At 35.2% G+C, this 288,358-nt stretch overlaps 2 protein-coding genes across 10 annotated transcripts; one reads left to right on the forward strand and one right to left on the reverse strand.

The window, feature by feature from the left end:
* Positions 1-27,398: 27,398 nt before the first annotated feature.
* On the forward strand, positions 27,399-105,888 carry FANCL (FA complementation group L). Of its 8 annotated transcripts, none has more exons than XM_010377669.2 (14): positions 27,399-27,555; positions 36,657-36,715; positions 38,942-39,002; positions 42,358-42,414; positions 47,447-47,547; positions 67,694-67,790; positions 73,050-73,133; positions 99,291-99,441; positions 101,636-101,719; positions 102,090-102,135; positions 102,218-102,299; positions 103,515-103,631; positions 104,976-105,047; positions 105,345-105,888. In XM_010377669.2, exons 1-14 carry the CDS (start codon positions 27,460-27,462, stop codon positions 105,378-105,380), a joined length of 1,143 nt encoding a protein of 380 aa, XP_010375971.1. In that variant the 5' UTR covers positions 27,399-27,459; the 3' UTR covers positions 105,381-105,888. The 8 variants fall into 8 exon arrangements, with proteins under 8 accessions (XP_010375971.1, XP_010375979.1, XP_030776803.1 ...); XM_010377677.2 differs by having other exon boundaries at positions 73,050-73,118; XM_030920943.1 differs by having other exon boundaries at positions 104,976-105,888.
* VRK2 (VRK serine/threonine kinase 2) lies at positions 101,929-207,294 on the reverse strand. 2 transcript variants are annotated; one of them, XM_010377648.2, is made up of 13 exons: positions 207,034-207,294; positions 204,901-205,041; positions 174,126-174,175; positions 173,006-173,075; positions 171,561-171,648; positions 169,208-169,313; positions 167,936-168,028; positions 139,621-139,753; positions 130,863-130,983; positions 127,915-127,973; positions 123,515-123,681; positions 116,798-116,959; positions 101,929-105,787 (listed from the first exon to the last, which is right to left on the reverse strand). In XM_010377648.2, exons 1-13 carry the CDS (start codon positions 207,140-207,142, stop codon positions 105,749-105,751), a joined length of 1,338 nt encoding a protein of 445 aa, XP_010375950.2. In that variant the 5' UTR covers positions 207,143-207,294; the 3' UTR covers positions 101,929-105,748. The 2 variants fall into 2 exon arrangements, 1 of the variants encoding a protein (XP_010375950.2); XR_004054278.1 differs by having other exon boundaries at positions 105,276-105,787; positions 130,825-130,983.
* Positions 207,295-288,358: the final 81,064 nt, after the last annotated feature.

Genomic DNA, 288,358 nt, shown 5'->3' on the forward strand with positions numbered 1-288,358 from the left:
CCAGACAGTGGGAGTTACCAGTACACAGCTGAGACAGGAACATGCCTGGGATGTTTAAGGAATAACAAGGAGACCATTGTGCCTGGAACAGTGAGCAAGAATAGTAGATGATGATATTGGAGAGGAAAAGGAGATGGTAAGAGAGATCATGTGGGGCCTTGTGAAATATTAAGAAAACTGGTTTTACTTGATTGAAATGGGAAGTTATTGGAGGGATTTGAGCAGTACAGTGACATCATATGATTTCCATAAAAATGATCTTAGCAGTGTCCACGTAGGTAATAGAGCGGCAAGAGTGGAAGCAGGAATCAGTTAAGATACTAGGTAGGGAACTATTTTTGTTAACTTCCTGGTGTTGTTAATTACATCTTCAGTGACAATTCTAATGAATTGCCTTAAGTTATGAATTTTAAATCTTATTTTTTATATAGTGATGGACCTGATAGAGATGGATTAAACATGAACTAAATAAGCTTAGCATAACTATTCTTGCCTTTCTAGAAGTGGTAGAATTTCCTTGTGGAACCTGAGAAATGTTAATAGCAGTTCTGTGGCTGGCAGATATAGGGCACTGCTGGGTTAAAGCACATAGCCATGTTTTGTACACTGCAGAAAGGCTGTCACTTATCATGCCATTCCGATAGCCTGGAAACCTATGATAGTCATTCATAAATTTATTATAGTTATTTCTTGAATTTTTATTATTGCATAACACATTTTTAGTTGCTTTAAGAAACAGAAACAAATTTAATACATGTCTGCAGCCTTAAGAAACTTATTTGTAATAAGCCAATTAATCAACAAGCATTATTGATTCTATTTTCTGTCTTTTGAATCTTTCTACTCTTCCCATCTGTATTACTTCACCTGAGTCCAAGCATCACCATACCTTACTCAGGTTCTTCAATAGCCTTTTAAATAGTCTTTCTGCATCTGCTCTAATGTAAGGTAATTTCATGAGATAAGGTTATAATGGAAAAGCAATGATTTTTATGAGGAATCAGAATTATTACCTACTTTATGATGACATACCACATATGTATGATCTGATATAGTCTGATTTCCTAAAGTTTTATATGAAAAGTTACTATAATCAACTTGTTTCAGTGAATAATCTCACCAGATTTTGTGCCTAACCATTACATACAGCAACAGAAATTGACCTTCAGTGTAGATATAGATTGCTCCTGCAAAAATAAAAGGCATAACTGTTAAAGAGTACCTGTTGTTTATAGGAGAGATTAGAAATAGTCTTTGCAATGTTTTATTAAAGGTTAAATAAAAAACAAACAGGTCTACACTAACAACATAAAGTAGCAACCTAGAGCAATTCATTCAGAATTTTCAGACTTCAAAGTTAAGTTCTAAAAGCTTCAAAGTTAAAATAGCTAAAATTTAATATAAAATTTTAAATTTAATAGAAGCTAAATAATGACAATGTTTCTAAGCATTGGTGAGTGATCTATATTTTGTCAATCTCATTTTAACATTTGATATAATAAACAAATTTATAATAAGCACCAAACCACATCATAAAAATTGATGCGTGTACCACAAACATTTTTCATATATATCTATATATTTATATTTGCAAGGAAGATCATGGCTTAACCTGGGTTTCATGATGCCTAGCCTGGTGCCTTTTCTCACTCATTTATAGAACTCAAAGCACAAAAGGATCAGAAGAATCATCTATCTTGTCCTTCTTCCTGTCAATGTCACATTCCCTCTGCAAAACCCAGCATGAATGAATAATCCATCCACAATTTATAACTGGCCATATAAATTATGTTAAATAGCTTTTCAAAAAATATTACTCTAGATCAGACTTAAGTAATCTTATTTGGAAATGGTTAAAATGGTCCAGTTTCTTAAATGCCAGATTATTTTTAGAGCTATACATGCTGTCATTGAACAAGTCTTGTAATATGTAATGCTCAGAATCTTTGACATCTTCTATGAAGTATATAAGGCTAAAACAAATAACATATTATTTTGAGGGTTGTTTAAAAATAGTTTATCAAGCCCTGACAGAATATTTTATGAACAGAGTAAACAAAGTATTTTTTCCAGAGGAAATATTTTCTGTGACATTACAAAACAGCATTTGTCAAAATGAAATCTATTTGAACTCAAGGATTCAGTTCATAAGAAGGCCCCATGAAAAATGTTAGTACTAAATTAATTAATAGTGTCAGTATTAAAACAATAAAACAATTTATGGTGTTAGAACTATTCCAATGGCAGCATAGATTAACTTGCATTCCGTTTATTAACAATTTCAATATTTCAATATTTTTCCATATAATTTTCAATTATGGATGATATCTCCTCTAAAAAATGATTACTATTACTTCTTCTCTGGTATAGTCTTAATTGTATACAGTTCATACTCCCCCACTGAATCTCAAGTTAAATTAAAGCATTCTTTTTTTTTTTTTTTTTTTTTTTTCTTGAGACGGAGTCTCACTCTGTCGCCCAGGCTGGAGTGCCGTGGCCAGATCTCAGCTCACTGCAAGCTCCGCCTCCAGGGTTTACGCCATTCTCCTGCCTCAGCCTCCCGAGTAGCTGGGACTACCGGCGCCTGCCACCTCACCCGGCTAGTTTTTTGTATTTTTTAGTAGAGATGGGGTTTCACCAGGTTAGCCAGGATGGTCTCGATCTCCTGACCTTGTGATCCACCCGTCTCAGCCTCCCAAAGTGCTGGGATTACAGGCTTGAGCCACCGCGCCCGGCCAAATTAAAGCATTCTAAAGGCGCATTTTATTGGTTTCAATGCTTCTGGGTTTTAAAGTTCATTTAAAGTTCACGATTTTTATTTTTTGGCAAAAATAGCTTTTCAATATGATTCAGTTTTGAAAAAATAAAAGTGCAAAACTAACATTCAAACTTTTACTTTTCATCTCCAATAAAAATGTAAAATTAGATTTATCAGTAAAATCTTGGATTCAACAATTCAGAACTTATCCATCCATATGATTCAAATCAAATAAAACATTTTTAATGTCTCTTTTGTATCAACATGCACACTGGTGAATGCACCAAACCAGAGTACTTGCCAGCAATAGTTTAGTTTGGGTAGGGAAACAGAATAAATGAGATAGATGAAATGGAACAATGAAACAAATAAAAACATAGTTTCATAGAAACATCAAGTCAAGTTATTAAAAGGCAGAGTCTTCATATAGTGTGAGATTAAGGATGGATTAAAACTAGGGTGTAATTAGGATGATTTTGGAGATGAGTTTTGAGAATGATTCTGAAAAGTTTTAGCGTATGAATCAGCAGGTAGGGGCAAGAATTTCCAGTGAGAAGAGTAGGGTGAATATATGGAATGAAACAATTGTAATACTGGTCAAGAAAATACTAACGGACAAAGCAGAGTGGGCAAGAGTGTACCACTTTGACCCATGCATTCCTCTCATCTTTTATTTATTTATTTAGTCTACCACTGTTTACTATGACTATTTAGCATAGGCCCTGTAGTATAACATTGAGATCACTGTGTGGACAGAACACTCAGTGCCTTAGATCCTGTCTTGCTCGACTACTCCCAGGCATGGCCAGTTTCAGACATCAGAACAAATTTTTTAGTCCTGTGTGGTGGATGCTAGTGAAAAACAGATGATTAAACTTGAATTATCTTTCTAATGTGAGTCACAATCCTACTCTCAAACTACTTCCTCATGCCTTTTCATCATAATCTTGACAACTTCCAAGTCAAACTACTATCTCTACACATTTTTTTTTTTCAAAGAGCTACCAATGTTGGAAAACAGGATTTTTCTCAGAGAGAGCAATGGCTCCTCTACTTGCTCTCCAACTCTCACCTCAGGCTGTGCTACTAGTTACAGCCACCTGTGAACTCTGATATTTGGATCAATTCTGCTTTTCTGTTCCCACAGTCAGGATATTGAAGAAAAAACTATACCCGCTCCTGCCATAGCTGCAAATCCATCATCTCTGGATTCATCTGGGTTTTCAGAGGCATTTGGCAGAAATTCCACATGTCTCCTGTGTTTTTCAAGGTCCTCTCCCATTTTCCATTTTCTCCTTTCTACTGTCCTCAGATCTCCTATGCTAACACCACTCTATTGATGAGATCATTTATCAGATTGAGTCGAAAGATAATACTGCCACTTGATTATATAAAGTGGGCTCATTTCCAGTGGGGGCCTTCTGGTGAGTATTTACTTGAGGCATTACCATTTTTAAGCTCTGGGACAATTTTAAGAAATCTACCTTCTATATACATGTATTCCATAAGTTTGCTTTTTACTAATCCTTTGATCTTGTTTCTTCCAAATACCCCATATCATTAATACCTGCCCAGGAATCACTACATGACCTGACTTATGGGCCAGACCTCCTTCCATGAAAAATATCTAGCATGTAAAGCACAAGTTCTACCTACCAAAGGGATTTCTATTCTTCAATTATCTAAGAGCCAGCAGTCTTGTTCCATCTGGTATATGAATATTGTGTGTGGAGCCATCCTTAAATCAGGCTTAAGGCTTGACATTCTCAGTGAATTGCTCATAGGACACTGCCTTTAAGCTATAGATGTTAGTTGAAGCTAGTGTGGGAGTTTGGAGAAGATATGGGAGTGTAGGACCTGTGCAGTTATCTAATTTTACAGGGCACCACAAGCTTTATAGTTGTGTTGATTGGGTAGCACCCAGTTCACTACTGGCAGCATAAGCCAAATGGAATCCCATGGTAAACAGTCCCCTGCAGAGATATTATCAAGTCAGGAACTGTATTAGTCCATTTTCACACTGTTATAAAGAACTACCTGAACCTGGGCATGCTGGCTAATACCTGTAATCCCATCACTTTGGGAGAGAGAAGTGGGCAGAAACTATCTGCTTAGGAAATAAACTAAGCTTAGGAGTTTGGGACCAGTCTGGGCAACATGGTGAAATTCCATCTCCACTAAAAATACAAAAAATTAGCCTGGTGTGGTGGTACACACCTATAGTCCCAGCTACTTGGGAGGCTGAAGGGGAAGGATTGCTTGAGCCCAGGGAGATGGAGGCTGCAGTGAGCTGAGATCATGCCACTGCACTTCAGCCTGGGCAACAGAGTGAGACCCTGATTCAAGAAATAAAAATTAAAAAATTAAAAGGGAAGAATCCTCAGTTCCAGGAATTGCCCACGTTTAAAAAAAAAAAAAAAAGAGACTGGGCATGGTAGCTCACACCTATAATCCCAGCACTTTGGGAGGCCGAGGCCAAGGCAGGCGGATCACGAGGTCAGGAGATTGAGACCATCCTAGCTAACACGGTGAAACACCATCTCTACTAAAAATACAAAAAATTAGCCGGGCATGGTGGTGGGAGCCTGTGGTCCCAGCTACTTGAGAGGCTGAGGCAGGAGAATGGTGTGAACCCAAGAGGTGGAGCTTGCAGTGAGCCAAGATCTCGCCACTGCACTCCAGCCTGGGCAACAAAGCAAGACTCTGTCTCAAAAAAAAAAAAAAAAAAAGAAAGAAAAGAAAAGAAAAGAAAAGACAAGAAAAAAAGGTGAAAGGTGAAGGGAATGCAAGGCACATCTTACATGGTGGCAGGAGAGAGAGAGTACCTGGGGGGAACTACTAAATATTTTTAAACCATCAGCTCTCATGAGAACTCACTCACTATCAGGAGAAGAGCATGGGGGAAACCCGCCCCATGATCCAGTTACCTCCCACCTGGTCCCTCCTTCAACACATGCGGACTATAATTCGTGATGAGATTTGGGTGGGGACACAGAGCCAAACTATATGTTGGCTACTGAAGAGGGCATGGTCTTTGTCCAAACATGAGAGTTCTTCTCTTTTTATTTCCTACCTGGAGTTACTAAGTCTCCCTTCAGTATCTCAATTTATTGCACAAAGTTCAAGCACCATCAGAGGCCATAAGGACCAACTGACAGAGTTACTTGCACTGAAACCCTGGACCAGGTGCTAAGCTTTCTTTTACTGTGGACCTCAACTATAGATGGACAAAATTTGGATCACCTTGTTTGTGGTAAGAGTAATGCAGGCAAATATGTTGCATCTAAGATTTAGATACCATTTTGAAAGCAGGAGCCGAACATGCCACAGATCCTCAAACACCAGGCCTGTTACCGTCACATCAAATCTCTTTACTTTTACAGAATTTCATAGTCAAACCTATGACTTAAGAAAGCATTCAGAATTTTTTCTACTTCCTGATCTTCATATCCTATCAGCATGATGTTTTGTGGGTATTGAATCAAAGTAAATGGTAATGTGGTCAAGGTCTCAGCAAACTAGACTATAGACTAGAGCCAGAAAGCTGACATATCCCTGAGGCATGACAATAAAGAATTATGGGTTCCTCTGTCAAAGATAGCAAACTTCTGGTGATTTATGTAAATCAAAATGGGAAAAAATGTTTTAGCAAGATCAAGAACTGTACCATAAGTGCTAAAAGATACATTATTTTAACAAGGAGGAAAAACAAATGCAATAGTAGCCACAATTTGAGCCTCAACTAATTTTGTTTCCAATAATCTGCTATCTTTCTTCAAGACCTATCAGATTGCAAAAGCCAAGCCAGCCTATTAAATTCATCACCATATTTTCCCCTTTCAGGAAGCAGCTTCCAGGGTTGTAGTGCTCCTGTTCATTCTTTATTTTGGCAGGTAAGGAGAGTCAAATGACTGCACTTGGCCCTTCCTAAAACAATAGTCTTTACTTTAAAGGTCGGGGAAACTGTGTGGGTATTCAGGAAACGGCCAGTTTTCTAAAATACCAATTCCAACAATTCACTCAGGATCTGATAATATGTTTTGGAGGGTCCTACCGGGCCTACCATGAAATAAACTCAGATCAGAACTCCATTTATCACCTCAGCTCCATAATAATCCCCAACTCTGACCTGCTGACTACAGTGGAATTATAGGTCCCTAAGAATCAGTGATAACTTTGAGCCAATATCCAGTATTTCCTGAGTTTAAGTGTTTCCCTTTCCTCAATGCACAAATATTCAGGTTAACAACTGCCAGCCCCATTAGGAAAGACAAGGCAAAAGGTTCACAGTGTGCCTGTGTAGTGTCACAGCAGGATCTTTCCTCATAGGTACTAGCCTTGCCTGCATTGGGTGGTGCTGGGTCTGTGAACCCAAAATTCTCTAGCACATTGGCTCCAGTGAGGCCTCTGTTCACCAGACCTAGAATAGCTTTGGTTAAATAAATCAAGACACACCTTAATTGGCTGTCTGTCTGTTTCATTCCTGGGGACCCCATGATTAATTAACCACAGTCAGAGATTTCTGCTACTGAAGCCATTCCCTGATCCCTGAGTGTAGCATCTGGCTATTAAAACAATACCCACTTTGCTTCAGACTGTTAACAGTCATCACCTGGGCCATGCCTCAGCTGGCTTCTCACATCCCCGCTGAGATCAGGAATACAAATTTTATTGTTGCTCCTTCCACAAGCATTCCCAGCCCTGAGAAAAAAAAAAAAAAAAAAAAAAGTCAGCAGAGCACTTTTTAAATATTTGGGTATTTCTCTTTTTTGCTCTATTTTTACTGGCAAGGGAGAGAACTTTTTAGGGTCCTAGCAGGATATAGGGGTGAAGCACAAGACCTATTTAATCTACTTTCTTATCTCCCAAATTCTTTACATTCTTTCTTCTATGCTTTGCCAAGGACTTTCTGGCCTTTTATTTCACCAAATGAGGCCAAGGGTTTGCTTTAGCAAACCAAAACCAAAACAAAACAAAACAAAAAAACCTGAAAATTACAGCCAACTGCTTGAGCTACCATATTGAATGTAGTATGTCTTATGAATGAAGCCATCATAATGATTACAGCTTATTTGTGTTCTGGGGGAAAAAAAAGAATTCTTAGATTTCAACACCATTTTAATGTGATTGCACATTAAAATAATAAAAGGATATTTTTGTTGTTGTTGTTATTTTAATATGATGCTAGTCACACTCCCCACTCCCAAAAATTTAAATAAGAATTTCCGGGGTTAGACCAAGCATTGCATTTTTTCCAAACCTGCCCAAATAATTTTGATCCACAATGAGGTTTGAGAACCACTGCCATAGAAATTCTCGTTCATTCTTATTAAATCAAGTTTAGCCTAAGGCTAAACTCATTACATATTTTAAGTTCAGCCTAAAGGTTTCTCCGTGCATCATGCACTATAACATCTATGGAGGTATAAACAGACTGTAGCCTACACTTATGCCAATCACTGAGTTTTGGCCAATCAAATGTAGCCAATTGTTCAAACTGTAAGCAAATGCTGAGCTATATCCAATCAGTTGTTTATGTACCTTACTTCTGTTTTCTATACATCACTTTCCTTTTTCTGTCTGTAAATCTTCCACTATGTAGCCGCGCTGGAGTCTCTGAACCTATTCTCTCTCAGAGGCTACCTGATTCACGAATCATTCATTGCTCAATTAAACTCCCTTAAATTTAATTCAGCTGAAGTTTTTCTTTTATCAACTCCCAAGGTTTCTAGTACCACCTATATGCTGATAACATACATTTATAAATCCTCCTAAGATCTTTCTCTGAGCTTCACTCCTCAAAACAATATTTCTCTGCCTCCTCCCCCTAATTTGTCAGGAATCTGGAGGCTTACACAATATAAAAGAGATTATCAGATATTGTCACACTTACCATATGCCAGGATCTGTGTCCAAGCTCACAGCAAATAAACCAATCCTAGTCCCTACCTTATTTGTGCTTACATTTGATTGCTTATTGAGTGTTTCCTAATCTTGGTACTATTGACATTTTGGGGTGAATCATTCTTTGTTGTGGTGACCCTCTCATGCATTGTAGGGTGTTTAACAGCATTGTAGGCATCTACCCACAGGAAGCCATTAATATTCCCTACACCCTCATTATGACAAACAAAAATGAATTGAGATATTGTCAAATTTTCCCTGGGGGTTAAATTTGTTCTCAGTTGAGAACCATTGGCTTATGGCTATCTGTACATAAAGGTTTCCCAATAACCTACATTTTAACCTGTTACATGCAAAATATATTCATTTATCCTCCATTGTTTCTAATCTTAGATGTTTACACCATTATCAATACTTCACCAATCCAGAACTCTCTCTTTCCTGGGACAAATGAATATTCTCTCACAGCTGGTGTGTTCAAATCAGGATTCAAACAAAGTTTCTGTTACGATTTAAATGTCCCCTTCAAAACTTATTTGAAATTTAATTGCCAACCTAATGGTATTGGCAGGTGAGACAAATAGGTCTAGAGGGCTCTGCCTTCATGAATGGGTTTATACTGTTGTCACAAGAGTGGGTTAGTTATCATAGGAGTGGACTCCTGATAAAAGAATAAGTTGAGCCCTCATTTTCCCTCTGACTCTCCTGCTCTCTTCTGTCTTTTTTGCCTTTCTACCATGAGATGACCCTCATAAGATGCCAGTACCATGCTCTTGGACTTCCCAGCATTCATAACTGTGAAAAACAAATTTCTTTTTTCTCTCTCTCTCTCTTTTTTTTTTTTTGAGATGGAGTTTTGCCCTTGTTGCCCAGGCTAGAGTGTATGGTCTCTTCTCACTGCAACCTCCACCTCCCGGGTTCAAGTGATTCTCCCACTTCAGCCTCCCAAGTAGCTGGGATTACAGGCACCTGCACCCATACCTGGATAATTTTTGTATTTTTAGTAGAAACGGGATTTCGCCATGTTGGACAGGCTGATCTTGAACTTCCGATCTCAGACAATCCACCTGCCTTGGCCTCCCAAAGTGCTGGGATTACAGGCGTGAGTCACTGCGCCTGGCCAATAAATTTATTTTCCTTATTAAAATTACTCAGTCTATGGTTTTCTATTACAGCAGCAGAAAATGGACAAAGTTTCATATTGTTTTTGAGTCTCATGTTTCTTAAGTTTCCTTTAAACTAGAGCAGTCCTTTCCCATTCTGCCTTTTTTCTCTTCATGCCATTGCCCGGCTGAAGGAATTGGGTCAGTTGTCCAATTGTATATCTGACATTCCAGATTTGCCTGATTACTTCCTCTTGATGTTATTTAACTTGTTCCTCTACCCCACCCCCCCTTTTTTTCCTGTAAACTGGGAGTTATATCCAAAAGCATGATTGGATTCAGGTCAAATCTTTTTTTGGTGCTGTACTTTGCATTGCAGCATATCAGTTGACACATAATGTCCTGCTTTTAGTTATAGAACATCATGTCCTGATTACATCATTATAAAGTTGACAATTTTGTATCTTATATGTATATATTTTATCCCAACCTTTCATGTAATGGTTTAAGCATCTCTTGAGGCTGATTGCCTAAGTCAATTATTTCTTCAGGAGTTATTAAATGGTCATTTTCTGAAGGTTCAATTTTGACACAGACAATTTGAGATGACAATTAGACATCTAAAGTAATACCTAAAGTAAACCTTAAAAACTATGTACAATAAATAAAAATTTAAAAAAAATTTTCCTCTTGCTCCTTCCTCCTAATTTTCCAAGGTTCCAGAGGCTTACACAATCTAAAAAGGGTAACCAGGAAGATATTCACTTTAAAATAGTCATTAGAGGTATTAACCAAATATACTGGTTCTTCACAAAGGGGTATGTACTTTTCTGCTCCCCTAAAGAAAGAAGTGGCTATGGTGCTTGCTTTGATCAATGAAATGTGAGCAGAAATGACATGTTTCACTTCCCTGAAGAAGCCGTTAAAGCCTACTACTTGATTTGTCCTTCCCTGCCCTCTGCTGCTGTGGTGGTGTTTTAACCTGTGTTGGAATGCAGCACGAGCAAGAGATAAAATTTTGTTGTACAAAGCCACTGAGATTTAGAATTGTTTGTTAGCACTGGAAAACAGAGCCAATCCTAGCTGACATACACACCAAACAGAGAACCTAGAGTCTGATGATTGTTGTGAGTAAGGCTAGTAACCAAGCCTGGCATCTGGAGAGTCTTAATGTACATCCCTATAGTGCAGGGTTTCTCAACCTAGGCACATTTGACATTTTGGGGGGATTATTCTTTGTTGAGGGAGGTCACCTTGTGCATGGTGGGATGTTTAGGAACATCTTTGGCTTCTATCACTAGACACCAGTAGTACCCTCACACACACAAGTTGTGATAACCAAACTGTCTCCAAACATTGCCAAATGTCTCCTGGGGGCCAACATTGCCCCGGTTGAAAACCATTGTTTTAGGGCATTCAGGTCTACTGTTGTTGAAACACTGTACACAGGCTACTATAGATCCTAGAGAGAGAAATATCACCCTGTCAATCCTGAGTTCTGTCAGTGTGCCTTTGATTGGGTTCCCAGATTCAGAGTTTTTAAGGTGTGGCTCTTCCAGTCCATAGGGTGAAAAACACTCCCTTCCCTCACTCCAGCCTCCCCAGAATCATGGCATTAAAACTGGTTCTTCTATCTGCTTCTTGTGATCCTATATCTACTACCCCTAGAAAGACATATCATCAGGGATGCTGTATTATTCTTACACTGCTAATAAAGACATACCCGAGACTGGGCAATTTATAAAGGAAAGAGGTTTAATTGACTTGCAGTTCCACATGGCTGGGGAGGCCTCAGGAAACTTGCAATCATGGTGGAAGGCACCTCTTCACAGAGCAGCAGGAGAGAGAATGAGTGCCAAGTGTAGGGGGAAGCCTACAGGGGAAGCCTACCCTCATTAATCAAACCATCAGATCTTGTGAAAACTCACTATCACTAGAACAGCATGAGGGTAACCACCTCTATAATTCCATTACCTCCCACTGCGTCCCTCCCACAACAAACACGTGGGGATTACAGGAACTACGGTTCAAGATGATCTGGATAGAGATGCAGCCAAACCATATCAGATGGTAGAGATATCATTTTTGACTCTGAAAAAAATATCTAATTCATGTATATCCTTTTCAGCAAAGTAGATGTACCAAGCCATTTTTGACTTAGCTAACCTTATGGGACTCCAGATAAGTCAAACACTTCCCTTTGAAAAATGGAACTAATCACAATGCCTCAGAGTAACTTATCCTCTGTGGGCATCTCTCTCAACAGGAAAGAAAGAAGAAACCTTACAAGTTTAATTTCTGGTGGGATACCCTAATAAATACAATAACTATAATAATACTAACATTATTTTTAATAATTGCCAACATCTGTTGAGAGCTAGGTACTAAGCCATGTTACATATATCTCATTAATCCTCCCAACAGTCCTAAAGGTATATATTTTGTTATTCCATATTTTAGAGATAAGAAAATAGGGCGACAGAGGAGTTAAGTAATTTTCCCACAATAATACACTAGTAACTTTCAGAGTTTGGACTCAAGTCCATTCATTCAGTTTTACTTCCAAGATCCCTTCTCTGAACTCCTTACATTAAAAATATAATCAAGTGAGAGTTCCATTTCTGGAAAAAAGGCAGGAGAACATGTTGGAGACCATTTCCCAGTGATACTACCATAACTGGTGAAAATTATTTTAAAAAACAAATAATTTAATGTTTCTGGAAATTGTCTTAAGGGTATACAGTTTCCTCTTAAAGTAGGAAACAGTTATTCAAGAAAATCTACCAAATCTCAACAATGATGGCATCTGTGTCACTTGAGTCATAACACATTGTTTCTCTTCTGCTTTCTAGCTCAGCATGACAGAAGTTCTACTTTGGATGGTTATCACCAAAATGGTGCTCCTTCTCCCTTCAGTTCACAGTTATGGGATACAAAATCTCACCGGGAGAGGTAGGCCACCGGCATTTCTTTTTTTTTTTATTCTTTTCTTTTCTTTTTTTTGAGAGGGAATCTCGCTCTGTTGCCCAGGCTGGAGTGCAGTGGCGCCATCTCCGCTCACTGAGAGCTCCGCCACCCGGATTCACGCCGTTCTCCTGCCTCAGCCTCCCGAGTAGCTGGGACTACAGGCGCCCGCCACCACGCCCAACTAATTTTTTTTTTTTTTTTTTTTTTTGATTTTTAGTAGAAACGAGGTTTCACCGTGTTGGCCAGGATGGTCTCGATCTCCTGACCTCGTGATCCACCCACCTCGGCCTCCCAAAGTGCTGGGATTACAGATGTGAGCCACCGTGCCGGGCCGCCACCAGCATTTCTTACCCTCTCTAGCTCCAAGCTGATGAGCCTAGATTCTGGTGAGTGCACCCAAGAAGTCAGACTCCCTTCCCACATCCAGTCCCTATTAATAGGGTAAAGGTCCTACCTTAGGTGCAGCGTGGCACAGAACATTGGGGTCTCTGATCATGCACTTCAATTTGCTTATACCGTGTAGGTCTCATAATGGGAGCCATAAGCTAAAAATAAGGTGTACAAATGCCTAATAAGCATATGAAAAGATGCTCAATATCATTAGCCACTGGGAGAATGCAAATAAACCACACTGAGGCATCACTTCACACGAACGAAGATGACTATAATCAAATAGGGATATAATAACAAGTCTTGAGGAGTACGTGAAGAAATTGGAACTGTCATACATGCTGGTGAGAATGTAAAACAGTGCAGCATTTTGGAAAACAGGATGACAGTTCTTTAAAAGGTTAAATATCTCCACAATGACTTTATGACCCAGCAGTTTACGTTCTAGGTACATACTCTAAAGAAATAAAAACACATCTACATAAATCTTGTACATGAATGTTCTTAGCAGCATTATTCTTAATAGCCCAAAAGTGGAGACCACCCAAATATCCATCTACTGATGAGGGGTTAGTATATAAAATATGACATATCCATACAATGGAGCAATGTTCAATCATAATTGAAGGACTGATAGAAGCTACAGCATGAATGAACCTTGAAAACATTAAGCTAAGTGAAAGAAGCCAGTTGCAAAAGGCCACTTATTGTATAATTCAATTTATATGAAATGTAGAGAATAGACAAATCTATAGAGACACAAAGTAGATTATTTGTTGCCTGGGGGTGCAGGTAGGGGGAATGGGGAGTGACAGTTAATAACTATGGAATTTCTTTGGGGGGATAAAAATGTTCTAAAATTGATGGTAGTGATGGTTGCACAACTGTGAATTAGTTAAAATGCTTGAGTTATACAATTTAAAGGGATGGTTATATGATGTATGAATTATGTATCAATAAAACTGTTATAAAAATACAATCAAGTGTTAGAGTGTCTTCCTGATATAGGAAGACATTATATAGTATAGTGAGAGTACGAGCATAGTAGAGTATAGTTAGAGAGCAGAGAGTAGGAACTACATCTTATTTATCTATTTTCTTGTATCATAGAGGTCTAGTACAGAGGCAGAGAGCATGGGTTTCAGAATTAGATCAACCTAAGTTTAAGTCCTAGTGTTGTGACATACTAGTTGTGTGACCTTGGGAAAATCATTTGAGTTCTCTAAGCCTCAGTTTTCTCATTTATATAATGGAGATGATAGAACTAACATCTTTGGGAGGCCGAGACGGGCGGATCACGAGGTCAGGAGATCGAGACCATGCTGGCTAACATGGTGAAACCCCGTCTCTACTAAAAATACAAAAAACTAGCCGGGCGAGGTGGCGGGCGCCTGTAGTCCCAGCTACTCGGGAGGCTGAGGCAGGAGAATGGCGTAAACCCGGGAGGCGGAGCTTGCAGTGAGCTGAGGAGATCTGGCCACTGCACTCCAGTCCGGGCGACAGAGCGAGACTCCGCCTCAAAAAAAAAAAAAAAAAAAAAAAAAAAAAAAAAAGAGTTGTCAACAGAGATTCAATGCGATAATGCATGAAAAGCATTTACTATAGTGCTTAGCACATAGTAAGTTCTCCAGAAATGTTATGCTGCATTTATAGCAGTTGCTTAATAAACATATGTTAAAAATAAATGGAAAAAGGCAATGTAACGTGTGTGGACAAATAATTGGGAGTAAGATCTTGAAAAAATTCAAATACAGTTATGACATTGAATTTCATACTGCCAGCATGTGTAGGAACTTACTATGCGTTCTTGGGTTGGGGAATATGATAAGAAATTTTGAGCTAGAGTTTTACAACAATTAGGAATAAAAGTCTTTTAGAGAAATGGTATTATAGGCAAATAATAAAACTAGGAGAAAATAGAAATTATGTCTGCCTGCAACCAAGAAGCCACTTCTCTCCAAGCTTCAGTTTACAAAGCTGTAACGTGTATAGTAATCCTTGCTCCAGCTACCTCACAGAATAATTGGCAAGCCCAAATTACATGATGTATATGAAGGAGTTTTGAAAAATATACAAATGAAAGTAATCAGCCTTATTAAATTATTAGTCTTAAACAATGGTGTCAGCTACCCTGCACATATGTTTATTCAAATATTATTTTATGATCGTCACTAGTTGGATTGTCTGTGAAGCAGACTGTGAGAGAGAATGTTCAGGCCAGGTGTGGTGGTTCACACCTGTAATCCCAGCACTTTGGGATACTGAGTTGGAAGGGTTTCCTTGAGCCCAGAGGTTTGGGTTAAGCCTGGGCAACATAGTGGGACCCTGCCTCTACCACAAATAAAACATTAGCCAGGTGTTATGGTGCATGCCTGTAGTCCCAGCAACTCAGGAGGCTGAGGTGGGAAGATTGCTTAAGCCCGGGAGGTCGAGGCTGCGTTGAGCCATGATTGTGCCAGTGTATTCCAGCCTGGATGACAAAGTGAGAACCTGTCTCAAAATAAAAACAAAAGAGAGAGTTTCTTAGAAGGAAGTCTCTTGGGAGCGCTGGTGGAGTCAACACCTGTGGGAAAAGGGAAGGAAGTAGGGTTGGATGGAGGGAGAAGCTGGACTGGGATTTAGGCACAAAAAGTCATCATCTGATTGTAAAAGGAAATCTGAAGCTGACATAGCCCTTCAGAGTTATTCTCTATTGGAAGGAGGGGGTAAGGCCTTCTTACTCCTGCACTGGCAACCATTAAATAAGTGCCAACCTGGGAACAGTGCATGACTTTGAGCCATTCAGCTCACTTTTCAGCCAAGGGCAATTCACAGAAAAAGCTGACAGCTGAGCACTGTGGGTGGACAACCTTCTCAGCAGGTGAGGCAATGTCAATCAGTCCTGAGGAGAATTGGGGCAGCACAGCACCTCATCCTTAAAAATGATAAAGTAGAAGTTTGCCAGTCATGAGGTAAATTCTACCAAAAAATTTCCCATTTGGATAAATCAGGCCAATTGGTGCTGTTTTTTCTCAATTATCTAACTCAGAAAAAAACCCACCTTATTCTTATATAACTCAATGACTAAGATCATTTTAACTATGTCCATTTTTGGTAATGTTTTAAATAGAAAAGACTGGTCCGGCGTGGTGGCTCATGCCTATAATCCCAGCACTCTGGGAGGCCGAGTTGGGAGGATTGCTTGAGCCGGGGAGTTGGAGACCAGCCTGGGCATCACAGGTAGACCCTATCTCTACAAATAATAAAAAAAATTAATCGGGCGTGGTGGCCCACACCTGTGATCCCAGCTACTCCGGAGGCTGAGGAGGGAGGATTGCCTGAGCCTGGGAGGTTGAGGCTGCAGTAAGCCTGATTGTGCCACCGCACTCCAGCCTAGCCAACAGAGCAAGTCCTCGTTTCACAAAAAAAAAAAAAAAAAAGGCACGATTATTGAAAAGATAAGTAGTCAAAATATCTAAATGTAGTCATTAGATCATTTTAGTTGCTAAAAAAAGAATTTCCTTTCATGAAATAAGTTCATTAGGAAGATTTGGTACAGAGAAATTATTGATTGCATCAGATATATATTTCTATTTTACCGGCATTAAGTTACTCTGATGTTCAAGTTCTGTATACATCTGGAAAACATCTCCTTTAAGATCATTGGAATAGCAAAATAATGTGGGTTTTAAAATACTTCGATAATAAACAAATCTGAGGCACATAGAAAATTGATTATATCATAAGATAAATTAATTTACTTTTAACACAAAAGCCTTTTGCCTTTTTCTTAAACAATAAAAGTATGCTAACATATTTGTCCATTGGAATCATCCACTTGTACTGCTGTTGCAAAGATTTTAAAAGTCAGTTTAAAATGCTTTTTTTTCCCCAAAAGCTTAAAAACTTTTAATTCTTGATAAGTTTTTTTTCTCATTTTAATGACTTTTTTCTACCTTCTGGGGTTTTTATTTTTTATTTCATTTTATTTTTATTTATTTTTATTTCTTTGAGACAGGGTCTTGTTCTGTTACCTAGGCTGGAGTGCAGTGGCATAATCTTGGCTCACTGCAACCTCTGCCTCCTAGGCTCAAGCAATCCTCTCACCTAGCGGAGTAGCTGGGACCACAAGCATGCACCATCACGCCCAGCTAATTTTTTGTATTTTTTATAGAGACAAGTTTTTGCGATGTGGCCAGGCTGATCTCGAAATCCTGGGCTCAAGTGATCTGTCGGCCTCGGCCTCCCAAAATGCTGAGATGACAGGCACGAGCCACCATGCCCGGCCCCTTCTGAGATTTTTAAATGTTCAGAATTATTGACCTTAGAAATAAGGAATAAAAAAAGCAAGAGCAAACTTACGTGTAATAAAATATTCTAGAAATTCAGCATACATTTGTTACCAGACGTGTAATAAAATATTCTAGAAATTCAGCATGAATTTGTTACCAGTCTGTAGTAATTAGTGATCTTAAAGGTATTCAGTTTCATTACTCCATAGTAATAAGAGGCTAACGAAGTGTTTTCAAATGGAAGTTCAACAGAAAAAAACTTTGATAAATAGATAATATTATTTATAATTGTTTATCTCAGGGTAGTTGTTTCAGACTCATTGGATGTGTTTGAGTGTGCATCCTTAATCTGCACTATATCATTCAGGTTTTCTCATAGAAACCAATTGAAAAATAATTATGGTGCATCAGAGCAGTGGTCTTTAAATGTTTTCAGTCACATGAAAATTGAACAAATTTTAAATGTAGAAAATAACTTCATATTAATATGTTACTAGATTTTATTTATGTTTGTTTACTAGGATAAATACCAATATTCTAAGAGTCCTAAAACTTGTATGATTTTATCTTTTATCTTTGTCAGTCCGGTTTTAATTTAGAAGCCCAGCTGTAAAACTTGGACTAGTCAGCCTTGACATGTGATATGTTTTCCTTTGTGCCTTTTTCCTTTCATAATATGTTTTTCTTTGTGCCTTATTTTTTAGGCCATAAAGGAAATGAGATTAAATTGAATCCTCCTCAAGTGGACTATTTAAAGAATAACCATTTGTCTTTTTAATAAAACAACTTTATATACTTAGGAAGAGTTTAAAGAATATTTTTAAATTCCTGTTAATTTTCAATAGTTACTTAAAATGTTTTTGTCACTTTAAAATGATAATATATAATCATTTTTGAATGACATAAACCTACAGAAAGGAGATTATCTACATCTGAATTTGTAAGGTTTTTATGTTCATAATTTGAATATAAGCATCTAATAAATTTTGGGAATTCTCATTTCATCAAACAAAATAGTAAAACTTTATGTAAAGATATTTTGCCTCAATTGCTTGTTGCTGCTCACTCTATACTGAACTGAACTTCATCTCCCCGTGCAGTAATTGGTTCATAACTTTACAACATCATTTCCCGTAAGTACTTATTTTCCAACTGAAAATGTATAAGGTTAAACTTTCCTCTCTGTTGTTGACAAAATAGTAAAAATATCCAATGTTGGCATTGCACTTTAGATTTCACAAACGTTTTTATTAAACAGAGTAACAATATGAATAACAATTTCAAAGTAAGTTCTTTTTTAGATTTATCATTCAGATAATTTCTTTTTAACTGTATTTTGTCAAACCATTCATTTTTCACAATTTTTAGAGTTGCAAACAACCTTAGAAATCATTAAGTAACTTATCCAAAGTCAAGCATTCAGCCACATGTAGTGGCTCACGCCTGTAATCCCAGCATTTAGGGAGGCCAAGGCAGGTAGATCATTTGAGCCCAGGAGTTCAAGACCAGCCTGGGCAACATGGCAAAACCCCATCTCCACAAAAATAATACAAGAATTAGTTGGGTGTGTTGGTGGGTGCCTGTAGTCCCAGCTACTCAGGAGGCTGAGGTGGGAGGATGATTTGAGTCCAGAGAGGTTGAGGCTACAGTGAGTCATGATCTTGCCACTGTACTCCAGCCTAGACACCAAAGTGAAATCCTGTCTCAAACAAACAAAGAAATAAACAAAACTCCCCAAAACTAAAGTCTAGGACTCATGAAAAGAAGGCCAACTCACAATAGAAAAATGAGCACCCCCCAAAAAAAGTATGGATAATTCAAGAGAAGGAAATATTAATGGAGCTTATATAAAAGATACTGGGCTTTATCATAATAAAAGAAATAAAAATTTAAACGATAACACAATGCCACTTTCACTTACATATTGGTAAAGATCAAAGCATTTAATGACACATTTGAATTGATAAGCTATAGAAAAACAAGTACTCATAAATTGCTGTGGGAGAGTGAACTGGTACAAGTTCTCAAGAGGGCAATTTTGCAGTATCAATAAAAATTACTGTTGAATGTATACATTGGTCAAAATTTATGCACACTAAAAAGGGTAAAATTTATGTAAATCATACCTTAATTTTTTTAAATGAGAAAAATTAGTATTAGTCTTCTCAAAATAAACTCTATATTACCTTTAGAGAGAATGAGGTTGATCTATAGTTACTGGTATGCAATAAACTCCACGATATATTAAGTGAAAACAGTAAAATCAACTATTTGAACCCAAGTTTTTTATTCTCTTTTCAAGTTACTGTGCTTTCTTTAATTTAATAGGTGATTTTAATTCTGACAGCATTTAGATATCTAAAAATCTTTGCTAATGTCTTACTTTTAAAAATTCATTGAAATGTTAAGTAACTTGCTTTACACAGAAAAATGAAAGATCCTTTACTTTTAAAATATCAGCTAATTCTATATCCTCTTCATCTTGGCATTGTTTTGATCTTTTTCATACAATAGTATCTTATACATACTTTTTATGTACCAATATTGTATGCCTATGTGTATTTTTTTTTTTTTTTTTTTTTTTTTTTTTTTTTTTTTGAAACAGAGTCTCGCTCTGTCGCCCAGGCTGGAGTGCAGTGGCCGGATCTCAGCTCACTGCAAGCTCCGCCTCCCGGGTTCACGCCATTCTCCTGCCTCAGCCTCTGGAGTAGCTGGGACTACAGGCGCCCACCACCTCGCCCGGCTAGTTTTTTGTATTTTTTAGTAAAGACGGGGTTTCACCGTGTTAGCCAGGATGGTCTCGATCTCCTGACCTCGTGATCCGCCCGTCTCGGCCTCCCAAAGTGCTGGGATTACAGGCTTGAGCCACTGCGCCTGGCCGCCTATGTGTAATTTTAATGGCTTTTAGACATTCTACGATATTACTATAACTTAGCCATTTCCAACTTATTGGATATTTGGTTGTCTCCTATTTCTGGGAACATTTCTGGATTATTTTCTTGGTATATACTTCTATATGTGGTACTTGCTCAAAAGAAAATCATTTTTGTTTCCTGCTATATTTAAATAGATTGCTTTTCAAAAAATCTTTTGCCAATTACTCATAACCATCAGCAAATGCATAATTATATCTGCTAATAATGACTTTTATATACTTAAGATTTTGAAGAATGTAAGAAAGTGTTGCTAAGATACTTGAAATATTTTTGTTATTTTGAAATTACTGTATGCTTATAAAAATCCATTTTAAATTTTGGAACAAAAGTTAATTAGCTTTTATTCATTTATTTAACAACATTTCATAAAGTCAGGTATTTTCACATTACAGGTAATATTGTTATTTTATTTGTTCTATTTTGTTCATAGATAGAAACAAGCAAAATTAAATAGAAACCAAATTGTTATTTCAGCAAATCCTATCCCAATCAACAAAGGATTGTTTAAAAGAAATGGCATAGGCCATAACCAAATCTTATTTATTTTTCATAGATGAAGGACATTTTAGGACAAAAAAATTATAGTTTCATTACCTCCTTATTTATTTGAGTGTATTTCATTACTGTATAGATCCTACATTCTCTAAAATGTAAAACTGGTTCCTTATTGCTTCTAATAATGTTACCCATCCATCTTTAGTATTTTCAAAGATGATGTTCACTTCGGTTAAGCATCAACATATGAATTAATTTTAGTAGTCTCATGAAAGAAAAAATTGTTTTGAAAAAATAGAAAATAACTGGAAAACATACTGCAATATCTTTGGAATTGCAGTGATCATATTGGATCTTCAGTCTGAAAATTTGTCATATACGGTATACAATTTATTAGTAATGCTATGCCAAAAAAGTTCTAATTTTTGTGTGTGTATTAGAAAGATTTCATAGTGTTGCAGAAATGGAGAGTAGTGCATCTTGTAAACATTCTCTTCTTTATTCTTACTAACTAACAGAACTCTAGGTAAAAAAAAAAAAAAAAAAAAAAAAGGCATTTCCCCCCCGCTTTGCATATGAGAATGGTCAGTGTTCAAAAGGACCTCTGAGAAAGCTATTATTGTCCTTCCCTCTAGTGATGGTTAGAGTTCTGGCAGCCATTTAGGACTGTAACTGATGGGTCAAGAAAATTTCAACTCCCTAATGTCCCTAAAACTTGTGATTGATTTTTTAGCTTTAAAAAAAAGTTTATCTGTTTATAACTAAATAATTTTTACATAATTTTACATAAGAAGTTCTTTTAAATAATGGTTCGACACTAACAAACTACATTCATTTAGCTGATATCCTCTAAGCCTTAACTATGTGCCAGGCTAACTCTGAGTTTGGCACTGTAAAACTTGTGTCTGAACAATTATTCATTTGATTAATGCAATGACTTTCAATTATAGCAGCACAATAGAATCAGATATGAGAATTTAGGTTTACTAAGTCTAGGGTAATGGTGTTAGCTTGTATCAGATTTGCCTAATTAAAACATAAATTTTTATTTTGTTTTGTTTTTTATTTTTTATTTTGAGACAGAGTCTCACTCTGTTACCCAGGCTGGAGTGCAGTGGTGTTATCTCGGCTCCCTGCAACCTCCGCCTCCCGGGTTCAAGCGATTCTTGTGCCTCAGCCTTCTGAGTAGCTGTAATTACAGGAGTGTACCACCATGCCTGGTCAATTTTTGTATTTTTAGTAGAGATGGGATTTTGCCATGTTGATCAGGCTGGTCTCAAACTCCTGACCTCAAGTGATCTGCCTGCCTTGGCCTCCCAAAGTGCTGGGATTATAGGGATGAGCTACCGCACCTGGCCCATGAATTTGTTACACACATACTTGTTGAAACAGATTGTTGAACCCTTCTTCCTGAAATGAGAGATCCAGTAGATCTGAGTTGGTATGTTCTTTTAAAGTGATGCCGATGCTGCTGGTCCAGAGATCATACTTTTGATAACCTTTCAGCATCATCTAGGCACCTATATATTAAAATATTTTAAAATGATTTTGATGGTTTAGGGACAGTATTGAAAACTTTTATTGAGAATGAGTAAGATTAAATCTGTTTCTTCTCATTCACTTTGATCTATTAGCTCGAGTTTCCAGAGTAAAAGTGAGGGATTTGTGCATCTTCTTTCCTCTTTGGATGTAGAAAGTCCTTTTCTCAGCGATGGAATTGCTCTCCTTTCGGTGTCTTCGGGCAAGTGGGATTGATTAGCCTCAAGCAGAATTTCAAAATAAACATACAGTAATTTTTCCCTTTGATTTCTCTTGCTGGATCCTTCATCCTCCTAACAACTACTCTTCTCTAATCCTATGTACTTATTATTCTCTTTTTTCTCCTAACCTCTACAACTGTGGCCTTTTCAAGTTTGCACCCCCTGTAAATAGGTCTCTTCTATTCTGCCACTGTCAACTGCAACATTTATTTCCCGAGTTGTAATTTTTGTTAGATGCTAGTAATCTGAGGACATTTATCCCAGTTGCTCATTAAAAAGTACAAAAGAGCTGTTAATCTCTCTAATCAGTGGCTTTCACTGGGTGTGGGGATGGTGTTTCCTGGGAAGAGGGTCCTTGTACTTTGCTAAGAAGAGAGTTGTTTAATAATCTGGATTCTTCTATACTTTTGAACAGCCTGTTTACCTTCTTACCCTTTCTTTAGATGATGACCCCATAAATATTCTTCTGATTCCAGCCTAATCTTTGTAACCCATCAACTCTTTTAGCAGACTTAACCCTTAATTGGTCTTTTGTTTACCTGTAGTTGGGTTGTGGGTATCATTGCTCCTCAAGTCTATAGCCCAGAGTGAAGCAGAAATTATTATTCTGTACCTGCAATGGATCTAGACTCATTGTTGGTAAAACCTACCTACCAAGGGAGTGTGCTCCAAAAGAGTTGGGGTAGGGTTGTAGGAGCCAGATTATCTTCTTCATATATCACTGTACCAAACTTTAGTCACATAATTAAGTCTTTGTAGTTTATTTCTTATGAATATGCTCTTCTCAAGGCTGAAAAATTATTCACTACTTCACAATTTATAAACTGCTATTTAGTGTCTGGATAGAAAAAAGCAAGAGCAAACTGATCTTTCAAATTAATAAATGCTTTTGCATGATCAAATCCAAAGGCCTCTCTATAATTCTCAATTTTTTCAACCTTTAGGTAGTATTTTACACTCCTGATCATACCTTAATCTTGAATATCTGCTCTCTTTTCCATTCTATGACACAGTGTTGTAGAGAATAGGATATTATTGGCTTGCTTTTCCAGTTTTTTTGAAAACTCTTTTAAATGGCTATTCTTCCTCCACTTTCTCCTGGTTTTCATTTTCCCTTGATTTTCACATTTCCTAAGGTTCTTCCTTCATCTCTCTTCTCAGCAGACTCAAACAATTTCTCCCTTATTAATCTTATTAATTTTAATGGCAGGCATCCTATCTTCTTCCATTACTAGTGGGAACTGGGAGAAGAAACTCTTGGGACATAGCTGAACATTTGGGCTATGTAATAGGGATAACAGATGCTAATTGGAGTGGTATAAGCATTTTAAATTTAAATTTTTAATTTTTAATTGTAAGACTAATAATTCTCCTTTAAAAAATTAAAATATAAAAGATAAAAGTCTCCAAGGGCCATTATCCCCATTCTTTGTTCCCATCTCCATCCCCCAAAGTAACCATTCCTAGTAATATAGTGTGACTTTACTTATTTATTTGAATATGAATGTTGTAATAGTAAGCATACCATTCTGGAATTTGTGCTCTTTATTTATCAAAATGTTTGGATATTTTTCTTTGTTAGAATATTCAGTTCTTCCTCAGGCAATAGCATTTAAATAGTAGTAATTTTGGTGGCAAAGTATATAAATGAAATCCTGTTTAGCATATCTTGTGGAACTTGAACTTTAATGAGGATCTTCGTGCAGTTTGTCAGAGTGATTCCAAAATGGAAATCATGCTGATGGTGGTAGAAATAGTTCCTTGGCTTTCTGATCTTTAAACATATTGAGCTTTTTTTTTTAATATTTATTTTGGGGCAGCTGACTTCAAATGGGCTATGTATAGACAATGGTCCCAGCATACCACGTATGAATTGATGATGGTAGTGAGTATCCAACTTTCAGTCTTGAACACTTAAGGATAATAGTCGAGTAATTGAATTAAAAAGTCTTTGTATGGTATCTTACCTTGTTCCCTGGTCGTTGGATTTCTTCAATTATAGATTTTATTGATAAGGAATGCTCATTTACAAGTTCAATTACCAATAACAGTCACTTGGATATCTTTTCTTTAAAAACTAAGATGATAAATTAGCAATAAATATTCTGGAAATCTTTAAGTCTAATAACCTAGTTATGGGGATTCCGAATCAAGGAGTCAACTGCTTTTGGCAAGTGATTACACTGTGCAGACTATCAGTGGTAAAGGTGAGTGGGATGTAAGGTCACAGCCAAAAGACTGTGTTCTAGGAAGTGACTCCTCACCAGACACCAAATCTTGTCCTTGCATCTTGATTTTGGACTTCTCAGTCTCCATGACTGAGAAATTAATTTCTGTGGATTACCTATCCAGTTTATGATATTCTAACAACCCAAATTAAGATATTTAGTAAATAATTTATTAGCACCTACAATGCAACAGGAAATATGCTAAATGATTAGGGAGAACAATAATTTTCAGAAGATTCAAAAAGGTTTCCAAAAATACATAGCACTCAAGAAGAACTTTCAAGAAAGGGGGCCGGGCGCGGTGGCTCAAGCCTGTAATCCCAGCACTTTGGGAGGCCGAGACGGGCGGATCACGAGGTCAGGAGATCGAGACCATCCTGGCTAACACGGTGAAACCCCGTCTCTACTAAAAAATACAAAAAACTAGCTGAGCGAGGTGGCGGGCGCCTGTAGTCCCAGCTACTCCAGAGGCTGAGGCAGGAGAATGGCGTGAACCCGGGAGGCGGAGCTTGCAGTGAGCTGAGATCCGGCCACTGCACTCCAGCCTGGGCGACAGAGGGAGACTCCGTCTCAAAAAAAAAAAAAAAAAAAGAAAGGGTAGAAGTTCCAAGGGGAAACTATGGTGGTGGGGAAGTTTAAGTTACTGGATACAATAAAGGTCTTAATTCACAGATAAATTATAAAGGGCTTAAAGTAAGGGACTATATGTCCTCTTAATCTTTGTGTTGATCCCACTTTTGCACAGCCTTTACTTTATTCTTATTAGAAAACATGTAGCATGGCCATCCTTAATCACCAAGTTGCAAAATAAAGCAGGTGTTATTTCCTGACCCTGCAGAGATACTCAAACCTTAGCATGCATCAGAATCACCTGGAGAGCCTGTTAAAACACAGACTGCTGGGCCCTATTCCCAGTGTTTGGGATTCCCAAGGTTTGAAATAGGGTCCTGTAAGGAATGAGAAACATCTTTCTTTCCTGTCACTAGATTCCTGTTTGAGTCCCTTATAAGAAAAGACAGATTAATAAGAGAAAAGCATGCAAATTTATTTAAGTTTTATGTGGCATGGGAGCCTTCAGAAATGAAGCCCAAAGAAACAGGAAAACCTGTGCATTTTTAGAAGGAACAGTGGACAGTTGTGGGGAAGTACGGTTGGACAAAGCAATAAACTGGGGTAAGCTGTCAAAAGTCTTTTTGTTCAGATTCTTTTCTATGTCCCTGTTTCTTTAGAGATAAGGATATTTCTTTCCTGTGGGTATAGGAAGAGAACCTCTGGATTGAGGATCCAATAACCCGCCTCAGGGAAGAAGGATGGGAGAAGGTCAGAGAGTGATCTTAGGTTTTGCTGTTTTTCTCAAATGTCAAGGAGCCATATTTTGGGGTAGCATATCCTGAACCCCATCAGCAGTGAAAACTTGTATTTCTACATAGTCCCCAGGTGATGCTGTTGCTAGGTTCTAGGATCATATTTTGAGAACCACTGCTTTAATGTAATTTATATCTAACCACTGCTGCAGCATTCTTTTCTGTAAGCATCCAGAATGCTGTGACAATTCTTGTCAAACTTTAAGAATCTTCAGGATGTCAAATTCTGTCTTGAGGGCAATAAAGATGGGTAGGGGACAAAACGATCTTTGCACAACCTTTGGCACATTACAATAATGTTTTTCAAATAGGGCTCAAACACGTGATGCACTGGAAAATTGGAAAATCAAATAATCATATGGTAAATATTTTAATAAGTTTCTTATTTAATCAGCTCTCAATAAGATGGGACGGATAACATTCCTGAGTTAGAAAAACGTATTGCAAGGGCTGTCAGAGGAAAATTAAGTTCAAGTCCATTAGCAGTCTTCACTCATGTTTTGCTTTTTGTATTTGTGAGTGCCATACACAGAACTGAGTCCACTGTTGACTTGAGTCTAATCAATACATATATACGTATATACGTGAGTGTGTCTCAAATATATCTGATTAAACTTAGCTACAGGAACTGTAATGTATAATATAATGAATGTGTTATAATACATATTACTACAAATGTATTACATGTATTACACAAAATAATACATTATTTTGTATGTTAAGGGAGAGAGGACAACAGCAAAGAAGGGGGTGTGAGAGGTTTAAGACAGAAGTGCTACAATGTCCAGGCTGTAAAAGTCATTTTATTCTGGAGGAAATGCAACACCAAAGTTGTAAGTCTTTAACAAAGTCAAACAGAATCATCAAAAGGGCTCCTGGGACAATCGAGGTTAGAATGACCAAAATGTATTATGTGATATAGTGAGGAAATATCATTCAAACCCAAATTGAGATACCATCTACCTAATAGCCAACCTGTACTCTTTAAAAATGTCAAGCTTATAAAAAACACAGACTGAGAACTGTTCCAGGTTGGTCAGTCAGTCCTGCGGACTTGAGCGCAATCTTCCCTTCCACTACCGGTTGGGGAGCCCCGATGTCGCCTCAGGCAGAGCGCCACTTGGCCTGGCTGCGCTTTACCTTCATTTCCGCCCGCGGAATCCTCCAGGATCTTCCCGCCAAGGCTCGGGTTTCCGCTCCGCGGCGTCCAAGCGCAAGCGGACTGCGCATGTGCAGGACCCAGCAGGTCTAGAGCTTCTCTGTGTCTCTCCGGACTTCGAGCCATGGCGGTGACGGAAGCGAGCCTGTTGCGCCAGTGCCCGCTGCTTCTGCCACAGAACCGGTCGAAAACCGTGTATGAGGGATTCATCTCGGCTCAGGTACCCGCCCAGTGGTTGCTCTCTAGCTAAGAGAGCCTCTTGCAGCGTAGCTGCGCGCAGAAGTCTGTGACAGGCTAGGAGGTTAGGGGCCCAGACTTGTGGGGATTGAGAAGGGCGGCGCGTAACGGCTCTTGGGAGACTGAAGGTTTGAGAAACGCCGCTGTCGCCGCCACCCCTGTGGTCTCCGCGCGGGATGGGGAGCTAGGAGGCGCGCGGCAAGGAGCGGGGCTGGGGCCACGCCTCCTCTCTCCCTCGCCCTTCCCTGAGTTTGGCTTCCTTCTTCGTTCAGTGTCCCGTAATTGACTGTTCTTTGATTTTTTTTTCTTTTTTTTGGTAAATTTTGCCCTAACTCGATTTTAACACTCTCCACCTCCACGGATGTTGATGAGTTCACTCGAGAATCTGGGCTAATCATATTCGTGTTTCCTGTAGAAAGAATATTTGGGAAGAAAACCCTATTTTGGCCCTTTGCCAAGTCGTATGTACCTGAACACCCACAGTTACAATATTTTTTAGGAGAAGCATGACAGCAATGGAATTAATTACCTTTGCTGATTCCAGTGGCCTCTCTTACGGAGTTTATTACACATACTAACACGTGTAGGGTTTCGAAGTTTACAAAGCGCTTTCCAGGTAAATAGCTCACTTAATCCTCAGCCCTTTGAGGCAGAAATTTTTAGAAGAATCATCATTCCCATTTTCTAATTGAAAAAATCAGGGTATGGGAAACCGGAGACGTTATTTGCTGATGATGACATCAGAATCCGTTAAACGCAGGCTGTGTGATTTCAGTCCTGGATTTTTTTTCTCTCTACATTGCACCAGGGTACCTTAGGTTAACATTTTGAGTGTAGACGTTCCTTTCTGACCATTACACTCAAACTTGTGCTCGCTTCCCGACATCACGCATAGTCTTTGAGTATATGTGGAGTTACCATATGACCATCACAGAAAGTAGAGGTTAAAATTCATTATTCCATATGGAAAAAAGTTAATCCACCTTTGCCTCTCCAATTAGAAGTATTCTTCTTGAATTACCTAGCTGAAAATATGATTCTCTTTTAGACAACATTTAGAAAAGTGGAAAAATTATTAAGTTATATATTTTTTTTACAGGAAGCATGTTATACCTAATTTTAGGCACTTTAAGGCAAATACTATTATGTATGTCTATGTCTGCTAAGGCCTCTTAGAAAGCAAGTACAGCCATTAGAATTGAGATTAAAGTTTTTTATGACCATTGCTGTAGCTACAGTTCCAATTTGTACCTGCCTTAGCAGTTTATTTAAATCTTAACCTGAACATTTTACGTGTCTAAAAATATTTTGTGTATATTTCAAATTTACAGAAAACTAGCAAGGATATACAGCACAAGTAATTCCAGTATACCCTTTACCTAGATTCACCAGTTTACATTTTCTCCATTTGATTGATCATTGTTAAGTATATGTATGTGGGTGGGCGTGTATACACATTTTTTTCCTGAACCATTTGAGGTTAAATCAGGCATAGTTCCCTTTTATCCCCAAATACTTGAGCATAAATTGCATAAGAACAAGGACACACTCATACATAACCACAGTACAATGATCAAAATCAGGATATTTAATGATATACTATTATCTAAGAGTCCATATTTCAAATTTTGTTTATGATACAGTTGTATGTTTTATATCCCCTATCCCCTACCATCTGTCGTTAAGATCCCACATTACATTTAGTTGTCATATCTAACCTGGAATAGTTCTCAGTCTGTGTTTTTTATAAGCTTGACATTTTTGAAGAGTACAGGTTGGCTATTAGGTAGATGGTATCTCAATTTGGGTGATATTTCCTCACTATATCACATAATACATTTTTGGCAGGGAAACTACAGAAAGATTGTTTCTGTCCTTCTTAAGGCTTGTGAGGTTGCCTGTTGGTTCCATTATTAATGATGTTAACTTTGATCACCTGGTTAAGGTGTCATCTGCCAGAGTCTCCTTTTGTAATTCATAAGTATTTTTGGGGAGGTACTCTGAGGCATCAAACTTTCACACACATTCTCGAGTTTTAGCATCCATTGACTTTTACTTGAGTCGACTGTTACTGTCATGGTTGCCAAATGATAATTTTCTAACTCTTGTCATTTCTGTATTTATGAAGTGGCAATTTATTATAAGGACTAGCATTGCCTGCTTTCTCATTTATTTAATTATATTAGAATGGATGCATGGATTTTTAAAAAAATTATTTGATTATAATCATTATTTTGATCCTCAAATTGTCCCAGATTTGGCCAGTGAGCAGGTTTTATATATGTAAGTTTCTAAGGCTTTGCGTTTCCTCTCATCACTGTTTCAAAAGTATCCTATAGATGCTGACGTGTAGTCTTGTCACCACCTTTCTTAGAAGCTATATGATGTTAATTTACTATGCACCTTAATAGGTTTTAAAAATTTTCTCGTGGAAGGTCCTTTTTGGTTTTTAGTTTTGTTGCTGATTTCTAATTTTTCTTGTATTATAATTAGACAGGATTGTTTATAAAAACAAAGTCTCCGTGGAAGTTACTGGTATTTTTTCCTGTGACCTAATATATAATCAGGTTTAGGTGTTGTCTCTATTATTAGATTTTCTCTTTCCTTTGAGTGAGCTTTGGTAGTTTGTGTCTTTCAATGAATTTGTTAGTTTCATCTAGGTTTCTGATTTTATTGGCTTAAAGTTATTTATAATAGTTGCTTATTATCCTTTTAATGTCTTTAAGGTCTGTAATGATGCTCTCTATGTTGGTTGTCTTTTGCTGCTATTTACTTCAAACCTTAGTGGCTTAAAACAAAAACAATTATTGTCTCACCATTTCTGTGGATTTGAAATTTGAGAACAACTTGGATGGTAGTTCTTGATCAAAATCTCTCATGATTTTGCAATCAAGATACTTGCCAAGACTTTGATGATCTAAAACAGGGTGTCCAATCTTTTGGCTTCCCTGGGTCATATTGGAAGAAGAAGAATTGTCTTGGGCACACATAAAATACATTAATGATAGCTGATAAGCTAAAAGAAATCACAGAAACTCCCATAATGTTTTAAGAAGTTCACGAATTTGTGTTGGGCTGCATTCAGAGCTGTCCTGGGCTGCAAGCTGGTCAAGCTAGAGGTGAAGGATTTGCTTCCAAGATTGCTCATTCACGTAGCTATTAGCCATGAGGCCTCAGTTTGCTACTGCTCTTAACGGGAGGCCTTAGTTCTTCACTACATGGATCTTTATAGTGTTGCTTGGCTGTTATCACAACATGGCAGCTAGCTTCCCCTGAGTGTGTGATACAACAGAGAGATAAATATACACATTGTCTTTAATCCCTTAGCCTCTGAAGTCACACATATTTACTTCTGCTTTATTCTTTTAGACGCAAGTTTCTTAGTCTGTGTTCAAAAGAAGGGAAATTAGGCACCAACTCCTAGAGGTAGGAGTGTCAAATAATTTAGGGATATAAGTTAAAAATACCTTTCATCGTCATCTGATATAGGTAATTTATGTCTCCTTTTTTTCCCCCTGATACGTCTAGATAGAGGTTTAAAAATTTTACTGATTTCTTTAAAGAACCTGCCTTTAATTTTGTTGATTTTTTTAAAAATTATTTTTATGTTTCTATCTGGATAGTTTTTTGATCTTAAGTTTCCTAATTTCTTCAGATGGAAGTTAATTGATCTTTCTTCTGTTCTAGTACAGCTATTCAGTGCTTTAAATTTTCCTTTGAATACTGGTTTAGCTATGTCACACAAATTTTGGTGTGCTATAGTTTTGTTTTTATTCAGTTCCAAATGCCTTTTAATTTCTTCTTTGATCTGTGGCTCACTGAGAAATATGATTGTCTTTCTCAATATTGAGGATTTTCTAGATATCTTTTTGTTACTGATTTATAATTTCATTTTGGTCACAGAATATAACTTGTATGATTTGAATTTTTAAAATACTTATTGAGCCTTAATTTTATGACCAAAATATAGTCTATCTTGGTGAATATACTGTGTGTACTCTAAAGAATGAATATTCTGTTGCTATTGGGTAGAGAATTATATAAATGCCAGTTAGGTCAAATTGTTTCAGAGTGCTACCCAGGCCCTCACTGGGTAGCACTATGCTCACTGACTTTTTTGTCTGCTTTTTCTATCAGTTAGTGAGAGGGGATGTTGAAATCTCCAACAATCGTTGTAGATTTTTCAATTTCTATTTAATTTCTATCAGTTTTGCTTCATATATTTTGAAGTTCTGTTATTAGGTGCATAAACTTTTAGAACCGTTAAGCACTCTTGATGAATTGACTCCTTTAGGATTATGAAATGACCTTTCTTATCTTTAGTAATAATGTTTTCTCTGAAATCTGTATTTTCCAATATTAACATACAGATTCCATCTTTCTTTTGATTGATGTTACCATAGTTTATCTTTACTTCTTTGTTTTAAACTTATTTGTGTTTTAATATTTGAAGTGTGTTTCTTCTGTGCTTTGCTTTGTTATGCAATATGATAGTCACTGCCTTTTACTTGGGGGTATTTAGACTATTTACATTTAACGTGGTTATTCATATGGTTGGATTTAAATCTACTCTTGCTGTGTGTTTTCTGTTTGTCTTACATATTTTTAATTTTTTTCCTATTTTTCTGTATTTTGTGTTATTGGAATTCTTTTTTATAATTCTGTTTTATCTCCTTTGCCAGTTTATTGGCTGTATGTTTGTTTTTTGTTTTTTAACTAGTCTCTTAAAGGGTTTATAATACACATATTAAATCTATCATGATCTGCCTTAAAATAGTATTAGGATTCCATTTTTTATGCACTATTGGTTTATCAGCTATACAATTTTGTCTCTTTTGATACTGTAAAGATGTTACTTTACTGTCTTGCACTGTTTTCTATGAGAAATCTCTGCTCTTTTCTTTGTTCCTATGTAAATAGAATATTTTTTTCCTCTGACTGCTTTTAAGATTTTTCTTTTTGTCATTGGTTTCAGTCACTTCGATGTATGTTGTACCTTGGTGTAGCTTTTTTCATGTTTTTCCTCCATAAGGTCTATGGAGCTTCTTGGATCTGTGAGTATATATTTTCATTTAATTTGGAAAAACATCTGCCGTTATTTTTTCTTTCTTTTCTAGTCTTTTTTTTTTTTTTTTTTTTTTTTTTTGTTCCTCCTTTTCTGTCCTCTGTGTTGGGGACTCCAAATATGTGCATTTAGGTCACTTTGAGTTTTCACAACTCACTCATGGTCTGTTCACTTTTTTTCCCCTTAGTGTCTTTCTCTTTATTTGGGATATATCTTCAGGTATACTGATACCTTCTTTTGTAAGGTGGAATCTGCTGTTGATACTATATATAAAAAAAATCTCAAACATTGTGTTTTTTGAGGGAGTCTTTCTTTAAATTTTTCCTGTCTCTATTTAGTACGCTTGTTTTCCTTTACCTTCTTGAACGTATGAAATACAATTGTTTTAATTTTTAAGATCAGGTTTATTATCTCTGCCATTTTTAGGTCTGTTTCTCTTGATTTTTCTCTTCATTGTGGATATTGCCTTGCTTCTTTGCAGGAAATGTATGTGCTTGGTATATCTTGATTGGATGCTAGACATAATGAATTCTACCTGTTGCATGCTAGATATTTTTATTCTGTAAGTATTCTTGAGATTTGTTTTGAGCTACAGTTAAATTACTTGGAAACAGTTTGATCTTTCCAAGTAATTTTAAGCTTTAAGGTTTTAAGCATTGCTAGGTAGACCCAGAGCAGACTTTGTTCTAAGGTAATTAAGCTCTACAAGTGAAGCAACACCTTCTGAGCACTCTATTTAATGGCTCTTATATTACAAAGTTTCCACTCTGGCTGGTTGGAACATGGCTATACCCAGCCTTGTATGAGCTTAGAGATTATTTTGCAGAATCTGTTCCTGTACGTTCCCACCTTTGGGTGTTTTCCTCATATCCATGGAGCAAGCAGTCCTCAGCTGAAGACTCCTTGATGAAGACTCCTTGTAAGGAATCCTCTGAAATTCGCTGGAGTTTCTCTGTGTTTTTCTCTACTCTCCATGCATTTCCCTCCTGCTTGGTACTATACCTTGTGAATTGTACAATTGTTGGCATCCCCTTGATCACCTGTTTCTTCTCAAATCAGGGAGAATATTATGCTCTTATTTGTTTGTCCATCCCTATCTTGCAGCCTGAAAATACTCCCATCATAGACAGATAATTTTAGGCATTTTTACATTTGTTTCCCTTCTTTCAAGGATCACTGTCTATTTAATATCTGAAAATCATTGTTTCATATGTTTTGTCCCATTTTTAAATAAGGAGGGAAGATAAATCCTGCTCCCTTTACTCCATAATGGCTAGAAGCAGTTCTCTTCAGTTTCTTAACATTTTCTATTTCATTCTTGCTTCATTTTTTAATTTGCTTTAAGAAGTCTGTTTCCAATTATATTCTGTTTCCTATATATTCGATCTTTTACCTAGAGACTTTGGACTTTTTTCTTATTTTGAAAGTCTGTTAATTAAGATATATCTTAGAATTGATCATTGTGAGTCACTTTTATCATGTGGCCACTTACCCTTTTGGTATGTGGATCTCCAGGAAGTGTACTTGGATTATATTTTTAAATATTTTTTTCTACTATTTTATTTTTCTTTACAAGATATCCAATTATATGTAGTCTGGACTTTTTTGGGTCTGTTTTCAACTTCAACTCCTTTTCTCTGATGGTCTTTAGTTTTTTTCTCATTTTCCCATTTGGTAATTTTCTTGCTTTTTGTTTGCCCTTTATGACATTTGTATTTAATTTTGTTCTTCCTTGGACTTTTAAAAAATTTATTCCTTCACTTTCACATAATTTTGTCTTTTTCTTTATTTTCATCCCACCCTGTGTTTATTCAGCTCATTCATTTCTTCCTTTTCATTTTTTTAAATATAATTTATCATTTTCGTTTTAAAATGTCTGATACAAATGCTCATTTATTTCATTTATTATTATAATTTGTTTATGGTTTCTGGGTTTTGTTTGCATGGGATCTGTTATCACCTGAAATGTTGTGAATCTCTTTTTCTTTCTTTGTCTCATAGTAGCTTTGCATTGATGAAGACAGTATCTTTGTATTCATGGACATTCTGGCTGTTTGCAATAGTTTATAAAATTCCTAGTTTAAGAATACCCTCTTCTGTTGGGGAAGCAAAGTGTAATTTATTTAATGGATGAAATGTTGGCGAGTGCTGGGTGGGAAGGAGTTGTTTTTTTATTTACTCATATTAAGAGCCTAAGTTTCCTACTGTTCTTTTACCTCCTAATACGCAGTTTCCAAAAGGTGTCTCATCTTTCCTCCTATCTTCTACCGTTAAAGCATTCTTTCCCAGGACTGGCTCCTTGACTTTTGTGTTCACATTAAGTCTTCTCTTTGTAGGTCAGTGTTCTGATTTGCCAGAACTTGTTATTATTATTATTATTTTTTATACTTGTTCGTTCCTCATAGTCTCTCTCCCATGCATTTTTTTTTTTTTTCCTGACCTTCCTAGCGGTCTAAAAAGAGTTGCTGTGGGAGTCCTAGAGTAGGTTCTGTTGGAAAGTGCTTTATATTTTTCTTCCTATAGCTAATTTGAGGTTTATAGTGTACCCTGTCTTTTGGCTGAAAACATGGGATATTTGTGGTTTTATTTATTCTTAATATGTTAATTAATGTAGCTTTTCTGGATGATGTGGGGGGAGATGGAGGTTTAGGCAACTGTTAGTATTTCTGTTCCCTGAAAGCCTGGAAAATCTGTCTTTTGAGAACAATTAATATTTCTAGATGCTTTAACTAAAAGGCTAATTTTGGACATTCTCTTGAATCAGGAAAGTATTGTGGCATGTGACATGTTATTTGACCTTTTAAAATGACTGGGCTTTGCAAGTAAGGGACTTCGGAATTTTATTCTTTCAGATAACAGCACGGATTTCTGTGGTAGAATAGTTCTTCTATTTTTCATGTAAATTGTAAATTCCAAATTGTTCTTACACCTATGTGTGGGATATCTATAACGTTAGGTTAAAGTTACTACATAATAACTTTTAGTGCTTTAATGAAATAGTGAATTATTGTTACTTGACCTTTTGAAAAGGTCAGTAGTACATTTTGTTTCATTTTTTTTAAAGGACATTTAAATGTAATGAAAGTCAGAACTGTAATATTACCATGAAAGTAAAGGTTATGGGGTACATTTAATTGTGTTCCTCTGTTTTTGAAACTGCTTTGAGGGAGACTGTGCTAAAATTCTTCATGGTAATTGTTTTTTGAGAATTTTATTACTCTTTTTCATTTTATTCTGTTGGAGTAAAAGATTACATTTCTGTTTGTCTTTTTCTGCTATTTTTGCTCAAATTTCATGTGTATTGTCCTATTTAAGTTACAAAGTTTAAACTACTTACCCGTTCACTTTTTCAAGAAAGTAAAATGGAATAAGTGTCTCAGAGGTCTTTCTTAGACTCTTGAGTAAAATTCAGTTTGTTCAGATACATAGTTAGTATGTTAAGGATTTCAGAAAAATTAGAGGCCCACTAATGGGAGAATTAAATATACTCTGATTTATGAAAGTATTTCACTTATGTCTATATAGTGTAACTAAATATATTTTCATTTTATTAAAATTTAGAAACTAAGGTGTAAACATGAAGACTATATTATGTTATATATCCTTATTTTATATTGTAATGTTTTTCTTCCATTTTAAAGCAGTTTGAAGGAATTTCTTTTTTTTTTCATAAATTTATTTCCTAAGAAATAACACTGAAATATCTTCTATGGGCCTGTATTAATAATTTTGTATTATTTCTTGTATTTATGAGTGACTTTCTCTTTAAAAAGAAAGTCTTATCTGAGTGTTTTGATTTCCCAGTAACTACAAAGCTTCCGTAAGACAGTTTTGAGTTATTTTCCCTCAAATGCAATATTCTGTTGCATATATTTTAACAAGTATAAAGATGTGGATAAAGTTGATACCTTTTAGAAAATAAAGGAAAGCATTGTCTTTTCTATATGATTCTGTTTAACTTCTCTTAGCATTAAGTGAAAGATAAAAATTTGAGTGATCCTTTTCAATGTTTTCCACAGGGAAGAGACTTCCACCTTAGAGTAGTGTTGCCTGAAGATTTACAACTGAAGAATGCAAGGTGATACGGTGTTTAGTTATAAACGTGCATTTTTGCATTTTGGTGGGACAGGCAGTACATTTCGTGTAAATTGATTCTAGTGACTAGAGTTTTGCCTAAAATGCTTATTAGTCATTTGCTCCAAAAGAAACATCTCTGATTTTTCCAAACCAATGTGGCATTTGTAAATATTTACCTGTTACTAAAGTGCTTTTAAACATTAGTTCTCTCATTTTTTTTTTTTTTAATTTAAGGCAGTAAACAGCAACTGTGTATACTTCACAAACAAATACTGAACAAGTATATAAAGGGAGAGTACAAAAGGATTAGACAACATTTTTTCCAACTTTTGACTGATATTATTAATATGTATATTCATTATATGGGAAGACTCACATCAGTTCAGTCCTGGAATAAATTAGGCACCAACATTGGGTGTTGGTAGATACAACTAGTCAGGATATGAGACTGAAAATTTAGGTACCACCCCAAATCTCAATTCTTCCTCTAAATATTTCTGAAGAAGAATGGAGGAAAAGGAATCCAGAGATATTTGTGAGTAAAACTGAGAGGATTTTGTGACCACTAGAAGTGTAGGTAAGAGGGAAAAAGGAATAGAGGATGCTTTTCAAATTCCTGGCTCAGATCACTAAGCTAGAGAAGAAGTCACAGATGGAAAAGTAGAAGAGAGACTGTTTTAAGTCATACTGGGTATGAAATGTCAAGAGGAGCTATTTAGTAGGTAGTAATATGGTGGTGTGGAACTAGAGTGTGAGACCTGGAGTGCAGATGTATGTGGAAGTTACAACAGATGAAGGATTTGGGACCTTGATTGTGAATAGGCTTTTTGGTGCTGTGTCTGGCGGGGAGTTTTGGTGGGGGGCGTAGAAGAGAAAGCCAGTGACGTGACAAGACCTTGGGGCATACCAACATTTAAAGGACTGGTCACTAAAGAGGAACTTAGAAGGAGACTAAGGATTGACCAGAAAAGAGGAAAATTTGGACAGCAGAGTCTTTCAAGCCAAATAAAGAAGGCTTAAGCAAGGTATGGTTAGCATTGCTGAAGACTACAGAGAGATAGGTTAGATGCAAGTAAGTTTTGTGTGGTGGCAGAAGCCATTTGTGTTGGATTTTGGACTGGATGAGTGGGAGGAAAGTGTAAAGTATTTTGAAGAAAAAGAGGTGTTAGAGAATGGTGTGCATTCAAGGAAGAGTTACAGTGTTCTTTGAAGATACCTGTATTTGAACAAGTTAGTTCATTAAGTAGAAAAAACTAGCAGAACATAAATTAAGGATACCACAATAAAGGGATAATTAATTGAAGTCACCAAGTTGATAGCAAGGGAGAGAAAGCACATCTCCTGCAGGGGTTACCAATGGACATTTGAATGAACTACTCTGCCACTAAGAGAGGAGATAGGGATGGGTATGGGGGTTTGAAGACTCAAGAATGGAGAGAGTTGTGCTGGTTTGAAAAGGCCATGTTGGGGAAAACTCAGAGAGGCTTCCTACTTACAGGTAAGTAAAAGTAATTCCTTAGAAGAGTTACTTAATAGTATCAGGAGCACAGCAGAGGTTAGCCAGTAAGTGGGTGAACATTAACTTGTCACTTCTTATACGATTACTTAAAAGTATGTATCTTTGTATCCGGGCTTGGTGGTGGGTGTCTGTAGTCCCAGCTACTTGAGAGGCTGAGGCGGGAGGGTTTCTTGAACCCAGGAGTTGAGGTTGCAGTGAGCTGTTCTTCTACTGCACTTCAGCCAGCCTGACTGACAGAGCGAGACCCTGTCTCTAAAAAATAAAAAATAAAAATAAAATATATCCTTTTAGTTATATTAATCAGGAATTTGAAGGTAATATTGCTACACATGCTTTTTCAAATACATGTTTGATACATTATATTGGGTGATACATTGTTATCAAAACTGTTGGTTTTATTTAACCTATCTTGGAAAAGAATCTACTTTGGTGGAAAACTTCGCTTGGGATGTGTTAAAGTTAAAAAACAGGATGTACTGTTTGCCTGTCATTTACTGATTACAGTTATTTATATTTTGGAATAAAATTAGTACCGACAGTTTGAAGACAAGACTTTGAACAGTATCAATGGTAAAAATTTTATTAACTTGTCAAAATTATATTTGTCCTTCTTTTGTATGTACATGCATATTTGTATTAGCATACAAATACGTTTTTCCTTTTAATTCTGAACAATGAACAAACCATTTTGTCTCATTAAAATTTTAGATTATTATGTAGTTGGCAGCTGAGAACAATACTTAATGGATACCATCAAATAGTACAACAGGTAAGTCGTTTTTAGAAGGTTTATGTTTTAAGTGAAGATATTACTAAATTTATTGTTCTTCAAATATCTACTTTGTAGAATGTTGTAACAAACTGGTTTAATAGTTGTTGAGTTTTGTAGGTTTCATCTCTGTGTATTTTTAAATCTCAGTGTCCTCAGGAGATCTCCAGGTAGCCTTTGTGTTGAAACCAATTTCCATCCTTGAGACTTTAGGTTCTTCAAATGAATTCACCCTTATCCATATCCATCACTACTTGAGTGATTTTTCTTCTGAGACTGAATGGTGGTGATAGGGAAAAAAAACATCACACCCATTTAGAGCTGTGGGATATCTGTGGCAAAAATGGGATGTTAGTCCTAGATTAGCAACGGAAAAGATGTAGTAGAAATAATTTAGGATCATGTGTACTTGCATAATGAGGGGAGATAAAGGTTGCTTAGTGTGTTAATAGGCAGGATTAATTTCTTTATTCTTAATGTTTAGGTTCCTCTACCTGAAAATTCCTTTAAAGAGTAGAAAAAAAGTCAGTTACTGAAGCAAAATAATGACATAATACTACAATTCTTCTTTTAGGAAAATAGTTTTTAGAATTGCATTTCTTTTGATGCTTTATGCGTTTATGTGTTTTTTTTTTCCTGATTTTCTGTATTTCTGTGTCTTAAAGGCAGGTTATTATCTATGATAACTGACAGTCACAGTCACTTTCCCGTAAAGCATTAAAGCTGCAAAGAAGTATAGGAAATAAACTATTTGATTTATAGAATGAAGGTTGTCATCCTGGCAATATAATTACAGAAGTTTTTTAAGGATATGTTCAAATTATTTGTCTGTTTTCTTTCTATCCCTGTCTCCATCCCCTTTACTTTTTATATTGTACACTAAACTTTAAGAAATGCATCTACTGACATATTGAGATAGCATGGGAAAAAATGGTTTATGTAGTCTAATATTAAGATCTATTACTCTGTTTTTCGCCAGCAAGTTATCAAGAGGATTCCTAGAAAAAAATCCCAATTATTTATTCTTCCTTGCCCTCTGATTGGTTAGGTAGAACCCAGTGTTAGTTTAAGTCTTCTTTTTATTTTATAGTCCCAGTGAATATTACTATTCTTTTCTTGTATCATGTTTAATTTTAGTAAATATGGGCCAGGGAGTCAACAGACTTTTTCTGTAAAGAACCAGATAATAAATTTTTCCGACTTAGTAGGCCGTAAGATCTCTGTTGTAACTACTCAACTCTGCCCTTATAGCAACCATCGATAAGAGGTAAGTGAAATCCCAGCACTTTGGGAGGCCGAGACGGGCGGATCACGAGGTCAGGAGATCGAGACCATCCTGGCTAACACGGTGAAACCCCGTCTCTACGAAAAAAAAAATACAAAAACTAGCCGGGCGAGGTGGCGGGCGCCTGTAGTCCCAGCTACTCGGGAGGCTGATGAGGCAGGAGAATGGCGTAAACCCGGGAGGCGGAGCTTGCAGTGAGCTGAGATCCGGCCACTGCACTCCAGTCTGGGCGACAGAGCGAGACTCCGCCTCAAAAAAAAAAAAAAAAAAAAAAAAAAGAGGTAAGTGAATGGGTATGGCTACATGCCAATAAAACTTTGTTTACAAAAACGGTATTGAGCTGGATTTGGCCTCTGGGCTTTAGTTTCCAGACCTTTCCAGACCCTGTCATTTATTGATCATCTGTAATAAACTGAGGGTGGAAATACAATGTAGAAGAAGGGATAGTCAAGAATTTGCTCTACATAGACACACTCAAACCTGAGTTAAGATGTGAATCATAATGTGTTCATGCATTGTTGAAAACAGTGTAAAACTTGAGAATATTTTTTTCTGTAGTTATTTTAAGAATGAAGGATTTCTAGGAAATGGAATCATAACTCTTAAATATTTATTCTACTTTAGAGATTATTTCCTTTTTGCCATTTTATTATATAACAGGTTTTACTTTAATGAATGACTGTCTCTGTTTTGACTAATACGGATTAGTTGTGAGAGGACAAAAATCACAATTGTAGGTAGTCTTTAAGGTCAAGGGAAAAATAAAAAAAGACCGTATTGTTAATTAATAATTGTTAATTTATTGCTCTAACTAGATTTTAAAAATTATATAGAGTTGCCTGATTTTTATATTTTATACTCTTCCCACTCACATCACTTCTATACCTCTTCTTTCTCTTTTTTTTTCTCTTCCTCCTCCTCCTCCTCCTCTTTCTCTTCTTCTTTAAAAAAAGTTATGATTAGGTTGCTAGATTTATAGACATGGTGGTGATACAGAAGGGCGGCAGAGAAGTGCTGGGTAGAGAAGGATGGGTCCCTGGTGAGGGCTCCACCCTCGGGCCTGTGCCCATGGACCTAGGTGAGGACAGGCACCCCTGCCTTCACACTCAAATGTTGCATTTCCCAAGACCACCATGGCCTGCCATACCCCCATCTTGTGCCTATAAAAACCCGAGACCCTAGCAGGCACACACACACAAGCAGCTGGACGTCGAGAGAAATATATCAGAGGAGGAACACACAAGTGTCCGGACATTGAGAGGACATCGAGAGCATGTCAAGAGCACACCGACAGGCTCCAGCAGGCTGGCAGGCCATTCACCCGCAGAATGATGTGGAGTTTGGCCAGGGTGGTTGTAGGAGAGCCTGGGCCACTGAGCAGCCCGACTCCAGGGGAAAACCATTTCCCTTCTGACTCCCACATCTGCTGAGAGCTACTTCCACTCAATGAAATCTTGCAGTCATTCTCCAAGCCCACATGTGATCCAATTCTTCCAGTACATCAAGGCAGGAACCCTGGGATACAGAAAGTTCTCTGTCCTTGCAATAAGGCAGGGGTCTAATTGATCTGGCTAACACAAGCTGCCGATGGATGGCTAAACTAAAAGAGCACCTGTAACACACACCCACTGGGGTTTAAGTAGCTGTAAACATTCACGCCTAGACACTGCTGTGGGGTTGGAGCCCCACAGCCTGCCTGTCTGTATGTTCCCCTAGAGGTTTGAGCAACAGGGCACTGAAGAAGCAAGCCACACTCCCATCACATGCCCTGCAAGGGGGACGAGGGATTCAGTAGTATACAGTGCTCAAGAAACAGAGTAGTGTGAGGTTTTAAGTGACATTCTAACACAGTTTAATATATCTCAACAAAGTAGATTTGAGGACATTAATTACTCTTTCAAAATGAAATTGGTAGGAGTAGTAAGGTTGATGACCAATACTTCTTATACTTTTCAGATGTAGATATAGCTAATCTTTTTTTCACTTCACTTGGGCCTACATTTTATTACAGTTTTAGTGGATGGAATATTTATTGTGCAAATGAAATTAATTGGAAATGTTTTGATCTAGAGGATGCAGCACTCTCCTGATCTAATGAGCTTTATGATGGAGTTGAAGATGCTTTTGGTAAGAATTTTTTTTTCTGATGCTGTTACCATACTGGAAGTCTTTATTTCTTTTCTGTAACTCCTTTAAAAACTGACATTATTAGAATTTGTCTTCTTAACTCCCAGTCATTTAATGTTTTCTTTTACTGTGTACATAAATATAGGTGATGAATTTCTTGAACTGAATGAGGGATGTAACTTTGTGAAGGAACCACTTTGATTGTATCATAAACTAGGTATTCTTGACACTAGTGTTGGGCAGGTGGTGAAGACATAAAATGCACTCCTGGCCTGTCAGCAGGGAGTTTAACATCTAAGAAGAGATTAGGTAGTCCTACTTAAAGATATAATACGATGTATAAATAATTTTGTCTATAGCTACAGATATCTGAAAAAATGTATTAGGCTTCACTTTATGTGTACTGTTACATATATACTGTTTAATCAGAGTTGCATAAAATACTTGATTGTTTAGTTTATCTGTAGATAAACTAAACATTTTTCTTAAAACCCAAGTTCATTTTATTACCCAAATTTTCAACATAAACAAAAGAAGAGGGAAGATTATAATAAATACTGCTGGGCCTGACCAAATTTTAACATTTTGCCAGTCTTAGTTCCTCTTCTACTTTTTTAGAAGAAAGACACTGTAGTATTTTAAAGGAAATTCTGGACATTGTATGTATCCCTCCTTAAATACGTCAGTGTGTATCTCTTTAACAGCTAAGTGCTTTTTATCTGTTTTTAAATATACTGTTATAACCTCAACAAAGTTAATAATTTCTTTTTTTTTTTTTTTTTTTTTTTTGAGAAGGAGTCTCGCTCTGTCACCCAGGCTGGAGTGCAGTGGCCAGATCTCAGCTCACTGCAAACTCCGCCTCCCGGGTTTACGCCATTCTCCTGCCTCAGCCTCCCGAGTAGCTGGGACTACAGGCGCCCGCCACCTCGCCCGGCTAGTTTTTTTTTTTTTTTGTATTTTTTTAGTAGAGATGGGGTTTCACCGTGTTAGCCAGGATGGTCTCGATCTCCTGACCTCGTGATCCGCCCGCCTCGGCCTCCCAAAGTGCTGGGATGACAGGCTTGAGCCACCGCGCCCGGCCAACAAACTTAATAATTTCTTACAGCTGCTTTGTTTGTATTAGTATGCAAACAAGGTCCACACATTATATTTAGTTAATATGTCTCTTAAGCCTTATGTAAAACTTACAAGGTACTTATGTATAACAGCATCTCCTCTTTACCTCACCCTTTTTATTCATGCCATGTATTTGTTGAATAAAACAAATTAGGTGTCCTGTAAAATCTTCTACATTCTGGATTTGGCTTGTAAGATATTCCTGGTTTATCTTTTGACATACTCTATTTTCTTTGTAATCTGGCATTTAGATCTAGAGGCTTCAGCAGATTTGGATTCATTTGTTCTTACGAGATTACTTGGTGCTCTGTATTTATTATATTACATGAGGATGCACGTGATGTCTGATGATTCCTTGGTTCCTCTTTTAATAAGTTTAAGATTGATCGATATGTTTAGATCCATTCAATATAAAGTTCCCCATCAGCCTATCACCTGATGATTTTAGCCTCTAATAATAATCATTGCCTATATCTAATGTTTCATTAGGATTTATAAATGGTAATTTAAAAAATTCCATCATCTGCATTTCTTAGTTGAAAATCTTCTGTAGAGAACTTCTCATCAGTTGTTTGGTTAATTTGAGGTACAGCTCATAACGGAGAGACTGGATAACTGCTTGTTTTCTTTTCCTTTTAAAACAGAAACCAATTTTTAGAATAATGAGTTGGTGCTTAGCAACTGTCACAGAGATCTAAAGTGATTTTTTTTTAAGTATCTTTATGAACTCATAGATTTTTATATATTTAGTTAATTTTTATTTATCATAGTCATTTTCTTTTTGATGCTTAAATTGTCCCATTTTTTGGTCAGTACAAGCCCCTTCATGTTGGCTCCTGAGTTCTTTTAATATAACCCAAGCTTCTTTGCCTTCTGATACCAGTTGCCCCAGGCTCATGTACTCATTTTATCCCATAACTGTAATCAGCCATTTCTCCAAAGAATCATGATTTCTTTATAGGAAATAGTATTTGAATGCCTCAATCTGGAAACTTGAGTGTTCATTGCTGTTACTTCTAGGTTTTTTTCAGTGGACAAAGCTAGGAAAAAATGCTTTTTGGAAAGAATGTAATTATGAGTTTGTATTGATATTTACAATTCAAATGGGCATTATAGGGTTTTTACTTCTTTGCTTATATCACTTTTGCTCTGAAAATGCTGTTTTCTAATGTTAACATCATTGTAGTATGGTTTTTGGTTATGTTCTACTTGTTATATTTCACTTATGCTTTTCCTGTCTACATGTTTATGTTAGTTTATATAAAAATTTCAATACTAATATTGCTAACAATGGAAAGTTTTGATATTTCTTTGTAATTCTTGTTGAGACTATTTTGTTCTCAGCAGCAACTACTGCATATTGATAACTTAGTTGCTAGATTTTTTTCTTGAGTCCTTTTTCAATGCTAGTAAGAACCTTTTAAGGTAGGACTTTGATTAAATGTGTGAGATTAGAATAATAGTTTAAAATTAATTTCTAAAGTTTGAATTTTGATTTATGAGTTTATAAATCCTAATTAATAAGGGTTATCAAAAATTGATTACAAATTACATCAAAGGGCTTAATGTAATAACCCTAAAAACGTAAAGTGAACAAGTGAAGCATGTTTGGTTTACATCTCCTTGACATTGGAGAAAAGTTTGAAACATTTATCTTTTTATTATAATTTTAATAAACAATACAAATACAAGGAGAGACTAGGGGAACCAGAGTAAAAGTATAGGTATCATGTCCCATTAAACTCTTCTTACCAAAAATAACTTTATACATTGTAAGTCACAGCTCTCTTGGCCATTTAATTTTGAACAAACATTTACTAGTTTAAAACTAAAATAAAATTTTGAGATCTCTGATTTACAATATCTATTTAGTACATTTATTCCATTTCTGAATAAAAATGAAATCCTATGTTTTAGCTTTCTTCAGAAATTACGGACAAAGTTGGTGATCTTATTGCTCATTTAAGATAGTATACCTAAAAATATAAGAATTATTAGTGTACTGTTAGGCTGTATTGTTAGTAATAGGGCTCCTATACTATAATCACCAATAAATATGTTGAGAGTGATGCTCACATGAAGTCAGTAGTTATTGAACTTTTTCAGGAAATGTTGTAAATCTTCCATGGAGTTGCCTAGTAATAACTGCATATAGTGGGAGTTCAGTATATATTTAATAAGTGAACAATTACCTATATTTTAAAAAAATCCTATGTGGTAGGTTATTTTATTTCTATATTGGAGCTGAGCCACTGAACCCTAAGGCCTCAAAATAGGAATTGTTAAAGTCAGGATTTAAAACTTCTGTTTGTGAAGCCTTTCTGCTATGTACCTTTCCCTCTTTTCTGTGAAGAGTGTGTTACTTCTCTGCTTTTGCCTTTTTACCTGTTATGGTTCTAGAGTAGGAGTAACCTGTCTGACTCAGAAGGTAGAGTGTATAAATGTCATAAACCTGGGATTGAAAAATGTTTTTACTATTATCCAGGTTTATTTTTACCTTCAATTTTTGTGGATAGCAATAATTAATATTTCAGAATAAAAACGAATTTTGAAAGAAGTGCTATACTATATTAACGCATTTTATTTAATAACTAGTAGAGCACAGTCTTCATAGTGTTAGGTTGGTGTACAACCTAAATACGAATTTATTTTGGTGGCCCATCAGTCTATTTTTAGGCAACATTAAGCATTTATATTATAAAAAAGGCAGCATATACCTTGTCTTCTAGGAGCTTACCCTCTAATTAAATCCGTATTGATATTCTCAGCTATACGGATCTGCTTTCACAGTTTTTTTTTCATCATAAAGCAGATTCAGAACTAAATTGAAGTAGTTCCAGTTAATAGTTTTGATTTTGAAGTGCTGTTTTGTAGTATCTATTCTTTTTAATATGATCTCAATTTAATAGTATCCTATCCTTGTTAAAAAAATTAATATATACTTAAAAAATAAGATTAAACATATACTTAAAAGAATAAAAATTGCAACTTTTTTTAGGATTGTATTTGTCAGAAGTGTTTATAATTTTCAACTTGTCCCTATCTACTTCCGTTATTTATTATGGCTTATTTATTTATTTAATTATTTATTTACTTACTTTTTGTAATACTGTTTGATAGTTCAGACCATATGAACATCTAAGTAATTTGTAGATACATTTATTTTTACTTTCCAAATAAGCTGTTTGTCTAGGTTAGTAACTTCAAAATAATTGGTAATTTTAGCTTCAGCAATTCTAGTAATGTTTTTATATATCTTGTAAAAGAATTTAGTTTTGGTTGGGAGAACATAAGCATTGTAAAGCCATCATAGATAGGCCTAGCAAGGAACGGGACTGTAATCTAGCCAGATGGGTGGCATAGTACTCCAACTTACCTGGTTGAAGAATAGTACAGAGTGTAAGTCAGTGAAAGAAATTAGCATGTAGATATTTGTTCTGATAATGAGGGGTTTTTGTTTGTTAAGATGTGGTTCATAATGGTGTACAAATATGTCAGTTTAGGTAATGTACTTAGAGTTCAGGCCTTTCTTTAGAGGTACTTTTTTAAAAACGTATATATCAAACATCATATTCATGGGAGTAGAGAGATAGTGAAGCCTTGAGGATCAATGTAATAAAAAGTTTTTTTTTTTTTTTTTAATCTCCAGTAGGCATAATAGTCTAGGAAAATATTAAAATCATAAGTTCTTTTCATGGCATAAAAATTGACATTTTGCATGACCTTCAGTGCAGTCCTTTAACTTTTTCTTGTTTCTTTTTCATGAGCAGGGGAATGAGTCAGCCAGATTTTCTATAAAACAATGGATACTTTTGTTAGGCACTAAGAAGATAATGAAATTATGTTTTGCAATCAGGTATTAACAGTTCATTGTCTTGCATTCCACAGCCAATTCAGGTTTTCTTCTTTTAAACAGGAAGTTGCCTTAAAGAATAGACAAGAGCTATATGCGCCACCTCCTCCTCCCCAGTTCTACTCAAGCCTTATTGAAGAGATAGGAACTCTTGGTTGGGATAAGTATGTCTGTTTTAAAATATATTTTAAATGCCTTTGTTTTATACATTTTAACTGAATATATTTCTAGTTTTAGCAATTTATACCTGATTTTAGTCAAAGTGTTTCATTGTAACTAGAGTATTTGATCCTTATTGTTGCTGTGAATTAAAGAGAGGAATATCATCATAAAAAATTGACTTACAAAGTAAAATGCTAAATATAATTTGGAGAAAATGACATTTTTATGTACACAGTAAGATGTTACCGTAATAGATACTTTCACTGAACATACAACTGTATTCTAAATTTTCCATATTTGAAGAGTAGTGCTTGGACACATGAAAGAGGCTGGAAAAATTGCAGTATTTTTGAAATAATTGTAGTTATTTTGGTTAATATACAATTTGGCATGTCTAAATTTACATATATAACATTATAAGTGCTTTTGTAATTTGAGTAGTAAATTTTAGCAACTAGGGTTTGGAAGAATCATCTAGCTTTCTTTGAAAAAAAAGATTTTTTTTTTTAGAAAAACTGATGCATAAAGAAACCTAAGTTCAGTAGACATGTAAGAAGGTTGTTAAAACTTAATCCACATACCACCTGGAAAAAGTATGTGATGATTTGCTTGCTATTCAGTTTCTGAATTTAGCTTCCTTCTTAGTGTGGATACTTTGAAACATTACATTTATTATTAGGTGTATTATAACGTTTCTACTTTGAGCTAAAGCAGCAGTGAAGATATGTCAATTTAGTTCTTATCACTTCTTAACCAGTATCAATAGTATTTTAGTATTCATTTATTATTTCCATTTAGATTGCTCTGTTACTAAGATAAATCAAGGGCTAACTTAGGTACAATGTGAAAGGAATGTGCAATTGTTCACCACTAAGTTTTTCTTATTATGTTTAAACATCTTATTATTCATCTGTTTCTAAACTATTTTCAATGAATTGGCCTTTTGATAACTAACGTAAAAATCCAGAAAGTCAAATCGCCATTTGAAAGAGAACAAGGAACGTATCCTAAGTGCAGAATATATGTCCTTTAATATGTTTTATACCATTACTGATAACTAAAGAAAAACTAAAGACTTAAACATATTTTAGAGTTCCAAATTATTCCCATGTAAATAGTCTAAAATTGCCGTTAAATATGTGATTATTAGAGAAAGAAGAATTATTTTATTTGCCTTTGCCTTCTACTTTCCTTTATATTCCTTAAAAGGCTTTTATTTAGAAAGTTCCTCTTCTTATGTATAGATCAATATTTTCCCTTTTGTTTTAACCACTAAAATTTGACTGAGTGGGCCATACCTCTTTTGGTGCACTTATGTGCAGAGATAGGTTAGCCATTCCTTCAGTCGTGACTTTATTTATGTAGACTTAATTTTTTATGAATGCTTCTTTATCTTACCACCTCCCTGATTAAGAGTCAAAGTGTGTACGATCTGTGCTTGAGCCAAATTATTTAAATACTGGTCTTGATAAAAATTACAGCCTCAGATTTCAACTTAAAACCTTACTAAAATCCTGATCACACGTAATAGTGTTTCACTGTAGATGGACTGCTTAAAGTCTCTAATCTTATTTTATATATTTTCTCAATTTTACCCATCGATCTTAGAACCTAACTACTTTCTTTTGCTCTCTTGTATAGTTGCTCTTGAGGATGCCACTGACTTGGGTTAAAGGATGTTGTATGAAATAGCCCTAAGAAATGCAGTAGGAATTTTAATTTTGGATGTCTTCCATTTTATGATATAGCACTATCTTTATGAGAAGCCATTAAAGAAGTTTTATTCTGTTTCAGATGCTAGAAAAGTCATGCTTTGCCTGACTATCCAACCTGCCACTTAAAGAATAATGTGAACTGTGTCATTGACTGTTCTCTTTGACTTGGCCTCTAGGAAAGTTAGAGTCAAATTTTTGACATGCTTTTTAGAGCCATGCTGGATATAGTATTTATATTTCTGTATGCTAATCTTATCCTGACTTTTGTTCTCCTGTGATTCTTCTCTTCATATCAAGGGTACATGTTATCTATGTGACTCATCACTGTTGATTTTGATCTTGATTACCTGGTTGAGGTAGTATTTGTCAGGTTTCTGCACTGTAACTTTACTGTTTTTTTCCCTCTCGCTATACTGTACTCTCTGGAAGTCACTATGTGTAGCCCACACTTAAGGAGTGGGCAGTTACACTCATACCTCCTTTAGGGCAGAGTATTTAATAGATTTGGAATTTTTCTGCTCAGATTTTGTTCTCATTTATTTTTTCAGTCATTTATTTGAAATACTATGGACTCATGGATATTTATTTTATACTTTGGGTTATAATCTAATACTATTTTACTTTCTTGTTCAATTTGTTCTAGCTTTGGCCATTGAGAGCTCTTTCAGTTGGCTCCTGTGTGCTTTTGACAGGCCCCATCATTGTGGATGTATTTATATTTTTGAGCATTTCCTTACTTTCTGGCACTGAAAGAAATTTTGTATATTTCCTGCCCTTGTCCTAGAATCAACGACTTTTCCAAGGAGTCCTGGTTGCTTTTGTTAGTGAGTGACATTAGAAACCAGGATGTAGGCACTATGGGTGCTTGTTGCTATTGGTATGTTGTTGTTTCTAGAACTTCTTAGCTGAAAAATGGAAAAAAAATGTGTTTATACTAACTCGTGTGTACATATCTGTGAATGTTTTTGTATATAACCATTTGTGTCTCTATTAAGGTAAACATGATTTTATACTGATGTCTGCAACTCCAGTCCATTACCATATGTAGTTTTCTAGCCCACTCACTTGGTATATCTGAAATCTCATATTCCAACAGGGAGAAACCAAGCTCCCATTATCTGTTATCCATTTACTTACTTGTTCAGTTGCAGTATACATGGAGAGCACTATCTGAGTTATTAATCTGTACCCCCATGGATAACAACTTTATCAACTATGCAATGCTTATTTTTATAGATTTTTTTTTGTTGTTTTTTGCTTTTAAAGGCTTCACTCATTTTCACAGTTACTTAGGTTAGAACCATTTCCTCCACCCTCTTCAATGTACTTCTTTCCTGTATTTGTAACACAGATTGTTTTGTCATGTTCTCCGTTTCATCCTGCATTCATTTTAAAAAATGATTTTAGGATCTATAGTGATGCTGCCTTTTTCTTTCCAGATGAGTTTTTTGTGCCTTTTTAATTTTTCTTAATCAGTTTTGCAAGAGCCATATGAATTTTTTGTTTTTTCAAAGACCCACCTTTTAACGTTGTTAATTTTCTCTATTGTATGTTTTTTATCATTAATATCTGCTTATTAAGCATTTATTTATTTATTTTTTTAGTTTTGCTTCCTTTGTAATTTCTTGAGATGGATATGTAGGTCATTGATTTTTTTTCCAATTTATCTTATGTTGTTATATATTAATTTAAGGCTGTAAATTTGTAAGCAATCTTAGCTAGATTCCGTAAGTTTTGATGTTACATTTTTATTACTGTCAGTTAAAAATGTTAATTTTCATTGTGATTTCTTTTGGCTTATTTAGTATATCTCTTAATTTTCAAACAACTGGAGATTTTTGGGTTATTGAATTCCAGTTTAAGTCTGCTTTTATCAGAAATCATCCTTTTAATTATCTCAATACTTTGAAGTTTCCTGAGGCTTGCTTTATCACCCAGCATCTTGTCAATTTTGGTATGTGTTCTGTTTCCACTCAAAAAGAGTACGTAATCTCTTGTTGGGTATAGTGCTTTACTTTTATTCATTCCTCACATTTGTTATGTGTGTCAGATATCCTGTATGTTTAATGATGTATTTGGTTTTTTGTCTGCTTGTCCTAAGATCTCTGGAGAGAGCTGTGTTAAATTTTCCCAATATGATTGTGAATTTTTGGAATTGTTTTTGTTCCCCAAAATTTGCTTTATGTCTGTTTACAGTCATGTTATTGGGTGCATACAGATTTATAATTGCTCTATCTTCCTTGTTGGTTTTCCCTTTTATTATTAGGACATGTTTCTTTTCTTCTCTAGAAATATTATTGTCTTAATGTCTACTTTGTTATAACTTCACAAGCTAATTAATTACATATTTTAAAACTACTCTTTACCATTTGCATCTTTTAAAACAGATTTTAATGCTTTGTTGAAATTCTTCATCTTTTTCTCTATTTTCTTCTTTTTTTTTTTTTTTTTGAGGCGGAGTCTCGCTCTGTCGCCCAGGCTGGAGTGCAGTGGCGCAATCTCGGCTCACTGTAAGCTCCGCCTCCCGGGTTCACGCCATTCTCCTGCCTCAGCCTCCCGAGTAGCTGGGATTACAGGCGCCCGCCACCTCGCCCAGCTAGTTTTTTGTATTTTTAGTAGAGACGGGGTTTCACCATGTTAGCCAGGATGGTCTCGATCTCCTGACCTCGTGATCCGCCCGTCTCGGCCTCCCAAAGTGCTGGGATTACAGGCTTGAGCCACCGCGCCCGGCCTCTATTTTCTTTCATAGTTTTAAAATATTTTTCTTGCTGGCAGCCACCAGAAACTTGAAGAGGCAAGGAATAGATTCTCTCCTAGAGCCTCCAGAGGGAGCACATCTTTGCTGACATCTTGATGAGAGAATAAGTTCCTGTTGTTTTAGCCAAATATATGTGTGTGTGTGTGTGTGTGTGTATTTTTTTCCTAAGTCCTATCTTCTGGATCCCTTTTTGTTGTTTTTATTTCTCTTTATTTCAGTCCTACAGAGTCTGCAATTCCTTATTCCCCTCTGCTGCCAAAGGTGAAATAATTTTTTTTTTTTTATACTTTAAGTTCTAGGGTACATGTGCACAACATGCGGGTTTGTTACATATGTATACTTGTGTCGTGTCGGTGTGCTGCACCCATCAACTCGTCAGCACCCATCAACTCGTCATTTACATCAGGTATAATTCCCAATGCCATCCCTCCCCCCTCCCCCCTCCCCATGATAGGCTCTGGTGTGTGATGTTCCCCTTCCCAAGTCCAAGTGATCTCATTGTTCAGTTCCCACCTATGAGTGAGAACATGTGGTGTTTGGTTTTCTGTTCTTGCGATAGTTTGCTGAGAATGATGGTTTCCAGCTGCATCCATGTCCCTACAAAGGACGCAAACTCATCCTTTTTTATGGCTGCATAGTATTCCATGGTGTATATGTGCCACATTTTCTTAATCCAGTCTGTCACTGATGGACATTTGGGTTGATTCCAAGTCTTTGCTATTGTGAATAGTGCCACAATAAACATACGTGTGCATGTGTCTTTACAGCAGCATGATTTATAATCCTTTGGGTATATACCCAGTAATGGGATGGCTGGGTCCTATGGTATTTCTAGTTCTAGATCCTTGAGGTATCACCATACTGTTTTCCACAATGGTTGAACTAGTTTACAATCCCACCAAGAGTGTAAAAGTGTTCCTATTTCTCCACATCCTCTCCAGCACCTGTTGTTTCCTGACTTTTGAATGATTGCCATTCTAACTGGTGTGAGATGGTATCTCATTGTGGTTTTGATTTGCATTTCTCTGATGGCCAGTGATGATGAGCATTTTTTCCTGTGTCTGTTGGCTGTACGAATGTCTTCTTTTGAGAAGTGTCTATTCATATCCTTTGCCCACTTTTTGATGGGTTTGTTTGTTTTTTTCTTGTAAATTTGTTTGAGTTCTTTGTAGGTTCTGGATATTAGCCCTTTGTCAGATGAGTAGATTGCAAAACTTTTCTCCCATTCTGTAGGTTGCCTGTTCACTCTGATGGTAGTGTCTTTTGCTGTGCAGAAGCTCTTTAGTTTAATTAGATCCCATTTGTCAATTTTGGCTTTTGTTGCCGTTGCTTTTGGTGTTTTAGACATGAAGTCCTTGCCCAGGCCTATATCCTGAATCGTATTACCTAGGTTTTCTTCTAGGGTTGTTATGGTATTAGGTCTAACATTTAAGTCTCTAATCCATCTTGAATTAATTTTCGTATAAGGAGTAAGGAAAGGATCCAGTTTCAACTTTCTACTTATGGCTAGCCAATTTTCCCGGCACCATTTATTAAATAGGGAATCCTTTCCCCATTTCTTGTTTTTGTCAGGTTTGTCAAAGATCAGATGGCTGTAGATGTGTGGTATTATTTCTGAGGCCTCTGTTCTGTTCCATTGGTCTATATCTCTGTTTTGGTACCAGTACCATGCTGTTTTGGTTACTGTAGCCTTGTAGTATAGTTTGAAGTCAGGTAGTGTGATCCCTCCAGCTTTGTTCTTTTGACTTAGGACTGTCTTGGCAATGCGGGCTCTTTTTTGGTTCCATATGAACTTCAAAACCGTTTTTTCCAATTCTGTGAAGAAAGTCATTGGTAGCTTGATGGGGATGGCATTGGATCTGTAAATTACCTTGGGCAGTATGGCCATTTTCACAATATTGATTCTTCCTATCCATGAGCATGGTATGTTCTTCCATTTGTTTGTGTCCTCTTTGATTTCGCTGAGCAGTGGTTTGTAGTTCTCCTTGAAGAGGTCCTTTACATCCCTTGTACGTTGGATTCCTAGGTATTTTATTCTCTTTGAAGCAATTGTGAATGGAAGTTCATTCATGATTTGGCTAGAGCTCTGTCTGTCATTGGTGTATAAGAATGCTTGTGATTTTTGCACATTGATTTTGTATCCTGAGACTTTGCTGACGTTGCTTATCAGCTTAAGGAGATTTTGGGCTGAGATGATGGGGTTTTCTAAATATACAATCATGTCATCTGCAAGCAGGGACAATTTGACTTCCACTTTTCCTAACTGAATACCCTTGATTTCTTTCTCTTGCCTGATTGCCCTAGCCAGAACTTCCAAGACTATGTTGAATAGAAGTGGTGAGAGAGGGCATCGCTGTCTTGTGCCGGTTTTCAAAGGGAATGCTTCCAGTTTTTGCCCATTCAGTATGATATTGGCTGTGGGTTTGTCATAAATAGCTCTTATTATTTTGAGATACATTCCATCAATACCGAATTTATTGAGAGTTTTTAGCATGAAGGGCTGTTGAATTTTGTCAAAGGCCTTTTCCCCATCTATTGAGATAATCTTGTGGTTTTTGTCTTTGGTTCTGTTAATAATTTTTAAAAATATTTAAAAAGCTGTAATAAAATAACCTCAAAGGAAATGGGAAGAAGGATGGGGGGCGGTCAGGAATCATTAAGGAGGGTAGAGAAGAGAGCCTCTTCTCACCCCCTTTATCCCCGTACTTGGATTCCAACTTGGACAGTAGGGAGAACTACCCTGTATCTCTCTAGGTACATCCCAGTTGTAGGTGAGATCAGAGGTCAGGGTATGAAAGTACCTGTGTGTGAATGGGAAGATGGACAATGTGAGTTCTATTTTCATTTTTTTGTGTATGGTTTATTGTCATATGATCTTATATTTTGGCATCCCTAATACTTTTTGAAAACTAAAGGGTTTTTCTCTACTTTTCTTTATTTGCATAACTGATTCAATACAAAATTGAAATTTTCTATAACAAAAAATGTCAAAATCTTAAATCTTGTCTCTGCCCAATAAGGTAACTATTCTTTCTTTCAAAAGAAACTGGTGAAAGGAGATAAATGAGGAAACTGGGTTAATTTGCAGCCTTTCTAGTTAGTGCACCTTTTCTCATTGCCCCTGCTGGCTGTTCTTCAGCATTTGCCCTTGGCCATTCAGACGTCAGTGCTATGTAGTGCTATGTTGACTGTTGGATATTGCACATAAAATAGTTTAGAGGCCCCAGATGATACTATTTTCTTATATACAGGGTTTAGCTTTTCTCTTCCTGGGAAGATAGAGTGGGAACAGATTGGCAAAGGGCCCAAGTGGGTTCAGGGTGGGTTGTAGTTTTCATAGAGGTCAGGCTACCTCTGATTGCTGCCCTTCCTGTCCCAAGCTATAACTCTTCAGAGCTTCTAAACAAGAACCAGGTATATTCATTGGGATTTTCCCCTTGGTAGATCCTAAACTCTAACCTTTGTGTCTCCACAAGACCTCTCAATTAGAGTCTGGGGTTCATTTTTGACAAAGCTCTATCTACATTTTGTTTGCCTTGCTTTTAGGAGCGCCTTTCAAGAGTTCCCACAGAGATCCTGGGGTATTCACTGACATTTTGTGTCACTGGTAGGCCCTGAATTCCAATTAATTTCTCCTTGTATTATGAGATTTCTAAATAATCTTGTTTTTCATTGCCTTTCTGCTTGACTTTTTATCTTCTTATTCCCTACAGTTTAAGGATTTATCAGAAGTTTTGAGGGAATATTGGCAGAATGTTAGGCCAGGTTCTGGACCTACCTTTCCCCAGATTCTGGCCTTTCAAGTCTGTTATTTTTATCTCTCTATCCTCAAGAGATTGGCAGAAGTGCTGCTTTTTTTTTTGCCACTTAATAGCAGCTCTTTCTCTGGGCTCTTTGCCCAGATCCTTCTCTTGCCCTGTGCCAGAATTGATAAATATGTTGAGGAAGATGGCTTCAGAATGTTGGCTTACTTCACTTCTGTTCCCTCTTCTTTAGGACTTTGGCCCTTCAGGGCCTGGTCAGTTTAGCAATTCTTTGATGCTTTCAATTTTTTTCCCCCATTTTCCTTTTATCAGCCTACTTTAGTTGTTCACTGTAGTAGAAGTGTTGGTCTTTAGCAAGCTCTTCCATTTAGGCCAGAAATAGATGTTACATATAATTTTAAGAGTACTATATTATGACATTGAAGACTGGTTGATATTTATTAATGAGATCAGGCTTTATTTTTAAGACCTTAGTCTTGAGTAGGATTTGGGATGGTTGGAGGCTTTTAAATAAAATTAAGCTTAACAATGCTGAGGAGAGACAGGGAAGACAAGCAAAAAGTTGAGATGGACTAGCAGCAGTTCCCACTGAGGTTGTGATTAGTTTTGAGACATTGATGTCATGGACCTAGTCATTCCTTAGGTATAGATTGATGGAATAAAGAAATATTATTTTGACTTATTTTCAGATGCTTAATGTTAATATTTGGTTTTTAGAGCATAGTTGGAAATGTAGAAAGGGTTTGGCAAGGACAGAGGACAGTTTTATTTCTGTTGTATTGAGATAGTGAGTTTGAGACAGTCTACCTAGTGGATCTGACATTGTTGAGAGAAGTCCAATAACAAAAATCAGTTAAAGCATTAAGGATGTGATATGAGATTTTTTAATCACTCATTTTTTTACCCAGCTAATAATATTTATGGACTTCCTATAATATAAGGCAGAAAGGATACATAAGGCAAGACTTAAGATTCCTCATGGGCCAGGTGTGGTGGCTCACGCCTGTAATCCCAGTGCTTTGGGAGGCTGAGGTGGGGCAGATCACTTGAGCTCAGGCATTTGAGACCAACCTAGGCAACATGGTGAAACCCCATGTCTACAAAATACAGAAATGAATGAATGAATGAATGAATGAATGAATGAATGAATGAGCCAGGCGTGGTGGTATGCATCTGTAGTCCTAGCTACTTGGGAGGCTGAGGTGGCGGAGCCTGGGTGGGTCGAGGCTGCAGGGAGCTGAGATCACACCACTGCACGTCAGTCTAGGTGACAGTGCGACCCTATCAACAAGAACAACAACAAAGATTCCTCATGGAACTTGTGTCTAGTGGAAGAGTCAGAATTTAGGTAGATGATCATAGTACTGAATTATGACCACAATAAGAAGGGTAGAGTGTAATTATAGGATTCTTGAGAGTTATAAGAGAAATAGTGCAAGTATATAAAATATTTTATGGAGTGTTTTGTGAGCTAAATAGAAAGTATTGTCTTTTGCTTTGATTATACCCATTGTTCTAATGTAGGAGAAAAAGGAATAGATTTCTAACTTTGATAATAGATGAAAACCAAAAATGAGGATATGAATGTCTCTCTACCATATGTCATTTATCACAATATTATTGCCTCCTATTTTCACTAAGATTGTTACATACAGGGACTGTCGTTTATGAAGTTTCTGTTGTGTGCCACTGACTGTGCTAGGTGCTTCATGTATTCTTATTTAATTTCTCAGGACAAATTTTAAGATAAATATTTTTATTTCCAAATTTTTCTATAAAACAAGTGTATGTAGACAGGGCTGGGTACATAACACCACTCAGGCATTCTGTGTGAATGATGCTCCCTGGAGTTGTCCCATAGGGTGGCTCCGATATGGAGCCTTTAATGTAGCCTTTAATAAATTCTCCCCAACTAGTTGGAGATAGTCACACATTGAGGGTGAAACTAATAAAAAGTATCTTACCGTGAATAAAATGGACGATTTGCAAAATTAACACACCCTTGGAGAGTTTCAAAATCTGTTACTAAGGTGGATGAATGACTTTTTTTCCCTCCCTTCCCCCCACCCCCTTTTTTTTTTCTTTTTTTACAGATGAGGTTTTACTGTATTGCCCAGGCTAGTCTCACACTCCTGGGCTCAAATGATTCTCCTGTCTCAGCCTCCCAAAATGCTGGGATTAACAGATGTGAGCTGCTATGCCTGGCCTAGGATGGATAAATTACTTTTGATTTAGCTGCTGTTACTTAATCATTTGTTTTATACTGTTTAAAAATAAAGAATGTGTTAGCATAAGAGAAGTGGTGTGTATGGATTGTGAGAAGCCAAAGAAGATAATTCTGTTAGTGTTAATCCTTTACTGTCTGGTAGAGTGACAAAACCTATCAACTTTATTTTTATGACTTAATTCTTAAATTAGGTCTGGTACACAGATACACTGATACAATTGGGTTTCAGAACCTGCTTGTCTAAAGCTGAGACCTGAACTGTGCTGTCCACATACTAGAATTGCTACTGTTTAAGGCCCTGCCTGAGGAGCTGGCTAAATTCTTAATTTAAAATATCTTTTGAAATGACACACATTGACAGATTGATTTAAATGTATTTTCAGAATCTTAATGATTTCTAGACTCTGTCAATAAGTCTATATTTTCCTTACATTCTAAGTAATAATCTTGTAGATTTGTCAGTATAATCATACAATCTGATAAAGAAAAATCCTTGTTAGGTAATGCTGGCCTTGCTGTGTTTTTTAGTTACATGTTTGACATTTCTAATCAACTCTATAAGATTAGATGTTATAAAAATTCTAAGTTGGAAAAGAAAAAGAAATATTTAAAATAAGATCAAAGCTTCCCTTTCTTTCCTTAGAAAGAAATATGGAAATAATATTGAGAATGAGTGGCTGACCTTAAGTTTGATTGCTATTGTTATAATTTCTGTTCTTGTTTCAAGTTCTATAAAAACACAGTCAAAATAGCAACTTCCCCAAAGGTTAAGATGAAGATGGTATGACAGGTCTGGGTTATTTTGGGCATAACACTGACTCACAAAGGTAAGTGATACAAAATGATGTCTTGGTGGGTTTCTGTTAACTTCTGACCATGTTGTTTTACAGAATGGCCTATTAAAAAAATAAGAATTAAACTGTCCTTTGTATTTAACAAGATTTTCTGTTTGGTATTAAGAGTATCCTAGAGTTGAAAGTACCAAATACTTTTGCTTTAAGTAGCTTACCATGCCTCCCATTTTGCCTAGGACAGCCCTAATTTATTCTTTTTATCTTGGCCCCTGTCAGTCTCAAAAATGTCCCAGTTTGAGAGAAATGCATATCACTTTATGATATGGTTTGGTTCTGTGTTCGCCGTGTCCCCACCCAAATCTCATCTTGCATTGTACTCCCACAATTCCCATGTGTTGCAGGAGGGACCCAGCAGAAGATAATTTAATCATGGGGGCAATTTCCCCCATACTGTTCTCATGATAATAAATAAGTCTCAGGAGATCTGATGGTTTTATCAGGGGTTTCTGCTTTTGCATTTTCCTCATTCTCTCTTTGCCTGCTGCCATCCATGTAAGACAGGACTTGCTCCTCCTTGCCTTTCACCATGATTGTGAGGCTTCCCCAGCCATGTGGAACTGTTAAGTCCAATTAAACCTCTTTCTTTTGTAAATTGCCCAGTCTTGGGTACATCTTTGTCAGCAGCATGAAAACAGACTAATACAGTAAATCAGTACCAGTAGAGTGAGGCACTGCTGAGAAAGTACCTGAAAATGTGGAAGCGACTTTGGAACTGGGTAGCAGGCAGAGGTTGGAACAGTTTGGAAGGCTCAGAAGATAGGAAAATGTGGGAGAGTTTGAAACTTGCTAGAGACTTGTTGAATGACTTTGCCAAAAGTGCTGATAGTGATATGGACAGTAAGGTCCAGACTAAGGTGGTCTCAGATGGAGATGAGGAACTTACTGGGAACTGGAGCAAAGGTTACTCTTGTTATGTTTTAGCAAAGAGACTGGTGGCATTTTGCCCCTGCCCTAGGGATTTGTGGAACTTTGAACTTGAGAGAGATGATTTAGGGTATCTGGTGGAAGAAATTTCTAAGCAGTAAAACTTTCAAGAGGTGACTTGGGTGCTGTTAAAAGCATTTAGTTTTAAAAGGGAAACAGAGCATAAAAGTTTGAAAAATTTGCAGCCTGACAATGTGCTAGAAAAGAAAATCCTGTTTTCTGAGCAGAAATTCAAGCCAGTTGCAGAAATTTGCATAAGTAACAAGGAGCCAAGTGTTAATCCCCAAGACAATGGGGAAAATGTCTCCAGGGCATGCCAAAGGTCTTCACGGCAGCCTCCCCCCCCCACCCCCACATCACAGGCCCCGAGGCCTAGGAGGGAAAAGTGGGCCCAGGGTGTCAGAGCTGAGTGTAGCCTAGGGACTTGGTGCCCTGCATTCCAGCTGCTCTAGCTGTGGCTGAAAGAGGCCAATGTAGAGCTTGGGCCACGGCTGCAGATGGTGCAAACCCCAAGCCTTAGCAGCTTCCACGTGGTGTTGAGCCTGTGGTTGCACAGAAGTCCAGAATTGAGGTTTGGAAACCTCTGCCTAGGTTTCAGAAGCTGTATGGAAATGCCTGGATGCCAGGCAGAAGTTTGCTGCAGGGGTGGGGCCCTCATGGAGAACCTCTGTTAGGACGATGTGGAAGGGAAATGTGGCATTGGAACCCCCACACAGAGTCCCTACTGAGGCACTGCCTAGTGGAGCTGTGAGAAGAGGGCCACCATCTTCCAGACCCCAGAATGGTTTATCCGCTGACAGCTTGCACACTGTGCCTGGAAAAACTGCAGGCACTCAATGCCAGCCCATGAACTCAGCCAGGGCAGGGGTGCCATACCCTGCAAAATCACAGGGGTGGAGCTGCCCAAGGCTATGGGAACTCAACTCGTGCATCAGTATGACCTGGATGTGAGACATGGAGTCAAAGGAGATCATTTTGGAGCTTTAAGATTTGACTGCCCTGCTGGATTTTGGACTTGCATGGGGCCTGTAGCTCCTTTGTTTTGGCCAATTCCTCCCATTTGGAATGGCTGTATTTATCCAATGCCTATATCCCTGTTGTATCTAGGAAGTAACTAACTTGCTTTTGATTTTATAGACTCATTGGTGGAAGAGACTTACCTTGTCTTAGATAAGACTTTGGACTGTGGACTTTTGAGTTAATGATGAAATGAGTTAAGACTTTGGGGGGCTGTTTGGAAGGCATGATTGGTTTTGAAATGTGAGGACATTTGGGGAGGAGTCAGGGGTGGAATGATATGGTTTGGCTCTGTGTCCCCACCCAAGTCTTATCTTGAATTGTACTCCCACAGTTCTCATGTATTGTGGGAGGAACCCAGTGGGTGATAATTTAATCATGAGGGGTTCCCCCATACTGTTCTCTTGGTAATGAGTAAGTGTCACAAGATGTGATGGTTTTATTAGGGGTTTCTGCTTTTGCGTCTTCTTCATTCTGTCTTTGCTGCCATCCATGTAAGATGGGACTTGTTCCTCCTTGCATTACACCATGATTGTGAGCGTTCCCCAGCCACATGGAACTGTGAGTCCAATTAAGCCTCTTTCTTTTGTAAATTGCCAAGTCTTGGGTACGTCTTAGCAGCATGAAAACAGACTAATACACTTTGTAAGATACATTTATTTTAATAATCATATGTCCCTAGATAATTCAGAAGTTAAATGGTTCTAGTAGAAATGTGCTGATACTTTTGTCCTTTTTAGACAACATATATTATTTATCATTTAGAGTGAGTACCATTCAACTAGTTGTACTTTTCAAGTTTGTCTTGGGAAAGAGCTGAGTTTAATTAAATCTGATGTGCAAACTGGGAGATTGTCACCATATATAGTTAGGTTTTTGATTAAGCCCACTATCTTAGAAGCTGATTAATGGTGATATTTTGTATAATTGTTAATGCACTTTGAAGATTTATAACATATTGGGGAAATGGAGATTTCTTGTTCATACTAAATTCATTCCAATAATTATACCAGAGCTTTAATTCTGGCTTATCTGCTGTGTGATCTTGGGCAAACTTAATCTCTTTAAGTCACATTTTTTCATTTTTTAAAGGAAGCTAATAATACCTAATAATAAAGATTTCAAAGTGGCATGTTATGTGACTCATACAGTTCCTAGTGTAAAGTAGGTGTATCAGGTTGTTGAGATACTAGTTCAACTAACAGTGTCAGACTGTGTCTGAGTTTTATAGTACTTAATTAGTGTTATGACTTAATTACAAATTACAACCAATAATGATAATTTTGGTTGTGTAAAACATAAGAGCATAGACATTAAACTGAAAACCTTTATAAATAGGATGATTTTTCTTCATACATAAATCCGTGTCATTGAATAACTGCAAATTATCTAGTAGTAAAAAGAAATCATGTTTTTATAGGTTGGTAATATGTTTACAGTATTTAATTAAAACAGTTTGCATTCAGCTATTATTTAAAACTTACACATGATTCAATAAACGTGAACCAGTCTGACAACATCTTCTGCATTTTCATGTATACATAGAACATGGTATACTGACACATACATAGAAATATAAAACTTTCATATTATTAAAAAGTTTATTATGTGCTTGGCAAGCTAAAACTTACATGAAAAGGAGCAATGTGAGTTTGGAGAAATTTGAAGTATTTTGGGCTACAAATAATTTAGGAGTATTAGAGAAAATGAATGTTGGGATAAGCTTTGAAGGCATATACAGAGCCTTCGAAGGGAAGGAATGGTGAAGGCAAGGTTGTAGCAATAGAAATGTGCAATTTATTTTTTGACTTTGGAGTACATCAGTTGCTCACGTAAGGGGATTAACATATTAGGGCTAATCTGAGGGGTCTTGACTGCTAGGCTAATGGTTCTCTATGTGCAGGTGGTAGGGACTCATGGAATATTTTTGAGCAAGGGATTGATATGATTAAACAGGTATTTAGGAAGATTAATCTAGACACGGAAGGCAGAATGGATTGATGTACAGAGAGGAAGTAAAGGCACCCATTAGGAAGATTGTTTCTAGTAATCTAGATATGAAGTAGTTAATGCTTAAACTTGAGAGTGGCAATAAAAATGGAAACTTGGATGCTTTATTAAAACACGAAGGTCTTCGGTCTGTCTTTTGAAGCAGTCTGCCTGTTGATGTTAATACTACTTAAATGCATCTAGTTGGCTAAAGAAAATAAAAGCTAAATAACTTAAACTCTTGGTCAATATAAGTGTAGTATTTTAAGAGCTATAAAACACATTTCTTCTGCTTTGTTATACTTGATAACATTCTGCTATTAACAGGGACAACAACAAAACATCCCTGAAGCTTTATTATTAACAAATATTTTAAATGTTTCAAAAGCTATTTTATAAAGAAGTATAGCAAATGATAAATACAAAGTGGAGTGCCAAAAGTAAAATATTTTATTTCTTTAGATTTTATACTTCAGTTTTATGTTTTCTTTGTCAATTTTAGAATATGCTTAACTTAGTGATAATATCTAAACTCCTTTTAAATACAAATCTTAATTCTTATTTTGTGGGCTTTTTGCTAGCATTTTATTTAAAAGTTTGAGCTTTCCACTGGATAGTTTCCTAGATCATTATTTGAATGATTTATATTTTATTTAAATGAATAAAAGTTATTTATTCCCTGTTGTCTAAAGTGAGATGTCCAACTTAAAATAGACTTAAAAAACATTTAGTGACTTGGTCTCTCTCTTTTACCAAGGTCAGAGTGCAGTGATGCCATCCTAGCTCAGTGCAGCCTCAAACTTTTGGGATCAAGCAATCCTTCTGCCTCAGCCTCCTGAATAGCTGGAACTACAGGTGCATGCCACCATGACGAGTTAGTTTAAAAAAATTTTTTTGTAAAGATGAGGTCTTGCTGTGTCGCCCAGGCTGGTCTTGAACTCTTGGGCTCGAGTGATCCCTCAGCTTCCCAGAGTGCTGGGATTATAGGCATGAGTCACTGTGCCTGACATGAAATAGATTTTCTTAGACAAACTGATTTGATATCACTTGTAAGAGTTTATCACTTTTTTTTCCTTTAAGATCTCGTCCATACACCAAACACCAAGATACTTTTTTCTGTCATAAATTGATATAAATAGTCTCTATTAGTTATATCATATGCTAGGCTGCTATTAACAAAGAGAAATGTAAATCCTCAGTAGTTGAAACAAGGTAGAATTTTATTCATCTCTCATGTAACAATTCAGAGGTAGGCAGATGGTCAAGAGTGGGTTGGTGCCTTTGTTCCACAAGGACATTCAAGAATCCAGGTTTTCTTTTGTTTCTCAACCATCCGTTGTGACTGCATTGTTCAGTAGCCACGTGCATCATTGACATTTACATTTAAATTAACTTAAATAAAAAAACCCAGTAGCCACATTTTAAGTCTGTTATAGACACGTGACTGGTGGCTACCATTTTAAACAGTGCAGATATCTCATACCTCCATCATCACAGAGTGTTTTGTTGGTTAGTGCTTTATAGAGTGTTGTTCCTGTCCTCATGATCTTTGCTAGCTGCTATTGGCCTGTCCAAATTCTAGTCTACAGGAAAGGAGAATAAGAGGAGGGAAGAGAGGATAGCATAGTTCTGTTATAAATGATCCTCCAGAAGCACACATCACTTGTGCTTGTAGTCCACTGGCCAAAATGTAGTTATATGCCAACACCTCCCTGCAAGGGCAGCTAGGACAAGTCACTAGCTGGGTGAAGTGGATCCTGCTAAAACTTGGTTTTGTTGGGAGTTAGTTGGGGGCAGGGATTCTGTTACCAAACTGGAGAAGTTGAGTTAAATACTAGAGGGCAGTTGACAATCAAGGTCACATATACTCAAATCTATTAATAATCACAGCAAGGTTTCTTTCCATCCCCCAAACAAAGTGACCAAGAAGCACGCTGGGTAAAATGTACCTTAATTTTAAATGGCCATGCTGATATTAACCTGGAATTATAAATGTTTTTTACTGCTTTATTTAAATTACATCTTAAAGTTTAACAAAATCTACCTCATGGCCAATTTGGCTTACAGGCCATATTTTTGAGTGTGGCACTTTTTCTGTAATGTATTACCTCTCTGACTTACATTGTGGGATGATGATAATTTTATGTTATGTGATTACAAAGAAGTAAAGAGCTTTTATTTCTGTGTTATTTTATAGATGTTAAAAAATGATTTTAAACATTGTGAAGGTGAGCAACAATGTGAAGTACAGAAAGTAGTAGGTGGTGGTTTAGTTTTTTCTTCCACCCATCTTAAACGTGCACGCCTTCTCTCTCCCTCTGTATATATTCATCATGGTTATGAACTGTTTAAGGCTTGTAATGAAAAGCAGTCTCCCATTTCATTTTCTATCCCCAGTCTTATTCTTTGAGACAAATACTTTGAAATATTCATGTTTACAACTTCCATGTTTCAAAATAATCTGCCTACATGCAATATTTCTTTATTTTTTAGGAATTATGAACGGATTACTATAATGAAAAAGAATTTAGCTAATGTATTATTTCTCTTTTCTTTTATTTTTATTTTTCCATAGCTTTACTGTTTCTTAAACCTCTTTTACATCCATTCAATTAAAGATGGTGTCTCTTGACTTTCAAATTAGTAATTACAGATTTTATTGTTTCTAATTTTCCATTCTGGTATCTTTCCCATTTCTATTTCCCAATTTTTGTCAGTTCTTCATTTTAAATTGCAGTAGTCAAATATATTTACATTAGTCTCTATAACTATAATTAAGTCTTTTAGCTTTGTGTATTCCTGGATTCTAAAAATCGTAACTAGTAACAGTTTAATTTTTTACTACTACATAAATATTTTTAACTGAAAAGTTAGTGGCAGAGTAATTACAATTTTTTAACGCAGTTTTATTGTTGATAATTTGGTTTAAAATTTCTTCTTCCCCCTTTTATCATGCACTTAAAAATTCCTGTAATTTCTGCCAGTATGTCAGTCATACTGTCTATCCTGAACACTGCATTTTTGCAAGCTGTTTCTGCCTGGAGTCCTTGTTCTCTCCCTTCTTTTCTGTTTTGTCAGCCAGTGCTCTTTTAACTACTCTACATTTTCCTAAAAGTTGTTGAAAATTTGCTTTAATTAATACTGTTTCTTCTTCTTCTTTTTTTTTTTTTGTAACTGTAGGTTTATACCTTTGAAACATTAATTTTTTTAAATGATTATTTTTTAGGAAGTAGAGAATATAAATGCAAGTGCTTAACATCTTGAATCTGAAGTGTGGAAGTTTTAAGAGTCTGGTATTGATATATCTGAACTTTAGAGACATATGGTAAAACATGTGATAAAGACTCATGCTAATTTTTTTTGGAGGTGAAGCGTTTACAGATACAGCTGAAAGAAAATATACTCATTGTTATTTTTATGTGTATAAAACACTTTCTAGAATAGCTTTGTTTTCTAAGACCCTAGAGTTTTTACAGATTGGGATAAAATTTCCATTCTGTTATTGAAGATAGATATCTTCAGAGTTAGATATATTTTCATTACAGTGTTTCACAACTTCATTGTACATTTCTTGAAATTAGCCCATTTTATCATCATATAGTACCTGGTCAGTATCTAAATGGCATATAGTGATATTAAAAAATATATTTCCTAAGATAGGAGGCTTATATTCTGAACGCCTATGGGTCTTAGTGTCAGCCTGGGTGGTAAGTTTTGCAATGCTCTTAGACTGCTTTTTATCTTTTTTTTTTTTTTTTTTGAGATAGAGCTTCACTCTTGTTGCCCAGGCTGGAGTACAATGGCGCGATCTGGACTCACCACAACCTCCGTCTCCTGGGTTCAAGCGATTCTCTTTCCTCAGCCTCCCTAGTAGCTAGGATTATAGGTCTGTGCCACCACGGCTGGCTAGTTTTGTATTTTTAGTAGAGACGGGGTTTCTCTTTGTTGGTCAGGCTGGTCTCGATCTCCCGATCTCAGGTGATCTGCCTGCCTCGGCCTCCCAAAGTGCTGGGATTATAGGCATGAGCCACTGTGCCCGGTCGACTACTTTTTATCTCTACAAGAAAATAGTATTGTAAAAATGTCAAAAATATCCACATGCCCAGTTCAGTAGTAAATATACTGCTAAATTTGAACCTTTTTGGCAGTAGTTTATGCTACTCAAGGGACGGTATTTTTACGGAATGATGTATTTCAAAGGGTATTGGTTTTCATTGTAGAAAATTCATGCATTTAGAGTAACTTAAAGCCAAAACAGTTGTGCTTGTGCTGTATGTTCAGAATATTAGTCATCTTGAATACATGCATAGGTTAAGTGTCAGAAGCTATATATTGTGCAAAAAGAAAATTTATTGTTAGGAGACCAGGCTGTACCTGTGCTTATACAGCATTTTCCTTAGAGGATCAATTTGAGTATATGAACAAATATCAGCTAGATTTTTGTACGGTAACATTATTGATAATATAGGAGAAATTCATTGAGGAGAAAAACAAAGGAAGCATAAAAGTCTCATACTGTATGAAACTACAGAAATGGATCAAAGAGTTTGACAGGAAGTTTAATGTGTACATAAGTAGAGGCTGACAGGAACATGCTGTGTGTGCCAAAGGTTCCAGTGATGGAAAACTGAAACATAGTGCTCACTGACCACAGCATGAGCCTTGACACACATTGTAAATAATCCAGAGATATATGACTGCATTAAGTGCTAGGCTGGTGTATGAACGGCAGTAAATCTATAGCAGCAGAAAGGGTTGGCATGCAGAAATTCTTCTGATTAATTTTTATAATGGATTAATAGGAATATAGCAAATATTTTCATTTCAGATTCTGCCTTCTCCAGTTCCCCTCTCCAGCTCTCCCCGTTGTGATCATTTTTTATTCTTCTCTGCTCACCAGACTTGTGTATGTGGATACCTGCTTCAGTACCATCAAGTTAAAAGCAGAAGATGCTTCTGGTAGAGAGCATTTAATAACTCTCAAGTTGAAGGCAAAGGTATGCGCCTCGTTAAACTGTTATTGTGATCAGGAAATACTTTGTGAAATGAACTCTGTGAATGCTCTCAATGTAAAGAAGTGCTAGTTGCATCTAAAAATACATATGTCATGCTTTAAAAAATTGATTTTGGAAAGCCTCAAAGAATTTATTCACCACGTTTCCAAAAGCCTAGACAGTTTCATGTCATATTTTAGTCCAAATTTGATCAAAATATAGACTTTATGACAAATATTACAAATACAATTTTATAGACTCAGAGTACCATGATGTTAATTTTGTAACATCCTGTGTAGAAGACAGTGGACACTTCCACTATCCCAAGTTGTACTGAGAAAATCTTTTGCATTCAACTGTTAGTATAAATTTCTTTTGTAGTTCTTATTCTTACCTATGATTCCCACTCCCTAACACAGACAACATATATGCATACCTTTTTATAGTTTGTTTGCTTTGGCTGGGGTTTTTTGACTTAAGTATTTTAAGAATTTGCAGAGGTTATGCCTCTGTTTATAGATCCCTTATAGGATAGTGATACATAATCACATATTTTATTGGCACAAAACGTGGTTGTTTCATCTTTATTTTTTAGTTCTAAATTGTGAATTTGGACAAATAAGTAAAATAAACAAGTTCAGCATATTGATCATTTACTTAGTAATCACTGGGGAAACATGAGAATTTGAAGAAAACCAGGACGTCCAACTTTTTTTTTTATTGTTCCTAGGAGTCATCAATCAACTCTTTCAGAAGATTGTAGTGATGAAAAGATCAATTGTGTTTGTCCTTTTTAAAAATGTGTCTGGCATTTAAGCTTTCCACAAGAGAAAATTAATATATAAAGCTGTACTGGATGACACAGAAAAGTTGATATCTTATAATGATTCTATAACAGACAGGTTGAGAAATAACTAATTATCTCTTTCACACACAGAATGTGTAGATCTAATTTTAAGATCCATATGTGATTTGGAAAAAATTAGTGGGATGGAAATCTCGTTATTTGTAAAATAAGTTAGATAATTATTTTTATTAAATTGAAAAGATTTTTATTTTCTTTTTTAGTTTGTAAAGGTGTGCTTTTTTTTTTTTTTTAAGAGAAATTTGCCTTTATCCTTCCGAAGGGTCACATGTTGCCAGTGGCAAGGGTTCTGTCATTTCCTTCAAAGCTCTATTTGTTTATATTTTGTACCTTAATAAAATTAGCCATTTTTCTATGAAGACCAAAACTAAAGATTTTAAATACATCCTGTCCTCATTTTTGCAAGCTCTTCTACTTCCTAAGAAGATGATGCTGTAAATTTATGCTGCCTTTAACTATACCTACAAGATTATTAATCCAAGTTGATGACATTTAGTTCATTTATTGGTAGTATTCAGAGTGAAGATGTGACAATTTAATGTGGTCCATTTTGTTTGCTTTTTTCTATACTTTTTCAAGGTATATAAGATGATGCTTTTAGTATTTCTCTGGAGAATATTTTCCAGGGTCAGTTTTGCAACATCTGTAGTTATGAAGCACTTTTATGGATACTCTCGCAAAAGAGAAGAGAAAGCTTTATTTAAGCTGGGAAAGAATTTGGCAAAAAAAAAAAAAAAACATGTTTTGGAAAAACAAAAAAAAGCATGTAACTGAATCTTATGTTGGTATGATTTATTTGAATTTTATTTCTCAATGTAGTTTAGCTTTTATATGTACACCACAGTTGTCTTTGAGATGTGACAATTTCTTTTTTTTTTTTTTTTTAGGAAAAAAATGTTAGTTCTAGATTGTGAATTTGGACAAATAAGTAGAATAAACAAGTTCAGCATATTAATCATTTACCTAGTAATCACTGGGGAAATTTGAAGAAAACCAGGATGTCTTTTTTTTCTTTAGGAAAAAGGTATAGGTATATGTAAAACCACCACCAACTAATTGTCAAAACTTTTACTTTCAAAAGTAATATACAACAACAAAAGCTCCACATATAGGAATATTAACTGAAAAATATTTTAGGAAAATAAAATTTTAGGAAAAAAGAAAAAAAGAAATTGGGCCTGGGATTGTTAGTCAACTGCGTTAATAGCTGAAACATTAACTGTCTGTTAAGAGTATATGATGCAAAATCTTAATCCAAACTAAGTTTTAAGTGGAATGCTGAATTTTTTATTAATAACATACCTCAAAGCAGACTTTTTTTCATAAATACACAAACCTTTATTTCTATTACTTGATTTTTTTAATATACAGTAAATAAATGCATTTGTTTTATTTATTCTGGAATACATACTCTCCCAATTCTACCACTTCCCCTCACCATCTCCAAGAAACTCACAAAGAAAACAAATACACATTTTGACTAGATGTCCTTTATTAAAAATATATATGTAAATAAAAAATAAGTAGAAGTAAACCAGATAAATTTTGTGGTTTTTATAGGTATTTTTTTATGCAATACTTACAGTGCATTCTGTACTGAATTACCTTTGCTTTACAAAAGAAGTAGCCCAGGGCTTCCTCAGCTTTGGTCAAGATCACTACTACTTGAAAAACAAATTACAAATATGTGTCAGAGGGTGAACATTCCATCTCTGCTATAATTTGTATATATTCACTTGGGGGTCAGCCTTACTGCTTAGGTAATCCAATCATAGAACAGACTTGGTTACAGTTTGTCTTAGAATATATTAATACTATAGAGTCTGAAAAATATTGTGTGTGATAAAAATATATTCTTAATATGTAATCATTTTTTTTTTAGTTATTGATTTGATTTTCTGCAAATGAGATTTAGAGAACTATGTTTTACTTGAAAATAATTAAATACTATATGTATTTTTCAGTAAATATTCTTGTATATGGAGCTTTTGTTGTTGTAAATTACTTTTGGAAGTAAAAGTTTTGACAGTTAGTTGCCAGTGGTTTTATATATACCTATACAACTTACTATTGAAAAGTATCTTAATTTTGATCAAGTTACTTTGTTATATTGTAGTCCATCTACATTGTAGTTAATATAATTCAGAAGCTATTCTGAAAATGAATATCTAGTATGCTAGTTTATATTTTAATATTTATGATAAATCATCCAGACTTATATAAATGTTCTTTTTAAGTTCTGTACTATTATGTGAAGTTTGTTATATAAACAAAATTGATTTTGCACATGAATGTAATTAACACATATAACAAGTATTCATTTAACTCAGATATGAAGTAAAGCCACTAGCATGAAGATCAGTCTAATTTAATAGGTACATATTGTATTACAAATATAAAAATATATTTGAAAGATGTCATTATCTCAGAAACTACATACTGCACTCATTTATAGATGTAGAATCATATATTTACTATAACTTGCTTTTTTGTTTAACTATTTGTGGATCTCTTTCCATGTCAGTACACTGATACCATTTACTATTCTGAATCCTACTTGAAGGTAGTATCTTACTCTTTTAGCATAATGAGCTGTGTATGTACTTAATGGGGCCACAAATACTTTACTTTGTGTATCTACTCCAAATATAGTAAACATTTCATTAATTCTCTATCTAGATTGATGAATCATTTAAGTTAGAGAGTTGATATTGTTCATTGTCAGCATCACCAAGATAAATAGCAGCAACTCAAAATGAACTGAATTTTCCATTTTTGACCCATAGAGGTTTCAAGTGCACATTATTATTTTTAAAGAATTCTGACATTTTAGAGGGAAAAGAGATTTTGTACACTTTCAGTTGAGTTTTGTCATTTTTACATGTGAAACAGCCAGAGAAATTAAATGACTTGTTCGAGATCGTACAAGTTAATTAACAGAGGTGGAACCAAAGAAAGCTGAGGTCTTTGTCTACATTTACTTTGAGATAATCACGATTTTTAAATATGGTGTACAAATTGTTTCTCCAGTGATTACAGCAGTGATAGTCTGAAGTATATCATCTGATGTTTTTGAAACTTCCTCTTTTAATTTCAGCATCATCTTTTTTTCTTTCTTTTTTTTTCCCGCAGAAGTAGATCACTGGAATATTTTTATATGATTTCTTATATATTTGCCTTTGTGTTTAGTTCTGCATAGCCAGATACCATTAGTCAGAGTGTATATTGATAGTAAGTCTTTTTAGCTAACTGATCATTGTAGCTAAATGTTTGAAAGTGTTGATTTCAGGTGTTTGTTAAATACTATAGTGATTTTTTTGTTCCCTTTTGCTTACCCAGCAGAGTACTGAAAAATAAGAGGCTGAAACAAGTGAAAGCCTAAAACTTGTTTTAAATATTTTGTCAAATGAAAGTTTTCCTAAAATTAATTTTCTTTCAGTGCATTTTAGCTTTTTAATGGAAAGAAATGGGTATTTTTAATTACATGTGACTTTGAATAATTGGAATTGGATTATAGAGAAATCATTAAGTATGATTAATAAGGAAACTGATTTTAAGAAATTTTATCTTTTGCCTTTGTTAACTTAAAAATTTGGTTTGTCCTCATGACTGCCACTTTTGTATGACTAGTTGAAGAAATAATTTTGTATTTACCAATCTTTCAAAGGTTTTTCTTGCTAGAAAGTATGTTTTATTTTTTCTTAATAAGCCAGAAGATATTTTATCTTCTTGCTAAAATTAATATCTTTAATGTAGGAAACAGTTTTTTACATTGACAGCTTTATGTATTCATTTTTGTGTATTTCTTAATTCCTTTAACTGATACTGCCTATTTATATAGTGACTGATGCTATTTGAAATTAAATTTAGGACTAGAAGAAAATTAAATATCAACTAATTTAACCTCTTATTTTAAAGATAAACAGAGATCCAGTTTAGTTCATTCCTCAAATCATAACTTCAGCGGCTGATCCAACACTGACTTAATTCATTACCTTTTACTCAACACTGATTGCTTTGGCAATTCCAAATCACCAAAGTTGCACCTCCATAGGTTGACTATAAATAAGCTCTTAATATCACTATGAAAGTGGAGCAAAAATAATTATATGTAATACATTTGCAGTTACAATAATATGTTTTCACCTAATATACCTAGTTTTTCTTTTCCCTTTCCCTTCCCTTTCTCCTTCTCCTTCCTTCTTTTCCTTTCCTTTTCCTTTTCCTTTTCTTGATCTCCTGACCTTATTATCCACTCGCCTTGGCCTCCCAAAGTGCTGGGATTACAGACGTGAGCCACCGCGCCCAGCCCCTGATATATCTAGTTTTTCTAAAATACTTCATGTGATATTAACACACAGAAGCAAAAATGGTCTAATTTTATGCTTTTTAAATAGTATCCTGCAGAATCACCAGATTGTTTTGTGGATTTTCCTGTTCCATTTTCTGCTTCCCGGACACCTCAGGTAAATTCTCCTCAGGTAAATTCTTAAATTTGTTTTAAGTAATTAAAAAGTACAGTTGTCCCAGAGTATCCATGGGGGATTGTTTCTTGGACCCTGTGTAAATACCAAAATCCGTGGATACCCAAGTCTCTTATATGAAATGAGACTTTGTTTATAGCCTGTGCACAATCTTCTGTATACTTTAAGTTATCTCTAGATTATAATACCTAATACAATGCATATGCCATGTAAGTAGTTATTATACTGTATTTTTAAATAGTTTTATTGTTATTTATTTATTTTTGAATATTTTCTATCTGCAGTTGGTTGAATCTGCAGATGTGGAATCTGTGGGTAGGGCCAACTGTAACTCTTTTTACTCAGGTAGTCTTCATAGGTTATGAAGTAATCTTTTTTTTTTTGTCAGTTTTCCTTACACATTTATTTATAAACACACCTTCTATAATGCTTCTTTTTATCCTTACAATTAATGTCCATTTTCTTTCTCCCTCTCTACACGCGCACACACACACCCACTCACACCCACACCCACGCATAAATACACACACACACACACACACACACCATCCAGCCTGTAGATATTTATGCTTCATTTTCAGTAAACATGCAGAAGCACTTTTGACAGACATTTTCCTTTAAATTTAAATTCTAAAGAACTCTGTAGAAAGCAGTGAATGGTAACTGAAAAGTTGAGTGAAATTTTTCATATTGCTAAAACTTTTAACGTTGATTACATATCAGAGAATCCTTTTCAGAGGAGAATGAATTATGACTGAAAACATAAACCTTGCCATTCGACTCAATTTTTATTGTTTTAAAGTATTTGTCCTTAGTTCATCTTTGAACTCGGATTATATTCTCTTATTTTGTGCTTTAGAACATTCAATATTTTGTGTAAAGAATACAGAAGATTCTGCTGCTTCTGTCAGTTGAATTTCACACTGCATTGATGATATTAGCAAGGTAATATTTTATAGAAGTGCGTTGTAAACTATAACATGTAGATATAAGGAGGTATGATTATCAGTAGTACTATCACCATTTCATGTGTGTGATTTTTAAGGATGTGGCACAGTGTGATTAGTTAGGACATAGTTCTTCTTTCACCAAGTAAATTGTGGTAGTTGATAGCAAAATGGAGAGAACATTTTTATTCTTAGGCAAAGAGAAAAAACATTTCTAGTGACATTTTACAAATATTCTGTAAATAGAGGCTACTCATTTTGGCTATAAAATTTTGGTTAGATTTAAGTAGAAAATTATGCTTGTATTTTAAAATATAAATACATGAGTAAAGTAAATATATAAGAAATTAGTAAAAAATAAAAAGCCTAACAGTATTTAAATAGTCTTGTCAAGGCCAAAATGCCATTTTAATTATATATTGTATTTATCCAAAAATTATTTTTCTCATATTCTTTTTTTGTTTTTTTTTGAAGTCCCAATCTCCCCACAATGGAAGTTGAGAAAATGTAGCAAAATAGAGAAGAGAGAGCCTGTAATTTGCTTTTGGTGTTTTGATGTATGCAATAAGTAAGATACTATGTTGATTTTTTTTCTATTAAAGAATTGGAATTATGCATACATTTTATAGTGTTCTTTTTTTATTTTAAAAAAATTTTCATTAAACCCATGTCTCTTTTTTTAAAATATACATTTTCTGTTGGCTCTGGAATTTTAATCTTGATGTTTTAAGTGAGATCATGAGAAAATATAGCTAGGTTGTGTTACTCTTTCCAGGTGTTATTTCTAAATTATACTTTAATATTTATCACAATTCCAAGGTTGAAAAATACACCATTTATGAGTTTCTTTGTATTTTAGATGTACATAATTCGAGAAGTTTCCCCAGGCATTTGTCTGTGGAAAAGTTTGCAATGCCAGAAAAAGATTGCTTAGTACTTACTTTATTTTGCTATTTAACAAAATTAGTTGGTGGCTCTCTACTAGACTGGAAAATCTTTGAAGGCAGTTTCTTTTAAATATTATATCCACATGCTCAGTGCCTTATTCATATAAACATGGAATAAATATTATATTAGTAATATTAATTCACATTTAAGTTTCAGGTTTAATTGGGTTATACAAGTTTTCTGTTTTGTAGTAACTCTAAGAAAATGTAGAATTAGTAGTAATGAGTACTATAAAATCTTTATTTGTGGAATATACTGAAATTCTTAGCAAAGTACAGATAAATTAAGCAATCTTTTATCACAACTCAGATTTGACAAATGTTAATATTTTGTCACATTGGTTCAGATATATCTATATTTCTCTTTCTCTTAAAAATAAAATGTTTTAAGAATAGCTAAGACCCGACTCCCTTTTCTGTCCCGCCTTCCCGTCTTTCTTTTCTTTGCTTCTCTCCCTTTAAATAGTAACTGTTTACCCAAAATTGGGTAAAAAAAAAAAATAAACAAAAAAACCCAGAAAAATAAAGATCTTCCAAGTTTAAAGTTTTGATACTAATTCTTTGTTAGTTATATGGGATATAAATATCTCTGTGGCATGTCTTTTAACTTTGTATATATTTTGTCATACAGAGTTTAACTTTCAGTCTGGTCACATCCTTCTCTTGTGGTTTCTGTTGTGTTTCAAGTAAGAAAATCTTTCATATATTTTTCTGAAAAGATTCTGCTATAGTTCAGAAAGTTATTTTTAGTATTTAAGTATGAGATAGCGCCTATTTTCTATATGCTTATACAATTTGAGTGTGTCTTATTCATTTGTGTGGGTTAGGGGCTGATTTCACAGTTTTTTTTTTTACACATGCCATTAATATTTAGAAAGTTTAAAAAATATATCATTTACGTATAAGATTCTGGCTGTACATCATAAGGACTTTGGATGGTACCAGCAGTGTGAACTCTGAGTCTTTTAGACATGGTAAGAGTGTTGATAGTTTATGTTTTGAAAATAAGAAGAAATGTGAGACTTCTTTGTTATGTGTGATCCTTTTTAATTGGCTGGCTCAAACAGTTCTGCTTGTGGGAGTTTTTTTTTTTTTTTTAATTTTTAAACAGTTGTCTCTCTTAAGCAATATAAATGTTACTGTTGTAGTTTAGTAGCAGAGTTAGATTTAAGAGATGGTAAATAGATTTCAGATAATTGATTTTTTAAAAATCCCATTCTGCTTTTATGTATTTCCTCTTTGAATTCAGTGTTTCTGAACTTTAAACTTGGAAGATCTTTATTTTTCTGTTTTTTTTTTTTTTTTTTGTAATATAATAGACATGGCTTTGTGGCATCCATATTAAAAATGGGTAATTTTCCTTATGGTCCCTGTCTTCCTGCTGGGTTGATAATGTTTTGATGTATTTTTCTTTTGCTCTGATGAGAGGTCTGCTGCTGCTGCTCTGACATATTCATTTGGATGAATAATTATAACTTGCACAATGTCAAGCTGAAGATGGTAGGGTTTTGTGCGTCATGACAAGCCTAGTAGCCAGTGCAGGTGTCTCACAGCATGATCAGCAACAGCCAGTGTATTCTGGCTCAGAGGAGACATTTAGAGTAGTAAGAAATCAGCACCAAGGGCAAGGCTGCTGCTACTATTGCTGCCATAATATGTGCCAAAGGGACACAAAGTGCTTCTCAAAGACGAGTGTCTAAGCACCTCTTTGTAGATATTTACTTTATTTGTTTGCTCAGTTAATCTTTTATAGATTTTAGCATAGATGGTAAGAACATCTCATGATTTTATTCTACTTTCTAACATCACAAATGTTCCAAAATATATCTTTAATAATTGTTTTAGACTTTTACATACAGGTCACATGTGTAAATACTCTTGACTGAGACTATAGAATGCCCTACTGTCAGATTTTGAGTGCACTGATATTATGATTATAAAAAAATGAAATTCCTTTTGTCCAGATCACTGATCAAGCAAAAATGGATGTTAAAAATTGCAATTTTGCTTGAAAGTGTGCCACTAAATGCAGGCTTGATGAAGTATTCTTGCCATGGGCAGTTGGAATCCTCAGGTTCGGTGTGGTATAGTAAATAGTGGTCTTTATATTTTTTATCATGGAAATCTTATATTCTTGGAATAATGCCATGAATGCAAGAAGAGCAAAACTAATGATAAAACCTCTGGCTGATAATCTGATGGTGAATGAAGAATTTGTAATTAAAGGAAGCAGTCCTATTACATAGCAGGGAGCATGATCCATTAGTTAGAGCAGCATACTAGCAGTTGGGTATTCTAAGTTCTGTTTACAGTTCAGCCATTAATTTAATTGTATTAGTTCAGACAAGTCACGTAACTGCCCTTTGCCTCAGTTCATATGTACTGTATATGGAAATAGTGAACCTTTTTTCTTTCATGGATATGTAAAGAAAAATAATCTGGTTTAAAACAAGCACAGTGTTGGGACAAATCCCCCCAGTTTTTCACCCCAATGATCCTGTGGAAGTTCTTTTGACCAACTGGATTTTTTTTCTTTCCATTTTTTCTCTGCTGTTTTTGTTAGAGGACTTAACAATAGTAGTGGAATTTTATTCACTCTTAAATTGGTTAATTTCATATGCTTTTTCTTTCTTGGCAGTCTTACTGTTGCCACAGTGGTATGATTAAAAGGACATCAAAAGGATCAAAACAAAGAAAATTTATTATTGAGATTATGTGATATGGTAGAAAAAGTATCAGCGTAGGAGTCATTTGACCTATAGACTTAGTCAGCTATCAGCTGCCTTTCTTTTATTTTTCTTTCTTAATAGCTAATTATTTATTTAAAAAGCAGCCTGTATTGATTCTAAAAAAGAAGAGAAAGAGGGAAAATACAAGCAAGTAAAATTAAAATGTAAAGTTACCATCAATGCTTTTATTTAGGCAGTAGTATTGAGGTGTCATTGTATAATTGTTTTGAAACTATGCTTGTCACTTAACAAAGTTTCATTTAAAAATATCATTGATAATACTGTGCATTTGTTATTCCAAATAATTCTTAGAATTACTTGGGTTTTAGTTACAATTGGGTTTATGTTTATCCAGCAAATTAAGAATTAATGTGGCCAAAGTCTAGAAAAACATTATCTCTACATTTACTTAGGTCCTTCAGTAAAGTAGCAATGATTTCCTAATCTACATGTTACATATTTTTGTTGAATTTTTCTTAAGTTTTTTAAGATTTTTGTTATTTTTAATGCAGTCTTTTTAATTGTATTTTTTAGTTTTCAGAATGTGGGCAAACTATTAATTTTTTTAATGTTTTATTTTGATCAAATATGTGAACATAGCTTCAGGAGTTAAGTTTGCATGGTTTTTTTTTGTTGTTGCTGTTTTTGCTTTCTTTTTAGAAAAAACAGCATAGCCTCCATCTCACCTGTTTCTCCAGGGGCAAACACTTTTGGCTGTTAGCTGATTCTTTCAGTAGTTGTCATTACATGCTTTTGTATTTATACTACTTTTGTTTTGGGCATTATCTATTAACTTCCACTGTAGATAATGAGGAGTTTGTTGTTTTCTCTCCCTACCCTCATTCCATCCTACCTTCCTGCTTTCCCCAAATAACTGTATTGTAATTTGGATAGTAATATTCAGTGTTTACATTATAATGAAGATATTTGTATCCTATGTAGATATAAGTAATGTGGTTATTTATATCTAATGTAATGTAGTTAACTATGATTAATTTTCCTTTGTCACCCTGGTTTTTATTATTCCTAGAGGTAACTTTTTTTTTTAAAACTTTTCCATTTCTTTAGTTTTCTAAGTTGTTATAACTCATTCAACCCCCATATACTAAAATACCAATGGTATTTCTAAGTAAATGTTTTTTATGGGCAGTGGGATGGATATATGACTTTGGATTTCACTTACTTGCCAGATTAAAGAAGATACTATATCGCTATAGTTTCAGTTGATTTCTAAGATTATAAAAATTGGTTTAAGCTTTGTAGAAGATTTGAGATCTGTGCATTGTGAGCACATGAGATACTTTTGGAATGGCAAAGCTCCCCCATAAATTTAAAGACCCAAAGAGACTAGTTATATGGAACAGGTTTTTTTAATCAAATGCCTTCATTATGAGGTACATTAATTGATTTACTTGCTGATGTTAATAAATATGACTTTATTATAGACCTTCACAGTAGGCTTCATATCTGCTCAGCCACTGTAGCATAGTGTAAAGAGAATACAGAGTCTAAAAAGTCTGGGTCACATTTTGACTCTGTCTTTACCAGTGCATGACCTTGTGTAAATCACTTATTTATAAAAAGAGAGAAATAATATCTATGTCATAGATTACATATGAGAACAAATTGAGGTGTTGTATATGAAAATCCTTTCGAATTGTAAAATGCTGTACAAATGTACACAGTGATGTAGGGAGTTAATGCAGTTTGTAAATTGGTGAACTCAATATAGTGAGAGCTAATATGGGCAAAGAAGTGATCTCTCTCCATGTGTAATGATATTGTTTATTTGTGTATTTATACACACATATCTGTCCGACAACAGTTATTATCTATATATTGAATTACATATACATTAAAGACTTTAAAGACAGCATTTTATTTATATGCAATAAACAAGGAGTTTTCTGTGTTCAAAAATGAAATAGGGATGATTAGTGAAAAATCATGGTCAATCTCACCAGGCTACGTGGATGTGAAAGGTGACTGCATATACATTGTACTATAAATAACAGAGAAAAGAGACATTGAGAGAAATACTGTTTGGTTTCACAGTTTTATTGGTTAATAATATATTGTGAGTACTTCGATGAACTTAATGCTTAATGGTATGGTTTGGAGTAACTCAGTAAAATATTTTTATATAGCAGGTATCCTAAGTAAGAGAAAACATATGAGTATCAGTCTCCAAATGACTCCTTTAATGTTGTGATCTATATTTTAAAATACTTTTGGATAAAAATTATTTTAGGTAGTATCAGTGAAGCAAGTTTATTTTAATGTGAGTATAATTTATTAACATTCTTTCTCTCATATTTTGTTCCTGACAGGGACTCTGGCAAATTGATACACTATGTCTATATCTATTTGAATTTTTTTTTTAATAATCCAGGGGCTAATTTGGAATATATGGGTGTTTATATGCTTGTGGATGCATGTATGTGTGTATATGTTTTAAACCTTCATTTCTGAAAAACAGATGGCCATTGAAGAATAAAGATCCAATAGGTTGAAGACAGAAATGATAGATACTTCAGTGACAAAAAGTGTTAATTCAAATATGACCTCCTAGCATTTCTAGCTCTACGTATTAGAAATGCTAATACGTAGAGCTAGAAAATATTTCCCCCTCATCTTGTGCCAAGATAAAAGTTGAATATTAGAAACCCAACCAATTTATTAGATAGATACAGAGTTGGAAAATATTGGAGTTTGTAAATAGTAGAGAGACTGAGACAGTATTAATTAATTAATTAATTAAATGATATCACTGTTAGCAGTTAGTTCCCTGGCTCTGGCTATAAGAATAACATTGGCAGCTAGCAGCAAACTGGTATTCTTTCTGTTAGTTTTGAGCTTATCTGATGTAAAGGTTTTTATGATCTTTTTTTTTATTTCATTGATTTTACAATGATGAAAAATTAGATATAGCTAACTTTTTTCTTTAGGGATGGTAACACCCTTTTGGGTATAACCTAACTGGAACAAAAAGCTAGTCTTTTTTCTTTTTTTTTTTTTTTTTTTCTGGTCCACTAATTGGCTTGGCCTTTTTTTTTTTTTTTTGTTTTTTTTTTTTGTTTTGAATAGTTCACAATATAGGATGCTAAGGATAAGATTGAAAGTACCTACTTATTTTCAACATGTGCTTGAGGAACTTTTTTTCGCTTTTCAAAAGTGGAATTGCTACAGTTACTCTGTGATGACTACACATGAGGTGACTATGTTTTATTTGGTCCTGTGAGCAGATACCCTTTTCACATGAATGAAAAACACTTGCAAATGTTTTAAATGATCAGTGATCAGTTATAGTCAAAATAACTTAAGTATAGAAGAGGTGATATATTCTTTATGGATTGCTTGATGGGTAACAGTATTTGACCAAACAAATTCAGTTACAGATAAACCTGTAGAAAGAGTTGAAAACATCAATGAAGCATGTAAGTAACTTCAAATGAACTGAATATTTAGATTTATCACCTCTTTAAAGATACCTGATAGACATATTACAAGTAATACTAAAATTTCTTAAAAAGCTTTATTTCTTAATATTCTCTTATTCTATTTATACTTTTGGAATCGCCAAAGATAAAGAAAAAAAAGAATTATTAGAAGATTTATCTGCAAGTAATTATAAAAAAAATCAGAATTGAAAGCAACTGTTGCAAGTACCAGAAAATTATGCTATTAATTTAAGTGTCATGAGAGCACAAAAGATCACATTCTGGCACTGTGTGGAAATTATTAAAATACTGGAAATAATAGTACTTAAGATGAAGATATTATACTCTAAGATCTGGTTAAGTGACTGACATTACTACTTCACTTCAGGTATTATGAAAGTAACAAAATGCTTTTAAAGATAATAAGCATTACATTCTGAGATTGGCAGTGTTCATACTTTTCTGCTTAAGTGCTTTCCTTGCTTAACATAATTTAATAACAGTTATGGGGAAATAGCTAACATCTTAGTTCCCACATGTATCTTTCCCCCTTCTCCAATATATACACATTTATATATCTATATATACATATAGAAGTAATACAGTTTTATTCTTTAAGTGTTGGGTATATGAACTTTTCTGCATTCTTTGCCATTACTGTGAGGAGTGTTACTATTTTGTGTTTTTTAAGTTCCTAATTGTTGAGAAAACTAACGAGAAGCTGTTAGTTTCTACACATCTACTGCTGTGTAGATCCATTACTGTTCAGAAATCAGAATGACTGGTTTTTTCAATAGCTTTATTGAGATGTAATCGACATACAGTAAACTGAATGTATTTAAAGTGTATAGTTTGCTGAGTTTTGACAAATATCTACACCCATTAAATTGTCACCACAATCAAGATAATAAACATATCCATCATATCCCAGTCACCTCCTTCCCCATTGTTGTCCCTCCCTTTAGTCCTTCCCAACCTTCCCCCTGGGCCTTAGGCAAGTACTGATCTGCTTTATGCTACCATTGATTTGTTTGCAGTTTATAGAATCTTATATAATTCTGTGTGCTTTTCTATGCCAGTCTTTTTTTCCTTAGCATAATCACTTGGAGATTCAACCATGTTGTAGCATGTAATATAGTTCATTCTTTTTTTGCTGAGTATTGATGGATGTGCCACATATTGGCCATTCACCTTTTGATGGGCATATGGGTTGTTTTCAGAATTTGGCTAGTAAAATTTTCTCCAAATTGATCTAAAGAGTCAATGCAGTCACAATCAAAATCCCAACAGCTCTTTTTTCTTTTTTTTTTTCTAATTTAAGAAATTGACAAAATTATGGCTGGTTGCAATGGCTCACAGCCATAATCCCAACACTTTAGGCGGCTGAGACTAGAGGATTGATTGAGCCCGACAGTTGGAGAACATCTGGGCAACATGGTGAAACCTCGTCTCTGCAAAAAATACAAAAATCAGCTGGGTGTGGGGGCAACACATCTGTAGTCCCCCAGCTACTCAGGAGGCTGAGGTGGGAGGATCAGTTGAGCCCAGGAGCTCGAGGTTGCAGTGAGCTGTGATCATGCCACTGCACTCCAGCCTGTGTGACAGAGAGAGACCCTATCTCAAAAACTAACAAACAAAAAACCAAAAAAAACAATAAAAACAAAAACATCCTGAAATTAACAGAATTATTCCAAAATGTATGTGCAAAGGCTGCAAAGGTGTTATGATAGTTAAAATAACTCTGAAAAAGAACAAAATGAGAAGACTAACACAACCTGATTTTAATACTTACAAATCTACTTTTTTTCAGGATAATTTGGTATTTTCATAAAAGTAAACAAGTAGATCACTGGAACAGAGAATTCAGAAATAGACCCATACATATACAAACAGCTGTTTTCAACGATGGTACAAAGATAGTTTAGTGGAGGAAGGACAGTCTTTCAACACATGGTGCTGAGACAATTGGATATCTGTAAGTGAAAATGAACTCATTGATCCATATACAGAAATTAATTTATAATGAATTATAAACTTAATATAAAAACCTAAATATAAAGCTTCTAGAAGAAACACAGGAAAAAGCATTTGTAACTCTAGGCTAGGCAGATATTTCTTAGTATAACACCAAATGCAAGGTCCAAAAAAGAACAAATTGATAAATTGTTCTTCATCAAAATTAAAAATTTCTGTTCTTGAAAGACACTCAAGAGAAATTAGAAGCTAGATTAGACAATGTTTGCAAATCATATATCTGATGTATTTAGAATATATAAAGAACTCTCAAAGCTCAATAATAAAACTCAAAATGGACATTGTTTATGTACACACATTCTACATTTTTCAAGGATAACACTTTCACTACCATTGAAGCTGTATATAAATTTATTTCATGTCAAAAAAGTTTTCAAAATATGTTTACTTAGCTCTTAGAGAATTGAACTTACGTCAGTTGCTTGTCTATTTTTGCCTAGGAATCAGGTAATTCTTGCTTTCATCTTCACTTTCTTTGCAACACTTTTTTTTTTTTTAAATTATTATACTTTTAAGTTTTAGGGTACATGTGCACAACGTGCAGGTTTGTTACATATGTATACATGTGCCATGTTGGTTTGCTGCACCCATTAACTCGTCATTTGCATTTAGGTATTTCTCCTAATACTATCCCTCCCCCGCCAACCCCATGACAGGCCCTGGTGTGTGATGTTTCCTGCCCTCTGTCCAGGTGTTCTCATTGTTCAAATTCCACCTGTGAATGAGAACATGCAGTGTTTGGTTTTCTGTTCTTGTGATAATTTGCTGAGAATGATAGTTTACAACTTCATCCATGTCCCTACAAAGGACATGAACTAATCCCTTTTTTATGGCTGCATAGTAATCCACGGTGTATATGTGCCACATTTTCTTAATCCAGTCTATCATTGATGGACATTTAGGTTGGTTGCAAGTCTTTGCTATTGTGAATAGTGCAGCAGTAAACATACATATGCATGTGTCTTTATAGTAGCATAATTTATAATCCTTTGGGTATATACCCAGTAATGGGATGGCTGGGTCAAATGGTATTTCTAGTTCTAGATCCTTGAGGAATTGCCTTACTGTCTTCCACAATGGCTGAACTAGTTTACACTCCCACCAACAGTGTAAAAGTGTTCCTGTTTCTCTATGTCCTCTCCAGCACCTGTTGTTTCCTGACTTTTTAATGATTGCCATTCTAACTGGTGTGAGATGGTGTCTCGTTGTGGTTTTGATTTTTGCAACATTTCTTACTCAACCACATTGCTTCAGTCAGCTTCATGGTGGTGTTATGTTGATGAAAAGATGCACACAGTTCTTCCACTTCACTTCTTTTTGTCCCAGGGATTTTCTAATGCTAAGACCAAGGATGCCTGTGGGAGCCACTAGGCATACATACATATCCACACCTGTAAGTGTGAGAGACTGAATCCCCATTAGGGCAATTCAGCCAGTGGTGTGGAAGCCAGAAAAAAATGCTCTTGCATTCTGGTTCTTGGACAGGAATTCTGAGGAACTTTCTCTACAGCTTCTTACAGAGCTACCATCGACTACAATAACCAGCTTGAAAGCGCATCCTTATTTTGCGTTCCCTCCTGTGTTTCACTCCAGTTCCCACTCTTCATTCCCTGAGTTCACTTCCAATAAATTTTCCCGATACATGTCCTTGTCTCTGGCTTTGCTTTCTGGGGAAATTTCAAGCTTCGGCCAGTTGTCATTGTTACATGCTACAGATGAAGATATGTAGGACAAGGGTCCAAATATACCAGGCATACTTATGGCCCAGAAATTTACCTTCTTAAGGAAAATTCTGATGTTTGCTTTTTGATTATTTGACGTATTTTTCAAGATTGAACAAAACCTCTGCAATTATATATGACCTCCTAAGCAGTATAACTTGGCAGGCCTTCTTTAAAATCAATTTATAAATCAAAGGCTGCACTAGGCTTCTCTCAAATTATTTCCTTGCCTCTAGAAAATTGTAATCTTCTTCACAGTTGCTGTCGGCTTCCTTTGACTTGTCACTATTTGAAAATTTTTCTGTGACTTCTATGTAACTAACAGTGGGTAATAGGCACTGACTTCTTAGCTGCACTTGTACCTAGTTTGTAGAATGTAAGAAAAGTGTTTCTCAATATTTCAGTGATAGGTACTAATACGTTTTTTTAAAGTGTTTAGACCTAAGCGTACAAGTAATTCGGCAGTAGAAAATAACACTGTACAAGCCAAACTACTGATTCCTTCACTAAAATTACATTCCCTAGTCATGGAACTAATAAAATTTTTGTTTATCTCCTTATTCATTGACTTGTGCTTCTTAAGCAATAGTTTTAAAATGAGATACATTTTAAGACTTTAGAATAATGATACCCACTTTTTGCGTGGTTTATTTCATTTATTAAACATGAGCAAGAATAACCAACCCTGTCCTTACCCTGCTTAATTATCGGGGTCTTTGACTCATTTATAACTTCCAGTATAAAAATTGGCAAGAATTGCCAAAAGCAAGTGATGGTGCTTCAGTGTTATAAGACTATTCAGGAAGTAGAATAAGCCATTTAGTTTTTTTGTAAGGTCATGATTTGGTGACCTTTGAATGGAGTAACTTTCTCATGGTTCATGATCTCAAGGTTTAAATGTCAGATATGCTGGTTGGGTGGTTTGTTCAGAAATCTTTTCAGTATGTGTGTTCGGAAACTTTCAGGTGCATTAACACAGAGATCCCAAACACAGATCTTTTCACGGATGAGCCCTTATACAGAACAGTTCAGGTAATTCTGATTTAGGTGCAGAGAATTTCATTAAGTGCCTTAGGAGAACTTATATTGGATTGATCTCTTAATATCTTTATGCCTGGTCTTTTCAAATCGTGGAGATGTCTATTTTTTCCTTAAGATTCTTTTTTTTATTCTTTTGACCTTTGGTTTTTCACCATAGGAAGATTAGACTCCATATCAGGGAATATTTCACCATTAAACTTAGCTTCTGTGCTCCTTCTGCATATAGTATTATAGAGGTAGTTTTCTAGTTTCTCTTTTGGCCTGTGCCTCTTTTTTCTCCTACAGTCCTACCCCACGTTAAGGTAGACCAACAAATAGATTTTTTAAAAGTCTGTGGTGGGTTGGTGTGCCGTCAGCATGGACCTTTGCTGCAGACCTTTTGTGGAAGGTGAAGTAGAATGTACTTGGCTGTTATTTATTCTCACCTTGTTTTATGTTTCCTAACTTTCTCACGGTGTTTCCTTCCCTTTTGGGGGACTTTGTAAGGACAAGATGGTGCTGAGAATCATGTTCTTTTCCTTCTCATACCATGATAAGTCTTAGCTGAGAGGCTTCTGCATTATCTTGATTTCTAGGATACTTTTCTTCTCTGTAAGACAGTTACTGCTTTTGGGGCATGCAGCGTATGTATGTATGTTTAACGATTGTTTTCTGTTGCTAATTTCTGTTGTCTTTAATTTTTTCTCATATTTTTATTCTTCATTTCCTTATTCTTATTATTGTATGCATGCACAAAACAGATGGCATTTTCCTTTGATTAGCAGATCTGAAGTTCTGGGTGTAATTTTTGGATCTTCAACTGTGTTTAAGCTATACAGTTGTTTTGCTATTCCTGTTAAGAATTTATGGTTCAAAACCTATTCCAAAACTCAAGAGTTTTTTGACTGTTGCAGTTTTTCTCCTATATTTTAGGCATTAATGGTAGATTTATAATGCATTTTTTATTTCTCCTTTAAATACATGGTGATATAAAGTATAATGTAATCTAAATATTTTGATTCTCATATAAAAGATTTTTGATTCTGATGTGAAAATTATTTTGATCAAAGTAAATTGTTATTGTATATTAAATCATATAGACATTTATATTTAATGGATATATTCATATTTATTAAAATCCCTTTATAAACAATAATTGGTAATAAATGAGATTGCATTGTAATAATTGGCATCTTGAAAGGGAATCTCGGTACTTTTAAGGGGAAAGCAATACCTACTTCATGGATTTTCAAACAGGTATATTTAGAATTCTTGACTTTTATGCCTGGAAGTCACCTTAGAAGTTACCTTAGAAGTTGTCTACTGTACCATCCACAATTATAGGTGCAATGTTAAAGCTTAGAGAGGCTGAGTATGTCTTGCTTAAGATCAAATACCTTGTTACCATCAATATGAGAGCTGTGATTTCCTTGCAAACTGGGTACTTTTAACTTTATATCGGAGAAGCCAACATAGTCCCGTACATGGCTAAAACGTTAATTTCACTGAATCAACTTTAATGTACTTTCTGCTATACTGTGAGCATGAGGAAATGAAAGGATGGATAACAGATCACTTATTTTTATTTCTATGTGTGCTTTTCTAGGATTATAAAAATGTTATAGGAAATATGGAAAAGTACAAAGAAGAGAATAAAAAATTGTCATTGTCATAAAAGAGGATTTTTAAAATGTAACCACACTAACTGGGGACCAGTAAAAGATTAGATTAAAATCACTGAAGCAGAGTGAGAACAAAACCACTCTTGATTATTCTGGAATGGATTAAGAGCATGGATAAAGATTCCATAGGACCTACAAAATGCTGACCTCTTCACTGAGGTTTGGTAATAAAAGCAGTAACTAATAAAGGGAGTGCTGTAAGAGAGAAGCCAAACCATGGGATTAAGCTATCTTGGTTAATGAAGGAAAAGCTACTTTGGAGAATTCAGACCTACACCCATATACTTAATTTTTTTTCACCATCCTCTAACTCTGAAGCTCTGCAATTTGTGAAATAATATCTAAACTTAAGAGTTTGGATATTTTTATTTGATCATGTATATACTTTTTAGGGAATTACGTCTTCATTCATTTTTTCTATTATTTATTTTTAAAATATTTTTTAGTAACCTTATATAAAGGGTATCAATCCTTTGTCTGATATGGTACAGATATTTTGCTATTATTTCATTAGGCTGTGAACTTCTCTAGGACGAGTACTATATGTCTTATAATAATAGCTCCCAATTTTTAAACATTTACTCTAAGAAGTTAGCATTTTATCTACATTATCTCACTCAGATCTTGTGAGGATTAACACTATTTCCATATTACAAATGCTAAGGGTGGTAAGTAACTTGCTGAAAAGATGCAACTAATGTTAAGTGGTAGAGCTAGGAATGAGACTAACTTGGCTGTAGTTTGTGATCTTAATCAGCATACTCTATTGCATTTTCTATTTTCTTAGTATCACCAGTATCTAGTGTTGATTGTAACACTCAGTAGACACATTATTCAGATTTGCTGGATTGAGTTGTAGTAGGATATCATTCATTTATGTAGTGTTTGTTTACTTAATTTTGTATAACCTGATGTGATGTAAGTGAGGACTTGCATTCTTCAATGCTTGACCCATATAGTTTGTTAAATATGGTTACAAATTGACTATTTTAAGTTGAAGATAAAACTGTTTCTTCCATAGGTTAGTTGTATAAAATGGGTTTTATTTCTTACAAATTTATTGTATACCCCTCAAAAATTCCAGAATTTATCACAGGAATAAAATAGAATGTTATTTTAAACATTAACAACAAAAGTCAAAGTTATGATGAAAATGTTCTTAAGGATGCCTTTCTTTTTGTGAATTGTATGGAAGTATGACTCTGGTAATAGTTGGACTGAAACAAGCATGGCTATTCTTCATTCTTTCACTAGTGGTTTTTAACCTTATCTGCACATTAGAATCACTTGAGAAACTTTTTGAAGTCCCCATATAAAGGCTGTATTGAGCTAACATCAATTAAAAAGGAATGGGTAGAATAGAATTTGTATATTAATATTTAAGTTCCTTAGGTGATTCCAGTATGATTTTTATTGTGGAGAAAGTTACAGTTACTGATAATATTTCTGTGGTTTCTTATCTATATCCATAGTTGAAGGAAATGCTAAATTTTACTTAGAAGGTAAGATGTATTTTTTTTAACCTGTTTAAGATTCCTGTGGTTCAGAATGCTTATCATAGACATTTCAAAGATTATAATCTGTCTTATATAGTGAGCTTTTTTTCTGAGAAGACATATTTGTGTGTTTTAGAGAGGGTTTTAAATATATTATTTAAATGTATAGATTTGAAGATTAATTTTAAAAGGCCAGTTATTAAATATTTTTTAAAATGAAGCAAATTAGTCTATATCCTAATCCAGAAATAATAATTTGGGTCAACTTTCTCAGTTATAACAAGTAACTCACACATAATTTATATCATTTATTTAATATTTTTGAGATTCATTCCCCCCTCCAATGTTTTATTACAAATTTTCTGACGTACAAGAAACATTGAAAAAGTTTATGGTGAATACCCATATATCCACCATCTAAATTTTATAGTTAATCGTTGCTATATTTCGTTTATCATATGTTTTTCCATTTTTTCATCCTTTCTTCCACCCATAAATCCAGCCATTTTTAGTTCTATCCAAAGTAACTTGCAGGTATCTGAATACTTTCTTTAAAATATGTCATCAGCATGCATACATTTAACTAGAGTTCAGTTCTTTGTAAAATTTGGAAAGTGCATAAAAAACAGTAAAGTGCATAAATGTTAAGTGTTCTGTAAGTTCCAGTAAATGGATACACCAGTGCAATCCACAGTCAAGATGCAGAACATTATCATCACAGGGTTTTGTCCCGTCCTAGTAAATCCCCATTATGTTGATTGATTTCCGTCTAAGTTTAGTTATGCCTATTCCAGATATTATAAACAGAGGCATTCAGTATGTACTCTTTCCTACATAGGCTTATTTTACCCATCAATTTCTGAAATTTATCCATGTTGTGACATGGATCAATAGTTCATTCCTTTTTATTCCTGAGTAGTAGTCCATTGCATGAATATATTGAGGTTTGTTTATCCTTTCGCCTGTTGACAGACATCTGGACTGTTACCAGTTTTTGGTGCTTATGAATGTAGCTGCTATGAGCATTCTGGTAACGGTATTTTTATGGATATATCTTTTCACTTTTTTTTGGAGTGGAATTGCCAGGTTATAAGGTAGGAATATATTTAATTCTTAAAGAAATTGCCAAATCTTTTCAAAACAGTTGTGCCATTTACATGCCCACTGACAGTATATGAGAGTTCAGTTGCTTTGCATCCTTATTAACATTTACTATTTTAATGTTATCTCATTAATACTAGTACTCTCACTTTTTTTTTCTGAAAAGTTTCGATATCTTTTTTGATTACTTTGCACTTTACAAATGGGCAAAAAAAAAAAAAACCCTTTAAACAATGGCACAGTAGCTCTGGTGAGATGTGAGACTGCTTATGTTAAAAAATGAGAAGATGGCTATTTGTATTGTATTTTATTTTTTTAATTATACTTTAAGTTCTGGGATACATGTGGGGAATGTGCAGGTTTGTTACATAGGTATACACATGCCATGGTGGTTTGCTGCATCTATCAACCCGTCATCTACATTAGGTATTTCTCCTAATACTATCCCTCCCCTAGTCCCCCACCCCCCGACAGGCCCCGGTGTGTGATGTTTCCCTCCCTGTGTCCATGTGTTCTCATTGTTCAACTCCAACTTATGAGTAAGAACATGCGGTGTTTGGTTTTCTGTTCCTGTGTTAGTTGGCTGAGAATGATGGTTTCTAGCTTCATCCGTGTCCCTGCAAAGGACATGAACTCACCCTTTTTTATGGCTGCATAGTATTCCGTGGGGTATATGTGCCACATTTTCTTTTCCAGTCTATCACTGATGGGCATTTGGGTGGGTTTCAAGTCTTTGCTATTGTGAATAGTGCTGGAATGAACATGTGTGTGCATGTCTTTATAGTAACATCATTTATAATCCTTTGGGTACATACCCCATGATGAGATTGCTGGATCAAATGGTATTTCTGGTTGTAGATCCTTGAGGAATAGCCACACTGTCTTCCACAATGGTTGAACTAATTTACCCTTCCACCAACAGTGTAAAAGCGTTCCTGTTTCTCCACATCCTCTTCAGCATCTGTTGTTTCCTGACTTTTTAATAATCACCATTCTAACTGGCATGTGATGGTATCTCATTGTGGTTTTGATTTGCATTTTTCCAATGACCAGTGATGGTGAGCTTTTTTTCATATGTTTGTTGGACACTTTTGAGAAGTGTCTGTTCATATCCTTTACCCACTTTTAGATGGAGTTGTTTTTTTCTTGTAAATTTGTTTAAGTTGCTTATAGATTCTGGATATTAGCCCTTTGTCAGATGGATAGATTGCAGAAATATTCTCCCATTATGTAGATTACCTGTTCACTCTAATGATAGTTTTTTTTTGCTGTGCAGAAGCTGTTTAGTTTAATTAGATCCCATTTGTCAATTTTTGTTGCCATTGCTTTTGGTGTTTTAGTCATAAAGTCTTTGCCCATGCCAATGTATTGCCTAGGTTTTCTTCTAGGATTTTTATGATTTTAGGTCTTACGTTTAAGTCTTCAATCCAGCTTGAGTTAATTTTTGCATAAGGTGTAAGGAAGGGGTCCAGTTTCAGTTTTCTGCATATGGCTAGCCAGTTTTGCCAACACCGTTTAATAAATAGGAATCCTTTCTCCATTGCTTGGTTTTGTCAGGTTTGTCAAAGATCAGATGGTTGTAGATGTGTGGCATTACTTCTGAGGCCTCTGTTCTGTTCCATTGGTCTATATATCTGTTTTGGTACCAGTACCATGCTGTTTTGGTTACTGTAGCCTTGTAGTATAGTTTGAAGTCAGGTAGCATGATACCTCCAGCTTTGTTCTTTTTGCTTAGGATTGTCTTGGCTATATGGGCTCTTTACTGGTTCCATATGAAATGTAAAGTAGTTTTTTTCTAATTCTGTGAAGAAAGCCAGTGGTAGATTGATAGGGATAGCATTGAATCTATAAATTACTTTGGGCAGTGTGGCCATTTTCACGATATTGATTCTTCCTATCCATGAGTATGGGATGTTTTTCCATTTGTTTGTGTCTTCTTATTTCCTTGAGCAGTGGTTTGTAGTTCTCTTTGAAGAGGCCCTTCACATCCCTTGTAAGTTGTATTCCTAGGTATTTTATTCTCTATGTAGAAATTGTGAATGGGAGTTCACTCATGATTTGGCTCTCTGTTAATGTGTATGGGAATGCTTGTGATTTTTGCACATTGATTTTGTATCCTGAGACCTTGCTGAAGTTGCTTATCAGCTTAAGGAGATTTTGGGCTGAGACGATGGGGTTTTCTAAATATACAATCATGTCATCTGCAAACAGAGACAATTTGACTTCCTCTCTTCTTACTTGAATACCTTTTATTTCTTTCTCTTGCCTGATTGCCTTGGCTAGAACTTCCAATACTGTGTTGAATAGGAGTGGTAAGAGAGAGCATCCTTGTCTTGTGCTGGTTTTCAAAGGGAATGCTTCCAGCTTTTGCCCATTCGGTATGATATTGGCTGTGGGTTTGTCATAAATAGCTGTTACTATTTTGAGATACGTTCCATTAATACCTAATTTATTGAGAGTTTTTAGCATGAAGTGTTGTTGAATTTTATCGAAGGCCTTTTCTGCATCTATTGAGATAATCCTGTGGTTTTTGTCTTTGGTTCTGTTTATGTGATGGGTTACATTTATTGATGTGCTTATGTTGAACCAGCCTTGAATTCCAGGGATGAAGCCAGCTTGATCGTGGTAGATAAGCTTTTTGATGTGCTGCTAGATTAGGTTTGCCAGTATTTTATTGAGGTCTTTCGCATTGTTGATGTTCAGGGATATTGGCTTGAAATTTTCTTTTTTTGTTGTTCCTGTGCCAGGTTTTGGTGTCAGGGTGACGCAGTCCTCATAAAATGAGTTAGGGAGGAGTCCTTTTTCTGTTTGAAATAGTTTCAGAAGGAAAGGTACCAGCTCCTCTTTGTACCTCTGGTAGAATTTGACTGTGAATCTGTCTGGTCCTGGGCTTTTTTTGGTTGGTTGGCTATTAAATACTGCTTCAATTTCAGAACCTGTTATCGATCAATTCAGGGATTTGACTTCTTCCTGATTTAGTCTTGGGAGGGTGTACGTGTCCAGGAATTTTTCCATTTCTTCTAGATTTTCTAGTTTATTTGTGTAGAGGTGTTTATAGTATTCTATAGGAGGTTTGTATTTCTCTGGGATCAGTGGTGATATCCCCCTTTATCATTTTTTTTAATTGTATCTGTTTGATTCTTCTCTCTTCTTTATTAGTCTGGCTAGTGGTCTATTTTGTTAATCTTTTCAAAAAACCAGCTCCTGGTTTCATTAATTTTTTTGAAGGGTTTTTCGTGTCTCTATCTCCTTTTGGTTCTGCTCTGATCTTAGTTATTTCTTGTCTTCTGCTAGCTTTTGAATTTGTTTGCTCTTGCTTCTCTAGTTCTTTTAATTGTGATGTTAGGGTGTCAATTTTAGATCTTTTCTGCTTTCCCCTGTGGGCATTTTGTTATAAATTTCTCTCTAAACACTGCTTTGGCTGTGTCCCAGAGATTCTGGTACGTTGTGTCTTTGTTCTCATTGGTTTCGAAGAACTTACTTATTTCTGCCTTAATTTTGTTATTTACCCAGTAGTCATTCAGGAGCAGGTTGTTCAGTTTCTATGTAGTTGTGCGGTTTTGAGTGAGTTTCTTAATCCTGAGTTCTAATTTGATTACACTGTGGTCTGAGAGACTGTTATGATTTCCATTCTTTTGCATTTGCTGAAGAGTGTTTTACTTCCAATTTTGTGGTCAGTTTTAAAATAAGTGCGATTTGGTGCTGAGAAGAATGTATATTTTGTTGATTTGGGTGGAGAGTTGTGTAGATGTCTATTAGATCTGCTTGGTCCAGAGTTGAGTTCAAGTCCTGAATATCCTTTTTAATTTTCTGTCTCGTTCATCTGTCTAATATTGACAGTGGGGGTGTTAAAGTCTCCCACTATTATTGTGTGTGAGTCTAAGTCTCTTTGTAGGTCTCTAAGAACTTTATGAATCTGAGTGCTCCTGTATTGGGTGCATATACATTCAGGATAGTTAGCTCTTCTTGTTGCGTTGATTGCTTTACCATTATGTAATGCCCTTCTTAGTCTCTTTTGATCTTTGCTGGTTTAAAGTGTGTTTTATCAGATACTAGTATTGCAAACCCTGCTTTTTTTTTTTTTTTTTTTGCTTTTTATTTGCTTGGTAAATATTCCTCCATCCCTTTATTTTGAGTCTGTTGTGTCTTTGCACATGACATGGATCTCCTGAATACATCACAGCAGTGGGTCTTCACTGTTTATCCATTTTGCCAGTCTGTGTCTTTTAATTGGGGTATTTAGCCGGTTTACATTTCAGGTTAATATTGTTATGTGTGAATTTGATCCTGTCATTATAATGCTAGCTCATTATTTTGTCCGTTAATTGATGCAGTATCTTCATAGTGTCGATGATCTTTTCATTTTCGTATGTTTTTGCAGTGGCTGGTACTGGTTTTTCCTTTCCATATTTAGCACATCCTTCAGGAGCTCTTGTAAGGCAGGCCTGGTGGTGACAAAATCTCTCAGGATTTGCTTGTTTGTAAAGGATTTTATTTCTCCTTCGCTCATGAAGCTTAGTTTGGCTGGATATGAAATTCTGGGTTGAAAATTCTCTTCTTTCAGAATGTTGAATATTGGCCCCCACTCTCTTCTGACTTGTAGGGTTTTTGCAGAGAGATCAGCTGTTAGTCTGATGGGCTTCCCTTTGTGGGTAACCCAACCTTTCTCTCTGGCTGCCCTTAACATTTTTTCCTTCATTTCAACCTTGATGAATCTGACCATTATGTGTCTTGTGGTTGCTCTTCTCAAGGAGTATCTTTGTGGTGGTCTCTGTATTTCCTGAATTGGAATGTTGGCCTGCCTTGCTAGGTTGGGGAAGCTCTCCTGGATAACATCCTGAAGAGTGTTTTCCAACTTGGTTCCACTCTCCCCATCACTTTCAGGCACACCAATCAAATATAGGTTTGGTCTTTTCATATAGTCCCATATTTCTTGGAGGGTTTGTTCATTTCCTTTTATTCTTTTTTCTCTAATCGTGTCTTCACATTTTATTTTATTAAGTTGATCTTCAGTCTCTGATATCCTTTCTTCTGCTTGATTGATTTGGCAGTTGATACTTGTGTATGCTTCACGAAGTTCTCGTGCTGTGTTTTTCAGCTCCATCAGGTCATTTATGTTCTTCTCTAACCTGGTTATTTTAGTTAGCAATTCCACTAACCTTTTTTCGAGGCTATTTGAGGCTATTTTAGGCTATTAAATACTGCCTCAATTTCAGAACTTGTTATCAGTCTATTTGTTCAAGGTTCTTGCATTGGGTTAGAACATGCTCCTTTAGCTCAGAGGAGTTTGTCATTACCCACCTTCCGAAGCCTACTTCTGTCAATTCGTCAAATTCATTCTCTGTTCAGTTTTGTTCCCTTGCTGGCAAGGAGTTGTGATCCGTTGGAGGAGAAGAGGTGTTCTGGTTTTTGGAATTTTGAGCCTTTTTGTGCGGTTTTTCCTCATCTTCGTGGATTTATCTACCTTTGGTCTTTCATGTTGGTTACCTTCATATGGGGTTTTGGTGTGGATGTTCTTTTTGTTGTTGTTGATGCTGTTGCTTTCTGTTTGTTAGTTTTCCTTCTAATGGACCCCTCTGCTACAGGTCTGCTGGAGTTTGCTGGAGGTTCACTCCAGACCCCGTTTGCCTCGGTATCACCAGCGGAGAATGCAGGACAGCAAAGATTGTTGCTTGTTCCTTCCTCTGGAAGCTTCGTCCCAGAGGGGCACCCTCCAGATGCCAGCTGGAGCTCTCCTGTATGAGGTGTCTTTTGACCCCTGCTTGAGGAGGCAGTCTGTCCCTTAGCAGAGCTTGAATGCTGTGCTGGGAGATCCGCTGTTCTCTTCAGAGCCAGCAGGCAGAAACATTTAAGTCTGCTGAAGCTGTGCCCACAGCCACCCCTTTCCTCAGGTGCTCTGTCCCAGGGAGATGGAAGTTTTATGTATAAGCCCCTGACTTGGCTGCTGCCGTTCTTTCAGAGGTGCCCTGCCCAAAGAGGAGGAATCTGGTGAGGCAGTCTGGCTACAGAGGCTTTGCTGAGCTGCAGTGAGCTCTGCCCAGCTCGAACTTCCTGGTGGTATTGTTTACACTGTGAGGGGTCAACCATGTACTCAAGCCTCAATAATGGTGGATGCCCCTTTCCCCACCAAGCTTGAGTGTCCCAGGTCTACTTCAGACTGCTGTGCTGGCAGCAAGAATTTCAAGCCAGTGGAATTTACCTTGCTGGGCTTCGTGGGATGGGATCCACTGAGATAGACCACTTGGCACCCTGGCATCAGCCCCCTTTCTAGGGGAGTGAACGGTTTTGTCTTGCTGGTGTTCTGGGCGCCACTGGGGTATAAAAAAACTCCTGTAGCTAGCTCAATGTCTGCCCAAACAACCACCCAGTTTTGTGCTTGAAACCCAGGGCCCCGCTAGCGTTGGCACTGGAGGGAATGTCCTTGTCTGTGGGTTGTGAAGACCGTGGGAAAAGCATATCTGGGCCAGAGTGCACCATTCCTCATGGCACAGTCCCTCATGGCTTCTCTTGGCTAGGGGAGGGAGCTCCCCAACCCCTTGCGCTTCCCAGGTGAGGCGACGCCCCACCCTGCTTCAGCTTGCCCTCTGTGGGCTGCACCCACTGTCTAACCAGTCCCAGTGAGATGAGCTGGGTACCTTGGTTGGAAATGCAGAAATCACCTGCCTTCTGCCTTGATCTCGCTGGGAGCTGCAGGTCGGAGCTGCTCCTATTTGGCCATCTTGCCAGCCACTGAGAATGTTGGCTATTTTTATTTTTAAAAATATTTTTTAGAGAACTCATCTCCCTGCAAGATACTTATTGAATTTTGATTTTAATTTTGGCCATATTATTCCTTGGTATTTGTGGTGCTGTATATAAAGTATTTAATTCCATTGGTAATATTTAGAAATAATGTATTTTTTTTCAACTTGGGGAAAAAATTCAAAATAAGGGTTTTTAGTGATTTAATGGACAAAATAAAGCAGTTTGAGAAAAAACTATTAGTTAATCGCATAGCTTACTGATATAATAGTTTTGATGTCTATCCCTTAAGTTCATTGAAATCACTAAGAGAAGTGTTTCTGTGTCGAACTTGTTAAATTTTTGGTCTTTCTTTTCCCCATCTGGAATGTAAAAATACTGTTTAGTGTATCTACCTCAGATGGCTAGCTAGTAAAATCATATAATGACTTTTAGGGTTTAAAATTCACTTTTTCTGTAATTACCAAGTAATTTCTAGTTCCAGGGATGTTTTGTTTTTGGCTGTTTTCTTAATTAAAAATGTATTTTTTCTGTTCAAAATGCAATTAGGATTTTATTTGCAGTTGTGCATAAGAGAAATGGATAATGCCATTGGAAATAAATAAAAGATGTCACTGTGAAAATATTTTGTAACCTTTTTTTGGCGGGGGAGTTAACCTTTTCTTGGGTGTACAAAGGAATAGGTAGTTACGGATTTTAAATACATATGTAGAAACGGAGAGAGAGAGAAAGGAGAGACAGAGATGCACTATTGTACTGATTTTAAAACTAGCTTCTTGGGAGTTTAATTTTCTGATTTCTGGATTCTGTCATCTAAACTTTTAGATAAATAAAGCATAACAGAAGAGAGTAGACATTATACCGTCAATATCCTCAAAGGTTATTTTTCAGGTATTAGGCTCTAATTCCTACTTCACACCAATTTTTTTTTTTTTTTTTTGAGACGGGGTCTAGCTCTCTCACCAGGCTGGAGTGCAGTGGCGCGATCTTGGCTCACTGCAACCTCTGCCTCCCAGGTTCAGGTGATTCTCCTGCCTCAGTCTCCCAAGTAGCTGGGACTGTAGGCGTGCACCACCACGCCCAGCTAATTTTTGTATTTTTAGTAGAGGCAAGGTTTCACCTTATTGGCAAGGATGGTCTAAGACTATCTCTTGACCTTGTGATCTGCCCACCTCAGCCTCCCAGAGTGCTGGGATTACAGGCGTGAGCCACTGCACCTGGCCCACTTTTTTTTAATATGTGTAGAAGGTTAGGACAGTTGAATCCAGCTCAGTGGAACTGAGCCATGAATTCATCCAAGAGTAAACCTTGACTGAAATGACAAAATGGGATGGGTTTTCCTTAAGTATTAGGTATAAAATACATGTTTAAGGAAGTGGCTAGTTTCTTTTCATCTTAGGGTGTATCATATTCTTAAATTATTGGTATGGCCTGTTATTTCAGATTGAAAACATTTGTAGTATGTGACTTTACATTTTGCTTACTTGAAACAATAACTAAACCCTGAATTCTTATTAAACTATTTTGATTGATTTTATATCAAAAGTATTTAGTAAGCAGTTGTATCTTTTAAACATATCACATTGTTTTATGAGAAACTCTTTTGTTTAAAAATTGTTTTTAAAGTCAGTGATGACATTATTTAAAATTTAGTGAAACTATATTTAAGCTAATTCCTATAGAGAGGATTCAAATATGAAATGCTGAATTTAGAGATTGGCTAAAATTAGTTAAATGTGTAAAAACATCGTTTGTACCTTCTAATTCTTTAAAATTGTGTAACACCTTTTCATACTCTTTGCCTGATTAGGTCTCCAACGTTTTTAATAATATTTAAAGATAATCTCACTAAATTACAAATAGCACTGCATTTAACTTGATTTGCTGCAGCAAACATGAAATTAAGATTTTCATACTAAAATTGTATAGACACTTTGTACAGGTCCAATGTTAGCTATATCGTGTACATTAATATTTATTAAAGTTGTGTGTACATACATCTTGTAGTACTCATTACTATTCCATACATGTAGTATATCAAGCTTTATAATAAAAATAATTGATTTTTTAAAAAACTATTCTTTCTCAGGTGTATAGTATACTGTCAATAAAAAATAATCATGTTAACACTATAGAAAGAGATGTGAAGCAGGGAGAGTTGACTCCTGTTTACTGGAGTCTACTTTGTAGCTAAAATGAAGCAAAGCTTAAAATTTTTAAATTGAGTGTATTTTAAGTAAAATATCTGCTATTGGTAGAGTGCCATATAACTTATTCAACTTTCATTTTTTTACAGAGCTCCTTAATAAGCATTTATAGTCAGTTTTTGGCAGCAATAGAATCACTAAAGGCATTCTGGGATGTTATGGATGAAATCGATGAGAAGACCTGGGTACTTGAGCCAGAAAAACCTCCACGGTGTGCAACAGCACGCAGAATTGCATTAGGTAGGGACAAAGAGGAATAAAGGCTTGTTTTTAGGTGTTTATTTTGTATTACTTATGAAAATAAACCTAACAATGACAGTTGGACTCAGACTTTTTATATGAAGTCAACTATTAAAATTTTCTGGTATGAACTTTTTTTTTTTTTGCTACATGTTTAAATGTAAATATTTTAGGTGAAAAGAAATACTGGGGTGTTTCATTATAAAAGGTGATGATCCAATGGAGGTAACATTCAGGAGTAGTGTTTAATTAGCTGTTAATTAGCACAGAAATCGTGGAACAGGTAATTCAAAATTTACGTTACTTAGAACAAGAAAAGTGTTAGAATAATGAAGTCTTCATTTGTGAAACTTAGAATCTTCTAAGATTAATGTGCTCAGATCTGGGAATATTTTCTGTTAGAAATACAGAGGAAGATAAAAGAACTTGCAGTAGACCATGCCACTGGAAAGAATTTGTAGTTTTACGTATTTTCTTCCCTACAAATAAATGAAATTTATGAGAGAGATATGGTATAATCATAAATACTTGTGCAATGTTATCATATTCTCTTGACTATAAAATGGTTATGTATTTTCTTTATAAGCAAGCAAAACATAAAGTCACAGAGTTCAGCTTCTCAAGATTTTAGATAAACTATGTTTAAGCTCACATGAAATACCGTAGCTAGTTTTAAGATAACCGTTTCTTTCTTTTTTGATAAATAGATACGTTGTTCAAGGGTATTTTGAAATTCTAATGTGAATCACATCCAAGTTAGTGAGCAATTTTTATACTTTATACCTAGGTATAATATAGATTATCTACGGGGATAATGTGACATGCATGGTATTATGAGAAGAAAGTATACTTGTACAGCAGTTCTACAAATAGTATTGTTACTTTCCTGGTTTCAAAAAGTCTTAACCATATTTAATTTGGAATAATTAACCAAATTATGCTATATTTGTGAACAAGTAGATACTAAGAATGAAAATATTTTCTTCAGAGAAATGTAGTTATTCATTTTTTTGTGGCCCCATTAAAATAATTATCAGGTTATGATTAAATATATTTCTCATTCAGCATAAATCGCCTAGTTTTTAATTCATTCCCTATTTACCTGTTAGCTTCTTTTTTCTCCTCCAGGCATGATTTGCCTTCTTAAGACTCAGTTTTGAACAATGAATGGAAAAATTAGTTAATATGCCCATATTAAATGAAAATACTGTCTGGAGCCATTACTAGATGACAGTGTTAAGGGCTAATAAGAGATTTATGTTCATAGTAAATAACGTGTTACCAAATGAAATTATAACTTTTTGTATTTTTATTTTTCTCATTGAATGGCTAGTCATTTTTTTCCATTAATGACCTCTTTTTGCCAGATGTGCAATAATTGCATTTATGTTGATGCCAGCCTCAGTGAAAGGCTTATTTTACTGTATAGAATTTATCAAGACATTTTTTACCATGAAAATGAAATCCAAATTGATCTTAAGCAATTACACTATGTACCTTCAAAAAATAGAAGTAAAATTTCTGAAACTTATGCTGTAGTCCAGTACAGTTAAAATTTATAAAATAATCTAGTGCCAGTTTTCTTAGGTCTTATGAAATTAAGTTACTTATTGTTTTGGTTATTAATGAACAGTTGCCAATGTGAATGAAATATTTTGTTAAATTATAAGGGAGAGTTTCACATGCAGCAAAATAATTCAGAAAATGCTTTTATAAATTTTTATAAAACTTGAATCTTTAATGTTTGTTGTTACCATTTACTGTATTGCTGGTCTTTTTACATTTGGCCATAGTTCTATGAAATGTAAACTTTTTTAAGAAAGCCATGAAAAGTAATTTAGATAATTATTTCTTCAACATGTGACTTGTGATAGTTTTGATATTAAAGACTTTTATCACTCCACAGAACATTTTTATTTAAACTTAAATACAGTTGACCAGAATTGCAATCTCATTAAATATATCAATTTGTTGATTGGCTGAAATTTAAGATCCCTTTAATGATAATCATATCAACATTACTTCTTTTGGTTAAATTATAATATTTACCATTACAAAAAACTACAAAACATTTGGTTAATCTTTCCGTGGGTATACAGTGAAATAGGTAGCCAGACCAACACCTCTTTAGTTTTTATTGGCTTGTTTGATGAGCTGTTCTACTTCTAAAAGATTTAATTTTGTTTCATTCCAGGGAATAATGTTTCCATAAATATAGAGGTAGACCCCAGGCATCCTACTATGCTTCCTGAGTGCTTCTTTCTTGGAGCTGACCATGGTATGACATCTGAGATTTAAACGTTTTTTAATAGAGTCATAAAATCCTTGCCTACCATTGTTAAATTATTATACAATATTAGTATATTAATGGTAGTTTTTATTTTTTTTTTGTCTGAGACAGAGTTTTGCTCTTGTTGCCCAGTATGTAGTATAATGGCATGATCTTGGCTCACCGCAACAATGATAGTTATTTTAAATGAAAATGTCTCAGCATTGTGAACTGTATAATTTTTTTTAACATAATACATATAATTTTGATTTTTTAATCAAGTAGTTAAGAAACATTCTATATCAAATGTGGCTTTGCAAACCAAGAGTAGAGCATGCAATTATTAAACCTTTTTTTTTTTTTTTTTTTTAATCTGAAGTGGTAAAACCCCTGGGAATTAAGCTGAGCAGGAACATACATTTGTGGTACGTACTTTGGCAATATAGTTTTTACTTTTTGGTGATTCTACAAAGTTCATAGCATAATTTTTTTTCCCCATGCTTTCAGGGATCCAGAAAATAGTGTGCTACAAAACTTGAAAGATGTTTTAGAAATTGATTTTCCAGCTCGTGCTATCCTGGAAAAATCTGTAAGTTTTATCAGTGCTTTGATATTCCAGACAGTATTGTATAATGAAGTTTAAATGCTTCTCTTAGTGAAAAATGATACTGAAGAAGGAGGGAATTAGAAAAATATTATAACACAGACTTCTGAACTGCATCAAAAAACTTGTTTACCTTTGATTGCTTGTTAAGTACAATTGTCTCTTGTAACAGGGGGATTGATTTCCGGGCTGCCCCAAAATCCACAGACGTTGAAGTTCCACAGTTACCCTGTGGGACCCATATATAGAAAAAAGTAGGCCCTCTGTATACACAGATTTCAGATAAACACAGGTTCTGCATCTTGTCAGCACTGTAGTTTTGATCGGCGTTTGGTTGAAAAAAAGTCTGTGTATAAGTAGACCTGTGCAGTTCAAACCCATGTTATTCAAGGGTCAACTGTACACTTTTTTCATGGTCTTCAGTAGTGAAGTCATTAATGACAGTCATCTATTAAAAATAAGGGGAAAGGTCCAAAGTAGCTAATGAGATGTTTGGCTCTTCTACACAGTCTGTTTATGGATGGCTGAAGTACTGATTAGCTTGATATAAGTGTTTGTGAAGCAGTATAGTTTCTCAAAATTGAATAGATACCACTATATTGCAAAAATAATAAACTTAGAATTGATTTTTGACAAGGCTGCTAAGGTTGTAGACTACTAAATGGTGGTGAGTTTCTTTTTCCTTTAGTTACAGAATTGTGCTGTTTAGTAATTACTAGCTAATGTCAATTCCTATCTTTAAATACTATCAGGGACATTATATCAATGTATGATATGGGAAAATTACTAATGCCCAAACATCTTGCCAGCCAAAAATGGATTCTCATTTTTAGCCTAGCTGTGTATATGTGAGTGAAAAAGGAAACACTCTACAGTAGCTTTGCTAGGTGTTAAATAGTAATGTAATTATATTTCCTATAATACAGCAATATAGTCACTTTTATAAAAGGTGTATTTATACAACATTCTTCCTGATCTTACCTTGTGTTTTAAACACATAGGTGACTTCATATTCTAAAATAGGAGAATTGTAATGTTCCCAACATAAAAGGTAAATGTTGAGGTGATGAGTATCTTAATTATCCTGATTTGATCATTAAACATTGTATACATGTATCAAAATATCACACGTACCCTCCCAAATATGTACAACGAATAAGTGAGACACATATGCTTTTTATAAATATTTTTCTTTTGAAGGATTTTACTATGGATTGTGGAATTTGTTATGCTTATCAACTTGACGGTGCCATTCCTGATCAAGTGTGTGATAATTCCCAGTGTGGACAACCTTTCCATCAAATATGCTTATATGAGGTAAAAAATAAAAACATTGTCAAGACTTTCTTCAGCTAACACAACACAGGACGTATTCCTGTTTGAAATACACAGAATCTAAAATCTGTTTAGTCAATAGTGACCCTCTCTTTTGCCATTAACTCCTTTTACCAGTTTATTCCAGATGCTTATGTGCTTCATTTCTTCATCACAGTTACTAATGAGTGGAGAAATGTCCTGAAATATCCAAGAAGGGAGAAAATCTATCCAGAATATATTCATGGACTAGCTTATTGACACACAACAAATTAAATTGATGGTACATTGGAATCTTTCTATAAATACCTTGTTACCACAGTGTAAACTTCATAGATTTATCCAAGGTGGAGGTGGTTGAAAGTGGCAGCAATAAAGTGAAAATGAAATTAACACTATGTAGTACCTATTACTTTTCAGGCTACATTTAAGAATAGAATATATCCAATAATACTACTTTTTATGTTGAGAAGAATGCCTTTTGTGATCTGAATATCTCACAGCACTCAGGCAATGCCACTTTATTTACTGTATGTGAAGTCTACTTTCATTCCTGTCTTTAGTCATTTGCTTCACCTTAGGGCCTAGTTGATAGATGATAAACTGTGTGCAGCTATATACAGAACACCGTGCAATTGTATGTTGCCTTCAGTTTCAGCCTTCCTTTATATCACATCTTTACTTTTGTGATTAGAGGTAGCAGTTGGTGCCATCTGTACTTTGCCAATGGAGAACTTAGGCAGAGACATCTATTTACCTTATATAAAATCATAAAATATCAGGTCAAATTACAGAAATACTCTAAGGGAACACATGCTTTCTTTTGTAATTATGAATATTCATTTAATTTTTAAAAATTCACTGGCTCATGCTTGTGATCAATGGGTTGAAAATTAACCCACTGTTAGTGATTAAGACCAGAACTAAGAAGGAAATTTTCAAGAGCCTATAGTATTTTTTAACAGCAGGAGTTGTTAATTTGTGATTAATTTGTCTATGAACAAATTAGGGAAGGTCTATGAACACCAGGAAGTTGTATGCATATTTTTATGTATGTCTATTCTGGGGATAAAGAAAATGCATAATTCTCATCAAATTCTTAAAGGAGCCCATAATCTGGTTATAAACCAGTGGTTTAGACCTTCAATTCCATGTTGATTTCCCTTGTTCAACATATTAACAGTCTGCTATTGGCTCAGGAAATATACCCCTTACTCTTGCAAAACAAAAAAGCAAAGTTTTCTGGAATAAAAATATAATGCTCTTTAAAACAAAGGGATTGACATTTGGAGTATCTGTAATTTGTAATCATGCTGACGCTTCTCCTTTATCTTTTAAAATTTGCAGTGGCTGAGAGGACTACTAACTAGTAGACAGAGTTTTAACATCATATTTGGTGAATGTCCATATTGTAGTAAGGTAAGCAAATTGTTAATCACATCTCATAAAATGTGCCTAGCTTTCAGTAATATGTTCTAGAAGACAGATCTATATAGTATATCAGCTTATCTAAAACTTTTGAAACTTTATTCTCTTCATTTTTATTTTTCAAATTCTCTGATCAAAAACATTAAACTCCTTTTCTAGATTTCCTGGGTGATCTGAAACTTCAGAAAAGTGTTTTCCAAACTGTACTATGACACTATTTCTAGTATAAAACAATTTTATTTTTTAGAGTGTCCATAAACTTTCTTAAAATATGTTCTCTTTTTAAAGCCAATTACCTTAAAAATGTCTGGGAGGAAACACTGAAATAAGAATATAACATTTTGGTGAAGAGCTGGAAACGTCAAAAATTATCAAAAGGAATTTTGATATCTTCAGAGAAAATATAAAGCAAGCAATACTAACATCAAAAGGACAGGTATGATGATGCCATAATAATAAACATCTGCGTTTGTCTCTTCACTAAGAGTAAACTGGGAAATTGTAGGCCAAAGTCCAGTTGAACTTTCTGTGATCCCCGTGCTGACTGTGGAAGTGTATTTATACCAAGGTGGAGATCTTGACTTCTTGAATATATCTGGACTGGTAAAATCTTGATGAGGTTCATAAAATGAGTTTGGGAATTGTCTGTAGTTCAATTTTTGTGGGAAACTGTTTGCTTCATTCAAAAGTTCTTAGGACTCTTGATATTTCTCTCTTATCCTTGTGCTTTCCTATGGAAAAAATACATATATAGTTTGTTAGATGTGAGTTATCCAAGTATTTATTTTGTGTAATGTATAAGAATGCTAAATAAAATGTTATACAAGATCAAGTTTTTGCATGTTATTTTTACTGAGAAGTAATTTTTAGGTAAAGATCTTAGATTTTAAGATTTACACTTTTTAAGAGTTTATAAACATCCAGCAAGCAAATCTGGATATAATTTGAGTGGTTCTTTTAAACCACATAAGTGGGATATCTCTTAAATAATTTATAATCTAAAAATAGGATAGAATGTGAGAAATGAATTTCCTTGGCAAAACCAAAAAATTGGGCTTAATCTTAAAGGTGTAAGATAGCCATAATTAGAAATATTTTGGTCATTATTGTGATTCTTACCCTTTTGATTCTATGGCAACTGAAAAGTGATGTCTGCTGTACAGTGGGTAAAGGATGAGGCTGTACATAGCCAAAGAAAACTGCCTCGGGGTAGATATAGTGTTATGTCTCTTGGAAAGCTATACAGACTAACCACTATAGACTGAATAGATAATAATATAAAACAAATTAAGTGATATTAATATAAAACAAATTAACTGGTTACTTATGCAAGTTTTGGGAGCTACTTCTATGTTTTCATCATTCCTGTTGGCCAGAGGCCCAGGAATCAGTTTCCCGATCACCACTTAACTGGCTGAAAGTCGGGTTTTTCTGCTTCCCTTTGGTGACCTCTGGCATGCCCTCTCAGCACCATTTATCAAGAGGAGAAATACAAAACAAAGCAAAATACTTTAAGCTTGTTCACTGTCCATCATTCTAATAGCTACTACCTTCTCAACCTTTAAACTGCCACCCTTCAAACAGCCCTCCTCTTTCTACATACAGGGTTTTGGAAGTGTCAGAAAGGAGTCCTACATAAAACAAAGGATGTTTTAAAGATTAGCTTTCCTATGAAAAAGAAAGAAATTGAGGGTTAAATAACTCACTTTAAACTATTCTTTCTGAGCTAACAAAGTCACATTAATGCTGTTTTTCGTAAGTTGGTCAGCTTTATTAACTAAAGCAAAAGAAGTGAATAATTACTCCAGTGGGCCTATAAAGCATAATACAAATAAAAATAATTATGCTATCAAATCATATATTTCTAAAGGGTAAGGTAATATGAGCAGCATTTACATATAGCTCACATGTGGAAGGTTGGGAGATATCTCCACTTAGGTAAGGATAGAAGTCAAGCTACTATAATTTCCAGAAGCATCTACTGTGTAACCTATACACTTAATCTCTCTTGAACATCAGCAAATGACATCATATGGGAAGGCACTCATCAGAGAATTTAACCACCTGTTGTCTTCAGTACACTGAGAGGTCTGATTGGGAGTCTATAACAGGAGTCGACAAAATTTGGCTTGGCTAGTTGCCTGTTTCTTGAATAAAGTTTTATTGGAACACAGGCACATCAGTTTGTTTATATACCGTCTATGTGGCTTTTGCACTACAATGGCATTGTTGAATATTTCTGACAAAAACTGTATGGAAAGTAAACTGAAAGTATTTTCTTTCTGGCCTCTTAAAGAAAAGGTTTGCTGACTCCTGGTCTATGGCATTGTTGAGTATTAGAAAGCAAAGAGATCATCATAACTTGTTAAAATGCAGATCTCATTCAAGAGGTCTAGGAGTATGACCTGAGATAGAGCTCTGACAACCTTTCCCAGCCTGTACTACTGAGGTGGTCTCCCTTCCTTCCCACCAGAGACTACCAAAACTATAAGGCAGAGCCATATAGCCTGTTCCTCCCTGCACTAACAGAGGCAGATGTGGTGTCTCTCTTCCTCCCCACCAGACACTGTAGATACCGTAGTAGAGTCCTACCAACCTTCTCCACCTTGCATTGAGCAAACATCAGAGCAACAGTAACCCTCCACACTGGCCTCAGAAACTGGAGAGGTGCTTGCCCTTTTGACCATGCCTGCTGTGCATTAAACAAACAGCAAAGAGTTGGCACTGCACATCTCCCTAACTAGAAAGCTCTGTTCTCAGTGATTGATATAACTACTAGAGTGAAAATCAGCAGGAATATAAAATAAATTAGTAACATCACAAGATAATGGGATCTAGCTGATATTTATAGAGTACTTCACCCCAAAACAGGAAAATACATGTTCTTTTCATCTGCATCTGGAACATTCAAACAGGCAGACCATCATATCCTATCCATAAAACCCTAATAGATTTACATTGTCAGACCACAATATAATTAAACTAGAAATCAGTAACTGGAAAAAGAGCCTTAAGATACTTGGAAATTAACACATTTCTAAATAATTAAGGTATTAAAAGTCTCAAGGGGAAATATAAAATATTTTGAACTGAACAAAATTAAAATGTATAAATATTTACAGGATGCAGTACAAACAGGGTTTAGCAGGACATTTATAGCATGGAATACATACATTATAAAAAATAGTGGGTTCACATCAATAGTCTAAGCTTCTACCTAAACTGGAAAAAAGGGAAGAAAATACACCAAGATCAAGCTGAAGGAAAGAAAGAATAGGAAAATCTCCAAATGCTTTAAAATTTAAAGAATGCTTTAAGTGGGTCAGAGACACCAGGAAAATTAAAAAATACATTGAAGTGAATGGAAATGAAAATACAACATATCAAAATGTGGGACATAGCTTATGTCATGCTAGAAGGGAAATTTATAATACTAAATACTTACATTAGAAAAGACAAAAAGTCCCAATTTAATAATGTTTCCACCCCAAGAAATTATAAAAAGAAATGACAAATATGTGACATGATGGATTTGTTAGTGTGAGTTAAACATTCCACAATGTAGACATATATCAAAGCATCACATTGTACCCCAGAGATATGATATATACAATTATATTTGTCAAAAAAATTTAAAACAATTTAAAAGAAATCCAAAGCAAGCAGAAAGAAATAGAAATTAGAGCAGAAATCAATAACATTGGCAATTAAAAAATACAGAAGAATCAATCAAAAGCTGGTTCTGTGACATGACCAGTAAGAATGATAAATTAGCAAGACTGACAGAGAAAGAAAACACAAACTACCAGTATCTGGGAAGAAACAAGTATCACTACAGACCCCACAGGCATTTAAGGGATTTAAATAAAGGAATACTATGAATAATTATACCAACAAAAATTTGATAGCTCAGATGAAATGGACCAATTCCTGGAAAAATTACAAATTACCAAAACTAACTCAAGATGAAATAATAAAAATGCAAGAGATAAATAGTTGTGACAAGAGTCCATATGACCTGCAAAACCTAAATTTTTACCATCTGGCTCTTTACAGAAAAGTTTGCCTACTCTTGAAATAAATATCTGAATAGTCTTACTAAAGAAATTGAATTCATAGCTAAAAAGGAAATCTCCAGACCCAGATGGTTTCACTAGAGAATTCTGCAAAACATGTGAAAAAGAAACAAGTTCAATTCTATACATTTTCTTCCAGAAGTTAAGAAGAGGAGGAAGGCTTCCCAATTTGTAAGGTCACCATTACCCTGATACCAAAACCAACAAAAAGAGTAGAATAAAAAGAAAACAACAGACATCAGCTCTCATGAACACAGATGTAAACTTCTTCATTAAAATAGTAGCAAATTAAATCCAGCAACATATAAAAAGAATAATATACAATGACAAAGTGGGGTTGATTCAAGGAATGGAAGACTAGTTCAATATTCAGCCACAAACCAGCGCCATCCACCATGGTAACAGCCTAAAGAAGAAAAATCATATGATCATACTGATACAGAAAGAGCATTTGACAATATTCAGCACCTATTCATGATGAAAACTCAGTACATTAGAAATGGAGGGGAGCTTCCTCAACTTTACAGCGAAAACATCTATAAAAATGTCTACAGCTAACCTACTCAACAGTGAATGGCCAAAAACTGGAAAGAAACCAAATGTTCTTCAATATTATACCCATACTTCAGATTACTACTGAGCAATAAAAAGGAATGAACTGCTGATGTACACAGAACTTGGATAGATCTCAAGAGCATGATGACGAATGAAACAAAGCCAGTCTGAACAAGTTATATATCATAAGATTTGAGTTATATGATAAAATGATAAAATTATAGTGATGCAGAATAAACCCACTGCTTTCTGAGGATTAGGATTGGGAAGAGGGTGTCACTATAGCATAAGCAATTCCTACGTGGTCATGGAACAGGTCTGTAGGATATTGTGGTTACTCCATACATGTAATAAAATCTAAGGAACACAGACATGCACGAGTATGTGTCAAAATTGGTGATATCCTAATAAAGTCTGTATTTTCTGGTAGTATATAAATGTCCATTTCCTGTTTTGTAAAATTATATTATGGTTATGTAAAATGTTTTCATTTGCAGGAGTTGGGTGAAAGGGTTGGTAAGGATATATGGAGGCTGTATGTATTTTTGCAATTTTGGAGTCTACAATTACTTCAAAATAAACTGTTAAAAAAAGAAATGCAGGAATAAAATGTAAATCCACTACTACTACAAAAAAAGTGAAGATGAAATATAAGTATTTTCAGACAGACAAGAGGTGACAGAAATAGATTCCAGGAAATATATACTACAATAAATGTTAAAGGAATTTGTTCAGGCTGAAGAGGAATGATACCAAACTAAGATCTATTGAAGGAATAAAGAATTTCAATAACTATAAATATTGGGGTATGTTAAGACTTTTTTTCTTTTTCCTTTCTTAATTTTTTTAAAATGAAAAATGACTCCTTAAAGCAACAATAACAATGCATTCTGAAATATATTACACATGTAAAAGTAAAATGTATAACAACAATAGCACAATGAGGGATAAAGGGAAGTATATATTGTAAGGTTCTTACACATTAAGTCAAGATAGAATGTAATATGATCAGTTAAATGTGCACATGGTAATTTCTAGAGCCATGCTGTCTAATATGACTTGAGCCCTTGAAATATGGCTAGTTATAACTGAGGTGTGCTATTACTATAAAAGATGTAAAATATCTCAGTAATATTATTCTGATTATACCATTGTGGAAATTAGTTTAATCAGAGGATGTTATTAAAATAGATTGTACCTGTTTCTTTCTACTTTTTGAAATGTGGCTAGTATAATTTTTAAAATTGCATATGTGGCTTGCATTATATTTCTATTAGGCAGGATTGTTCTGAGCAGGGATTTGCAAACTTGTTTTGTAAAATGCCTGAGAGTAAATATTTTAGGTTTTTTGAACCATACAGTTCTGTTGCAGTTACTCAGCTCTGCCACTATGGAACAAAAGCAATCAAATACAATATGTAAGTTAATGAGTATGGCTATGTTCCAATAAAACTATTTACAAAAATAGGTGGTTGGCTGAATTTGGCCCATAGGCTATGGAGTTGACTGACCCCTTGTTCTGGAGTGATCACCAAAAAAAAAAAAAAAAAAAAAAAAAAACAAGCACAGTTAAAAAAAAATTCTCAATTAGTCCAAAATAAAGCAAGAGGGAGGTAAAAAGGGACAAAAAACAAATGGGGCAAAAAGAAAGCAAATTGCATAATGGTAGATTAAACCCAGCTATATCAATAGTTACCTCAAATGGAAATGGAGCAAATATAGTTACATGAAATAGAAATGGAGCAAATAAAATATAGTGTTTGCCAGATCTTATAAAATAGCAAGACTCAACTATATGCTAGTTACAAAAGCGGTAGATAAAAAGACACAGGTGGATTAAACAAAGGATGGAAATGGATACAATGTAGAAATATTAATCATAGGAAGGCTGGAACTGTTAAAAGTCAGATGAAGTAGAATTCAAGATAGAGTATTTAACAGATATAAAGAAAGATATTTCAGAATGATGAAAAGGACAGTTAACCAAGAACATATAACTACTAAATCTGCATATACCTAATAACAGCATCAAAATCTGTGAAGCAAAAATGTATAGAAGAGACAAATGGATAAATTCCAATTACAGTTGGAGATTGTAACATCCTTCGTCATTAAATGATAAGAGGACAAAATAAAACAGTAAATATATAAGATTTGAACACTATTAAACAACTTAACCCCAAACTTCATAAGTATACAAGGAACATTCACTAAACTAGGCCTTTTCCTGGGTGACAAAATAAGTTCCAATGAATTTTAAAAGATTGCAATAATACAGGATGTGTTCTGATGACAACAAAATTAGAAATCAGTGACAAGAAGATACCCAGTAAACCTTAAAAATACTTAGGAATTAAATAACATACTAATAAATAACCTATGGATCAAATGAATCAAGGGATATTAGAAAATATATTGAACTGAATAATAATGAAAACACAACATATCAAAATTTGTGAAACACAGCCAAAGCACAGCTTACATATTTATAGGTTTAACTATATACATTAGAAAAAAAATGAAGACATTAGTGATTTAAACTTTCACCTTATGAAGCTTGAAAGAATAAATTAAAACCAAAATAAGTAGAATAAACGAAATGATAAAGAATTAGTGAAATAGAAAACATATCAATGGTAGGATTAAAAAAAAAAAAATCAACAAAACCAAAGTTGGTCTTTGAAAAAAAAAAAAAAAAAAAAAAAAAAAACACCAAAGCTGGTCTTTGAGAAGATTAATGAAAATGATAAGCCCTTAGCTAGACTATAAGGAAAAAAAGAAATAAACCAAAAGTTACCATTATCAGGACTGAAAGAGGGGACATCAATGTAGATATTGGTGATGGTAAAGGGATAATAAAGAATATTCTAACTTAGTGCTGATAAATTTGAAAACTTAGATGAGATGGACAAATTCCTTGAAAAACACAAATATAAAACTGACACAAGAAGAAAAAATATCTAATAATCACTCTATATATTGTAGAAGGTAAATATGCAGTTAAAAAATTTCCTACAACAAATTATCGGCCCCGATGGTTTTCTTGCTAAATTCTATCCAACATTTAAGAAGGGCAAATCTTACAAAAACATTTTCTGAAAACAGAGGGGAACACTTCCAACTTGTGTAATTCATAATGACCCTGAAAACAAAACCATACAAGGATATTATGAGAAAAGAAATTACAGCTGCTCTGTCTATGAAGTAGCCATCCTTTTATTCCTTTACTTTCTTAATAAACTTGCTTTCACTTTGCAAAAAAAAAAAAAAAGAAAGAAAGAAAGAAAATTACAGACCATTATCTCTTATCAGTCTAGGTATAAAAACCTTCCATGGAACTGAAATTCAGCAGGAACTGAGTTGGAATTCAGCAAACAGAATTCAGCAGGAAAACACATCATGCCTAAGTGGGGGTTTATCCCAGAAATAAAAGGTTGATTTAACATTCAAAAATCAATGTAATTCATCGTACTAGTAAAGGCAAAAAATCATATGATCATCTCAAGAGATCTCAAAACAGTATTTAATATTCATTCATTATTTACATTTATTTTTCAACAAATACGGTGAAATTTCCTCAGCCTGATAAAGGGCATTTAGAAAAAAGCCAACAGCTAACTTAATGGTGAAAGAATGAAGGCATTCCCTCTAATATCAGGAACAAAGCAAGGATGGCCACAACTTCTATTCAACGTAATACTAGAGCTGCTAGCAGGTGTAATAAGACAACAACAATAAATAAATAAAAGACATCTACTGGAAAGGAAAAGGTAGAAACTGTCTCTATTCATAGACATCATTAACTACGTAGAAAGTCCTAAGAATCTATTTAAAAAATAATGAAACCTACTGGAACTAATAAGTAAATTTAGAAAGATCCCAAGATACATGATTATACTGTATGTCAAATATTGATAGAGAAAATAAATTATATTTCTATATACCAGCAACAAATAACTGGAATATGAAATTTTGAAAATTAGTACTTAAAATGGGATCAAAATATTTAGAGAGAATTTTAATGGAAGATGAATAAGGCATCTACACTAAAAACTACAAAACATTGTTGAGAGAAGTTAAAGAAAATCCACATAAATGCAGGGAAGTTCCACATAAATGCAGAGAAGTACCAGGTTTATGCACTGGAGTTTTCGACACTGTTGGGATGCCAGTTCTCCATAAACTGATCTTTAGACTTAATGTACTCCCAATCAAAATCCCATTGTGCATTTTTTTGGTGGAAACTAACAAGCTGCTTCTTAAATTTTATGGAGGAGAAGACCAGGACCTAAAATGGCCAATACATTTTTTTTTTTTTTTTTTTTTTTTTTTTTTTTTTGAGACGGAGTCTCACTCTGTCGCCCAAGCTGGAGTGCAGTGGCCGGATCTCAGCTCACTGCAAGCTCCGCCTCCCGGGTTCCCGCCATTCTCCTGCCTCAGCCTCCCGAGTAGCTGGGACTACAGGCGCCCGCCACCTCGCCCGGCTAGTTTTTTGTACTTATTAGTAGAGACGGGGTTTCACCGTGTTAGCCAGGATGGTCTCGATCTCCTGACCTCGTGATCCGCCCGTCTCGGCCTCCCAAAGTGCTGGGATTACAGGCTTCAGCCACCGCGCCCGGCTGGCCAATACATTTTTGAAAGAAAATAAAAGGATTAAAGAACTATTCTAATTTCAGAACTTGCTGTAAAGCAACAGTAACTGATGCAGTGTGGTGTTGGTGTAAGGAGAGACAAGTAGAAGAAAATAGAGCCCAGAAATAGGCCCACACTTACACTGTTAGCTCACTTTTGAAAAGGGCTCCAAAGGAACTCATTAGGAAAATCTTTTCAATAAATGATGGTGCAAACTACATGAAAAAGAGAATCTCAACCCGCACCTCACAGAATACACATGAATTGATTTGAGATGGCTTGTAGAAACAACAATGAAAGCTAAAACCATGAGCCTTCTATAAAAATATATAGCAAAATAGCTTTGTGACCTTGAGGTAGGCAAAGATTTCTTAGGTATCTTTACAGAAAAAAAAAAAAACACAAACTATTAAAGAAAAGATTGATAAATTGAACTTCAAATAAAAATAACAAATAATATAAAAAGCTGCTCATCCTAAGACCCTATGAATTAAATGATTAGGCAGGCCACATGATAGGAAAGGATATCCATAATACAGATATCTGCTAAGGACACCTATAGCTTAACAATAAAAAGACAAATATCCAAGTAAAAATTAGAACACTCAAAAAAGAAACTTTATAAGAACAGATACATGAATGGTCAGTAAAAACATGTGAAAGTGCTCAAACTTAAGTAGACATTAGGTGAATAATTGGAACCACAATAATACCCTAATACACATTAGAATGGCTAAAATTAAAAAGAGTGACAATACCAAATATTGGGGAGGATGCAGAGTGGCCAGAACTCTTGTACATTACTGGTGGGAGTACAGAATGGTACTTTCAAGAACTATTTGTCAGCTCTTTGTAAAATTGAACATACACCTGCCCTACAACCCAACAATTCTACATCTCAGGAGAAATGAAACACATTCATAGAAGGATTTGTGCCAGAATGTTCGCAGCAAGTATATTTGTGGTGGCCAGAAATGAGTAGCAGCCCAAATGTCCATTAATAGAAGAATGAACTTGTGAATTATGATGTCGTTATACAATGGACATGTGAACTGTGATATAGTTACACGATGGAGTACTAATCAGCAATGGAAAACACAGATTACTAATACATGCATGAACACGGATAAATCTCAAAAAAAAAAACATTGAGTGAAAGAAGCCAGGCCCAAATGAATGCATACTATATGACTGCATGTTTATGAAATTCTAGAAGAGGCAAATCTAATCTAGTGATGAGAATCAAAATGGCAGAACATTCCCTGGGGGAAGAGGACTGACGGGGGAAAAGAACCAAGACTTTCCAAAGTTATAAAATCTATATATACATATCTCATTGCCACCACAGCCAAAAATGAATCAATTTCTTTGCATCAGTATTTTAATAGTGCCTCCCTATCCCTGTACACCAGGTGATTTTGGTGGACTTAAGTAAGGGATGAAAAAAAATCTCTCAACTAGAGATTTTGAGAATCTCTAAGTTTTGTCACCAAGCACGATTTGCCTTTAATTTTACAAATAGGAACTAAAATATGCCTAAGTGAAGTAGTTCTTTACATAAATTTAAAATGAAATAACAAATAATGCCACTATTTTATACTAGAATAAATGTAAAAGATTGCTATTAGTACTAAAAAAAGCACTTCTGTCTCTGGATAAACTTGTAGGCTTGCTGGCTGGCTGAAGAATGCATAAATACTATGCTTCTAATTTTTGCCTTGGCTGTCAAGAAGTTCAGAGCCAAATTCAGTGCTCAGTTTAGTGATTAACATCCCAGCTGCCTGATATATCAATTTTTCTTGTGGTAGGGTATACAAGGTGGGGTATTAAATTATCCTGTTTCATACTATAAACTACCTCAAATCATTTGGGGGAAATGATGGTATATAAATCATATAAAATGTTGGTCATTTTGACAAAATTAAGTATTTTTTCACTGCAGATATAAATGCATTGTATGCTTCTCCTTGTTGTCAAAAAAGGTTAGATTAGGGAGGATTTTTGCTGTTACCTGAATGAGTCATCTGCTAAAGGTGAGTCACTATCCGCCCAAATGATTGAGTGATGTAAAAAATATATCATTTTAAAATACAACCACATTGACAGGGAAACACTTCACTTATATTTGATTATAAGGGTGAGACTTGAGGAACCAATGTGAAAGTATAGAATACGTTAAGAGTCCCTAATGGATCATAGATGGCAAAATAAATTTAAGTGCACTTCATTACATTCTTAGGATAAAGAAATCAGATCTGTACGCAAATGTGCTTACTGCTATTCTGTTTCTATGATAACTGGTGTTGGCCACTTTAATTTTATCAGTTGGCTAGGATATTTTCTGTCCCTTCTCATTTAACAAAACCATACAAACTTGGCCCTCAGGAGAAAATAAGATGTTTTTATTCCCAAAGGGTATATTCTAATGTAACATTAAGTTAAAAAAAAAAACCACACACACACAAACAACCCTCTCACCTGAGCTGCTTCATTGTTCTTCAATCCAATCAGCTTCTCCTCTTTCTGCACTTTTTTCCACGTTGCACAGGACTCAGTGCTTCTCTCACTGTGGACTTTTTTTTCGATTAAACTATTGTGTGCCTCGTTGACTTGCCTTGTTGCAGCCTTTTGTGAATCAACCTGTTGGTGTAGAGTAAGTAATAGTATGTAAAGAAAACTTTCAGTATTTCTTGAAAAAATGCATATATGTCCAGATTCTTAAAAATTCTAAACTTGCCAAGCTTTAAAAAAGGAAATAAAGAAGAAAGCAGCAAATGGACATTACAGAAAAACTATAGTCGTTGGCAAGATCCAGACCCGTTCTCATCACTGGGACAAAACCAATTAAAATTAGTGTCACTGCATGCACACGTATGTTTATTGTGGCCCTATTCACAATAGCAAAGACTTGGAACCAATCTAAATGTCCATCAATGATAGACTGGATTAAGAAAATGTGGCACATATACACTGTGGAATACTATGCAGCCATAAAGGATGAGTTCATGTCCTTTGTAGGAACATGGATGAAGCTGGAAACCATCATTCTGAGCAAACTGTCGCAAGGACAGAAAACCAAACACCACATGTTGTCACTCATAGGTGGGAATTGAACAATGAGATTACTTGGACACAGGGTGGGGAACATCACACACCGGGGCCTGTCATGGGGTGGGGAGAGGGAGGGGGGATAGCATTAGGAGATATACCTAATTAAATGATGAGTTAACGGGTGCAGCACACCAACATGACACATGTATACATATGTAACAAATCTACGTTGTACACATGTACCCTAGAACTTAAAGTGTAATAAAAATAAAATTAGTGTCACTGTTATGTACTCTTTAGAAATTATCCCTACAGATAACTTGCTTACTGAAAACAACATTTTTAGAGAAAATTGTCACATTTTAAAACTGCACATGAATTCATTATTAACCTTTGCTGGGAGTGTATCCAGTGTATCTTTGTAGTTTAAATTCTTATTAATTAAAATCTTAGTTTTCTATCATTGAAGTGAGCCTAATTAATGTGAATATATAAAAGGAGCTTGTGATGTTGCTTATATTTTTGTGCAGGTAGTTTAACCTTTGAGCAAGATGAATAACAGTTCATGTCATCGAATACTGTGTACCAGTATCAGAGGTTAAGTTCTACAACAAGCTTGCTGTCTCTAAGGTTTCTTTTTCACACCATGGTGACATCTGGGAGATGCCCGACTGTCAATAACCTTGAAGTAGACTCAGAAATAGAAGGGCAGAACCCACAACACTGTTGGAAGATTGAAAGCTACAGTGAAGGTCCTTACATGAAGTATTTGTTCAGCAGCTTCATGTTTATAGCAGCAGAAAGTGCCATCACCTTTTTTTCATGAGTTAAATAGGGGGCAGAAGATAGGAACAGCACAAAGGGGAAATAATGGAGGAGTCAGTGCCGAAATAGAGAATGAATTACATTGGCTGGGCAAGCAGAGCCTTAATTTGTAGTCTCTCAATTTTTAGCTTTTATCGCCAAGTGTGTTCACTCCTTCCCTTTAAAGTATGCTGGTGTTTTGTGGCTAAACCTAAATTGTCACAACACTACTCTATTCTAACCTCCTCCAGGATCCCAGCTTATAAAAGGATGGCAAAACCACTGCCTTTCAGTAACCTAAAGTTGGAAATGTTTCTTAATCATGCAGGGATTCTTTATTTTCACCACTCAACCCTCTCAAACTATTGGGAAAGTTTATGTCACCATCTTCTGAGCCACTTTCCGCTGAAGTCATCTTGGTAATAAGTGTACCTGATACCATTAGTGTGAAACGAAGGGTCTCCCATGGTTCTTGCACACAGTTTTATCCTGTTAAAACGTTGACTTACCAATTATTGTGAAAATGTGTTCCATGTTATAAAGGGTTAGAGGAGATTTGCCCTCCCAGCTTTACTGAGATATAACTGACAATAAAAATTATATATATTTAAGGTATACAATGTGATGTTTTGATATGTGTATACATTGTGAAATGAATACCACAATCAAGTTATTAACACATCACCTCACATAGTCACCATTTTTTTGTGTGGTGAGAATACTTAAGATCTACTCTCTTAGCAGATTTCAAGAATACAATACAGTATTACTAACTACAGTCACCATGCTGTATATCAGATCCTCAGAACTCATTCATCTTATAACTGAAAGTCTGTACCCTTTGACTGCCATCTCCCCATTTTCCCCAACTCTCATCCCGACAAATACTGTTCTACGCTCAGCTTTCATAAGTTTTTTTTTTTTTTAAGATTCCACATATAAATGAGATCATACGGTATTTGTCCTGTGTCTGGCTTATTTCACTTAGCATAATGTCCTCCAGATTCATCCATGATGTTGCAAATGTCAGGATTTCCTTTTTATGGCTGAATAATATTCCATTGTGTGTGCGCGTGTATATATATGTATATATGTATTATGTGTATCGTATGTGTGTATATATGTATATATGTGTGTATATGTGTACATATATACATATATGTGTATATATATACACACAAACAGACACAATATATATAAATAAAATACACTTTGTGGATAAAGAAAATGCGTTCTATAACCACAAATAATATTGTGGTTACGGGTCACACTTTATCCATTCACCCACTGACATACACTTAGGTTGTGCTGTATTTTGATTATTGTGAATAGTGTTGCGATGAACATGGGAGTGCAGATACCTCTTTGACATATGGTTTTATTTCCCTTGGATACATACCCAGAAGTAAGGTTGCTGGTAGTTTTATTTTTAGCTAAGATATTATCGAAGTTTTTAGTGCCTCCTGTATGCTAGGCATTTTAGGTATAAGAGTTTTTGCCCTGGAAGCCTCTGACGTATAAGCAAAATTTGGTATAATACATTCACTCCTCTGTGAAGGTTCCTGGAAGAGATGATGCCTCCTGGATCTGTTGTTAGTTGGCTGAATGGTTAGGTTGCACTGCCGTGGGCACTTCTAGCTACTAAACGAAATGATAGCCAATTTATGGAAAATTCTATTTCTAAGGAAACTTTTAAAATTGTAAGAGTGAAGTGGATGACAGTGAACACAGTGAAACTTTTTCTCAAAGACAGAAAAGTAAACATAGAAAACACCCTGGACAACCCTTATAATAGAAGGATACTATACAAATGTATGACATTTTCAAGAAAGTAGCTATGAAAATGAGGTAGTTTTTATTTAATTTCCATTGGAACTTCACACTGTTCTATAAAATCTAGAGCACCTTTGGACTCCTAAAAATTAATAAATCAAAAATGTGCTTCTAATTAAGAATCTGTGTTTCACTCTCCTCATATACAGAAAATAAAGAGAAGTTCATAGAATTATTTTGAGACTTAAAGCTTAGGAAAAAAATTTGTAAACTGTTAAATTCTATACAAATAATACTACTACCAATAATAACATATTCAACTCTGGATATGCTATGGGAGCCTCAGATGTAAGGTAAATGAAGGGACAAACTTTTATTGTCTGCCATGCAGTATAGCTTGAACATTTTAGCTCTGACCTGCAGCTACTTCTCTGCCTAGGTAAAGCATTTAGGAAGGATGAGAGGGCTCATTATGCCCAAGTATCTGCACTACTACAACATATTATAGTAAATGACTGTATATTCTATATATGACTCAAGCACCATAATAAGGTGGGAGTCATTGATAAACGGATAAAAGGACCCTCTGGCTCTTGAAAAGTAGCTTTTTCAAGGGTTGTAATGGGGCCTTTAGTAATGCTCTTTTCCAACTTGGCTTTAACATTCCCTTCTGGGAATTCTAGAGCTTTAGCTCACCTCAATAAGCATTCTTACTGAAATATTGTTTCTTTCAGTGAATTTTATAAATTAAATCCTAGTGGGTGGCATAAAGAGACTGTGATGGTCTTGATGAGACAGTCTTCTAATTTGATTGGCGGTGCTAACTCAGGAGCCCCCAGAACTACTAGCAAGTGACTTCAGTTTTACATCCCTCATTTTGATTCAGGCAAATGCCCCCAAAGATTTGTTTTTCATGAAAAAATATCAGTATCACTACTCTCTTGACAAAAATTCATTTCCAATTTAACTCCAGTAACAGTATTTGAGGACTTCCCTGTTCACGTTTACAGAGAACCATTTATAATGTCTAGTAAAATCTAGTATTGGAAACAAAAAAGTTTTTTCTTTTGCAAAAAGGTGATGTAAGTTTGGTGAGATTCTTATGGTAATGTGCTACCTTCTAATACCTAATCAAAATACGTTTTTCTTAAAAATACTATATTTCCCTCTGTATAAGTTTCACTTGTTATTAGCAAAATAACATTTAAAAATATAAACAGTTATAACTTTTTTCCCTTGAATACTGAATGATGGTAACATTTCATTTACTTATATATACCTTTTCTGGTCCAATGTCTTCTTTTAAAATATCTTTGTCCAAAAAATATATTAGTCCATAGTTCATTCACTAGTCTGTTAAATATCTCTATAAACCAAATACTTAACTCCATATAACTATAAACCCATTTATAAAGTAACAAGAAATGATTTTACTTACTAATAAGGGGATTCTGTCTGTGACTAAAAAGAAATTTGGAGCCATGTGATTGATATGCATTTTGGAATGATTTTTGTTATGGAAGCAATCTATTATGGAAATCATCCTATACGTGCATCATTCAGGGGAACTGGGAACAGGACAGTTTATACTGTCATACCTTGCATTTGAACATTTTCGGGTTTGGTTTTTGTAGCATTGCAAAATCTGTAAACTTTGAAAATTAAGATACTTAAAGTTTAGCCACATATGGTGAGCACATATCTTATGCTATCATTATTAAATAAATGTATGCACTTAAAATACTAGAGAAATAAGTAATAAATAAATATTGAGCTGCTGCAAAATATATCCCGAAATCATCTTCCTGTCTACACATCCAGGCTGATCACATTTCTTACCAGAAATTAGCGTAGGTCTTAAAAGCGTAAATTATTTTTAAGTGCTTTTTTTACTCATAAGCAAAATTCTCTAATCAAAGGGAGTAAAATATTCTTGATGGAGGCTCACTGGAAAAAGTGTTTTATGTTCTATTCTCTACATATAAAAATGGTTTTACAACAAACACCCTTTGAATTTGATGAAACTGAAAATTCTGGTGGATAATAATTAGACTTTTATATCAGAGGATATAGCTATCGGTTTTTAAAATGGCTTTTATATTTCAATTACGTTTATGAAACTGAAAAACTACAAAAAGGGAAAATCTACTTAAATTAGCGTAGATTAAGTGGTGACCATTATTGCAATGAAAATACTATGTCAAGGAAATGGCTCTTTGTTTTGTTGCAAAAGTGATAAAAACACGAAAGTCAATAAAACTGTTAAAGTGAGTCTCAGTAATTACCAAGATCAAAATCCAGTGGCTTTTTATTAAACATGAACTTTTGTTCTGCCTTCTGCAATACGTAAATAGTGCTGACAATTGGTTTGTGAGGCACTTGCTACAATAAAATCTAATTGTATCATGAGAGAAAGGTGACAATCAGGAGATCATGAAAAAATTACATATTCTCACTGGTAGCTAATTAGCCATGCAAAACCTCCTCAAACAGATATTCTCTTCTATTAGGAATGATTACTATGCAGGCCTACAGATGTCAATACCACAGTCATTCAAATACTTCTTTTCCTACTAATTGAAGGTTGTAAAGCTCTGGTGCCAAGGTTTTGCTTCCAAAGAGCTAATTTATGACTAGAAGGATATTTTATGTCTTCAGTTGCAGCAACTACAAAATTCAGCAAATCAGAACCATCTGTGCACTGATACTTGACTCACCATTCATCTAGCAGCCTATCAGTCACATTAGTTTGCATCCCGCATTCTTGGCTCATGAACACATGTGATGATCCAAAGTTCATAAGAAATACTAAAAATGAATGGCATCCTGACCCTATCTTATCGTACATGCATCAGGAAAAAAATGCCCTCTACACTTTATTTTTGCATACGGATAGTGGTCAAGGAAGACATGGATGCTGTGTTGCCTGTCCACTAATCCTGCTAATAATGGCAGTCTAAGATTTCCACCACCTGCTTAAAAATGCTCGAAATCTTAATTCTTTTTTTTTTTTCTTTAAGTTGGTGTTGGTCTTTTGGAAGATGGCAGACTAAAAGAAGAGGTGTAACTTTAAAAAAATGGTTTTTTTCTTAATGTGGATCTCTGGCATAAACTCTTTTATTTTCTGTAAAGAATTGTTTCCATGGATTGAAATATCAGCACATACAAATAATCTGGTTAAATCTAAGACTATTATCACCACCAAATTGTGGCCAAATTGGTAGGCAAAAACAGAGGGCAATATCTATTTGAAAGCGTGGAGAAAAAAAACAAATCATGGCTTTCTCATGAGTAACATCAGATTAGCCTTTACACTGGTCACATCTCTATGACAGTAGTGACTGCTTTCTTTCATAGTACATAGTGGGCCACAGATCCTATTTTTCTCTGTGAGACAACAGGTCAAAATAACTTGGATCAAACTTTCTTGGTGCTGTTAGGGGAAATGGGAGTGAAATATAAGGAAGAAGAAAGCTGTCAGACTCATTTTGAGACCTAAAACAACTTCATTCGATAGAAAAGTATCACAGAATGTATTCATAGGGTAGCAGGGATTATGTTACTTACTTTTTGACTGTTTGGAGTATGGACATTTATACTCTGTCCTTTTGTGGAAAAGTCCAGTGGTCCCAAAGGTATTCCATCAGGGTTCAAAATTTTCTTGAGCACTTGATAGTTTGGCTTTTCATCATAGGCTAAACTATGAGCACATACCAAAAATTGGGCTATTTCACCTGTGAATTAGTAAATTTTTTTACATATTATTCATAATTGGCAAGAATTGTCAAGACTCCAATAATCTCAAAATCTTTCTGTTATCTCTTTGTCTTTTACACATTTACATCTCCTGAAGAAACCAAAAATGAACAATTCAATGAAAATAACTTTTTAAATGATATTAAAAAATGACTGAAATATAGCGACCTACAGAACTGATGAAACTAGTAATGTTTTTAACATATTTTTGTTGATACGCTTACAATTCACTGATCTTATGAAGTATATTTTAATAATTATAATGATTATGATTTATGAGGTGCAACTATTAAGGACTACATAAATAATACAATTGACCATACTTCATACTTTATGTTGAACTTCTAAAAGTTCAGTTAAAGTGTTACTTACTATAAACCTCTTTACTTCTAAGGAAAAAAAAACTGCAAATTTTAATTAAGGCTTTGATTTTGGGATTATAACAATATATTTAGAAATGACCTTGAATTCCATGTTGTTAGCTAAGATTGACTTTAGAATGCATGAAACCTCCCTCATGTCCTCCATACCTAGCTAGCCTGGTACACAGCCTTGTGTTTTTGATTTTAGAGCAGTGGGAGGAGAAGTTGCCATCTTTTATTTTTTCCCTAGTATAAAGAAATGTTCCCCTAGAACTACATAGTAAACCCCCTTCCCCCAAAAAGGTTAAGAACTACCAACTTTTAAATACAAACAGAATTAGTAACCAACAGTTACAAACATCACTGCATTAAAATATTTGCAGTTTGCATTTCTTTTTCATGTTGAGGTTCAACCTAAAATGGGAATAGAAGTGGTGATAATACCAAATACTATTTAAAAACTGGCATGTTTTCATTTGTTCAGAGATGTTTAGAGATGCCTTTTCCTTTTCAAAAATATATTACTGACTCAAACTCAAGTACTTCTTACTTTCTCACTTAGTTGCTTACATCCATGGTGGGAAAACCTGGGAAACTTCATGGGTTGGCAGGAGTGACTTCCTAATCCTTCACTTCCCCTCCAGGTCTACCTCCACTAAAAAGAAAGGAAAACTGCAGAGGCACTGGGTTTCACTCCCTATAGAGAAAAATTCCAGAAGGAATAGTCATCATCGCTTTCTCCCTATTAAAGTTAAGAGTGATCACTTTCACCATATAGTCCAGAGCTATTTCCTGGGAACATGAAGCTAACATGATTAAAATGTGAACTCTTGGCTCTGGGCTTTTTTTCCTGGACACTGTAGCAATTATGCAACCTATTTTTTCATCTCTGATTTTTTTTTTTTAATCAAATTCTGTTATCTAGCATTCGGTCAACCAAATCTCTGTTAACTAGCAAGTGCTGCTATTTTATCACGATATTTATAACTGATGCTTCATGCAGCCCCTTCACAAGGGCTGGGGGCTATCCAATTTCTAAAGGGATGATTAAAAAAAAGATTAACTTCACTACTACTTTAATATAAATATTGTTGTTTTATGGTCCTTCGAAGATTGGTAAGTCAAGTTTGGTACATATTACAATTCCATTAACCAGAATATCCAAAATGAGGAAGAGAGTTGAATGTGTTGGGAACAAATCACTGTTACAAGACAATGGAAAACTCCTGGCACTCCACCAACTGATAGCAGCTGTGCTGCAAAGCCTTCATGGGACTGGGGTTTGGAAAAATGAGGTACCAGTGAGGTAGGAGGGGGAGAAAATAAAAAGAGCCATTTCCATTATAAATTTATTATTACAAACCTGAAGCTTTGACTATTGTGATGTAATATTGGTTTAAATGTTAGTCTTTCAAGATCTGGATTTATTATATTAAGTACATTTTAACATTTACGAGCATATTGCCAGAACTATAAAGCAAAATGCCTTTAGTATGAAATTACGACATTTTTAAATCATCTGCTTTTTAAGCCATTGAAATATTAAGTACCATTACTATCAAGAGATAGAAACTTTTGAAACCATTATTATTATGCTTAGTTGGACATGTATGCTGCAAATTTCTTGGCTGTTTTATTTCATAATATGTTTCAGTAATAAACTTTTGTAAATCAGTTCCTTCATTTTCATGGTTGTGTTCTTCCTAAGCACAACCTCCTAATTTAAGAGACCTTCATGTAATATTAAAGTTTCAACACTTTTTGCTTTAGAAACAGAAATCTGCATTTTATAATTAATAGTATGGATTCAGTATAATGGTTTGTACTGAGAAACAAAAACTGGGCGTGTCTCCCATCTAGATTACTCATCTGTTTCAAATCTTTTAACAATAGAGTATGACAGAATATACACTGCCCAGAAGCATTTGTCTTTTACAATTCAGGGCAAAATATATATATTTTTTAATGACATCTTCCCATCTCTCTTTCTGTCCAGTTGACTAAAACATAAATTATACGATTTGGTAAAAATGCCAATAAGGGCCAGGCGCGGTGGCTCACACCTGTAATCCCAGCACTTTGGGAGGCCAAGGTGGGTGGATCACGAGGTCAGGAGTTCGAGACCAGGCCTGGCCAATATGGTGAAACCCTGTCCCTACTAAATACACAAAAATTAGCTGGGCATGGTGGCATGTGCCTGTAGTCACAGCTACTTGGGAGGCTGAGGCAAAAAATCGCTTCAGCCTGGGAAGGGGAGGGTTGCACTGAGCCGAGATCGCGCCACTGCACTCCAGCCTCAGTGACAGAGCGAGACTCTGTCTCAAAAAAAAAAAAGCCATTAAGAATATTAGCCAGGCCGGGCGCGGTGGCTGAAGCCTGTAATCCCAGCACTTTGGGAGGCCGAGACGGGCGGATCACGAGGTCAGGAGATCGAGACCATCCTAGCTAACACGGTGAAACCCCGTCTCTACTAAAAAATACAAAAAACTAGCCGGGTGAGGTGGCGGGCGCCTGTAGTCCCAGCTACTCGGGAGGCTGAGGCAGGAGAATGGCGTAAACCCGGGAGGCGGAGCTTGCAGTGAGCTGAGATCCGGCCACTGCACTCCAGCCTGGGTGACAGAGCGAGACTCCGTCTCAAAAAAAACAAAAAAAAAAGAATATTAGCCAAAAAGGAGTATTGCCATTTTGACAAGTTATTGACAGTTATGAAAACAAAAATTTCATCTTGCAACCCATTCCCACAATGAGGATCTCTCCTGTGTGTCTCCCTCAATCAGATGAAAAGTACTAGAGAAAGGGGAAAACAAAAGACTCACGTGAGGAAGGGCTTATTGGACTTGCAAATGGAGGGGGGAAGTAGAACTGGCTTATTCTTTCCTTACCTACACAAATGAAAATTTTGGTTTCTAGTGAAAGAAAGGCAGCGAATATAAGTTACTTAACTCTCAACTTCTCAACCAGATGGAAACAGATGCTATTTGACCTTAGCTAGAGAGGTCAGTGTACATATCTACTTTCAGAAGTCAGCTAAAAGCTAACTTTGAGATTGCCCAATGTAAACAGAAAACAAGATTCACTCTGATTATCTGTCTTTGAGAAAAAGCAAGACTGATAGTGGGCACTGGCTTTTTCTTATAAGACAGTCTAACTCAATTGTTAAATTAGTGTTGAATAACATGTTGTGTATGCACATAAAAATGACAGGAATGTGGGTAATTACTAGTTGACATGCTATTTTATACAATATGTATTGATAACATTGTCAATTAAAAATTACATTGTACACTAACTTGAAAATATGAAAATACGAAATATACCTCCAAATCCCAAAATCATATGCCTTTGCTAATAAAAATTTTTTTTTGCTGGCAGTTCAGTCAGCATAATACTGTTCTAAATAGCATTCAAGTGTTTAATGATTTGGTTTTTTAAATGACTGATTGAAAGTAGTTTTTCCTTAGGTCAACTTTATCTTCTTTCAACAGTATACAGATGAACAAAACGAGGAAGTCTTAACTCTAGAAATACCAGACATGGTTGACTATTAAACCTGTGCATGATTCTCAAAATAGATACCTTAAAAAAAAAAAAAAAAAAAAGAAAGAAATGCACTAAGCAGAACCTAGAATTTTCCACCTCAATATCTTCTTTTGGGGTTCTTGTGTTCTAATGTTAAAGATGATCTAAACATTGTGTTCTTTAGCAACTTATTTGCAACATGAAGTGTTCCCTCCTTTCCACCCTGATGGGAATAAGAGCAGGTGGGTTAAGCAAAAGCTACCAAACGAGAATGACAAATGTGGTGACCTGTAAATCTTAAGAGAAGGTTGAAGTTATTATTTGACTTACAGCAGCTGCTTCCAGAAGGAGCCCATTTAAGCACTGACTGGGGAAGCTCATCCAATAAACTAAAACAAAATAAAGTAATGCACAATGAACATGTTTTCAACCCTGTGACTATTTTGACTAGAAAACAAAACTCTAACTCTGTGTTGGTAGCTTACCAAAATTGTGACTTTCAGTGCTTTTTTTTGTCATCCAACTATAATGGATAGGAAAGTAAGCAGAAGTAGAGAACCCTCAATGCCCATAAACTAATTTTATATCAATAACCTAGACTAATGTAGGGGCAGAAAGGTGTGATCTTTTTTCTCACCCACCCTAAGGGTTGCAGCCAACATTCCTATAACAAAAGACAGGTTAACAGGAGAAAGTATAACACATTTATTTAATTAAAGTTGTATATGACACGACTTGAGAAATGAAGACCAAAGACCCAAGGAAGTCTATCTTTATGCTTAGGTTTGATGAAGAATAGACAGCTGTGTAGGAATGTGACTGGACAAAAGGGTATGTTCTAATGGTACTGAACCGGGGCAGGGGGATCCAGCAAGGCCTGTCCATATTCTTGTTGATGTGTGTAGCATTTATTCCTCCTGGGGATGGGGCAGGACCCCTTTGGAATGAGGGTCTTCAAGGGAGAAGGGAGAGGGTGACCTTTCTAGGTTTAATGCCTTGCTTGGGGTACAGGGGTTCTAGTTTCTATAACCTGCTTTGGTAAAGAGGAATTCTGGTTTCTATGACTCTCTTCTTGGGAGGAGACGGGATGGGAGACAAGAGGGCAAGAGAAGGTCAGAGAGAGACTTGGCTTCTGAGGTGGCTTCTGGGGCCATCCAGTCTCTTTTAGTTCAAAGGTCTCAGCATGCCAAAGCACCACACTTTGTGGTATTGTTCTCTAAGCCCCAATATTAAACAAAATGGAATTATAGGAATTATAAATGCTTTAACCCAAAGTTTATATATGCAGAAACACAGAAGTAGTAATATTTACCATGATTTTTTTTCTCAAAAACAACAATAAAAATTCATGTAAACATTGTATCTGAAGTATATATGTGCATTGTTCTCCACTGGGCAATATTTTATGCTGTCCCATGATTAAACAGGTTTACAGGATGGTCAACTGGTAAATATAATGCAAATATTCCAAAATCTAAAAAAATTTGAATTCTGAAACACTTCTGGTCCCAAGCATTTCAAGTAAGGAATACACAACCTATAAAAACATTCAACTAAAATTATTTATATGTGTGAGTGAGTCACCACCTCTGGCATAGGCAGTAGCAACAATACACACATCGATCCAGTAGCATGCTATGTCAGGAAAATAAAAGGCATAAGGGAGATACAGTGTCTTGGTTGAATATACAATCACGCCCTTATGGGGAATTTCAGTGTCATACCTTCTCAGCAAGTTGAATAAATTATGATTATGTATTATGTACTATAACAAGTTTGAAAATGTCTATGGTTTATCTGAATTATAAACTTCATAATATGATATTGGCTTTACTAGTCTATAGGTTTATATTATTAGTCAAGTCAAAATGAAGATACTAACATATGTAGGAGTCCACAAAATGTAAACAGAAGTTATGTTTGATGTATTAGTATTGTATTTTACATGACATCCTATTATACATAAATATGCATAAATAGGTATATTCATTATATAGATACCTACAATGAATGTATCTATATATGCATATTGATAAAAAATTAAAGCAAGTCATATTAGTCTTATTAAAAAAACAAATATACAATCATTAGAATTAAAATGTTAGTTTTTTAAAATAGCATCATTACTTTGTTACATTATTGTAATTAGGTAAACTGAGTTGGAAAATTAAATACAAAAACTGTTTATATATTCCCATCACTGTGTTTTGACTTGACCCATATTTTGAAATGTACATGAAAGTTAATATGGACACATCAATCACTGCAGTAAATAACTGATTTAGTTCTAATATAGACTTATATAAATATGTTTTAGTTTTGGGTAAGGGACTAGGATGATCAAAATTCTGAGTGGAGAAATATTTCATATATGTCAGTATTTACAAATGTAATACATATTTTTCTGAATCTGCAGGCTAATCTTTCTCATTATTAAGAACTGATGCCACACTGAATTTAAAGATAGATTTCTATGAATCAGTTAATTTTCCCCTAGCTTTGTACTCTTCTGTTGAGATTGTCCTAGTTAAAACTTAACTTAGCTGCTGCTTTTGCTACCTGTGGATAACTACTGTTAAGCATATCTTGGTATATAATGAAAAACTGGCTATTCTGTGCTCTATGCAATTGACTTTTTCTTATGCCTGATCAGAGAGAGAATTGTAGAACAGTAACACACTCTGTTCTTAGTCTGACCTAATTTTTATGCTAGCCGAATCCAGGTAATAAAAACTGAATGTAGAATATTAAAAATGTTTATGTGGCTACACGATTATCTCATGTAAATAGCTCATGTAAAAATTTTCCTTCTTAAGAAAGAAAACTTACTTCCTCCAAGATAGAAATAAGAGGTATGTTGCTCTCACTTGAAAAATATAAGCCCTATTTGTCCCTTTTCACGTTGCTGTTTTACATAGTTAATATCAATCATACCCAGCTCAGACTACTTCAGCATACTTGTACAATGCTAATTTGAAAATACTCTTCCTTGAAAACACTACCACCTAGAATCTAAGCTTTGGAAAATACCATGTAAAGGAACAGGTATTTCACTTTATATTTTGCACTGTAATTCAAGTACATGTCTTTTTATAAGGTTATCTTAATGGATTTTATGTGATAGTTGTTTGGTTTTATAAAACATATTTTTCAAACTAACGAAATTTGCTTTGGTTGTCATGTTGGAAGAATGCCAATCTTCACCATGTTGTTCGCTCCCTTTAATGTATCCCTTCAGACCTGCTGCAGTACATGATGAAATGCTTGAAAATTTGTACTTTGTTTTAGCAGTCTGCACAGCCACAGGGTCCTTCAGGCTCTGTTCCCAGGGAAGTTTCCCACACAACCACCGCAGCATGCAGTAGCCAAGGATCTCAACGTCACTTCGTCTGGACAGGGCTATAGGAGTAAGCATTAGAGAGAAAGATGAGGGATAAGCAAGTCCTTGAGAAATGGAGAAATCTTTGGGTGAACTACTATGGATGAAATATGAAAAAGCCAAATAGGCAAAGTGTTTTATTTGTTCAGCTGGAATAAAACTTAAACGCCCAAGCATTTGGCCCCAGTCCACAGACAGGCAGTGACTGGTTGCTGTTGAAAGTAAGGGTCAGTTTCCTCACCTCCTCCAACTTCATCTTTCCTTAGTCTGGCCTGTCACATGAACTTGATCCCCATGGCCTCTGACATGATCCAGACAACCCATAACCCAGCACCAACACTTTCTCAAAGAGCCAAGCAGTAAAACAAAGAAATAAATGTCTGCAGCTAAATTGCTAACATATGTTCCAGGAAGTCCATAGGGTCTGCATTGGTCATGCAGAGACCCTCTGAGTGCAGACTAAACATTGATGGCCTTTCCTGTTCCACTCACACTAGCAGCATTTTAAGTTGGAAGAATATGACAAAACTGCCATCTAGTGTGCAGTATTAAAAAATGGGTCTTTCTGAAGATTTTTCAATCACATGAAAATATAATAAAAATATGTCTTCTGCTTTGGATACAGGGTTCTACAATTTTACAAATATTATTTTTAGATATAAGCAGCAGCAAGCTAAAATTCTGGTCCCATATCTATGTAAAAGTGAGGCAACAGTATTGGAGGCTGGGGGGAGAGCCAAATAGAGGCTTTCAAAATTTAATATAAGATGGCTTTTCATAAAAAGTACATTAAAAGCACATTTTCAGGCCCTTGTATCATTTATATCAAGCTATTAAATGCTGTAGACTAATTTAATAATTTAATATATATTTGTAAGTACCTTATTGAGAAGATGGACAATGAAACCTAGGAAATGTATGAAATATAACTGATACTTATTAACAAACACTGAAATAATGATTAAAATATTAGCAAATACCCATAAAATAAACTCATTTTTATAGTCATTCAAAATTGTTATAAAACAATAGGCTGGTATTTACATTTCTGTCATTACTCGAATGTTCATCTGTGTAGGGATATATAATCTCCTAAGAGCAGTAAGTGGCTGTTAAACCTGCTATAAACAGGTATCCTATTTTATTATCTTTCATGAAATAAACTCTGAAAAGTTACTCAGTGAACTTAGTTTTTAATTTAAAAAGTAATCTACTAAGAACAATGATGCCAGCACATTGTAACTACTTTTGGTTACCATGTATAAGTTATTATAAAAGCAGAAGACATGATTAGCTCTTACATTCTAACTGCTATTAGCATATTGGATTATTAAAGGCCCTTCAATCTAGCAGAATGCTACAGTCCCATGGGTGCCATTTACTTTCCGCACAAGCTTCAACAATGTCCTAATGCAAGACTTGGCTCTCATGTTAAAATAAAAACACAATCTCTACCACACTGTTCTGTAGTGATTTCTTCAGTAATAAATCTCCCATTAATAATGGAATGGTTCCATTTGTACAGATGTGTTCACAAGTCCCCTTTCTATTACGGCAATTCCTGATTACCATCACTTAAAAAAATTCGTATCCTCTAATTTTCAAAAAATGATATTCTGGCACCGTGTTTGGATGATGTAAGCTACACACAAGAGGCCCTTTGAGGAAAAACAATCAGAATTAAAATAGATTGAACCTTCCTAGCCATTTCCCCCTACCCCCCAACTGAGGGATTAATAGATATGAAGCTGTAAGTAATGACAAGTCATTTAGATTTCTGAAGCCAATCTTTCATAAACTGGTCTTCATTTGAAATAGCCCTTTGAGAGTTAACTTTACTTCACTATTATAGTTTGGTCTTATCTAATTAAAATACATTATCACATTTTTCAATATTTTATTTTCTTTTTTGCACATATGTATTAATAACTATGGTTAGGTGAATGTTTTACCACTGTTTACATCCAATAGTCACCCTTTCCTTTCCACTCACTGAAGACTGAGGGACTAAAAAGGGTTCTAACTACATACCTCTACCTGAAATTCCCTCTCAGAAAAACAAATTGAAAAGTTTGACTTGTTTAGTGAAGTTAAAATCTTAGACTTTGACAATGATTGTCTTCTTTCCATCTACTGTACACAGAGGAGTAATTTTAATACCTGTTAATTAAAAACAAATATTCTGGATGACAATATTAAAATATATGTGTCCATGTATAGTTTACACAAAGAATTGATTATAGTCAGACTATTAGTGTCTATAAAAAAAATTTAATTTGAAAGTTGCTTCTTTAATTATACAATTTTCAAATTCATTTTAAAACATGTTAAGTGAAGCAGTAAATAGAACTCTGGACTAGGAATGAGATCCAATTCTTGCCCTGCCACTAATATATTACATTTTCAGCTCTAAAATCAGATGATACTGTGCAATGTATTTCTTTTTAATATATTTTCATTCATTTGAATAGAAAATACATTATGCATTGTTTTGTTTCTGAGTCATGTATTTGCACAATTTATTGTAATACATAGGGTTCTTCAATGGCATTTGGTAATTAATGTAATTACTGACAGTATATTTTCATATAGATGTCCTAAAATGAAGTGTTTACTTATCATTGCTTGGAACTGTAATGAGATTTAGTTATTTCTAAACTTTCTCTAGTTTCTAAATATTATCAATAGCACCTAACTTATATTGAGCTTACTAAGATGGAGTAATATATATCACTCTTTTTGTTGAAAGCCTGTGGTATTCTCAATTGTTCAACATTTCTAAATTATAAAGTACTGCCAAAGTAAAAACAATTAGAAAGAAATAGGCACAGGTGGGGATTTAATTCTATTTAACTAGAAAGAAAATTTTAGAAATGGCTGATAGTAGAATGCATAATTAAAATAAAAACAATTGACGTGATTTATAGAGAGCTGCTACTGTGCCTGCTACTGTGCCTGCTACTGTGCCTGGCACTCTACCTTATTATTTCATCTAATGTTTCAAACAATTTAAAGTAAATATTAGTCCTACTGACAACAATATGGAGACTCAGAGAGGTTAAATAATTTGCTCAATATCACAGAGCAAAAATTAATAGAGCTCATCACTGAAATCCAAGTCTTTCGAAAACCAAAGCCTGTGCTCAATCTTATAATTACTTTGCTGCCGGGCATGGTGGCTCATACCTGTAATCCCAGCACTTTGGGAGGCTGAGGTGGGCAGATCACCTGAGGTCAGGAGTTCAAGACTAGCCCGGCCAACATGGCGAAACCCCATCTCTACTAAAAATACAAAAATTAGCCGGGCATGGTGGCACACACCTGTAATCCCAGCTACTCAGGAGGCTGAAGCAGGAGAATTGCTTGAATTCAGGAGGTGGAGGTTGCAGTGAGCCGAGATAGCACCACTGTGCTCCAGCCGGGGTGACAGAGACAGACTCCATCTCAGAAAAAAATAAAAACAACAAAAAAATAATAATTACTTTGCCTCCATCAATAGTTTTAATATCAAACAACATTAAACATATGACTTCCATAGTGAGGAAGGTATTTGAAGCAGGCATTTAAACCTAAAGCACCAACACATACTGACACAAAAATAGTGGTTTTGGCAAGGAATAAATAAGTGGAAGATCCGGTTTTCTAAGCTGCATCACTGACCAAATTTTTCATGTTACTATCCTTTCATGAAATTATTTAAGTTATTTCATTCCAATAAAGAAGGATTAGTTAAAATATTTAACTATAAAGTGACAAATGGTCCTTCTGAACTGTTATAAGAACAGATAAGTTATCTTAGCGAACTAGTCCTTGGTCTAAAGACAAACTGGAATAAAACTAGCCCAATTCACCAAATGGACTGAAAGAGGAAGTGGGAGAAAAAGAAAAGTCTAAGTATTAATTTCAAGATTTATCTCCTTATTTGCCTAAAGTGTTTTCTGTTTCATTTTATTTCTTATACTAACATGGAGTATGAAGAAAAACAGGGTTCAGTAGGAAATAATAAAGTGAACTGGAAAATTTCTGCATCAAGCAGAGTTCAAATGCCCAAGATATTAATACATGTGATCAGAAAGATAATAAGAAAGCTGAAAACATCTGAATAAGTGAAACAATCTGATAAAGTGAATAGTGACTATCTGCAGAACAAATTTAAAGTTTATTCTTGGTTTTCAAACTGGTAACCTATGCAGTTCAGTATTTTGTCAATTCTGGTGTATAAAGATCCAGAATATTTTATGGTGATCATGACTTACTGCAATTTCAAAAGGGATATTAGGAAATATTAGGATGTAATGTGTCATATTTCAGATAAAATATTAAACCCAGGCCTCTCTTATTTTTTCAGTACCTTTTAAATTTTAAGATTTTAAGCCCTAGTTTGGTGTGTGTGAAACTTAGGAAAAGTCACTCAGTAGAGCAAATGTATCTTAGACTTGTCCAATGTAAGTATTCTTAACCCAACCAAAAGGCCAAGACGTAAGTATTGTGTAAACCATGTCATTTCCCCAAGTCTGGTAGCATGAAAATACATTCTCAGTTTATTTCACATACATTTTGTAAGTTGGAGTGCTAGATTAGAGTGAAATGAAACCATGAAAGAAATAACACAAGACTTGGATTTCACATATCGTAGCAATTGGCAAAAATAAAATAAAAAAAATTCAATATATTTATTTCTTTGATACTAAATATACTGGATAAACAAATGGACATTTAAAATACAATTTAGATATATTTTATGGTCATCAAAGGTGTCAAATTAAGATAGGTATTATAGACTCAATGCACAGGTCTGAAGTATTTAAAAAAGCTCAATATGTTAAATGCAGTATATCTCTAGAGAAATTAGGTATTGACTGCATGCCTCAGTGAGTAGAAAAATCTACAAAAATCTATACCACACATTGATTCAAATATTGCTTTTTAACATTACTAAGAATGTAACAAATTTTAAAATAGTATATTTGACACAAATATAATTCTCTTTAAATATCAGGCAATAAGCCCAAAATATGTCAGTGTTTATACATGTTAGTTTTTATAAAGAATAAAAAAATTAATAATAGAAAAAATAAGCCCAACATATATTACTCTAATTTTATATTAAATGAAGCACTTTAGCCACTTACAAAATACCTTTAGGTCACACAAAAGAATTGAGTTTGGAAGAATAACCACATTAAAAAAAAAAAATACAGATATGCAGATGTATAGGAGTTCTAGGAATAGTTATCCATCCATTCATCCATCTGTCCATCCATCTCTATACATCTCCATGCATATCTTTTGGTTTGTAATAACGTAATAGCTAATTTTTTTCCCTTTCAACTACCCTCCTTTTACGTAAATTTGAATTAGAAAATGCTTAGATGTAATGGCTGATTGGCAGCTTATACAAGTTCCTTCATTATAAAAACTCAATCCATAGAAAAATGAGATTTAGCTTGAGTTTTTTAATAACCTGCTACAAAAAGTAGCACAGAACAGATAATCTGATCAGGCTAATAGTAGTCTCTATTGAGTGGCTAACTCATAAGTCAGTTTTACATTGAAGCTTGAGTATTTCTCTTCAGGTCTCTTGGCCTGACCAACAGATAGACCTGACACTTGGCAAATGCTCTGGCACCTATAAGTTCTATATCCTAGTGATTCTTTTTTTTTTTTTTTTGCTCTTTATACTTTATTTTGCACTATTTTTCCTCAGTATTTGATCTCATAGTTGGACTGAAAAAAAGATTTTTCTAAGATTAAACTACATGGTGGCTGTATTGAAAGTAAACACATGAGTATTTATGAATCTGACCTGCATTTTCCTATAGGCTTTATGGCATTGTTTATTCTGGTTTCTAGATATGGCTAAATGATCATTTATTTTCTAATAAAATCATTAACTGAAATGTTTTACTTTTGAAAATCTAATGTAAAATATAGGAGTGAACAGTATTCAGACATTTGAGGATAACATACCTTCCATTTTATATCCCAGACTAAAACTTCACGTTAAAATGTCAGCAAATATATATGTGGGTGTATATATCTATATATGTGTGTATATATGTGTACATGTGTGCATATATGTAATGTGGATATCTATATTTATATCTGTATCTACATATATATATATCAATATGCCTAGAATTTTAGTGTAAATCCTGTTTAAAATACATTAAGGAAATCTACCATTTTATTGGAATCTGGTGAAACCTTTGATAAAAATGAATATCCATTCTATCATATAACTTTTCAGCAAATCCCAAAAATATTTAATGTAGGTTCTTCCCTGAATATACCTCCCAGGGATGTAATACCGTATTTCTGTGATCATTCTCAGTTCAGTCTTCTCCCCAAAGACCGAGGGTGGTGAAATCTTACCAACATATTCAACATGTATTAAGAGTTTGGAATAAAAAATAAAAGTAGACTAAAAAATGAAAATGTGTTAATATCTTTCAAGAAGACAACACAATGAAAACGACACCCTAAGCAATGAAATTAATTGAATAGCTCTTTCAGATTTACCACAGTCCAAACACTGACCATACTAACACATAACAACTCCGCTTCTCCTTCCACAATCACAGTGGTTTCTTAGCAATTCCACTACTCAAAACTAGATCAGAGCAGTATTAGAACTACCAGTTGAAATAAATGATTCAAACATAAGTTGGTATAATTATTAATATAACTGGACCGATGCTTAAGAACATGTATGATGAATTTCCAGTTATACCATTATCAAAAAAGTACTGTTCCTAAAAATTCTATTAGGTATAACAGAATAAATCCAGCAAAGATGAAAAATAAAATTCACTGAGAAAGAACTTTAGATTGGAAAAAAACCCCACTATTCATGAGCATTTAATTCTTACATTTCTTGAGTACTTAATTCTCACATTTCTTAATGTAAGATATGTCCTATATTATCTTTAAATTCTCACTAATTTATGAACAATGTGAATACTAAAAAATCATACAACACTGCAAAATTTCTTACTGATCATTACTTTTCTAACCAAACTATACTTGAAAAAAAAGTAGTCATTTTTTACTTTGATCAGGAATATAAAAGATAATTTTCATTTCAGAAAATTCAGCCTATGAATCTTTCTGAAAGGAAGAAGTTATACTTGTTTTACTTTTGCATTGGCCTACCTTAAGCTAGTATGGGTTTTAATGCTCTGCAAAATGATCAAGACCCTCTACATTACATGGTCAATGGTCCTTTTAATAGAAAAGGCAATAATATACAGTTGTTTTCACCAACTAAAACTTGTTAGAAAGCATCAGTTTAGGGTAGCAGTTCAACAACCATTAAGAATTGTGAATATCTAACTGTCTTTTAGTGAAAACGTGGTCCTTTCAAAGCTGTTTAAAAATTATTTGTTTGGTTTAGCATATTTGAAAATACTTTGTAAACAAAGTTTACAAAGAATATAATTTTGAAAGCCAAAGTTTTTCAATAATCACCATTTTTTTCACTAGCATAACATTAGAATTGACTTTTTGTCTTGCTGACAGAGCAACTAAGAAAGTACAGTTGCATTGACCATATTGATTGTGAATAAAGCAACCATCAGTGGGACTCGGCACCATATATTTTCAATATTGACCTCCTACTTCCTTTTCCATGGCTTTCTGGGTCGGCTATTGGATTTGGACTGCAGTGTAATAAACAGCTAAGGTTTAATTAATGGTAAATGAATACAAGACATAGGTTATGACTTTAACTAATTAGGGAATTGTTGAATTAAGTCTGCCTTGGAATGCAAGGCAGTACAATCAATATCCAATAAAAGGACTATGTATGTAATTTACCTGCAAATGTGTTTCCAATACCATCAAAGTGAGTTTAAATAAGTAAGATATATGAAAGGCGACTAGGAGAGATTTCCACAAATTAACACTTTATAGTTTCAGAAAAAATATCCTTATTGTTGAGAGATGGTATCTTCTAAAGCTTTGGTAAAGGTACAATGGAAAAACAGGAATAATTGTCCACATGTGCAATTTTTTTTTTTTTTTTTTTTTTTTTCTGAGGGGTCTTGCTCTGTCGCCCAGGTTGGGGAGCAGTGGTGTGATTATGGCTCAGTGCAGCAGCCTCAACCTCCTTGGCTCAATTGATCCTCCTCCCACCTCAGCCTCACAAGCAGCTGGGACCACAGGCAAGTGCCAACCCTTCTGTATTTTTTTGTAGAGATGGGGTTTCACCATGTTGCCCAAACTGGTCTTGAACTCCTGGGCGCAAGCGATCCTCCTGCCTCAGCCTCCCAAAGTGCTGGGATTATAGGCGTGAGCCACTGCACCTGGCCCACGTGCAACTTTACCAAATCTACAATATTCACTTCAGTATAAACATTCAGTGCTGACCTCCAAGTTTTACCTATACAAACTGCGATTTTCTGGCCAAAATGAGCAGCAAGTTTTGCTTACCTGACATTTTTGCTCCTTCATCACTTGTCATAGTCTATATTTCTTTCCACTGTTAGAAGAAATATTCATTGGCATAACAGGAATTCACTACTTTTGATAAAAAATCTCACCAGTGCTCTTATGCTTCAAACTGACTATGCAAAGGTCATTTCATGCAGCCTCATTAACCTTGTCTCTAATCATTCTTCTGAAATAAAAATAAGAAAAAGAAAAAAGAAACCCACCTACTCCCTTGTGGGCATCCAAGCTGGTAAACTCTATTGTCCCATTATGGCCTTTTCTAGGATTTTCCTGATACTGTTTGTGGTTCCCATTGGGACAATATCTGTAGGAAAGTCCATAATCTGCAAGATAAACCTGGAAGACAAGCACAGACAAATGAATAATGCCTTTGTCCTCTGAAAACATAACCTTTATAATTAAGTCTTAAGAAACTGATAGGTTAAGAGCAGCCTCAGATCTACATTTTATTAAACCAAATGGTGCCTTAGGATAAAATATGTACAACTGGGGGCCATAATAACTAACTTTCCAACTTAAATCCTTTCTTCATCATTGGCATATCTTATTTCTGAGTTGACTTAGATTTTTAATCTTTTTATTTTGCTCCTAAATTTCCTTCCCTCCAGGTGAGCATCTAGACATCATAAACCACAATATGTCTTTTTATTTGTATTCACACAGTTGAGGAGGCTCTGCTTTTTCCTGTAACCCCTCCCTGAAACATAAAACTATTTCAAGCAGGAAGAGGAGATAAGAGCAAACATTCTAAAAAGATAAACTTGATTTTGAACAACATAGGTTTGAACTGCACAGGTCCACTTACATGCAGATTTTCTGCTGCTTCTGCCATACCTGAGATGGCAAGACCAACCCCTCCTTTCTCAGCATACTCAATGTGAAGGCGATGAAGACCTTCATGATGATCCACTTCCACTTAATAAATAGTAAATATATTTTCTCTTCCTTATGATTTTCTTAACATTTTCTTTTCTTTAGCTTACTTTATCATAAGAATACGGTATGTATAATACATAGAACAACAAAATATGTATTACTCGATTGTTTATGCTATCAGGAAGGCTTCTGGTAAACTATAGAATATTAGTAAAGATTTTGGAGTCCAAAATTAAAATTACGCAAATTTCTGACTGTGCAGGGGAGCAGGCGTCAGCACCCCTAACCCTGGCATTGTCATAGGTCAACTGTAAACCTAATGTTATGAGTCCCCTTTAACAGGAAATATAATGATAGTGAAGAGACTGTAGGAGGTAATGACTCAACCAAAACACAAGAAACACTATTATGTTATCTGTATTTATGAATGGAACATCAATGCAGAACTTTTGACCTTTCACATGAATCCATATTATCACTGTTATCTTTCTAAGTCAGTTAGAATTGCAAGCTGGGTCTCCAAACAGAATACAAATTGTTAAAAGTCAGATAGCAATTCAAGTGAATTTACCTCAGATTACTTTTGGAGAGAAAAGGAAGGGGGAGAAGCAGTTTTACAGACAGAGCATATATTGAATGGAGAAGTGTTTTGACTAGACATTTACTGTGACATGTAGTCAGAAAATAGTAGTTCCCAACTGTGGTTACCATTCCCCCTCCCCAGAAAAAGAAAGCAGTTTCAACTTGGAAAATGTATCATTTCATACACATTTCTTTAAAATTAAGGGATTTAGGCAGTGTTTCATAATGTAGCTTCAAGACAATAGAGTATTTACCATATAATCTGCACTTTAAAATGTATCTATTAAGAGGAAATTCTGCATTTGAATTTTAGTTTAAGTTTTTGGTTTTAGGATAGGCTCAGTAAGAGATATTTTAAACTTTAAAATATAAACAGCACAGAGTTTTCTTCATTTGTTGGAGTAACTTGCAAGGCTGTCTGAAAACAAATATTTCAGTTTGTCTCTCTCTCCCACAGATGCTATTTCTTAACATGGCCTCAGAAGTAACTGATCTCTCTGCCCTAATTCAACTAGACACATCAGGATCAGATATAGAACAGGTTGCTTGCTTTCATTGTGTCTGATGCATTTTTGTCTTTATTTCAAGAACTAAACAGGCTTCACATTACAAAGCTGATATCCCAAAAATGAACATATTGATAATTACACAAATGGAATTGTATTTTAATAGTTTACTATTTTAAAAAAGAGCCATCAAGCTTTTATGTACTCACCAGTACAAAGAAATAAGACTTAAATTTTATGAGGTGCCTACTATGCACCAAGCAGTATGCTAAGTGCCTTACATCTACTGATGCTGCAAGTCCCATTATCTCCATTTTATTCATCTAGAAACTGAAGTTTAGTGAGGTTATGTGGCTTGTGTAGTAAAATGAAGTCAGGAATTTATGGCAATTCTGACTCTAGAGCTTTTACTCTCAATCACTGTTAAAGGGAAATAGTACCAGACAAGTTAAAAACATAAGATTTTATTCGAGACTATTGCAATAGGAGAGAGGCGAGTACAATACGGACGAGAGTTTGAACTAAACTTCAGTGAAACAAAAGGTGGGAGTTTTAAAGCACTGGGGTGAGACAGCAGAAAAGTACCAAAGGATGTTCAAAGTGATCATGCCATCTATGTTTGCTACTTGGTACTAAGGCTCCTACCTCCCACAATGATTAATACCCTGCAGAGGAATGTCCATCTTGGGTTATACAACTGGCAGGTGGCTAATAGAAAACTTATTATCTCAAAGGGAAAGAAAATAATTTATAATTTCAAGTATTCTTAAATTAATGCTTTAAGAAAAGACGTCACAGGCCTACAGTCAGGAAGAAGCCTGTCAAGTTGTGTCAAGCTAAGGGGAATACTAAGGCTGTCTCTGTCATCACTAAGCTACAGACCTCTGGGTTGTGCTAGGTTGCTCAAATATTGAAGGGCAGTATAGGGTTTACATTTAATATAAAGATGAAAAACTGGCCAGACATGGTGGCTCATGCTTGTAATCCCACCACTTTGGGAGGCCAAGGTGGGCAGATCACTTGAGATCAGGAGTTCAAGACCAGCCTGGCCAACATGGTGAAACCCCATCTCTACTAAAAATATAAAAAATAGCCAGGCGTGGTGGCATGGTGGCACATGTCTGTAATCCGAGCTACTCAGGAGGCTGAGGCAGGAGAATCGCTTGAACCTGAAAGACTGAGATTGAGTGAGCTGAGATTGTGCCACTGCACTCCAGCCTGGGCAACAGAGCAAGACTCGGTCTCAAAAAAAGAAAACAACAACAATAAAAAAAAAAAAAAAAAAAAAAAAGACAAAAAGCTGACAAGCTGACAATACAATAAAGAAGACATACATTAGCTATTTGCTGACTATTTCAGTCCATGAGTATTTCAGACCTAAAAACATTTGACAACATGCACGGGTGCAACCTTGAGGAGCATGTACTCTAAGAAAGAAATCTCTCCAACACTTACTGTTTTCCAATCAAGGAGAAATGTTCTTGGAGGTCTTCGTAGGAAGTTACAGGTAGAATTCAAATAATCATGAAAAGCTATTGAGCAAAACACTAGAGTTAAGACTCCTTTAGCAAAATGAACCACCATCCATCTCTACCCTCAACCTTCATATAAATCTTTTTTTCCTAATTTGGACTTTTATCCACTGGCTTATCATACGGTTCAAAGTATTTATATAAATATAAAAGGATATAAATATCCTTTAGAAAATTCTAGGAACAAGATTCTCATGGAAGTTTTGTCACTAGTATATATTAATATATTTTTAAAATATAAGATTATGGGCACTACGAAAGAGATCTAGGAATGACTGCCTTTGGTGAGTAGAAACTGTATGTAAGAAGAAGTCAAGTCAATAATCTGTCCCAAGTAATCAAAATATTGACAAATTAATTTGACTTGTTGGGGCTCAGAAAATAATATTCCAAATTACAGCACTTTGGCATGCTAAAAACTTTATTATTTTATTTTATTTTATTTTATTTTATTTTGAGATGGAGTCTTGCTTTGTCACCCGGGCTGGAGTGCAGTGGTGCGATCTCAGTCACTGCAACCTCTGCCTCCTGGGTTCCAGTGATTCTCCCGCCTCAGCCCCACACCCGCCTAATTTATTTATTTATTTTTTTATTTTTAGTAGAGATGGGGTTTCACCATGTTAGCCAGGCTGGTGTCGAACTCCTGACCTGAAGTGATCCACCTACCTCGGCCTCCCAAAGTGCTGGGATTACAGGTGTGAGCCATGGCACCCAGCCAGAACTTTGAATTAAAGGAAACTGAAAGGCCTCAGAAATAAGCCTCAGAACCAAGGTCTGTGTCAGTACTTCTGCTCGCTGTCTCTATGGTCCTCTTTCTTTCCAGAAGCAGCAGGAGGAGCTCTCTCTGAAGTTTCATCATCTGATTAAGGGAAGTTCTTCCAGAGGAAACGCAACTGTCTTTTTTTTTTTTTTTTCTTTTGAGATGGAGTTTTGCTCCCGTTGCCCAGGCTGGAGTGCAGTGGTACAGCCTCAGCTCACTGCAGCCTCCGCCTCCCGGGTTCAAGTGATTCTCCTGCTTCAGCCTCCTAAGGAGCTGGGATTACAGCAGTGTGCCACAACGCCTGGCTAATTTTTGTATTTTTAGTAGAGATGGGGTTTCACCATGTTGGCCAGGCCGGTCTTGAACTCCTGACCTCGTGATCCGCCTGCCTCGGCCTCCCAAAGTGCTGGGATTACAGGCATGAGCCACTGTGCCCGGCCTAGAAACGCAGTTGTCTTAAAACTCCTCCCTAGGAATCTCATCAAATAATCAGGAAAGATTAGTCACCAAAGAAAAGACTAAAAGTCATAACCACACTCAGACAGGCTTTTAGTCTTCTGAGAGCAGTTCCAAGAGATTACCGAAGAGACTCTACCTACATATTAAGACAACTTGTGTTCATAGTGAGGTTCCACCCATCAGCTTCCCACAACGCGCTGCAATGTACCCCAGAGCTCAGAACAACTTTGTCCGAGGCCAGTAGTCTGTTGTTTGGGTTCATTCATTTCCCCTAAAAGCCATTTGCTTCTAAAATTGCATATACTTCCCCACTTCCCTCTTCCATATGAAGAGGGTATTTAAGCTTCAACCATCTGGACCTTCTTTCAGGACTCCCGTGTCCATGTCCATAATAAATTTGTAGGCCTTTTTTTTTGCCCCGTTACTATACTGTCAGCTCATTTCAGTGACCCTTCGGAGAGAATGGAAGACAAGTTTTCTATACACCCCTACAGACTACAATTAGGTCACACTGAGAGTTCTACTAAGATAACTTAGTAGAGAAAGACAGTCTAGAATTTTGCTAGAACAAAGGAGGTGTGGGGGAGTGAACACTAGAAAATACTATCAAATAAGTAAAGAAAAGGAAGAAATGAAGTAATATCTTTTGAGGTTCTATTATCTAATAATCACTGGGCAAGGTACCTTTCTCAAATTATTTCATAAAATCCAGACAAACAAATCCAGCCTGGTAGCACTGGTTTTATTTTACATATAAGAAAGCTGAGCATCCCAGCAGTTAAATAACTTGCCCAAGTCACAGAGCTAGTAAAGGATGAAAGCAGGATTTGAATCCTGGCTGATATGACTTCCAAATTCCATTCTCTTTTTTCAAAAATACAATATAGAATTGAGGGTTCTGTCAACTTCTGAAATTATGTTGAAGTCAAAAATGAGTTTGTGCAGAACTAAATCTATAGTGGGGTCACAGTCTAGGTCCTATTTTTATACACCCTAAAGCTAAGAATAATTTTTACATTTTATGGAATTGTAAAGGGAAAGAAAAAGAGAAGAAAATGCAACAGAGAACCATATGTGACCCACAGAACTCATAAAAGCCTAAAATATTTGCTATCTGGCTCTTTACAGAAAAAGTTGCCAATCTCTAATCTAAAATAAAACTTGTTTCAGTTTAACTTTTTTAACATATTACCTTTTTTTTTTTCTGTGAAATCAAAAACAACTGGCTAATTTTTTTCATTTTAATTGTAAATATATGTAATACCCCTAGTTTTAAACAAGCCTGTCTAGGGAACTCAAGATTTATACCCGGATCAGGGAGGTGTGATTATTTGCATTGTAGTATGACTAGCCATAGGAATATATAAATAGTTACTCCCTATGCATTTATTTTTATTTATTTTTTAAATAGAGATGGGGTCTCACTTTGTTGCCTGAGCTGGTCTTGAACTCCTGGGCTCAAGCAATCCTCCTGCTTCAGCATCCCAAAGTGCTGGGTTACATGTGTGAGCTGCTGTGCCCAGCCTCCCTAATGCATTTCAAATGATTGTCCTTTTATGCACTTTTTCTGAATGTAGCAATCATTTCTCCTCTCCATGAGTACAAGGGACAGCCCTATCTGCTTCCCTTCACCTTGACACAGAGATTTTTCTATTACACTATATTGACTCTCACATGGTTTTCTCGCCTTTCTTCGACTTTTTTATTATTACTTTGTGAGGTAGATAGGGAAGATGGATGTCATTACTGACATTTAACAGATGAAAAACATTATATTTCCAAATGATGTAAGCCACCCAACACTCACTAAGGCCAGCCTGTCCAAGAGTTTCGTTATTTTAGTGAACTTCTCAACTCCTCCAATAAACAACTAATTTTAACTAACGCTTTTATGGGCTTTCAATTTTGATATTTTATGATTGAAAAGGTAGTGTTGCAGCCACTGAGGTGTAATCCCATCAAGAAAGAAGTGGCCCTTGTGAGGAATGCAATAAGCTGACACCCACTAGGGGCAGGACCACTGGGACTACCACAGCATGTGCACCAAGGCCACACTCTTCCTGGGCAGTTGATCACGGAGAGTGTGTGACTATTTCTGCATAGCTGGGGTCTCTCCTAATGGGTAAGCTTTGCTTTGAGCTCCCCAGTGTCGGGAGCAAGCACGGAGATTTTGTCAGATCTGCATCATGTCTGAAGCTCTCCTTCCTCCATTCTGCCTCTTGTTCCCTTTCCTTTCACAAGTGTCAGATCAGCATCCCACTCTGAAAGCCTTCCCTGTTCAATCCTGCTTCCTCCCCTTTTATCTTTCATGGGCATTAGATTTCTTGCCTCCGAAAAGCCCTTGCCCTCCTAATTCTATCTCAGTATTAGCCTCCCCGAGAACACCATTCTTGGTAAACAAGGTAGGGAAATTGAGGAGAAACAAAAAAGTACTGTATAATAATACAAAGCACAAATTTGTATCAAAACACAGTAGCATATGTGAGGCTACATGTATGTTTTAACAGATATGAATGATTCTGGTGAACATAAACATGCTGCTGCTTCATTCCATGCTTCATTCTCTCTTTGTCATATAGTTATTTTCATAAATATGCATTTGATTTATTGTGAAGATTTTTTGCATTGTGGTATGTTGTTGGAAAAAATAAGAATAATTATGCCCTTTGAAATAAGATAAATGATTGCTTTTTGTTCTAAAGAAAAGCCTTTAAAGTTGCTGAATACATGTATGTACATGTTCTCCCCAATTTATGACAGAGGGGTCAATAAATCACAGCCTTGATTAAAGAATGTAATGAAGATGAAAAGCAAATTAGCCTTTGAGTATGATCATGGAAAACACAAGTTTCATATACTCAGCAGCCTATCTAGAAAATCACCTTTCTATTTCACCTGGCCAGATTTGTACACAGGTACAGGTATGTCATATTCTCAAGTTCTATACTTAGTTAAGCCTGTATTTCCAGTCTTCTTTGCTTCCTGATGCTTGTAGGCTTTTACACTGCTTTATTTTTCCAGATGGATGGGTAAAGCTAATGTTTAAAAAGAACTCTGTGATTTTGTGGGCAACAGAATAAGATCCCATCTCAAATTAAATAAATAAATAAATAAGTATATGTGTATATATAGAAAGAACCCTGTGAAATCTCTCTCCCTGGTGAGTTGCAAGAGAAGAGCCTTTATATGTAGAACCTGAAATGGTTTGGCTGTGTCTCCACCCAAAATCTCATCTTGAATTGTAATCTGAATTGTGATCTCCATGTATTGAGGGAAGGACCTCCTGGGAAGTGATTAGATTATGAGGGCGGTTACCCTCCACTGTTCTTGTGATAGTGAGTGAATTCTCCTGAGATCTGATGGTTTCATAAGGGGCTTTTCCCCCTTTCCCTCTGCACTTCTCTCTCCTGCCACCATGTGAAGTAAGACATATTTGCTTCCCCTTCTACCATGATAGTAGTTACCTGGGGCCTCCTGAGCCATGCAGAACTGTGAGTCAATTAAACCTCCTTTCTTTATAAATAATTAAACCTCCTCTCTTTATAAATTACCTAGTCTTAGGTTTTTTTTTTTTTTTTCATAGCAGTATGAGAACAGACTAATACAGATCCTTTTAAGCACAAGGCAATTTACTGGGTTTTCACCTTGTACACATGAATTTGCTATTATAACAATGTACAAAGTTATTTAGCTTTTTTAAATTTATGCTTTGGCTCCACATTTAAAGGCTGTAGGCTCCTAGGGGTTGAGGGACCAGGATAATGCCGTATATACATTTTTGTATCCATAATAGCACCTACTCTAAGGCCTTCTGCACTGTTGGTTTAAATAAATTTTTATTGATTTGAATTGATAATAATTAGACAAACTGAACTAAATTTTTTAACAGACACCTGAGTGCCAAGCATAATAAACAGGAAATGTACACTTCAAAAATGAAAGAAAAAGAAAAATGAATGCATACTTATTGAATACTTGCTGTCAGAGCATTACATACTTTACATAAATCAAATCATTTAATCCTCATGACCCTAAGAAGTTATTTTAAGATCTTCTGAAAATTAGAAAAAAAAGGATGAGTAAGGCTAGCTTATCTATGTAAAACAAATAAATTCTAGTAAATGGCAAAGCTGAGATTTGAACTTAAACCAATCTGACCAGAAGTTCTGAGTTATTTTCCATATGCCTCACATAGCAGAAAGGGAGATGGCATAAGCACATCTACAGGCCTAGAGGTAACGTGTACTCTGTCTGACAAAAGCATAAAAGTCTATGAAATTGTACAGCAAGGAAAGGCTATTTCTAACAGGGAGACTCAGAGAAAGAAGCAACATTTAAGTTGGGTACTGAATAATTTCTCAGATTTCCACAGATGGAGGCAGGGAATAAGAAACACACAAGAGGGCAACCAGAGCATGTGTCAGTGTGTGTTGAGGGCACAGAAGTTGGTGGAAACACAACACAAGCCAGAAACAAAAAAAAAAAAAAAAAAAAAAGGGAGAAAGAAAGAAAGGTTTGCATCAGTTTCCAGAGAGCCTTGGAAACCATGCTAAGAAGGTGGGGCACAATTTTTGTAAGCAAATAGATGTCATGGAAGGGTTTTTTGGCAAAGAATAATATCAGCACTGGCAGCATCATAAGAAGGAAATGGATGCCAGAGTTCATTTAGGAGAATATAACAATACAGGCAATCAACGGGAAGTCGAACTAGGACAGTGGTGAGCAGAAGGGAGACAAAGAAGAGATTCACAAGTTACTGGATAAGAGGGTTGAGAGAAAGAGAGTCAAAGACAACTCTGCAAACAGTGTAACTGGCTGGGTAAGTGAGGATTCAATACATAGAGAAAAAGAGAGTACGAAGAGGAAGGCAAGATTTGGTAAGAAAATGATTCAATCACTTTTGTACCAAAAGCAAAGTAGCTGACTGGTGACTAACACCCTAATCCAACTAGTTCCTGGTTTGTCCATTTATGGAGGACTGAGTGACAGAGTAAAAGTTGATGGAAAAAAGTAAAGGACCTCTTTCCCTTCAAGGGTAAAATCTGCTGCTCTCCTGCTTCTCACGCAACCGAGAATCCTGAGTAGCAAGCAGCCAGACTGGCTCAAGTGGAAGCATTTCGCAATGCTTGATATGATGTTGATATAAGAAGCAGGAGAATGTAAGCTGAAGACAGGGAGAAAAACATTTGGAGCTGGCAAAGAAGCAGGACACTAATGTGAACAAATGTCATTGTCCACTGGGATGTGACCACACATTAAATCACATTTGTTCACTACTTTATGTCCACCATGAAGATTCATATGAGAGAATAGATGCATATACAGCTCTCAAAATGAGGTAACTTATGAAGAACAATATTAAGTAGATAAACTAATTTTTCCTGTTGTATAATACAATACCTTATAATTTAGACAATTTGGTACAATTAAATCTTTTTAATTAGCACTCCTTGCTGTAATGAGAAATGTGTCCATTAAGGTCTCATAATGAGAGACTGATGAAAATTATACTAGGCAGAAAGTCACTCATCATGACTTTTAAAAATGGCAAGCTAGACACCACTTTTTAAACTCCATACATTTTTCCAAAAAATATCATGTGTAAAGAGAGAAGACCTTGAAATTGAATGGATTAATTCACAAGAAACTGAAAAAGGCCAGTTACTTTGCAGTATGAACAGCATTGTAGTTAACTGGTTTACAAATAAATAAAAGGTCTTCAACCAATAAAAAAGAAAAACCCACTGGGAAGAGTATATACATGTATTGAGCAACTCTAAAGCTTTTCTTTAAAACAAAAAGCCATCATTTATCTTACTTGAATAGGGAATAATATTTTCCTATTTTTCTACAAGATACCATAAGGCAAAAATCTTCACAATAAATTACATGCATACTTATGAAACCATTATATGACCAAATGAAGCAGCAACATGTTTATGTTCACAAGAATCACTCGTATCTCTTAAAACATGGATGTAGTCTCACAGATGCTATCATGTTTTGATGCAAATTTGTGTTTTGTATTATCATACAGTACTTTTTTGTTTCTCCTCAATTACCCTGCCTTGTTTGCCAATAATAAAACCCATAAATGATACTAGTGCTTTATCACAATTCCGTCTAGACAAAGTAACAGAACCTTAAAGAGGTGCTGGCTTACTTTTCAAATATGAGGTTTATTAGAATAAGCATGAAGATACAGTTTTCAAAACTATAGTTTATCCTTTATCTTTTAGTGAGCTGTAAACAGCAGTTTCTGTTTTCTGATGGAAGCAACACGTGCTTGTTCTTAAAAATAATCTGCTTTGTATGTTGGATCATTTTTTTCCTCCTAGATCTTGTATCTATTCATATTTACAAACTGAAAATTTTATCCTTTCATATTTTTTGAGTGAAAGACTTAATGACATGCTCACGAAGTCATTATATTGGATAACAACCAGAAAAGCTGTGCCTCTATTACTGCTTCATTCCATCTTCTGCCCCATCAGGACCAAGCCTACGACTGCCTTAAATACTACCATAAATTCAAGTATCAAAACAAAACCTTGATGTATATTTAGTAATATTCTAAATGATAATAGCATTTTGACCTCATGATCTGCTTTTCTATTCTAACCTGGTTCTTTTAGCAAAACATCAAAGCCTGTTTGATTAAATAGGACTGTGACTTAATAGGCTTTTCAGACTTCTGGGGAAAATTCCCTCAACAGTTCATAAGCTAGCAAGTTGCCTCTTAACTAAAAATACCTTCACCTATTATAGAAAATCTTTCCCATTACAGGCTATTTCCAACTTGCCCTTCTGACATAAGTTCTCAAGGATTACAAGAAGAAACCTATGATACTCTTAATGTCTAATCAAGACACACAACCTGTGTTTGTACATTAACAAAATTAAAAAAGCAATGGAAGAGGGGAATCTGGATTGCATTGGCTTAATGGTCTTCCTCTTTGTCTGATTCAAATCTGAACCTAATCAAGACTTTTCAGTATATCAGTAAGCATTATCAGAGCTTGGTATATCTGTAAACAGCAGACACTCACAAAATGTTAGCTTATATAATTCGACTGCCATTGGTATATTATAAAAAGGTTCAACATACATAGGCTGTGTCTACATAAAACACAACTATCCAGCATTGGAAGTAGCCTACTTGGTTTATACTAACTACAAATTCTATTAAATTCAAAGACAGTATTTGAGGTCGCCAGCAATAGTGCTACCTGCATAGCCCCTTGGAGTTCCATGGTTTTTAACAGCCACTAAAAAAGGACACCTTTTAATTCGTTCAATTTACACAGTTCAAGGAGTAATTCAAAATCAGAAATGCCATTTTCCCACATTAACTGAAAAAAAAAAAAAAAAAAGCCTATATGTAACACTTTGTGAAAAAGGATGCTCAAATATTTTGGTCATAAACTGCTCTTTTGTCATGTATGCATCGGGCTTTTAGAAATAGAAGTATAACCAGTGGACTCAGTGGACACTCAATAAACAGGTACTGAGTGTAGACAGTTAAACATTAACTTTTGAAAGCACTAACTTTCTTGGCAACTACATTTTATTACTGGGGATAGGGGATTTAAGTAGACCACAATCTACTTAAAGTACACACATTAATAAAATGTAAACACATTTCCCCTTATGATAGAAATTAAACCCTTATAGTTCTATTTCCTATAACTAGAGGGATATCTACCGTCAAATCATACACCTGGGAAAAACTATATTTACTAAGTCTAGTAAATTACCATGTTCTTAATCTAACCGTCTTGTTTCATAAATCTGAAGAGTTCTTATAGGGCAAAATAAGAAAAGGTGTCTTTTGTTACCAGCATACCAATCATAAAAATATATTGTTTTCTAGCTGTTACTGAGTGCTTACTACGTGCCAGATGCTGGTCGAAGACTTGTACATGTTTAAATCATTTGATTCTTCTAATGCCACTTCGAGTGAGATACTATTATCCTTATTTTTAGATGATGAAACAGATCAAAGAAGTGAAATAACTTGGCTAAAAACACGGGTAACAAGAGGTAGAGCCAGGACTTAGACACAGGGAGTCTGATTCTAGAGCTCATATCCTAGACTGAATCCTGAAAATTCAAAGTTATATAAAATATGACTCTAGAAAACAGTCCCAAACTTCTTCTATCAAACCTTTTGCCTGGGATTAAGAGAAGGTAAACACCCTTCTTATATCTTCTTTCTGATACTGTATAAGAATACAACTTTAGAATAAGTAAGTAGACTATATAATACAGAGAAGATCCCAACACACATGTTAAAGAACTGCTTGCAGGCCTTATGTGTAAAACAAATCATTTCAGAAACACTAACTGATCTGGTCCCACCTGGAGTGGCTACAGACAAAATAAAAGTAGATCCCTATTTCTGCCCTCTGTTCTCACCTCTCCCTCTCCTTTCTCTTTCCCTACCCTAGTGCCCACAGAGTGTGTGTGTGTGTGTGTGCGTGTATACACACTGGTGTTCATGCTAATGTGTGAGGAAGTTTCATGGAACAGAACATTACCCTGAGATTTCTATTACAATTACTTGGAAATTTTATATAATAAAATTTTATATAATAAAACTCAAAGACTTCTGTATTAATTTTGCATGGATGCTGCAACAAGGTATCATAACCTCGTGGCTTAAACAATGAAACTGTATTGCCTCAGAGTTCTGGAGTCTAGAAGTCTGAAATCAAGGTGTCAGCAGGGTTGGTTCCTTTGGAAGACTGCAAGGGATACTCTTTTCCATTCCTCTCTCCTAGGTTCTGGTATCTCAGGAATTTCTTGGCTTACAGATGGTACTTTTCCCACCTCTTCACATTGTCTTCCCACGTCTGTCTCCGTGTTCAAATTTCCCCTTTTTATAAGGACACAAGTCATACTTGTACCCAAGAAGTAATTTCTCATCTCCTCCTCTCTATCCTCCCAAATCTCTAATGACCAGTATTTCACACTCTATGTCCATGTGCAATATTATTTTGTATTTGACTATGTTTCTAAGCTGCTGCACCTGACAATAGTATCCAGTTCCATCCATGTTGCTGCAGATGACAGGATTTCATTCTTTTTACGGCTGAATAATATTCCATAGTACATGCATATCACATTTTATCCAATCATCCATTGATGGACATTTAGGTTAATTCCATATTTTTGCTATTGTGAATAGTGTTGCAATAAACATACAAGTGCTGGTATCTTTTTGATACAATGATATCTGCTCCTTTTGGTAGATACCCAGTAGTGGGACTGCTGGATTGAATGGTAGTTCTATTTTTAGTTCTTTGAAACATCTCCACACTATTTTTCACAGAGGTCGGGCTTATATTCTCACCAACATTGTATAAGCAATCCCTTATCTCTGCATCCCTGCTAACATGTTATTTTTTGTCTTTCTCATGATAGCTACTCTGACCGGCATCAGATGATATCTCAGTGGGGTTTTAATTTGCATTTCTCTGATGATTAGTGATGTTGAGCATTTTTTCCAGATACTTACTGGCTATTTGTATGTCTTATTTTAAATGATATCTGTTCATGTCTTTTGCCCACCTTTTAATGGGGTTTTTTTTCTTGTCAAGTTCTTTACAGATTCTGGATATTAGCCCTTTGTCATACGCATTGTTTGCAAATATTTTCTTCCATTCTGCAGGTTGTCTGTTCACTCAGTTGATTGTTTCTCTTGCTGTGCAGGGGCTTTTCAGTTTAATTAAATCCCACTTGTCTATTTTTGTTGCTTAAGCTTTTCAGGTCTTAGTCGTTATTTGCCTAGACCAATGTCCAGAAGAGCTTTCCCTTGTTTTACTTCTAGTATTTTTTATAGTTTCAGGCCTTACATTTAGGTCTTTAATCCATCTTGGGTTGATTTTTGTATATGGTGAGAGGTAGGGGTCCATTTTCATTATTCTGGATATGGCAATCCAATTTTCCCAGCACAATTTATTGAACAGGGTGTCCTTTCCCCAGTGTACATTTTTGTTGACTCTATCAACAATCACTTGGGTGTAGATATGTGGCTTTATTTCTCGGTTCTCTATTCTCTTCCATTGATCTATGTGTCTATTTTGATACCAGAACCATGCTGTTTTGGTTACTATAGCCTTGCAGTATAATTTGTGGTCAGGTAATGTGATGCCTCCAGCTTTGTTCTTTGGGCTTAGGGTTGCTTTGTCTATTCAGGCCCCCTTTTTAGTACTATGTGAATCTCAGGTTGGTTTTTGTCTAATTCTGTGAAAAATGATGCTTGTATTTGGACAGAGATTGCATTGAATCTGTAGACGGTTTTGGGCACTGTGCTCATTTTAACAATTCTTCTGATCTATAAGCATGGAATGTTTTTCCATTTGTTTGTATCATCTACAATTTCTTTCATCACTATTTTGTAGTTTTCCTTGTAGAGATCTTTCACTTTCTTGGTTAAATATACTCTTAGGTATTTTATTTCATTTTTGTAGTTACTGTAAATAAAATTGCCTTTTTGATTTGGTTCTTAGCTTCATTGTTATTGGTGTATAGAAATACTACTGATTTTTATACATTGATTTTATACCCTCAAACTTTACTAAATTCATTTATCAAAATTAAGAGGTTTTACAGGAGTTTCTAGGGTTTTCTAAATATAAGATCATATTGTTGGCAAATAGAGATAATTTGATTTCTTCTTTTGCAATCTGGATGTATTTCATCTCTTTCTCTTGTCTGAATGCTCTAGCTAGGATATCCACTACTATGATAAATAGGAGTGGTAAAAGTGGGCATTTTTGTCTTATTCCAGTTTGTACGGAGATTGCTTTCAACTTTCCCCCATTTAGTATGATGTTGGCATATATGGCCTTTGTTATTCTGATGTATGTTCCTTCTATGCCTAGTTTGTTGAGGGTTTCTATCATGAAGAGATGCTGAATTTTATCAAATGCTTTTTTTCTGCTTGTATAATCATATGGTTTTTGTTTTTTAATTCTGCTTATGTGATGAATCACATTTATTGATTTGCCTATGTTGAACCATTCTTGCATCCCTGGAATGAAACCTATTTGATCATAGTGTATTATCTTTTTAATGCACTGTGGGATTTGGTTTGCTAGTTTTTGTTGAGGATTTTGCATCTATGATCATCAGGGATATTGATCTAAAGTTTTTTTGTTTTGTCCTTGTTTAGCTTTGATATAAGGGTCATACCGGCTTTGTAGAATGAACTAGGGAGGATTTCTTCTTCCTCGATTTTTTGGAACAGTTTCAGTAGGATTGGTATCAGTTCTTCTTTATACTTTTGGTAGAATTTGGTAATGAAGCCATCTGGTTATGGGCTTTGTTTGTTGGAAGATATTTTATTATCGATTCTATCTCACTGCTTTGTTATTGGTCTGTTCAGTGTTTCTATTTCTTCCTGGTTCAATCTTGGGAGGTTGTATGTTTTAGGAATGTATCTATTTCCTCTAGGTTTTCTAGTTTATAAGCACATAGTTGTTCATAGAAGTCTCTGATGCTCTCTTGCATTTCTGTGGTAGTAGTTGAAATGTCTCCTTTTTAATTTCTGATTATGTGTATTTGGATCTTCTCTATTCTTGGTTAGTCTAGCTAGTAGTTGATCAATTTAGTTTCTCTTTCTAAAGAACAAACTTTTCATTTTGTTGATTTTAATTTTTAATATTTATTTATTTATTGGTCTCAATTTTACTTAGTACTGCTCTGATCTTTGCTACTTATTTTCTTCTGCTAGCTTTGGGTATGGTTTGTTCTTGTTTTTTCAGTTCAGATGTGATGTTTGGTTAATTTGTGATTTCTTTTTTTGAAGTACACATTAGAGATATAAAATTCCCTCTTACCAGTGCTTTTTTCTGTATCTCAAAGGCTTTGGTACGTTGTGTATCCATTTTCATTCATTTCAAAAAATTTTAAAAATTTTATCTGAATTTCATCATTGATCCAAAGATCAGTGAGGAATGTGTTGTTTAATTTCCGTGTATTTGTATAGTTTCAAGAACTATTCTTGGTATTAGTTTCTAGTTTTATTCCACTGTGGTCTGACATGACACTTGATATGATTTTGATTTTTTAAAATTTATTGAGGCTAGTTTTGTGGCCTAACATACAGTCTATCTTGAAGAATGTTCCCTGTGCTGATGAGTAAAATGTATATTCTGCAGCTGTTGGAATATCGGTTTCATCCTTTTGATCTAATATTCAATTTAAATCTAGAGTTTCCTTGCTGATTTTCTGTCTCAATGATCTGTCTAGTGTTGTGAGTGGGGTGTTAAAGTCCTCCATTATTATTGTATTGCTATCTCTTTCTTTAGGTCTCATAATATTGTTTTATGAATCTGGCTGCTCCTGAGTTTAGGGCATATATATTTAGGACCAGTATATCCTCTTGTTGAATTATGTTATCATTATACAATAACCTCCTCTTTTGTTTGTTTGTTTTTTACTGTTTTTGATTTAAAGCCTGTCTTATCTGATATAAGCATGGCTACTCCTACTTGCTTTTGGTTTCTGCTTGTGTGGAATATCTTTTTCAATCCCTTGACCTTCAGTCTATAAGTGTCTTTACCAGCAAGATGAGTTTCTTGTAACCAGTATATAGTTGGTTCATTTTTCTAAAAAATCCATTCTGGCAATCTGTGTATTTTAATTGCAGTATTTAATCCATTTATATTCAAGGTTAATATTAATATGTGAGGGCTTTTTCCTCATAATGGTTTAACAGCTTTTGAGAAGGTACAATTCAACCCACAGCAGTTCCCTATGTCGGTTTCTCTATGTGAATGTGCTAATAGAGTTTTCTGCAAGGAAACAGTCATAATGGCTATATTAAATTGTAAAGATCTTTTGACACATTGGGTAGATCTTTCCCAATGGGAATTTAAGAAATCTACAAATGACTTAGTTACTATACCTGGCGATCACTATATCCAGCTCTACTTGGTTGGCTTGACCTGTTACTCCTGAACATTGATTAATAAATTCATTTATGCATTAATCTATTTAATTTCTCACTGTGCCCTCATCACTTACTGAGTGCTTATTATGTTTCATGCTCTATACTAGCTTCTGGAAATATAAGTTGAAATAGACACAATCCCTGCTCTCCTATTTATAAGATAAGAAACATGCTCTCCTGATGTACATATATATCAAAGAAACCACATTCACCTGGTTCTATACCAGTAGTTTCCTAACCAGATTTTAGCTAATAACCAGTTCTACCCAGTGAGTCAGAGGCTATGAGAGATAAAAGGGATCAAAGAAATCACATGGACTAGGTTGCTGGATTTACAGAAAGAGAAAGTGTGGCACAGAGAAGTCCAGTAAAAAAAAGTCACAAAAGAAAGAAAAGGAGAGCTTAAGTACAATTAGAATAATTATCTGTATTTCTATATTCTCATATTTTAGGATAAAGAAGAAAATGGGAGATAAAACTGTACCTGACATTAAGGAGTGACTGTGAAGTCTGTTACGAATAGTAATCGCATTCTGATAATATAGTGAATTGTCCTTAGTTTTTGGAGCTGCATACACTCTAAAGTATTTAGGTAAAATGTAATGACATCTATAATTTACTTTAAAATATTTCCATCAAAAATAGATAAAACATTTAAAAGTGATAGTCATATGGAGTTCTCTATTTTTAAGTAAATTTTAAAATTTTCAAAATAAAAGATTGAAAAAATCATATTGTTCTACAGGGAAAATTATATATCTAACAGCTTCTTACTTGCCTCAGAATCTTACGAGCACTGGAAAAGAAGCCTCACAAAATATTTTAAATATTGAAACCATGGACTCTAAATCATAATTTTTATGCTGTTTTCTTCAATATTTTCCATCCATCACTACCCTCCAATAATAATAAGACTCTAGTAGCCCATATTCAGATAGCTATCATTTACATAGGATTTCAAAACAAGAATTTTTTAATATGGCTCTAAACTGGTTTGGCCCATGTTAAGAATATATTTGAACAATAGGAACACTATTAAGCTAAGAAATGCATTTGATTACTTAAACAATTTTAAAATACTTTAATAAACAAATTGATGTTTAGTAAAATAGAAGTATTAACACATTACACAAAGTTAGATGGAAATAAAATTTAGGACAGAGTTTATTTTTATTTGAAAAATAATACTGAGAGAACCTTAAAACAGTTTATAGAACTGTTCCATGAAATCTAGATATATAGGAAATTATCAAAGTTCAAAAACAATGTATTCATATGACAAGCAGTTATACTGAAACAAAGAAAAATTCAGTGAAAGTATATATTTTTAAAATAATCCTATTAATGTAAAACTCATAAAATGCTAATTTTAGAAGTCCACATAATTAAATTCACAGGAACTATTTCCAAAGTCTCTTTGCTTATCTGAAAATAAACAGCAGAACCTCACTAGGAAGGAAAGAGTAACATGCATATTAATCTATAATATAACCCCATCCACATAAACCCTATCCACTTTAAAGGAGTCTCACCAGCTATACCACCTAGTAATATTATAGTATCATTAAACTAAGATATATAACACTATTCTGGAGATAATAAAATATAGAGATATTACCGTAAGTAAATTTTATATTGTCTATATATAGAAGTGACTAAAACTAAATTTTACAGATATTCAGCACAGGAAACACTACTTCTAAATAGTGACCATATTATGTGCACATTCCATGCAAAATTCTTACATTCACACTCCATTTTACAAGCAACCTTGATTGATAAATGGATTGTGTTAGAATTGCCTTTAGCAAACAGTAAACAAGCAGATTTAATGAGGCTTATGACCCTGCCCTATGAATATCCTAGGAACTCTGAAAGTATTTTGCCAGCAGATACAGGTCTGGTATTACAATTGCTTCTTCCAGATCACTAAATTTCAATTTTTTTTTCTACTTTTCAGTTTCCTTAACTGTATAACAATAGGCGAGACACTTTGGAAACATAAGAAACATTACCTTCTGCAATGAGCTTTAAGTATCTGGAGAACACATTTTCATAAAATCATAGAATTTTAGAGCTAGAAGGAACCTTTGAGATCACTTAGTTGAAATCTCCTATTTTATACACTAGAAAGCCAAAGCCTATACAGGTTAAGTAATTTGCAATTCTGCTTAATGGCAGTGCTGAAACTAGAACCTAGTCTCTTGACTCTTAGTCCACCACAATTCCCAGGAATCAAGAAGGCACTGTCACAAGCGTCTTTAAAGAACACAGGTATACTAACGTCCACATGTTGACATGAAGAATTACTCTCTACCTGTGAAGGCCATCCTCTTTGACCTAGTAGGCGGCTTTAGAACAGAAACACATGCAGCATAATGGGGCAAGTAGCTCTACAATCAAGGTATTCCTGGCACTGAGATGACAGATATCACATCAAGACTGGCCTTATGCCTTAAGCAGTCAATAAAGAATTTCTTGAAGGGTTATAGGAAAGGAATACAAATATACATGCTGTGAGGAATATAAAAGAAGTATAACTCAAGGAGTTCATTCTAGTTCAGAATGTAAGACAACACGAAGGCAAGTGAGACCTGAGCATTTACAGGCTTAAAATATACATTAGGAGCTATAGGAAATTAGAAAAAGGAAAAGGAAAAGCTCAGTATAAACCAGAATCATTAAGAAAGGTTTCATATAAGCTGCTGCATGAAAAGAATGTATCTGATAAACAAAGAGGTGCCTTTCCAGATGTAAGGAGAGCCTCTGCACCACTGAAATAAAAGTTGTAATCTTAAACTGCATCAACTTCCTCCAAGTGACACTGGGAGATACAAGCAAGTGGGCATTACTCAAAACACCACTATCATTTTTGGTAATTCCATTGTAAGTGAGGAAATCAGGAAGATACATTTGTTTTCCAAATACTAGATCAGCACTCATAAGGCTACCTTTGGAGTTATCAATTGTGCAACACCATATCATCAACTTCCTTCAAGTCATACAGAGAGATACAGGCAAGTGGGCATTACTCAAAACACCACTAACATTTTTGATAATTCCATTATAAGTAAGGAAACCAGAAGGATACATTTGTTTTCCAAATACTAGATCAGCTCTCACAAGGCCACCTTTCTAGTTATCAATTGTGCAACACCATATCATATTCAAAAATCAGCAAGGTTTCAAAGAGAGTTTAAAATTTTAGGTTAGGTGGTCCAAGAGGATAATATCTACCTACCTATCAACGAAGCACAAATTTATAATTATAAACATAGTATTATTCAAGCATACAACATAATGCCTAACACAATAAATGATCAAAAAGTCAGTTAAAATGGATTTTTATTGTCTTTCCTAAAGACGAATCACTTCTGTAAGGACATGTTTCTTAATATAGTCATGTATTGCTTAATGATAGGGATATGTTCTAAGAAATGTATTGTTAGGTAATTTCATCACTGTGTGAACATCACAGAGTGTACTTATACAACCCCAGATAGTACAGCCTTCTACACACCTAGGCTATTTATGGTACAACTTATTGCTCCTAGGCTACAAACCTGTATAGCAATGTTACTATAGTAAATACTGTAGGCAACTGTAACACAATAGTGTTTGTGTATCTAAATATATCTAAACATAAAAAAGGTACATTAAAAATAAAAGATTTGAAAATGGTATAACTGTATAGGGCACTTATCATGAATGGAACTTATAGGACTGGAAGTTACGCTGGATGAGTCAGTGAGTGAGTGGTGAGTGAATGTGAAGGCATAGGACGTTGCTGTATGCTGCTGTAGACTTATAAAACACTCTGTGTACACTTAGGCTACATTAAATGTACTTAAAATTTTTTCTTGGCCAGGCGCGTTGGCTCAAGCCTGTAATCCCAGCACTTTGGGAGGCCGAGACGGGTGGATCACGAGGTCAGGAGATCGAGACCATCCTGGCTAACACGGTAAAACCCCATCTCTACTAAAAAATACAAAAAACTAGCCGGGGGAGGTGGCAGGCATCTGTAGTCCCAGTTACTCGGGAGGCTGAGGCAGGAGAATGGCATAAACCCAGGAGGCGGAGCTTGCGGTGAGCTGAGATCCGGCCACTGCACTCCAGCCTGGGCGACAGAGCGACACTCCGTCTCAAAAAAAAAAAAAAAAAAAAAAAAAAAAAAAAAAAAAAAAAAAAAAAAATTTTTTTCTTTCTGCAATAATAAATTAACCTTAGCTTACCATATCATATTTTATAAACTATATTTTAAAAACTTTTTGACTCTTTTGTCGTAACACTTAGCTTTAAACACATTGTATAGCTGTACAAAAATACTTTATATCCTCATTCTGTAGAGTTTTTCTGTATTTATTTTTTTTCTTTATTTTTTAAACTTTTTTGTTAAAAAATAAGATACAATCACACACACATTAGCCTAGACCTACACAGGGTCAGGATCATGACTATCACTGTCTTCCACATCTCATCCCCCTGGAAGGTCTTCAGGGGCAATAACATGCATGGAGTTGTCCTCTCCTATGATAACAAACAATCTTCTGGAATACCTTCTGAAGGGCTTGTGTGAGGCTGTTTTACTGTTAACAATTTTTATATAAGTAGAAGGAATATACTCTAAAATAATAACAAAAGTATATTATAATAAATAAATATATAAACTAGTAACATAGTTGCTTATTATCAAGTATTATACAGTGTACAAACAGCAGCAGAGGTTTGTTTATACCAGCATTACTGCAAACGCATGAGCAATGTGTTGCCCTATGGCATTATTATGGCTATGATATTACTAGGCAATAGAAACTTTCCAGCTCCATAATAATCTTACAGGACCACTGTTGTATATGTGGTCCATTGTTGACTAAAACATCATAATATGGTACATGATTTAATACAATTAAATAATTTAATTTAAAATTTTAATTTATATTTTTAACCAAACCAGTATAGGGGACGAACTACATTTACTCTACTAAATACGATACTATCACTATTGTAGCAAGTACTACAATAAAAATTACAAACTTTCATAAATAGTCCCTCTCCCCCTAAAAAACTTGGAAAAATATAGGATTAAAAAAAAAAAACACATAAAACAAGATGAAAACACAACAAATATAGTAACAAATGTATACCAAATAGCACAGGAATAATTTTTATTTAAAAAAACTATAGAACAAGGAGACAGAGACACACTAATAAGAGTAGACGTTTAAACACCACTCTTAGCACAAAACAGCTTAGGTGGACAAAAAGTAAATAAAGATACAGATGACATAAACAATATAGTGAATAAGGTAGATCTTTTGGATTTTTGTTGCATTTTACACTCATAAAATAAGACTACCTTTTTCTCAAGCAAACATGGAACACTGACAAAAAATGATCAGCTTTTAAGTCACAATTAAAGCATCAGAGGATTCCAAAGAGTAAACTTATTATAAACAATATCATAATAATATTGTGAAAAGTCTAGGCATTAATAAAAACAGTATTTAAAGGCCCTTCCACATACAAATTTAAGAATTTCCTACTGAACTACTTTTTTGGTGAAAGAAAAATACAAACTTTCCAAAAGAATAAAGAGAACAAAAACATTATATATCAAAATCAATTAGATATAATATAAAACAATAAGGGAGGAAAATTCATAGCCTTAAACTCTTATGGAAGGATACCCAATTGGAGAACTAGAAAAAGAAGAGAAAGGTAAAATTAAAAGAGTACATATGAAGACTTAATAAAGAAAAAATCAGAAATTAATAATTAGAAAAAAGAAAAAATCTCATTAATGAATCAAAATTGAACTTTGTTAAAAAATTAACAAAAGGGACTACTACTGGTCACTTTCACCAGGATAGAAAAAGGAAGAAAACAAAATAAAATTTAAAATAACTAGACAGAAACAATCATTGGAGTAGGAAAAATTTAAGTCATAAGAAACTACAATGCAGACCACAGCATGAATAAATTTGAAAAAACAGTTAACACGTATAACAACTAAAATAGACACCCAAATAGAGATAAAGAACTTAAACAACCAATTTCCACAGAAAAAAGTAGAGAATCACAAAGAATTACCTCACAGAAAAGCAAAAGAATCCAATAGTTTCACATTCAAAGACCAGATGGTTCCAATGTAACAGAAATAGTTCTAAAACACAGAAAATAAAAGCTCCAAATCCTTTTCATGAACAAAATATATTGGTAGCAGAATATGATAAAAATAAAACAAAATTAGAAAACTATAGATCAATATCACTTATGAATATCAATATGAAATCACTTCATAAAATATGAGTGAACTTCAACACTATACTAATATTATGCCATAACAAATTGAGATTTATTCCTTAAAAGTAAGGTTGGTTCAATATTAGAAGCTCAGTAATATACCACATTAAAAGATTGGAGACAAATATGATTATTTCTATAGATGTTAAACAAAACTCGGAAAAAATTCAATACTCATTCCATAAAAATAAAAAACATTCAAGAACATAGGAGTTGACAGATATTTTCTAGACTTTATAAACAGATACACACACACTCATATTCACACATATATTCACACACATATACACAAACCTTAGTCCTAAAGCCACCATCACATTTAATGGGGTAATACTTCAGGCATTTCCAATAAGATTAGGACAAGTAAAAGATGATTACTACCTTTCTTACTACTTAATACTGTATTGAATGTACTAGACAATGCAATTAGACAAATCAAATACAAGAACTGTAAAAGAAGAAAAACTACTGTATCTACTTGCATATGACAGTTTTCTAAGAAAACTCTAAAGACCATTACTAAAACTGCTCCGAACCACAAAATAATTCCGTAAATTAACAGGATATAAAATTAATGCAGGGAAATAAAATTTTTCATATATATAAACAAAAATCATAAGAAATAATAGAACAAATCCATTGACAATATCAACAAAAAGGTATATTTTGAAACAAACATAATAAGAAATATGCAAAACTAGTAAGAGGAAAGCTTTAAAATAATTCTAAGGACCTAATGCAAAATTGATGAAAAACAAAAACATTCCTTGTTGTTCTACGAACAACTATACATCATAAAAATGTCAGGTCACCCCAAATTAATTTTAAAATTTAATGTAATTTCAATGAAAATGCCAACAAGTATTCTTTTTAAATGAAACTAAACAAAATAATACAGAAAATCCAGTATAAATAGCTAAGATAACACTGAAAAAGAAGAACTACAGGGAACTACTAGTCCAATCCAATGTTAAATTACATTATAAAGCTTCGGAAATTAATGCACCAGTATTTATGGCTGGTATTGTTATATAAATAGACAAATCAGTGGGATTCAACAGAAAGTACAGAAATAAAACCAAGTACACGAGGAAACTGAGTATATAACAAAAGCAGCAACTAATATTACTGAAGCAAAGATATATTTTAAAATAAATAGTGTTAGAACAACTGGAAAACTACTTATAATAAACTCTCATGAATAAGAGAGCTTTAAGTTTAAAAAATGAAACCAGGTGGAGCAAATGAAATATCACACATTGCCGACGGGAATGTATAACGGCACAATCACTCCAGAAAACAACTTCGCAGTTTCCAAGTTAAACATACACTTTCATATGACCCAGAAATTCCACTCCTAGTTATTTACTGAAAAGAAAATGAAACATATATCTCCACAAAAGCCTGTATGTGAATGCTTGGCTTATAGCAACTTTACTTATAATTGTCAAAAACTGAAAACAACCCAGATAGCCATCAACAGGTGAACAGAGATCGTCGCAGTTTTCAGTAGAATACTACTCAGCAATAAAAAGGAATAAACTACTAATGACCTACAAAAATAAATCTCAAAAGCATTATGCTAAGTGAAGGAAGACCGACATAAAACAGTACATACGTTATAATTCCACTTACATACCATTCCTGAAAATGTAAAAATATAGGGACAGAAATCATCTCCAGGGCCTGGGAGCAATGCCAGGAGAAGGGGAATGACAAGAATGAGAGAACCTTTGGGAATGAAACAAATGCTCTACATCTTGGTGGCAGTTGTGGTTACAGATGTGGTTATCTGTCAAAACATATCAAACTGTACATTTAAAAGGGTGACATTTACTGTTTGTAAATTATATCTCAAAAAACCTAATCTTTAAAAAGTATACAGATATTGCCAAATTTCCCTTTCACTAACTTTATTTTCCTATACCCATTTAATTTACATTCCCAAAGGGCATTCTAAAAGTGCTGGTACCTTTATCAGCCTCAATATTATCAGACTATTATTTTAGACCTCTCAAATTTGATAAGTCCTTTAAAAAGGGTGTCTCGCTGTTTTGGTCCCCTTATCTTTTCATTTTTTGCAAAGGTGGCCTTTTTTCCTGTTTCTAGGACAGTCATATTCCTTCTCTGTTCTGTTTATTCATTCCTTTCGATCACTGCTTTAACAAGGTATTTTGTGTTTTTCTTCTTATTATTTTTTTAGTACTGGCTAGATATTCTCAAGTATTTGTTATAAATCTGTTTCCCAGTTTCTCATTCACCTTTCATTTTGAAGAAATTTTAAATATACAGATATCTTAAAATTTTAAAGCTGTCAATATTTTCAATTAAGATTTTTGTTCTCTTGTATTTTTATTTAGAAATTTAACCCATGCAGAGATCAAATATTCAATTACATTTTTTCTAATTTTTTATAGACTCATTTAACTCTTTTTTTTTTTTTTTTTTTTTTTTTTGAGAAGGAGTCTCGCTCTGTCACCCAGGCTGGAGTGCAGTGGCCAGATCTCAGCTCACTGCAAACTCCGCCTCCCGGGTTTATGCCATTCTCCTGCCTCAGCCTCCCGAGTAACTGGGACTACAGGCGCCCGCCACCTCGCCTGGCTAGTTTTTTGTATTTTTTTAGTAGAGACGGGGTTTCACCGTGTTAGCCAGGATGGTCTCGATCTCCTGACCTCGTGATCCGCCCGCCTCGGCCTCCCAAAGTGCTGGGATTACAGGCTTGAGCCACCGCGCCCGGCCTCATTTAACTCTTTAAACATGTGATAATACAGTAACAACTAGGTATATTGTTAAATTTAAATTAAGTTAAATTAAAAATTCCGTTTCTCAATATTAATATTTTAATATTTAAAAATATAATCTATGTTTTTTAAACAGACTATATTTTTTACAGAAGTTTTAGGTGTGATTTAGGTGAGCAATGTAGGTAAAACTGAGTGGAAAATACAGCGAGTTCCCATATACCTCAAGCCCACAGAAAGCCTCTCCACTATCAACATCTCTCACTAGAGTGGCACATTTTTTACAGCGAATGAACGAACCTACAATGACAATCATTATCATCCAAAAGTCACAGTTTACATTACGTTCACTCTTGGTCTTGTCCATTCTATGGATCTTAATGACCAAATGATGACATGTATCCACCATTATAGTATCATACAGAATGGTTTCACTGACCTAAAAATCCACTGTGCTTCACTCATTCATCCTTCCTCTCCCTTCTAACCCATGGAGATAGTAAAAAATTGATCTTTTTACTGTCTCTATAGTTTTGCCTTTTCCAGAATATCATACAGTTGAAATTATATAGTAATGAGTCTTTTCAGATTGGCTTCTTTCACATAGCAAAATATATTTAGGTTTCTTCCATGTTTTTTCATAGCTCAAAAGTTCACTTCTATTTAGCAATGAATCTGGATGTATCAGTTTATCCATTCACCTACTCAAGGACATCTTGGTTACTTCAATGTTTTGATGAGTATGAATAAACCAACTATAAGCATTCATGTTCAGGTTTTTGTGTGGATGGAAGTTTTCAACTCATCTGGGTAAATACTAAGGAGCACAATTGCTGCTTGGTATGTTAAGAGTGTCTACCTTTCTAAGAAACTGCGCAACTGTCTTCCAAAGTGGCTGTATCATTTTGCATTCCCATGAGCAACAAATCAGAGTTCCTGTTACTCCAGATACCCATTAGCAGTTGGTATTGTACTCACCACGTTTCAAGTACTAAGCCACATATTGCTAATGGCTACCATATTGGACAGTCAAACAGAGTATTTTCATCATTACACAATGTTTTCATAGAAAAGCTTCTCTGCTTAAAACCTTTTATTTATTTATTTATTTATTTATTTATTTATTTATTTTGAGACGGAGCTTCTCTCGTTTCCCAGGCTGGAGTGCAATGGCGCCATCTCAGCTCACTGCAACCTCTGCCTCCTGGGTTCAAGCAATTCTCCTGCTTCAGCCTCCTGAGTAGTTGGGATTACAGGTACCCACCACCACACCTGGCTAATTTTTGTATTTTTAGTAGAGACAGAGTTTCACCATGATGGCCAGGCTGGTCTCGAACTTCTGACCTCAAGTGATCACTAACCTCAGCCTCCCAAAGTGCTGGGATTACAGGCATGAGCCACCACACCCGGCCTCTCTGCTTAAAACTTAATTGGTTATACAGTAGGAAATGATGAACTAATGTGACAGCGTTTTAACCTCTACATAAATCCATCTCTATTCCCACTAGATTTTGATGCTTCTTTATCTATATTTGCTCAGAAATGCAAATTCCTGCTCAGCCACTTCTTAACTATGTGCCCATTAACATATTACTTAACCCCTCTGACTCTCAGTTTCTCATCCTAATTATTCATTAGTTTGGTACAAAGATTAAATTAGATAAGCAGGTAAGATAAATTACAACATTCATCATGTTATGCCCTCATTTGTAAACTCTTCTGGGTTAGAAGTTTGTTTTCTGAATGTTTCAGTTTCATACATTAAAGACCTTTATTAAAAGCAAAGGTATGTATTTACCCGGTCTGGATTTCTGTAACCCAAAAGTAGATTTGCTGCTTTTATATCACCATGAACATATTCATTTTCATGTATATATTCCAGTACATCCAACTGTGAAAATAAATAGATAAAATAAGGTTATACTGCTATTTATTTAGAACTCATGATGAATTCCAACATTTTGAATATAGAATAACGTGGGTTTTTTTCATATTAACAATGACAGAGAGATGTATTTCACAATTACTGGTTATTCTAAAATATCACATCTTCTGGTTGCTCATCCTAGAAAAAAGTAAAATGATCCTCAAAAATCAAGTATTTTAGTTGAAGTTCCAATGGAAGAAAATCAGGATTCAAAAATGCTTATGCCTAATTCCTGATAGCCCAGGAGCCAAACCGCACTGCACAAAGAGGAAAAACATAGCATAAAATCAGAGATCTATGGTGAAATAATACTGAAGCCCACTCAGCAATTCCTCACCTAAGAAATAATTATAAATCAAGCCTTGAGAATCTCAGAACAAAATGCCATGTCCATGAGCAAAGGGAAAGGTATTCTTCCTCTGTATGGTAATAGAAAACTCGTTAGCTTCATCTCTAAAGCCCTTCAGCCTTGCATGTTACATACACTTAGTACTAAATAAACATTTGCTGGCTTGGAGGATGGATAAATGAGAAAATTAATGCATTGTATTTGCTGCATCCCAATCTGGCATAAGCAGCTTCATGCTACTGAAAGTGAAAAAATGAGACTTAACACCAAACATATAAGACAAATATGTAGCATAAACAAACGTATGCCTGAGTGCTATTGAGAGTTCATTGCCTTTGATTTGGCAAAGTATATTTTATTCATTGCCACAACTAATTATTGCCACCATCCCAAACTCATAATAAAGACTTTATAGCACCCCCCACCATCACATGTTTAAAATGGCTGACAACATATTTCGCCATAATTTGCACTGTTAAAACTGACAAAAGAAAGGTTATTCTTACAGCAATGAAAGCTTGTTCTGCTATGTAAAACAAAGCTCTGAGGAAAAAGAAGATCAGACTGGAGAACCAAAACCTAATTGAGTTTGCAGTGCCAGACACAGCACATTCTGTTACTTACAGAGCCCATTGTTATCAATTTCACCAAAATAGCCTCTTCTCCTAACAACTGATGTCTCTAGGGCAATAATCCTTCATTCTCTAATAATTCCACAAAGGGAAAAGATTTCTATATTGTAAGAAGAAAATAATTTGGAAATGGAGCATGTGAAATAAGTAATTCTTTCTTACCATTCGGATACCTAATTGCAGGACAGTTGACTTTTTAAAGGCACCATTCTGGCCTGAGATCTTCTGTAAATCTATTCCTAGTCTTTCTATTACCATAAATCTGTAACTGTAAGAAAGAAGCATCAAAAAGAGATCATCCTGAGAAAGTAATGCTTGAAACTGTCTATTTAATTTGAAACAAGAAAAATCACACTCAACCTAACTAGGTATAATGCAATCTAAACCCATTAGAGAATGAATGCGCATTCATAATTCTGCTATTCTTTTGCAGAAACTGCTCAGTATTTACTTTGCAGCTGGTTTTATAGAAGAGAAGGCTGTACTGAACCATTCACACTGTTTTACATAATGAAAAAATCTTTTTAAATTAGATAGTACTGAATGCAATTCATTTTGACTCCATGACTTTCTTGTCATATGGCCTTGAACAAATTATTGTCCACACGATTTTTTTTTTTTTTTTTTGGTTTTGGTTTTTGTTTTTTGAGACAGAGTCTCACTCTGTCACCAGGCTGGAGTACAGTGGCACAATCTTGGCTCACCTCCACCTCCCGAGTTCAAGCGATTCTCCGGCCTCAGCCTCCCAAGTAGCTGGGACTACAGGTGTGCACCACCACACCCAGCTAATTTTTGTATTTTTAGTAGAGATAGGGTTTCACCATGTCGGCCAGGATGGTCTCAATCTCTTGACCTCATGATCTGCCCGCCTCAGCCTCTCAAAGTGCTGGGATTACAGGCCTGAGCCACCGTGCCCAGTCACATGAATTTTATATTTGTTTCTTGATAAGATCATGTTTACCTTTTCTATACATTTATAAACATGTCTTTTATTAAGTGCACTTCTTCCTTTTCTGTTCTGTTTGGCACCTTCCATACCTTCTTTCCTTCCTTTCATTTATATATCCACATCAGCCCCTATTCTATATTTATGTATGCATACACAAACACAAACATTTAAGAATTTGGTTTACAAAAATGTGATATTATAAGTACTTTCTCCATCTTACTTTTTTCAGTAGTATCTCATATCAAAATCCTTCTAAGGCAACTAGTATAGCTCTAATGGACTTCTTTTTTTTTTTTTTTTTTTTTTTGAGACGGAGTCTTGCTCTGCCACCCAGGCTGGAGTGCAGTGGCCAGATCTCAGCTCACTGCAAGCTCCGCCTCCCGGGTTTACACCATTCTCCTGCCTCAGCCTCCCGAGTAGCTGGGACTACAGGCGCCCGCCTCGACGCCCGGCTAGTTTTTTGTATTTTTAAGTAGAGGCAGGGTTTCACCGTATTAGCCAGGATGGTCTCGATCTCCTGACCTCGTGATCCGCCCGCCTCGGCCTCCCAAAGTGCTGGGATTACAGGCTTGAGCCACCGCGCCCGGCCTCTAATGGACTTCTTTAATGAGCTACATATGACATGATATGGACATACCAAGATTCAATTAGTCATTCAGTCCCCTAGTGGCAGTCCTTTACTTCAAGATTACTGCTTGCTTTTTTTTTTTTATTTAAAGCATGTTAGAGACCATTTGAACAAAATACTGACATTTGAGCTTATTTTCTCATCTATGAAATAAAAATAATATCACCTATTTTAATAGGCTATTCAAAGGACAAAAAATAAAGTACATAAAAATCTCTGGCACAAAAGGGTAAATAAAAAATGACAGACTTTTTTTCTTTTTTCAAACACTATTAATAAATTATATATAGGACTAGCCATATTTGGTGGTTTTAAAGATATTTCTATAACTTATTTGTTGTGCTTCTCTTCAAGAGATAGAACTTAATTCTACTCTCTCAGGACCAATGGATCTACCTAGTGACTAGCTTCTAGCAAAGAGAATAAAGTAGAAGTGATAATATCCCTTTTAAGATTAGATTACAAAAAACAATGACTTCCTTCTTGAATGCACTTGTGTGCATGCTCTCTCCCCTTCCCCCCAATTAATTGCTCTAGAGAAAGCCAGCTCCTTTTCGTAACACTCAGGTAGCTTATGCAAAGACCCACATGGTCAGGAAGTAAGACGGCCTGCCAACAATCACATAAGTAAATTAAAAGCAGATCTTAGGCCTACCAGTAGCCACATGAGTAAGCTTGAAAACAAATACTTCCCCAGATGAGCCTTGAAATTAATGTAACCCAGCAGACAGCTGACTATATATCCTTATTACAGATCCTGATTTAGAATCATCCAGATAAGCCACTTGCAGTCTCCTCACCCACAGACACTAAGACAATACAAGCTTGTGGTTATAGGCCAATATGTTTTGGTAATTTGTTACATGGCAACAGTTAACTCATAGACCACATAAGGAATAGTTATAAAGAAATATTTGATTATAATAATTCCATTTTACCTTTTTCCCTTGAATTCAGTCAGACCAGATCCATAAAACAGAGGAATTCCTAAATAATCAAGTTGTTTGTGTTCTATCCACTTTTTGACTACAAAGACAAATTTATTTTTAAAAAGATTCATGTTATTTCAAAAGATACTTCTTACCTTTCTACAAATTTATTTAGCTAACCAAAAAAGTAATTAGATCTTCCTAGAAGATAATTTTTTTCAATCAAACATCTCTTTCTAATAGGCTCAAACTGTTACCACTATAATTAACAAAAAATTAGAAATTTTAAAATTAAATCAATAAAAACAAGTCATAGTCTTTGTATATTGATACCATATATATTAACGTTTCAGAAAAAGAATTCATTACCTTATATGCTAGCTAAATTTCTAAACGTAACATATGTTAACTGCCAAAGGATCAGCAGACAGATGGCTTTTTCTTCTCTATTACTTCAAAATCTAAAACCATAATGGACAAACAAACAAACAAAAAACAAATTGGGCAGAAAAACCATCCTACTTTGAAATTATTTTATACAAAAACTGGTTTTGATTAGTTTACAAAAAATCAAATCCACTTAAATAATCAGTTAACTTTCATCATTTTTTCATGACTGTAGCCTATGTTTTTATGTTTAAGACAGCTCTACTGAAAACAATCAAGTTTAATGGATTCTATTTGTCACTCTGACACAGTTTAAGCAATTAGTAAAGACTACAGTCTTAATGTTTAGAAGACTTTATTAAGAAAAACTAAGTTAAATATTGAGGCCAGACCCATCATTCTTACTCTTAAACATGATGTAAAGGACCTTGACTATACAGTCATTACTCCTGTCTACTTCTTTAATGTTTTTCTTAGCCCATTCATATCACATGTATAAAATGCTGTTATTTTTCCTCTCTGTTCATATTCATTTCCCATTCAAATCTTCTAACTGGTCATTCTTACACTTGGTATCCAGCTCCAATTAATTTTCCAACATTCAAGTTTCTAACATTTTCTTAAACATCTTAAAGTTTAATCATTTCCACACACCTTGCCCCAATCCATTCTACAATCGTTCCTTTTTTACACATTTATCTACTTCCCATTTTAATGTTTTTTCCTTATAGCCGTCCTATCCAAATGGTTTACTGTAAAAGAAATAATTTCATTCTACTATCTTTTACACTTAGGGAACTCTTGGTAGCTTAGATTAACAACCTAACATTTTATGTAAAGTAGTAGAAACAACTTTGACTTAAAATATATAACCCATTATGTATGTCATGTCAAGATTTGTATACCATCTGTCTTGCTTTTATATGTTGTAACAGTTAACTGTATCACTTTACAATAAAATTTCTATTGAAAAGAATTTTCCAGAAGGCCAGAAAAAGACCAAAATATCAACACTCACTTTAGCAAGCACATATATGGAAGTAGCTTGATTTGCTAATTTTACTTACTATAGTCTTTTTTTGCAACTCTCTGATAAAATTTAAGTTCTGAAAATAACGGGCCATTTTCTTGATATTCCTATAAAAAAAGAATAATTAATTTTACTAGAAAAAAATAATCCTAAAGAGGGAATTATTTCAACTGTGAAAATATGAACATATATATGTAGTATATAATAGTACTTGAATCACTTTTTATAAAACATAGGCACCAGATTTCCACTAAAAATCTCAGAAAACACTAAATAAACTTGAAGAATCTAATTTTTAAACAACATATTGTACCACTATCCCTATACAGTCTTACACATAAAAGTAGTTTTCTTACAGAAAACACTTATTAAAAGCACTGAGAACTGTATACATAAACATACACAGACACTCACTGTATACCAACATATACATCCGGGTGATACACAGCAAACTCTCCTTGTGATCCAGTCACACATGATACCTTTACTGAATGGTCTACTGTATTTCATTCATTATACTAGGTACAGGGGACACAAAAAGAAATAAAATCCTATGCTTGCCTTTAAGGACCTTACCATCTTGATTAGAGAGGTGGAGAGGGTGGGAGGACATTTGGGAGGGAAAGAGAAAGAATAGCTAGACAGATAACACATCAGGGTAATAGTTGGCAATACAGAAAAACAAAGGTTCTCCAGTGTTAATGTTTTAACAACGTGAAAATAGATCATAACATTAGGTTTACTGATAAGGCAATAGTTATAAAAATTAAGGTGAAAAACATTCTTTTTTGGGGGGGCGAGGGGGCGGGACAGAGTCTTGCTCCGTCGACCAGGCTGGAGTGCAGTGTTGCGATCTCGGCTCACTGCAAGCTGTCTCCCTGGGTTCACGCCATTCTCCTGCCTCAGCCTCCTGAGTAGCTGGGACTACAGGTGCCCACCACCACGCCTGGCTAATTGTTTTATATTTTTAGTAGAGACGGGGTTTCACCGTGTTCGCCAGGATGGTCTCTATCTCCTGAACTTGTGATCCGCCGGCCTTGGCCTCCCAAAGTGCTGGGATTACAGGTGTGAGCCACCGCGCCCAGCCAAAACATTCTTAAAGCAGAAAAGGAAAAAGTCAAATATATGTGAAATACAAATCTATGAGCAACACTTACCACTTTTACTACATGTCTTGCATCTTTCTCTGGTTTATTTGTGGGGAAAGCTGTAGAAAAAACACACACACACACAATGGAGAAAAATAGTTATTCCCAATTACTGAATACCTACCATATCCCAAACACTATGCAAAGCACTTTACATATGTAAGTTTATTATATCATCCCAATAACCTTTTATGGTAGTAGGAATAAATCATCTCCATTTTATACAAGATACTACTGAAGTTTGAGACATTGAATGAATAAATTGCTCACTAAGAGGTAATACATTAGAGATAGAAACTCAAAACTGCCTGACATCACAGCTGATACACTTTATCATAAACCATATTCAAATATTTAAATACAGAATCAATAGACAATATGAATCATATAGATCCAAAATGTGGGGGAAAATATTTTATACATATATAGCATTAAACCCAATATATAATACACAGTAAAATCCATTGATTCAGTTGCACTAAATTAGAATCCACAATGATTCAGAAATAAAAATTGATTCAATTTAAGTAGAAAGTTCAAAACAATTCATACTTGACAAAATTCTAGAATAAGCAAAGTTAAAATGAGAATAAAGTCTTTAAAAATATCTTCTGAGCCTACCAATCAATTACTTTTACATTAAAGAATACATATCTCATAAATTCATTTCAATTTCAAGTTAATCTTACTTCATTTAATTCTTATTTTCCATTTGTAGTTCAGATGGTATAATCCCTACTTTTAAAATCTCCAGTGTTCACATTTTAAAACGAATTAATCTTTTCCTCTACATTACCTAAATTATTAAAAGATTACTGTTTTCAAATCTCAATAAGAGAAATTTACATGTATATTTATTTGTACTGCAAAAGACTAAAACTTTGTCATTCGTTCATTTGTTCACTCTCCATTCATTCATTCCTTTACTCATTCAAATAGCTAAAATATTTATCAAGAAGCTAGAATATGCCAGGCACTGTGTTAAGTGTCCAGATGATGTTTGAAGGAAAGAGAAAGGAAAAAAGGTGGAACTAGTATTGTTTACAATTGAAAATCAGTAATAAACAGACTTGAGAACAGGATCAAATTCTTGAGATACAATATATTTATATATATTAAATATATTTATTAAAATGCTGTGTCCTATCATTAATATTATCCTTTTCTTTTTTCTAATTCTATCAGCTGTTCCCTTTTTTCCAATAATTCACACCTTATACATATGTCACAAATTTAATAAAATATATAAATTGTACATTACAGCTGAGCCAATCACACACCATTTTTTTAACCGTTCTCCAAAGTTTTTAATATCAGTAATGCTACTAGCCAGTTGAAGAAAGTATTATTTCAAATTCTAGCTAATTTTAAATTGTAAACCCAGACCTCTTTACAATAACAAAGAAACTAAACTTACTTATAGTACTTAAAATTATCTTTTCATCTTCATTCATGTTACTTCATTTTTACCCATGCAATAGTCCCAAGGAAACTGCAGGAAGAGTGGATTAGCTAGACCTACTTTCTTCTAAGAAGAAAACTTAAGAAAGTATATACAGGGGACAGAGTCAAGTCTTGGTATAGAAGAAGTGGTGAGAAAACCTTTGTTCCCACCCTATGACAAACTATTTTACTAGTATGGTTCCCAAGGCTAAGGGGAAATATCCTGTTCCAACCTTGGCCCACATAAAACAGTACCTACTCTAGGCAAGTATCTTTGCTACCTAAGGTAGATGTCAGTAGAACCTTTTGCCTCTTGTCTAAAAACAAGTGACCACAGTAGCAAATAAATCTTTAAGCCCAACAGAATGTAATAAGCTAAAAAGTACAGAAGAAAATTGGGAGTTTCACACAGATAAATAACAGATTATGTTACCATTGGAAAAAAGAAAAAGATGTCCAACCAGTCCAAGGCCTGACTCCTTGCTGATTTCAATCATTATATCCCTAATACTTTATAATCTGAATTTTCCTTTCACATTATTTCAAGTGAACATAGTCATGTGTTGACACATACTTGAAAATCTCTACAGTCATCATTTGATAGCTACACAATAGTCTCTATAAGCTTCCACGTCAGGCTATATTAGAGGGTCTAAATCTAAAATCAATAGACTAGAAAGCTCTTACGAGATGGGTGCTTCATGTGAACAAAGAGATTGTTCTGGTTACCACACGGGTCTTTTTATAGTAGAATAAGTAATCAATTAACAAAACAATTATTTTCTACTGTAAGCCAAGCCCCATTATAGCTAGTGAAATTAAATGATGAAACACACACACGCATACAGGGACATGGTATATGCTTTTGCTGTCTGGTGGAGAAATCTAAAATGTCTTGGATTATAAGATGCATCATTAAATACATATATGCACACCCATGCTCATAGCAGCATTACAGACAATTAGCCAAAAGTGGAAGCAACCCAAATGGCCATGGACAGATAATTAAACAAAAGGTGGCATATACATGGAATGGAACATTAATCAACCTTAAAAAAGAAGGAAATCATGTCACATGCTACAACATAAGTGAACCTTGAGGACATTAGGCTAAGTGAAATAAGCCATACCACACACAAAAAGACAAATACCATATGATTCTACATTTATGAGGTATCTAGAGTACTTAAATTCATAGAAACAAAAAAAGTAGAATGTTGGTTTCCAGGCACTGGGAAAAGAGGAAAATGGAGAATTACTGTTTAATGAATATAGAGTTTCAGTATTGCAAAATGGGAACATTCTGGAGATCTGCTGCACAACAATGTGAATCTACTTAACACTACTGAACTGTATACACAAGTACAGTTTTAAAAATTCTGCAGCCTTATGGGCTACCAAAGACAAGGATTCTAAAAGAGGGCAAGCTGAGAAGCTATCAGGTTGGCCTGAGAAGAAAAATAGTTTTGTCCAAGAAATGACAAAACTATGTTGCCAGCTATCTCTTTGCTGGAAGCATAGAGACATCTAGGGAGTTAACAGTACTTAGACTAATTTGCATGCATGAAGAAGTAAGGGCGACAGAATTCTATATGGTGTTGTTGGCCTTATCCCACTAACAACAGAACTCTATCGTAAATTGTGGCAGTACACGTATTTTTTTCAATAGGAAGAAGAATCACAGCTATAAGTTCAAGAGAACTGCTAGAGAGGGTATGGAAGGATATGATGAAGTGAGAAGTCTCCCAGAAAATTACTATGCTTTGATTATTATGGAAATATCTTTAGTTTAAGAGTGGTCAGTTTTGGGGGCCAGATGACACTTCTAATCCCATTTAAACACCCAAAAATAAGGTAAAAAAAAAATGGAGGAAGAGCCTTAGAGGTATGGGTTCTTTGCAGCCTAGTCTCACTTTCTCTAAGAGACAGAAGAATAACTCACCTACGCAGATTGTGGGTAGGGGGCAGGAATTCTTTAGATAAGACTAGTCAATCAATTAGGATTTAGGAAAAATATCCTGAGACAACAAACGCCTAGGATCAATTCAACAAATTAAGAATCCAAGGACTCGGGTGGGGGAAATCATGATTCAATGAACTTGATAGGGTGTTCTAGGTTCTACACAATGTTTGTCCTCTGTATTTCAAGCTCTGCTTACACCAAGGTATTTAAAGTCTATAAAGAAAATATTTCAATAAATAATTTCGAGGAGAAAAAAAAAAGAGTGCTAAGCTCATAAAAGTACAAAGAAAGATTGAAGAATTTTCCCAGAGGGAGTTACAGAGACAATGATAACTACACATATTGTGTCATCTTAGATTTTGAACCAAAAAAGGACATTAGTAGGACAATGTCAGTACAAATGGCAAAATTTTAATGAAGTATATAAATAGGTTAATAGTATTGTATCAATGCTAATTTTCTGGTGTTGATAACTATGTAAGGTACTATGTGCTATTTTGTAATATATTACCATTTAGGGAAGTTGAGTAGAGAATATGGGAACACTCTTTTTTTGCAAACTCTTTAAAATTTAAAAGTTACAAAATAAAATTTTTAAGTATAAAAACTAAACAAAATAGGTGATATTCAAGATTTCTCTTAAAAAAGGTAACAATCCTCTTAGAAAATTGTGTAAGCATTGGAAAGAGAGCAAAACCATAAATATGCATGAGATTTTGAAACAGATAAACTAATAGGATAAACACTACCATCAATAAACTTAAAAACTTAGAAAAAAATGACAATTTCCTAGAAAAAAATAAATTTACCAAAATAATTCAAAAAATAAAAAACCTAAATAGAAACATAATCATTAAAGGAAACAAATCAGCTTTTCAAAAATCAGTGTTTCAAAAAAATGTGGACAGTCCTCAACTTACAATGGTTCAACAGGGTTTTTCAACTTTACAATTGTGAAAAAGCACTGTGCATTCAGTAGAAATCATACTTCGAATTTTTAAATTTTGAACTTTTCTCAAGCTAGTGATATGAGGTATGATACTCTCACATGAGATATTCAATACTTTATTATAAAATAGGCTTTGTGTTAGATGATCTTGCCCAATTGTAGGCTAATAAAAGTGTTCTGAGCACATTTAAGGTAGGCTAGAGTAAACAATGATGTTTAGTAGACTAGATGTATTAAATATACAATAATTTCAATTTAAGATGGACTTATCAGGACATAACCCCATTGTAAGTCAAGGAGCATCTGTACATATAAGATGGAGGAGGAACACTCAACTGTAGCTCTCCCATTGAAAATAGCTATGAAATATAGACAAAAAAAGAAGACAGTAGCTATTGGAAGGCTCTTAAAAAGTAAAGAGAGGTTTCCACTCAACATATTAAGAGCTTGGAGGTCCTTACTCCTGTCTTCTCAAGGGGGAAAAAAAAAAGAAAAAAACTGAACAATTTGAAAATCAACAACTTTTCTTTAATCCATCAGAGACCTGAGGTTACAAGGCAAATCACTGCCCAACAACTGGAAAGAGAAGTGAATACAGAGAATCACATCTTCTTGGGGCAGAGTTTTACTATAAGCCCTCCATGTTCTCACAGTGAATATCAGAAAAATCTCCTGTTTTCAGCAGGGGAAGGGGAAACTACTTTGCCAGAATCTAATCAACATGGGAGAAGAAAAATAACCACTCCAGCCTCCTCTAGCTTTCCTATCTCACCTAAGTAGGGTATAGGACGCTGAGAAATACTGGTGAAGATCACATCCTGGGGCATAGCCCCCTCCAAAAAACAAAACAAAACAAAACAAAAACAAAAACAAAAAACAGACTTACACTAATCATGAGGTAAATCCAAATCAAAACTGCAAGATACCACCTTGTACCAGTCAGGATGACTATTATTAAAAAGTCAAAAAACAATAGATGTTGGCAAGGTTTCAGAGATAAGGGAACATTTATACACTGCCGGTGGGAATGTAAATCAGTTCAGCCACTGTGGAAAACAGTTGAAAGACTCTTGAAGAACTTAAAATAGAAATACTATTCAACCCAGCAATCTCATCACTGGGTATGTACCCAAAAGAATATAAATTGCTTTACCAAAAAAACCCATGCACATGAATGTTCATTGCAGCACTATTCACAATAGCAAAGACCAACCTAGATTCCCATCAATGGTGAACCACATAAAGAAAGTGTGGTACATACACACTATGGAATACTACACAGTCATAAAAAAGAATGATCGTGTCCTTTGCCACAACATGGATGCAGCTGGAGCCATTATACTAAGCAAATTAACACAGGAATAGAAAACTAGACACTGCATGTCCTCATTTATAAGCAGAAGGAAAACACTGAGTACACATGGACACAAAGAATGGAACAAAAGACAATGGAGCCTACTTAAGGGTATAGGGTAAGAGGAGAGTGAGGACTGAAAAACTACCTATTATGCTGATTACCTAGGTGACAAAATTATCTGTATACCAAACTCCCATGACACACAATTTACCCATGAAAGAAACCTGCCATGTACCACCTGAACTTAAAATAAAATTTGGGTTGGAAACAAAGTAAATAATAAAAATAAAAAAAAGACTTAGTCATAAGATTATAAAAGGCCTCATATTCTCCCACACCTTACCAGCACATCAACAGCAGACCCACCTTGCAAGAAATGTTTTTAAAAAGCTCTTGAGAGCGAAGGAAAATAATATATGTGTTATTACTCAGATCTGCATAAAGAAATGAACTGTGCCAGAGAGGAAATAAATGAAGGTAAAATAAAAGCTTATTTTTTACTTTAATTGGCAAAAAGTTTGTTCAAAATAACCATGTGTTGCGTTATTATAGCTTATGAATAAGTGAAATGAATTACAGCAAGAGACAGGAGAGAATAATTATAAGGTACCTGCACTAATTGTGAAGTAGTATAGTGTTACTTGAAAGTAAACTTTGACTAGTTGTAAATGTTGCCCTGTAAACTCTAAATCAACCAGTAAAAATTTCTAAAGAAGAATTGATATGCCAAGAAAGGAGAGAAAACAGAGTCATATAAAATGCTCAATTAAAATCAGAGAAGGCAAAAAAAAAAAAAAAGATAAGAAAACAAGAAAGAACAAGCATAACAAATAGAAAACAGTTACAAAAACATCAGATAATAATCCAAATACACTAATAATCACTTTAAATATTAATGGTCTAAATACATCAATTAAAAGACAGATAGTGACAGAGTAGATTTAAAAAATAAGACAACTATATGATGTCTATAGGAAACCCACTTTGAATATAAAGACACAGATAAATTGAAAGTAAAGGGACAAAGAAAGATGTATCATGTGAACACAAATCAAAAGAAAGCTGGAGTAGCTATATTAATATCAAACAAAGCAGATGTGATAGTTAATACTGAATGTCACCTTGATTGGACTGAAGGATAGAAAGTATTTATCCTGGACCTATCTGTGAGGGTGTTGCCAAAGAAGATTAGTATTTGAGTCAGTGGGCTGGGAAAGGCAGGCCCACCCTTAATCTGGGTGGGCCCAATCTCTAATCAGCTGCCAAGGCGGCTAGGATAAAAGCAGGCAGAAGAACGTGAAAAGACTATACTGGCTTAGCCTCCCAGCCTACATCTTTCTCCCGTGCTGGATGCTTCCTGCCTTCAAACATCTAACTTCAAGTTCTTCAGCTTTGGGACTCAGACTGACTTCTCTGCTCCTCAGTTTGCAGATGGCCTATTGTGGGACCTTGTGATCATGTGAGTTTAATACTCCTTTATAAATTACCCTATAAGTATAAATATAAATGTATCTCCTATTAGTTCTGTCCCTCGATAGAAGCCTAATACAGCAGACTTAGAACCAGAAAAATCATCAGGAATAAAGAGGGATATTAAATAATAATAAAGGGGTCAATTCCTCAGGAAGACATAATAATCCTTAGTGTGTATGTACTACCAACAGAATGTTAAAATACATGAGGCAAAAACTAAGAGAACTGGAAGGAAAAATAGACAAATCCACTGTTGTAACTGGAGACTTAAACACACTTCCATCAGTAATTGACAGATGCAGCAGGCAAAAAGTCAGTAAGAATATGGTTGAACTGACAGCACCACCAATCAATGAATTCAACTGACATTTACAGAATACTTCATCCAACAACAGCAGAATATACATTCTTATCAAGCTCACACAGTATATTCACTAAGACAGAAAACACTCTGGGCCAAAAAACATACCTCAGTAAATATAAAATAATAGAAATCATATAAAGTATGTTCTCAGACCAAAATGGAATTAAATTAGAAATTAATGACCAAAAGTCAAAATCTTTGGAAATTAAACAATGTATGTCTAAATAACACATGGATCCAAAAACTCAAAGTATATTTTAAAAAGTATTTCAAACTAATGAAAATGAAAATATAATTTCTAAAAATGTGTGGGATGCAGCAGAAGTAGAGCTTAAAAGGAAATTTATAGCATTGAATACATATATCTGATTAGGAGAAAGATCTAAAATAACTTATCTAAACTTACATAGTAGAAAACCTAGATGGGTGGGCCTAGATGGGCTAACTGGTGAATTCTACAAACATTTAAAGAGGCAATAATACCAATTCTCTACAATCTCTCCTAGAAAACAGAAGCAAAGGAACATTCCACTAATTCTATAAAACCAGCATCACCCTAATAACAAAACCAGATAAAAATATTAAAAGAAAAAAACTACGAATCAATATCTCTCATAAAGATAGATACAAAAATCCTCAACAAAACGTTAGCAAATCAAATCCATCAAATTGATGGATTTGCATTGCGTATAAAAAGATTTATACACAACTTAATGGGATTTATTCCAGGTATACAAGGTTGGTTCAGCATTTAAAAATCAATTAACATAATCTAACACATTAATAAGCTACAAAAGAAACATCATATGATCACATTATAAAACACAGAAAACCATTTGGCAAAATCTAATTCATAACAAATATTCACAGTAATGCTAGAAATAGATGGAAACTTTCTCAACTTGATAAAAAAAATCTACAAATAAAACTACAGCTAAAATTAAACTTACTGCTGAGAAATTAGATGCTTTCATCTTAAGACTGGGAACAAAGCAAAGATGTCTCCTCTCACTTCTCCTATTTAACATCATACTGAAAGTCCTAGCTAATACAATAAGACAAGAAAAGGAAGTAAAAGGTAAACAGATTGCAAAGAAAGATATAAAACCATCTTTGTTCACATATGACATGATCTTATACATTGAAAATCCAGAATAATCAATGAAAAAACTCCTGGCCTTAATAAATCAGTATAGCAAAGTTGCAGGATATAAATTTAATCTACAAAAGTCAGTTTCTTTCTTTTGTAACAGCAATGAGCAATTGGAATCTGAAATTAAACACAATACCATTTATATTAGCACCAAAAAAGAAATATTAATACTTAGCTATGGCGTGAACCTGGGAGGCGGAGCTTGCAGTAAGCCGAGATCACGCCACTGCACTCCAGCCTGGGCAACAGAGTGAGACTCTGTCTAAAAAAAAAAAGAGAGAGAGAGAGAGAGAGAGAGAGAAGTGGTTGGCTGAGGTTTAGGGCAGGAAGGAATAGGAATAAATAGGTGTAGCACAAGGCAATCTCAAGGCAGTGAGATTAGTCTTACAAGACTGTAATAGTGGACACATGATATTATGCATATATCAAAACCCATAAAACTATATAACATAAAACCTGGGCACAGTGGTGCACGTCTGTAACCCCAATTACTTGAGAGGCTGATGCGGGAGGATCACTTCAGCCTAGGAGTTCAAGACCAGCTTGGGTAACACATCAAGATCCCATCTCAAGAACAAACAAACAACAAAAAAAATTATACAACACAATTAATGAGCTCTAGTTTAAATTATGGACTTTAGTGAATAATAATGTATCAATATTGGTTAATAAATTGTAACATATTTACCACACTAATTCGAGTTGTTAGTAATAAAGAAAACTATGACAACAGTGGGAGAAAGAGGTAGTATATGAGAGTTCTGTACTATCTGCTCAGTTTTCCATAAATCTGAAACTGCTCTAAGAGAGTCTCCTGATTAAAAGTAATAATATAGCAGGTAGATTAAGAGAAAGGGTCACAATTCACAGTAACATCATACTTGAATCAGATATTCCACTTCTTCCCTTCTGGTATCCTTCGGTCAGAACTCAAGGAAGCCCAAACCTTGAAAGCTGACATTAGGGCAAACAAAAAATGCCCCAGTAGAAGCTCTCTAGTTAAGGACAGAAGAGTAGGAAATGAATATCCTAACACTCAGAGAGTGCAGAAAATGCCATTATTCTTTTTTCCTATTTTTCACCTTTTGGTTCTTTCCCATCCCAGCACCCAAACAATTCTGTGGTGATGACAGTGGCAGCAGCAGCAGGGACACACAGAGATCTGAACTCTCAAGGAAGGAAACTTTCCTCTCCAATCAAATGAGTTGTGGTCCCAAAAGAGAAGGGCATCCAATAACTTTTTATACTCTACACCCTCTTGCCATTTTCCCTAGACACAGATGCATGGCAAGACAGGGTAAATAAAAGCCCAGATTTCTGGTCAGAGAACCTAAAAAGGAGATCCCAGAGAATAAATAGCAAGGAGATCATGGAGGGAGAAGAGCTTGGGAACATCACCACAAGAAGTTGTTTATAAACTCCTGGACTCATTCACAAGCTGTGTATATGTGGAGCTAACATTAAACAGCAAATACACAGTTCAATAAGTAAACTACCAATACCCAAGTCCCAGGCTGGTCACTGAATGGAACACACATGACCTGAACAATACTTTTGCTATTGAAAACTAAAAAAACACTGTACCCCAAACACAGACCAGTTAGAACTTGAAGCCTGAATGCAACCAGGAAGATTACCTGCTAAAACAAAATATCAATGTTCTCTGTTAGAAGAGACCCAAATTCTTGTAACATAATATTCAACATATCCATGATATAATTCAGAGTTACTAGGCATATAAAGAAGCAGAAAAAAAACTCATATATGAAAAGACAATGAATAGATAATGGCAAAATGACAAGGATGTTGCAACTATCTGACAGACTTTAAAACAATTATTATTAAAATACTTCAGCAAATAAAGACAAATATTTTTGAAACAAAGGGAAAAAAAGAAAAATGCAACAAAGACAGAAAATACAATAAAGAATCAAATGATGTTTTTGGAATTAAAAGATACATAACCAAATTTAATTTTTTTTTTTTTAAAGTTCCTGAGGGGGCGCAATACAATTAGGGAGATGACATAAGAAAAGTCACTGAACTTGATGATCGATCAAAGGAAACTGATCCAACCTAAACAACAGAGAGATAAACTATGAAAAAATTGAACACCACCTTAGAAACTTATAGGCAGTAACAAAACACTGAACATGTGGAATACCAGAAGAAGAGAAGGAAGCTTGTGATACTGAAAAAACATTTGATGAAATAATGACTGAAATTTTCCAAGTTTTATATACACATAAGCCTATAGACTCAATAATGTCAAAGAACCCTCAATAGGATAAACCCAAAGAAATCAATGCCCAGACACATTACAGTCAAATCTAAAATCTAGAAACAAAGAAAAATCTTGAAAGCAGCCAGAATGAACAATGCATTATGTGTAGGGGAACAATGACTCAAATGATTGCAGATTTATCATCAGAAATGATGAAGGAGAGAAAAAAAAATTATCAATCCAACATCCAGTAAAAATATCTTTTGGAAAAGAAGACTGAATGAAGACAATCTCAGGTGAAGAAAACTAAGAGAACTGATGGTCAGCAGACTTGCTGTGTTAAGAATTGCTAAAGAAAGGTATTGAAGTAAAAAAGTCTGTAATCCCAGCATTTTGGGAGGCCGGGGTGGACAGATCACTTGAGGTCAGGAGTTTGAGACCAGCCTGGGCAACATGGTGAAACACCATCTCTACCAAAAATACAAAAATTAGCTGGGCGTGGTAGCATACGCCTGTAGTGCCAGCTACTTGAGAGGCTGAGACAGGGGAATTGCTTGAACCCAGGAGGTGCAGGCTGCAGTGAGCCAAGATTGTGCCACTGCACTCCAGCCTGGGTGACAGAGCCATACTCTGTCTCCAAAAAAAAAAAAAAAAAAAGAAAGATATTGAGGTAAAAGAAAAGCTATACAAGGAAATTTGGAATATTAGGAATAAAGGAAGAGAAAACATGATAAATAGCTGGGAAAATGTAATAGATTAGGTGTCTCTTCTTCAGTTCTTCAACATATATTTAACAGATGGAGCAAAACGTGTGACATGAACTGATGGGATTTTCAATGAATGGAGATATAATACATAAGACAACCACAATATATAAAAGTCTGTGAGATACAGGCTAAGCAGGACTTAATGGAAAAAAATTATAAAGAAAATAACCAGAAATCAATGAAATGGAATAGAGTAAATGAAACCAAGAGCTATTTCTCTGAAATGGTCAATAAAACCTATAAACTCGTATCAAGACAAAAAAGAAAACAAGATTTGAAAGATCAACATCAAAAATGAGAGACTATCACTACAAAACCTAATTACATTTAAATATAATAAATATTAACAACTCTATACCCAGAAATTTGACAACATATTAGTTGTCTGCAGGTTCTCTAGAGGGACAGAATTAATAGATGTATATGGATGTATATATGAAGGGGAGTTTATTAAGGAGTGTATTAAGGATTCACATGATCACAAGGTGAAGTCCCACAACAGGCCGTCTGCAAACTGAGAAGCAACAAAGCCAGTCTGAGTCCCAAAACCTCAGTGTAGGGAAGCCAACAGTGCAGCCTTCAATCTGTGGCTGAAGGCCCGAGAGCCCCTCGCAAACTACTGGTGTGAGTCCAAGAATCTAAAAGCTGAAGAACCTGGAGTCTTGATGTCAGTTAATCTTCAAAAGCAGGAAGCATCCAGAAGGAGAGAAAGATGAGGGCCAGAACTCTCAGCAAATCTGCTCTTTCCACCTTCTGCATGCTGATTAGACGTTGCCCACTCAGATTGAGGGTGGGTCTACCTCTCCCAATCCATTGACTCAACTGTTAATCTGCTTTGGCAACACCCTTACAGACATATCCAGGGACAATACTTTGCATCCTTCAATCCAATCAAGTTGGCAATATTAATAATCACAACTGATGACAAAATGGAGGAATTCCTGAAAAACCATGAACTACTAAGTTATCTGAAACAAATAACCAGACTAGTCCTAAGTAACTACTAAAGAAAGTGAAACCATTGTTTGTTTGTTTGTTTGTTTGTTTTTTAAATGCCTTTCTGGGCCAGGTGCGGTGGCTCACGCCTGTAATCCCAGCACTTTGGGAGGCTGAGGCGGGCGGATCACAAGGTCAGGAGATCCAGACCATCCTAGCTAACAGGGTGAAACCCCGTTTCTATTAAAAATACAAAAATAAATTAGCCGGGCGTGGTGGCAGGCGCCTGTAGTCCCAGCTACTGGGGAGGCTGAGGCAGGAGAATGGCGTGAACCTGGGAGGCGGAGCTTGCAGTGAGCCGAGATTGCGCCACTGCACTCCAGCCCTGACAACAGAGCGAGACTCCATCTCAAAAAACAAACAAAAAAAAGCCTTTCTGAACTATACAAAACATTTTAAAAATGAGTAACACTAATTCTACACATTCACTTCCAGAAAACAAAAGAAAGAATACTTCAGAACTCATTTTATGAGGCCAGAATTACCCTGATACAAAATTAGACAAAGATGGTAGGGGAAATAAATAAATAAAAGTATACACTGATAGTCCTCCTTAACAAAGATGGAAAGATTCTCAAAATATAAGTGGAATCTAGAAATATATAAAAATAATAATATACCATGATCAAGTTAATTTGAGGAATGCAAGAATGTTTCAATATTCAAAACTCAATGTCATCTACCATATTAATAATCTAAAGAAGAACCACCTGATCATATCAATTGAAGTAGAAAAAGCAATTGACAGAATTCAACACCCTTTTATGATCAAAATTCAGTACGCTTAACTTGACAAAGAACAGGTATGAAAAACCTACAGTTAACATCACACTAAATGGTGAGAAGCTGAATACATTCTCCCTAAAAATGAGAACAAGTCAAAAATGAGCACTCTTGCTATTTCTATTCAATAAATCACTGTAAGTCCTAGCCAGTGCAATAAGTTAAGAACATAAATGAAAAGCGCACATTTGGTAAGAAAGTTTTCCCTATCCCCAGATGATGTGATTGTCTACGTAGAAATTCCCAAAGAATCTGCCACAAAAGAAAATCCAATCCTAGAATAACTGGGTTTACCAAATTCATAGGATATAAGGTCAACATACAAAAATCAATCATATTTCTATATACTACTAATGTACAAATGAAAACTGAAATTTAAAAACCAAGAACATTTTCAATAGCTCCAAAAAAGTATATATTAATATATACCCAACAATATATGTATAGGACTAGTATGCTAATAACTAAAAAACCTGATACAAGAAATCAGGGAAGACCTAAAGAAATGGGGACACATGCTGTATTTATGGTTTGGATGACTCTACATAGTAGAAATGTTAATTTTCCCCAAATTAATCAATAGATTTAGCTCAATATCAATTAAAATCACAGAAATGTTTGTTGTCATCATTCTGGAAATATAAGTTAATTATGTATATGGAAAAGCAAAGGAATTAAAATAGCTAAAACAATTTTGAAGAAAAAGTTGAAGGAATCACACTACCCAAATGTCCTTCATTGGTAGAATATACAAACTCTGATACATTCATACAACAGATTACTACTTGACAATAAAAAACTGCTGACACACACAACAATTTGAGTCAATCTTAAAGGCACTACGCTAAGTGGAAAAAAAAAATCACAAATGACACATATCACACAATTCCACTTATAGTAATCCCATACGTTCCCCGAAAGGCACATCTATACTGATGCAGAATAGATCAATGACTGCCAGAGATTAGGGGTAAAAGGAGGCTATGGTCACAAATGGATAGTATAAGGAAGATTTTAGGGGTGATGAATCTGTCCTGTATCCTAATTATGTTGGTGGGTATGTTAAAATTCACAGAAATGTACAAAGATTTTTTTCTCTTTATTTTTATAAATAAGAAAAAAGATACAAGTACATAATCATAATACAAAATAGAATATGCTTAGTTATAAAATAGAAGCAAAAATATTGCAGAAAATAAATACACAATATAAAACTGTGGTAGAAAATGCACAAAGAAAAGCAGTAGGCTTCAAGAGAAGGTAGACTTGACATGAGCACAAACTGAATATGTAGAAATGAGACAGAATGTAAGTGATAAAGAGAAAAACAGAACAAGCAAAGTCATACTGGTATTTGTTTCCAGGATTAGATTCCAAAACTATGACATGTTAAAAGTTTTTATATTTTCTAAATCACATATTTTTTAAAACAAATTCTTGTGTACTTGAAAAAAAAGTGTATTCTCTGTAACTGTTAAAAACCCTCCAAACTAAAACTTTTCCTGTTACATATTTCACTTTATAACTTATTATTATAGCACAATCAGTTATCTTCAAACTCTTAGTAATAGAATGTTTCTTGGAATCCTGATATTTTGGAGATACTGCAGGTTCGATTCCACATCAATGCAATAAAATGAATATTGTAATAAAGCAAGTAGTGTGAATTTTTTGGTTGCCCAGTACATATAAAAGTTATATTTACACGATACTGTAGTCTATTAAGGGTACAACAGCAGTATCTTTTAAAAAACAATGCACATGCCTTAATTTTAAAATATTTTATTGCTAAAAAATTTCAGCAATCATGTGAGCTTTTAGCAAGTTATAATCTTTTTGTTTGTGGAAGGTTTTGATGGGGATAGCTGCTGACTCATCAGGGTAGTGAGTGCTGAAGACTGAGGTGAGTGTGGCAATTTCTTAAGATAGCAATGAAGTTTGCCACATCAATTGACTCTCGCTTTCACAAAAGATCTCTCTGCAGCTCACGATGTTGTTTGTTAGCATTTTATATACAACAGACCTTTCAAAACTGAAGTCAATCCTCTCAAACCGTGCCACTGCTTTATCAGCTAAATTTATGTAATACTCTAAAACTCTGTTGTTATTTCAACAATGTTTATGGCATCTTTACCAGGATAGATTCCATCTTAGGAAACGACTCTCTTTGTTCATTCTTAAGAAGCAACTCCTCATGAGTTAAATGTTACCATGAGATAGAACAGTTCAGTCACATCTTCAGATTTCACCTCTAATTCCAGTTCTCTTGCCATTTCCATCACATCTACAGATACTTCTTCACTGAAGGTTTGAACCCCGCAAAGTCACCCACAAGGGTTGGAAACAACTTCTTCCAAACTGTTGTTAATATTGCTATTTTTATCTCCTTCCACCATGAATCATGAATGTCGTTAATGGCATCTGGACGGTGAATCCTTTCCTGAAGACTTTCCATTCATTGTGCCCAGATCCATCTGAGGAATCATTATCTATGGCAGCTGAAGCCTTATTTACTTCTTAAATAGTAAGACTTGAAAGTTAAAGTTACTCCTTTGATCCATGAGCTACAGAATGGACACTATGTTGGCAGGCATGTAAACAACATCACTCTCCTTGTACATCTCCATCAGAGTTCTTGGGTAACTAACGTGCATTGTCAACAAGTAGTTATTTATTTTGAAAGTAATTTTTTGTTTCTGAGAAGCAGATTTCAACAGCAGGCTTAAAATATTCAGTAAACTCTTTATTATTCGTGCAAATTTATGGGGTACATGAGAAAATTTGTTACATGCATACAACACATAGTGACCAAGTCAGGGTATTCAGGGTGCCCATTACCAAAGTACAATACATTTTTATTAATTATATTCATCCCACTCTGCTATCAAACACTGAATTCATTGCTTTTAGCTCACAGTATGTTTGTACCCTTTAATCTACTTCTCTTCATCTCCTCCTCTTCTCCCAAGATGGGTGAGGGACAGTTGTTCTCACTCATATGTTTAAAAAACAAAACAAAACAAAACAAAAAACTGTGATATATGCCTTAAATATACACAATTTTTAAAATAAGAAAAATAAAACTAAAAAAAAAAAAAAAAAAATCAGTAAACCATGCTGTAAACAGACGCGCTGTCATCCAGGCTTTGTTGTTCCATTTGCAGAGTACAGGCAGAATAGATAATAAACATAATTCTCAAGGGCCTTAGGATTTTCTGAATGGTAAGCACTGGCTTCCACTTAAAGTCATCATCTGCATTAGTCCATAAGAAGAGAGTCAGCCTATCTTTAGAAGCTTTCAACCCAGGCACTGACTTCTCTCTAGCAATGAATGTCCTACACAGTATCTTCTTCCAATAGAAGGCTGTTTTATTTACACTGAAAATTTGTTAGTGTAACCACCTTCACCATTGATCTTAGCTAGAACTTCTGGATAACTTGCTGCAGCTTCCACATCAGCAATTGCCATTTCACCTTCCATTTTTATGTTTTGGAGATGACTTCTTTCCTTAAAACCTCATGAACCAACCTTTGCTAGCTTCACGTTTCTTCTGCAGCTTCCTTGCCTCTCTCAACTTTCCCAGAATTGAAGAGTTAGGAGCTTGCTCTGGATTAGGCTTTGGCTCAAGGGGATGTTGTGGCTGGTTTGATCTTCTATCCAGACCACTGAAACTTTCTCCTTATCAGCAATAAGGCTGCTTCACTTTCCTATCATTTATGTGTTCACTGGAGTAGCACTTTTAATTTCTTTCAAGAACTTTTCCTTTGCATTCACAATTTGGCTAACTAATGTAAGAGGCCTAGCTTTTAACCTATCTGAGCTTTTGATATGCCTTCCTCACTAAGCTTAATTATTTCTAGCTTTTGATTTAAAGTGAGAGATGCATAACTCTTTCTTTCACTTGAATACTTAAAGGCCACTTTAGGGTTATTAATTGACCTAATTTCAAAATTGTTGTATCACAGAGAATAGAGAGGTCTGAGGTAAGGGAGAATGACGGGAGCATGACTGGTCAGTGGTGCAGTTAGGCCATGTGCTACATTTACCAATTAAATTCACTGTCTTGTATGGGTGCAGTTCATGATTCCTCAAAACAATTATGATAATCACAAGAAAGCTCACTGATCACAGATCACCATAACAGATATACTAACAAAAAAGTCTGAAACATTGTCAAAATGACCAAAATGCGACACAGACATGCATGAAGCACACGCTGCTGGAAAAAATAGCACTGATAGATTTGGTTGATGCAAGGTTGCCACAACCTTTAGTGTGTAAAAAAACACAGTATCTGCAAAGCACAATAAAGTGATGTGCAATAAGACATGGTAAGCCTGAATATGGAACAGATAAAGCAGAAATGCTAAGGTTGAAACATGGGACGGGAGACCAGAACCCTTACCCCTTTCACCTCTACACCTGGGTTCCACAGAGACCAGTGTGAAGACGTAGTGGTAACTGGTTTGTCATTTTCTGAATTTACTCATAGTATCTCCAGTCATATTTATAATAATTTCTTATTGAATGTCTGCTACTTTCTCTTCAAGGATAAAAATAAACAATAGCATTCTCATTATATTCTATCATTACATTTTCACTTTGTTCTACTAATCTTTTACCCTATATACATCCTTGTTTAGCTCTCTTAATGATTTTTACTGTGGAATATAAAATAATAACAGATCCTGCTATTGCTTTTTACTGTTTAGTTACATGTGCATGAAAACCCTTAACCTTTTAGTGTCTTTATATCTTATCATTTTAAGTATTTCTCTTTTGGCAACTGATTATGAAGTTCTGTCAGTGATCTTCTTTAATTGAGGCTTACAGACTTTTTTTCTAATGTAGTTAACTGACAATTTTATTATAATACACTAATTTATATAATTGTCATTTTTCTTTGCTGCCTTTGGCCAGTTACTTACAGGTTGTGGTATATATTACATATTTATTTCATTTTACCACAAATTATATCTTCCAACCCATTTATCTATTTCTCAAACATTAACACTAATAAACTCTAACTTAGCTGTTTTTATTATTATTAACTAAATACATTTTGAGCTTCCCTAAAGGGTTGATATGTAACTTAACTGTTAACCCTATAATTTTGAACCACAGTCCATCAATCTAATTGAGAAATTTGAACTTTGTTATAAAATTCTATATTCGTAACTTATAGTTCTTAAAAAAAAATCCCCCAAGTTTTACTAAACCGGTTTTGCTTTATATCATCAAATCTTTTCTTAATAGTTTAACTCATTTACCTCTTGTAAGTCATTTTCAATCATACACTACTTTCAAGCTTATTTTATCTTACTGATAATCTATTAAGAAATAATTTCAGGTTTACTAAGACCTCAAATGTTTCCTTCTACCTCCTAAGAGACATTCAATTTGATCACACAATAGAATGAGAGCTATTCTTTTTCTTAGCCATCATAAATCCTATTTTCAAAGTGTATGAAGTGAGGGCTGAAGTAGTTCTTGACCTCTCTTCCTTAAATAATATTGTAAGTTCTGTAATTTAGGTTTAAAAACCTACTATGTAAGAATCTTTAGCCCTGTTCCTGCTTTTTTGAAGCACTTTCTAATATTTATGCTGAAATTAGGCTGCAAATAAGGGAAATCTTTCTTATGTTTTTCATTATGGTCTTTATTTTGCATGTCTTTACATTTTCATGTGATGTTCTTACTATCCAAAGATACACTACATAAACAGATAATATAGCCATTATTTTTTCTTCTTGATGGTCTCTTTATCTCATTTTTCTGTGACTGAGATTTGCTTCTTTACCAGCTGCATTCATTATTTCCTTAAGGCCTCTATCCATGTGCCAATATCAACAGATCATTTATAAATTTAACTCCATCTTTCAGGATTTAACAGGTTATCACAGTCAGAAGGAACTTAAAAGTGCTCCACCCGAAAAAAAAAATACTTATTTTTTTACAGGAATGCTTTATTATAGTCAATCTACATTAAACTAGTTAATTTCAGAAGATTTATCTTGCTCAAAAGCTTTCTGCTAGAATAGACATTCTGATTATTCTGGAAGACTATACAATTTTTTCTTCCTCTTTTCATCACACAGCAACATTTACCGGTTAGCTATACAGGTTTGTTTTGTTTTCTTCTCCCTTTTCTTTGTCTTGTGTGGGATTTTTTTTTTTTTTTTTTTTTTTTTTTTGGTCAGTTTTACTACTTTTTCTTCTACTATCCTCCTAATACTGTGTAGGATAAAAGGTTTACATAACTAATTCTCCATTCTCAATTATAATACTCACATTTGATACTGGAGATGTAAGATAGAACTGTAACACATGATTTTTTAACAGAAATAAGACCAAGCATAATGAACAGCTTTTCTTTACATTCTCCAGAATTTGAAATTAATAATCCCATATCCCAGTAAGTGCTCAAGAACATGTATTTAATGTAGTAACTTGCATTTGTTCATTCTTTTCCTTGTTAAATATATATACACCAAATAAAAAAGTATTCTAGTATAAAATCTTGCATTGCAATAGCTAATATCTCTTCTCTATTATAAATACCCCAAGGTTTACCGCTACATGAAGTGTTCTAACTTCTTCATGAAATCACCCGTGAGTATGTAATAAATCATTACTACTATATAATATCTTGAAATAACTAATTTTAGTTATTTAAAAATAATTTTTCAAAACCTAGACTTTTATTATAAATAAAATATATTGGTATCTGAAACAAATTCTGTAAAGGGATATGTTCTTTAACACGATCCTATTTTTCTTATTTTCTGTTTGTTTTACTTTTTAAAAGACCTAGTCTTGTAAGCAGTGTATCTTTAAATTATTATCCAATGGAAAAAAATATGGTCAAGAATCATTCAATATTTATAAAGGTATCCATTTTTATGTGGTGCTTATTAAAATCATATCATAGGGATTTAAACAGGTCTGTTTGGATCTTCCTGTTACTTATTTGACTCAAAACAAATGTATAAAATGTATAAAACTAGATAAATGTATTCAGTTTTGCAAAGGCATGAAAATCCAACAAATCTTTCTCATCAGATTGCATGAACTATTAGATGACTATTCGTACTTTTTTCCATAAAAATATTGTTTGAGGTATGGTACATTTTTAATGTAATTTTTCCAGTGCCTAACATTAGGTTTACTATAAATATCAGATGTTCTTTCACAGATTTTGAGATCTTAATAATATCAAAAACATATCACTGATGCTCTATGCCTTGAGTTGTCAATCTGAATGAAAATGACACCATTATTAGCATCATCACTAACAGATTTCTTAAATTAGCTGCCAATACTATCAATTACATATTTTGCTGTTACTTTAGAAATGAGCTTGTCATAAGCATGCCATTTGCCACTGTTTTATCTGGCTAACAATAAATTCAAGTGTTCTTTGACAAGGGACATCAGCAGGGCAGGGACTGGAGCTCAAATATAGAAGAGACATTTTTAAAATTGTGGCTTGAAGGTAATTTACGTATCCTCTTTAGGCCTCAATGTCTTCCTTAGTTAAGTTGCTGAGAGGACTCAATGAAATAATTCATGCAATGCACTTAACACAGAGCTTGGCACACACTAAGTGAAAGATTTTAGTAGTTGATAATAAAGATGATAATTTCCTAAAAAAAGAATTCAAAAACTAGTCCCAGCATTTATCAGATACTACAGACACATTTGACACATCTGCTACTCTTTACCAGACTCTTCTTTCATTCTTTTTTACTTTCCTGTGTTCTATGTTCATGACCTCATCAGTGAGGCTTTGGTAACATTATCTCTAAGAGGTTCATTAGGTGGCACTCAGAATACCTGAAATGGAAGCTATGTTCTCTATGCGCCTCTTTCACACATGTTGAAGCTTCTGATTGCTCTTGCTTGAAATAAATTTGCGGGAAGCTGCCTTTACTCCACACTAAGCATTGGAGAGAGAAAAATGGCCAGTGTCTCTGGGGAATAATTAACAAAAGACAGTTTGTTTCATCTTCATGATAAAATACAGCATCCCTATTAAAAGGCAAATTCATCATTTCCAAAAGTTAAATAGAATGACACTTTTAAAGTAATTCCAGCTGATTAAATTTAGGGCTTTGAAAAAAAAATTAATTCATGAATATACTCTGAATCTTTCATTTGATTTTAAAATGTATAAATGTTCATTTAACTTTGAGCCCTTGACTCTCAGTGTTCTATTCTGAGCTAGTCAAACAAGTGGTAGCAGGCATGCTGGGCTCAATAATACTGCCTCTCATATTTAAATACTCTATTTCACTTGGATTGCAAATTAAAGACAGTCTCCTGAATGCTGACACATTTTCAATGATTGATTTTGCAAAACGTGTTGATTTTTCCTACACTGTTTTGCCTCTCTGTGTGTCAACTTTGGCCTTCTTTTCTTGCTCCTTTGCAGCACTGCTGTCTCTTTGAAGACATTGTCTGCCTGATATAAAAAAAAAAAAATGTACATTAAACCTCATGACTAATTATGTGGATAGAAAATTCCCAATCTCAAACATAAAATACCCCTGCCCAGAAACCATAACAAAAGCTTCTGACTATGTACAAAACCCTTAATCAAACCTTTCACAGACTTGGATTAAAAGAAATCCCAATAATTTATTTTCTGTAAACGCTGTGTTTACATTCTTTGAAAAGTTGATTTCTTATGCATGTTACATGCCTGTAAGGCAATCCATTTAATAGTAAACACCATGCTTTTCCCCACAAAAGTTTACACTTGCTATTAGGTCTACTTCAATTAAATACTACTCAGAAGAACTGTTTTATTAGAAAGAGAAAACTGATTTGTCTTAACACAATGTCCACTTTTTAGTCTCCTCTTCATACTATGCATTAACAGAGTAGACTCTTCACAATAAATTCTACAATCTATGGATTAAGTACACAGCTTCTTTGTATTTTAAAAATATACTTGAAAAGAAAATAAACACATACTTTTTGCCCTTCAAATTCCCCATAAGATATAAAAGAATTTCTCTAAATCTGAAAGTACAGTGCCTTACACACAGGTCACATATAGGATAGAACATGGAATTTTTTGTTTCAGACAACCTATTTGCTGGGAAAATCATAATAGAACAGTTCTGGAGTTAATTTAACAAATCATTTTTTAAGAACTGTAACATGCAAGGCCATATTAAGCACTGTGAGTGACTGCCTATAAGCAGTTTATAATGTAGTGTCTGTGTGCACACATGTTGGGGGAAACAGGTTAAAAAGAACATACAAAATAGTGACCGTCTGAAATGATGAGGTGAGCATCATGTGAAAGCACACCACGGGAACAAAGAAAGAGAGAAGTTATGAATACTCCCCAGCGTGCCTCTTTAGCATGTCGGAATTTCCATAAAGCCTACCAGTCACCATTTGTTTCCACAACCAGTCCTAGCAGCACACCTTCCTTGCTTCCAGTCTACCAAGTCTAGGTACTCTGCTGTTTGGCTGTTGCTTGCCTTTTTGTTAGACCAACTCTCCTCTACCTCTAGTTGTACATCTCCCACCATTACCAAGTACAATAAAAGCATCACATGCCACCACTTTCTCACTACTTTGGGAAGCCCTGAAATGACTACCAGTGTACCAATTAACCAGTCCAACCCTGGAGATAAAATGATAGTTGCTTAAAAATGTGTTCCAGAATGGGAAGATGAGAGGAGGTGGGGTGAGAGTAGCCACATTAGTTACTCTTCAGAAATAGCCACACTACCTAAGCAGACCAGGTTGGATTAAGGTCTGCACATGAGCCAAAGCTGAGAATTCATTGCCTTTGTTGGCTCATGTCACTTCTTTAATTAATGTCACTTTCTCTGGTTTAATATCAGAGCAAGTGACAAGAGTGCTTCTGGATGAATTGTGTTTTCCGAGGACTGTATGGCACACTCTCCTGCAGTCTGACAGAGGGACGTGCCAGTTTTACTTGGCAGTTACAATGCACCAGCTTTAGTTTTAGTAGTTTAATTTGTGGCAGTTATATGTTTTGAATACGTTGAAGTATTCACAACGGTCTCATGGAATCTGTTCCATAGATAAAGTTTACACAGTGAAAAAGCAAAAGCAACGGCTATAAGGCGATTAGGAAAAGCTTCTCTTGGCCACAGCTGGTCTTACAGGCATTCCTGTAAATTTTAGAGTATTTAGAAGATATGATTAAAGTGATCAGAAGGAAGAGTGCCCTCTTTCAGGGGGTGGGGGAGGGGAGTTCTGTAGTGGGTGTGAGACAATCAGAAGGAAATATGATGTTTAGAACTCAATTTTATGCAAAATCCATTATTCAAGAAGCAAAGTTTATATACATGATAGACATGCAATGAAATAAATGTAAAAATAGAAAGTTTTGTTACTTATGCATTAAGTTGGTTCTAACATTTTGGTTAACTAAGTTTTTATTGATAGAAAACTCTGAAGATTTTCTGCATTGAGTAGAAAGGACTAAACTTTTTCCTTTGGTTTATTAAAAATCTTTCTGTTTCAGGATGACATTTTTTGAAGGTCTTTTATTTGGAGTTTTCTCTTCATCTCTTTTATACAATTTTGTGAAGCTTCATCAGCTCATAGTGAAAAGAGCTGCCTGCCACCGAGGAGTTCTTCTAAACTTTGCTTGCCCTTTCTAAATTTAGGGTTCTTTACTGCAGCAGGTTGAAGATCTGGCTTTGATTGCACCTGGCTCTGCTGGAGAATAGAAATATTCATCTCCACTGAATGCATGCTGCTTAAGTGCTGGAGGCACTTGCAGGAGAGTAACTCTCATTGGAAACTTCATTACAATACTTTCTCTTCCCTACGTGAAGTAGTAATTCTCATTCACCAAAGATAGGATTTTGCCTGACACAGCCACAGGGGCTGCTGTTTGACTTTCAAAATTAATCAACTTCTAAGCTGGAGTAGAAATGGCATGTCCTTTAACCTTAAGCACAAAAAGCTCTCAACAGACTGTAGTTTTTATATCCCTGGATGGGAATTTGGGCCCCTGATACTTAAACTTGATTCACATACTGGGTTTCTGGCATGCTTTTGCCCATACCCATCTGCTAGCCTGGCACTGTGCCCATTCAGAAGGTGTGATGCCAGTTTCAATAGGGCATAGGTGCCAATCAAAGATGGGTTTGGAGGGGCAGCATGCAGAACGCAGCAAAAGTCAGTTCTTCTGCCAGAAGATCCTCCTGTTATCATATAATGCCAATGAAGGGCCACATGCTTCATTGCTTGGGATCACATTGCATCTGTAGATGTTTCTGGCCTTCAATGGATGTCTTTCTACAGAATATTTCCCTCAAGTATTACTTGATCGAAGATGTTAAAGAAAAGATAAATCCACTTGGCTAACAAAAGGCCATGCTTTTAAAAGAGACAAGGGAAGTCCTCAACAATTATCTTGAAATAATTGCTGAGTTTTCTATCTTTTCTCCTTAAAATATTTTTTCATGGAGCATACAATAGTGTGTTCAGGAATAACTCAGTCCATGTGATGGAGCTATCAGGGAGGAACATTCTAAAGAAATACTAATTGCAAAATCAAGTATCTAAGCAGTATAAAAACCATAAGTGCCTTTAAGTGTAGATGATTAACAAATTTTCATCATCCAAGTAGCTAATTTCTAATGAGCTCTCTCATTTAGAGGTTTAAAGTTTCTTAATTTTCTTCTCATTTATCTGATACAGATATTCCTGGGTCTTAAAAGAAGAAACACACCTCATACTATTTATTCCTCTTCTCCCTTATCTAAAGAAAAAAAAAAAAACCTAAAACACTTCAGAAGCAGAAGTCTATCCATATTTCATAAGGAAGCCAGAAGCTCTCAAAAGCTGAGAATTCTTTTATTGTGTGGCAATAGAGGTGAGCTCATTTCAGGAAGAAGAAATTTCCCCATAGCAATAGGCTTCAAATTAAAAAAAACCTTGACCACTGTAAACAGTTACAAGATAGTAACAGATGCAGTGGAAGAGATATAATATATAAATGCACTGAAGGACAGAGTATTTTATAAATCTTCCCTTAAGGCAAAAGAATTTGACAGTAAAATGTTGAAAATGAAGAAGAATCATAATATGAAATATGCTTAAAAAATGGATATTTAAAAAAAATGAAAAAGTCAAGTCTTATAAGTCTCCATTTTAATGCAAGGAACCCAAACTTTCTAAACACCTAGATTTCTTAACTGATAGATAATTGGGTACTGCTATCTCTTTGAAAACTCAAAATTTAAATATAAACAAAATTAAAATACATCTTGCAGAGACTTTTATTTCTTGTCTGTCAGTCCAACAAACATATTAAATTTACAAAATTTCAAGTGATCCCTTCCTCATTTTGAGTTTATATTACCTATTATTTACACCTTCTGGAAACTAATTTATCATAAATACTATAGTTTCTAGTACAAATTTTTCTCATTTTCACATTTATTCAATTCTTTTCTTCACTCCCACAGTATCATTTGCAAAATTGCCTAATAACAATTGCAGTGGCACCACAATGTTGCACTGCGTCAAATAAGGCTATTTATCTCAAAGCTCTCTCTATAAAACACTACCAAAATAACATTTAATAACGTAATATGTAATGAAGGAATATGTATTCCAACACATTACTTTGTTGCTAGCATTATCATTGTACTCTTCTAAACTTTATTCTGCATACCTTAAAATCAATCTATTACAGCTCACTATAAAGAGAGTAAAAAATTATTTTATGAAGAAGTAAAACAAATTCTATGTATGTGGTTTATATTTACTTGTTTTAAATATGTGTTTCCTTATCAGTAAAATAAATGAGTTAAACTTTGATAATTTTTAAAAACCTACCCCCAACAAAAGATTCCTTCTATGTTTCTAAAGGACAAAATTAGGCTAATCGGACAGCATGATCCAAAAATGTCTGGCAGTCACTTTAATGAAATTTAAACATCTGTCCATGGATAAATGATCTGATTTTTAGGCTTCACCACAGTTAACTTTAGTTATAAAAATGTGTTACTCTTTATAAAAGCTTTGAGATAATATCTAAAAGATATTGCTACTGATGCCTTGTCAATAAAGCATATGCACATTTTTTAGATGATGTCATGATAGTTGCCTTGTCTCAACTTTCCTGGTGACTAAGGATACTCATCTGTAGGAGTAGACCGAAGTTAAGAGTGACATCTATAATTATGGAAGAAAACAAAGCAAACTAGCTTGTGTGGGTTAAGTACTCCAATCTCAGTCTCAATTTCTCAGGCAAATAACTGTTGAACATCTATTCTGTGCTTGACACTCCAAAGATGCTAAATGGTCATCACCGTGCCCACCTTCAAGAAACTAAAACTTCTACAGATAAATCATATCTTTTACTTATATAATCAGCCTTCAAAAGAATGTGGCTAAAGTTTATCCTATAATTCTGTTATTCTCAGTTTTGAATAATTTCTAAAACCAATAGCTTTCATATCTGAGGCAGATAAAATACAACTTACATGAGAACTTTTCACTACTATAGCAAATTTTAGGGGGAGCTTTTTTCAGTAAAATGTCATAAAGTCTTCTGTTGACATTCTCTATGTTCTCAGTTTTACCACATTGGTAGTTAAATCCACCCAAATTCATAGAATAAATAGAAAATCCACCCTTCCAATGGAGTTCTTTGTCATCATCTTAACTATGGCAGCAAGACAGTCTCACTCTGTCACCTAAACTAGAAGGCAGTGGTGCGATCTTGGCTCACTACAACCTCCTCCTCCCAGGTTCAGGCAATTCTCACGCCACAGTCTCCTGAGTAGCTGGGACTACAGGCACACATTACCACAACCAGCTAATTTTTTGTATTTTAGTAGAGATGGGGTTTCACCAAGTTGCCCAGGCTGGAGCATAGGCAATCCACCTGCCTGGGCCTTCCAAAGTGCTAGGATTACAGGCATGAGCCACTGAGCCTGGCCCCACTACGGCACCAGTATTAAGAATGGGAATGCCTAAGGAAATAAATAAATAAATTACATTTATTAAATGCTTACCAAGTTCCTTAAAAAAAAACATTTAATTCTCCTCACAATTATTATTATCACAATTATGCAGAGTAGAAACAAAGAACCCAAAGGATTAAGTAACTAGATGAATAAGTGGCTTCATCAGGTCAGGATTCAGGTCAGATAAGCCTAACGCCAAAACCTCTGCTATTATTTATGCAATTCTCCCTTAATTTACTTAGTTCTACGTTATACCTAGCATTATAATTAAATTCTAACCCTCAGTTTTCTCTCCTTCCTGAAGTTTAAAAAACTTTTTCACTTATTTGATACTAAAATGACAGCAATTTTTCCATCCCCAAACCAGCTTCCTTTCTTCTTTTTTCCTCCCCTTCTCTTTTCATATTCAAAGAAAGAACTTTGACTTTGTTCTTGTATTCAGACTTCTTTTCACTCTATTTCTATTAATGTTAGAGGCACATTATTTCTCCAAGTCAAGAGTAAATACCAAACTTCTCTGTCCCTTCCCCTTAACTGTAAGATGCTGATTACCGAAAGGCCCTGGCTACTGATGTCAAAGCTAGAGGACAGTTGTCCATGCACAATGAGCTAGACAGAGCGGCTAGTTTCTTCTCAGCCTTAGGCAGTAAATGCTGATCAAGTGCCTGCTGAAAGGCAGTATCTGGAAAGAATATCTGAAATGAATGTAGCTGGACACAAAGGTATTCAGGAAAATTTGAATTTTACTGCTTCCTCTTTTCATTTATATAGAGGAAGTGATGAGAACCACGGTAAAATGCAAAAACATGATGTAATTTCATATTGATTTGTTTGTATAGCTTTGAAAGTAGTAAAAACTAAGTTTAGTGAAGTTAAACTGATTCTACGATTCATTAGCATCACTTTTAATCGAACAGTTACAACATTTGGAACACACATCTTTATTACAAAATCTGAAGTATCAGAGCCTTTTTTCTGAAAATAGCTAAATATTTCTTTAAAGTCCTTCCTCAGTGGTGTGCACTTGCTAATCTTCCTAGGGTCCAGGTTCTAAAGTTCAGATACTAGAGAATGTTCCATTACATACTGAACCCTGAAATATATTATAAAACAAATAGTATTATTTTAGTAATAAAAAAATAAGTAGGCTGGGTGCAGTGGCTCACGTCTGTAATCCCAGCACTTCGGGAGGCCGAGGTGGGTGGATCACCTGAGGTCAGGAGTTCAAGACCAGCCTGGCTAATATGGCAAAACCCCATTTCTACTAAAAATACAAAAATTAGCCGGGCATGGTGGCAAGTGCCTTTACTCCCAGCTACTTGGGAGGTTGAGGCATGAGAATTGCACGAACCTAGGAGGTAGAGATTGCAGTGGTCTGAGATTAAGTCACTGCACTCCAGTCTGGGCCACAGAGTGAGATTCCGTCTCAAAAAAAAAAAAAAAAAAGTAAAAATACGTGACACTGTACTTAGACTGAAAGAAGCCAAGATTTTTCGGCATTTGAATAGGGACAAGTAAGTTACATGCCTATGCAAGTATATTCCCTTATCATAACAGTAATAATAGTGACTATGTGTACACATAGATACATACAGATATACAGACATACACTAATTAATCTTAAATATTGATTTGAATTTAAATACATATAATATTTACATTTCAAAAACAGAAAAGAGGTAAGATCAACATAGTCAATGCTTTTCTCTAGTTCTTTGAAATTACTCAAATAATACAAACATTAGAAAACCAAAAGTGATAAGCTATGGAATCCAAGCCTATAGCTCAGCCACATCAGAAATAATTTATTCAACACTATATCTCGACCTTCAGTCAAGACAGTATACTAGAGATCTTAACGCTTTGCTGTAAAACAGAATTCACTAAGTTCAAGTTTCAAACAATACTCAGTCTTCCATAGTCTTTATATGCACTATTCTATACAGTAGCCACATGTAGTTACTGAGCACCTGAGCCACATGTGGTAATTGGGCTCTTGAGACTAGACAAACCTTAGATTTTGAAGACTTTCATTTAAAAAAGTAAAATATTTCATTTGTTTATGTTAAGAGCATATTGAAATAGTATTTTTGATATACTGGATTAAACATTATTAAAATAATTTCACCTGTTTCTTTTGACGTATTTTAATGCGGCTCCTAGAAAATTTTAAACTACATATGTAGCTTGTATTACATTTCTATTGAACAGTGTTGACTATGTCACTCAATCTAGCACTTAATAATCACAGAATTTTTCCAAGCAATTTCAAGCAAGTTCAAACCCTTTAAATGGGGTAATTATCCTTTACTTGGCCCATACAATTTTTTGTGCTGGTCTTGTCTTTCCAACTAGATTAGACACTGAAGTATTTAATAAGCAGCTACTTATTGACCAAATTTCATTCATTCATTCAAAACTACAATCTTAGTTTTATCAGAAGAGGATCTTTATGTTTCAGGATCCATGAAGCATATTTTTCTGGAAATATTTCATGAGAACCCAAGATTCTCTCAAAAGAGGTATTTTATCAACTCCTTAAACTCCTGTGGAAATAGATGTGATCTCAGTCAGTACATTTAGGAGAATTTATCCTTGAGGGTATATTTTTAAAAATCATTAATATTTTCCTTATTTTATTCATCAATCTTTTAATGGATATCCCTTCCTCAACACAGATTTAAGATAGCCTTGAATGATCCATTAAAGTTCACTGTAATTTTTAAATGCTTAAATGCAATGTAAAGGCCTACCCAGCCCATGGTTCCTTACTGTACCACAGATCACAGAAAATAATTTTGAGTGTTTATTTTTTCAATTATCCCAAGAATGGCACATCCCTAGGACCACTCCAGATGCACGAGAAGTTAATGCATTCCATAGAATAGATGCCTTAAGTTTTATCTATGAATTCTCCAGTAGAGCCCAGTTAAGAAATGACTAGACCTTTGCTTAGCCTAAATATTAATGATTAAGATTCACAGAAAGTGTTTTTATCTATACAGTTGTGGTTTCTCATCTGAAAAAAGCACGTTTCTAAGAGAACAAGCTCTCAAAAAAAAGAAAGTTAGCATTTTGTCTGGCAGATTGTATAATTATGCTCTAAAAAGACTTCTAAGAGTTATTTAGAAAAACACGGACAACAAGGAGTGGGTCAGTGATGTCTTGAACCTAGACACTGTACTATATTATTACTTAATCAAGTACAATCATGATTTTTAATAAAGTACACATATGAATTCCATATTTCCATTCTTAAAATGTCACTAAGTAATCACAGCTACAGTCACAGATATAATAATCATTGGTAATTTAAGGTTTTACTTTACCTAAATATATCAATCCGAATCCTCCAGAGCCAATCTTCTTGCCCAGTACCCACTGATTGCCTTCCATATCATCCAGAACCTTGCCTTCTGGAAGTGGAATAGGAAGTTTGTATTTTTCATTTCTTTTTGGTGGCATCACTTCTGTTGGCAGAAGGGGTGAGATAAATGGGTAAAAATAAAAACAAATAAAACTCTTTAGAGTTAAAATACATTTCCCAAAATGTCTTCAATGGGGAACTTTCCCAGGTCCCTAGAAATTAGGATTCTAAAGTTAATTCAGTTTGGAAAAGCCCACACATTATATTCAAATTAGAAATTCACATACATTACAATATTGAGATCTAAGAGATACGGATATTTTAAAAAAACAGAAGCAAATTAATCAACTTTCATTTAATACAACACTTCCAAAATTAATTTCCGGGGTCTATAGCACATATTAACAGTGCAGGATACACCTTAAGCAACAAGAAATTAACAATTTCCAATGAAAAAATAAAATAAATTTCATATACATAGAAATACCGCTTTCATTGAGAATGTAAAATGTTAAAAGTGAGGTCTTCAGTCACTAGGAAAGAACACAGAACTGGATTGGGAAGACACAGACAATGGCAATGGGCATCATCACCATCAAGCAAAGCATGTGACACCTAGTAGGTACGCAGTAAACATTTCTTAAATGAGCCAGGGATTTTCATGGATATGTAATCTAGCAGAACACTAGGCCATCGGGTAGTTCCCGGGCCGCCAAAACATTCTCAGCATTTTGTCTTCTTACCCTCTCTCAGTTCATCACAGTGTAAATAGTCCTGCCTTAGAGATTACTGCTGTGCCACCAACAAAAGCATAATCTCCATAGCACAGCCATGCAACTTTAATCAACTAATTATAATTGTATATAGGTTAGCAAATTTCTCAATGGGAAATTCTGAGTTAAAAGAGAAAATTTCTTAGGGGAAAAAATATATATGCCTGAAAATAATTTAAATGTGAAGGTTAACCGTGATCCTCTAAGTATTTCTTAAGAATTTTTTAAAACTATTAAGAGTTTCTGACATGAAAGCTAATTATAAACATATACACGTGAAGTTTTCTAATATAATCTTCCTATCTTTCATAAGAGCCTGTTTTTCCTCCTTAACTGCTTTTTTACTTAGCAGCATCATCCCAGGTAGAGTCGCTGCGTGTATCTTTAACAATATTCACCTGTCCTCCTCCTGATAGGCACAGAAGGGAAGCTGGGAATTTGGATGGTGAACCATGCCTAGAGCATTGATTGTAGCATAAAGTAGGAAAAGTTTTGTGGAGGTTTCCTTTGACCAGTACATTACAGATGCTGGTGCCTATTACAGATTTACTGATTTAAAACTTAAAGTCTCCGAAGTGTAAAACTACTGATTAAGGCACAAATTCTAAATAATTATAAAGAGGATAAACATATTTTGGGGCAAGGCAGTGGCTTCAGGGCTTGAGGCGGTAAAGGAGACCCTAACTACGAAATGCACATCCTGGAGGCGGGTCCCTACTTCATCTGCTCCGGGAAACGACAGGCTCCTCTCAGGACCAGTCCCTGTCAGGGGTGTCCCTTTGGCTTCTGGGTACCTTCCCAAGGCTAAGATGAAGTCCTCAACACGAGTTTCCGGGCAAACTGATACCCAGAGGTTAACATGAGCCAGGGCTGACCTCCAACCCCGCCGCGGCCCCTGACCCTGCGGGAGGAAACGAGAGCAGCGCGGCCCAGCCGCCTGGTCCGTCCGCCCTTAGCGTGCCGGGGAGCCATGACCAGCCCCGCGCCCCAACCATGGCGCAGCGAACTAACTTCCCGCCCCAAGTTCTCTCTGCACCGGCAAAGAGAAACGCCACCCTCTTTTCCACTGACACCTCGGACCCCGCTTTTGGCAAACGCGAGTAGAAGGTGACGCCTGGTTCTCACCCCCAGAGGGGAAAAAGGAACCAAACGCGGAAGCAGAGACCAAGCCCGGGGCGTGACTGAGGCGCAGCCCAGAGTCCCCGGCGTCTCACTCCGACTGCAGCTCTTTCCCGGGAGGGGCCGCGGCTCGGGCAGTGCAAGCGGAGAGCGGAGCGCGGAGGTGCTGCACCCCAACCAAGACCCCAGAGCAAGAGACTGACCGGCCTCAGGGTCCCTCGCCGCCTGGCCGCGCGCACCGCCTCCTGCCTGCCGCTCGGGACCAGGCGGAGTCCCCGGGCCTACAATCCCGCGGGTAGGCGGGCCCAGCATCCGAGCCGGCCCTCCTTAGGGCCTTCTTAACTTCTCACTAGCTGTCTCGGCCTCGCAGTGCAGCAGCCCGCGGAGCCTGGCATAGGCCGCAGCCGGTTCTTTTCAGCGGCCTGTCCACGCCCCGGAGACGCCCAGGGGAAGGAGAGGGCGCGGCTACAAATGTTATTACCTCCACCCTGGCCGGCTAGCGTCTGGACGAAGAGCCGCCGCCAGACCAGTTTGGTACGAAATAAGCACGACATGAATTTGTGTAGGAGGAGTGTTAGGTCTCCTGTACCACAGCCTGAGTACCACGAGCTTCCAAATGGCCAGTACTTACCGATCTCTCGCCGAGCAACTAGTGGTACTAGCGAAGACTCCAGTTAGGAGGGCCTGTATGTAACTTACCGCGTTTAAATTCTCAAAGGCATATTGGTTCAGGACCTATTTCTGCCATTAATCGTTGGATAATTTTAACACCGTAATTACTTAACAAACTTCAGATTTTTTTTGTCTGTGAAATGAAAATAACCAGAGTTATTAGATTATAAGGATATTGGTTATAAGATTATGATAATAAAGTGAGGACTTTATTAAAGCAGTTTTCTAATACGTAAAGACCCATATCAGCCAGGCGCCGTGGCTCACGCCTGTATCCATCACTTTGGGAGGCCGAGGTGGGTGGATCATCAGAGACCAGCCTGGCCAACATAGTGAAACCCCGTCTCTACTAAAAATACAAAAAATTAGCCAGGCGTAGTGGCAGACGCCTGTAATCTCAGTTACTGGGGAGGCTGAGGCAGGAGAAGCGCTTGAACCCGGGAAGCGGAAATTGCAGTATGCAGAGATCGCTCCACTGCACCCAAGCCTGGGCAAGAAGAGCGAAACTCCGTGTCGAAGGAAAAAAAAAAAAAGACTCATAGCTTATATTTTAGACTAAACCAAACAAATGCTTAGAAAAAGATTATTAATACTTCAGCCTTCTACATAGGAACCACCAATAATTGGTTGGGATGCAAATACTGAAAGGAAAATTGGAGCCCTTTAATGAATTTGGTAGAATAAGGAATTGGGACTTCCTACATCTTTCAGACTGTCACCAAAATGAAAGATGGCGTGAGAAGGCATTTTAAAAACAAAAAGGTATTTTTAAAGAAACTTAGTCCATAGAATAATTGTGCCCTTAGTCATTCACTGGTCCAACAGTGTGCTTTCTTATTTTCGTAAGATATATATGTAACAGATGCAATTGGTTACTGATCCTAATATCCATATTGGGTACTCTTTCCTCCTTTCCAAATTTGTTCAGCTTTCCACCACTTCCCCGGAGTCCCTTTTGGGAAGACACAACTCCAACAACAGCCACAGCAGATTACTTGTAGGTGATTCCTCTCCCTACAGGCATGTATCCAGTGTGTTAGTAAATCCTGTTGGCTCAACCTTCAAAATACATACAACATCTATCACTTAGCACCCTTACCTGCATTCTGGCCCAAACCATATGTTTTCTCTAGGTAATTGTATTACCCTGCTAAATATTTTATACCCGCTTACCCCTTTAGTCTGTCCACAACAAACAGCCACATGATCCTTAAGGCTTAAATAATTCCTGAACTTAAAACAATTCAGTGTCATTCCAATTTACTCACTGTTAACCAGTCTTCACTATGACTTTAAACAGCATTTCTCAACCTGGGCACTATTGACAGCCTGGATAATTATTTATTGGGGGTATAGAAGGAGGAGGAGGATTGAGAGGTAGGCTGTCCTGTACATTGTAGGGTATTTAGCAGTCTCCTTGGTCTCCTCAGCACTCCCTCCCACACAAGTTATAACAACCAAAATGTCCCCCAACATTATCAAATTTTGCCAAAATTGCCCCTCCTTGAAAACAACAGTGATCTACCTGTTATGCACTCCCACTCCCCAATCTCCTATTACTCTCTTTAACCACAGTGGCCTGCTGTTCTTAGGAACGTTGCACGTTTCCTGCCACTTGGACCACTCTTCAACCTGGTATCTGTATGACCTACTCCATCACTTCCTTCAGGTCTTTATTTAAAAGTCATTTCAGTGAGACCTTTCATAAACATCCTATCTGAAATTTCAAGCCATCCACAATATCTCATAGCCTCTTTCTCTGTATTTTCCCCTAGTACCTACTGCTATGCAGCCATATATTATACAGTTTATTATTTATTTTGACAAAAGACAATCTTTTTCAGTAAATTGTATGTTTCATGAGGTCAGGCAACATTTTTGCCTGTTTTCGTTACTACTGTACCCCAACCCCTAGAAAGGATATAGACAACCATTTCCTTCTTAAATGAATAAATGAATAATGCTGGCCCCATTCCAATTCCCATGATTGGTTTAGACAGTATAAAATAAATATGTGTCGAGTCTAGGTAACAAGAGGTGAAAAGAAGTTTCCTGGACACATTCTTGAAAGAGATAGTCTCTGATGTAATGGTTAAAATGGCTGCAGTCATTGTGTGACCATGAAGGTGGAAAAAAGTACTAATCTAAAGCCCCAGGAATGGCAGAATATTCAACAAATGTTAGAACAGCTAGACATCCATATATACAAAAACAAAAAAAGAAGAAAGAAAAAAAACTCAACCCTTAATTCATACCCCATGTAAAAATTAACTTGAAACTGATCATACAGATAAATCTAAATACAAGATATAAATCTAAAACCTTTTAGAGAAAACCTAGCAGAAAATCTATAATCTTTAATTGTGTGTAGTTATAAAGTATAAAAAATTTAAAAGCTGGAAACCTAAAAGAAGAAATTGACAATTTAACTTCATCAAAATGAAAAACTTTCACTTTTCAAAATATACTATTAAGTTACCAAGGATTTGGAACAACTTGGAACTCTCTTATATTGCTGTTGATAGTACAGCCACTCTGGAAAACAGTTTGGCAGGTTCTTATAGTGTCAAACATACAATTAACATACAACCCAGCATTCGCATATTTACCCAAGATAAATCCAAACCTGTATCCACACAAAGAATTAGAGCAGCTTCATATGTAATAGCCAAAAACTGGAAATAAATTTCCATCGACTGGTGAATGAATAAGCAAATACACAATGAACCATCACTCAGCAATAAAAAGGAGCAAAGCACCAGTATAGTCAACAAGCTGGATGAATATCAAAAACACAATGCTATGTAAAAGAAAGAAGACACAAAGGAGTATATACAAGATAATCCTTTATTCGAAATTGAAGAGCTGGGATTGACTGCAAAGAGCTGAAACATTGCAAATGTTAAATTTCTTTACTGTGGTAGCAGATACATTATTATACATTTGTCAAAATCCCTTTAGTTGTACACTTAAAATTGAATTATGTATAAATTATGCCTCAATAAAATGGATTTAAAAGAATGGCAAAAGAGAAAGATAGGAAGATCCTGAGGCTTTGAGGCCATTATTGAACTACTAATTCAACTAATCGTGAACCACCATATTTTCATCTTCATCCATAAGGTGTTAAGTGTTCTTATTTAAACCACTTAGCATTGATTTTTATATTTTTCGCAGCCAAAATCTTCCTAACAGTAAAATAAAGTTTCAAGTTTCATAAGTGCCAATGATTTTTAAATGTTAATAAATCTGTACTAAATAAAAATGGCAACAGAGGAGCAGGTAAACCTATATTGAGAATATGTGTTTTTTTAAAGTGTTGGGATTTAATGCAGAATTTTATGATTCAGAGCATATTGCTGTGTGTATGTTTCAAGATGAAAACTGACAGAATATAGAAATACAAATTTTGGAACTAGTGAAAGAACATCTTCTGAATGAACATGATGAGAAACAAGAAAGAAAAGAGAATCTAGACATGAAAGCACTGAAGTGTGAGTCATCAGAAAAAAAATATGGGGAAAACTAGGTTTTCAAACAAAGCTATTTTGATAGATCTTACAGGCTATGAATGATTCACCACAAACACACACACACAAAAGGACTTCCTTGGCTGTATGCCAACTTGTAGGTATGGCATGGGTTCTGCTTTTCAAAGAACCAGGTGCTATAAAATGCTTACACTGGTTAAAAAGGAAAAGAAAAACCCAGCCATTTAGTAAGCATACTTTACAAGGCCAGGTTCATTTCAAATCAATTAAAGTGTTAAAGATGATGCATAGACAAAACATTCAGAAAAAGCCAATATTTGTTACTTAAAGTGAGATAAGATCATATCAGTGGAAACGTTTTGCCTGCCAAAGAAGAGCTAGTTTTTTGCTTTATAAAAATCAGGAGGCCATTTGCACTCATCAACTTATAATCTCTAAACAGCTAAGCAGTTCCTGACATAGAAATTTTGAAAATGATAGAATTCAGGTGAATGGAATTCCAAGCCCATTAGAGACACAATCAGACCAAATACCTATGTCCTCTGCATTCTTTGCATATAAGATAATTACAAAGTATAAACTTAATCATCCAAATGACATAATTCTTGATTGTCTATATAAATGAAGGATTAGAATATTAAAAATAATTTAAAATGTCATATCAGTATGTCATGTAAACCAAAAAGTATCTGAGATAAGTCTCAATCAATTTAGAAATTTGTTTTGCCAAGGTTAAGGACATACACGGGATTCAGCCTCAAGAGGTCCTAAGAACATGTGCCCAAGATGGTTGGTTTTATATATTTTAGGGAGACAGAAGACATCAATCAATACTTGTAAAATGTACATTGGTTCAGTTTGGAAAGGCCTGACAGCTTGAAAGGGGGCTGGGATGAGGGAGTTCCAGGTCATAGGTGGATTCAAAGATTTTCTGAGTTTATCTAAAGACCTGGAATCAGCAAAAAGGAATATCTGGGTTAAGATAAGGGACTGTCGAGACCAAGGGTATTAGTTTACTGCTGGAGCCTCCAGGTAACAGGCTTCAGAGAGAATAGACTTTAAATGTTTCTTATCAGACTTAAAAAGATGCCAGATTCTTAGTTAATTCTCTCCTGGATCAGGAAAAAGACTTGAAAAGGGAAGGGGATTCTCTATAGAATGTAGATTTTCTGCACAAGAGAAAGTTTGCAGGGCCATTTCAAAACATGTCAAAGAAATATATTTGGGGGTAAAATACTACATTTTTTTTCAGGGCCTGGTATCTGTCATGTTGGTATCTTACTGCTATGAAAAGTCTGTCTTGTCAGTCTTGAGGTCTGTGCTTTAATATTAATGCTGGTCAGTTGTGTGGGAATTTCAAAGGGAAGAGGGTGTAATGAGGCATACCCAAACACCCATTTCCATCATGGCCTGAACTGGTGTTTCCAGTTAACTTTGGAATGCCCTTGGCTGAAAAGATGGGTCCATTCCGTTAGTTTGGGGGCTTAGAATTTTATTTTTCATTTATAGTCAAAAGTCTCAATAAAATTTTTTTAAGGATATTTATTTGTAGAACCCTGCTGCCAAACAATGTAAATGTAAATATGTATCAGATTGTCTCCCAAACAATTGAGTGTAGTAAACCAAATATTGACTAGCCAAAAGTGGTGTGATTCTTATCCTGTCCATTCCCCAAATACAAGCACCATAAAAGGTTAATTATAAGACTATATTTACACTCTACATCCTTTTTTCCCCCCAATTAACATCCCTGCAGTAACCAAAAACATGAGCTGGATAAGGAGGAGAAGAGGAGCTGGCTGAATGATTTGTAAGCAGAAGCTGAATGTTCAGTAAGAATAGTGTTGATGACTCATTCGGAGGAGAGGTAATAAATAGTTTCCCTGTGTGTCATGTAAGCCATGCTTTTAGGCTTTCCTTTCGGGCGATTGCAACAACATCCTCCAAGGGACTTGAAAGAACCTTCTATTCCCCAAATATTCCTGGCCATTCCCAGTGACTATCTCAGATATGCTCTATCACTTTCTCTCTCCTGCTGTGAACCTTTTGGTCGATATCTACTGTTGAGACATAGTTTACCCAACAAATTAGGTGGAAGTACCTGGCTAATGTTGCTGGCTGCCTTCTTCCACTCAACTCTATCACTGACATTCTGTAGCTTGTAAGGCATCAAAATGGACCGGGGTTTTCTGCAACCCTTAAGACACTGAAGCTGTGGTCTACACAGAAGCAAAGGCTTCTCTTGTCCCTTTGGGTCACAATTTCTCTTACTGCTTTACTACTTCCACTACAGGGGCTAACAAATGTTTTAATGTAAACAGTGTATTTAGGTTTTCTTCTAAGTCTCACTGCCAATTTCAGGACCTAAGCATGCAGTTCGGAGCTAATAGACACAACAAGTGAAAGATATTATGTTATATTCAGAGTTATTTTCCTTTAGATATCAGAAAAGTTATTGGACAAACCTAGTCTTCCTGAGCACCCCTTCCGTTACCTGTTATACTGAGTTATCTCACTGAAGATTCCTTGTTATTTCAGGCAAATAAACTCGGATGTCTCTGGATCTAGAAATGAGTGAAAAATATAGATTCCATCTGAGATATACACAATTATCAAATTACTTAAGATATACCAATATTTAAATCTATTTATTATAAAATACATGCTTACCAGGGCAACATAGCGAGACCCTGTCTCTACCAAATTTTATTAATAAAAAGTAAAAAAAAAAATTAGCCAGGTGTGGTAGTGTGTGCCTGTATTCCCAGCTACTCAGGAGGCTGAAGTGGGAAGATTGGGAGCCTGGGAGATTGAGGCTGCAGTGAGCTATGATCACAATGCTGTACTCCAGCCTGGGCAACAGAGTGAGACTCTGTCTCAAAAATAGATAAATAAATAAAAATAAAATACATGCTTATAGTAAATATTTAAGAAAATATCAAGAAGTAATTATAGAGGGGAAAATTGCCCATAAAAAAATTTTAAAAATAATCTCTGTTAACATTGTAGTGCATGTCCTTTCAGTATTTTGTTTTTCATCCCGTAAAAAAACAAAAGGCATCAAAAATGGACCTGGGTTTTCTGCTTTCTAGGTTATATGCTTTCTATAGTTGTACTCAAATTGCGTGTATATAATATTTTTATTCTGCTTTTTTCAATTAGCAGTATAACAAACATATTTTCCCCCTCTCCAGTCGTCATGATCCCCCATCCTTAAACAATTAATCACTAAATCCTGAGTCTTTAATACACTTATTGAGGTAATGAGTTGGAGAAAGACAAGGAGTGATCTCAGGAAGCCAGGGAATTCATATTGAAATAAAAAGAAATGCTAGGGAGAAAAATAATTAAGAAGACTAGAGGAGAAACAGAAAAGACAGGAATTCTATCCTGTTGGATGTAGGAGAAAGTTTTAGGGAATAAGGAGAGAGGAATATGGAAGTTTTTTGTGGAGAACAGCTGCTCTGAGATAACTGAAACTGAAAGAGAAAGAAAAAGAGCATGTTTGAGAGTTGAATGTACTTCCCCTTTTGGCAATGTTCTGAGGAAGTGCAATAAGAATGCACATTGCTTTCAGTTATCTTTGGCTGCAGGAGAGTTGTTTCTTGGAATACGATACTATGTGAGGATCTTTTCAAAATGAGGGTATAAACTGGCCAGGATGATGTAGGTTTTATAATAGCTTTTAAAATTGTTTTATTTTTACATAAATCAGATAATACCTTACTTGCTGTTTCACATCTTGATTTTTATCAACTAATAGTATTGTGGCTTCCCCAACCTGTATCAATGTATAAATATTTTATCATATTCCAGTTGTACATGTTTTCTAATATTCCATAGTGTAGATGTATCATCATTGAACCATTTTTATTTAGATGAATATTTAGGTATTTTTAATTTTATTCCAAATTATCAATAAAGCAGAGATGTTAATCAGTCTTATTTCATCAGCACCTGTAGTAGTGACTGAGGTGTGGTTGAGGCTTGCATATTAAATTGATAAAAGACAGATCAACAGGAAAAAAGACGTATGTATCTTTATTGATGCTAAATTTTTTTATGTGCATAGGGTCTCGCAGAAAGAAAGTGAAAACCCAAAGAAGCAGTTAGTCTTGGGGGCATGTATACCATTTTGAAAAGTGTGATGTATTATGGAGAAGTGACTAGACAAAATAAATGAAGGCTCCTAGGGGCAGTAAACTGTGGAACAGTGACTAGGAAATCTAGGGTAGATAAAGCTTGTTTAGTAAGTTTTGTTAGGCAGATAAGAATAATCATCCTACTTTTGGAACTGGAGAGAAAAACACCTTTACAAATGAAAATCTATGTTGCCTTTACAAAGGAAAATTTATAGACCACTGTTAGGCAGAAAGGAGGAGGCCAGAAAGTTCTTCCTGTGTGTGCCCGTATTAGTCCATTTTCACACTGCTATTAAGAAATATCTGAGACTGGGTAGTTTATAAAGGAAAGATTTAATTGACTTACAGTTTAGCATGGCTAGAGAGGCCTCAAGAAACTTCAAGTACCTGTTTCACAAGGCGGCAGAACAAAGAGCAGGGGAAACCGCCACTTATAAAACCATTAGATCTTGTGAGAAATCACTCACTATCACAAGAACAGCATGGGGGAAAACCACTCCCATGATCCAGTCACCTCCCACCACGCCTTTCCCTCAACCCCTGAGGATTACAATTCGAGATGAGATTTGGGTGGGGACACAGAGCCAAACCATATCAATGCTCCTCCTCAATTGCTTTCAGCTCCAAATCATCCTTATATCGAAGTGGCATATTTTGGAATGTCATATTCTAATTCCTATATTGGCATGTAGCAGGCAATGAAATAAATGCTTGTGGAATGAATACTTGCTACACTGCCTATTTTTCAGTCTTTTATATTTTCCCAATGAGTTGGCAAATTATTGTGTTGTTTTAGTTTTTATTTTTCTGATTACTAGTAAGGTTAAGAAACTTCTCATTTATTAGGCATTTGTATTTTGTAAAATTAGCTTTGTCCATAGCTCTACCCATTTTTCTACTCAGTTTGATCATTTTCTGAAAACAGTTTCTTTATTGGCAAAAAGAAGGGAGACATATTGCAGGAGTATTGTAAGGTTTAAATGAGAAGATGGCAAAGAACCTAGCATAGTAAATATCTCCTTAGATATGAATGTACTTCCTCAATTTTCTCAGTCCCAAGAATATTCTTGGGTGGGAAGGTATTGGTCCACATCTTTTAAAACACTCGTTTGAAAAATAGGGGATTTTGTTTCTGTGTCTTCCACAAACAGCTTTTTTCTTTAAGCTTTTCATTGCACACATGCAGATGTTTATGGAACAAGAGTCAAAACCTACTTCTGCATCCCTCACTGCACCTGCCCCTTTCCCACAGAAAATAAACAGATTCTAAGGTCTTTCAGTTTTTATTCTTAGGGCCTATAGACCTTGAGCTCAGTTTGTCTGAACTAAAATTATATAGGATCTTGAGTACTTGATAAAGAGTTTAGCCTTGACATTATAGATCTTGGCTGTGTAACACGGAAGTCATGAAACACCTGCGACCATTTACATTTAAACGAATCAAGATAGGGGAATGGTGGCTTGTGCCTGTAATCTCAGCAATTTGGAAGGCTAAGGCAGGAGGATTGCCTGAGCCTAAGAATTGGAGATTAGCCTGGGCAACATGGTGTGACCCCATCTCTAAAAAAATACAAAAATTAGCTGGGCATGGGGGTGCATGCCTATAGTTTCAGCTACTCGAGAGTCTGAAATGGGAGGACAAGACTACAGTGAGTAGTGACTGCACCACTACACTCCAGACTGGGCAACAGAGTGAGACTCTGTCAAAAAAAAATAATAATAATAAATTAAGATTAAGCAAAATGAAAAATTCAGTACCAGTTTTATGAGTTATGTTTCAAGTGCTCCTTAGCCATATATACCTAGTGGCTACCCTATTGGACAGTATAGATTATAAAATATTTCCATCATTATAGAGAATTATGTTGGACATCACTACTATAGACAATAGAAAATCACTGGAGACTTGAGCAGGAGGCTAACACTAACTGCTCATGTGTGATAACCACACAGAGTGATATATATGAGAAGGGTCTATTCTTTTATTTCTATTTTTTATTTTTTGAGACAGAGTCTCTCTCTGTCACCCAGGCTGGAGTGCAGTGGCGCCATCTCAGCTTACTGCAAGCTCTGCTTCCCGGGTTCACGCCATTCTCCTGCCTCAGCCTCCCAAATAACTGGGACTATAAGCACCCGCCACCACGCCCGGCTAATTTTTTGTATTTTTAGTAGAGACAGGGGTTTCACCATGTTAGCCAGGATGATCTCAATCTCCTGACCTCGTGATCTGCCCACCTTGGCCTCCCAAACTGCTGGGATTACAGAAGAACGGTCTATTCTTTAGCCAACACCATATTTTTTTGACTACTGTAATTCTAAACTTCATTTATTTATTTTTTTGGTTTTACATATTATTTTTGTATATATAAATATATATTAATTTGAACATAGAGAAGTTGTGGAAGGCATATACCATCTTGATACTGATTACATTGGGTTATCTCAGCATATAGAGAGGGTTAGAGTAGATTAATGCTTTATTTTAGACCTCTGGCACTTTTTACTCATTATAACAAAGAAAAATTCATTTGTGTTATTTCTATAAAATGAAATTAATGATATATCCACTTCACCACATTTATTTTTTAAAAAAGATCCTAAGGGATGATAATTTAGTACTACATAGAATGCAGATACTTTGTAGGAATATATGTTCCTTTTTTGCAATATAGAAAGCCCAAAGTAATATTATTATATCAAAAATACTCCCTTTCCTGGTGGAAAAGGATGTACGATGCTGCTTCTACTCTACTTCCTATCTACCAGATATAGTAGGTGAGAAGAAAAAAAATGCCATACAATTGGGACCACTTCAATAAGCAATTGGATAAAATTAATGATATGTTGATCTCAGTTCTGAAAAGACTGGGCTTTATTTAGCTGTCTCAGACATATGAGAAAAAAAAAATTACTCTTTTTCAAGGATGTTTAAGAGGATACTTATAAACCACTCTTATGAAGTCTTGCTAATGGATAACAACCATAACTAGTAATGGAAGTTCTGTCTTCTAAGATAATTCCCCATTTATATAGTTCAAAAGAACAACTCTATTTTGAGGACAGTGTTTTTTACATAGTAATCTCATTGTATACCCAAATATTATCCACATTTTCCTATTTCATATTTTCACACATATGTGGTTGGGTCTCATCCGATGCCACTTCAATTCACTTATAAAATAGAAGAATTCTACTGCCCTTTCATACATCATGGAACTTTCTATCTTCTCCCCTTCCAAGTTATAGAGAAGAAGGCTACAAAAATCTTCTGCCCTAGAAGTAAAGTTAGAAATGTTGAATTGATTGGATAAAGGTAATGAACATTTAAATGTCAGTATATTGGAGTGAGTCAATAATGTGAAGTATTTATGACAGTGCTGATTCATTTCATAAGGCTACTCAATCAACTATGAAATGCAAATGTCATGAAATCTTCCTCTGAAACAATTTGTTACAGAATAATTCATGCTGCATAGATACTCTTGTGTTTTTAACGTACATAATAGTTTCCTGGAATCCAGTTCCAACCCATAACAAAATAAACTGACAAATAGATAATAGGTGAAACAGAGAGTAAGGAGACCATAGACTGATGAAGAAATCTGTGAAAACTTCTGGGTAATGTAATGATAAGAGCAGGTTTTTATCTCCCTGCTCCCAAATTCCCATTGAAATGTCCAATATAATATTTTTAAGGGGGAAGGAGGAAAATAATTCTATGGTAGCAACAGAAAGGAAAGATGAATACTGGCCACATGCAGAAAACTTTGGGGGCATTTCTGTTAAAAGTAATACAGATAGGATTATACTGTTGGAAGGCATGGAGTACCCATGTCAAATATCCTCTTCTAGAAAAGCAATGTACCCATAATACAGTAGAGAATATACAAACCAATTAATACCACCACACCTTGAGATTTGGAGGTATTAGGGCTAAAGATAAATCTCAGGCATCATGTCATCAAGAGCACAGTCTCATTTATGTTGAGCAAAACATTTGGACCATATCATATGTCTGCGAGGCCTCATGGGGCAATGACCTGACACCATTGAAGCTTGTCCCCACACCGAGTGAACCACCAAGCATTTAGAATAGTACCTAGTTTACAGATATTCAATAAATATTTTGAAGGAATAAATGAAGTTTTTTTTTTTTAAGAGATACACCTAATGTAAATAACGAGTTAATGGGTGCAGCACACCAACATGGCACATGTATACATATGTAACAAACCTGCAAGTTGTGTGCATGTACCCTAGAACTTAAAGTATAATAATAATAATAAAAGATTATAATCAAGGAAAAAAAAAAAGAAAAAAAAAACCTCTGCAACCTGGTATCAGCCTTCCTTTAGCACTGCCTTGAGGAATGAAGAACAAAGATGAGAGATGCTCTCATGCTCTAAGGCCAAGATAAGTTGACAGAATGGAACAGAGGGTAAGATGGAATGGCCAGAAACAGCAATTCAGATTCATTCACTCACTCATGTATCTTTGAGCTTGACTGAAGAGGGAGAATATAATAAAAGAAACCATCCTGCCTTCTTAAAACTTAGAGCCTTGTAGAAGGAACAGCTGTTAAATAATCACTGGGAAAAACTATAGGATTCTATTAGGAGCCATAATAGGAGGAGCTGATTTCAGCAGTCAGGCAGGATCATGGGAGCAACACTTTGAGGGAGTACCACTTGAAATGAGACCTGAAAGATGAGGAATTGGTAGCAGGCAAACTGGGGAAGAAAGAACATTTCATGGAGAAAAGGACATATGCAAAGGTCCTGAGGTGGGAAGAAATTTGGTAAGGCCCCAAAACAACAACTATGAGAGGTGATAGCAGAAAATGATTCTGAAAGGTAGGCAAAGAACAGACCATACTGAAATTTGTGAGTTTAAATATTTTTGACTTTTTCCTAAGTAAAATAAGCAACCCACTCTTCCTTAAATAAGAAAATAATATGATATTATCTATATTTTAAGACTAGCTACTACGTAGAGAATGATTCATAGTGAGAGGTGTCAAGTAGTTATTAAAGTTTGTAAGCACCTACCTAGGATCCTCAGAAATTATTTGGGAAGCAACTAGATTATCCGTACTCACATTGCATAGGAGCTTGAGTTATTTTATTTCTATGACAAAGGAAAGAGTTGACCTAGACAAGACATATTCTAGTAGGAAATTATATCAGGTTAACAGAAACCATGTCCATTTCTTTTTGGCTATAAAACAAGACAGGGAAAGCACAGATGGCTCTCTGTGGATGACCAAACTGGGGAAAATTATCATATTTCAGGAAAGATCCTATAGTTTAGACTACATACCTTCTTTGAAGAATCAAACCTGCCTTCTTTTTAAAATAAATTTGCTATGATAAGCAGAAAATCCTTCTAGGAAAATTTGGATTCATATAAATGTAAATAACAAAGAGGCAAAGAGGATATTTTTACTTATGAAACTAAAGGTAACATATATTAATTTACTATTGTTGATTAACAAATTACCACAGACTTAGTGACTTATACAATATAAATTAATTCTTTTACAGTCTGGAGGTCAGAAATCCTAAAATCAGGATGTCAGCAGGGCTGTGTTCCTTCTTGAGGCTCTAGGGGAGAATTCATTTATTTGACTTTACAAGCTTCTAGAGGACATCCGCATTACTTGACTTGTGTCCCCATCTTCCGTCTTCAAAGCCAGTATTATAGCTTCTTCCAGTTTTTCTGTCTCAGACCCTCCTTCTTCCTTCTTAGAAAGCCCTTCATGATTACATTGTGCCTTCCCAGATAATCCAGGATAATATTTCCATCTTAGGAACCTTAATGTACTCATATCTGCAAAGTCCTTTTTGCCATGTAAAACAACATATTTATAGAGCTTCAAATATTCTTCTTTATGACACTAAATGGGAGAAAGAAAGGAGTGTCAACCACAGAGTTGTAAACAAAATGATGGTGCTTAAAAATTCAAAACACAGTCAAGTTATCCTTATGCATGAAAGCAAACATAGAGATATTTTCAAATACATAAATGTCAGAACACATATGCTATAGACTGAGTGTCTGTGTCCCCCCAAAATTTATATGTTAAGTCCTAACACCCAATGTGATGATGTGTGATGGTATTTGTGAAGCAGGTTCACTGTGCACTGGATATCAACTTATCTGAGTCTGGTGAGACAGAACACCCACACACAACAAATTACATGAAGCAGATTTGCCACTTACAGATAGGCAGCAAGAGACAGCAGAAGCTAGGATTCATGGTGAGCTAGTTTCCCAAGGCTCAGGAAAGCTGGCTGGGGTGCATGGATCTCAACTATGCATGTCCCACTTGCACATTAGCAGAGGGGCTACAAAAAGCAGCCAGTCCTGTGTTTCATACTGTGATGCCACATGAGATGCTGAGCTAAAGCACTGAAGGACATCCTATCCTATCCTAGGGGAGGGGAGACTGGAACAAAGCCTAGGCTGTCCCAGCTAGCTCCCCTTCATCTCAAGATTTCACATTGCCAGCACATTCTACAGTTATTCTTGAGAAGTGCAATTGAGAAAGGATGGAGAACTGCATCAGTCCAAGGCCACCCAGAGAACTGCAGTATTTGCAGGTGGGACCTTTGGAAGATGATCAGCTCATAAGGGTGGAGCTCTCATGAACAGGATTAGTGCCCCTACAAAAGGGAACACAGAGGGCTCCCTTCCCTTTTCTGCCATGTAAGGACACATGCTATTTTATGAAACTGACAGTGTGTCCTCACTAAATGAATCTGCCGGTGCCTTGATCTTGGAGTTCTCACCCACCAGAACTGAATACATTTGAGAAATAAATCTCTTGTTTATAAAGCCACCCAGTCTATGCTATTTTGTTATAGCAGCCTGAGCTGACTAAGACAACATACCAGGACACTTAGACCAACTAAAAGCCTAGGAAAAAAAAACATTAAGTATGAGTCAAAAGTAAGAATACAGCTTCTTTTCTATCTGTTCATAACCACAACAACTCCTATAGAAGATTTTTGTCTCCTGAACCCCTTGAAAGAAAAATTGCTCTGTAGAAGTAAGAAATAGTTTGGATTTGATTGAGTTTTCTAAGAGTGAGTGAAGAGGAAGGAAGACAGACAGGGAAGACAGATCAACCAGAGAGATGATATGAAGCTGTGTAGGGTAAGAGCTCATTGTAAGACAGGGTTGTGGGATGGACAAAGAACCTGTTAAGAATGATTGTGTCTACTGTTCCACTCAAAGTTGTTTGGATTGTTATAATTTCAATTCTTCTTCTACCTTCCTTCCATTTTTTTAGTTTGTATGAGTGAATGTGTAAATTGAAGAGTCCATGTTCCACAGCTGAGCAGATATGATTCAAATCAGAGATAGCACAATTCAAATCAGAAAAAGCAGCAATCCAGAGGTAGCGATGAGAACAAAAGCCTCTGAGAGTCCAGAAAATTTTAGGAAGTAGTTTTGAGTCAATTTTACCTAGCTTTTGAGAGAATGGGAAAGATGTAAACAATCATTTGGATTGTAAATGAATTAGGGAAATTATATCTGCTGGACACTGGTGGTGTTAATAATCTGATGTCTACATAATCATTTTAAATATCATTTTAAAATGTACTTGAATGTTTTCTTTATTTTAACTCTCAACTTCAGTGGTTTATTTTTCTTTACCCTTACTAAAGCCTATCTGTGAGGGAAGGGAGAAGATCAACAGCCATACTCTTAGTCTTGTTATCACTAAAAACCGTATCCCTCCCAAGCTCAACTTTCTTCTTCTGATTTTCATAACACCACACTCTCCTGGTGCTCCTTCTGGCCCACTCGCTATTCCTTCTAAGTCTACTTTGCTTAGCCTGATTTTGCTCAGTCTGTACCCAGAGTGCAGACACTGGCCATCTTTCACTGAAATGAAAGATGTGATGAAAGACAGTCACTTACCATTTCTTTGTGACACACCTCTGCAAACTTAGGGGCATAAAGTAACAACTACGTTATCATATTCACATATTCTGTGGGTCAGGAGCTTGAAAAGGGCACAAGGAACATGGCTTAACCCTTTGGGAAGGTGTGCATGCTGGGGGTGACTCACAGCGTAGGAGCTGGAATCATCTAAAGGTTTGATCAGTCACATGTTTGGACTGTAAGCCAGACTGATGATCACAGCTTGGCTTCCTTACAGCATGTCAGCCTCAGAGTGCTGGCACTTCTTACATGGTATCTCAGGGCATCAAGCATGGGTGTTCCAAAGAACATGACAGAAGTTGCATTGCCTCTTCTTACCCAGCCTCAAAAGTCATATGCCTCACTTTCAACCTCATGCTATTGATTATAAACAAGTAACAAGCCTACCAAGACTTAAGAAGAGAGGTAGACCCACCTCTGTATAGGAGTATTATGAAGATCACAATAGAGAAGTGTGCAAGATGGGAGAGATTTTTGCTGCCATCATTGAAAAGTACAATCTGCCACACAAGTTTTGACCAATTCAGTGAGTTTCAAGCTAGTATATTTCCTTTCCTGCTTGATATTTCTACTGCGATCTAACAGACATTTCAAATACAACCTGACCAAACAAGAAAGAAAATATGATACATTTTTGCCCAAGCCAAAGCTTAGGATGATGGTGAGATTGTGAGAGGAAACAAGAGGTAGAGTGCATTAAAGACATTTTAGATTATTTAAATGAAAGAGTAGGAATTAAAGTCTATACAGCAAAGTATTAGAGACTTAAATGTAAAACCCCAAACATTAAAACCCTAGAAGAAAATCTAGGCAATACCATTCAGGACATTTAAAAATGATATTTAAAACAAAGATGAATAAATGAAACATCTAAAGACATTTAGATTATTTAAAATGATTATTTAGATGTCAAATTGCTAAGTGTTTAAGTTATTAGATCTGAGGAAAAAGCAGTAATATGTGTGCATATTCATTGAGCAAAACCTTGCTATCAGTATCAAATTGATGAGAGCTAAAGAAGGCATCAGACAATCCAAAATACAGCAACAGCTTTATAATGGGAGAGGTCTTATTGCAGGATAAGAACAGGCATCATGCCTGAGACAACCTACCAAAAAACTGACTCTGAGGTTAAACTGGGTTGCTAACTTAGATGAAAAGTAAAGTATTGCTGGTAGAAATTAATCTAAATAACTTCTGAAGATTCTTTAGACTGGACCAGTCAGAAATTCAAACTCCAGGAACATATGGAATGGCAATGACTCTGGAGTTCAGTAATATTCAGAAAGGGCAAATGACAATGATAAGTGCTGTGTTAGATGTTTCTTTCAGATGCAAATATGCCTTCTTCATCTACATACTCAAGGTAAAGTAGGATGAGTCACAGATAAATGTAGACCAGGAGCTCATTAGACCCCTGAACTGGCAAAGATATTTTGATATGAAAACAACAACAACAAAAAACCCTAAATCCTAAGAACCTCAATATGACAGGGGAGGAAGTCTACGTCTGCCTCAATGTAGGAATCAGAATAATTTGATCTGGTCCTAAGAAATGACTGTGGCTAAGAAAAGAAAACAGAAAGATCTCGCAAGTTATGCCAGTCATACTATCTTCCAGTCAAGACTTTGGTCAATATGGAAGTACTTTTAACTTTTTCTTTAAATGTTAGTGAAAGTTTCTTTTGTAAAAGTCAAACCTTGTTTCTACCTGAGTTGACACAAAGCAAGATTGTACCATCTAAGCAGTGTTAAGAGGAAAATCAGAGCCCTTTAAGAATTTAAGTCCAGTGGTAGATACGAAGACACTGGTTTAAGACAGAAAAGAATGGTGGAAGTAGGCCAAACAAGAAAAAGATAGTGAAGGTGGAAGAAAATTGGAGATGCAAATTATGTTGATCTCTTCATGCCTAGAGATTTGTCTATTATTTTTTCCTATTTCATTCATAATAAAAATAGAAAATAGCTAGTCAGTTTTCATAGAACTCTTTAGGCTTTTCAGGGAATTTATCAAATAGACTTCTCACCTGGCTTTTTAGGAATTATTGAATAACTGAACTGCAGTTAGACCTCTCGCTCATCTTCCAGAATGTTTAAGGGTATTTTTCTAGAGAGATCAAATTGTTAAGTGTTTTAATATAGCTGTCAAAAGTTTTAAGAATCTAGGAATTATTCTATTGGCTTACTCTTCCTGAGAAACTGCTTCTCTTCTTTATATTCCTAACCTTTGATGTAGAGCTATAGTAAATAGAAACTATGGATAAGACCAGGAAATTATGTTACCTCTTGTCACTCTTAAGTGTCCCCTCTTTCTGGGAGCCCTGGAGTACAAAGCACTAAATCAGGATCAATACAAGTCCCAAGATAAAAACAGTTTCCCTTGCTCTCTATCCTAAAAATAGCTAGCAAGTCCAGGTGTAGTATTCAGACATTTTCCATCTAGATTAAAGACCTAGATTAAGGGATTGTTTGAGTCTATTTTATAATAGATTGTCACTGTCTTTCTTACTAGGCACTTCTTCACTTGAAAGCCTAGGCTGTGGTCTTTCTCCTTCACCAGACAGATAAATACAGTAGTGTTGGTCACGTTTTCTAAAACTATGTTGTTCAGCCACATTCAATTCCTCTTCTTAAGATCTCTCTTTAAAAATTTTGGCTATATTCATGAAAACTTAAATTTCTGTTTGGGACGGACTTTGTTCCCCCTTTATTACTGTCACCATTCCTATTATTCTCTTTGGTCACCCTTCCATGCTGGATACTTATACTTCCATAAGTCTTGTAGATGGAGCTGGTATTATTTTTCTACTTTAAAACACTTGTCATAAAGTTATGTCATTATTTCTATCTTTATAGGGGCCAACAGTTACATACATTGACTCGGAAGTACAAACAAGTAATTTTAATTTATATAGTTGACTACCTTTATAATTGACTTTTTAAACTCTGCAGTCCCCCTTTCCACCAATCCACCAAGCCCTTTCCAACCCTTTTCACCACTACCCTCCATTACTGCTGCTAACATGATAACCAACAAAATCATATATTTGTTAAGTAGGGAAAATACCGCTTTCTGTTGTTTAAAAGGCTCCTTTAGGTATATATTCATTCAATTTAGAGGTTATACTATCAATCAGGGCTGCTTTTCTACTCTGTAGAGTAGAAAAATGCCCCTGATCCTTTTTCCTGAATGTAATTTGAATACCTGTGGAAACTTGCATATGACCATAGGGTTGGATGGCAAAGCATTTGGTCCCTGGATTCTCTTTGGACTCCAGTGAGATTTTTCTCATTTTGCTGAGTCACTGGGCAATCTGGATTGATGCCTTTAATTTTGGAGTACTATGGAATGAAGGCACAAGATTATTAGGAAGGGAGATGGTTAAACAGATAAGGGCATCTTTAGTTTGAATAAAACACTGCTACTACTCAACTTATTATTACTTTATTTAAATAAAAGTTTAAAATTATTCTTTAGTTAGCTATGGCTTGGCTAAAAACTGTTAAAGTTGGCTGGGGTGGCTCAAGCCTACAATCCCAGCACTTTGGAAGGCCAATCACTCGAGCATAAGAGTTTAAGACCAGCCTAGGCAACAAAGTGAGACCCATCTCTACAAAAAAATAACAATAAAAAAATAGCTGGGTGTGGCACATACCTGTGGTCCCAGCTACTTAGTAGGCTGAGGTGAAAGGATTGCTTGAGCCAAGGAGGTTGAGGCTTCAGTGAGCTGTGACCATGTCACTGCACTCCAACTTGGGTGACAGAATGAGACCCTGTCTCAAAAAAACAAAAACAAACAAAGAAACTGCTGAAGTTTATAGATTCATATTCCTTCAGCAGTCCACAAAGAAAGATTTCCCTTTTGACACCAGCCTATAGGAAAATTAGGTTATTAAATGGTATTTTATTCCATTGAGGTCAATACATTCTAAAAACAAAACAGAACTATACTCACTCTTTTAAAATGCTACACATGCCAATACTGACAAGCTTCATCTAAGAATTCCACATTATTTGGGAACCTGCTTATTTTTCATAATTGCATATTCATAGAAAGAGTAATTGTGGATATGTAGTTGTCAGGAGTCACATTAACTTTTCTTAGTTAAACATATAGGATGTTCTCATGCTATAGATATTATTTACATAAGCTAGACACTGCATTGTCCCCCTCTCTCATTCCCTCACTTTCTCTTTCTCACACGTGCAAATGTGTGCATGCACACACACACACACACATAATTAGTCTCACTGGCAACACTTGTTCTTAGGTAACAGACATTCCAATAAGCTCAGCAATTCAAAGATTTTCTATTATTCTCTTGGAAGGGACAATGTGCTAGGCAGTTTTCACTTTGTACATCTCCATTATGCAATGAAACAAGTGAGACAGAGTACATTGAAAGAGGGAAGACTTGGAATAGTCGAAGTATTAAAATCCCCCAGTAGAGTCACATTTCATTTACACATAGTTTTATAGAACATTATTTAATGCATAAGGAGTAGTCATCTATACTGAAATCACAGAGACCATTACATACTGATGAATGCTTTGCATACCTTATAAATTAGATGAAAAGAAATTAGGAGTATGGGAGCAAAAGTTAGATAAAGAAAGCTCTATGGGGAAAGGCTAAACAGGAGCTGGTAATCTGCAAACGTCAGGCAAAAGGTTTTGAGTGTCCCTAGCGGAAGCTTACCTTTTCTATAAAGGCCACCCAGCTGGCATCTTTTCTATGGTAAACTGAACCAACCTCGATATACACCAAGATAAAACATTCCAAAACAGAAGGGCATCCTTAAGCCATCTTGGAGATTCATTCCATTTCCAAAAATTAAGTTCAGGCCACAGTTCTTGGCTGTCTGTCAGATCTAAGTTAGACAATAAGATAATTTTGTGGCTTATGAATGAGCAACATTTATAAAATAATTTTGAGCGACAAACATAAGGTAGATAAAAGACATTTAACTTAAAATGATTAAAATATAGCAGACATTTAAATTAAAATAAAAACTAGCCTATGATTCTGTTCCTTTGTCTGGTTCTTTACTTAGGGATTTCTCCAAAATTGGCCTTTGAATTCTTAAGAAGTCAAACAGAAGAAGGAAACCACTTTCTCAGTCATAGCAATAGTAATGTCTTACCATATAATGAGCTATCAATATGTGCCAGGCCCAGCTCTAATTGCTTTATAGGTATTAACTAATTTAATATTTAAAAAAGAAAAAAATATGAGCAATTCCTTTTCTTGTGCCTAGTTTACAGTGAATCAACCTGAGAATCTGAGCAGTTTAGTTATCTGCCTAAGGTCACATGTCTTGGAAGAAGCAGAGACAGATTTTGAACCTAGGAAGTTTAACTATAGAATCTGTGCTATTAGCCACTCTACTAAACTGCATACGGTCTTCGGTGCAACATGGGGTTAAGGACAAGGATGGCTCAACTAAATAATGACCATATGAAGCGTACTTTGCCCAGAAGAGAAGGCTTACCACTTAGCCATTCTCCCTTTATTCTACAAATTAACCCCCATGTGGAAAAGCAATGTCTATCATCCACATTTACATTTGGTTTCTGGTAAAGGTTTTTTTCCTTCATATTTGAATTTCTTTTGATAATCTTTAACCCCCAAAATGATGGATTCTTCTCATGAAATTGCTCTCACACTAACTAATTAAATTTAGCATCTTCAGCATGCATTATTACTTAAATACGATGTGACATCTTAAGAGCTTAGTGTTGTAGGGGTCGATTCTTTATGATAGCATCAAAATTTGGAATAAAATGTCTTAAGAGGTTTTGGCCCTTACATAGGAGGTAACAGATTTGCTCTAAATGGATCTGTGAATAGGCTGGCTAGAAATAAAGTTGGATAGGCCCAATTTTAGGACAAACAATTCCAAAATAAAATATCAGGAAGGCCACAATTCTCTTTTCCACCAAAAATGAACAATACTGTTAAAACCAGTGGGAATTTCTTCTCAATGAACTGATGTTGACTATTAAAAATTAGCTGAATTTATGGTTCCATTACTAATTGAGGTTTTACTCACTTAAGTACTTTAATTATTTTAATGTAATAGCAACCCCCCCAAAAAAACCTTCTATTAATTCCTCATTTATTTATTTTCTAAGCCTGTCATATCTACCTCTAAATTGGAAATATTTGTCACTGTACCCTCAACCTATTTACAAGTGTAAATAGTGGTTGGGAAACCTGAGACCCATTCACAGGAAGTACAATTTCAGCCTAAATACATGTTTATTTCAGGATTGCTCTCCTCTCTCCCCATCTTTGTACTTTTCCTGAGAGTCAAAAATATTTTTTGCATTTTTAGTAGAGACAGGGTTTGGTGGCCGGTGCCTGTAGTCCCAGCTGCTTGGGAGGGAGGCTGAGACAGGAGAATGACGTGAATTTGGGAAGTGGAGCTGGTAGTGAGTCATGAGCTAAGATCACGCCACTGCATTCCAGCCTGGGCTACAGAGTGAGACTCCGTCTCAAAAAAAAAAAAAAAAAAAAAATTCTTACCAGCTAGTTATTGTTAATTATTAATACTCAGTTGTGTGATTACAAACGTCTTTCCTTTTTTCAGTAAATCTCCATATTTAGATAGTTTGGTTGTGAGCGTGACCACTCCTCTCCAAAGCGTCTGTATTGATTCCTTAATAATATTCAGGTGCTGCTTTTTCCAGCTGACTCATCTTAGCAGCTCTGACTGTACTAATTTATTCATACGTATCTTAAAGGCCTAGAAACAGAAATCTTTGACTTCTTTGACTTCTAATGTGTATCTTTGACTGCTATCTAAAGACGAAGACGGAAACATGAAAGGAAATGTTAAGTAAGCTTTGGGGATTTCCTTGATTTCACTTTCAAACTGATGATCATTTTAATTGCAGACATTTTATTTTAATTTGTTAGTAATTTCTAGGCAGAGGGTAGGCTTTCAAAAAGCACATTTACTATTTTTTGCTTCAAAGATAACCTTTCAGATTTGAAGGCAGGGATTTGAACAGATATATATATATATATATATATATATACACACACACACATATATATGGATGTTCATAGCAACATTATTCACAATAGCCAAGAAGCACCCAAAGGGTCCATTGATAATTGAATGGAGAAACAGAATGTGGTGTGTATGTGTATGGAAATTTTGTTATATACACACATACAAACACACACATATACACACAATAGAATATCACTCAGTCTTGGAAGAAAATTCTGATACTACAACAGGGATCAACATTGGAGATATTATGCCAAGTGACATAAGCCAATCACAAAAGGACTAATATGGTGTGATTCAACGTATTTTAGGTGCCTAAAGTAGTCAGATTCATACAGACAGAAAGGAGGATGGTGGTAGCCAGAGTATGGGAGGAAGGGATATGTGGAGTTATTTTTTAATGGCTACAGAGTTTCAGTCTGGGAAGATGAAAAAGGTCTCGAGATGGTTGGTAGTGATGTTGCAGAACAATGTGAATGTGCATAATGCCACAAAACTATATTCTTTTGAAATGGTTAAAATGCTAACTTTTATGTTATGTATATTTTACCATAGTAAAACAACCTTTGTAATTATTAAAAATATCTCTTGATATCTCCCCTACCTTCCAGTATGTGAAATTTGTCTTTTTTTTTCTTTTTTTTTGAGTCAGGGTCTTGCTCTGTTGCCCAGGCAGAGCTGCAGTGGTGCTATCTTGGCTCGCTGCAACCTCTGCCTCCTGGGTTCAAGCAATCCCTCAGTCTCAGCCTCCTGAGTAGCTGGGACTACAGGCAAGGGTCACCATGCCCAGCTAATTTTTGTATTTTTTGTAGAGTTGAAGTTTAGCCATGTTGCCCGGGCTGGTCTCGAACTCCTCTGCTCAAGCAATCTGCCCACCTCAGTCTCCCAAAGTGCTGGAGTTGCAGGCGTGAGCCACCGCAGGCAGCACAGTATATGAATTTCTTACCTCTCATATTTGTTTTATGACACACAGAATTTCTCAATGACAACATACTCTTTTCCTACATTTGCTCTTATCCTACTCCCCTCAACTTTTAAAAAATCTGCCTTGTTGCTTAAAACACTATGCAAAATTTACATTAGAAACATAATGTCTATGTAGCATCAGCACTGTGGCATTCACATTTTCCCACTTTGAACTCTAGGCAATGTATCCATGACTGTCAAGCATTATAGCATTCCATGCTCACTCAATTCTCAGACTGTTCCTGGCAGTTTCGCAGAACTTTTCAAGTAATTACTTTTTTAGTATCAAGGGACTTTATAACAACCAAAGAGCATGTTGCTCATCTCAGTCATTGTCTGGGTGCAGTGACACCCATTCTAAAGGCACTGACACTATTTTGTGAGCCTGGCCTCATGATTGAGATTGCATAATTGCAATAATTAGGAAACTCACCTCAGGATATTATCAAAATGACCCACCCAAACCCAAGTCCATATGGTTTGAAATAGCTAATGAGTCAGTTAATGTGCTATGTCCAGGAGTAATGGGTACTCAATATGGATAGCATGAAGGTATAATTTACCAACGTTCTGACTGATTAAGGGTTTCAAGTGGACATTTTGCAACTTAAAGAGGGTATGAAGTATTAACAGTTTTGATGGTTGAAGCAAAAGGAAGAAACAATGTTTAAAAGTCATGGACATTGGAACTTGAACAATTTATTTCAATCATATTTTCCAGGCTTACAAAGTTAATGCTATATAAAATGGAATGAAGATGTAGGTTTCAGTAGCCAACTGTGATAATGTGGAAAGGTATGGGAGATGCTACTGGCTGAATCCTTTGCATAACAGAAAAATAAAGAAAATGTTAAAAATTCAATCCACTGATTTGGGGGTGGGGTGGGGAAAAGAGAGAAAGTTCTATTACAAAGAAAAGATAGAATTAATATTAACGGATGCCTATGTGGAAGGGATTCCCTGAGTGACTAGATATATTTTTATTTCATGTTAGTATAAACCCAAACAAATGGTCATAGTATTTTTGGCTAATTTGTTGTCTGCAGTATCTTGTAAATAATAAATAGTCCAAGCATACTTATAATAAATTGGAATTAAGAAAAATTCTAAAGTAATATTTTACTACTCATTGGAAACCTCTATGATGAAGGTCTGTATTACATTTTTTTTTATTTTGAATATGAAGGGATGTAAGGCCAGTGCATTCTTAGAGAGAAAGAGTCCTTAATTTGGAGTCCATACACACTCGGTGGGACCCTGGTTAGATGTTAGGAGCAATCTATGAGCTTGGAAAGGAGGGGAAAAAGACCACATCTTTATCTTTCACTCATTTATACTGGAATTTAGCATTTCCTGTAATTATATGCAAATCATTAGGATTAGCATTATATGTGATTTTTTTCCACCAAAAGTAGTTGAAGATGTTTTCGTATCACAATAGAACTGTTTAGATCTTCCAGAATATCATTTATGTTCAACAGTATTACAAAAGTCTGGCTGATATTAGACCTACTACCAGGTCCAATATTTAAAAAACTAATTTTAACATATTTTGTTTCTTTTATAATTCTATATTTTTAGTTTTATCCATTTTTAAAACATCAAGAACTTATAGAGAATGGGTCCAAAGACTCTCCTAGACTATCAAAGGGGTCTATGGCACAATAAAGGTTAAGAACATATGCTATACTATACAGTGGATTTATCAAAGTCCGAATGTTTTATACTGGACCAATGGCTTTTAGTTCCAGGTATCAGAATTAACTTGGAGATTTTACTTTATTATTTTAGAAAAAGATAATATATGCACTTTAAAAAATGTTCCAATTGTACAAAAAGTTATACAGTGGAAAGTGTCTCATGCCTAACTCTGCTTCCCAGAAGCATCCACAATTTCTTATGAGTGTTTCTGGAGACATTCATATTTAAGCATATAATACACACAAATGCTTATATACATGCATTTACATAGAGCATGTATTTTTCTGCTTTTTACACAAATAGTAGCATACTTGGCACAATAACTTTGATTTGGCTGCTAACAGTATATCTTAGCAGGGCATGGTGCTTTGCACCTGTAATCCCAGTGACTTGGGAGGCTGAGGCAGGAAGATTACTTGAGGTCAGGAATTCAAGACCAGTCTTCAAAACATATTGAGACTCTGTCTCTAAAAAATATTAAAAAATTAGCCAGACATGGTGGTACACACCTGTAGTCAGAGCTAGGTAGGAGGCTGAGGCGGGAGGATTGCTTGAGGCCAGGAAGCTGCAGTGAGCTGTTATCACACCACTGCACTCCAGGCCGGGACAACAGAACAAGACTCTGTCTCTAAAAACAAAACAGTATATCTTGGCAATTGTTTTATATCATAGAAATAAACTATCTTTTTGGTTTTAGTGGCTAAGTAGTACTTGATTATATGGAAGCATCATACTTTATTTGATCAGATCTCTGTTAATTGTCACTTAATTAGCATTCTGTGTTTTACTATTTCAAGCAATGTCCCTAAGTAATATTTTAATATTTTCTCCATGTAGTGTTAATAGGTTTATTTGTAGTTATGTCACCTTGTTTTAGATTTATTTCTATTTTTAATGCTCCTTTTACATCTATTCCTAAAGTGTGTGCTTTTTTTCATACGTGTATTTGTATTCGTCTTCTAAAAAGTTTGAATTGTTTGAAAAGTTGAAAGTTTATAGTTTTCTAGTTTGTCCAGTTGTTCTACTGTAATTTTGTGTAATGTAATTAATTCTCCATTTTTTGAAGCAGTATTTATTTACTCTTTACTCAGAGCAATAGAAAACTAGTACTGTCTGATAAGTAGTTAGATGCTCTGGTCATCTACAGAAATTCACCTTGATGAATAGTATCACACAGGTTATTTTGATGTGCTGCAAAGATTAAAAAGCACTTGTTTAAAGGGAGAGTTTACACTAGAACTAAGAAACCAGGAAGTCTGAATAATTCTAAAATAACTGGAATGCTAGTTCGTTTTCTGTAGTGTTTGAAAATCAAAGATGGATTAAGTTACCTACTTACTATCATTTAGGTCAAAGTTTTCTATTCTCATCATACGCTGCAGTTACCTGGACAATTGTCTCACTTGTCTATATCTCATTTGCTATGAAAAGCTAGTATGAATATGAGTCATGGTTAAGTGCTAACTAATGTTAATATTGCATAATGTTTACATGTATGTGACCACTGCTAAATTTCCTAAAAATATGCAGATATATTTATTAATTAGTCTTAAAGCAGGCACTACCCTGACACTTAAAGTACTAATAGTTACTTGTATTCTTAGCATTGCCAACTTTGTGATAGCAACGTAAAAATTTCTATTTATTGTTCTAGTGTTTAACATGGTCACATTATTCAGCAATTAATTCCACAAATGTTTTTTGAGAATTGGATGTTATGCTTGGCATTGTGGTTACAAATTTGAGGAAGACCTAGTCCTTGCTTGCTGAGTTCAATTTATTTATCTAAGAAAAGCATTTAAAAATGCATCTAAAATATGTATGAAAAGTGCTGTAATATTGATAAGCATATGCAGAGAATATAAGCTAAGCTTTGTGGGATAGGGAAATTTATCAGAGAAGGGGACACATAACTAATGCAGAGACTATGTGGATGAAGTGAGGGTGTAAACTGGGAAGTGCTAAGGTCCTGGGTCAGAAGAAGCAGTTCAGGCAGATGGAACAAACCTGCAGAATAGAGAGAACTTGTCATTATGCCCTCGTAATTGGAAGTGGTCAGGTGTGCCCAGCTCACAGAGAAGAGAATTAAAAGAAAAAAAAATTAGAGTTTTGTTCTTAGCCATACTGTATTGCTACTATAAAGGTAAATAACACCAAAGTTTAGATGTAATTTCTCCACATTGGTCACTATTTTTACCCAGAGGAGTTCGAGGAGTCAGATGCATACTTAGGTAGCCTGGAGTGGGTATCAGAACTTCTGTAGAAGTATTATAACTTGCAGAAGGTGTAATTCAGTATTACAAAATTACATTTATACATTTTAAAAATACCTTTTGAAATATAAATTTCAGGAACGTAATAATCTAAAATTCTCTGCTGCTAATGGAACTTCAATTTTAAAATATGGGGAAACACTCACATACATGATTCACAAAATGGAAATATTTTAGAATTAACAAAGTACGATGAACCAAATTGAAAAATTGCTCTCATTTCAGAAATGGACTAAATTTAATAGTTCTGAAACCTTTGTTTTTTAAAATATATTTTCAGCTGGGCGTGGTGGCTCACGCCTGTAATCCCAGCATTTTGGGAGGCCGAGGCAGGTGGATCACCTGAGGTCAGGAGTTCGAGATCAGCTTGGCCAACATGGTGAAACCCCGTGTCTACTAAAAATACAAAAATTAACCAGGCTTGGTGGCGTGCACCTGTAATCCCAGCTACTAGGCGGGGCTGAGGCAGGAGAATTGCTTGTACCTCCGGAGGCGGAGGTTGCAGTAAGCCGAGATTGTGGCAGTGCACTCCAGCCTGGGTGGCAGAGCAAGACTCTGTATCAAAAAATAAATAAATAAAAGAAAATAAAATGTATTTTCTAATATTCAAGTGACATTTCTTCTACATATTTGTTGTCTCTATTATGATGCAGTATGTACTATGAATATTTTCACATAATTATCAAGCAGCAGCTTAAAAAAGTTCATGTGATCTGGTTTGTTTGTTTAACAGAGATTTAACAACAAATCTAAGAGACTGGCTTTACTATCATTAATAAGGAATAAGGTAACTGACTTCCCTTTCAAAGAGATTTATTCCATATTTAATCGTACACTTCAAATCTGGATTCCTTATATACTAATGTCAGTGCTTTGGGAAAGTAAGGATCTCCCATAAAAAAGAAAAATAGGAGCTTTCCACTTCAGGATAGTAATGTGAGCGCATATATTTAACACTCTTTCCCTAAGTCCCAAGGAATTGATCAGAGAAATGCGAATGGTGGGAAAAGTGAAAAAGAAATCATTAGCAATGTTGGATAACAGGAAAGAAGGCCGTTAAGAGGCCCCAACTGAGAAAATTGTCCCTACAAAATCTGCACTGATGGGATCAAATTGGGGACCATAATAACTAGTCTCTGATTAGGCAGTTATGATGAAAGAATTTCACCTGTGGAATAAGAGAACAGAATTTGAGCCTCCTCTCCAAAATTTAATATCTGAAACGAGTTGGGAATTGAGTTCCCTGGAGTATTCAGTGGAGAGCAAATAAAATGACTTTTGCTGGTGCAATAGTGTTCACTAATAGGACAACTGGCTGAGAGGGGCAACATCACAACAGGTTACCAAGGAGATTAGTCATGTCAGGTGGAAAGGTAGGGACAGGTGCTCAGCTTACTTTGAGCTATTCAACAACTGTGTCAAAAGACACCTCTTACCAAAGTGGAGAATTTTCTATCCTACGACTGGTCCCCAGAAATTCTTGTGGTGCTCACTGCAGCCACTTGGGACTCCCAGATTTGATAGAATAAAGGTACAAAAAAGTAAACTTTTTCCCCTTTTTACAAGAGTTAAAAGTTAGAAAAGAAAACCCTTATAATTTCTGGTTGTTCCCATGTCAACTCCCCTAAACAAAATGTCTGAATGTGTAAAGTTGAACAAACAGAAAATTCACCAGTCAAATGAAAGTGTTTGGTAGTTCTAGGTATGAAAACTATTGTGAGGTGGTAAAGCAAATGTCTTTTGAGGAGATATAAAAACATATTTATTCTAAGAAACAGTAGCAAATTTTCAGAAATCTCTACTTCATATTCTCCATGACAGTCTAGAAAGCATGTTGTCTACAAAAATGCAACAATTTAGAAAATATTAAAATATTGCATTTAGATGCAAAACACTATTCTAAAATTGAAACATGGCCAGGTGGTGGCTCACGACTGTAATCCCAGCACTTTTGAAGGTTGAGGTGGGCAGATCACTTGAGGTCAAGGGTTTGAGACCATCCTGGCCAACATGGTGAAACCCCATCTCTACTAATTAAAAAAATACAAAACTTAGCTGGCTATGGTGGTGTGCACCTGTAATCCCAGCTACTCGGGAGGCTGAGGCAGGAGAATCACTTGAAACTGAGACCTGGGAGGCGGAGGTTGCAGTGAGCCAAGATTGCCAATGCCACTGCACTCCTGCCTGGGAGACAGAGCAAGACTCCGTTTCAAAAAAATAAATTAATTAATTAAATTAAAACATACAATGGAGAATCTGCAAATTATACATTCTACAAGAGTGTATAATTAAAACACTATCAGTAATAATAGTTTCTGAACACTTATGTACTAGGCAAGTTTTACTCCTTTACATACAATAAAAAATTGTATCCTTATAACAAAACGGTAAGATGAATATTATTATGCTCTCTACTTTATAGATTAGAAAACTGAGGCACAGAAAATTTAAGCAACTTGCCCAAGATAAAAGATTTGTAAGTGGTAGATCCAGGCAGTGTAACTCAAGAGCCCACAGAATTAATTCTAGAACAAGAAAAAGGAGGAGACAGAGAACCAATCATCAAATAAAACATTTGAGGAAATGTACCTGAGTGAATAAATGTCTTCACTTGATTACAGAAAAAAAAAAAAAATGTAGCTATAAGGAAAAAACAAAATCAAATTTGCCTCAGAATTGATCTATACAAAAATCAAATGTCTGAAGACAGAGATCGAGAGTTTCATATGTAACAATTTCCAATATTCTATACCTAGCTAAGCTAACATTTACATTTGAGGGCAACATGTTTTCCCATGCTATGCAAGGGCTCGCAAAACATACCACTCTCATATTTTTTCCCAAAATTTTAGCCAAAAAAATTCTTGTCAAATGAAAGTAGATTTTAATAAAATAACTGAAACATTGAAGTGAGCAATAAAAACTACTTAGATAAATTTTATGTTTTGTACACATAAATATGTATGATAATTTAAATACTTAGTGCAAAGGTCAAAAAGAGTTCTTGAAAGGGAAGATTATGACATTTCACGCTTATTGAGTGATTGCCTAAGTGCCAGATGCTTTTCGTGCGTCATTTAATTTAATATAAAATAATAATGAGATAGGTATTGAATTCTTAACCAATTTTCCATGTAAGGTCAGTAGAATCAGAAAGTCTGCATAATTTGTCCATGGTCCCACAGCCAGGCAATAGTAAGGCCAGGATTCATAGCCAAGCATATCTGACTCCAGAACAAACATTATACTGCCTCATATTAAAAATGTTAATTAATAATTAGTTGAATTTAAAAAGCCAAATAGTTTAACAAACACAAAAACAAGTAAAGAAGGAAATGAACAAATCTAAGCTGAAAAATGATGACAAAAGCTAAATGCTTGTTAAATCTCTGATGTAACCACCCAAGAGGACTTAATAGGTTCCTTTTTCTTCTTGATTTGGCAGAGAAATATAAGCTAAATATTCCTAAAATTTGAATATAGCCACTACCAGGATAAAAAAAAAAAAATGGTTGTATAACTTCTGTATTAGTGTTCTATTGTGACTGCAACAAATTACCAGTTGTAGCTTAAAACTGCACAAATGTAATATCTTAAAAGTCTCAGGGGGCCAGGCGCGGTGGCTCAAGCCTGTAATCCCAGCACTTTGGGAGGCCGAGACAGGCGGATCATGAGGTCAGGAGATCGAGACCATCCTGGCTAACACGGTGAAACCCCGTCTCTACTAAAAATACAAAAACCTAGCCGGGCGAGGTGGCGGTGCCTGTAATCCCAGCTACTCGGGAGGCTGAGGCAGGAGAATGGTGTGAACCCGGGAGGCGGAGCTTGCAGTGAGCTGAGATCTGGCCACTGCACTCCAGCCTGGGTGACAGAGCGAGACTCCGTCTCAAAAAAAAAAAAAAAGTCTCAGGGTCAGAAATCTGAAGTGGATTTTACTGAGTGAAAGTCAGGGTGTCAGCAAAACCTAAAAAAAAGAAGCAGAGTTTCCACTTGGGTTCTATTCCTTCTTGATATCTTCCTGGTTCTGGGTCTTTAGGTGTCTACTGCAGATCTACACCTATACAGTAATACTGTTTTACCTCAATTACCTTTGATGGGTCTCTTTTTTATAAAACTAGCAGAAGTTCTAAAATGTGGTATCATTCCATTTAATGTCAGTTTCCAATGGTAGGCTATAAATTTTTCAAAGGCAAGAATCATACCATATTCGTCTTTGAATTCCCAGGACCAAACATAGTGTCTTGCATATCGTTAAGTACCCAAAGCATATTTGTGAACTGAAATGCAATGCTGCATAGAGTGCAAGCAGAATAGGAGTGAAATGGGTCTTTTGGATTACTTAACACGAGTGGTAACCTGAGTTGTTGAAGCAGAATGCAAGGGTAAAGGCTATACCTGGTTTTAACTGGTAAGAATTATGAAAATTTCCCTCACACTGAAGCTAGTTGATCACTGGTTTCACGAACTGTTTTATTTAATATCTTTTCCCCATATCTTGAAAGATTGTAATCAGTGAATCTGCTCTCATAATAAGAAATTAGCTAGGTATTTAAATGTAGCAGAAAGGACATTGTATTAATTGGAGTTATCTTTGACCATACAGTATTGATAATTTACATTACTGTTGACCAATGCACAATATACACATTTGGTAATTTATCTCCTTAGGAATATAGCACAGCAAATTACTTAGAGCAGATTTTAATATAGTATGTTCCTGAGTTGGTACACCAATTTTTAATACATGTATCCATTTTAAAACTGATAAAAATGAACCAATTAGCAAAGAATTATCTCTGCTAAAAATAGCTGTTGTTAAATCCCTGCTATGAGAAAGTGGAAACATTGTGATATCATTATTATTTAGTTTTTCTGTTATCTCCTGAAAGTATCATGAAAGTATCACCTTAGAGCATAAGCAAATTTGAGTAAATTAACAACATTTTTCAGTCCAATATGAAATTAATATGAATATTTTAATCAGTTTGTACTGAGCAAGGTACTGTTTCTGTTTTTTAAGGCAAGAATCATATCTGTTTTTTAAAAACTTTGTAGCAATATTTTATTACTTGTTTATAAAAACATAGAAAAGGAATTACAGATTCAAACATTTTGGATAACCAAAAAATTAAGATCTTTAGAAAGTTACCACTGATAGAGCATTTTGACTTATTTCTAGCATATTAGCAATCAGAATGTGTAAACATATTATACAAAGCTGGGTATTCTGCATTGCTGCCTCATTATGCATTTTGATGTCATTAGTAGTGTGTAAATGACAGACACAAATAAATGTGAATGGAAGTTACATAAATGCCTTCTGCAAATGCATATAAATTATGTACTGGTAATAATCAAATTTTGGTTATGATATTTAAAGATCTTTTTATGCTATACCTATTTTCATATTTCATCATGAAAATATATTGGCATTTAAAGAAAAAAACGTCAGTAGGTATTTTTTGCTGCTTGATTTTTTTATTCATCTAAAACTGGAATTAAATTTTTTTGTAAAAACATAGAAAGTAGAATATATCTAAAATTTAAATGTTGCTCTTTTTTGAAAGGTAATTCTTCTTTACAGGCCTCCTTCTTCCAAGTTTCAATTTATAAAACTTTGCATACTTTGAATTTCAGATATTGACATGTCAAACTTTCAACACTCTAAAATACACTGAAAGTTTTAAGTTTTATATTTTTCATTTAAAAACCTGGCTGCATAATGGTAACTAAAATATTTAGTATTATTAAGATATAATATGTAAAATGTCTTTGGCCAGTAAATATGATTTTTCCACTGTGGTATAATAAAAAATAGATTTGGTCTTTGTCCTTTTTATACCTAGCACAGAGCGCCCAAATTCTTTGGAATTTCTTAAGTATCTGATGTGTATTTGTTATTTATAATGAACTCCTTTAACATCCTGAGTTTATGCTAATGAGTGTACTCCAGGTAGGCCCTTAGATGGTTTCAAGGGAAGAACTGGCCACAAATGTAATTTGAGGGCTTGAACTTTTAGCCCTATTCCCCTAAACTCTGGAGAGGGGAAGAGGGCTGAAGATTGAGTTCAATTGCCAATGACAATGATTTAATTAAGCCTGATGAATAAAACCTTAAAAAAAAAAAACCTCCTTAACAATAACATTAAAGGAGCTTCTGGTTGCTCCAAACATTGAAGTGCTGAAAGGGTGGTGCTCATGTTACAGGTAAGGGGTCCCCATCCAGACCCTAAGAGAGGGTTCTTGGATCTCGTGCAAGAAAGAATTCAGGGCGTCCATAGAATAAAGTGAAAGCAAGTTTATTAGGAAAGTAAAGGAATAAAAGAATGGCTACTCCGTAGACAGAGCAGCCCTCCGGGCTGCTGGTTGCCCATTTTTGTGGTTATTTCTTGGTGATATGCTAAACAACGGTGAATTATTCATGCCTCCCCTTTTTAGACCATATAGGGTGACTTCCTGATTACTGTAAATTTTGTTCCTGAAAAGCTGTAAATTTCAGAGCTACCCTTTTGTTTGCCTTTTTTCAGAATAACCAGCTGAAAATATGCCAAGGAAATATATTTTGGAGTAACAGAGTCTGGTGTCCTACAGACATATTTTGGGGTGGTGTGTCTTGAGCCCTAACGTGAGATTTAGCCCTTATATCTGTGGAATCTGACACTAACCTAGAGTTAGTGTCATAACAGGATTGAATTATAAGCCACCCAGTTGATATCAGAAAATCAGAAAATTGTTGAAAAATGGCAGACCCAGATACTGTTTTTCACAGAGTGATATTTAGTTCCGATAATAGCATAACCTGTGGCATAACAATGAGAATCTCTAGATTTCAACCGTTATAATTTCATTTTATGGAACTGTTTTTGATTTTCCCTGTGTATTAACCTTGGTGTTTGCAAAATAAAAAGTCAAAATAAAATTTACAAGATGAAATATAACAAAATAAAATGTAAATACCATGAATATATCTCCTACCATCTTAAAATGTTAAGCGCTATGATTAGGAAGGAAAAAAATTCATAAAGAGGAAAACCACACCAGACAAAACTTGTGTATTTCATCCCTGATTTAATATGATTCATTAGAGGGATGATACCAAATAATTATTTACAATACTTAATTTAAATTCCAGTTCCAGTGTCTTCTGCTGACAGCCTTGGATAGAAGCTTTCTGACTGGCAGTTGAAGTAACCATAAATGGAGGTAGAACTTTAGAATTGAAAAGAAGTGGTGGAAACCCCAAAAAGGAATGCCATTAATATTTCTAACTAAAACCAGTTTCATTGGATGATATATGTAGAGCAGGGCCTGTGACCAATCAAGTTTTTCATCTCTGTCTAACCAATATTGCTGAAGTTTTGCCCTTGCCCTAGGGCAATTATCATTTGAAGGAAAGTTGCTGCTTTTAATGCAAATTCAGTGACTTCTCCAACATTACCAAAAAAAGATGCCCTGGGCTGTTAAATACATATATATATATATATTTATTATTATTTTAAAATTATACTTTAAGTTCTAGGGTACATGTGCACAACGTGCAGGTTTGTTACATATGTATACTTGTGCCATGTTGGTGTGCTGCACCCATCAACTCATCAGCACCCATCAACTCGTCATTTACATCAGGTATAACTCCCAATGCCATCCCTCCCCCCTCCCCCCCCATAATAGGCCCCCGTGTGTGATGTTCCCCTTCCCGAGTCCAAGTGATCTTATTGTTCAATTCCCACCTATGAGTGAGAACATGCAGTGTTTGGTTTTCTGTTCTTGCGATAATTTGCTGAGAATGATGGTTTCCAGCTGCATCCATGTCCCTACAAAGGACACGAACTCATCCTTTTTTATGGCTGCATAGTATTCCATGGTATATATGTGCCACATTTTCCTAATCCAGTCTGTCACTGATGGACATTTAGGTTGATTCCAAGTCTTTGCTATTGTGAATAGTGCCGCAGTAAACATATGTGTGCATGTGTCTTTATAGCAGCATGATTTATAATCCTTTGGGTATATACCCAGTAATGGGATGGCTGGGTTGTATGGTATTTCTAGTTTTAGATCCTTGAGGAATCGCCATACTGTTTTCCACAATGGTTGAACCAGTTTACAACCCCACCAACAGTGTAAAAGTGTTCCTATTTCTCCACATCCTCTCCAGCACTTGTTGTTTCCTGACTTTTTAATGATTGCCATTCTAACTGGTGTGAGATGGTATCTCGTTGTGGTTTTGATTTGCATTTCTCTAATGGCCAGTGATGATGAGCATTTTTTCATGTGCCTGTTGGCTGTATGCATGTCTTCTTTTGAGAAATGTCTGTTCACATCCTTTGCCTACTTTTTGATGGGGTTGTTTGTTTTTTTCTCGTAAATTTGTTTGAGTTCTTTGTAGGTTCTGGATATTAGCCCTTTGTCAGATGAGTAGATTGCAAAAATGTTCTCCCATTCTGTAGGTTGCCTGTTCACTCTGATGGTAGTTTCTTTTGCTGTGCAGAAGCTCTTTAGTTTAATTAGATCCCATTTGTCAATTTTGACTTTTGTTGCCGTTGCTTTTGGTGTTTTAGACATGAAGTCCTTGCCCGTGCCTATGTCCTGAATGGTATTACCTAGGTTTTCTTCTAGGGTTTTTACAGTTTTAGGTCTAACATTTAAGTCTTTAATCCATCTTGAATTAATTTTCATATAAGGAGTAAGGAAAGGATCCAGTTTCAGCTTTCTACTTATGGCTAGCCAATTTTCCCAGCACCATTTATTAAATAGGGAATCCTTTCCCCATTTCTTGTTTTTCTCAGCTTTGTCAAAGATCAGATGGCTGTAGACGTGTGGTATTATTTCTGAGGGCTCTGTTCTGTTCCATTGGTTATATATTTTTAAATTGACGCACATTGGGGAAAGTTCAAATGATTGGTTCTAAAAACAATGCACCTGACCTCCAACGTATGGAGGCCAGCTAGTTTCACCTGATGGAGTTCCCCATTGAAATTCCTTTGAAAACAGAGAACACTTGTAGAGTCACAGTTGTACTAAAAAGTAAGGTTGGTAAAATATTACGAAGTATTTATTTGAAATCTTACGTTGGGCCAGGCCCTGTTTTATGTTTATAGAGAAAATTCCCTGTCCTTGTAGAGATATTATTCTAACTGCCATGGAGTTGGGAACAGACAATAAATAATTAGTCCAGTTTGTTAGAAGATAAGAAGTGCTATAGAGTGGGAGGGATACAAAGAGTTATCAAACTCTGAAAGGAAGTGCAGAAAGATCAGAAGAAGAAACAATCACAGACGTGCCTGGGCCTTTGACAGGTAGGAGATAGGAAATACTCCCCACATACACCGATTTTCCAATCCTGTTTCAGAAATGGAGACCTATATTGCAACCAAAAGAGTCACAGTTTTTCCCTGATGGGGTGAGCACAATTAACCAACAGACTAAGTTGCCCTTATCCATTGAGTGGTTGAAATTCACAGTATGTAAACTAGCCAAGGGTGAGTAGGAGACACTAAGCCTTGATATTAAATTGACAGTAAATAAGAACAGAATTAGAAAAAAAAATAGGGAGTTGGTACTCTATAGAAAACTTTTTTCATCCAGCATTTTTAGTAAAAAGTATATCTAAACATAAATTAATAAGGCTCGTGCTTGTTTGTCATGAAATTATAATATCCCTATGAGGTAGAGATGATCATCATCTCTATTTTAGAAATATACTAAGGCAGTGACAAATTAAGTGATTTGCCCAAGGTCACACCTTTAATAGGTTGTGAAGATTGGATTTGAACCCAGATAATCTGATTTGAGATTTTAAGCTCTCCAATTTAATATACCAAGTTGCTTTCTCATTGTAAAGGAGCCAGGTAATGGAGATAAGTAAAAATAAATCCTGCCCTGGGCTTACCAAGTAAGTGTCTTTAGACACCATCAATTTGGGGATGTTCTGTACATATCTATTGTGCTTCAGCTTAAGGTATGAGAGGAGAATTTTGGTAGCATCCTAGTGGACATTAAGTATTGGACACTGGAATACACACTCACCCTGTTAATTTACAACCTATGGGCCTGGATATATTTCTTCTCATTAAAGGATGAGTAATTAGGAGAAAAGAAAATATGGGGAATAAATGAAAGTATGCTCTCATATAAATAAAACATAGGCTTAAAGACAATAAAAGAATCATATCCAAATGGGAAGCAAAATTTTTGTTAAGCATCTGTATTGTACTCTCACAATTTTAATAAAATATGAGCTGTATGAATAAAGTGAAAATGAACAGGTCTGATATGTTGAATGACAGAAAGAGCATTAGCGATTAGCACTGACCCTGTAGAAAATCAAGTTATTGGAATTAACTAAAATGTGCATACAATGCAAGGTGTGAACATCATGGGTGAAAACAAAATGATGGATTGAGTGGTTAGAAGACATACTAGATCTATTAATTGTATTATTTTAAAATTAAAAATAAAGTCATCAACCTTTATTGATATTTACTATACAGATTGCACTGGTGGTTTCTCTTTGTTTATGTGTCACATGGTCTTGGCTAATATTCGGTACAAGTGGTTCACAGACAAGAAAGAAGAGGCTCCATGGTACACCTTGAGAGACTGGCAATTGTTTTCTCAGACACTAGGTAATTTTTTTTACTCTACATATAGAAATGTATGTATATACCTGCAAAATATATCATATGTCCAGTTAAATAAATTCACAGATCGTATTTTCCTAATCATGAAATTTGTTTTTTCAGTACAAGAAATGAGAAGTGACTGTAAAAATAGTGCACGCTTCCCTAATGATATCCCCTGATACGGTTTCAATGTGTCCCCTATAAAATTCAGGAGTTGCCAATGGGCTACTATTAGAAGATGGGGCCTTTAAGAGGTGATTAGGCCATGAGAGCTCCTTCCTTGTGAATGGAATTAGTTGCCCTTATTAAAGGGATTGGCAGAGGGAGTCACCCTTCTACCTTCTCCCTGTGAGTGTACAACATTCCTCCTTCTCTGTGGGATGCAGCAACAAGGTGCCATCTGGAAAGCAGAGGGCAGCATTCACCAGACAACTAAACTTTCCAGTGCCTTGATCTTGGAATTCCCAGCCTCCAGAACAGTGAGAAAACAAATTTGTGTTCTTCGTAAATTACCCAGTCTCTGGTGTTTTGTTATAGCACAAATCGACTAAGACATCCTCTTTCCTTCTTTATCAGGTATAACCAGTCTATTGAATTATGTATTAACCATTTCCTCACTTTCTGTATAATATCCTTGTTTTATATTTTATTATCTGCTTTTATATTTATTATTTTATTCCTTTTGCTTTTGGGGGAGAGATGTAATTCCTGTTTCTTTTTCTTTACTAACCACATAAATTGATTGCTTAGATTGTTAGTTTCCTTCCTCCCTACCTTCCTTCTCCCTTCCTTCTTTTCTTCCTTCCTTCACAGTTTGTTAACCATAGGAAACAAAACCATTAAATAAACATTAGGCATTATTGTTAAATAAACAGTAGCTATTATCGTGGATTTGTCTGTTTTCCTTTGTAATTTTCTTCCTCTCCTGTTTCCTTTCTTTGTTCCTTCCTTCCTTTTCATCTTCCTGCTTTTTCTATAATATGACCTTAAATTTGATATTATATATTTTCATCAGTTGACAATATTTCCTAATTTTTTATTGTAAGTTCATCTTTGCCTCATGTACTATATAGATCTTATTTGACGCTAGTGTAATTGACTTTTTAAGAAATATTCAAAGGGAGATTTTAGTTATTCTTCTGTAATTGATTTCTAGTTTAGTTTCTCTGTGATTAGAAAACATACTCTGTATGATTTCAGTTCATTGAAATTTGTTACAACTTACAGTCATTTAAAAATGTTCAATGTTTATTTAAAGGTTTTTTCTTGTGGTTTTTACGTTCAAAACACTACATTCTTATTTTTTCTTCTTGTTCTGTTATTTTCAGAGACAAGTTTGTTAAAGTAGTCACCATTATTGTGGAGTTTCTATTTCCCTTTGTAATTTTAGCATATTGTTTTATGAGTTATGAGGTTGTGTTCTTGGAGGCACATACATTTAGAAATGTTATATTTACTAAAACTTTTATTATCAGTAGCTGTCTTTATCTCTAGTGATTTTTTAAAATTTTATTTTGAAGTTTACTTTTAATACAGGCATACAGTTGACCATTGAACAATATGGGGGTTAGGGACAGTGATTCCCTGCACAGTAGAAAATCTGTGTATAACTTTGACTTCCCCAGAACTTAACTACTAACAGGCTTATGTTGACCAGAAGCCTTGCCAATAACATAAACAGATTTTGTATGTTATATGTAATATGTATTGTATTCTTACATAAAGTAAGCAGAGAAAAGGCTATTAAGAAAATTATAAGAGGAAAATATATTTACTGTTTATTATGTGGAAGTAGATTGTCATAATGCCTTTATCCTTGTCATCTTTATGTTATGTAGGGTGGGAAGAAGGAGGAAAAGGAGAGGTTGTTCTTGCTGTCTCGGGGTGGAAGAGGTGGAAGAAAATCCACATGTTAAGTGAACCTTTGCAGCTTGAATCTGTGTTGTTCAAGGGCTAACTGTATTCGTTCTGTTAGTCATGATTTTCCAGAGAAAAAATCAATTACATATATATATATACACATAAACACACAATGTATGTGTGTATATATACGTATATACACACATACATACACACACACACACATATTATATATATATATATATATATATATAGAGAGAGAGAGAGAGAGAGAGAGATTGAGAGAGATTTATTTATTTATTTATTTTTATTTTTTTTTGTTTTCTTTTTTTTTTTTTATTATACTTTAAGCTCTAGGGTACATGTGCATAATGTGCAGGAGAAATTCGTTCATTTAATTACGGAGGCTGGGAAGTCCCAAGATCTCTATTTAGCAAACTGAAGATGCAGAACTGATGGTATAGTTTCAGTCTTAGTCTAAAGAACTGAGAAGGAAGAATATTGATGGTGTCAGTTCCAGTCCAAGTCCAAAGGTCTTTGGGGAAGGCTGAGAGAAAGATTACTATTATTCATTTTTGACAATTTACTGGGGTCCTTCCTCGATGGGACCCAGCCTTGCCCTCATTAGAAGGATTCTGGATCTGTAAACTGGCTTGTCTAGGAATTGATTGGGAGGTCATGACTCTTCATTTTTATGACTCAAATTAGACTTCTGTTCACTTGACCTAGAACTTTTCTGTTCATAAAGGTCAAGTAAGAATTTAGTAGGCCTCTTTTCTGTTTCACTTTTAGGAACACCAGCAATTAAATAGCCAGTGCCATAGGTCAGTTGAGGGCCAAGTGTTCTGACTGTTGCTTTGACTCTGCTGTCCATCACAGTAACCATACCCACCTTGCCTTGGAGATTGAATCCTGCCTCTTGGCTCTTGCCATCCGGGATCCAATTACTCCCATTACATTTAGGTTTTCTAATGTAGTGACTTCAGCTCCCACTGTGAGGTCTGCTCCACAGAGAAAAGTGATCACAAAGATTTTCAAGAATGCTGAGACTTCAATTACAAATTTATTTCCTCACAGTATTGGTCAGTGGTATGTCTTCTAGACCTTCCCAATATGAGTGAATGGATCTTAAATGGTAAATCCACTCTAACATTCCAATCTCCCTAAGACTGAATTCTTTCCACTAAGTAAAACCAAGGCATGTCTGGCATTTTTACTTTGGTCACTGTGGGCCACCTTTTGTTCCATTTTTCAGTTTCAACCAAACAAACTTTTAAAATCCCTCCTAACTCCCAAAGCTTTAACATTAAATGCAGAATCTCTGCTCAGTGACTCTATGCCAGTACTTTCAGCCTGATCCAACATTATTTGTCTTTCACCATTATCTCGCACCCTTTATACCAGTTTCCACACATGTCCCCCAGAGTTCTGTCTATATAAAGTAGAAAACTCAAGTAGTTCTTCTTGATTATAGCACATACCCTCAGTGGTTATACTTTTTACCTTACCTCTAGGGGAATGCTGGGACATAAGTCTAGCTATAGGTCTAGAAGCAAAGAGAGGTGGTGGGGTGGGTTCTGAGGAGAATCAGCATTGTCTTGCTTAGCATCTGCCTCAGGGGTGGCTATTTCAGTTTCTTTAGGCAAAGCAGCAGCAATCCCCTTAGAAGAGGGTAGAGAGGCTACTACCCTTGAGGTTGGAGAGATCCCCTCTAGTGGGCTGGGGAGGTCTCATCTACTGTCAAAGAAGACTCATCAGAATTTAGGAGCTTAATGTCCCTACCTTCATCTGGGTCTTCCAACTTACATGATCCTATTCTTTCCCAATCAATGTCCTTGCTTTAACAGTAGACACCCTACCAAAGTGAGAAAATGTTTACCTACTATCTCATTGAATGTTTTTACTGACCCTCTCAATAATTCTTCCATGTCTTTTTATCTTATATATGTTTTATACTTTTCTTCTTCTTGCATTTTTATGTCATTTCAACAGATTCGTTTTGCATCTTAACATTTCTTCAGTTAGGTCTCATTTGTTTTTTACTTTACCCATTGTCTTTTAAATTTTAATTATCTTATTATTAAAAGCCACATTTAATCCCAATTTTATAAAAATATCAATATTTACAAGACCAGAAACAACTGCATCAAAAAGCAAGAGATTTCTAAGAAAGTGCTAGAGTAAGAAATTTTCATTTTCATCTACACACTTTCTATAATTTTGAAATTTTCCATTATGAGCTTGTATTACTTTTGTAACCATGGAAGATTCTACATTTTTAGAGGAAAGCAATCTATTTTGATAACATTTTAAATGTTAATATATTTATCTTCTTAGATATTGTTTCTGTTATTAAGTTAATCCCTGTGTGCAAAATAGTTTTTGCATCTAAATCCCTACAGACTGACCTGGCTAATTATATAGTCATATAATTGGACAAAACTTAGTATTTTCTAGATGATAATTAAAATTGCAAGCCTTTTTTCTTCGTTGCGTGAATGTTAACACCTAAATGTTTGTACGTTTCTTTACCTTTCAAGTGTGAAATTAGAGTAAATGGGCCACTAACTGGTCCCTGGAATTAGAATAATGACCAGCTAACTGGACTGTAAGTCTCTACATTCACTGTAACTGCTGAGAATTTGATAGGTGATTATTTAATACAGTTTCAAATGATCTTCCACTATACCAGAAGAACTAGTATATATCTCAATAATGCCTGATCAACTTCAGGATTTTTTGATATTTCACTAAACAATACGTTTACCCTAGTTGCCTGTTTTATTGGAAGAACTCATAAAATGTTAGGTAGAGAAAAATTACCACACATATGAAAGGGAAATCTATATTCTTTGTGTTGAGTATACTTTTATTTGGCAGAGAACATAGTTTAAAAAGTTAACCATTATTGAGGAATATTAAAGGAATAGATTATTTCCTTTAATGAACAAAATCCAAAACAAATGACACATGGCTGTCTGAGGATGTATTTGTTTGATTTTTTTTGAAACTCAGGTTTAAACTTCTTTATTTCAAACGTCACTCATTATTTCAGAATAATGCCTAGATTTGTTTCACAGGCTAAAACCATTGCAGTAACAGATTAGAAAACAGTCAATTGCAATTCTAATAAAAAGCTTTTGGTAAGAGGCTCATTTACAAGTCCTGAAAGAATGAAATAAACTTAGTCACTGAACCACTTAGTAATACATTTTAGAAAAGTCATGCAAATCATATCACATTTTCAGATAATACACAGTGGCTTAGTGCCTCTATGGCTTCAAGAACTACCTTGGTTGGAACTATAAAAGCATATTATAATCCCATAGGTTCTGGTATATCAGGATGTGTGTGTTAGTGTGTGTGTGCTGTATGCATGTATGTATGTGTGAAAGAAAAAGAGACAAAGAAAAAAGAGAGCCAGAGATTGAGAATGAGCAAGAAGAAAAGAGGAGAGTTGATTCTTACTGTTAAACACAGGATTCTGAGTAAGAGTCAAAAGCTATTAATCTTTGAATTAAAGTAAAGAGAGAAAGTATTGCCTAATATATGCAAAATGGCAGTCTGGAATTAGGAATGCTATCTGTCTGTTCTAAATAGTGCAAATATAAATAACATTAAGATTTCAATCTATAAGAAGGCCTCAGTGACAAGATCTAAACAGTTATAGTAAACAAGTTATAGTAAACAATTATTAGAAAATTAAAATTTTCTAAATTATTAGAAAACATAATTTTGTGTGGGAAAAATGTGTAAATACCAACTGCCTTGATTCAGCCTGGAGTAGAATTATAACTGAAATCACAGGCCACAAGACACCATGGTATTTGATGAGAAGAAAAGAAGGTTGTAGAAACAATTGCTTTTGAGAATGCAATGCACTGTTTAATACTAAAATTGCCAGAAAAGGTAGAGGACGTCCACTCAAATTTCAGATAAACAATAATTTTGTAGTAAAACTATGCTCAAAATATTGCGTGGAATATAAATATGCTAAAAATAATTTGCAGTTTTCTGGAATTCAGATTTAACTGTGCATCCTATATTTTTATGTGCTAACCCTGGAAACTCTATATTAGACATTAACTGATAAAAATAAATAATAGAGATAATATTGATACATATTCATGAATTTTAAAAAACATAAAATAATTTTCCTGGTGGTGCTAAAGCCAGGTGTTTTAAAAACAAAAAAATGTTGAAATGTGATTTTAAGTCAGTTGTTATAAAGACCCAAGGAATAAATAATAGTAAGCAGTCAAGTTACATAACTTGCCTTTGTATGGAACCTTTATATTTTGTCATTTTTAAATTTGAATTTCTGCTTGGATTTTCTTTTTTAAGCAAGGAGGGCAAGAAGCTCTCCTGTGATCTGCTCTCTATTACAAAATAATTATCTCTTATAGAATGTAACATTTACTTAAGGCTTTGATTATTGTAAAGCTTAGTTTATGTATATGTATGTTATGGTCAATTATAAGGATGGAAATTTTACTTTTTGAGAATATACCTGTTTGAATTTGAGTTTATTTACCTAAATTGTAGTGTACATACTAACACTAGAATCATTAACTAATTTTCGACAATTTAACTTCCAACACTATTGTGTGTAAGTGGCATGAATTTACTTGCTGGGCATCATGACCCTGAGCTGATTTTCTTTCTACACGTCTGCATGCAAATGGTATATTTTATGATGTTAGCAGATTCATTTCCAAACACAAAATGAAGCATGCTTTAACAGTTGTAACAGCATTATTCTAATGTCTGAAAATAGGCAGTGTATCTGTGAAAATACATTTACAAACTTTATATTGTAAAATACCTATTGAGGATAGCATCAATATTTCCTATGCTCATTTCTACCTTTAAACTTAGACCAATTCTTTTCCCTAGCCTAAAATATTTGTTTCCGAGCTTCCACCTATGCAAATTCAGCTCAGCCTTCAGAGCTTGGATGAAGATATATAACCATGTGATTAAAAAAAAAAAATACTCTGCAGTTTCAGCTTATGGTGATCTCTCCATTTTTTTTCATTCTCAAAATAAGTGTGGTCTCCACTACCTATCCTCACACATACTGATTTTATTTTATTTTATTTTATTTTATTTTATTTTATTTTATTTTTTTGAGATGGAGTTTCACTCTTGTTGCCCAAGCTGTAGTGCAATGGTGCAGTCTCAGCTCACTGCAACCTCTGCCTCCCGGGTTCAAGCAATTCTGCCTCAGCCTGCTGAGTAGCTGGGATTACAGGCATGCACCACCACACCTGGCTAATTTTTTGTATTTTTAGTAGCAACGGGGTTTCACCATGTTAGCCAGGCTGGTCTTGAACCCCTGACCTCAGATGATCCGCCACAGCCTCCCAAAGTGTTGGGTTTGCAGGTGTGAGCCACCACACCCAGTCTTTACTTTTATTTTAAATATCTCTTGAGATTTACTTCCTCACCAGAATTATATGCAACCAAAGAGCAGGTATTATTGTTCTCTATCTTATTTTTCACAGCACTCATTCATTAATTCATTTAATAAATATTTGTTGAGTTGCTACCATGTTCTAGGTTTGTGCAATATGGTAGGAATTCAACCATTATTTAGATTCATTGGAATTTGTAATCGGACAGAATTGATATTGTTAAATTCTAGTCCCACAAAGGTATGAATATCATAATCTTAATGTCCCTGGAATATTGTAGATAACTAAAAAGAGGTTGTGGAATGGAACAAAAGAAAGTCTCCAATGGCTCATATCATTATTATTATTATTATTATTATTATTATTATTATTATTATTGAGACAGAGTCTTGCTCTGTCGCCCAGGTTGGCGTGCAGTGACGCGATCTTGACTCACTGCAACCTCCGCCTCCCGGGTTCAAGCAATTCTCCTGCCTCAGCCTCCCAAGTAGCTGGGATTATAGGAGTGTGCCAACACACCTGGCTAATTTGTGTATTTTTAATAGAGATGGGATTTCACCATGTTGGGCAGACTGGTCACAAACTCCTAACCTCAAGTGATCAGCCTTCCTTGTCCTCCCAAAGTGCTGGGATTACAGGCGTGAGCCACCACAATGGGTCAACTCATATATTTTAAAGGACTGGTTAATGTTTTTATTTTCTATAGAAATGTAGAAGATTGATTCTTACATGAAACAAAGTATGTTAGATTTTCCTTCTAAAACTCTCAGAAAAGCAGAAACAGTTATTTCATTTTGAATTTGTGACTGCATTTTGGAGATTTAGGGTGCATGAATCCAAACAAAATAATAATAGTTAAACATTCTTCTTTCATTGTATGCGGTGACATGTGGAAATAGCCACAAGTATTTGTTCAAGTAAGCAAACATAATTGAATATCAAGAGGAATGATTAGGTACACTTTGAAACCTGATTATTCTTCATGGATTAAGGCATAAATGTATGCAAAAAGTATGAAATGTATGAAAAAATAGTTCAGTTTATCCTACACTTTAAAAACTGTCTTGGGCTCCTTTTTTTATTCAATATGCTTCTCTAATTTAATATTTCATTTCATCTGTATAGTAAGAAGTGGTTCATTATTTTGGAAATTATGCCACTCATTAAAATATTACGTTATGTATATAGAACATTGTTGTAGATAGAAAAACAGAGAATTCAGTATTTAAAAACCTGATCAGCTGCTGTGCATATTTATCTTATTCTAGCCTAGATGATTTCAAAGGCATTTTCTTGTACAGAGTCATCACAGAAGCAAATAAAAGTCCAGCTTCTGAATTTCTATTTGTATTATTACTATCTAATGAATTCTGTTTTACAGCAGGTGTCAAATCATATATGTTGTTTTGTAATCGAGTATGAATAGAAGATGTATTGCTATTGCAAATGAATCTAATATGAAACTAATGAGCAGTAATGAGAAACTGTTTTGTCATTATTGAGACAACCACTGAGATGCTAATAAACTCTCATTTTTGGTCTTTAGAAAAAGCAGTGACCAGGATTTATAACATGGCCTTAATGTCCCCAAAGCCTGAGGCAAAAATAAATAAATAAATGAATAAATAAATAGTGAAATTCTAAACTGAGAATAATTTAGTCATTTTCTATATGATGGTCTTCTCTCTTATTAAAATGATCTAGTTATAATGCCTTTCAAGAATTTCTATAACTGAGGAAAAGATGAAGTATGGTTGTCCATTAAATGAATATGAAGTTGAGAAGATAGGCATCTTGCCTGGTTTTCCTTAATGTAAAAATAATAATTCTAGAGGTTTTCACTTGCCATTTCTTTTATAGTATAATGAAGCTAATGCAGGCAACTTTTTAAAAAACCCAGTTACTTTAGAGGTAAAATTATTGAGGGACTTTTGTAATTAACCTTATTAATTTCTGTGAGTGGCCTAACTTGGTAAATAACCAAGCGTACTTATCACACAGTATTATGGCCATATGTTTTATGTCTCTGCCTTCTCTACAATAGTGTAAGAGCAGGGAGCTCAATAAATATTTATAGGATGAATGATGAATAAATAATTGAATGCATGGGGGAAAAGCTAGTGCATTAAATTTGCATTCTTAGGTAGAAATAATGAGGTTTATTGTGTGTGCATGCGTTTGTGTGTATGTGTGTGTGTGTGTGTGTGTGTATGTATTGAATTTTTGTAGAGATGGAGTCTTGTTATATGGCTCAGACTGGTCTGAAACTCCTGGCCTCAAGATGATCCTCCTATCCTACCTCAACCTTCCAAAATGCTGAGATTACAGGCATGAGCCACTAACTGGCTATAATAGTTTTTAATACACATTTATTTAATGTGCCATAAGAGCTTAAGGACTCTACTTTATATTTCCAGATGAAATGTTTTAGTGTGTATGATTTATGTAACTTTGTTGCTTTAACTAATAAACTTATACTAACTCTAAAAACTAAAGATTTTCTGATGTTGGACTAATTCATTCTGAAGATATCTGAAGTCAGTATGGATAGTCACATATGTTTGCTACAACTGATGGTTTTGATATATAACCCAAGACTTAATCAGTATTTAAAATAACATACAGGCCTCAGTAATAGTCTTTCAAAATTTGTATGTATTTGTATAAATTTTATAGGCTCAAAAGTTCACCCAGCTGATTAAAGATAATCAAAGCTGTGAATTATTAACTATCTTTGCTTTTATTAGGCTGTTGAAGACTTAAGTCTACAAACACAAAGCTATTTGATTTGAATAATTCAATATTTCTCACTTTAGTAAAACTTTTTCCCATTTCTAATGAAGTTAACATTATGTGCATATATGTAGAAATTTTACATTTTTTTCTGATATGTATTATCAAACTATGTATAAATATTATAGTATATTTATAGCCTATAGGATCTACCAAAACTTGTAGTAAACATAAACAAAGAAGGAACTACTATTCGAATGTTTAAAATACACAAAAGAAGAGCATTCTAAGGCCTGAAATACTTTTTGACCCTGAAGATCCCAAATACTGCACAAAGATATTCTTATACAGAGTGAGGAAGTTGATTTAAGGTGGGGGTGTTTGGCTAAATGGGCTGTGCCTTTGAAACTGTTCTGTGTCAAGTCCTTCTCCAAATGAACCCAAGTGTTCTGAGACCTTCCCCACCCCCTTATATCTTATAATGTAACAACTGTCTAATAGATACAATTTTTTTTATTTTTATTAATATACACACAATTCTACAAATTTCTAGGTTTTGGAATGTCTGAAAATTGAAAGTAAATTCTACATTTTGATCTTACAGTACAGATAACTATCCATACTGACTTCATATGCCTTCAGAATGAATTAGTCCAACATCAGACAATCCTTAGCACAGGCATCTATGTTATTTGGAAGACTCTTTTTCATAGACTTACTTGTTGCAGCCAACAATATCTGTGACTAATTGTACTAATCATAAATTCAAGTGAAGCAATATCCTCAAAATACAACATGTAATTATTGTAGGTCTCTTATTCTCATGGTGATCTGAAGAACAGAAAGGATAGTTAACTGTGCCATGTAGATATAACTTATGGCTCATCAGGGCCCATTCATTAAAGTAAAATAAAATTCACAATATAATCTTTAATTTTGGTAAGAGAATCTCCTATTGCTCAAAAACGTTAATAACTTTTAAAGAAATGTGCCCTAGAGATAACCTACATGTTTTAGTCTGTTTTCCATTGTTTCCCTGTCGTCATGGGAAAGAAATTAAAATTATAAATTATCTCCCAGATTAATAGTTGAAGTAATTCCTTCATATATTTTTGAGAATGTATGTAAAAATACAATAGAGATTTTTAAAAACTGCTACTAAATCAAGGAAACATTTATCTTCGCATTTTATTGATTGATTCTATTAGACATCAATTGCTTATATACTTCAGTGAATAGTAGCATAGTTTTTAAACAGTGCTAATTGTGGATAGGGTGGAAACATGATACTCATAATTTACAATTACTTATCATAGTAATACATGCATATAGTAACAATTAAAACAGCGCAAAAGGGTGTTTAACAAAAAGCAACAGTTCTGCTCAACCCTGCCCACCTTTTGGCTTGTTCCTGTCTTTCTTTCAGTTATTACCTCCCTAATTCTTTTTTAAAAACAGAGGTGATATGTAGCCAGTGTGTCCCAGTCAGCATCCATTCTGAATATAGACTTCTGTTCTGATCATTATGTGTCTATGTCATAATAGTTATCAAATATTAAAGCTGTTTGACTAATACAATTTATATCCTAATTTCTTTCTTTTTTTTCCTTTTTTTTTTTTTTTTTAATTGAGTGTCTCCCTCTGTCATCCAGTCTGGAGTGCAGTAGTGTGGTCTTGGTTCACTGCAACCTCTGCCTTCCAAACCCAAGCCTGCCTCCCACCCACTTCAGCCTCCAGAGTAGCTGGGACCACAGGTGCATCCCACCATTGCCTGGCTAATTTTTGTAGAGACGGGAATTTGCCATGTTGCCCACGCTGGTCTCAGACTCCTGAGCTCAAGCGATCTGCCCACTTCAGCTTCCCAAACTGCTGGGATTACAGGTGTGAGCCACTATACTTGGCCTACATCCCAGCTTCTTGATTTAGCACATTTAAGCATTATCTATTGACTCAGCATATCTAAGAAAACTTAGCTCATTCACAATACTGGTCCCTCTTACGTTTCCCAATTTGTGACAGTTGCATGATTTTAAAAATGTCTTCTTAACTTTAACTTTGTAACTTTAAATAATCCGTCACTTCAATGCATAGTAGTTTTCCTGTGTTTCTTATTGATCTTATTGCATCTCTCAACTCCCCATCACTGAGAATATTCTTAGGCCTTCTACCATTTCTTCCCATCGTTTCTGCTTGGCATCTCCAATATTGATAATATTTACATGTTTTTCAGCAGCCACATTGAAATCTTGTCTATTGGTTAATTAGATCTAGATTTAGTTATCATTATAACTATGTAAATATTTCCTTCTCTACAAATCCAGAGTCAAAATCCCTGAGCAACTCAAAGGAGAAATTTCCTGGCATCAGACAAAATGGATTATCTATTTTTTCTTTCCATTGATGGCTCAAAATCATACCTTACTGAGTTTGCTTCCTATTTGCATCAGAATTTCTTTTCTGGTTTTTGTTTTTCTTTTATATCTGGATTCATCTTTCTTTCCTTGTTAAGATAAGCAACACATTAGCCATTTGATCATATCCTTAGCTCGTTACTCATTCTACCTATTGAATGAATCTTTCCAAAATATTTGGAAAAAATATAAAAAATAGTACAGCAGGAAAAAATGAAAACAATACAGTATAACAACTATTTATATAGCATTTACATTTCATTAGGTATCATAATCTAGAGATAATTTAAAACATATGGGGGAATCTACATAGGTTATAGGCAAATGCCATGCCATTTTATACAAGGGACTTAAACATCTTAGAATCTTTCAAAAATATTTGGAAAAAATACAATAAAAGTAGTATAATAATAATCTTTCTCTTTTTTGGAAGACATTCTTTCTCAAGTCTAGAGACGTCCTGTTCTAATTTTGACTGAAATTATTCTTAACCTTGTGAATACAGTTATATCCAATCAGTTGTAACCAATTCTCTTTATTCTCCTCAAGACATGAGTTTAAAAAGGTTAAAAGCATGTTTGACTTCCTTCGGGATATGACCACTACCTATAGTACAGAGATTTCCCTTCTAATTTACAAGTGCAATCATTAGAGGAGCCTTTGGCTGTGGTCAGAGATTGGCCCTGCTTCTTACTCAGACTCTCACAGTTCTTGCTTATTCCTTGGGCTTTAACCAAGGAATAAGCAATTCTCTATTTTATCAGTTTTCAAAACACGGTCTGTGGACCTCTGGATGTCTACAGAACAATTTCAGGGAGTTTGTGAACTGAAAAATACCTTTATAATAACACTAAGCCATTATAGTCATCCCTCGGTTTCTGCAAGGGATTGGTTCCAGGACACCCCCATTCCCCACTCTGTCTCCTCATCCCCCAAGGATATGAAAATCCGTTGGATGTTTAAGTCCCTTGTATAAAATGGCATAGTATTTGCATATAACTTATGCACATTGCCCATATGCTCTATGTTACTTATAATACCTAATGCAATGTAAATGCTATATAAATAGTTGTTGCACTGTATTGTTTTTATTTGTATTAATTTTTTATTCTTGTATTATTTTTTCCAAATATTTTCAATCCGTAGTTGGTTGAAATCTTGTGGTGCAGAACCAATAGATACAGAAGACTGATTGCACTTTGCTTATTTCTTTGTGTTGACATTTGCACTGATGGTGCAAAAGCAATGGTGGGTAAAAGTGCTGGCACCGTGGCATAAATCCAGGCAGTAGTGCCAAACTGGACTCAGTAAAAAGAAAGCAAAGCAGTTTCACATAGAATGTTCTTGATGAAAATGTAACACTTATTATTTTGATTAAATCTTGATGCTTGAGTACTAGTTTTTTAATATTCTGTGTGACAAGACAGGAAGTACTTATAAAGCACTTTTGCTGCATACTCAAACAGAGTAAGCCTTGAGAAAAAGCACTTATACAGTTATTTGAGAAGTGAGCTGAACTAGACACCTTTTTTCATGGCATATCATTTTTTATTTGAAAGAATGACTGACAAACTATGATTATGTAGAATTGGATATCTGGCAATATTTTTTCTTGATAATGAATGAAATGAAACTATTGCTTCAAGGAAAACAACTCACAGTATTTGTTGCCAATAATAAAATTTAAGCTTTTGAGAAAAAATAAGTCTCTGGAAAATTTGTATCCACCACTGTGAGCTTGACAGCTTCTCAATAGTTATTTTCTATTGAGATTGGTGGTGATATTAATCAATGTGATTTTTAAAATGTATTTTGTAATGGAAGATCTACATAACTCAGTAAGCCATTATTTTCCAAACGACTAGTGCATGATGATATAAATCATAGACGGGTGAAAGAACCATTCAAAATTTAACATTGACCCATTGATTTCAATATACCAGTGTATAGAAAATTCACTGATATGATTTCAGAGTCCACATTGCAACTAACCTTACAGAAACTGCCACTTGTCATGTATCAGTGTATACCAGAGAAGAATACCTAAATGTGTCTGAAAAGATTATTAAAATACTTTTTCCCTTTCCTATTACATTTCTGTATAAGAACATATTTTCTTGATATTTTTAATCAAAATGAAGATACCACAACAAATTGAATACAGAAACATAAAATTCAGCTGTTTTTACTAAACTAGATATTAAAAGCGATTTTCAAAAGTGTAAGATGTCATTCTCATTTATTTTGTCTGGGAAAATATAGGAATTTTTGTTAAAAATAGATGTTGCTTATATTAATATATAATGAGTTTATTGTTTTTTGCAAAGTGAACTAATACATTTTTTTAGGTTTAATTTCTAAAATATCAAATATTAAAGGATATAATTCATATAAACAAATGGTCTTTGGGATCTTCAGTAATCTTTATGAGTCCAAGGGGGCCCCTGAGACCAAAAACTCAATGTTCTGGGAACCGCTGGTATTGATGTCTCACCTGCAAAGACCTGAAGTATTTGCCATATTCTTTATGCTTAGCTGAGTTTTTGTTTCTCGATCTTTCTAAGTAGTTTTGTTCTTCTATCATTCATTCCAGTGGATCAGTGGTGTAAATGGAGAGTGGCCAGTCATTTTATTCCTTTGAACTGTGTAGACAGTAGATGTTTTAGGTCCCCAAAAACCTTCATTTTGGAAAAATAATTACCTAGTTTACTTATAGATTAATAATTTTACCAGATTTATTATTTACCAGATTTATTATTGACACTGATGGATGTCTCTATCTCTTTAAACTGATCATTTTATGTTATAATGTTATGTCAATTTTACCATTTCCCCCTCCATTAGTAAAGGCTGTTCTGGCAAAGTTACAGATTTTATTTTTTTCCCAGAAAGCTAACTATGACCTTACGCCTTTCTGATTTAAAGAGGTGGGATCTTTTAAATTTCAATAACCGTAAAGTTTTCTTTAAGAAACTCAAATGGAAGCATCCATCGACATTTCTGGTAATTTTCTGAAGTAATAAGAAGAGGACAAAGATGGATACATCCTTTAAAAGGGGGAACCTTTATCATGGTAGCATTGCTTCATCTTTTTCTATAAGACTTGAAAGGCTGTTTTCAGTAATTTATGTTAATGCTTTATTTTCGAAGTTTTCTTTCTTTCATACGCTCTTCATACTTTGACCAAGAACTGACCTTTCCCCTCTTTGAAATTTACCCTCCAACCTGCCCCTGTCTCCAGGCTAGCTTTTCATTAGGGAACATGGGAGACATACCCTGATGTTGCTATGCATTGCTCTCTGGTGGCAGGCCTCCTGACAAAAATCAAAGAGCTGCTAGTGCCATAAGGATGAACTCTGTGATCTCAGCCCCCTAAAGAGAAGCATCCCCAGAGAGAGGTTCAATTCATGTCAGAGTTAAATCTTAATTCATCTGAGAGCTGAGAAGCAGTCAGGCTTTTGAATATTTTTATTGAGAAACATTTTCCAAATCACAGATCAAATTAATATTTCAGTTACTTCTTTGAATGAATCTAGTTCAAGGCAACAAACAAAGCCAATGGCTCATGTGCAATGCGATTTAGAAAGAAGTTTTTAGCATTTTTAAACAGTGTTCGTTACATTTTTTTTTAAAGCAGAGCAGGGACATGGCTTTTTCTAGAGATATATTGCTTTCAGGAGCTACCCATTGCTTAGCACAATTTAATTCTAGTGTCACTGTAGTTGGGATTCTTAAATGCCATCAATGGGAATGCATGGAGTATACTCAGATGAATTAGAGTCTTCCTTTTACTTTTATGAAGTTGAGTACCATACTAAGGTAAATAAGATTGTGTTGTTACAATACTGGAACCTGTCTTAAAGTGGAAGTAAGTTGTTATAATTCTGGCTTCGGAAAGACTGAGTTTAATTTTGTTAAATGTTGAAAGACGTATCTAACCTTCATGGGAAATGTCTTGTGGCCTTAAATTAAATGATAATATTTGCTGAACATGAAAATATACCAGTTACTGTTCTAAGTAATTTACACGTATTAAATTATTTAACCAGTAGAACCACTTCATAGGATCAGTACTTTTTTGTGTCTATATTTTAGGCATGGAAACTGAGGTACTGAGAGTTGAAAGACTTTACTCAAGAGATTTGGTGTCAGAAATGAAATCAGAATGCAGGCACTTTGGCTGTAGAGAGCATGAATTTGACTACTACACTATTATTCCACCTAGGTTGTCAATATGTAGTGATCATAAAGAAACAACACTGAATTATGTTAGCAGTTTGTGAGTTTTTCATTATTTCTCATGTTTAACTTTAGTGATTTATTTCCCTTTTACTGCAGAACAACTGAGATATTCATACCTTGGTACATGTTCCCTACTCTGGAATGCACTTCTTTCTTACAGTTCAAATTCAGCCCATTCTTTAATGCTCATTTCTCCATAAAACTGTATCTATTAATCAGATTCCCAAAATTAGAGATGGTATGGAACATAGTGGATTTCTAGAATGATTTCTTCTCAAACCAAGTAATTACTGAGGCAACACTGAATCCATTAACTTCTGATTGAAAACATGCTGTTACAGGGTACCTAATATCTTCTCTTCATAAACTTTTACTTAACTACGAATTATTACCACCCTAAACTAGACTGATGCCTTCGTTTTTTGACAGAAATTTAGGATTATACAACTATTTATTATTCATCTCCTGTTTATTCATATATCTGTGCTTTTGATATATATGTTTTAATGTACCACTCTTCTAGATGCTTGAAGATAAAATAATAAAGACACGGGGCTTGTCTTTACAAATCAAAAAATTTTTTTTTTTGAGTTGGAGTCTCATGCTGTCACCAGGCTGGAGTGCAGTGGCGTGATCTCGACTCACTGCAACCTCCACATCCCAGGTTCAAGCAATTCTCCTGCCTCAGCTTCCTGAGTAGCTGGGACTACAGGAGTGTGCCACCACGCCAAGCTAATTTTTAAAAATTATTTATTTTATTTTTAGTAGAGACGGGGTTTCACCATGTTGGCCAGGATGGTCTTGATCTCTTGACTTCGTGATCCGCCCGACTCAGCCTCCCAAAGTGCTAGGGATTACAGGCATGAGCCACCATGCCTGGCCAAAATCAGATATTTTTAAGATGTCTAACCTAGACTGGGAGACTAGGGAATGGTTCACTAACAGTAATGTTAATGTCTGTGAACTAACACATGAATGTTATGTGTCTATGAACATTCTTTGGACCCTAGTTTGATAAATGCCACAGGGTGAATAAACTCTACTTCCCTTAGACTTTGTTAGCCCACCAGCATTCATCTGTCCCAACAGCTATTTGTAATGATTTTCCCTGGGTAACTATATCCAGATTCTTCACGACAGTGCCTCCACGTCTCACCACTTCTTTGCTTTTTTTTCCCTAAAATATAATTTACATGGAATAAAATTTACCTTTTATTTAATGTAGTTCCATAAGTTTGGCAAATGCACATAAATCATGTAACTGCTACCAGATTAGGATATAAAGTCATACTGCATATTTAAAACTTAATTTCCTAAATGGATGTATAAGTAGAGGTACTGATGGTGGGGAGAGTTACTAGTAAAATTTGGTACACTCAGAGGGTCTACCTCTTATAGCTGAAGAGTGCTCATGGGTTCACTGGTAAATATAGAATCTATTCACACTAGAGGCAAAGAATAGAATGTAGATTAAAGTTTTTTTTTTTTTTTTTTTTTTTTTTTTTTTTTTTTTTTAAGTAATTCTTGACATTCTCTTTCAGGAAGTGAATTTTGGAATATTCAAGTATGTCTTTTTTCCTATCCATCCCTATGGACATGGGAATTCATAAAATTCCTATTCCCAACTCTTAATAAACTTAACATATGATTTGTGTTCTCTACTTTTGTTTAATCATGTGTGTGTGCATGTGTGTGTGTGTGTGTGTGTGTGTGTGTGTGTATGTCTGTGTGTGACTATCATAAAGGGAAAATAAAAGGAACAGATTACATACTGAGTCTTTTCCCGTGTGAACAGCTATAAAGTATTTTCTAAACAACAAAGTATTATTGAAATATAAGATATTCTTATACTTCTCTCATTTTCACAATAGCGCTTAGCAAAAAATGGACAAAAGTTTTCATTTAATGAGTTCTTCTTTTTAATTGATTGAATGATTGCTTCCATATGTGTGAGCTCTTCTGTAACACTAGACAAGTGATACTGGAGTGAGATTTACTTTAATATTAGGCTTAGAGCTGTTTTCTGATGATCTTTTTGATGATAAGTATAAAAAGTTGCTGTGCCATTTTGAAAGGCAAACTTTAATGTATTTCCGCCTGTGATGTGGTCCTATCATGTGGACAATATTTACCCTGAATAATTCTTTTCTTTCAGCTCAGTATGACATACTCGTTTTCAGTACAAGATAGGTCATGTTTATCTGTTGCACTGTCTATGGTCCAGTGATCTCTTTTGTAGTCTAAGGGGAACTGTATGAAGACTGAACTGTGTCAAGGAGACTAAGAGTGTTAAAGTTCACGAAGAAATCAAGATAAGCCTTTGCAGAAACAAGAGGGAGTTAAAATTAGTATGAATTGATTTCCTACCCCCTTTTCAGAAATTGTTCTCACATGTTGAGAGTCTTTGGCCATTTATGTTATGCTCTGTGTTAAGACTGTGACATGACTATGCCAGAGGATGGCCAAGGTCAACAATGTGACCTATTTTTATTTTTTCTTAATAGGAAAAAGTTGCCATTCTTTTCCAACACTAGCAGAATCTTTCTGTGTGTGGCTTTGCAGACTCCTTTCTGTGAACATTTCACATCTTTTCCTTTGATTAAGCTTGTTAGATTTCAGACCTCCTTGAACTTTAAACTTCTCATTTCCAGCTTTTCCAGTTAGATGTTCTAAATCGAGTGATCTATTATACAATATTATTAGCTTATCTGTCCTTTGGCCATTCATTATTCATTTCAGATATATTTTTCTTAAAATAATAAAACAAATAGGAGATAAACATTATTTTAAACCATTTCTATTTAAAATCGGATGAGTCTGTTTACAAGTTTGAATTACCTAAAACAGATAAAAATCCATTTATTATATGAATACTTTATACATCTCAGCTTATCTTTCAGATTTTCTTAAGCTCTGAGTTACAAAGAGGTCCTAGTTTTTTAGTGATTACATCAGTGGCACTTTATTGGTTTGATCTTGAATCTGCCTAATGGATTACTAATGTATTAAAAAATAATATATCATCAGTCACTATGAAAACAACATTTTTATTAAACCATGAAATATTTAGTAGATTGAAGTCATATGATCACCAATTAAAGATAAAATTAAGGCAAACATTTCTTTTTCAAAATGTCTAAGCAATTAACTTAATATTTCAACTCACTTTTTGTGTATGAACATAATAAAGTGATATTAGAATTATATTAAGAAATATTGCTGTAAGACTTTGTCAAGATGGAAGGCTTGCTAATCTCTTCCAGAAATACCCTCGCAGACACATCCAGAAATAATGTTTTATTAGCTATCTAGGCATCCTAGCTCAGTCATGTAGACACATAAAATTAGCCATCATAGAGCTCAAATTCACACTGACTTCACTTGCTGGTAGAACCACAACATAGGACTTAACCCATTGCTGAAGATAAAATATCTCAAGAAGTAGAAATCATAAAACTATGTGAAGAGATTTTAACATAAATATGTTGAAAATGTTAAAGAGAAAATGAAAGAGAAAACATAAAACTTGAATAGGACAGTATGAAAATGAAATTTTTTTTTAACTTTTAATTATAATTTACGTACAGTGAAACTCACCCTTTTTTTATACAGTCCTGCAAGATTTGGCAAAGTTATGTATAGTTGTGTAATCACCACCATTACAGTCAAGATACAGGACAGTTCCAACACCCCCTTCAAATTTCCCATGCCCTGCTTTGTGGTCAATCTTTCCTCCCAGCCCCAGACCCTAGTAACAGAAAGCAACAACAAGTTTTCTGTCTCAGTAGTTTTGACTTTTCCAGAATGATGTGTAAATGAAATTTTTAAGTATATGTAGAAGTTTTAAAGTATATGTAGCAGCTTTTTGAGTGTAGTATCTTACACTCAGCATGACACATCTGAGATTTATCTATGTTGTTACATGTATCACGACTTGCTTTCCTTTTTTCACTGAGCAGTATTTTATTGAATGGAGGTTCCACAATCTTTTTTGTCCATTTCCCAGCCAAGGGACATATAAATTACTTGTAGTAATTTTGAATAAATATACTATAAATATTCATATATAGGTTTTTGTATGAACATAAATTTTTATTTCATGTAGATAAGTGTCCAGGAGTTGAATTGCTGGGTCATATGGTTAGTGTATATTTAATTTTATTAGAAACATCCAAACAGTTTTCAAAGAGTTTATAACAATTTGCATTCCCACCAGTAATGTATGAAGATTCTAGTTTTTCTGCATCCACATCAGGAACTGGTAATGTCAGTGTTTTATTTTTTTTAAAATCTATTCAAATAGGTATGTAGTAGTATCTCACTATAATTTTAATTTGCCTTTCCCTAATTACTAATGATCTTGAACACGTTTTCATGTGCATATTTGCCATATGTTTATTTTCATTTGTAAAGTATTTGTTCAGAGTTTTGCCCATTTATATTGGATTGTTTGTTCTCTTACTGAGTTTTGACAGTTCTTTATATATTCTGGATACAAGTCCTTTATCAGATACATAATTTGCATAGATTTTTTTCTTGGTTTGTGGTTTGTTGTTTTATTATAAGCACCTTCAGAGAGAAGAAATTTTTAATTTTGATAAAGTTCCATTTGTTAACTTTTCTTACAATATTTTATACTTTTGATATTTCATTTGTTTTCCCATGTATATTTTCTCTGATTTCAGGTTTTACTTTTAAGTCTGTCATCCATTTGGATTTAACTTTTGCATATGGTGTGAGGTAGGAAAGGAAGTTTATATTTTTTTGCATGTGTATATCCAGTTTTTTCAACACAATTTTTAAAAAAGATTATCCTTTATCTAATAATTACTTTTGCATTTTAGTCAAAATCAATTGTCAAAAATCAATTGAGACTGGGCGGGGTGATTTATGCCTGTAATCCCAGCACTTTGGGAGGCCAAGGTGGGCAGATCACTTGAGGTCAGGAGTTTGAGACCGGCCTGGACAACATGGTAAAACCCCGTCTCTACTAATAATACAAAAATTAGCTGGGTGTGGTGGCACACGCCTGTAATCCCAGCTGCTTGGGAAGCTGAGACAGGAGAATTGCTTGAACCTGGGAGGCAGAGGTTGCAGTGAGCCGAGATCGTGCCACTGCACTCCAGCCTGGGAGACAGAGTGAGACTTCATCTCAAAAAAAAAAAAAAAAAAGAATTGAACTATGTATTAGTGGTTCTATCTCTGAAGTCTTTTTTTGTTGCAAATATATGTAGTATATGGCTTTATAGTCTTGATATCAGGTAGTATAAGTCTTCAAATATTATTCTTTTTTCAAAATTGTTTTGGTCTTTCTAATTCCCTGGCTTTCCATATAAATTTCAGAATTAGCGTGTTGATTTCTATAAAGAAATCTTGCTGGGATTTTGATTGGAAATGTATTGAATCTATATTGAGTCCAAAATCTATATTAGATCTATCAGTTTGAATAAGCTTACATTTAAAGAATATTGATTCTTAACAACTTTATATCTTCCAGTCTATGAGCATGGTATATTTTTCTATTTGTTTAGGTATTTTTTTTTTTTTTTAAGATATAGAAGAGAGATGACTTGATTCAAGTTAACTATTCTTCTGCTTTCTTGAATCTGGTTTGTAAGTTTTCTTTCTGCTTCTCTCCCAAGTTGAACACTCACAGGATAAAATTTCCATTTCTTGCTCTGCTTTATGCTTCAAGGTATATAAGAACATAATCTTTTTAAGTAGGTTATAAAGGCAGGCATCTAAAGGTATTCTTTAATTTTTCCTGCCATTGGTTTTGTAATTTTCAGCATATAGTCCATATTTAGTTGCATTTATGTCTAATTAATGTAAATGATACTGTTTTAGTTGAATTTGCAATTGTTCATTGCCACTACATATAAGATATGTTTTTTTCATATTGACTTTGTATTCTTTGTGCTTGTTAGTTCTAGTAGCGTTTTAGTGGATTCCTTAGGATTTTCTACATGATAATCCTATCACTCATGAATAGTGGCAGTTTTATTTTCAATTTTCCAATATGGATGCCTTTTGTTTCTTTTTGTTGCCTTCTTGCCTACTGAAGCTATGACCTTCAGTATGATTTTGAATAGGATGAGTGACAGCAGAACATCCTTATTTTGGTTCTGGTCTTAGGGAAAAATCATTCAGTGTTTCACCAGTAAGTATAATGTTAGCTGTAGGTTTCTTGTAAATGTACTTTATTAAGTTAAGGATATGATATCATATATATAGGAGCAATATTAAAACATGTTTGGTAAAGAAACCAAAAAATGTCAAAAGAGTAGTTGGCTCTGGGGAGGACTGGAGAAGGAATGGAATTAGAGGAAAATATTAATGAATTTCAGATTTGTGTTTAATATTTTATTTACAAAATATCTACAGAAAATATGTCAAGTCTTTACGTTTATTAATTCTAAGTTTTGAGCTTATACATATTTGTAGTTTTACCCTCCTTTTCTCTAAATATTAGAAATATGTCACAAGGAAAGTCTTGCTGCAATGTATGAACATCTTAACAAAAATTTCATTAACCTTTAGACTTCATGGTTGTATTAGTGAATTGCAGAAATCCAAATATTTATATAATTCAAAATTTAACTATTAAAATTAAGTTTTACCCAATATTTGTCTATTTATCACTCTATCCATCTACCTTCCATACATCCACTTCAGCAAGAGACTTATTTTTTATGATATGCTTCAAATGATCAGAAAATCAGAGAATAATATAACAAATTTGCACAATGACTTAATGTTGACTTTTTAATCCCCCTCATAACATTTTTTTAGTTTTTAAATATATATCTAATTTTTAATGTATCTTTATTTTTATATTTTAAAAATATTCATTCCTATTTAATCATATCTTCCAGCTTGCTTTTGCTAAAAGGAAAGCTATTGAATTTTAAATGCTTATTTTATAATGAACCCTTTTAATAATTTTAATACTTTCTAGTTGTTTTTCTTTTTTGTGGTCAACAGTAATAGTAACCAAAAATATATCATTTAGTTTTCTTCTTTTCAAAATGTATATCTCATCATTGTCTTCATCTAATTAATTGGGCTGGAACTACAAGGACAATGTCAATGTACTGAGCATCGGTTTTTCCCCTGGTGTTAAAAGGATTTAATTCAGTGTGTCATTGTCAGGTATACTGGGTTGAGGTAGGCATCTTTATTGTGTTAAACAAGGATCCTCCCTTTGCTAGTTTATTAAGAAGCTTGCGTTTTATCAAACTTTTAAAAGTGTGTGTCATAGTTAGCTAAAAATACAATGCCTTTTAGCACTTACCCATACAATTATATGGTTTTTCTTCTCTTACCAGAGATTAATTGTATTGATATATTTCCCACTCTTGGATTCTAGAAATGACCTACTTGGTCACTGAGTATTTTTCTCTTAACACACTTAAAACACTTTGCTAAGAGGGTTTTTTCCTCTCATTTTCAATGATACATTTAGTTGTACTGCACAGTGTTTTTTATTGTTGTTTGCTTTACTTTTTTGTTAGGTTGTGATATCAAGGTGTTCTTGATTGTCACTTTTAAAAAAACTATTCATATGGAACAATTATGTTCATATTTACTATTAGGCTCTAAAAATTACATTTAGACAGTACATCAGCACTTTTTCTATGGCTGCTTTATTGCCACGATTGTAGAGTTGAGTAGTTGTGATGAAGACAGTATGAAACTCAAAGTCTTTCATATTTACTCTCTGGTCCTTTATAGGAAAAGTTTGCTAGCTCTTGGCTTAGAGTATCAGCCACACAAGAAGCACATGGGAACTCCAGTGATCTTTTTTGATGTCCCCCTATCTTGCCATCTCCTAACTTATCCAATTCCCTCAAAGCTGTTATATCAATATTGATGACTTTATCTTTGATTGGCTAATTTTGTATTAAGTATTGATCAAAGAAAAACGGTCTAACAATTATTTTATCGACTATTTTCTAACTGACTTTAATATTATTGTCATACTAAGTATCACTGTGTTGAATCCTCCAAATTTTCATCATGATAGTTATTGTAATCATTATTTCAGCCAAGATTTATTTGATTTTCTAATATGTTTTTGTGCAGCATTGTATGCACTCTCCCTTGCAGGTTCTTAATTCCCTCTTATTGACAGTAAACTTTTAGCAGGAGAAATAAATGCCAAAACACAACATGTGAAAGGAAGGCAAACACTTTCAATCTAGAATCCACTATTAGTTTTTTCCATGCCTTTCCCTCTCGTTTTCTTCATACTTATATGACACTTTGGCTGGGCTTGTGGTAGCTTAATGACATCCCAAGTATGTCTATGCCCTAATCTCTGAAACCTGTGAATATGTTATCTTACACAGAAAAAGGAACTTTGCAGATGTGATTAAGGCTATGAACCTTGAGATAGGAAAATTATCCCAGATTACCCAGGCGGGCCCAGTCTAATCAAATGAGTCCTTAAAAGCTGAGAACCTTTCCTGGCTATGGTCAGAGGAAGTATATATGAAAAAAGGGTTAAAGAAATACGTTATTGCTAGCTTTAAAGATGGAGAGAGAGAGCAAAGGTGGCTGACTAGATACAGCCAGGAAGACCTTCACCCATGAGAGAAACTAGGCCCTCAAGTAGATCAGCATACTCGGAACATATGTTCAGAAAGAAGGCATTAAGAGTGGACAGAGGGAGGACACAGATCTGGACTAAAAGAGGAGGAAGTTGGAAACCCTGGACAGAGTGACCCAGTGTCAAGATCCATTTCTGGCCCTGAGCAGCTCCTAGGGACGGGGTGAATGAAATAAGTGTGGCGCAGTTCATGGACCTTGGGGGTCCTAGCTGCAGGAGACCCCACAACACCCAAAGACATCTGAGCTGGCAAAGAGGACTACCTAGAGAGTTGGCAGAGACAGAAGTCTAGCCTGTGTGAAGCCTTGATTGTTTGGTGTGGGAACGGCTGCACTGGAGCATGGCCATGGGTACCCATTCCCCAAGGTTCACCATAATCCCCAGGTGGCTATAGCCTTTGCTGGCTGCCAGACCTGGATAGTGCAGGACTGTCTTGCTTGGGGGAAGGGTAAGTCTGATCTGAGTGTCCTCTATTCTCCACATCTGCCAGCCCCTCCTAGGGTTCCTGCCTTGCTGCACCTGCTTGTCACTGGCCACTCCTCTAGCTCTTTCATCAGCAGACCCCATCTAACCTTCAGAGTGCTTTTTCAGATGGATCCCTGCCAGTGTACACCAGCCTGCAGCTACCTGCAGCCAGTGCATATCTGCAAGCAGCCTTCCCCCACTGGCAAGCACCTGCATGTAGCCTTCTCCTGCTGGTGTGCAGCTGCCCACAGCCTGCTTCAGTCACATTGGTGAAGTGACACTAGTGCTTTTGCATGCAGAGACCCACTGCAGCTCCTGCTGGCACATATGTGTATGCATGAACTCAACACCACCGTCCACCCAGAGCACTTTTGCCAGCAGCCCCCATTAGAGGGTTGTTGCCAGTAAACTGGGAATACCTCAGCCTTTCCAATGCAGCAGGTGCTTAACCTGAAGAAGCCGGAGAGCAAAGCTGCAGGCCTGGTTCCAGCCCCCCAGGCTTAGAGCACATAGCCCAGGAGTGCTGAGCTGAACCTTGGCCCCTGAAAGCATCCAGAATGAAGCCAATTGACTAAACCCAACTTATACCACAGTCAAACCCTCAAGGGCATCAAAGAATATAAAAGCAAAAGGCCCCATCCAAAAGACATAAACTTCAAAGATTAAAGGAACATCAACCCACACAGATGTGAAAGAACCAGTGCAAGAACTCTGACAACTCTAAAAACCAGAGTGTTTTCTTTACTCCAAATGACTGCACTAGTTCCCCAGCAATTGCTCTTAACCAGACTAAAATGGCTGAAATGATAGACATAGAGTTCATAATCTGGATGGCAAGGAAGCTCATTGACATACAGGAGAAGGTTGAAACCCAATCCAAGGACCACAGTAAAATGGCCTAACAGCTGAAAGATGACATAGTCATTTTGAAAAAGAACCAAATTGAACTTCTGGAAACTGAATAAAATCTTCAAGAAATATGGGATTATGTAAAGAAACCAAACTTATGACTCATTGGCACTCCTGAAAGAGATGGAGAGAAAGCAAGCAATGTGGAAAATGTATTTTAGAATATTGTCCACAAAAATTTCCTCAACCTCACTAGAGGTTGACATGCAAATTCATAAAATTCAGAGAACCCCTGCCAGATACTACACAAGTTGACTCATCCCCAAGACACATACTCATCAGATTCTCCGAAGTCAACATGAAATAAAAAATCTTAAAGGCAGCTGGAGAGAAGGGGTAGGTCATATAAAAAGGAACACTGTCAAGTTAACGCAAACTTTTCAGCACAAACCTTACAAACCAGAATAGATTGGGGCCTACATTCTACCCACCCGGGGTAGAAGTTCCACCCACCTGGGGTAGAAGTCCCACCCAGGAATTCCATGTCTGGCCAAACCAAGCTTCATAAGTGAAAGAGAAATAGAATCCTTTTTCAGGCCAGCAAATACTAAGGAATTCATTACCATGGGAGCTGCCTTATAAAAGGTCCTTAAGGGAGTGCTAAACATGGAAATGAAAGACCAATACCTGCCACCACAAAAATACACTTAAATTCATAGCCCACTGACATTATAAAGCAACTATACAATCAAATCTTCATAAAAACTAGCTATTAATAAGAACTCAATGACAGGATCAAATCCTAACATGTCAATATTAACTTTGAATGTAAGTGGGCTAAGTGCCTCACTTAAAAGGCACAGTGGCAAGTTGGATAAAGAAGCAATACCCAACTGTATGCTGTCTTCAAGAGTCACATCTCATATGCAATGATACCCATAGGCTCAAAGTGAAGAGATGGAGAAAGATCTATCAAGCAAACAGAAAAGGAAGAAAGCAAGGGTTGCTATTCTTATTTTAGGTAAAACAGACTTTAAACCGACAATGATCAAAAAAGACAGAAGGGCATTACATATTGATAAAGGGTTCAATTCAACAAGAAGACTTAACAATCCTAAATATATATGCACCCAACACTGAAGCACCCAGATTCATAAAACAAATTTCTATAGACCTTGAAGAGACACATAACACAAAATAATAGTGGAAATTTCAACACAAATTGACAATGTTGGACAAATCATTGAGAGAAAACTTACAAAGATATTCAGTACCTAAATTCGATATTTGACCAAATGGCCCTGAGAGACATCTACAAAATACTCCACCTAACAACAGAATATATATATATGTATTTTCGTCTGCACACAGATGAAAACATACTCCAAGGTTGACCACATGCTCTGCTATAAAGCAATTCTCAACAAATTAAAAAAAAACATACTAATCATATTCTCAGACCACAGTGCAATAAAATTAAAAATTCATACCAAGAAGTTCTCTCAAAAACTATACAATTACATGGAAATTTAACAACCTGTTCCTGGATGATTTTGGGTAAAGAATGAATTGAAGGCAAAAATAAAAAAATTCACTGAAACTCATGAAAACAAAGATAAATATACCAGAATCTCCAGGACACAGCTAAAATGGTGTTAAGACAAAAGTTTATAGTACTAAAAGCCTACATCAAGAAGTTAGAAAGATCTCAAATTAACGATCTAACAGCACATCTAGAAGTACTTGAAAAATAAGAGCAAACCAACCCCAAAGGTAGCAGAAAAAGAAATAACCAAAATCAAAGCCAAACTGAAGAAAATTGAGATGCAGAGATTCATGAAAAAAGTCAATGAAACCCAAAATTTGTTCTTTGAAAGAATTAATAAGATTGATAGGCTCCTGGCTAGATTAACAAAAAAGAGAGAATTCAAATAAACGTAATCAGAAATGACAAAAGGAGCATTACCACAAATCCCACAGAAATACAAAAAATCCTCAGAGACTATTATGAACATCTCCATGCACACAAACTAGGAAACCTACAATAAATGAACAAATTCCTGGAAACACAACCTTCCAAGATTGAACCAGGAAGAAAGTGAAATCCTGAACAGACGAATAACAAGTTCTGAAATTGAATTAGTAATAAAAACCCTACCAGTCAGAAAAATCCCTGGACCAGACACACTCACAACTGAATTTTAGCAGATATGTAAAGAAGAGAGGGTGCCTGTGCTGGGGTTAAATTATTCCAAAAAATCAAGGAGGAGAGACTCCTCCTTAACTCATTCTATGAGGCCAATATCATTCTAATACCAAATCTGGCAGAGACACATGAAAAAGGAAAATTTCAGGCCAATATTCCTGATGAACATAGATGCAATAATCTCAACAAAATAATATCAAATTGAACCCAGCAGTACACATTAAAAAGCTAATTCACATGCAAATCAAAGCCACAATGAGATACCATCTCATGCCAGTCAGAATGGCGATTACTAAAAAGTCAGGAAACAATAGATGCTGGTGAGGCTATGGAGAAATAGGAATGCTTTTACACAGTTGGTGGGAATGTAAATTAGTTCAATCATTGTGGAAGACATTATGTATGGTAATTCCTCAAGGATCTAGAACCAGAAATACCATTTGACCCAGCAATCCCATTTCTGGGTATGTATGCAAAGGAATATAAATCATTCTACTATAAAAACACTTGCATACGTATGTTTATTGCAGTATTATTTACAGTAGCAAAACATGGAACAAACCCAAATGCCCATCAATGACAGATTGGATAAAGAAAATGTGGTACATATACCACATGGAATACTATGCATCTATGAAAAGAAAAAGTCAGGAAACAATAGATCATATCCTTTGCAGGGACATGGATGAAACTGGAAGTAATCATCTTCACCAAACTAACACAGGAACAGAAAACCAAACACCTCATGTTCTCACTCATAATTGGGAGTTGAACATTGAGAACACATGGACATGGAGAGGGGAACAACATACACCAGGGCCTGTTGTAGGGTCGGGAGTGAGGGGAGGGAACTTAGAGGACAGGTCAATAGGTGCAACAAACCACCATGGCACATGTATACCTATGAAACAAACCTGCATGTTCTGAAAGAGGGAGGGAGGGAGGGAGGGAGGGAGGAAAGAGAAAGAGAAAGAAAGAGAGAGAGAGAGAGAGAGAGAGAGAGAGAGAGAGAGAGAGAGAGAGAGAGAGAAAGAAGGAAAAAAAGAAAGAAAATAAGCCAATATTAAAAAAAAAAAAAAAAAAGATACTTGGCCTGAGGGATTGCATGATCCATGTCTCTTGTGATGTGGCACCCAATATGTCAATCAATATGATTTAGATCTGGAGGGTAAGTTGGCAGCATGTTTGAAATCTCATAAAGATTGGTCTGCTTGCCTTAATTGTATGATGTCAATGAATTAAATTTTATAAAATGTTTATTAAGCAAGTGACTGGCTTTTTAGATCTTCTGTTATCAAGGCTTGGAAGTGGACATGGCTGAGGTATAGAATGTAGCTCTGAGGCAAATTGAAAGTAAAGCATTATGTCCCACATTGTAAATTTGTAGGAATTGCTGTAATAATTTTTTTCTAATTGTTTCTGACTATGTCCATTTGTAACCTGGTTATTGATTAACACATTTTTGGATATGTTCAATTTTTTACGAATCACCTGAACTTTATACTGAGTGGTATTTTACTTTATGCTTTGGAATCAGCACCAAGTATGTAATGAATTATTTTTTTCAGGCATTAAGTCCTTTTTTTTTTTTGTAACATACATTATTAAAAAATACTCTTAAAGTAGAAAAAAAGGCTAATTCCCTAAGATTAACTAGGCTTTATTGCTAGTTCAGCATATGCAAATCAATACATGTGATTCATCACATAAACGGAAATAAAAACAAAAGCCACAGGATCATCTCAATAGATGCAGAAAGGGCTTTAGATAAAATTCAACACCCTTCATGTTAAAAACCCTCAACAAACTAGTCATTGAAGGGACATGCCTCAAAATGATTAGAGCCACCTCTGACAAACCTACAGCCAGCAACATACTGAACAAGCAAAAGCTGGAATCATTCCTCCTGAAAACCAGAAAAAGACAAGGATGCCCACTGTCACCATTTCTATTCAACATCATACTGGAAGTCCTAAACAGAGCCATCAGTCAAGAAAAAGAAATAAAAGGCATCCAAATAGGAAGAGTGGAAATAAAACTATCTCTCTTTGCAGATGATATGAGTCTATATGTAAAAAACATCATAGACTCTGTTCAAAGGTTCCTAGAATTGATAAACAACTTCAGTAAAATATCAGAACACAGAATTAATGTACAGAAATTGGTAGCATTTCTATATACCAGCAATGTCCAACCTGAGAGCCAAATCTAAAACACAATCTCACTCACAAAAACCACAAAAAGAAAAAAAAAATACCTAGGAATACAGCTAACTAGGGATATGAAAGATCTCTACAATGAGAACTACAAAACACTGCTGAAAGAAATCAGAAACTACAAAATACATGAAACAATATTCTATGCTTATGGATAGCAAAAATCAATATTGTTGAAATGGCCATACTACCCAAAGCAGTTAATAGATTTAATACTATTCCTATCAAAGTGCCAATGTTATTTTTCACAGAAATAGAAGAAAATTATTCTATAATTCATTTGGAAACAAACAAACCAATAAACAAAATCCCAAATAGCCAAAGCAATCCTAAATTAAAAGAACAAAGCCAGAGGCATCACACTACTTAACTTTAAATTATACTACAAGACTACAGTAACCACAGCAGCAGATACTGGTACAAAAACAGACCCATAGACCAACAGAGCAGGTTAGAGAACCAAGAGATAAAGCCACATGCCTAAAATCATCTGATCTTTGACAAAGTTGACAATAGGGAAAGGACTCTCTATTCAATAAATGGTACTGGGAAAACTGGCTAGCCATGAAGATTGAAACTGATTCCCCTTTTTTCACCATATACAAAAATCAACTCAAGAGGAATTAAAGATTTAACTATAAGACCTAAAACTATAAAAACTTTGGAAGACAATCTAGGACATACCATTGTGGACATAGGTATTGGCAAATATTTCATGACAAAGTCTCCAAAAGCAATTGCAATGAAAACAAAAGTAGACATGTGGGACCTCATTAAACTAAAGAGCTTCTGCACAGCAAAGGAAACTTTCAACAGAGTAAATAGACAACCTACAGTATGGAAGAATATATTTGCAAACTATGCATGCAAAAAAGATCTAATATCCAGAAATGATAAGAAATCTCTAAGGAACTTAAATTTATAAGCAAAAAACAACCCTATTAAATTGTGGGTAAATGACATGAAGAGATACTTCTCAAAGGAAGACATACAAGTGGCCAACAAGCATATGAAAAAATGCTCAACCAGTCAGAATGGCTATTATTTAAAAAGTCAGAAAACAACAGACGTTCAGACATTTGCGAGGTTACAGAGCAAAGGAAATACTTACACACTGCTGGTGGGAATGTAAATTAGTTCCGCCACTGTGGAAAGTAGTTTTGAGATTTCTCAAAGAACTTAAAACAGAACTACCATTTGACCCAGCAATTCTATTACTGGATATATACCCAAAGGAATATAAATCATTCTACCAAAAGGCAAATGCTCTTGTATGTTCATCACAAAACTATTCACAATAGCGAAGACATAGAATCAACCTAGATGCTGAACAGTGGACTGAATAAAGAAATGTGGCACGTATACAACATGGAATACTACTACACAGCCACAAAAGAATGAAATCATGTCCTTTGCAGCAACATGAATGCAGCTTGAGGCCATTATCCTAAGTAAATTATCACAGAAACAGAAAACCAAATACCACATACTCTCACTTATAAGTGGGAGCTAAACATTGAGTGCATGTGGACACAAATGGGAGCCTACCTGAAGGTGGAGGGTGAGACGAGGGTGAGGGTCAAAAACTACCTATCAGATACTATGCTCACTACCTGGGTGAAGAAATCATTTGTATATCAAACCCCAGTGACATGCAACTTACCCATGTAACAAATCTGCACATGTACCCAACTGAACCAAAAAAAAAAAAAAAAAAAAAACCAAATATGGCATGTTCTCACTTATAAGTAGGAGCCAAATCTTGGGTACATGGTTGGGGACAGATGGTAGGGACTCCAAAAGGAAGGAGGGAGGAGTACAAGGCCTGAAAAATTTTCTACTGGGTGGTATGTTTGCAGTCTGCATGACAGGATCAATAGAAGACCAAACCTAGCATCATGTAATATCCCCCTGCAACAAACATGCACGTGTACCCCACCCCAAATCTAAAATAAAATTGAAATTGAAAAAATAGAGATGGAGGAAGGGGGAAAGAGCCAAAAACTTCAAGATAATACATTCGTGTTATTTGAAACCACAAAGTTTGTGGTAATTTGTTAAGGCAGCAATAGAAAACTAATATAAAAAGTCTATAGAGTATATCCTTGTTTTTGGGCACTTACTGTTGCTTCTAAGAAATTTACTGTCATTCTGATTTTGTTTAGCATTTTTATGTGTTTGGAGCTTGGTTGATTGGGGGTGTGTTTCATCTCAGTCACTGATATGAATACCTTGATATTAAATGTATCTTTGTTATTAATTTCTTGGTAACAGTATTTTTTTCATTGTGATTATACAATATCGTTTTCACAAGTTTTACTTTAAAAATGTTAGGGGTTGTCTATGGTCTAAAATATGATGAAATAATTTTGTAGATAATTCATGAAACAATAATAAATAATATGTAATCTCTATAATTTATGATATTCTGTATAAAGTTTAACATCTTAAAACTGACATTGTTTAAATTATCTTGATCAATTTGTATAGCCTACAATTGATCATCTAATAGGTTTGATCTCTCAAACCTATTAGATGATCAATTCTTTCATTATTATTGTATAATTTTTAAGTTTCTGTGTGTGTATATAAATAGCTTTTATATTGTTTGATGGCATTATTTATCAAGTAAGGGTTGCTTGTTTTATCTTCAATATGTTTTTGCAATTTATCATTTTCTGCTTTTATCTTCATTAATTCTTTTTACTGCCTAGTTTTTGATTTCCTTTGATGTATGTTTTCTAGTTTTACAGTTGGCTGTTTCCTTAATTTTTAAATGTTTTGTATTTAATAATTAAAGTACATATTCCTATGAATTTTTCTCTGAAGTGGCTCTGCCTTTATCTTACAGGTTATATGTTCAAATCTTCACTGAATTCTAAAGATTAAAATTACTTTCAGCTAATTTTTTAGAAGGTTTTTTTCTATTTTTAAGAAATTAGATTTATAATTTTATATTTAATTTTTTGTTCATTGCACTGTAATAGGAGAATATGGCCTGTCTGCCTTTTTGAATTTAGTGGGATTTTGCTATGCATCTTAGTATGTAGACAATTTATAAAAAATATCCAATATATACTTTAAAAATGTGAGTATTTTATGTTAGTTTGTTTTAGAATTATCAATATTTTAATCTGTCAGAACTTTGTGATCAATTAAATCTTGTTTAATTGTCAAGTTCCCACTTGATTTGACGATTTTGGAAAGAAAGATATTGTCAAATATTTCTTTATGATTAAACCTCTATAAGTTTTTCTTTTGATCCATTTTCTTCACAGCAGAAACAATAGCTTTAAATAAATATAAAAACCTTATATGGCTTTCCATTTTTCTTAGAATAAAACATTAACTTGTTTCTGTTGTCTTACCCAGCGTCCTTTAATCTGCAGCAAACACTGAGCTAACTTATTACTCAGAGTCTTTGCACATGATACTCTCATTTTCTGGAACACGTCTACCTCCTCACCTTCCACCCTACACTTTGTTTTTGGCATCTTGCTTCTCTATCTCCTTCTCATCTTACAGTTTCAGGTGCTTAAGTGTTTCTCCATCATATAACCCTTCTAGAACTAAAATGGGCTCTTGCTTAAAAAATAACAATTTTCAACTAATTTTTTTTTCTCCACTAGATACTGGCCTCAGCTGCTTTGAACACAGAGGTTCCTCTGAGACTTTTGGGGATATCTATCTATCTATCTATCTATCTATCTATCTATCTATCTATCTATCAATCAATCATCTATCTATCTTTCAAGAAGTAAAAACCTCTCAGGAAGCTGTCCTTTCTTTATCGTTAAATTTCAGCTCTTGGAAATGATGTGCTTCTTTGCGATTTTAATCATAGTTTCATCATGTCTTCCACAAAATCCTAAAATTTACTTCTGCTTTGATGGCCCACTTCATAGTCTGGCAGTGCGGCTAGATAATTATTATTTTGTAGCTCTTTTCCTTTCATCTTATTAAGAGGTAAGGAGGCAAGAGGGGTAAATATATAAGGAGAATTTGTTATATAGAAATTCAGATTTTAAAGTGAAAAAATTCAAAGGAATGGGTATTGAATGACATGTTGGCAAATGCTTTTTAGACTATTTTGAGTAAACATATTTAAATTTGATACACTTATGTATTATAATCTGTATCTTATTAGTCAACACTCTTATTTAGTTGGAATAAATTTACTTGTTAATAAGAGATCATACTTTTTATATTTTGTACTTGCATTTGCTTGGCCCTTAAAAATAGGAAAAGATGTTCAAATGTATCCATAAGATAAATGCCAATTAAAATTACACTGAGTTATTACTTTTCCCCTATCAGGTTGGCAAAAATCCAAAAGTTTGACAACTGTTGGCAAGGCTGTGAGAAAATAGGCACTCTTATATATTGCTAGTGATAATACAAAATGGTACAATCCCCATGGAAGAAAATTTGGCAATATCTAAAAAAACTCATTGAGCATTTACCCTTTGACCCAGAAAACTAATTACTAGGAATCTATTCCAAAGATATTCAGGAAAAATATGAAAAGACACGTTCACAAGACTATTTACTAGAGAACCATTTATAACAGCAAAAACTAGAAAGAACCCAAATGCTCATCAATGGAGGATTGATTGAACTACTGTACACAATGGAAATATGTAGCTATAAACAGAAATGAGGAATATTTTTATACATACATATAGAATAATTCTTTTTTTCTTTTCTTTTTTTTATTATTATACTTTAAGTTCTACGGGACATGTGCATAACGTGCAAGTTTGTTACATATGTATACTTGTGCCATGTTGGTGTGCTGCAGCCATCAACTCGTCAGCACCCATCAACTCATCATTTACATCAGGTATAACTCCCAATGCAATCCCTCCCACCTCACCCCTCCCCATAATAGGCCCCAGTGTGTGATGTTCCCCTTCCAGAGTCCAAGTGATCTCATTGTTCAGTTCCCACCTATGAGTGAGAACATGCAGTGTTTGGTTTTCTGTTCTTCCGATAGTTTGCAGAGAATGATGGTTTCCAGCTGCATCCATGTCCCTACAAAGGACACGAACTCATCTTTTTGATGGCTGCATAGTATTCCATGGTGTATATGTGCCACATTTTCTTAATCCAGTCTGTCACAGATGGACATTTGGGTTGATTCCAAGCCTTTGCTATTGTGAATAGTGCCGGAATAAACATACGTGTGCATGTGTCTTTATAGCAGCATGATTTATAATCCTTTGTGTATATACCCAGTAGTGGGATGGCTGGGTCATATGGTATTTCTAGTTCTAGATCCTTGAGGAATTGCCACACTCTTTTCCACAATGGTTGAACTAGTTTACAATCCCACCAACAGTGTAAAAGTATTCCTATTTCTCCACATCCTCTCCAGCACCTGTTGTTTCCTGACTTTTAATGATTGCTATTCTAACTGGTGTGAGATGGTGTCTCATTGTGGTTTTGATTTGCAATTCTCTGATGGCCAGTGATGATGAGCATTTTTTCATGTGTCTGTTGGCTGTATGTATGTCTTCTTTTGAGAAATGTCTGTTCATATGCTTTGCCCACTTTTTGATGGGGTTGTTTGTTTTTTTCTTGTAAATTTGTTTGAGTTCTTTGTAGGTTCTGGATATTAGCTCTTTGTCAGATGAGTAGATTGCAAAACTTTTCTCCCATTCTGTAGGTTACCTGTTCACTCTGATGGCAGTTTCTTTTGCTGTGCAGAAGCTCTTTAGTTTAATTAGATCCCATTTGTCAATTTTGGCTTTTGTTGCCATTGCTTTTGGTGTTTTAGACATGAAGTCCTTGCCCATGCCTATGTCCTGAATGGTACTATCTAGGTTTTCTTCTAGGGTTTTTATGGTATTAAGTCTAACATTTAAGTCTCTAATCCATCTTGAATTGATTTTCGTGTAAGGAGTAAGGAAAGGATCCAGTTTCAGCTTTCTACTTATGGCTAGCCAGTTTTCCCAGCACCATTTATTAAATAGGGAATCCTTTCTCCATTTCTTGTTTCCTCAGGTTTGTCAAAGATCAGATGGCTGTAGATGTGTGGTATTATTTCTGAGGACTCTTTTCTGTTCCATTGGTCCATATCTCTGTTTTGGTACCAGTACCATGCTGTTTTGGTTACTGTAGCCTTGTAGTATAGTTTGAAGTCAGGTAGCGTGATGCCTCCAGCTTTGTTCTTTTGACTTAGGATTGTCTTGGCAATGCGGGCTCTTTTTTGGTTCCATATGAACTTTAAAGCCGTTTTTTCCAGTTCTGTGAAGAAACTCATTGGTCGCTTGATGGGGATGGCATTGAATCTATAAATAACCTTGGGCAGTATGGCCATTTTCACGATATCAATTCTTCCTATCCATGAGCATGGTATGTTCTTCCATTTGTTTGTGTCCTCTTTTATTTCACTGAGCAGTGGTTTGTAGTTCTCCTTGAAGAGGTCCTTTACATCCCTTGTAAGTTGGATTCCTAGGTATTTTATTCTCTTTGAAGCAATTGTGAATGGAAGTTCATTCATGATTTGGCTTTCTGTTTGTCTGTTACTGGTGTATAAGAATGGTTGTGATTTTTGCACATTAATTTTGTATCCTGAGACTTTGCTGAAGTTGCTTATCAGCTTAGGAGATTTAAGGAGATTAAGGAGATTTTGGGCTGAGACAATGGGGTTTTCAAAATATACAATCATGTCATCTGCAAACAGGGACAATTTGACTTCTTGTTTTCCTAACTGAATACCTTGATTTCTTTCTCTTGCCTGATTGCCCCAGCCAGAACTTCCAACACTATGTTGAATAGGAGTGGTGAGAGAGGACATCCCTGTCTTGTGCCAGTTTTCAAAGGGAATTTTTCCAGTTTTTGCCCATGCAGTATGATATTGGCCTTGGGTTTGTCATAAATAGCTCTTATTATTTTGAGGTACGTTCCATCAATACCGAATTTATTGAGCGTTTTTAGCATGAAGGGCTGTTGAATTTTGTCAAAGGCCTTTTCCGCATCTATTGAGATAATCATGTGGTTCTTGTCTTTGGTTCTGTTTATATGCTGGATTACGTTTATTGATTTGCGAATGTTGAACCAGCCTTGCATCCCAGGGATGAAGCCCACTTGATCATGGTGGATAAGCTTTCTGATGTGCTGCTGGATCCCGTTTGCCAGTATTTTATTGAGGATTTTTGCATCGATGTTCATCAGGGATATTGGTCTAAAATTCTCTTTTTTTGTTATGTCTCTGCCAGGCTTTGGTATCAAGATGATGTTGGCCTCATAAAATGAGTTAGGGAGGATTCCCTCTTTTTCTATTGATTGGAATAGTTTCAGAAGGAATGGTACCAGCTCCTCCTTGTACCTCTGGTAGAATTCAGCTGTGAATCCATCTGGTCCTGGACTTTTTTTGCTTGGTAGGCTCTTAATTATTGCCTCAATTTCAGGGCCTGCTATTGGTCTATTCAGGGATTCAGCTTCTTCCTGGTTTAGTCTTGGAAGAGTGTAAGTGTCCATGAAATTATCCATTTCTTCTAGATTTTCTAGTTGATTTGCATAGAGGTGTTTATAGTATTCTCTGACGGTAGTTTGTATTTCTGTGGGGTCAGTGGTGATATCCCCTTTATCATTTTTTATTGCGTCTATTTGATTCTTCTCTCTTTTCTTCTTTATTAGTCTTGCTAGCGGTTTGTCAATTTTGTTGATTTTTTCAAAAAACCAACTCCTGGATTCATTGATTTTTTGGAGGGTTTTTTGTGTCTCTATCTCCTTCATTTCTGCTCTGATCTTAGTTATTTCTTGCCTTCTGCTAGCTTTTGAATGTGTTTGCTCTTGTTTCTCCAGTTCTTTTAATTGTGATGTTAAAGTGTCCATTTTAGATCTTTCCAGCTTTCTCTTGTGGGCATTTAGTGCTATAAATTTCCCTCTACACACTGCTTTAAATGTGTCCCAGAGATTCTGGTATGTTGTATCTTTGTTCTCATTGGTTTCAAAGAACATCTTTATTTCTGCCTTCATTTCGTTATGTACCCAGTAGTCATTCAGGAGCAGGTTGTTCAGTTTCCATGTAGTTGAGCGGTTTTGATTGAGTTTCTTAGTCCTGAGTTCTAGTTTGATTGCACTGTGGTCTGAGAGACAGTTTGTTATAATTTCTGTTCTTGTACATTTGCTGAGGAGTGCTTTACTTCCAATTATGTGGTCAAGTTTGGAATAAGTGCGATGTGGTGCTGAAAAGAATGTATATTCTGTTGATTTGGGGTGGAGATGTCTATTAGGTCCGCTTGGTGCAGAGATGAGTTCAATTCCTGGGTATCCTTGTTAACTTTCTGTCTCGTTGATCTGTCTAACACTGACAGTGGAGTGTTGAAGTCTCCCATTATTATTATATGGGAGTCTAAGTCTCTTTGTAAATCTCTAAGGACTTGCTTTATGAATTTGGGGGCTCCTGTATTGGGTGCATATATATTTAGGAGAGTTAGCTCTTCCTGTTGAATTGATCCCTTTACCATTATGTAACGGCCTTCTTTGTCTCTTTTGATCTTTGATGGTTTAAAGTCTGTTTTATCAGAGACTAGGATTGCAACCCCTGCTTTTTTTTTGCTCTCCATTTGCTTGGTAGATCTTCCTCCATCCCTTTATTTTGAGCCTACGTATGTCTCTGCATGTGAGATGGGTCTCCTGAATACATCAAACTGATGGGTCCTGACTCTTTATCCAGTTTGCCAGTCTGTGTCTTTTAATTGGAGCATTTAGTCCATTTACATTTAAGGTTAATATTGTTATGTGTGAACTTGATCCTGCCATTATGATATTAACTGGTTATTTTGCTCGTTAGTTGATGCAGTTTCTTCCTAGCCTCGATGGTCTTTACATTTTGGCAGGTTTTTGCAATGGCTGGTACCGGTCGTTCCTTTCCATGTTTAGGGCTTCCTTCAGGGTCTCTTGTAAGGCAGGCCTGGTGGTGACAAAATCTCTAAGCATTTGCTTATCTGTAAAGGATTTTATTTCTCCTTCACTTATGAAACTTAATTTGGCTGGATATGAAATTCTGCATTTAAAATTCTTTTCTTTAAGAATGTTGAATATTGGCCCCCACTCTCTTCTGGCTTGTAGAGTTTCTGCCGAGAGATCTGCTGTTAGTCTGATGGGCTTCCCTTTGTGGGTAACCCGACCTTTCTCTCTGGCTGCCCTTAAGATTTTTTCCTTCATTTCAACTTTGGTGAATCTGGCAATTATGTGTCTTGGAGTTGCTCTTCTCGAGGAGTATCTTTGTGGCGTTCTCTGTATTTCCTGAATTTGAATATCGGCCTGCCCTGCTAGGTTGGGGAAGTTCTCCTGGATGATATCCTGAAGAGTGTTTTCCTACTTGGTTCCATTTTCCCCTCACTTTCAGGCACCCCAATCAGACGTAGATTTGGTCTTTTTACATAATCCCATACTTCTTGCAGGCTTTGTTCATTTCTTTTTCCTCTTTTCTCTTTAGATTTCTCTTCTCGCTTCATTTCATTCATTTGATCCTCAATCGCTGATACTCTTTCTTCCAGTTGATCTAGTCGGTTACTGAAGCTTGTGCATTTGTCACGTATTTCTCGTGTCATGGTTTTCATCTCTGTCATTTCGTTTATGACCTTCTCTGCATTAATTTTTCTAGTTATCAATTCTTCCACTCTTTTTTCAAGATTTTTAGTTTCTTTGCACTGAGTACGTAATTCCTCCTTTAGCTCTGAGAAGTCTGATGGACTGAAGCCTTCTTCTCTCATCTCATCAAAGTCATTCTCTGACCAGCTTTGATCCATTGCTGGCGATGAACTGCGCTCCTTTGCAGGGGGAGATGCACTCTTATTTTTTGAATTTCCAGCTTTTCTGCCCTGCTTCTTCCCCATCTTTGTGGTTTTATCTGCCTCTGGTCTTTGATGATGGCGACGTACTGATAGGGTTTTGGTATAGGTGTTCTTCCTGTTTGATAGTTTTTCTTCTAATAGTCAGGACCCTCAGCTGTAGGTCTGTTGGAGATTGCTTGAGGTCCACTCCAGACCCTGTTTGCCTGGGTATCAGCAGCAGAGGTTGCAGAAGATAGAATATTGCTGAACAGCGAGTGTACCTGTCTGATTCTTGCTTTGGAAGCTTCCTCTCAGGGGTGTACTCCACCGTGTGAGGTGTGGGGTGTCGGTCTGCCCCTAGTGGGAGATGTCTCCCAGTTAGGCTACGCAGGGGTCAGGGACCCACTTGAGCAGGCAGTCTGTCCGTTCTCAGATCTCAACTTTTGTGTTGGGAGATCCACTGCTCTCTTCAAAGCTGTCAGACAGAGTCGTTTGCGTCTGCAGTGGTTTCTGCTGCTTTGTTGTTGTTGTTGTTGTTGTTGTTGTTGATTAGCTGTGCCCTGTCCCCAGAGGTGGAATCTACAGAGACAGGCAGGGCTCCTTGAGCTGCTGTGAGCTCCACCCAGTTGGAGCTTCCCAGCGGCTTTGTTTACCTACTTAAGCCTCAGCAATGGTGGGCGCCCCTCCCCCAGCCTCGCTGCTGCCTCGCAGTTAGATTGCAGACTGCTGTGCTAGCAATGAGGGAGGCTCCATGGGCAGGCGTGGGACCCTCCTGGCCACATGTGGGATATGATCTCTTGGTGTGCCCGTTTGCTAAGAGCCTTGGTAGAGCGCAGTATTGGGGTGGGAGTTACCCGATTTTCCAGGTGTTGTGTGTCTCAGTTCCCCTGGCTAGGAAAATGGATTCCTTTCCCCCTTGCGCTTCCCAGGTCAGGTGATGCCTCGCCCTGCTTCAGCTCTGGCTGGTGGGGCTGCAGCAGCTGACCAGCACTGATTGTCCGGCACTCCCTAGTGAGATGAACCCAGTACCTCAGTTGAAAATGCAGAAATCACCTATCTTCTGTGTCTCTCGCGCTGGGAGCTGGAGACTGGAGCTATTCCTATTCGGCCATCTTGCTCCACCCCCAGAATAATTCTTAGTACAGGTTTTTAAGTGAAAAGGAAAAGCACGTTGTGGAAAACAATGAATGATTATCTATAGGGCCAAAAGAAGAAATAAAGAACATAAATATTCAAGATAAATAATTTGTATATTGTGTTTCTTTACATATTTGACTTTTTAATCATGGATATGTTTTACATAAATATTAAAAATTAAAGTAAAGAATACAAACAGTTAAAAACAAAATTAAAATGAGACAAATGAATCTAATTCTGTATTGAATTCATGGCATAATCTCCCAGAAACTAATCATTCCAAGGGATTTTAAAATATAACACACTGGCTGAACTTTCTTAATGGGTTATATGCTAAAGACCAAAATAATGAAGAAAAAAATAAACTCTTTTTGGTAATCTGCTGTTAGTGGTATTACTGTGTAACTGTTGCATGTGTATAGCAGGATAAAGCAAATAAGCACATTAATGTCATTAGGAATTAAAATTTTTGGTAAGAGAAGCATAGATAAAAAATTAAGGAAGTTGAATCTGAAATTATACATTGGAGTTAGAAATATCAGTATTATGTCATAATGTATTTTTTGATGACACAATCAAACAAACAAAAAACGTGTTTCATAGATTTGTCTACTGAAAAGCCTAGAAACAATAACAAACTTGATAGTAATGAACACCCACAATTGACAAATTGTGGCCTCTAAGTACCATTTCTCAGTAAAACAAATTAAGTCTCCTTGAATACATGGCTGAATTCAGGTCTGAGG

Source organism: Rhinopithecus roxellana, chromosome 17 (assembly GCF_007565055.1).
Source record: "Rhinopithecus roxellana isolate Shanxi Qingling chromosome 17, ASM756505v1, whole genome shotgun sequence".
Lineage (NCBI taxonomy): Eukaryota > Metazoa > Chordata > Mammalia > Primates > Cercopithecidae > Rhinopithecus > Rhinopithecus roxellana.

Bases quoted from the DNA above. Each gene is read 5' to 3' on its own strand.
- FANCL (XM_030920943.1), top strand. From the start codon at position 27,460: ATGGCGGTGACGGAAGCGAGCCTGTTGCGCCAGTGCCCGCTGCTTCTG. The intron at 39,003-42,357 runs GTAAGTCGTTTT...GTTTTGATCTAG, and splicing joins ACCATCAAATAGTACAACAG to AGGATGCAGCACTCTCCTGA. The intron at 102,136-102,217 runs GTACGTACTTTG...CCATGCTTTCAG, and splicing joins AGCAGGAACATACATTTGTG to GGATCCAGAAAATAGTGTGC.
- VRK2 (XM_010377648.2), bottom strand. From the start codon at position 207,142: ATGCTGGGCCCGCCTACCCGCGGGATTGTAGGCCCGGGGACTCCGCCT. The intron at 174,176-204,900 runs GTAAAGTAAAAC...TTTTTTCTACAG, and splicing joins ATTCGGATTGATATATTTAG to CTTTCCCCACAAATAAACCA. The intron at 173,076-174,125 runs GTAAGTGTTGCT...CTTTTTTTATAG, and splicing joins CAAGACATGTAGTAAAAGTG to GAATATCAAGAAAATGGCCC.